This window comes from Bombus huntii, chromosome 11 (genome assembly GCF_024542735.1).
Source record: "Bombus huntii isolate Logan2020A chromosome 11, iyBomHunt1.1, whole genome shotgun sequence".
In the NCBI taxonomy this organism is placed as follows: domain Eukaryota; kingdom Metazoa; phylum Arthropoda; class Insecta; order Hymenoptera; family Apidae; genus Bombus; species Bombus huntii.
The window spans coordinates 2107552-2395909 of record NC_066248.1 but is presented as its reverse complement, the minus strand read 5'-3'; the positions used below and the strand labels follow the sequence as shown (position 1 = coordinate 2395909).

The 288358-nt window shown below is 40.7% G+C and overlaps 10 protein-coding genes, 2 long non-coding RNA genes and 1 other non-coding gene across 31 annotated transcripts in view; 8 read left to right on the top strand and 5 right to left on the bottom strand.

The window, feature by feature from the left end:
* The window catches only part of LOC126870980 (neprilysin-2), a 38738-nt gene extending 9849 nt beyond the window's left edge, over positions 1-28889 (top strand). Inside the window, exons 1-10 of one of the 3 annotated variants that reach the window (XM_050629272.1) lie at positions 6363-6888; positions 20707-20855; positions 23600-23737; positions 24056-24301; positions 24533-24744; positions 25114-25290; positions 25378-25872; positions 25973-26264; positions 26363-26613; positions 27342-28889. In XM_050629272.1, the coding sequence (XP_050485229.1) occupies positions 6857-6888; positions 20707-20855; positions 23600-23737; positions 24056-24301; positions 24533-24744; positions 25114-25290; positions 25378-25872; positions 25973-26264; positions 26363-26613; positions 27342-27680 (2331 nt within the window). In that variant the 5' untranslated portion in view covers positions 6363-6856 and the 3' untranslated portion in view covers positions 27681-28889. Of the gene's footprint in view, positions 1-6362; positions 6889-20706; positions 20856-23599; positions 23738-24055; positions 24302-24532; positions 24745-25113; positions 25291-25377; positions 25873-25972; positions 26265-26362; positions 26614-27341 lie in introns of those variants that run through there. The other 2 variants (XM_050629270.1, XM_050629271.1) reach the window with 2 other exon arrangements.
* A 178-nt stretch (positions 28890-29067) lies between these two features.
* LOC126871001 (eukaryotic translation initiation factor 3 subunit G) lies at positions 29068-70749 on the bottom strand. Of its 3 annotated transcripts, none has more exons than XM_050629325.1 (3): positions 70446-70749; positions 29942-30399; positions 29068-29857 (listed from the first exon to the last, which is right to left on the bottom strand). In XM_050629325.1, exons 2-3 carry the CDS (start codon positions 30384-30386, stop codon positions 29445-29447), a joined length of 858 nt encoding a protein of 285 aa, XP_050485282.1. In that variant the 5' UTR covers positions 30387-30399; positions 70446-70749; the 3' UTR covers positions 29068-29444. The 3 variants fall into 3 exon arrangements, with proteins under 3 accessions (XP_050485282.1, XP_050485283.1, XP_050485281.1); XM_050629326.1 differs by lacking the exon at positions 70446-70749 and adding an exon at positions 32908-32964; XM_050629324.1 differs by lacking the exon at positions 70446-70749 and adding an exon at positions 30750-30909.
* Positions 30925-45422, top strand: LOC126870982 (calcium homeostasis endoplasmic reticulum protein). 3 transcript variants are annotated; one of them, XM_050629276.1, is made up of 10 exons: positions 30925-31092; positions 31608-31778; positions 32381-33047; positions 33121-33192; positions 33399-33795; positions 33871-34274; positions 34363-34728; positions 34898-41773; positions 41874-41928; positions 45290-45422. In XM_050629276.1, exons 1-8 carry the CDS (start codon positions 31074-31076, stop codon positions 35190-35192), a joined length of 2391 nt encoding a protein of 796 aa, XP_050485233.1. In that variant the 5' UTR covers positions 30925-31073; the 3' UTR covers positions 35193-41773; positions 41874-41928; positions 45290-45422. The 3 variants fall into 3 exon arrangements, with proteins under 3 accessions (XP_050485233.1, XP_050485232.1, XP_050485234.1); XM_050629275.1 differs by having other exon boundaries at positions 34898-41928; XM_050629277.1 differs by lacking the exons at positions 30925-31092; positions 41874-41928; positions 45290-45422 and having other exon boundaries at positions 31633-31778; positions 32443-33047; positions 34898-35891.
* LOC126870994 (transcription factor cwo) lies at positions 43959-82160 on the top strand. 5 transcript variants are annotated; one of them, XM_050629307.1, is made up of 5 exons: positions 43959-45936; positions 67123-67252; positions 79422-79605; positions 79922-80158; positions 80316-82160. In XM_050629307.1, the coding sequence occupies exons 1-5, from the start codon at positions 45872-45874 to the stop codon at positions 80891-80893; spliced, it is 1194 nt and encodes a 397-aa protein (XP_050485264.1). In that variant the 5' UTR covers positions 43959-45871; the 3' UTR covers positions 80894-82160. The 5 variants fall into 5 exon arrangements, with proteins under 5 accessions (XP_050485264.1, XP_050485267.1, XP_050485263.1 ...); XM_050629310.1 differs by lacking the exon at positions 43959-45936 and adding an exon at positions 59762-60278; XM_050629306.1 differs by lacking the exon at positions 43959-45936 and adding an exon at positions 62016-63978.
* A 378-nt stretch (positions 82161-82538) lies between these two features.
* On the bottom strand, positions 82539-90872 carry LOC126870993 (elongation factor 1-alpha). Of its 2 annotated transcripts, none has more exons than XM_050629303.1 (4): positions 90705-90872; positions 86379-87218; positions 85641-86134; positions 82539-83720 (listed from the first exon to the last, which is right to left on the bottom strand). In XM_050629303.1, exons 2-4 carry the CDS (start codon positions 87199-87201, stop codon positions 83652-83654), a joined length of 1386 nt encoding a protein of 461 aa, XP_050485260.1. In that variant the 5' UTR covers positions 87202-87218; positions 90705-90872; the 3' UTR covers positions 82539-83651. The 2 variants fall into 2 exon arrangements, with proteins under 2 accessions (XP_050485260.1, XP_050485261.1); XM_050629304.1 differs by lacking the exon at positions 90705-90872 and adding an exon at positions 90207-90557.
* Positions 90873-95833: 4961 nt separating this feature from the next.
* LOC126870997 (popeye domain-containing protein 3-like) lies at positions 95834-98800 on the top strand. 2 transcript variants are annotated; one of them, XM_050629316.1, is made up of 7 exons: positions 95834-96036; positions 96150-96284; positions 96379-96560; positions 96831-97070; positions 97256-97408; positions 97721-97865; positions 97987-98800. In XM_050629316.1, exons 1-7 carry the CDS (start codon positions 95982-95984, stop codon positions 98157-98159), a joined length of 1083 nt encoding a protein of 360 aa, XP_050485273.1. In that variant the 5' UTR covers positions 95834-95981; the 3' UTR covers positions 98160-98800. The 2 variants fall into 2 exon arrangements, with proteins under 2 accessions (XP_050485273.1, XP_050485274.1); XM_050629317.1 differs by lacking the exon at positions 96150-96284.
* A 4009-nt stretch (positions 98801-102809) lies between these two features.
* Positions 102810-170763, top strand: LOC126870992 (blood vessel epicardial substance-like). 5 transcript variants are annotated; one of them, XM_050629302.1, is made up of 7 exons: positions 102810-103367; positions 107335-107657; positions 154561-154902; positions 155683-156080; positions 156591-157012; positions 157635-157900; positions 161948-170763. In XM_050629302.1, the coding sequence occupies exons 3-7, from the start codon at positions 154573-154575 to the stop codon at positions 161969-161971; spliced, it is 1440 nt and encodes a 479-aa protein (XP_050485259.1). In that variant the 5' UTR covers positions 102810-103367; positions 107335-107657; positions 154561-154572; the 3' UTR covers positions 161972-170763. The 5 variants fall into 5 exon arrangements, with proteins under 5 accessions (XP_050485259.1, XP_050485257.1, XP_050485255.1 ...); XM_050629300.1 differs by having other exon boundaries at positions 102810-103630; XM_050629298.1 differs by having other exon boundaries at positions 102810-104233.
* A 975-nt stretch (positions 170764-171738) lies between these two features.
* LOC126871003 (uncharacterized) lies at positions 171739-179626 on the bottom strand. 2 transcript variants are annotated; one of them, XM_050629329.1, is made up of 4 exons: positions 174776-179626; positions 173950-174155; positions 173057-173294; positions 171739-172422 (listed from the first exon to the last, which is right to left on the bottom strand). In XM_050629329.1, the coding sequence occupies exons 1-4, from the start codon at positions 174791-174793 to the stop codon at positions 172210-172212; spliced, it is 675 nt and encodes a 224-aa protein (XP_050485286.1). In that variant the 5' UTR covers positions 174794-179626; the 3' UTR covers positions 171739-172209. The 2 variants fall into 2 exon arrangements, with proteins under 2 accessions (XP_050485286.1, XP_050485285.1); XM_050629328.1 differs by having other exon boundaries at positions 171740-172422; positions 173057-173303.
* Positions 179627-179765: 139 nt separating this feature from the next.
* On the bottom strand, positions 179766-184154 carry LOC126871002 (uncharacterized). Its single transcript, XM_050629327.1, has 4 exons — positions 183843-184154; positions 183581-183759; positions 182591-182870; positions 179766-181665 (listed from the first exon to the last, which is right to left on the bottom strand). Exons 2-4 carry the CDS (start codon positions 183748-183750, stop codon positions 181420-181422), a joined length of 696 nt encoding a protein of 231 aa, XP_050485284.1. The 5' UTR covers positions 183751-183759; positions 183843-184154; the 3' UTR covers positions 179766-181419.
* Positions 184155-184330: 176 nt separating this feature from the next.
* LOC126871015 (uncharacterized) lies at positions 184331-185185 on the top strand. Its single transcript, XR_007691500.1, has 2 exons — positions 184331-184820; positions 184946-185185. It is a non-coding gene; the product is annotated as an uncharacterized LOC126871015 (long non-coding RNA).
* Positions 185186-202695: 17510 nt separating this feature from the next.
* On the top strand, positions 202696-203843 carry LOC126871019 (uncharacterized). The gene is made up of 2 exons (XR_007691504.1): positions 202696-203460; positions 203644-203843. It is a non-coding gene; the product is annotated as an uncharacterized LOC126871019 (long non-coding RNA).
* A 2756-nt stretch (positions 203844-206599) lies between these two features.
* Positions 206600-284592, bottom strand: LOC126870999 (protein vestigial). 2 transcript variants are annotated; one of them, XM_050629321.1, is made up of 6 exons: positions 282936-284592; positions 228127-228337; positions 227692-227844; positions 219802-219925; positions 217995-218209; positions 206600-207628 (listed from the first exon to the last, which is right to left on the bottom strand). In XM_050629321.1, exons 1-6 carry the CDS (start codon positions 283137-283139, stop codon positions 207582-207584), a joined length of 954 nt encoding a protein of 317 aa, XP_050485278.1. In that variant the 5' UTR covers positions 283140-284592; the 3' UTR covers positions 206600-207581. The 2 variants fall into 2 exon arrangements, with proteins under 2 accessions (XP_050485278.1, XP_050485277.1); XM_050629320.1 differs by having other exon boundaries at positions 227692-227850; positions 282936-284583.
* Positions 247797-247878, top strand: Trnas-uga (transfer RNA serine (anticodon UGA)). The gene has a single exon. It is a non-coding gene; the product is annotated as a tRNA-Ser (tRNA).
* Positions 284593-288358: the final 3766 nt, after the last annotated feature.

Below are 288358 nucleotides of genomic sequence, written 5' to 3'. Positions count from 1 at the left end.
GATAATTTAGATTTCCCTGACATCGCAGTCGTTTTAACGTCACAGTAACGGTATCCTCGATCTTCGACCAGCCATATGTTCGGTCTGCTGGTTGGAACTTTCCTTTCCAGAGGCCCGTGATCTTGCCAGGATCCTAAGTTCGTCACAATGTCATAAATATTCTTGAATTTTTTCCAAGTTTATGAAATCATAGAGATTAGACGAAGGAAGAAATATAAAACGCGAAAGATATCGAGTTAAATCTTGAAAATTCACAACGTCAAGAGACTATATAATTTAAACGAAAAACATAAGTCGATCAAAAAACGTTATAGACGAATGAAATCTTGCATTAACGGAACGTTAGCTCTTAAGAAGTTAAACTATAATAAGGCAAAACGATCAACGTGATCATTTTAAATCTGAAATAGCGCAAAATATTCAATTTGAAAATGCAAAATTAATTCTATCGGTTACAGGGGCGAGATAAAGATCGATAAACTCTGGAAACACAATACGTAACAAGAAATATCGAAATTCACAAACCTGAAACATCGTCATAAACCTGAAACTTAAGCCACGTTCCTCTAACGCAATTATCATAACTATGTCAAAGGAAAGATCAAATAAAACCGTCCAATCGGAATCTTAGGTAAATGAGATCCTTTATCTATCAACTGTAGTCAACTGCAGTTTCTCCTCCCTTTGATGGGTAAACGTGATCAAACGTCTTTTTTTTCTCTCCGCGCTCGAGCTGTTAACTCTAAGTGTCAACCAATAATCGATGGGATTTCTTTAATTAACGTCGACACACTTCTTGGATCGCGGTTCACCGACCTTACTCCAGTTGGATTTCTTCGTCCTCGGCTCGTCAGGCGTCTCAAATCGTGATATCGAACTGCATAGTGGCTTGCTGCGAGATCCCGCGATTTCGCGACAACCAACACAACGTGAAATGTATAACGGGATCGACCTTAACTATTGTTTCGAATGGTACCGCGAGAGCGATCGATAAGCTAATCAACGAATTGCTCGAAATAAAAGCTTATTATCGCCAGAGCTCTGCATCGAAGCCAGTTATCGCGACGATGCTGCGTTTTCTGTCGAGGATAGCGGTACGATCGCCATCGAGCAACAACGTAATCGGTCATGCGGTTGGTACAACGTTTCATCGAATTATAAAATAGTGCGTCGATAGGATATTTCGTTGGATTACGGAATCGTGGGTAGCTGGTAGTGGGTAAAAATATCATATATGTAATATGGTTAAAAGATAGTAGTAAACTGCATAGTATGCAATAGTGGATTAAAATAAGGAGATGTTACGTTGAATTTTTCGATCTTTTCTAGGACTTACGTACATTCATCGAACACGTAATTAACCGTGTTGAATTAAGTAATTTGGTTATCCGTTGGAAAGCTAGAAGCTCGTGTGCCACAAACGATAATTATCGTTGACGTTGTGCGACAGTGAAATCTACAAGATCAATATTTGTCTTTCTTTTATGGGACAACCTTTATTAAAGACCGCGAGTAGAACGAGCAATTCAGGTTAATGTAGACGTTAAAATATTCCTTTGAACATGATTTAGTGCTATTGTAGCAGATGATAGCGTAACTTGCAGAGGCTGCATCAAGCGTTCCACGTCGTAAAGAGCAGTTTCTACGAATCGGGAAAAGAAGGTGAAGGTCGGATAGAACAGCAGGTATTCACGTGGGAACGAAATCGCGCTAACTGGTCGAGTTATCTACGAAACTTGATAAATATTTCGCGTAACAATCCGACGATACATATTTTTAAAACATCAGACTGTAAATCGTTGAAAATTGCAGTTGTTTATCGTACTTGTCAAAAAGAAGATAATTTTATAGTTAGGAGAATCGATATTCTCATAATGCTCACGTATTTTTTCATCTTCAAGCAATTAGATTATCGTACGATAATCGTTTTTTATAATTTTTTAACAAGCATAAATACATAAATACATAAGTTGGTTTCTCGACGCGCTTCAGTCTGATTTTCGCTAATGACATCTGCGTGCATCGCACAAGAAACGAGTAATCGAGGTAGAGATTCACCATGGTGCTGTTTAAACGCTTGAAATTCACTTTTCAGAGCGATTATTCTCTCGAGAGCGGTTCATAATGCAGCGAATCGTTTTTCAAGACATAATTTACAACGTTGCAAGTAAATCGTCCGCAATTAAACAAAAAGGAAAGCATCTTAAAAAATTATTCGAAAGTGGACTATGGTAATAGCTTACGAAGGTAAAAGAGAAGGAATTTCTGAAAAGCATCTTTTATCAATCTTGCGCTGGGTTCGTCGATTCGTCGTATTTGAACGGACTCGTCTGTCTTCGGTAGTTCATCGACTTGGACGCGAACATTGTGTGCCGATGTAACTATGGTTATACTATGGGTATGATTAGGTAAGAGAAACCAATGTTTACACTCGTTTTAAACGCAATAGCAGCAGGCAACGTGTACCTTGGTAAAAAACGATGTGCAAAAAACGAGTACAGTACATAAAGTACAGTACATAACGTATGTATTTGGTTGTTTGTACTATGATGTTTGAGCTGATCGACAGAATACGTGTACTGATTGAACGTTAGAACATGTCTACACCGAATGATGGCTCGAACGTGTACATCGAATGTGTACAATATGCACGTTCTGCTCGTACTATCCGAACTCTCAAGTTCGTTCACGACACACGCTGAGTGGCTGTTGTAAAAATTAGTTTTTCAATCAACGGTGTTCTGAATGTCACGATCGCTCTTCCATGCGCCCTTGACGCGCCTTCTCCTGGTAAGAATGGGATGGTATCCGAACTGACGCGAGGCGTTCGCTTTTCCGAGAAGATCTCGATACTCCTACAGGTCAGAAACCTCGGAAATTTGTACCGTGGCGATATGGTTTGAAAGCGTGGACTTTGGAGACACCGAGTTTACAACGTATTCTTCACTATCGAATGCGAAATAAACTAACAATTCTAAATGCGATTGCTCGCTTAATACGAATTTACGACCTCGTTATAAACCTCACCGACGAGCACCGCACGTGGCTCTTCGGTGTGTTCGATGCGTTCCATGGCGGAAGGATATTGGTAATTTTCTATAGCATGACTTACAATTTTACGAACAAATGTTTAAAAAAAAGTATCTTAGAGATGTTGAATCAGGTTCATCGCAATTTGTCGCGTTGATGATTTTCCGAGACGCGACTGATTCTCTGATACGATTCGTAAGTAAAGGATAGCAATAATCAAATACGCTTAAAAACGAACCAATTTCTGAAAAATATCTTAGGTCAGTTCAATCAGGATTCTTCGTAACAGTGAGTAAAACAGATTTCATAAAAAAAAAAAAAAACGATTCCAAGAAACTACCTATATATATTTAGGCTTTCCGTTCACGAAGAACAGTGCAGCAGGAGGCAAAAGAAACAAGAGTTACCCGGAATCTATTTGACTTGCATGACCGTATGATAATCGTTGGACTAAATTCAGTCTACAATGGCCGGCTATTTATTCGCGATTTTTCGTTGCTCGTATCGGGATTGACACGGTGTGAACCTGCATTGTCCCAAATCAGCTTCGGGTCATAGATCAGGAAACACGGGACATTACTTCTATCGATGGAAAATAATGTACAAGTTGAACGAAACTTTGCCTCTATATAGACATATGAAGGTAAATTCAAAAAGATGTATTTGTACGATCGATTAGCGAATAATAGGATAATTATTCGGTTGCCGGTAGCTAATTACTAAGGGAAACTTACTCGTTTGCCTTCTTTAATTATTCCCTCAATATACTAAGTACATCGACTGTATTTACATACTGTTTAAACATGGTTTAATATAGTCGACAAAATAACCCTTTCACGCTCGATGTTGCGTATACCCGACGATAAATATACGAACGTTATGTCTTCTTTACGCAAACAGGTAAAAGAAATTCGGCTCCGAACGGATTCGTTATCAAACGACATAACGGAAAATGACGACGGGAGAAAGTTAAATATTTACCGTTTGACGCGAAAAAGTCACGCCGTAAAGAGCTCGCAATTGCTAAAAGGTATCACGTTACTTAACCGCCGGTCGAGTATTTCAGTTGTCCGATCGTCGAATGAAATACAGCCTAACGCGTAGAATGGAACGACCTGCGATTGTATGTTCACCCTATGTAGGTTGAAGCCCTACAGAGTTCCGCAGCCGTTTCTGGGACAGTAGTTTTAAAGTTTGCGCGCAATAGTTTTGAAGCACGAAGCTAGAAGACCAACGTCGGTCTCTATAACTTTCGGAAACTCGGCCAAACTTACGCACTCGCGCTTCCCACCTAGTCAGACGGTAGACGCTAACAAATGAATCTCGTCGGAGACGCCACTCCATAAACCGTAACTTTTTCAAAGAAATCGATTCCCTCTCGAAATAAACGACGCTGTACGAGTAATCGAACGGGCCGAGGAGATCTCCCGCGTGGGTGTATTTTAAACAGTTTATAAGTGACTATTTTAAACCTGTCGTACTCTTCTAATAGGAATCGTTCGTTCGAATCATCGTTTTTCAAATTAGAAGATAAAAGTCACGATTATAAGATTTGATGGTGTTTCTTGAAAAAATATCGTTCGTTGTATCGTCGCGGTATTATTTTGGGAAATATGCGACTAGCTATCTACCTGTTGTATCGAGTCGAACATGCCAAGAATGTAGTAAAATGCGGTTGGTTTGATGAAACCAGCATTTTTTACTAACTACTTAATAAAGCTTATTTCACGAGCGTTATCCGTTTTTCATTCGCGATTGACGCGTTTGCTACGCGATTTAATTTAAGCTAATGGATTATATACCGTTCGTGTATTGTTCTCGCAACCAGTTCGAACTAGTCTCCTATTTTAATCTCGCGTATACAATTCATGGTTTGACAATCGTTTTCGCTAACGAATTCATAGGAATGGAATACATGCCTTTGTATCAAGCTGACTAGTGTATCGTAAAACGACAGAAATTGCAATTACCTTGTTAGCGAATTAAACCTCATCTTTCTTGATGAGGAAGCAGAAGGAAATAAGTTTGATTCTGAATTCATATACGCAAGATGTCTCGATTAAAAAGTTGACGAATTCGAGGATTAAAACGTTCGATATTTGCGATACGATACCGCGATCAAAATAAATTAGCGTAAGAGACTATCAATAATCGTTCTATTGAAAATATTAACGATACGAAAGATTTTGATAAATCAATTTGAATCGAAGTTCGTAATCCTGGTATTCCGTTTGAAGCTTTGGCGTGCGACCATGTGCACGTTACTCATTGACGTTCATCGGCACAAAATAAATGTTTCCGTGATGCACGGTAATCTCAGTGTCGGTCATGTAGAGGAAGAGAACAATTTTTCCGATGTTTCGGAAATCATTGACGTGCATAGTATCATCGTTCCGTGCAGAGGACGAGCGTCAGAACAAAAAGAAAAAAAAAAGGAGGAATCTACAAAGGCACGAAACGCTTAGACGGCTTTATAACATCGGAAAAGAATCAAACTTCGTCCAATTGTCCTTACAAACGCTTTAGAATTATAAAATGAAAAATAGACATTACAAAAATAGACAATAATTTATCAGCGTTTAATTTCTCATATAATCGTTGAGAGATAAAAAGTTAATTACGAATTTCTAAAGTATTTAATGAACTATATAACATAACATTTCCCGGCATCTTGAAAATCATTGATCTATATGTTTATAAAGGTATTAAATGTGAAATACTTTATATCTCAATTTTAGATTCGAACACGTGCAAATATTCAACGCTTCGTTTTAACGAAGATCAAACGAATTTCTGATAGTCCAAAAATAATTAAACTGATAAAATATAACGGGAAAATGAAAAGAAAATCAAATGAAACGTATAAAAATAATATATCGTCAAATAGAGTAAAGTTCAAAGAAATAATACGACGAACACAAGCCAGTTTTTCAATATTCCGTACTCAAATACACCACCGCGCTCTCGTACCGTTAAGAGAAGAAGAAAATCGATGAAATTTCTAATGACCGAAGTTACTTCGAATTAATCCTTCTGTGTCGCGTAATAACACAGTGCCTTCGTACGACTGCGAAACTTTGACACTATGAAAAATAATAAATGAAACGTAGAACCTGATAAAAAAAAGAACGCTTCGTTGTAAAATAAGGATATCTACGATATACTTTCTATAGCCAGTGTAAAAAGACTTGGAGAATCCCTCGGTGAAGATATTATTTCCAAAAAGTTTGCAACTCGAGCGACGAGTTAATTCGACTTGCTCGGTCAACAGGTTAAAGTGATCTACATCTAAAATTATACATGCACACCGATATAATCCGCGATCGAGTCGCAGATTTTCGACAAATTGGCCAGGATACTTGCGGGAGTACGGAAAAAGGAAAAGGAGAGTATCGAAACGCGGAGCCGCCGAATGGGAACGAGAAAGAGAGGGCGAGAGAGGTAGGGAGAGGGCGTTTAAATACGAGGAGAGATGCGCGTGCTCCTTCAGTCTGGCGCTAACAGCCCAAACCGATTCATATCCGGCCCCCAGAGGAAAGGAAAGAAGTATCGTGAGGACGAATCATCGATAAATAACAGAAAAGGAACATCTCGAGACGAAGGATCTTCGATTTCCGGGATCCGCGAGAATCGCGTCGTTTTACAGAGAGAAAGAAAGAAAGAAAAAAAGAAAGAAAGAAAGAGAAAGAGAGAGAGAAAAGAAATTGATAGTGAGGGCTATTCGAAAGGATCAAAGAAAGAGTGCGTGTAGTAATGTGTCAGTGAAAAAGTTTCGATAGAAGCAAACAAGAAGAAGAAACTTTAGAGAAACCGAAGAGAGGACAGAATGACAAACAGCATGAAGCAGACTGTCATTAAGTGAGTTTCATTCGTTTACTATCGCATGAAAGTTGGCTAACGGTGCATGAGAAAATTGGCGGAATCGACTCTTGTGGATTCCAAGAGAAATCGTATGCACAGCGTAGACATTACCATAGAGTTTGCGACGATGTTATGATTTTTTCATGTACGACGATCCATAACATGAACATTTTATTCGATGATTTATCTTTAGGATAGAAATTTATCTTCGGGAAAGTAGTCTCGTTTCACGATATCGTTTATAATCACGATAATCTGATTTTGTCACATCGTTGTGTTTTCCTGGTTTTAGCTTCGTTTCGATCAGAATGATCGTACCGTCTATAAGATCTCTATCTTTCTTTGCTTTTCGTATTGTTGTTTTGACAGAGTTACATAATCTCGTTAAAAACTAGTCACCTTGGTAGAACCTCGCGACGTTAGATTATAGCGAAAAATTATCTTGTTTTGGCGGATGAAAGAGTGTTATCGTTGATAAGGATATGTGGAGGTAGTTAAAGTAATCGTTTGCTTGGTTTATTATCATTGCAAATGCACATTGGCTATTGTTCAGCTATAACACGGCGAATTTCTGTAGAGACGTTTCTAGCAACGATAAACTTAACCGACTTCTCAAGTAACCGTATGAATGTCCATAAATTGAGTATACATTGGCTCGACAGGAGGTTCATTAAAATTAAAGAAAAGAAAACAAAGAACCGACGAGTGTTTTGTTTCCTTTAAACGCGGAGCCATCGCTCTGTTTATTTGGCTGCGAATTTGGCGCCGAGATAGAAACTTATCGTGACGTACATTTACGATTCGGTATTATATCGATTTAAAAATAACGCTCCATATTGTTTATCAAAAATGTTTCCAAAACTGTTAGATGCATTATCGTCTGTCGTAAATACAATAGACCTGTTTCTTTTTATTTCGAAGCACGATATTCCAAACAAGCCACGTAACTCGTTAAACCTTCGTTCGTTCGAAGAGGAAGAGGAATTCTTTATCCGGTAGAATCTTCGTTGAGCCTGGTAAATGTTCATAATCGTGACGAAAGAAGATAACTATCGTAACGAAACGTAACGCGCTAACAAGCCACGAATACGCTAAAAGGCACGAATAATCGTTAATTCGACGATATCTTTCGTTTCTTAACGATTTAGCAGTCGATATCTTCGACAGTGTTTCATATGGCTCGGTAAAATTAAATTGTTTATATATAAATCTAACGTCTTATGAATCATCGTTCCTTCTCTTCGAGAGAGATCTCGTGATTTCAATGCAGGCTGGGATTCTCGGTGATAAAACACACCAGCCAGGCGTTGATGTTACGTCGTTATTGTAACCGCAACGTTTTCGAAAGCCCCTTAAAATTCGCCCGCAAGTCCATCCATCGGGTCGTTCGATTTCACTCAAAGAATTTCGAGGTTGTGCAAACCACTTAACGTTTACGATTGTATCGTTTATCGATTAGGTTCCTTTTGTTCCAACCGTCGACCTAATACGTTCTTTTTATAGAATTTCCTCGAGATTTTCTCTTCGAAGATTTTGCAACACGTAGCACGTTTACTTGCCAGTCGTACTTCGTCAAAAACCGTGCATTGATTACGCTTGTAATCGAATCATCGTTCGATATTGTATCTACCGGTTCGTCGCTACACGACAAGAAACTTGGACGATTCGTTCGAGACATCGAAGTAACGTCACTAATTCCAATTTACTTCCTACTCGACGAAACCAATTAGTAAGACATTACTAACGATTTTATCGCAGAGTGGAAAGACGTTCTTAAGCTTCTGACGAATCCTATCGCGATATTCAAACTTTCCATGCCTCGATCTCGCTATAGTTTCAATAGAAAACAAATTTCCATGTTTTCAAAATATCTTTAACGTACGATCGGAACTCGTCTATCGATAACTGTTCTCCGTTCTTTCGCGCTTTCATCGAATTTACTAAATTTTCCAACGCTAGAAAAATACGATTCGTTCGAAAACGATGGAAAAATATGCAGCAGAATTAAACTAGACGATCATCCGTCACGTTTCATAACGAGAGTCACGCAGATCAACGGATCGTTGTATAATTGTACAATAGATGGAAGGATTTGAAAACTTTATTAAGACGCTTCGATGTTATACGGTTGAAAGGTTTTCTTAGCACGACCATTTTGTTTGTCGCGGGACATCGACACGGTCTTGATCGAACTCTCGTGTTCACAGCTGGTTATAACGCGAATGCCGATGGTGACGCACGACTGCGATCAGCCACTTCGGTAATCGATTGCATCAAAAATGTTTTGCGCCCGAGTTTTTGCAAACGCGACATGCATTTCGAGACGAGGAAACGTGCGGTGAACGTACCCAGCATCGAAGACACATCGATCGTTGTGATCGTGCCTTACGCTCGAGTCACGGTGAAAGTTCTTCGCAGTCAGTTTCACGCTATTATGTTATATCGTGTATTATATTGCGATGATCGAAAAACGATCGATCCGTTAATTAATTATCACAACGTTCGTTCGAAGATCAGAACAAATTTGGTCAAACTCTATAGAATCGATCGCGATCTTTAAATGAGAATCTTCGTTGCTCGAAATATGCATCTGTCGACAAAACGATATATAAGTTACTTTGCCTACATACGTGTTTTAACGTTACCTTTTTATTCCGCTTGCATAAATTATACCGTTATATACGGTTATAGTATTATTTCACTGGCCGGTTTTTCATGAATGAACACAACTGCGAGCATATAAGGAAATGCTTACGCGTACGTTCAATTAATTGCAGAGAATAATGTTGCATTTCTATTTATTTGCATAGAATTTAAAGATACGTTTCTTGTACCTCGCAGCCACCGTGTACGCATGGAACGAATTTTAAACATTTCAAATGGTCGATCGTCCAGAGAAATCTACGTGGAAAATAGCTCGCACTTTCCAACGTCGCGTCGTTTTGAATTTTAAGCTTGATTTCACGCGACCAACCTTATCGCTTCCTCGACGCCATGTTTCCGATACACCGACTCGATTTCTTTTTCCAGGTCCTTCGCGGGGTCACCTTCTAAATCATTTTTGCAAACAATCGCGACAACCTTGCGTCGCTTCTCCGACGATCGCACAGTCGCCTCTCTCCTTTATTGATTCCGCGTGGTTTCACGGTCGATAAATGGGATAACGATAATTCAAACGATAATAACGATCTTTGTTTCGATGAAATTTCCCGTGAACCGGTAAATGGAAGCGAATACAATACGTTGCGCGATTGTGAAACGAACGAGGTGCAAAATCAATTTCTGCGCTTGTGATCTAAACGAGTACCGTTTCCTCCTCTTCCTATTTTATTCGCTCGTATCAAGCAAAAGCTTCTGCTATATAAAATCTGTTAAATCTTACATCCATAGACTACCTAGAAATAGATTTTTATCTGGAAAATAAACTATCGACGATATGTTAAAGATAATACCAATGGTTTCTTTTCTATCGTAGATCAACTTTCCACTAACTAAGTAAACTCACGATGTTCTGCAATTATACATCTCGTTCGCTTATAACAAAGAATGTTATTGTTACATTTAATCGCTTTTCTTGCATGTTATTTTCTCAAGCTGTGAAATGAAGCGTGTAAAAGGAAATTCGTGAATGCAAATAGGGTGAAAGCAAGTGAAAAGTAAGAAGAAGCATCGTTTTTAATTACCTCGTATATTGTATGCAGATAAACTTTTTTTTTCCTTCGTTATTTATCACACTTGGATATTGCCAGTAAGAAGAATCAATAAAGACGATTAATAGATATGTTGATAAATATGTGTACGTTGTTATATCGTGAATACGTAGACATTGGTTGAATTGAATAATTGTAGCTGCTGGCAGTCGCTGTCGTAAAATTTGTAAGGCCATGCAATTTTTCATTTCACACAAATTACAGTCTTTGCGATGTACGTAATGGGAAGTCATTATTTTATTTAAGAAATACCGTAATAAATTTACAAATTAGGACTAAAGATCGCCGTTGCGTAACAGCTCGGTTTCCTCTTTATTCGAAAACAGATTGTCTTTTAAAAATATACAATGTTTTTCCTATGAAATACGATAATTGTTAGTATATTCATAAGCTGTTGCACGTCCGCCAAATTTAAAAATAGAGAAACGATTGAAAAATACCCGCATGCAGGCATTCCTTCGGCAACAGATCCAAGGTACGTTCGTCTCATAAAGACATTATCGTCGGTGTTCGTTCAAGGTGGCCGTTTATCTTAGAGAAAAACGGAACGGAAATATACACGACATTGAGCCAAAGATATTGCTACAATCTCATTAACAGCTGAAAACAGATTCGCTCGGTGTAACATTTTTAGCGATTCGCCATGTTCATCAAAGTACCCATATGCATTCGTAAAAGCAACCATATCGATAATTCGGAACGTAATTAATATATTTAATTATATAGTGGTTCTAACGACAAGGCAATCGTCTGAAGCAATGATTTCGTCCGTAGAACGAAGGTGTTGTACTTGATGAATAAATGATCGAGGAAAGAAATAAAACGCTTAACAGGATCCCGGTGTCTCGTTAAATTTTATTAAATTCGACAAAGTAGAATCGTTTCTTAAAGTTAAAAAACTTGTGGCCACGAAAGCCAAGAGCATAAACCCAAAACTGTCGCATAAAAGTGTTCGTAAAAGAGGAGGAAATTTAGAAACTTTCGAATTTCTAAGATAAAGTCGATAAGCGTTGAGTAAACTTAGTAGCGTAACATTTCAACGGTTTAATAAGTTTTTATACGGACGGCGCTAAATTGTCGATGAAATGGGACAAGTCGTTTGTGTCATGACGCTAATTATCTCTGGCTGCCGCTTCTACCGTATACCTGGACCTGACGACGCGACGCCGCCACGTTACGCTATTGTGATACCTTAACGTTGCAACACGCGTTATCGTAGCAGCATAAGCAACGTCGATGGTTAGGTAATTCGTCGACGATATCGTAGTCGATGGTATAAGTAAATTCGTTGCTCTTCGAAAATAAACAACAACGTGCGAACAAAATTCGCAGATTTTCTTCCATTCGTTGGACACGATGTGGATACGATTTGCAGGTATAAAAAGGAGTAAAGGAAAAAAGTGGTGCACTTTTTATCAAAATTTTTACGACGCCTTCGTAAGAGAGGAAGTGAAAGTGGTCGATTTCCAGCGAGTGACCAACTGGGAGAAACCTGGCGATCTTAAAATAAAACTTAGCCAAAGATGCACGCACGCAGTTTGCACGGCATGAATTATGAAAGTCGCGCGTGTTGCAAGCATTTTACGCGGTTCCACGCGAATCGAAGGATAATAAAACAATCGTACGTATGCTGATGCACCATATAAATATTTGCAAGCAACCGCGGCCGTGTTGAATTTTGAAATCAAGGCAAACAAATGGTGCACGATAAATATCCTGTTCGATGGTCTAAGATGTAAAGTTTATTTGCTTTTTTTATTGAAAAAAGAGAAGATAGTTTTAAATGTTCTATATCACGCCTAGTATATTTTTTATTCTATTTTATTGTTTTATTATACGGTAATATTTTAGCGTCGTTACGATAACGTTCATTGAAATTAAGGTGTTAAGCCGAAAACGTGTATTTGTGGAAAGAAAATAAAGCGGGTATCTCCTACAAATAATTTTTGACGTTTCAGTTCGATACGTAAAGTTCAAGCAGAATCTAAGCAGAGTTCTAAACGTCTTATTTAGTTTAGAATTTCTTTCGTTCGGTATATTTGGCTTTGGTTAATCTCAAGTTACGTAGGTGCGTTTGCTTGGACACGTGAGAAAATATCTAAAGTTACGTTTTATAACAACTTTTTTAGCGAACTTTGCTTGTTATAGTATATCGTGTGTATGTACTTTCTCTTAACTCGTTCTATACGCTTTTGTCTATAGTGGAAGAAAAACAATAACAAAGAACGTATAAAATTAATTTAAAGCAGTCTTGCTGCTACCACATCTTTCTTCTATTTTTACCACTTTCCATTTCGCGTGTATACTTTCACGATACTCCACTTCCTAAGAGATATTTGCGATAATTTCGTTGTTTCCAGCGACATTTTGGACGAAATTAATTTTCAAGGACTCGTTATCGTTAAAATTTCAAACTTGCGAACAAGTTTCGCCGTGAGAGATTCTCGGAAATTAATTTCATCCAAAAAATTGTTTAAATTTCGTATCGATACTGCTTAATCTAATCAACGTGGAATTCCTTTCGTTCTATCCTCGACCGATCTGCACACAATACATACTGTGTAAAGAAGTAATGAAAAAGAAATATTGTTCTTGTCTCTGGTACGTGATTATGGCTGAATCGCGACGTTCTTCGTTTACATACCTGCTTGTGCATAACCGGTTATATTTACCGATAGATCTTTGTCTTATCAAGCATACTTCTTTGGCTTCTGTAGAAAAAAAAAGACACGTTACTTTCTACAGGAAGTGACTGTTTCGCGTAGTACTGGTTCAAGACCGATATAGGACGATTGTTCGATCGTTCGAGCATGGCTGGCGTTGGAATTGCACGTATTTGTACATATGTTTTTCGTTAACGTTTTAAAAAAATTGACTCGCTGATAATACAACGATATACGATTATACGTACGAGAAACGCTCGATAAATCGGATTCGAATTTACGTGTACGATGATTTTTTTTGAAACCTTTAAGGGCACGATAACCTCCATCGAACGTGCTTTAAAATTCGTTTCACCTTTGCCAGTATCTCGTCTCTTCCTGCTACTTTTTACTTCCGTGATAAGCATTTGCAGTCACCTTGAAACCGCAAAGTATCGCGCCTGACGGAACTAGACATATCACGAAGGTAGCCAATCGAATTTGTATTCCACGCGCTCGCTCTTTTGTTTCCTTATCGCGTGCACCCTGAAGAACAGCCGAACGAGGTCCCCTAGTTTTGCGAATTCCTGTTAAAGAGGTCAGCGAAGAAAGGAACCCGGTTTCGAACGAATTAATTGAAAATCGAGGCGAATACCGGTAAACCCGTACTACGCTGCTGCGAGATCTTCGTTCTCGGAGAGGACCTCGTTCGACGCCCACGTCGTCTCTTCAATGAGAAAATTGGAGAAACTGCGCTTCGCAACTGCACTTTTTAAGAATCTCGAGCGAACGTAACGTTGAACGTGATAAGTCCCATGCGAAACTGGCAAATTGAGGAAGCAGGTTTTAAAGTAGCCGTGGAACGCGAAGCTACGAAATCTGCAGACTCGCCGTCTCCAATTTTAACGAATCGTGTAATCTGCGAATATAAAACGATCGTATAATTTCAGACAATTGAATTGTAATTCGTCCGCGAGAATTTTGCAGAGGTGGTTTATGGCATTCGCGGTCAAGATCGCGAAGAACTGGCGGCGCAGTTCGAGGACACGAGACGAAGTAAACAATGGAATTGCAGAATTAATTTCATGTTTGGAATTAAACAATCGAACTTAGATGGTCGGATAATCGAACGCTACTTTCCATATCTATCTAATTATTGTTTAAGTACTACATTTAAATTTTACTTCGATAGACAGCGAATATGAAAACGCGCTATTTATTACGAAACGATGGATTCTCTTTTTTTGTTTAATTATCGAATTTTACCCGACGGTATTTCCCTCGCTGAGCTAATAACTTCTATTCCGACAAACCGAAAGGATCCGATTAAATTCGATTTCGATGATCAAGCGATGATTTCGACGATGTTAACTAAAAATAAAAGTGATCGAGTGGAATGGAAAAATTATAAGAAGGTCCGAAGAAGGTCGAGTCTCGGGGCACGTGCAAAAGATACGATTCGATTATTAGCATGCAATCCACGCTCGCTTTGTACCATTTCAATCCGACACGGTTTCGTGGTCGCCTGACCGACGAAATGCTCGCTGGAAGGTTCAACCGGGCCTGACCGGAGAATTTCAACTGCAAAAGGCAACAAAACATCTCATTACTTCCACCTCGTTGCACACAATACACCCATTGTTCAAGTATATTTCGAAGAACCGATTAGTATCGAGAATTAAATTAAAACGATGGACAAAGCGCGAGAAGCGACGACTTCATCGGATCGTTTCCTAACCAGAGAGTTTAACGAAATTCTTAGCTGCTTTACAGCCAACAGACGTTAACGGTAAAAGTTATTATTATTGCAACGCTACTTGTACAACGTTTGCTCGATTTACGTTTCGTTTAAGATTTATCGCGCGTTATTTACTTGGAGCGCAGTTTCCAAGAAACTTGTTGTTATTCCGTGAATCGAACTAAGTACGTTTGCGCGGTTCCACGTGAAATTGGATATTGGGTGCTGGTTTTCCAAGCTGTTTACATCGTCCGAACAATCTATTCCGCGTGTTTTGCGACCAAGCGTGATTGCCTGGCCACTGACGCGACAAATTCGAAATCGACCAGGCCACTAATTTTGTCCTCCCGAGGGCAGATAGTGCAAAGTAGGGGATGCCTCCTCGTGCTTCTCTGATAATCTCTCGATAATCTTGATGCTTTTACACGAAACTTTTAAGGACCTTACCTAACTTAACACTCGTTAAATGTTCCTACTGCTTATTCTCGTGTCTGATGTATTTTTAATATCTCTCATTCCCGATTCTTCGGCAATTTACGACACTGTCGAATGGTTAAATAGCTGATACATTCGTTCAAACGACATTGATGCTTTCAAAACCTTTCCTTCTAACTGCGTAAAAAGATTTCTCTATCGATCGTTAATAACAGAGACTGACATTTTCATAAAGAAGAAGTAAAACGCACCAGAGTCAGGACCAGTTTTTCCCACGACGAATACACGCATTAACCCAAACGACACTTCTAAGAGAATATCCTAAAGAGAGAGAGGGAGAGAGGAGAGAAAAACAAAAAGAGTGGCGTTACACGGTCGAGTTACCCATTATCGATTCATCGATCGCGCGAGCGGCGAGCATCGCGATATTTACCGCTGGATCGCTGTTTCGTTCGCACAGGAAGTGTGTCAGGGTGATCGTAACCGAGTTTTCACACGATGAAGCGCGTTGTTGTGTCGGTTTCGTGACGCTGTTAATGGCATGGAAATTCGACCGCGTGGGGGGAAAGAAGGACACGCTCCAAACGATTTTTCCCAGGTTTTAGCTGGCTTCGAGATTTATCACGAGCTTGGCCATTGACTTCGAAGCGTCCCGGTGCACGCCGTCCCTGGAAAAGGTCAATACACTCGAGTTGCATCGCGTCGCGAACCTTATTGCTCGGCTCGACGCCCGCTACGCCGTCGTCCAACTTGAAACGGTTTACTTACTGTAACGGCGGTGAGCCGATTTACTCGCTTCTCTCGCCTTTGTTGCCACTCGATGCCAGTACCCTACGTGTGTGCAAACGATAGGAGGATCAAGCCTCTCGTACGCGATGAGAGCTGCTTTTAATTAAAATTTGATTGCGCTACTCGCACGGCAGGGCTGTTAAGTTTTGTCGTAAAGTTAGCAGCGATAACGTAGTTGCCAATGCGCCAAGCGTAGAGTTTTAAGAGAGTTTCGGAGGCGCGTCTAAAACGCGACAAAGGAATATTTAATCTTAGATAAACCTGTTCCATTTGCACTCTGTAGTTTGTTATGGCGGCACGTTTCACCCTTTGACACTCAGATTGCGTAAACGTAACATCGTGCTAGACGATAAACGTATCTGTTTTTAGGGTGAAACTGACCCTGATCCTAATTAGTAGTTGCTCGATTCGGATCGACGAAGAAATTGCGATCAATCGCAGCTTGCTATTCCGATAACCAAATAAGATTCTGATTCTAAAAAGTTAAATTCAAATGTTTTAATTGGCACGCAACGTTAAAAAGTAGAAAAAGAGAAAAATATCGTAAGACAGAGAGAGAGAGAGAGCAGTGGTCGATTTTTTGCTATTAACCGAGTGTTAATGAAACTTTCATAAAATAGACATCGCGATAAGCTCATTGATGACTCGAATGGCAAAACACAGATTAGCACGATCAACCTCGTTTGATAATATTTGCGTAAAGAGCGAATAAATTACATATTAATATTCCTTTTTACTAGAACGATTAAACGGTTATCGTGCAGTGTGAATAACCAGGAATTACATAATCGCGAGATTATGTCCATAAACTTTGTACAAACGACGTAAAGATATAACAACGTAAGTAACGTGAAGCTATATATTGTACCTATGCGTGTAGAATATTTATTATTATGGGAACGTTCACCTATTTGCCCAATAACGTTGTTACGTCTGCCAATTGAAAAGTTTACACGCTTTAAACGTTGCACTTAAATGCGGTACTAATGTCAAACTTCTTCCGATACGAAAAGAGTTAGCACGGTATTTAGCCATAATTCTTACAGCGGAAATTATAAAACGGTATTTATGGTTACTGCCTATGTATTTCTTTCCTACTTTACTTTGCATAGGATGTTCTAATTGAAAGTACAGTTGAACCACCGCTATTTGAATTAATAACGAATTAATAATCTTCCAAATAACGAAGCTACAGATTACACGATAGAACATCGATATTGATTACTTTTGGAACATTCGTAGACAAAAGAGTAGAATATTAGAATAGTAGATATTCGAATAACAGAAACTAACAGAGACGAAGTTTGAAATATTCTGCAATTTTATCTTCCATGATCGATATCTATACGATGTGTCTAGCGAAACCAGAAATTAAAAAATCTTCGTCATCGTAGATAAGTATCGACGGGTTTTATGCTATTCTTCGCTTCGTCGCTAGTATTGGGAAATATCTAATTTTCTTACGCGACGACCAATAAGCTGAATAAGTTATAGCAGTTAGCCTTGGGCTGTATTTTATCGATAAATGCCACTATATCGTCTACACCCATGATCGATCGAACAAATCTTTTCAACGTATACGTTGAAACGTTGAAACATTGTACGGCAAATGTACTTCCTACTGTTCAAATTTATTATAGTTATTTCGAAACACGTCGCGTTTAGATGCGTTCAAAAATTTGATCCGGTTTTCGTTAGCGTATATTACAATGTGATATATCGAATTTTAATAGAAACGCTAGAGTAAGAGAAATATACGAGATGTAAGGGCATTATAAGAGATGTAAACCGAAAGTCGTCCAAAGCCGAAACGCGTGGACTAAGAATAAATAAAATAAAAATAAAAAATATATTTTATTTTAACGTAACAGCTAACAAAATAGAAATCCAATGAAACGATAATATAATACAAACGACGTTAAGCGGTCGAATGGAAGAAAAACAGAATCGCGAAGAAGCCGAACGAAATTACTACAAATAATACAAAGATAAAAAATTACGTCTACGTATGTTGCTAACAATGAACGCATTTCGCTCGTTTAAGTAGTATTTGTACGAGCTGTTTCAGTTCACGCTTGGCCGCCAACTCGAGCTACTACTACTCGCTATCGAAAGGTAATCAGGTTCTGCGTAACGGTGATCTAGAAGAATATTGTGACTGGTTTCAACGTTCTACGCTCGTTCGTACTGCTGCAATTATTCGCGTAGAGCGTAGAATCTACGGGGAAAAGGGTCGAACCGCTAGTTCCAGCGACACAGTCTGGCGAGCCGTGGTTTTATACCACGCGCGATAAAAAGATGACGCTTTATCGACTGCTTTCTGAATCCAGAATTATAAAGAAACGTTTTTACACAAAACTACTATGGTAGTAGTATGATAGTAGGCAATAGTAATAGTAATAACAGTAGTAGTAGTAGTAGTATTTGTTTATTGCATGGACTTTCGTCTGTTATTATCTCAAAGTTAGACGAACATTTCGTGATAACTACACTTACTTCTAGTTTGCGTTATGCTTATTGACATATTATTTATTTACAATCAATACTCGGATCTATGTTACCATTGCTTATTGTCGATGAAAGAGATATACGATACACAGTGGTATAATATCAAGCGGAAAATTGTTACATTCCGATATTTATCTGCCTTGTCAATTTTCTCGATTACCGTTCGATTTTGTTGGAAATGTTGAAAGAATAGCGTTACGATTAATCGTTACGCAGCTTACAAAGAACACGAATTGCGCAATACGATGTTGTGTCACGATGAATAACGATCTGTGTCTATGAGGTGACAATGCGGGTAAATGCAACAAAAGAAATCGATAATGACCATTATGTATATATCTTTTCGACGGAATCCTATTCTATCTTGAAACGTATTTCTGAAACGTTTATATCATCGTTGCTTTTTCCATGATCCCTCGCGTTATTATTATTAAATTTATTAACGCTTTCGAGCTACTACTATCGCTTTATTCGCCTCGCAATCGGTAAATTAATTTTACTTCGTGAAAGTACAAGTATATATTGCAGCGTGATTTATAAAAAGTGAAATGGGATTGAAAAAAAAAGGGGGATGTGTAGACGGATGATGAGTCATAAAAGAGGGATAAACGCGTGTAAAGGTAATGTTTGAAACGTTTTTACAAAGTAACAAAAGTAATTATTGTGTTTTGCCCGCAGCGGTTCGTTCATGTAGGACGAGATCCAATGATTGCCGAGTAATAAATTGCGGCTTTGTAACTATTCATGAGAGGATTCGCAAGAATTCCATTTCTCATCCGCTTAATCTCCAAACTTACGTAAAGGATGGATATAATTGTAAAACTAATGCTTATATAATCGTCATTTAGAGACTTGTTTATTCTTTAAAAAAGAAGATATTGAATTTGAATTTGAATAAAATTGATCGCAGCGACCAGATATTCTGCTTGGGTCTTACATTTTCATTTTTATTAAAATACGAATTTTTATTAAAGTTACAAAATACCTTACGTCTTATTTCCTACGAAATCCTACGAGATATCGTATATGTGAAAAAAAATGCGATTTTCTCTCTAACAGATTTTATTTACGACGAAACAGGAAGCTATTATTCCGGTTTTCCTATTTCGAAACCGTACCACCGCGAAACTATAAAAATGACGATCATCGACGCTCATGGAGTTCCATTTTCTCGAACTCTTTTCTTGTGAATCATAGTTTGCGGTTAATTCGACATAGACTTCAAGGTTCGCGAAACCATTAACACGAAACTATACTCCGACGTATTTCCATTAACAGCCGACTTTTACTACTCGCTGCTGTTTAGCAGAGCGAAGAAGATTGATCTTCGTGGATCGTGTACGATCTACCAGTTCCTTCCAAGGACATAAATACGCGAGGAGCGACATAAATCTTATCGACGGTCACGTGCCTGGACGGGCCTCGCGTTAAAATTCAAATTGCGTAAAACGAAATTCCCAAATATGTGGTAGAAATTGTTAATCTGTGCCTAAATCTGGCATCGGTAGATTCTTAAAATAATTCGATGTAGAAATTTACGAATACGCGTTTTCTGAAGGTTCGAGGTGATTTTTGATACGACGAATAGAGACTCGTTTTCCTTTGCGTTATATATTTTCTCCTACGTCGTTTCATTCCGATATCTTTGATAGCAGTTTTATATCTTCGATAATTCCAGTGTTAAAAATCTCGCCACATGCCTCTTCCATCTTCTTATCGTTCGGTTAACATGTCTCTCTTTTTCCTATAAAAAGCGCGAGATTATCGACGTTCAGATGAACACTGCGATAGAAAGGGAGAAGAGAAATATTGACATCATCGTTTTTTATTTTCATTGCGAAACTTTATTTACTGGCTTGTTAATTTCAAATCGCGTGAAACGCAAGTTTCTCGTGATAAAACAGACCGATAATAATACAATGAAACGATCGCGAAGAGAAGTTTGTCGAGAGGAAAAAAATATTCGTTTCGACCATTCTATGTTTTGTTTCAGAAATCCAACGTGGTGGAAGAGGAGATCGACGTTGGAACGCGGGCTAACCGTGATAGCAGTTTGCGGAGTGCTTTTATGCATCGCGTTGGCTGTTGCACTTGGTGTTCTGGCTGCGAACACTGCAACCTGCGACGCGTCATCCAGAAACGGTAAGAATATCTGCAAATGCACAGTTTGACGATTTGCGAAAGATCTTGACCTATGCCTGAATCCACGATGTCGTACAAAGTGTATTCGATATCGAATACTCGTTCTCGATCGTGGTCGAAGCATGTAGAGAGTTTGATAAGAATCGCGTTCTCCATATCTTTCCCTGACTAATTGCACTCCTGTAGTTAGGTCGTATGACTCAAGTACACGCCTTAACGAGCTTATAAATGCCATAATTACTTTCAACGTGGATTCACGAAGACGACGAACCATCGTTACACTTCCGCTGCAATTAAAACACTGTCTAACATCGTTTAATGGCTACCATTAACAATCGTTGAAACATCAATCGAGTCCTATGATTCGTATCGTGAATATCAGTTTTCGTCAAAATTCTGTAATTAGCGCTTCAAAGTGATCGTCGCGTATCTCGAAACAACGAGGAAACGAAGAAACCGGTTGTCCGATGATAATCCGTAAATTGTTTCCGTTGCAACTCGTATTATGGCTTTTTAAATGATTTTAAGAAAGATCGGATAGATGTAAAAGTTTTGCCGGCTCGCGCACTGTCTTCCTCAATGGCGTTGCTTCTTTTTCTTTTCTTTTTTTTCTTTTTTTTTCTTTTTATATAAATTGCGATGGACTTAAATAGAAATTAGTTCCACATAATAACTAGACTGCGCATTTTATCCGTTTCTTTCCTTGCAAATTCTTTCTCTGCCGTTTCAATTCGTTCAACCGATAAAAATTCGGAAGCGACAAGCTTCTCGATCTCCTGCACGAGGAAACGGTTTGATAACGGTTTCGTGGCTACGTCGAAAGAAAATATTAAAAAGGAATTTCAGTCGCGTGAAAGCTGACCAAACGGGCTTACGATCGAGTCGTCATAAATTTCATTGACAGATAGTGTCACGTGCGACCTATTTTCTCACGTTGATTTATCCTTGCGAATCTACGCGCTTCTCTTGGTTTCTCGAAATATCGTATTGTTGCATAAAACAAGTCGATATATTAATGTTCTTTTTTTCCTTCGTTAAATTTCGTCGTCCTAGCCTTTGGAATCGTAGTAATTTAGTTTAAACTATCGATCTACCATCGGGAGAGTCTTAATCGCCGTTACTAACCGTACCTGACGAATGTTTATATCGTGTTGTCGTTATGTAAAATCTATTTATCCAAGGATATACGTATGTATTAATTAGTTTCGTTACCTTCTACAGGTGCGTTGCGTAACTTACCCCATTTCTTTCCTAGTTCGACACATATACGAAACGAAATACGTACCAACTGACCACGCGTATCATTGGCGATTCAAATGGCCAAATTTCGTACCACTACCCGTAGATGACCAAGAACGATCGATAAAAATACACGTAATGGATATTACGTAACGTTTAACGTATCTGAACGTAGCGTGTACTAGATAAATCGTGAAATCAAACCCAAAAAACAGCACTCTCGTCTTACCCTTCTCTCGTCTACGAGATATTACGATCATATGAGTAAGTCGGACTTGCTCGTGCGATAATCGCGTAACTTTATACGGTATGGTGAATCCGCGAATACACATTTCCTCTTTCTTTCGTTATAACGATCGGCCGACGAAGGATATACCGTATCACATCCGAAACGCGTTATTTAACGTATAAAGGTCGTGACGTCAATAAGAGCGTCCCGATTCTGACGCATCGAGGTAAGTGATCATTGTTTTGAGAGTTACTCAGCCGGGCCAGGTCGTGCTTTTCGGCGATCCACGCCCGCGAACTAAATAAGAAGCCCGGCTTTCCAATCTGTATATTTTCGATCGAGTATCGATCGACCACCCGCTGCCATCATTAAAGAAACAACCAAATATGAATCATCGGAATATTTTTACGGATCATCGGCAAACGATCATGTTTTAGAAACTAATCGTCGAGACGATGGCGCCGATACGATGTTTCTTTTTCTTCTTCGCGAACGGTCATGAAGTCGATCGATGAGAATAAAACGATCGGTTTTACGATCCAGTCGGAGTATCTCGACTTTCGTAGATGTGTAAGCCTTCGAACGACTAGCGAAGCCTTTTCTCGCGTCTCTATTCTCGCTTTCTCTGGAGGAACAACGATGCTTTTTAACGAGAAAGGGAACGAACGCCGTAGACGAACGCGGTTGTTGCAGGCTTTTCAATGAATTCGCGTTGATTGATAGGGGAGGTGGTTGTACACGTTTGAATGGATCAATCGCTTAAGGTTGATTACTGCGATTACACTTTGAGCGGCATCGCGTTGCACGTGTTTGCACGAAGGTTCGTTCAAACTGTGAAGCGAATAGCGACTGGAACAACGTAGAGACACGCCACTGGTTAGACGGGGTTTAACGGTTAGATCGCTTTACGTTCCTCGTTCTCGAACGAGCGTATTTATTCTGCCACACCTTCTTATCACTCGAGATACTCTTCGAGACCGCTCTTTTAGCTACTCGTTACAGGTGGATACGATACGTGGAAAGCGCTTTCGTATCTTGCATTCATCTTGAATGATTCTTCTCCTGGTGAAAAATAGGACTTTACGAATATACGGTACAGCACTATGTAAATGCAATAGAAATAAAATTTAATAGTAGAAATCCGTACTCTGTTAGACGATAAGATTGCTTGTTATCATGGCTTAAAAAACGATCGGCACTAACAATCATTAACATCGTGGTCCTGCATTATTTTTGTGTTGCAACTGCACCTGCATCTGCGCCTGCACGAGAGTAGATCCTGTTAACTCAGAGGGATTACCATCCACAGCCGATGCCCTAAATGGATATCAACGGAACAAAGGCGTTCATGTCATTGACAAAGGATCCGGCTGTGACGAGGACGTATGTTACACGAAAGAATGTATCCATACGGGTTAGTAAAAATTTCATCGACTTCGACAAAATTATTCGTCGCGATAAAACTTTTAGCCAATCCGGTCGACCTAGATAACCGTAACAGGTAGTTTACTTTTCAACTTTCAGGTAGCATCTTTTCAACTGAATTTCCATTTTTTTTTTTTTTTTTTAACATCTTTATGTTGAAATTTACATAAAGATCATAAATATTAAGGTTGCAAACGTTTCTAAAAGTTTTATCGTCGCGAATGTTCATTTCGGTTGTCTACCGCTGTACTATTTCATTACGACACGAAAGTAATTTTACTAATAGCGCTAAATCGTGAAACTTTAGCCGCTAGATTGTTGAAGAACATGGATTCCGAGGTAGAACCGTGCGACGACTTTTACGATTTCGCTTGCGGTGGTTTTCTCAAGTCTACCATCATCCCGGATGACAAGACCAGCGTAAACACGTTCACTGAAATTAGCGACGAGCTGCAGAACCAGCTAAGAGCCAGTATCGAGGAGAAAAGTTCACCGGATGAACCGAAACCGTTCAGACTCGCCAAGAATTTATACAAGGCTTGCATGAACAAGAGTGAGTACATACATATGTACTTGGATTGGTTATCTCCTGCTTGCAATAAGCAAGTAAAATGTATGTGGAAAATGTTAAACGGTAATCGCAGGACGTATCTTAGTTAGCGGAAGAAACAAATAAGAACATAAAACGGATTGAGAAAATATGTGGTCGGGTGATTACGGAATTTTTTTTTTTTTTAGCAGCTATTAAATAAGATACTCAGATTGGAAAATGTAATTATTTCAGCGGTCATCGAGCAGCAAGGTTTAGACCCTTTGCTCAACATTTTGCAAAAGCTCGGTGGCTGGCCTGTGTTGGAAGGTGACCAGTGGAACGAAAATGAGTTTAACTGGAAGGAGTCGGTGTACAAATTCCGCGAGATGGGTTACTCTGTCGACTACTTTATAGATTTCAGTATCGGCGTTGATCTGAAAAACAGCACGAAACGAACAATCGACGTACGTATCAGAACGAATTTTCAATCTTTACGCGTGCCCGTAAAACTTTAATCTCTCGAGCCAACGTGAAATCGTTCTCAAACAGAGTCACATCGACGAAACGTAGAAGTCAAACGCGCGAATTGTTCGTGCAAATTTAACTTTCCTTAAAGATTGTACCGTTTAGCGGAATTTTGCAATGGTAATTATTGCTTGAAAATTCAAATTACATTTACAATTATAATTCAATATTTATCTAAGTTTAAACGCGTTTCTTGCTAATTGTAATTTTGTTTGCCAAATGAATAGACGATTTGTAATGTGATGATTTGAAATTTAATATTTAAGAATCTTGTTTCTGTGGAATTTGAAAATGTTTTTTTCTTGCAGTTGGATCAAGCAGCCCTTGGATTATCGCGCGAATATTTATCCAAAGGTTTCGACGATAAAATCGTGCAAGCCTACTACAGCTACATGGTCGATATCGCGGTAATTCTTGGAGCAAATAAAACCGATGCAAAAACTGAATTGAAGGAGTCGTTGGAATTTGAGATGAAACTTGCCAATGTACGTTAGTTGTTAAATCAAATCGTATGTTAATATACAAAACAACACGGAATGATTAACGAGTCGAATATAACGCTGATTCTGCAGATTTCTTTGCCGAATGAAAAACGTCGCAACGCTACTCTGCTCTACAACCCCATGACGATACGAGAGTTATCCAAGACCTATTCCAGTATCCCGTGGAAGGAATACTTCAACACTCTTCTGGCGACTAGTGCTCAAGTAGACGAAGAGGAAGTCGTGATCGTTAGCGTTCCAAATTACATCACAAGCTTGGAAAAATTATTAGCCACCACGCCGAAAAGAGTACAAGCTAACTATGTGATGTGGAGAGCAGCCGCATCTTCTGTAAGCTATCTCACGGACGAAATTCGCAAGAGACAACTGCAATATTCCACGGCGTTAAGCGGAAAAACGGAGAGAGAACCCAGATGGAAGGAGTGCATCGATACAGTTTCCAGTAGCTTGGCCATAAGCGTCGGCGCGATGTACGTTAGGAAATACTTCAAAGAGGATGCCAAGAAAAACGCTGTAGACATGGTGGCTGATATTAGGCAAGAATTCACTAAGATACTCAAAAAGGTATGTTTGTTTCAGATGAGAAGACTTATCGCTTCCACCTACAATACCACGATGAGTGCTTCCAAATTTTTCAATTTAAAGATAATTTGACGTTCTTTAGGTTGATTGGATGGACGAAGAAACGAGAAAGAGTGCTCTGAACAAAGCAGCCAGCATGTCCAGTCACATCGCCTACCCCGACGAATTACTGGACGACAAGAAACTGGAGAAATTTTACGAGAAACTGGAATTAACGACAGATAATTACCTAGAAGGTATCTTAAATCTGACTTTATTCGGGGTCGAGTATTCTTTCAGTAAACTGAGAAAACCTGTGAACAAGACCGACTGGGTAACTCACGGAAGACCCGCCATCGTTAATGCTTTTTATTCGTCCATCGAGAATAGTATACGTGAGTATCGTTTTATAAAAGTCGATGGAATGATAATTTCGTAATAAATCGTTGACTGATACCAAAGAGACGATAACGTTTGTATAATGCTTTTGCAGAATTTCCCGCTGGTATCTTGCAAGGTGCTTTCTTTAGTAACGATCGACCAAGGTATATGAATTATGGCGCTATCGGTTTCGTTATTGGCCACGAAATAACGCATGGCTTCGATGATCAGGGCAGGCAGTTCGATAAAAACGGAAATCTGGTCGACTGGTGGGCACCACAAACAAAAGAAAAGTATCTGGAAAAAGCAGAGTGTATTATTCACCAATACGGCAACTATACCGTGGAAGATGTTAACTTGAACGTAATGATCGACTTTTATTATACGCTGTCTTGTTTCTTCCTCATTCTCAATTGTCCACGATCATTTGCGTCAACCGATATAAATATTTGTTTAATACGGATTCTAATTTTAGGGCTATTGAGGAATGTCAATCTCTTTATTCTATACATTACTTTACGTAAACTTTATCGAGCTCTTACGATGCAAATAACGCTCATCGATGATGTTCGTCGATGATATTCAAATATCGAATTTTTTCTCACAGAGGTCAAACTCGTGCATAATACGCACTTGTGAATCAAACGTTAGATAACAGCTGGTATAGACACGAAATTTGGCTTGGTAGACTAGTTATTTTAACGTAGAATAATGTTTCTTAAACAACGAACATGTTCTTGACAGTTTTATTTTGTTATAATACGCAACTTTTTTGCCCGCTAAGGTTTATTGAAACTAGGCATATACAGATATAAATATTGATGACGTTCTTTCGTTTCCTTCTTTTTTAGTATCAATTTCGCGAGTTCACTGTTTTTTAAATAGACGATGAAACGTCATAATTTATAAATCTTTCGTTTAAAGATTTGAAGGCATGTATAATAACGCTATAGAAATTTAAATGCAACGTTATATTTCTTCCTCCTTCTCTTACTTTCATTCGTTTAGAAAATAATGCATGTCTTAAATATTCATCCAGAAAGAAGGAAATCTAGACATATAAAAAAGAATCGCTTCGTTTCCTGTTACAGTTAAATGGTATCAATACTCAAGGTGAGAATATCGCCGACAACGGAGGAATAAAAGAAGCCTATTTAGCATATCAAGAATGGGTACAAAGAAATCATGCGGAGCCAAAATTGCCAGGACTCCCTTATAGTCCTGAACAATTGTTCTGGATCAGTGCAGCGAACACTTGGTGTAGTAAGTACAGGCCGGAAGCGATGAAACTTCGCATTACCACTGGTTTCCACAGCCCTGGTAAATTCCGTGTTCTGGGGCCACTTTCCAACATGGAGGAGTTCTCGAAGGATTTCAACTGCCCTCTTGGCTCGAAGATGAATCCCAAAAAGAAATGCGCTGTTTGGTAAAGATCAATACAGTGCAAGAACAATGAGATAGCAGAAGTTATAGCTAATCGACAGCGATGAAATTTGTTCTTCAAAATGTTAAAGAAGAAATGATTCATGTCTGAAACAGCTTTCCTCTGGAAGTTTCGTTAGAATTGACAATCTGGTTCAGTCAGCGGAAACTGTTAGAAATAAAATTTGCGTGTAGCTCGGCGGATCGTCGTAAATCATGATGGGATCTGCTTAAGGAATAAAAGTGAAGGTGCTTCGGTAGCAGTGGAACTGATGAAATTCAATTTAGAGGCACGATCGTGCTCGAGAAAGATCTCACTAAAGATGCCCAAAGAGATCCTCGTTCATAAATTGACTTGAATTACATGGTTACACAGTGCATGTTACTAACATTGTTCGCTAATATATAAGTCCTTTTTTATGAGAGAGACGTCCGAGTTCCGACTAGTATTGTAAATAAAGAAACCGGCGAGAAACGAGGCAGCGCGTCATGATGATTTGAAATTTTCTGTAATTGCATTCTGAGAAATCGGATAAGCGGGTGTTGTAGGTTCTGAAATATTGAAGAAAAATGGAACGAAAATGGACACGTTTAAACTGTGATGATTTTATAGGAAACGACAATAAAATAGTGAAAACGGTCTTTCGATTAAAACTGTAGGATGACGCGCAAACAAAAAAATATATATATATAATTGTATTGTTAATTATATTTTCAAATGACATTGTTTTACTGATATATATATATATATTTATATATATATATATTATTAATATATATATTTATATATATGTATGTATTAAACGATGAAGTTAATACGTGCTTTTTTGCTATCTGTATGATATTCATTAGGCTCCGTTGAGCAGCGTAAGGTTGTTCATTAGAGTTACCATTTCAAAGTACTTAGACAATGTAGTATTAATCGTAGTTTTTAACGTACAGGTGATGAATAAACACCTGTGTAATTACTTTTGTACTATTTTACTTTTGTTTTTGCATCTATGTATCGCATAAGCGTTTATTTGTATCGTAATTTCTTTGTTTCTCGATTTCAATCACAACATTACCGCGTGAGGATCTAACACTTAGAACCAGCGATACTACTTATATTTATTATAATATCATATTATTTTAAGTTTAAACAGTTTAAATGTATTCAGTTTAGGTTTAAATGTATCCAATGTATTTTTGTTGAATATAAAATTTTTAGAAAAATATCGAAGAGAAGATTTCATCTTAAATTTGACAATAGAATTGAATACGAATCTCTTTTTACATGTTATACATTGCAAAAATGTATACATTTTTTAGTTATATTATACAATTCCTTGAATAAAATAGAATCATAAAATACCTGACATAGGAATTGTTAACATCTAATAAAGACGCTCCAAGTTTCATGGCATATTATTTATTTTTGATCAAAAAAAAGATAAGAATACAAATTACATTTTAATTGATACATCATTTTTTAAAGTAACGAATACAAGAACGTCATGTTCGAATGAATTAAAAATGATAATAAATTGTGACACCAGGAAGCAGAGTTACCATTTTCTAGTTGATCGCATATAATTTAAATAATTACATTAACAAACTATGAACATTGTTATGAATATATTTGTTACGCCAATTTTTATTGTGCAATGCATTAAAATTTGAAATGAAAAGTATTGTACTCTGCTCCTGGTGTCACAATTAAACATTTGCATATCATTTATATTTTTACGCGGTGTGTAATCCAAGTAACGAAACTTGAATTTTCATTTATCTCAATTACTTTGCTGCTGCGGTTTTGACCAGTCTACGTTCAAGATAAGGTGATCGTAACCATACCCATTAAGCGTAGCAATAGCTTTTGCTGCTTCCACTCTATATTTGAAATGTACGTATGCAAATCCTTTGCAAAGATTAGTTTGTTTGTCCTTTGCAAGATAAAATTTAAGAACAGATCCAAATGGCTTGACAAGTTCATCCAAATCTGCATCTGTAGTACTTTCTGATAAATTGGAAATACGAATAGCAGTAGTATCGTCACGTCTTTGCATCTGCATAGAATCTCCTCGTTTACTGCCTCCATCGCGCATACCAGGTGGTATGTATTTACTACCCTGAGGTTTCAATTCTGTCATTGCTCCAGGAGCACTAGTATTAATAAGTGGCTTTTTATCATCAGGCACTTTACCTGCAAATTAAATCACATATTCCATAGAATTATATAATCTTAAATGTTTCTTTCCAAAAATTAATTTATCATAATGAAACATACCTCCAGCAAGGACAGTGTCTTTGTAAGGGCATTTGGAAGTCCAATGGTCTCCATTACAATTACGACATTTAACTACACCTTTATCTCCCATACTCTTCAACTTGTCAAGGCTATCTTCTTCAACCTTATTTTCCTCTTCTTTACTAGAAATGAATTGCATGAAGACATCTTCACCTCCAACTGTAGTAGCAGGATTAGGTCCAGGTCGGTCATCTGCAGAGTCTCCGAATTTTGCCCAATTTTTACGGGCGGCAATTGTCTTTGAAACAACGCGTCTCTCGATCTTATATGTTCGAACTACCTTGACCTTTTTATTATCTTGATTGTACTTGTATTCAGTGAGGATTTTAAACCCATTTTCATAAGTCTCTGAAGGCGGAGGCAACGCTCCTCCCTCTTCTTCTACTTCATCTGCCCAGCTGGATTTCACCTCTGCTACAGGCATTCCCGTAATTCACCTGATACAGACAAATATTACTATTAATGATATTTTCAAATTATTCAATAATAGATGAAAAATATAAAATTAAACTGCTTTGAATACGTGACAGACGTGACGCAATAGGTTAAGTAGCAACATTAATAAATGAAACGATATTGATAATATTAAAACTGTTTAATTACAATAAACAACAAATAATTAAAACGTAACAAAGTAAGCGTCACATAAAAGGAATTTACAATATTGTATTTTCTAATATAGTGAACACATTATGAGAAAAGACACGTTTACGTTAGAAAATTGTAAAAATAATGTGGCGGTAGAAACTTGATCTTTTGATGAAAATATATTAGTGTAAATATTTACCGCTCAAAGTTATTGCACAAGGAATCGATGCGAACACAATTATTATAGAAAATTGACAGAAAGCAAACCCTACGAAACGTAAATGAAAATGAGCCGAAATGGAGAATTTTCCGCATGTGATAAATTGGCGTGTCAGCCGCTCTAGTGGTGGTTTTTTGAAACATGAATACTCGAGTATTAATGGCGACTTCTAGCGTTGTCGTGTTCATTGTGAAAAAATAATGTTTTCCGGATCCGTACCACAATCGTGTACGGAAAAGTGTTAACGAAAGTAATAACAAACGTGATCGAATTCGGTGTAAAAGTAAAAGAGTAATCGTGATAATGGACCAGGCACCTGCAGGTAAGAAAAGAATGTTGTGATTTGGTGATTTGGCCAAGCGCGGTCTTGCACATTCCCACTCCGGGCGAGCATATTAACGTTCCATCTTTTTTATTAACCGTAATGTCTATGATCTATCATTTTAGCATTTTAGTTAGTCAGAATTGGGGATTTGTGAGTTTCCATGCAATGGAAATAATGAGATACGTTTAAAAAAGACAAAATGTAGATTCTAAATAGTAGGTTATGTAAACCTGTGCAACGTATTAGGCTACCATTAAAAAGCAATTCACTCGACGAATTAAATTATCCTCAGGCAAATCTCCGTAGATACGTGCACAAAGTGATAAATTTCAAAACAGATTCAATATTTCAGGTTACGATGGGCTGATTTAGGACTGCGTACTTTAAAAAAATAAGAGATCCTATTTCAGTACTGTATTTAAATATTGCCATTTATATTGTAATAATTGTATAAGTAATTCATTATTGTTAGGTTATTGCACTAATTCTGTTTATTTTGGTATAATACCCAGATACAGAGTTACGGAACATCATAGACAAACTGGCTCAGTTTGTGGCTCGCAATGGACCGGAGTTTGAGCAGATGACGAAAAACAAGCAGAAGGACAACCCAAAATTTGGTTTCCTGTTCGGTGGAGAGCACTTCAACTACTATCAATACAAAGTGACTACAGAGCAAGCCAGTAAGTGGGATACAGCCCCTTAACAGCTACAACAATTGAGAAGCATAATGGCCATGCTTTATTCAACGAACAAGGAATGACTTTGAAAAAGAGATACGGGTGAAAGGGTCTGAATTCGTCATAGTGAACATACAAAACTATTATTCATCGAATATGAGCACTTCGTTTCAAGATTTTGGGATTGCTATTTATTAAGCAGAATGCTTTAGCTAAAGACATATTCTATTTCTTGGCAATGGTGATTTTAAGAAGATGTAGTTTTAAGATTCTTAATGGAGCTTGTCTAATACGGACTACGTTGTTGATATATTGCTTCAATCTATGTGGGAACTGCAACCCACTATAATACCCTGTAATACCCTAGTACTGTAAAAAAAAAGTAAAAAATACATGTATATATATAATATATAAAACAGGGAAAGAATATAGTGCTCCCAAAAGACTTACCGAATTTTCGATATAATTCTCTAATAAATGCCAAGAATTTTATTATGCACTGGTAGAAGATAAGACTCAACAGAAATTGGACTATTTGTATACTTTTTCAATATCCATTGAAGGAATCAAACATCTTACAATAATCCACCGTCATTCGTTTACAGTTTTAAAGCAAAAAGGAATAAATCCAATGCAAAATGCAGACCCACGTTTAAACGTTTCGCAGCAGCAGCAGCAAACAGCCGCTACCGTCGCACAGCCACTGAATAACGTCAATCTTGCACCTGGCCTAAATACTCAGAACAATGGATTAAATCCAGTTGTGGGAATTGGACCAGTGGGAAATCAAGGTGGTCCAGTTATACCTGGAGTACTAGGACAAATTGGAGGGCCAGGAAATGCAGGACCACCAATTGGACCAGTCCCTGGTGCTATGGGAGGTGTGAATCCATCTATTGGTGGTGTTACTCAACCGGTTAACATTGGCGGACCTCCTGGATGGCTTCAAAATGAGTTAGCAAATCTTCAGTCACAGCAGACAACGCTACAGGAACAAGTTAGACAATCAGAACAAAATCTGGCTGCGCAACATGCTGCATTGATGGCGCAACAACAAGGAAGGGTTGAGGATGCTGTGAGACAAGCTCAAGAAACAGCTTTACAAAACAGTGCACAAAGCACAAACACAGACCTTGCTGCATTTGATGCGGTATTACAACCTATCATTGATAGTTGCACAAAAGATAGCATAAGTGCAGGGAAAGCCTGGATACTTCAAAATTCTATCAGTCCACAAAGCAATCAAGTTGTTGCAGACCATTTGTTGAAAAAGTATGTTATATTTGACTTTAGCCATATACTATTAACAGTAGTAAATCAATTAATTTTTTATTGTTTCTTTCAGAGTCATTCAGGCAACCAATTTTAGTCATAAACTCCATATTATCTACCTGGTCAACGATGTCCTACATCATTGGTAAGTATGATATTTGTTTGGAAAAACAGTAACAGATCTTATATCTTAAAACATTTGTAAAAAATTTGAATTAAATTACATTATCTAATTAAATGTGAATGGAAAATTTAACACTTCAATTTCAGTATAAATATAATATTTATAATAAAGTTTGATAACTTTCATAAAAATAGTTGTGCACGATATTTAATTTCAAACTTCTTTAGTGCAAGAAAAAAATCTATGGATCTTCGCAAGGCAATGGAAAGTGTTGTTGTTCCCATGTTCTGTAACACTTCATTAGCTGCATCAGAAGAACAACTTAATAAATTAAATAAGCTATTAAGTTTATGGGAGTCAAAAAATAATTACTTTGATGAAGGAATTATAGATAAATTGAAACAGCCAAGCACATCTTGGTCTGAATATCAGGCTAACTTGGTTGAACAACATGCCAGCGCAATTACACCGATTACTACATCAACGAAACAAACCTTTGATAATTATCAAGCACAACATCAAGCGTTTGTTACACATGCTTTGAGACAAATTCAAAATATTGAGCAACAAAAGATCGCAATTGATCAACAATTAAAAGCTCCTCCTCCACCACCACCGCAATTGGTAAGTTGATCTTCTTTCCTGTATGTATTACATACATGTATTCGACAAACGATAATAGAAATTCATACTTCACAGAACCAACAAAATATGTCTCTGCCACCTAGTCATTCCGGTCCTCCTGCTCCAATAAGCACAGATGTAAATTTCAGTCAACCGCCACCTGGATGGGGTGTACCACCCGGGAATGAACCTCCACCGTTTTCAAATGTTCCATTGCCAGATTTTTCAAAACCACCGCCTGGATTTGGCCCCCCACCTGTTATACACGAGCCCTCTGTCGAAGATTTAATGCCCAGTATGCCTTATTACGAACTTCCTGCTGGCTTGATGGTACCTCTAATTAAGTTAGAAGATGCCGAATATAAACCTTTGGATCCAGAAGCCATTAGGCTTCCACCACCTGCTCCTCCAAGTGAACGACTAGTAGCGGCTGTAGAAGCATTCTATGCGCCACCGAACCATGATTCTCCACGGGACAGGTAAAGGCATATAATGCAAATTATACACAAACTAATTATGCTTGAAATATCGAGCGAAGTTTTTAATTGTAATATCTACATATTATAGCGATGGGTGGGAAAAATTAGGTTTATACGAGTATTATAAAGCAAAGAATGCCGCGCGTAAGCGTAAAGAAGAAGATATAGCAGCTGGTATAAGACAAAAATCAAAATCGCCGTCACCAATTCTAAGGCCAAGATCCAAAAGTCCTAGTCCACCAAAGAAACGATATCGAAGTAAATCGCGAAGTAGATCACGCTCAAGATCTAGAGGTAGAAGCAGATCTAGATCTCCTGCTGCTAATCATAGACGTAACAGTCGAAATAGCAATCATAATAACAGAAGCAGAAGGAGGAGAAATAGCAACAAGGATCGAAGTCCTGATAGGAGAATGGACAGGCAAGATCGAAGTCCAACTCCACCCAGTTTCCTGTAAGTATTAGTACTTAGTATAAAAAGATATTCTATATATCTGATTTTATATATATATTTTATATATATTTATATATATATAATATATATAATATATTTATATATATATATAATATATTTTATATATATATATATATATATCTGATTTCTACGAATGAATTCCTTTCAGCGGATCAACCTACAGTAAAGCTCCTCAAGAAATTAGTCTCGATGAGAGTAACAAGGGTCATCAGTTGCTCAAAAAAATGGGTTGGGGCGGTGCGGGACTTGGTGCCAATGAACAGGGTATTGAAGCTCCAATATCGGGGGGTGAAATTAGGGATAAAAACGATCAATATAAAGGCGTCGGTATTAATTTAAATGATCCATATGAGAACTTTAGAAAGAGTAAGGGACAAGCATTCATAACTAGAATGAAAGCAAGAGCAGAAGAACGTGCCGAAGAAAGGGGTGAACGGGACTGAATCTAATCAGGATAAATAATTAATTTGTCTATAATCTTTTCGGTGAAATATAATTATCGCATGCAGTATGAATTCGCATGCTCTCACAATCGTAGTCGACACAAATTTCCAATGATCAATGTTCTACAATCCTACAATGTAATTTGTGTAATGATTTATTTTAATCTTTTTATTTTTTTCAATCTCTATTAGGATAATCAACGTTTTATATCCATTCTCTTATTTCATTGTATAAACGTTATAGGATAATTGTTTATTACTGAAATTACAAAGTTACAACGTACATTTATATATATGTTATAGAGTTGTATATTCTTGTTATAAGTAACAATCAATTATTTTATATTTTTAATTCAAAGAAACAGAGAAAGTGCATTGACTGAATATTGTGTCGATCATTCGTGGGCGCAAATCATTTATCTGTATATTTCCAATTGAAAGAAATACTACGAGTGAATGATGAAAAATATGAACAATTGTTTATGAACTTAATTGCTTGTCAGTTTATAAATAAGACAAGGGTTACGAAAGTTTGCTGTTACACTTGCAGTGATTGTTACATACTAAATTCAATTTGCATGGTGCATAACGCAAAAAGAAAAAATATAATTTTATGTATCTTTTGTACATTATGTACAAAACTATTCGATTTTCGGCAAGGTTACCGTTAATAATAATAGATGGTTTGTCTATCGATAATTGGAGATATCTTGATTAAAATAATAACTAAGTACACCAAAAGGATCGATTAATCAATATTGACCAATCGCACGGTTTATGATCATCACGAACATGACATGCAAGATTACATATTATGTAATTGTATTCTGCACGGCAAAAAAATTCATTCTGTTTCCATATGAAACGATAAATTAATTCGCTGAATGTCTATATAAGAGAATAAGAGAATATCGTGCACTAATCATCTTTACATGAGAAAAAATATATGAAACTAAAAAAGTACTTGTATTTAGTAAGTTAATAAATGATTATATTCGATACATAAGATAAAATCGAGGAATAAGCATTCTATGTTTAAATATAATGGTAGAAGAAAAGAATTGTAGAAAGAACGAGAAAAAGAGAGGAAAAATGTTCTTAATTAGAGTTAGCACGTCCTCGAGGCGTGCTATTGACGTACACTCGTACAAACTCTGCAGAAAATCATCGTAGATGTTGTTAAAGAAAATTAATTTAATCGGTTCAAAGATATTCCAGAATAATAATGTTCTTAGACTTTTTATACTGGTAGATTTATCATCAGCTGTCACGTGCACGCGGATTCAAAGAAAAATAAAAAGATAACTGGCTAGGAACAGCCGACATCCGATGGCATTGTTAATCGTCAGTTGCCTTCTTGAACTCCCCTAGTGGCAGTCGATATTGGAACCGAATATATAAATCCAACGTCAAACCGGTTTCACAGCGATAACAGTCAGAAGCCACACACTTGGTGGCGTAAACAACACCGGAAAGATGTGTGCGTTTTCCTATAGCTATTCTATAACTTCACTCTCATTTTAGTATTCTTTTTACATATATCACGCGATATATTTTTATTGAACGAAATCTATACGAAAGAAATATAATAAAATATTTACGTCGTAACAGATTTCGAAGTGTCAACCAAGAAGTTGGTGTTTGTACATTTGGAAAGGTCATTTAATATCTATTGAGCATCTTAATTTCTATTCAGTATTTCTTTTTCTTTTTGTCATAAATACTGTGTATCATGACAGTCGTAATATCGTTCGATAATATTTGTCGAAAGTCCCAAAGATAAGTAATTTGGTTCCCAAAGATCGTAAACATTAAATTCGACGATGATTCTGCAGTATTAACGGCCTCCTTGGAAGTCAATTTCGTCGAAGGCAAAGGTCGATGATAAAATGCAACAGTTAAAACAATAGAAAGAAAAAAGGCAGGATGAAATTAATAAGTGGAGAAATATAGTTTGTGGGAGAATATTTTTTTCTGAACAATTTATATAATATAGCATCATTGTATCGGTCTCGAGATGCAGTCATGCCGATGCACTCGATGGTAATATACGTACTTTGCTTGCGTGATCGATAACGAAATATATAATTTCAAAAAGAATATACAGACGCCAAATATACATTGGATTGTTTTATAACTGCAGTGTAACCAAACACGATCTACCTCTTTCGCAAAGCATGATGTCACGTTACAATAATCGTGTATACGTAACAACAGATTGGCACCAAAAAGTCGTGTTTTTTGTGGATCGATCGATTGCTTATCTCGAATCGAAAGACGATTGTATTTAAAAGAATCGACTGCGTTCGTGGGAAACCGGTACGTATGTGTATAAGTTGGTCGACTGATGCAACACGTTTAAGCAAAACGTGACATCGAGGCCGAAAATGTAAGAATAAATATGTGTATGAGGATATGCGAAGATAAAAAAATAGATTACGTTAACGATTTTGACGGTGGCACGTAACCATTGGTACATGCTTACTCCAGAAGTGTTATTCTTAAAACATAATATTTAAATTCGCGACTACATATATTCTTCGAAAGAAATCGGAAAGTGAATGGATTAATACATTTACAAGATATTCTTTTTCGTTCGTTTTAATTTGCTGCCTTTTAAACCATCAGATTTCCAAACTGATGCGTAAATACCTCGCGTTATACAACGATAAAAAGGTATATTTTTAGTAATTTTTAGATCGATATTTCACATACGTAAGATTTTTAATATTTTGATGATTTTATTTGATCTATGTTTGTTCCGTTTTAAATATGCCAATGAAAAATGAAAAACATGACCTTTCGAATATTCGCTCCATTCATGAAATGAGCATTTAATTTTGCGACACGGATTGTAATGTGTAGACATCGATAATATTATTGATAAACTTTTACGTATTGGATAGAATTTAAATTTTCGAAACAGTGTTTTGTATCTGCAGTGTAGTAACAATAACGAAGTTAACAAGTTATAAAATTACACATTCTGATATCAACTCTGTTCTGTTAAGACATAAAAGTAAAAAAGGTAAGAAAAAATCTAATCAATACATAATAAGATCATAGCACTTCGTGTGACGCCATTCTAAACGACGAAAAAGAATTTGTATGCGAGTAAAATGAGTCTCGTATTACTGACTGCATGTAGTAGGTGCCACGTATCATTTTACCCTCATTTGTCAAGGTTTTCACGGACGTTGTCAAATTAGAACGACTCTCCTTGGACCTGTTACGTTCAGGGTTCCATATAAAGACATATCGCAGTTTCGTCGCTCGATCACAACAGATTGCGGCATTCTTCTATGTTGTACGATGAACATAATAACAGTCTACTGAAGTTATGGTAACGTCGAATAGAATGAAATAAAAGTTTCACTGAACGATCGAAATATTCTCAAACTTACAGGAACATGAATATATAAACATTTTTAGACACGAATTGCCCGTGTTATTGGTATCATCAACCTTGTGCCATTTTTACATTTGTTCGACAAATGGCGAATAAATTGTCCATATTATTAATTTTAATTACTTATAGCGAATGTTAAGAGTATTTTTGCAAATTTTATAAATAGGACGTATACTAGCAACAGTCGCGAAGAAAATAATTCAACTCTGCAATAATTAATTCACCGATTCTCAAGCAGTAACTACCTTTTGAAAGTCAACTATAAATCACGATCTGTCGCAGGTAACAGGTGACCTCAAAGTAATCAGAAACCGGATCTCGCACTCGAGCCGCGTATTTAGGCCGGAAGTGCGTCTCTAAGGTTCGCTTTAAATAGTCACTCAGCCTGTTGGTTTCCTTATAAAGTAGGTATCGATAACAAGCACCCATCGTTGATTTCAAACCAACATTCTAGACAATCTATTCTTAGTATTATGATAACAGAGTTATAATTAGCTCTTCGTCTTGGTAATAATTACTCTGCTATGGAATTTTATCTGAATTTCAATAACACGCCATTACAAAATAAATATCAAATTGGATCGATATATTTATTAAAAAATACCAAAAACTACCGCCATTTCCCATATTCACGTTATTTGCAAATAGAACATTCTAAACATTACTCGAATGAAATAACGAATATCTGAAACGTCAGAATAAAAACTTTCATTTATATCGTGTAACTTGATCCAACCATAAGTTAGTTGTTCAAATAAAATAGAACATTCCTGATCACACTTGTTATTAATCGAACTCTCATTTCTCAATCTTATTACTGAAAATTTTATATGTTGATTCCTATATTTTGCAGGAAAACTTGGTCAATCTGTTCGTGTATACATTGCAATTCTTTTTTTTTTTTTTTTTCAATTGCTTGACACCTCCTCCTTTCGCGACCGAAAGGTGCACGCAAAGAGACGCCACGATGAACGTGTGCAGTGATCGGCATACCTGCGTGTCGGTTGACTCGGACAGAGAAAACGGGTTAGCGTGACTCGTGAATTAGAGAGAACCGCGTGCATTCGCAACAGTGCCGGTAGAGGATCGCGGACGAGGATAGAGAACGCGTGGAGTCGCGCGAGTGGAACGAGGACGACGAGAAGGTACCGCGTTGCATTCCACGTGATCAAGAGAAGGGCACGCCTCGGCCGTCGAGTCACGCGCTCGACCACGCGTTTATCCTTACCGACACGTGCACGCAATGTGTCCGACCGCGCACTCGGTAGAACAGAGAGCTGGTTATTTGCGCATACGGTGCACGATGACATCTCTTGGACGTTAGTCCATTATACACGTCGAATTACGAACGATGCGACACCGTGCGGTTGCATCAGATTCCCGTGTAATCGTTTGACTTTGGAAATGCAACCTCTTTCATACGGATCTGTTTAAATAACGTAACTTTTCCATTGTGTAATATCGCGTCCCCGCGCTATGTCGTTCTTTTAGAATTATCGACTTCGATCGAGGTAGCTGAAGGATAGGCGAGTTATGTAGCACAAGCGAAGTTATGGTATCCTTCTGGAACGCTATATCGTACTTACACAGGCTGGCTGGGAATTATTGGTTTTTACAGAATTAGGAATTCAATGTACCATTGGCAGTATATGTATAGGATTTTTCAAAATGAATGTTCAAAGCTGATCGATGAATATTTCTATTCTCCATATTTGGATACGTATAACAGCGATCAACGTATTGAAATTCTGCAACAATTATTTTTAATTAATTCTCGTATATGTTAATGTTCACAGCTGGTAGTTTCCCCGTGTGCTTTCAGACAAATCGTTGATTCGTATCGCGAAGATTAAATTGGAGCGTGAGATACCGTAGCGTAAATACATTGTCCGATGAGCTGCGTACTATAAAAAGGAGAGAAACATTCGTGGGATTTTCAGGTTCAAGTACGAAGCCGTGTTCGAAGTTTATTTCTTGGGAACGCGCGGACCTATCAGGATTTGTTCACGGGAATCGAAAGCTGTCCAGGGCGAGAAGGAAACGCAACGTAACCGGCTGTAATTATGTGTCGGCCAGGCGAATGTTCTAATTTGTCAAGGACAAACGAGCGAACATTGCTGCGAAACGTGATTTTCAGGCGATAATCAAGGGGAAGCACCTCGATGCATTCAACGATGCAATCACCGTGACGTAATTACTTTCACGTGCCCTCACTCGACCCTTGTGTAACGTTCTTCTTTTCCTCTCTTTTTTTTTTTTTTTTTTTTCATCGTTGTTCTAAAACCGTGGCCACATCAATTTCACTTTGTCGCGTCATTACTAATTCAACGTTCTTCGATTTTACGTAATGCGGATTGCGTGGTCTTGAAACACTACGTCAAAATTGACACGGAGTGACAGAGGAACACAGGTGACGTACTTCATTCATAAAAATTTAGAAGATTCATTCGAGATACATTGTCGTAGATATTAGAAGAATGACTACAAGGTACGAAAGTAATCGTAATACACCGTGTTTGTGAAAAAGCTGCAAACATCGTTGAATATTCATCGACGTGTGTTCACCAAGCTGGCCGTTTTATCTAAAAGTCACGTAGGCATCACAGTTGAGACATGGTCACCGTTTGAACGATGCATAATTTAATTCCAGCTCAAAGAGGAATCGTCGAGTGCTCTAGAAGGAATTTAAATTGCTCCGTCTTGTAGTAGAATCCGGAATCAAAGGTTAAAGATCCGTCCACGATAACGACGCCCTATCGGGCCTATCTGTGACGAACCGTTCGAGTACCAAAATATCGCAGACCATACGTTACGGTCAATTGATGAGCATTAGGTTCAATAATTTGGTTTTGGAACGAGTACGAAGACCAAACCGATTAATGCATGACACGGGACACGTAATGGTGTACCAGATCAAGAATAGCTCGGAGTCGCCACAGATTGCGTTTATTTTCTCCTGAGCCGTGCAGAAAATAAAACGCCTATTTTCGAATCGGTCGTGTTACGCGCGTACTCGTGCATACGTCAAGTTCGTAGCCGCTTTAAAGGGAGAACGAGCCAAAATCTTCACTATCTTGGTAATATGAATATTTAAACCGAATACATCGTACGTCGAATATCGTAAGATCGTTTGATCCAGCATTATCAACATTATCGGACATTGTCGAATATGGTCAGTATCCTAAGTTAATATTTTTCACGGTATTGCTTATTGCCTACAATTAATCAGAGAAATTTAATACGAACACCGTTGATGTTTCCTTTGTTTGCAGACTGCCTCGTTCGTCTTGGAATTTCTTGTCCACCAGCAGGCCACCGTTTACATAAGTACAAGTGCTTATACTTTCTAGTCCGTCTGTAGACGTTCCACGTTCGACGTCATAAAAGTGTTTCGTAATGCGTAATCCCGGTGGCAAAAACGCATCGTTAATTACATTCTTTCCGCGCGTTATCGTAATTTCTTTTTAGTTGCAACGCAGTCGCGCGATCGACCAATGAAAATAATTGCCCACGCGACGTGTTCGATCGCGTGTGTATATTTGTACGTGTAACAGAAGCGAGATCTGGATTCCACAGGTGACCTGTAAAAGTAGAAAAGTATGTCGTCTAGAACAAGCGTTATGAGCGAGATTAAAATCGTTTAACTTCACAGTTAAATCGGCCAAATGCTACACCGTTTCTGGTTTTCCCGCTTCGTTTATATCACATTATTCATTAGAGACGTGCGACGACCTTATTTGCAAAGGTTGTCACATTGTCAATTATCGCCTCGCATGTTTTATTTAAAAAGACGTGCACAGTGTCAAATTGGTCGCAAACAGTACGTTTTCAAATCGTTACGATAATGGTAGCGTACGCGTGAAACATCGATTTCCTTAATCATGCCCATAGAGTCACGGTATTTTTTACGATGAACTTATCGTTTGTTTCGAAAGCTCGATTATAAATATACAGTAGACCTTCTTTATGTTGACCTACGAGAGGCAAGCGGTTTATATAATGGGAGCTCACTATTTTCCCTACCAGCTGTGATTTCGCGTTTACGTAGCAGAAACTCACGTTCGAATAAATGGATTCAATTAGTTCAATTAGTAAACGAAAGTTCGTTTAATCGGACAATAACTAAAATTTCGTTGAAATAAATGCCGTCGTCTAAACGAAGTTCCACCGTAATTGAAATCATAACGTGTGCATATATGCATTCTAGATCCTTCTTTGTTTCCAATACATTTTTCGGCAAACATGCTCCGATAACCCAATTCCTGCAACGCAAGCTCGGCGTTCGAATTCACGTGAAGCAGCAGCGCGGATGCTGAATAATTAAAATTTAATCCGTTGATTAAAACGGATGCAACGAACGTCCGGGAGGATACGGCACGTTGCATCGTGTGCGTGAACGATCCGCAGTCCACGCAAACGGCGTGCAGGTATAAACATATCGTCGAATCGCGCGACAACGAGAAGTATCATTACCGCGTGTCCTCGTGTCACGACGCGGCGGAGCCTGAATACCCGTTGAGTCTGCGGTCTCATACTGTACTCCGCTCCGATCCGAATCGGAGGAAGGAAGAAAGAGTGAACTCACAGCACCGGCACGTAGACAGTGATTGAGAACGAACAAGGAGAACCAGAGTGCAATAAAAGATGACGAGAGAGACGGTCGATAGTCCCGTGGAGGAAGGGATGCAGTCGTTGAAGAGAGCCGCGGCGGCAGTCGGGGGAAAGAGGGATGGAGCGAGCGCGTGACAGGACACGTGACCGGGAGCACACGGTGCTCGCGTGACCGGCCCCGTGACGTCACGCGCACGTGTCACATAGCGTGGTAACTGCTTATCCCTCTCTTCGTTCGACTGTACGTCCCAACGAACGTTCCTCACCTTCTGCGCCCCTCCAAGCATTTCCCACTCCTCTCGTTGATCAGTAACGTCTCAAGTCCCCACTTCACCCTCTTCGTCGAAAACTTTCACCTGGAAAGTCACTATTTTTCCTTCCTTTCTATACCTTACCATTACTCACCCTCGCAATACTAGCGCCTCTGCCTTGTCCGAATGGCGAACGAACGCGGATTTGCATCATCGAGTTACGTGACGCGCCAGCGATCCTTAGCCACGTTAAAGAAAGAAAAAAAGAAAAATAGTCGGTTTCTCCTCAACGGGTATCGTTGAATCGTATCGACGAGATTCCAGCGAAATGGAAGGGCGAAAGTATACGCTCGAGAAATTTAGTCGACTTCGTGACACGGTATCAGGCGACGTTAAATTTACACGCTTGATATATCGTGTTCTGTAGTGCTTCGAGAGACGCACAAGAATCTTATCTGCGCGTCGTTCGTCATTGAGGTAATTCGTTTTCATTGTCTGCGACGGAAATTTGTGGTCCTTAAATTTTTGATGCGTCCAAAGGATATATCGTACTTATTGTATATACGTATTCGTAATGCGAGAATCACGTGAGCGTTTGCTTGTTTATGTTTATACCGTGACAAACAGTAGTACATATTGACGCAACAAAATGATTTATCGTTTAATCATGTATCGATTTATGGTTGTAAATTTGCGTTAGGTTATCGAAATTCTATAATCCAAGGGTGGAACCTTCGTATCAAATCGTCAAGTAATGTATAGTAATAATGATTGTTTAGATGAGAAAAACAAGAGAAAAACGAACGATTGCCTAGGTATAGATTAGCTTTTTTTGTTTTTGTTTTTGTACAATATACCGGCATGCGTATCGCTAAGGCTATTTCGAGATCACCATATCGATCCATACGTAATACTATCAACACGTGATGTATTAACAACAAATTGTCTTATCGGAACATTTCACAGAACTCGTAAACGCACACTGGATCGACACGTTACCCTCGCTGAAAGATATCGTAGATTATAAAAAAAATATCAAGCTACGTAACAATTGTTCGGTTCCTATCTATATCTATTGTATTTCAACACGGCGGAATTAGTCCGATAAGGGGAACGAAGATTTTGACGATATAAGATATCGAATGATATCGAGCGAATAGATACCGGTCGATTTACATTAGACCTCGAGTTGCATGGCTCCGGGATCGATGGTTCCGTGCCTGAGATGGTTCTGGATCGCTCCCACCAGTGGTCTGCGTGGCGAGGACCATCGCGAGAATCGAACAGGGCCGCGCATTATACGCGTAGTGTAGCCTGCTAAGGAGACGACACGCGTTTATATACGCGAGCGATACGAAACTATTTGAACAACGTTCTTTTTATTCCTGTCATTGTAGAGAATTCCAAAATCACGAATCTATATGGTACGAGAAATCGCGTCGATAGAGTGCATACGATTGATCGAGAATTCAATCGTGCATGTAACGTAATCATTGGTCCAGAGCACATCTCGAGCGCCGCCAACCACTGCCACGTGAAATTCGTAAAGTGCATGCGTACGCACCAAAAGAAGCGTACCTATAGGTTGCCGAATACCGTGACGCGCAAAGCGAGCGCGCGACCTGTTCAATTCTTACGGCCCTGCCAGTTAGTATATCGCGGAATTTCGCGGCCGAACGAGTCAACGGCCTTATCGTCGTTCACATTTATGTCTTAAGATCGAGTCGTGTTTCTTCTTTTTGCTCTCGTTATCGCCTATTCGAGCGGAAACGATTCAAAACGGATAACAAAACAAAGTTTAAAAATTTCTGTTGCTACGCTTATAGGATGTCACAGTAGAGAGAAAGAGAAAGACGGAGTGAGAGATCGATCTACGATCATCGGCTCTAAAAAAAGAAATCGGGAAGTAGGAAGGAAGACAGAGAAGAAAAGAAGAGGGCGCCAGTACAGATATATCGGTGAGTGTGACTGGACGGAAAGACGTGGGCGATTCCCAAGTACCGGCCTCCTGGTCCGTCGTGTCGTTTCGAGTGTGTCAGTGAGTTTGTGGAGGCGAACCTAACCTAGTCGTCGGGTGCGCACTATCGATCAAGAAGCCATCGGTTTAAAGAGGACTTGACTTTTTTTGTGGGTACAGGTTATGTATACGTAATTTCGCGGTCGGTGTAAACACGTTTTGTGCGTTTCGTTAAATTTCGCGCTAAATTACGGCGAGCTGCTTCTAACTGCCTAACTTGCGTGTTACGAACGTGAATTCAAAGGAAGAAACTGTGTGCAAACGGAGTCAGATTGAAAGAGAACAGTGGAAGAAAGTCGAAGACAATAGAAGAAACGTAACGAAAGGAGTGACAACGACTAGAAATCGGAAGTGATCGTGTTGTGTATTGGAAACGATTCTATGCGGCAAGATGATGGAGACACAGAATTACTGGGAGGACAACTCCGCTCATTCTATGCAAGTAAAATACGAGAGGTAGGCGTTTAAATAATTATTAACAATTAAACATTTCTATAATTTTCTACTTTTGTCACAGAAAAGGTATTCGAAATCTCGCATATAACTGATATTAGCTTAAAACAACTATAATCTTCGAGTATTAAAAAACGAATTATGATTATTTCTGCATACTGGTATCGTTTTGATCGTACAATAGTGCGTTATAGTTATAAAGCGCTCACACGCGACATGAATCACCGCTGCATTCTAGATTCTTTCTCAACGCCAGAGGAACGTTCCACGCTGTCGACCTTGCCGGCATTATTCAGTCTAATACCATCCAAAAATATTTACACAGATTTACTACAAGCTACGTCGAGAACTCTCGTTAAACAGGGTGAGCCAATGTTCGCGTGACTCGTGTTCGTACAGGTATATAAGCTTCGTTATCGTGCTTACCTGTATACACGCGGAACAGTTCAAAACAACCGATCACACGGAATAACGTTATGTCGTAACGTAAAGATTTTTCTGAAAATTTGTTTCATCGAATTACAACATTTGATTTACGGACTATGCAAGTGTGAGCGTAAACTGAGATCGCCGCTGTTACGTTTCTAGATCGGTTTCGAGCAATCACGTTTAAAACAACTATTCATGTACTAGGTAATTCTGTTCGAGTTAATTGAGTCATCTAGGACTAATTTCGCAAGTCTTTTAATGCTATTTATATCATACAATTATATTGATGCGGTTACAAGTAAAACTCGATTGATTCGTAGAACAGATTACCATAAACCAATATATTCCTTGGCAATACGGAAAACTACATGCCTCGTTATCACGAATGTACAGGTGTTCGATTTTGACACTGTCCCTTCCCCCTCGCTTGGCCTCTCTTGTTCGACGTTCTTCCCCCAGGTCCTATATCATATTGATAAATAATTAGACGGTTGCTGATACGAGTGGAACCGTCTTGAAGGTCCACGCGTTGTCAAAAAATTCATGGCCGCGCTAGAGATAAGATAAATACCGAAGAATCGGTGCTATCGTTGATGTCAATTAATAAACGGGAATATAGATATCACGAGTTGTATACGTAACCGCGTGGGACTGGTCGATCGATCGAATCGCTGTGAATTCAACGAGTTATCTAAGAAGTCTATTCAAGAATCCGTGAATAGAGCGACGTGCAGTGAATTGAAAATCGTTCATCAAACGTGATCCAAAAGTAATTACGACTTAACTACAGTTCGTCCGTGATTATAATCTATAAGTATTCGAAGTAACCTATAATGCTCGATCCTGCGCGCAAGAAATCGAGACCAATTAACGCTAGCGCCATTTACGGAGCGATTATAAATCACATCTTTTATGCTGCATAAGAGAAAGGAATATGTACAGATCACTTGACGTTTTCATTTTTATCATATCCTACTTTATCGTCGAAGGAAGAAATTGAAAAAAAATGTCCTGGTCATATTACATTAATGGGCGTGTTACATTGATATTCGTGGCTTCTATCGTCAAGGAAAGTGACGTTTACGCGTATTCACGTCGCTCGTAACGAGTGACTTTCACGAGTGTGTCAGCACGGTCGGTCAGTCATAAACACTTGTGCGAGATCGAGAATAGACTGGAGAGTTGGACACACGGTGTATATATCAAGGCGTTGAGGGGCGCGCTGACGGCGCTCGCAGCAACCGGGCAATTTCTTCGGGCCACGCTATAGAACACGGTTTCGCATCTTGGCCGCTTGAACCGTCGCATCGGGCATTGACACTGCAGATCGATCCGCACGGATTTATTTGAGCACCGTCTATACAACGCGTGAACGTGTGCTGTGCGTATTCCGTCCCGCATTCGCTCGCTGTGCTCGTCGAATTTAACTTGGAAATCGAACCATTCCTCTCTTTTTCTTATTTTTATCTGCGTTCGGAGTTGCATCGATTTCATCGTTTCTCGGGATCGACAATTTAAGGTACAGCCAGTGCGATATGGTGAACGACGTGATTCGAAACGATCGATCTAATGTCACTTCTCGTAAGGCACACGATGAGATCATCGTTTTTTTAGATCTTTTGGAATAACGACGTCGTGGCATCGAATTTCAGCCCGTGAGAATTTGTATAGGGTTAACTAGGATTGTTTGAGTCAAGCCAAATTATTTACTGTGTAATTCATCAAACTCGGTTCAATTTTAAGACGTTGAAGGCGACTCGAATATCTTACCGTTGTCTCAATTTTCGTGACAATGAACAGAAACTGCATAAATATAATACACCACTTGTGTATAAGATTTGCTTTGATTAATCGACAATTTTGAAGGAGGAGTAAGTCGAAGTTTTTATCGAGCATACCTGTAGATAAGACCGTGGTCTTATAATGCAAGGCCGCGTTATAGATGGCTCAGAAACGAACAGCCATTGTGACAGTGACACCTTCGGATTTTGCGCCACAGAGGATCACGTTAATTGACGCAATCTGAGTAAACGACCGCGTCATGGAAACTAACGTAAATACGTTCGCTCGAGAATGCTACGAGTGGGCGTATATTACGTACTCAAGAATTTCGGGGATACCATATATACGCATTGCGGTTTGTAGGGTTGAGCAAGTATCCAAGATAGTGGTAATTTCCGCAAAACGGATGTGTGTTTTTAGATGCTCTGCTGCTTTCACGTCTTATCGGAAATTACAAAATACGTATTTCGTGCATGATGGAGCTAGCAAAATTATAATCAAATTAGTCGGAAATGATTGGTTGTAATTATCCGTGAAAGAAAAACGTCATGTTAGCGAGAGTTTTTTTTAAATGATTGTTCTTAATTAAATTGAAAATCTTGCTAACTGAAGTACTAGAGTCAACCGGAATTAATTGATATTTTATTCGATACCGTAGTCCTTGACAAAGCGATGCATCGTATGTTTAAATGCCTAGTGTCATTTGGCAGCGCAAGTGTATTTCCTAATATATCTAGATATAACATTTGCTGCATAGCGTGTTTGAATACATATACTTACATATTCATTCTACCAAGGTATGAAACGTCGGAGATAAAATGAAGTAGGAATAAATGCAGTATCTGTCTGTAAATAAACTATTTTTTGTTTTACTATCTGGAACTTGAATGATTGCACTATTGGTAACTGCTATTTTCTAATTGTAAGTATATATGTACATACCTTAGAAATTGTGTTATACACATATTACGTGTAACCAAGTGAATAGATTTCTATGCAAGTAAGGTGAATACCTTGGTGCATTTTCGCAATGATTAGATTGTAATTAGTTTGTATGTCCTATACACGTTTTAATCATTTGCCAATGAATCTTTTCCCCAAATTAAAAATGCGAAAAAATAGATGGCACTTTATAAATTATTTTCCTATAATTTTATGGGATAGAAATTAGGAGTTTTAAAATGGCTTAGTATCGCGATTAAACGATTACCGAGTCAATTGTGAAATCCAATTTTGCATTATTTTTGTATAATTTCGTAATTAACAATCTCAGACTGATTGATCACCGTGGTATTTTCAAAAAAACTTTCCTCTATTTTATATTTATTTCACACTTGATTGGCACTTGCGTAAACAGAAGCAAATCCGATTTCTTCGAGTACCTGATAAGGCTGACATTTTCCCAACTGAGTCATTTTACCCAGATTCGTTTTACACTATTTCACCAATGCGATACATATATATCCCAAAGCACGAAACAGTTTTTCCATATATTCAATAAAAATACTAGTAATTTCATTGAAATTAATCAAAATACTTTGAACGATCGAACAATCACAACAATTCCAATTAAAGTTAACTTAATAAAGACCAAGTAAATAATTCATAAAATCCATCGTCTGTTGGAAAACGCGAAGAAAGTAATTTAATAAAAAAAAAGCACGTATATGCAATAATAGACACTTTATAGAAGACCTCTGTACAAATTAAAGACAAACAATTTCCTTGATTGCTATAAATGCTTGAATTTCTTTAAACTTCATAAGATTATAGGATCCAGGACAAGAAAGAGATTGCGATAGAAAAATATGTCACTAATCCCTAAACGCTTCTGTTTATAACTACAATGCTAAAAACGGAAATTATTAACGCAAAAAAATTACGTCATAAAATATCGCGAAAAAGATGAAACGTATTAAAGCAGCGTTCGCTTTGAATGGATTTGCTTTTATCGAACAAAATTCCCTCGAAATGGCGAAGGGTCTTCTCCTCGTTTTCCGTGATACGTAGGAAACCAGTTGCACGGCCGCGTTCCTCTGCTTTCCGTCACGTTAGGCACGCGTTGCCTTTCCGTTTTGCGGCAATTCGAAAACATAGATCAGCAATATCGATTCGATCGTTAAAATGTTCGCAGATGCTCTATATTTATTCTAGTAACGTTGTAGCCGCACATGCGTGCCATTTCCCATAAGCTTCCTAATTCACCTCCTTCGCATTCGAAAAGATCGGAGACTCCACAGATCACGTCGATCGCGTAAGAAGATCGCGACAGAATTTTCGAATTTTCTTCGATCAGTCCACTTTTTTCTTTTCTCTGAAATTCATAATTGGTGACATATATTGAAAAATCTGGAGCAAACAGTAGACCAAATGGGCTATGTATACCGCTCACCGCTCCAATTGTTTGCATTTTCCTATCTCCACAAAAAAAAAAAAAAAAAAAGGAAAATTGCCAGGTTTCTTGTAGACTCCACCTTGTCGATTATGGGTTAACGCGAGTTTCTTGGAATGTAGCGATGAAAAGCGCAAGGCACCTGCATCCTCGAACAATAGCAGCATACGTATGGAGGTCGATACAACGGAGAAGGGAATTGCATCGATCAGCGATAAATTATGGTCGCACGAGGCAGCGGCGTCAACCAGACCGACAATAACCGTCGTTACATTCAATGCAATTAACGTGTCTCTCGTTCTCCATCTCGTTTCTTCAGTTGCGCGTAAAACGTCGCTCCGATCTCGTGCTTCTATTTCACTAGCATCTTGACACAGATATTTTCTTCGTTCGCGGTGTAGCTTATCGTGGATCGATGCGAAGGTCCTCCAACATACTTCGACATACACTGCTGTTCAAAAGTATCCGGACACTTGCTTATCTTTCACAAGATGTAATTTAATCGCGAATTTATTCTTCGTGACTGTTACACGTTATGACGTTATTATAAGAGCTATTTCTAAAAGGATAATGCGCACTTTAAATTTCTAGTATTACTTTTCTGCTTTATTTCTGCTTCTTCGAGCTTCGATCGTATTTTTATTATTATCGACACGATATATATCCGTAGATTGGTAACAGTGAATGTTGGCGAAATTCGGTCGTGCATCGTCAGCAACCTTTCTCATCGGATCCTTCGAGCAGTCGCGTGTGTGCACGCGTGCGAACCAAGAACTCGCAACTAGGAGGCACCGATCGATTGGTGTTTACCTTTCCCAGGTTCGATTGATCAACGTGCGAGCCACAGTTTGGTTACGTTGATTTTGTTCCTACAAGCGACAATTTTGTTCCTACAAGTTATCTTATAACGGTACTCGTTGAAGATATACGCAGAACGAAGAAGATGGTGTTTGAGCATTAGGAATCGTTTTGTTTATTTTCTTGCTTAAGCATCCATTTACACAGCAGCGTATAATAATTATCGAAAGAAAGCAAGAAACATGGGTCGCGTGTTTTTCCTTTGGCGACGTCGCGGGTTAACGTTGCGTCGTTTCGTCATCGCTGCGAATTTATTACTTTACGATGCGATCGTTTGATGCGTTAAAAATTTTCCATTTGCGGACCAGTTTTTACGTCCTCTTGCAATTTCTTTATTCCGTAAACGTTCGTTCTTTATTTGCACGGCAAATGTCAGCAGTCTGATGTCTATCAAAGGAATCGCAACTGCGAGATTGTGCAGATCGATGTCTGATCGTGCAGTCCGTTTCTACTGCCACATCAGCCCTCTGAATTTACTTACGCTTGTTATTCGTTTTATCTAGCAGTTTCTCTATTAATTGTTTGCCTATTTTCTTCGATATAAACTTACATAATCGCAAGTTCACAAAGTTTCTTGCTTTAGCGCTGTTTAAAATATTCGTCCGAAACGTAATTAGTTTCAGTCAGCGGATGCATGGTTTATTATTTTCTCAGCTCTCTTACATCAACCAGCAGACAATCAGTCATTTAATCAAGTTTCAACGCAGTCATACACTAATTAAGGATGTTTATTCGCGGTATTTCGAAACCCATTAACATAGCGAGTGATCGTAACCTCGTGACTAGTAGCGTATTTCACGCGAGACTCGTAATATATAATAATCGCATAATAGTCATCCGTCTTTCATCTTTCCTCGTTAAACGATGGTTAACGAAAAGGCTTGGACGTTTGTCACGCGTTAATCTGCCTGTTAACAACTTCCTCTTTTGCGATAAACGATGAAAAATAGCTCCTTCTATAGTTAGTCGACCTTCGTGATCAAATCAAGACACGTTCGAAGACACGTCTATAGATAACTGAAGTTTTCGGTTAGATTTCCACTAGATCACGTTAGATTTGGATTAGATCAGAATTACGCTCGAGTCGGTAAATGAGATTTATCAAGTTTGATTTAAATTCAATGCCACTCCTGGAGTACCCACTATCAGAAAATATGGACAAAAATTTTTGCTACCCTAAAACGAACTTTAACCTGTTACGCTTGTCCCGATAATCAAATCTTACGATATCCATAGAAAAAAATCATATCTGTAATATTTACAAGAGAAAATATTACAAGCGTAATAACCCCGATAGACTGGCAAATCCGTGAGTAACTGCTTTACAACGAGCAAGTTTCCAACAGACAGGATTACTCAAAGAATTAACGAAACCTAAATACTTCTAGCTGTCGTACGATCGTTGCTTTCTTATTCTCGTTGGAGCGTGTTTCGCGTTTTCATCAGCGAAGATAAAACATCGGAGCAATTGTAAAGGACGGGCGGAAAATTTCGACGATAAAGCGATATAAGTGTCGCGATAAGGTGTAACGAGCGCCTTTCGCGTTACTATTCTTTCTTTCTTTTATGAAAATTCCGTCCCATTAACGACGAGTCGTTAATTTCTTTTTACTGGCAATTGGTCGATCGTGGTCGGCGTAATCGCTATGGCGACGTGCCCGGGGGATGTTCAGTGTCGTTGGAGAAAAAGTGAGAGTTACCTTGGCTGTTCCAGCGCCGATCGACCGTGTGCGTTTTCATACATGCGCGTTCGTATAGTACGAGAGTCGTAGACTGGCTTCTGTGGCTGATGAATGCGCGTGCACGTGTACAGACGGGCGTGGAAAATAGTACAGCGATTTGATTAGGCCTCGTCGCTGGAGATGATTCATTGTGAAAAACTTCGAATTGTTGTAACACAGGAGAACGTGAAGAGATAAACAAGCGAGTTTACTGTTTGATGATCTTCGACGTTCACTCGCTAGAGATAGTCAGTTTATCAATTATACGTGTAAATGTTACAGAATGAATTTTATTTGTCAGCTGCTTCTGGTACGATGAAAAAGTGGTTGTATAAGACAGTTTGACGCTCTTGACGCTCGTCTCACGACACGCGTATTTCTGAAAATGTTTGCCTTTACTTCATCGCCAATTTTTGTGTCTTGTCGTATTAGAAACATAAAATATAGTATCAGAGTTAAGAAAAAGAAAATGTATTATTATATAGTCAAGAAAAAATTTGGTTAAAAAGAGAATCGAGCATTCTTGATGGGGTTAGTTCATTGGTACGGTGGTTACTACGTCACAGTGATTTTCAGTGAGTCGTTTTTCTCTCGATACTCGACGTTTTCGACATTTTGGACCACGGTCGTATCGAGTCAAGGTTCAGCCCGAGAAATCGAGGTCGACACGAACAGATTTAACTGCACCAGTGAAACTATTTGTAGAATTATGAAATGTAGTCCGTGGCCGTTGCTCGTGGGATAACGAGCTGCTCTGTACTCGTGTGCAGTGTGCTGCACGAATGAAGTCATTCCTCGCAAGTCCGATCATCGTTTATTAATCCTCGATTTCCATTACTTATTCGTGAACTAGTTGCTCGATGTATCGCTCGGATATTTTCAGAATTTATCGAGAAATATGTAACGTATATATATTAGATATTTTTACGGAAAATTGTATTTATATATGTAATTACAGATATAACGTATCTTACGTGTAACAATAACTGTATTATTCAGAATGATGAGACTACGTCAGATTAGTCGATTTCCGGTTTGAGAACTGGTTTGTAAAAATGTGAGAGGTGAAAAAGAAATCGTTACACGTGACGATAAGTGGGCGTACGAGGCATGGAATCGTTTCGAGGAATTTTATAGTTTGCCTTATTTCGATCAACGATCGTATCTATCGTTAGCGCGAAGTCTTTATAGGTTCTCGAATATAGCGACGAAAGATAAAAGCCTGTAGTTACGTCTCAGATTCTTTTAATATCGAGAAAGAGGAAAAGTAGTCGAGTTATGGTATCATAAAATTTGGATGGAAAGATGGACGTACTTACAGAGAAAATTACAGTTATTAACTAACAGTCGCTTTAATCGAAGACTAACGTTAAATTATATAGCGAGTTATGTACGATCGGTTATTGGTAATATATCACATCATAAATTTTAGTCGCAAGGGAAAAATATCAGCTTTTTATTAGCGTCACGAGTGGTTCCTGATTTTATTTATAAAGTTAAAAACTCTTTTCCTAGGTTATATAAAAATCTGAAATGAAACGTAATACTATCGTTTACTTCAATATATCCAATACATTTTTGAAACGTATTACGATCATAAGTATTACGTTTGCACAGAGGAAAAACTCAAGCATCGAGATTTCTCAAGCTCTACGAGAGGATTCGATCGTATCGCATGTACGAGTCATCCACGTTAACTAATAGCGCAAGCTTACAGCTTCAGCTTTCGTAGACAGCTTTCGTAGCACCTTCGTTTCGAGATTCTACGCAGAATAACAACGTGGCTTCTAGTTTTCACGAACGGAAAGGACCTACGTCAACTGGTCTCCGTCGAGTTGTTCACGGCAGCAAGGCGAAGACGCAGTGCGTCATCGTTGCGTCGACCACGAAAGCGTTAAGTAGAAAGTTACGTCACTGTGCGGATATTTTTCGTGGTTGTTCGGTGACTTTCGAGCGTTTCTTTCGAGTCGCGGGGACGCGTTCTATCTCTATCGTGGACGGAAATTGAAAGAGAACCGGCGACCAGGGGACGGAGTGCAGCAAGCAGCACACGATTACTGGCACGAATCAGCTAGTCAGAAGTCACGTTGCTCGACACGCGCTCCGAGCTAGACCCGATGTAGGTTAGTATTTTTACGCGGGCGTCCCGGTGTATACAAATACGGCACACCGTGTCGTGCAAAACAATACCGGCGTGTGACTGACTATACATCACGTCCTAGACGCCATTTCTATAAAGGGTGTTCCCACTCGAGCGCAGAGTATCGTGGTAGATATGTGAGATCGTAAGCTTATTTTAAAGGAAGACGTCGAAATAACAAGGATGTATCTTTTCTACGAAGTTAAGTTTAAGGCTTTAAGAAGAGAAGGAATTAGTACAGCTGGATACAGTACAGCAGCCAGTACAGTCGCAAGTTTCGTTCGTCGTGGAAAAATAATCTCGGAAATTTGTCGAAGAATTACACTGGCGACCGTTGCAACCTACGTAACCGTAAACAAGCTGGAAGTAGTGGATGAACACCGAAGGAGCGAGCGAGTTCGCTTGAAATTAAAAATTAGGCGGACCGCTCTCTCGTTGTGCATCAACTCTGAAATTCTATTTTCACGCGTGGCTCCCCTACCTAACCGCTTTCAGAATTTTAATTATAACCGGGGTAGTCCACGTCGCATCCTTGACCTTTCGTCAGCCCGGGCACGCGTCATTGTCGCGTAACTATGCAATTTCGCGGAGGACTTTCGGCGCAGTTGTTTACGCAATTCGCTACGAATTATATACTTTGTACGTGCCGCTATATTGGACGCGAGGTTAATCAACGATATTGTCGCGATACCACGAACATCGGTTGAACGTTTCATTTTCAAGAGTTTCTCGGAATCGAAACGATCGTCCGATATCCGTTCGCGAGAAGAAAAAGGGAGCGAGCAGCTGTTTCGCAATATTTACGAGATTTTTTTATCTTCGTATCGAGAAATCCGATTAGTACGGTCTTTTTCGATCTTGCCCTCGTCCCTGGCTCGTTTCCATCGGCATGCCCGAAGCCTGATCGTTTATGTAGATAGCTGTCTCGAAGAACTAGGCCTAGCTTCGTGTCGTTCGATCGTAAATCGATTTTGCGCTCGAATAGAAACAGGCGAACGACTTCGACTCGATCGAAAGGTTGTCTCGTGCTTGATAATTGATAATTAAGCGTATCAAGGCTAGACGACGCGACGCATGCTCGATGCGAGACGATAGTTGGTAAAAAATTCAAAGACCGAGAAATCTTCATCGTTCTTCTCGCCACGGTTCTCCTTTACAGTCTAAACGTTCGACTCTGTCACGTGTTGCTCTGCATGCCTGGTCGGATGATCCCACCGCAAGAACTTGTCATCGTCGCACTTTCCTTTTAAGGTGTCTGCGTGCGTCGTCGACTGAAAATTCCTTCGATATTGGTCGCCTTGTGAAAAATCACGGTTCGCGTTCTTCGATAAAACTACTCGCGACGTAACGACGTTTCCTCGTTTACGGTTTAAAAAAGAAATTCGTTTTCCTTCTTCCTACCAAGAAGCTTTTCCTGCGATAGGCACGTACCGTAGAACGCCCGCAGAAGAACGTCCGCATCAGAGATAAAACTATCGCATACGTTGGTCGCTAAAAGAAAACTGATTCATTTCCTTTTCCGAGTAATTATGCCGCGTCCGACGTTACGTTGCACGACGCTACGTAGTACGGTTTATCATAGCGAAAAGAGGAACGAGCCGTTAAAGAGAGAAAGAAGGCAAGAAAAATGTAGGAATAAAGGAGCGTGGACGGTTCGTATCTACGTTAGAGTGCCACGTAGAGAATGTGTGCAGTGTGCAACGTGCGAATCACGAGTTAGAAACCGAGTCGAATCGGTTGGTAGTTGCATCAGCGGGCGGAGCGTCACGTAGAATTTTTCTTTTTCGACTACTCGTTACGTACACGTGCGCGTGCATGCGACGTCGTGTACATTTATGCATCGTGACTTTCTACTTACGAGCGGGGCCATTCGTACAAGTATCAGGGCACGTAACGCGCGCAATCCGATCGATTATATGGTCCACACGTGGCCGATAAGGAAGTCTTCGTTTAAATGTCCTATCGTCGTTGTCCGACCTTGCGATTATAATTGAACACCACGTAGGGAAAGTACGATAACTTCGTCTTTTCTTCGGTTTGTGTCGCCCAAGCGATTAAAAAGAAGCATTTTACGAGATATTACCGTCGCCTAAAAATACCCCGTTACTTGCCTCGCTTTCGCAGCAACGCGACAACAAGTAGCTGTTAAAGATTATTGCGCGTATATCGATAATTAATGAATGTACCAAATGATTATTAATAAATATGCAACGAGCGAAACCAGCCACGTTGGAACCTTTCGATAGAATTCGTAACAGAATCTTCTGGACAAGTTTAGCGTGCCACTCGATATTATCCTACGATACGAAGGAACGACAGAGTCACGACGTGCGTGCGTGCGCGAAATGTTCATTGCTATTCACGTGTCGTCCGATCGACACTGTCGGCCATCCTCGCCGATTGTCGACACACGTACTTTAGCGTTATAACGTTAATACGGATAGTAGGATGGAACGTTCTGGTCTCCCCTGAAATCGCACGTTCGTTCTTTCTAATCGATTATCTCAGATGATTCATTACTCGTTGGAAGAAATTGTAACGAGTACACGGAGAGTCTCGCTGAATTAAATCCGCGCGAGTATCGTCTACATCGGGACAGTTTTTTTTTTTTTTTACTAAATTGCATAAATAAAGAAATCGCATTTCGCTCGCAGGAATTACAAATAACGCTACGATCGTACGACAATATCGGAATAAAATTTGCACGGTGTAAAATTTTACGCGCAATGATCTTCGGCCGTTAATGAAGTTGGCAGATGTCTTAGGTTAAAATTGATTGGTTTAAAAAGCAATGTGATCCCGTTGACTTTTTGTAGCTGGATATGTACGTTATTGCAGTGTTACAGTAAAAACGACACGATTTCGAGAACATGTTTTTCAAGTTGTCGCTGCGAGGAAGTCTGAGTTACCGCAGCAAGGAAATTCTTTCGGTTTAGGGTTCTTGGAATAGATTAAAATAACGCGTATGTTCCAGTGTAATTATCTGCCTTTTTAGAGAAATATTTTAACCTTAGGTAGGAGCTTGTACTGTCTGATCTGTTAATCGATAAAAATTACGTCGCTTCTTACACAAAACGATACTAAAAAAAAAAAAAAAAAAAAAAAAAAAAAAAAAAAAAAAAAAAAAAAAAAAAAGCGATACTATCTATTTTCTTGAAATTAATATTCCGCAATCTGTTTGTTAGCTTGCATTCGGAAATTCGACGATCGCCAAATGATAATACACGTCGATAACGTTTAAAAGAAAATCGCAGTTCCGGAAATTTCTAAGTTTCTAATTCGTTCTTTGCAAATAAGACAGATTTATTCGTGGTTACGTGATCCCTATGCTAGTCGTAGGAGTCGCGAACGAGAATGATAAACAGACCGAAGAAACGTTCAGCGTGGCAGCGATCGACTGATAAAAATGCTGCAGATTTATTTGCTGTTTTCTACGTGGTTATGAACGCTGCCCACTTTACGCACGTGCGTGAGTCGATTCGTGGTTTATGATATAACGCGAAAGTGAATGGCGTTAATGACTACGCTTCGATTGGCAGAAAGGTCACGGAAGGTCGTTGAATAATTTTGGACGATGTTTTACTTTATCGATTTCCTGTTATAAAATAAATAAATATATCATGCGTATGTAAAGATTTAGTGGAAAATCTAACGGTTACCGATTCTCTGTGGTTCCAGAGAATGCAAAAATATCGTATAAATCTCCGAGACGCGTACAACAAGATTCTTAGTTCTCTGTCGAAAGCACAGTTTCTCATTCAGCAACCTGCGTGTGCGAGAAAACCGTGACGTTACGTGAAATTTTGACCAACGAGAATTCGCGAAACGCCGATTTCCGTCCGATCTTACGCCAAAATCGAGTACGCAGTTTTAGCGTTTAAAATGGATTTTCATTTTGTCATTGCAAAGAATAACTCGAGATAAGCGGTGAGTTATTAATCTCTTAGCCGTGTAGTGGTCGACTAGATGTCAAATTCCAAATTACTTGGTTCGAAGAGATACGAGCGAAAGATAATAAATTATTCTCTGTGTCCACTATTTTGAATTTTGTCGTCCGTCGAAAATGTAGTATGAGAGCTTTGCCAAATTTATGAATTTATCTGTACGCAAATTGTAACAGATATTTTGTAATTTGGAATATTCGGAGGAAAATGTTGACGATTGATGTCACTTTTTGCGGCTTCGACAAATATTATTCTTGGCTACTTTCTTTGTAGAAAATAATTGTTACGGATTCCGAGATAGAACAAATTAGATCATGCGTATAATTAAGACGTCGAGAACAGAAATCATGGTTATTTATGCATTGAAATGCGATACTTATTTACATTTTAACGTGTTATATAATTTTGTACGGTCTGTTTGATTGCCGAAAGTATAGTTATGCTACAGATTATACGTATAATTATCACAGAAAACTTTAATAGTTTGGCAGAAATAACAGCTTCGAGTTCACAAATTTCTGTACGGTAGTAATCGACTTACAAATTTATACGTTTAACATCGCGTTTTATCTCAATAGGGCTCGTATCGATCGAAAGCTTGATCGATACGTCATACGCGTCCAGTGATAACGTATTTTAAAACTTACGTTCTTAAAAAATATGAATCGTTCGACGATGACAACCGAACTCGATTGTGACTCATTCTCCTTGTGAACTTAAAGAAACGTTCTCTTCTTCCGAACGATAACGAAACTTTAACGAAATAACGTCTGGCGGGGAATAGTAGGGAGAGAGATGGGAGAAAATCATCGTCGTCGTCCACTAATTTTCAGCGAAATTTCTAAATTGCAGCATTAAAGGGCGAATAATTCGGACACGTGGATAAAATGTGGAAAATCGCAAAGAATCGCGAGCATATAAAGCAAGTAAACAGGTCGTCTTCCGACTGAGCGGCTGACGCACGTGCACGAGTCAGCCAATGCTGTGGGTGCAACCATATGTGAAAGTGACAGCACGCACGGACAGAGCCAAGCAAGGTGGTGGGCAGTAAGGTCGACGAAGGACGTCGCGAACCGCAGGTACTGTTGGCGGTCTTTCGTGCTTGGATTTCGAGCCAATTAAAATCCAGATCGTAATTAAGGTCATGCGTGATTTCGACGGTTGTTTAGAAATGTCCGCATTAACCAGACTCCAACCGCGTAGCCCCGTTATTACGAGGACGCTAATCGAAACGAAAACGAAAGAGCTGACTCGAACATTCGCTCGTTGAATACGTTTTATAAATGTAAGACGATTTAATAAATAATCAAAGTTGTTTGTTGACACGCGCGTTCTCCATTACTTTATTTAAACAGCTTCGATCGAATTTTTTTTGTCGTATGTGTAGATTACAAAATTTAGATGAAAATCCATACGAACGTCCATTTGTTTTTTCAAGATCGAAAACGTGTTAGCCGCAACTAGAAGAATGTAACTCGCAATGTTTATTTCGATATCCGTGAAGTTTGTTTTATCCATGCGAAACACTCACCAGCATTCCATTTTCTTAAGACAAACAAGGAAGCGTGTCCGTTGGTGCGTCGTGTCGGTACGAGGTTGCATCCTCTCGACCTCCTTTTTTGGACTTCCTTTTCTGTTTGGCCCGATTACCCACACAGTAGGACAATCAAAAACGGTTCGCGTGCATGAACGTGTTACGTCACGAGTAGAGTTTGCTGCACGCCGAGCGGAGAGTTCGCGGATATTCTTGTGCCGATGGGCGGATCCGTGTAATTGCAGCCGCTATTAATGGAGAGTAACTCGAAGTCTCGTTACGAAATCACAGCTCCGTCCATCCTGCGCTTTCGCGCGCACCTGATGAATGCCACCGTAATTCGCCGGATGCCAGAAAGAAAAAAAAAAAAAAGGAATTCTCGTCGCACGTGTGGCGCACGGGCAACGGAACCCAGATAGAATTCACGGATACCAACGTTTTGCAACTGTCGTTGGACTTTTAATGTAAGCTAATCATTGCGCAATCTCGCAACACGTGAACTGTGCCAGTTCGAAACGAGCACGGCCACGAAAACGGCGATGGATTAATAAATTATCGTGGTTCGAGGCGCAAACAATTTTTGGCCTCTACGTATATGTACGTATATATCGGTGAAAAGTTTGACCGAGTCAAAGCGTCGTAATCCTTAGCGTGCAATAAACTAATTCTGACCTAGAAACCTCGTTCAAACGAAAGAATAGTAAAACATTATTGCTGGCAGAAATGAAAGATAAGAGAAAGATAAGGCAATAAATATCATTAATAAATCTATCGGAATATATATACGATATATATAAAATATCGTATTTTATTTTGTCCTCGTAATTCGTAAATATCATTGAAAGTGATACCAAACTTTTAAGTAGCAATGCGTTCATCGAATTTGAAATGACGGTACTACGAATGTTAGGTTAGCTTTGGCACTGATTCAGTCTGGAAATGTTGTCTCACCGGGCGAAGGAAATTAATTTTGCTAATTGTGCCTTTCTGATTCAGCCGACTTACGGTAGAGATGAAAAACGAACCGCGGAGGGATATTCGTGATATTTTTGGTTCCTGTGATTCATATTTCGATATTAATATCAGGTCGTGTTACACTTTCGAAGTTTGGAAACTTGAAATTACTATATTTCGCAAGTTCTACGATTTAATTATCTTTTACCAGGAACGCTCCTATGAAATTGGGTCGAATTCTTCGCTTAACTGCCTTGAAAATTACTCCATCAATCCCTTCATAAGCGAAACGTATCTACGATCGAACGTAGTTTCGCGTAAAAAATGGAAATTTTAACGAGTTATTAAGCGTTAACAATTTCATCGAGTGTTCAAGTAAAAATTCCGAACTTTCCATTTGGAGATCAACGTGGTTACACGGACAGTTCTGGCGTTTACTTACGAAAGCGTACAGACGACGAAGAGGTGCGTGCAGGAATGGATGTACAGGTGTGCGTCGACGAACAGTGTGCAAGCGGTGCAAAAAATAAAGAAGAAGAAAGGGGGAACTGGAGTCACATGTCGGAAAATGTCAACCACGTGCAGATACACGAGGTTTCTCGCCTGTAACACGTTCAACGTGCTCGTGCTCGTGCAAGAAACGATGCAGAAAATTGTTTCAGATAATTTACTTGCGTGTTACATCATTTACATCTCAGCGAAGCGTGTGGAAAAAAATAGATACCGTGTAACGAACCGCTTGCTCGTCGATGAAGCCAAGGACGCTGTCTTGTTGTTTTTTTTTTTTTTTTTTTTTTGTCGAAAAACACGTAATCGGTATCGAACTGCGAGAGAGCTTAGCTTGTTTCACATACGTGTTTCTGTCGAGTACGCTCTATCCTGATTAACATTTTTATTACGATGGCATTCTTAATTTAACACTAGAGTTATTGACCTATGTGCGCGTTTAAAAATACGGTACATAGATAATTATAATTATAGTGGTACGATGAAAATAAATAGGTATACATAAATACCTTAGATAAATAACAGCTATATCTTGTTTTAGTATAGCGTTGCGATCGCAGTCGACCTACCGATATTTAAATCTTGTTAGTGGATAAAGTCGATTCTTCAATTGTCCTTTAATTATTTTAATCGATAATAAAATCAGCGATAGAAATTTCGAACAGATTCGATCGCAAAAGTTTCCAGCCAATTCTAAGCACGTTTCTACGCACGTTGATCATAATCACCTGCAATGATTTAAATTGTCGACATCGTCGAGTGGTCAAAATCCACTATTACGCGTCGCATCATTATCGTCATTACATTTCGGCGTTGCAGCTACGTAAATAGATTGTTCGCAAATTGACAGCAAATGTCAAAGCGTGAAAGTAATATCATTAGTGGTTAAAGCGTTGCTAAGCATTACATAGACAACGGTACGTGGCTGTACGATAATCACTCGACAATAATGCGCTCCTTTCATTACACAAATTATACGCGACGCGATTAGCCATGAAATTTCTCTATCGTGAATTCTGTCTCGGTGCTGCGCGACCAATAATAATAAAGAAACTTAATTTTATCGATCGGTGTATGTATAATTATATATCGATGTTCGAACATTGGTTTAACGTTTTTTTTCTAACGACAGACGACATTGAATTAAATCGTTTTCATCCACACGGTACGAATAATCGTTCGCATAATTAATTCTGGACGTAATTTGGTTAATATACTTCGTTAATCGATATCTTCCATCGTCGTGATGCTTCATTAATTTTTTACCAAATAATCCTTCGTGTAATGAATTCGCGAATAACCGGAATCCGCTTTGAAAAGGAATTAAAAAAAATAGAAATTTTGTATAATATTGCCATCGCTATGTTAATTACGCTAAACAAGGTAATTAAATCTAATACGGAATTCTTGTGCGAAATATTTTTATCGTTAACGCGAAACGCAGAGAAAAAAGAAGAAGATGCGACTGTTTTTCTTTCTCCTTGATCGCAAGAATCTCGCGTCTCTTTAACTCGTCGTACGTGTTACGTGATCGACCTAATGTTTAACACGAGCCGAGAAAGAGCGGCCACGTGTCGCGTCGACGGAATTTTATGTACAATTCCGCTACGAGGATATTGTCTTTATATAGCGCATAGCCTTCGGCGTAAAATGATTCTTAGTACGCATTTTAGATTTATAATCTGGAAAAACAAAACAAAACAAAAAAAAAAAAAAGAAAAAGAAAGGAGGAAAAAGACCAACAGGGAAACTCGCTTGACTACGAGAAATTATTACCCAAATAGGTAATTTATTTACTCAGACATTCTGATGCTAATATACTTTTATCTTGTTTTCGATCTTACCTTACGAAACAGATAAATGTTCCTAGAAATTTGCACTTTTAAGAAGAACAAACAAAATCTTACGTTCTTACCAGCGCAGTATATGCGATGTAAGAAGGTACATCGTTCTACTTGCACTTACCTGCGAGGCAACGATATTTTGTTTATTGTAGCCTAGCAAGGCTCGTACCTCGGCTGGTACTACGTATTGAGTCATTCCAGACACACAGCTTTAATTATGTGTGCATAGTAATTAGCTAGTGCAGCCGTTTGTGTATTCAACTATTCGCTATGGCGTAAGCTTAATTTGGAACGTCAGCCGTCACGCTTTACAGTCGTTCGAAAAATACCGTTTACGTCTTAACAAAGGCATTATTGCATAACAAATTCTTCTTACACAATGCTTGTATCGAGTAAATGATATTAATGAACTGACAAGTTACGAGTTGTAGGTTGTAGGGATTTTCTTTCTTTATAATCGAAAACTCCAATTTCGAGCATAGAAAATTTCGTGTCTCTGATTAGAGATCGCCAAGTTTCTTGGAATTTATTAATTCCTTTGTTTTCAGGTGCTTCTTAGAAACGTCTTCTTTCATCATCGGACATTTTACCGCAATGCAGGGAAATTTATCAATACCGATAACTCGTAAAATTTCACTACGAATATCGCTTGAATTATATGCAAGAAAGTTAATCGTTTGGTACCGTTGAAAAATTCGAAACCGTTCGAAGTTTCCACGTAATTAATTATTCTTACCGTATTGGTACATAGCACAGTTGCATTTGCGATGTAAAAGGAAAACAGGAGCTAGCACGTTTTTATTCGGTCTCACCGCATTGTAATCGTTTCCTCGTCGATGACTGGTAAACGAGCTGTGACGGAAACCATTAGACGTTTGCCCGCTGAAAATCACGATTTCTTGCATCTATGTTGTGTGTGTATAGCGTGATTTAATTTGCGCGTAGTTATTCTACAAATTATCAAGTATCAAGCAAGCAATCGTCTTGTCGGACAATTTTTCAATTAAAAATATTTGTACGACATTGAAGCGTACAATGGTGAATGAGATGGAAGAGAATGCTCTATGAATAACTTCGAAGAGAATATTTGCTGAATAGTCCATCTATTAATATCATCTAGCTGTCTCGGTACGTACAACGTTTCCTTCTGATAATGGGTCATAGTTCGAAGGAAATTCCAAAATTAACCGATTATATCGGCTATTTTTATAGATGAATTATGGTGGAATTTTTGAAAGGAAATTCTGTAGAAAAAGTTGTATCTTTAAAAGCTGTTTAACATCGATCAACATCTGTATAGTACAACTTGTAATAGCCTGTGTAACATAACTTTACCAAAAACGTAAGAAACACGGGTAACTTCGAATATCTTAACACATCTTGAAAAATGAAAAATACTGGACAAAACGTTTTCATTGAGTTCTATTACGTTTTATCAAAGTACCAACGAATTTTGTCATCCGTTTCAGATATTCGTCGTCTATGTACGTATTACTTATTCGTCGGCAATCCGACAGATCCTATACCTAGCGATTGACTCTGTTAATTCGTTGGAAAGCTACGCTTTGCCCTACATCGGCGAGGATGATTCTCTTTAGACCTTATTGTATCGTTGTGATTCAATGCTCTTTGAACGCGACGAATCGCAAATATCTGAGAACCTTTAAGCTGTTCCTCAATATTTATGTGGATGGGAAAACGGGGGTATCGTTAAGGCTGTCGTAGCGTTCGGTCAGCTGCACGGTGAACCGGTGTCAGCTGCAACTTTTACGCGGTACGACATTGCTGGTGTTATCAATAATGCGCGGATACTCGTGCCTTTTCCGTCCACTCTATTTACAGCAAGAAATCTATAACGGGGCAGAGGACGTGGACGTGTCGGGTTATTGACTGAAACGTTCGCTCCGTAGTTCGAAACGTTACGTAAAGCGTGCGCCTACAGCTGCGGCCGAGCTGGATGGACGACGATCATTTCCGCCTAGAGAAATTCCGCGAGTAACGCGCCGATCGATGAACACGTGCTCGACATCTGGTAACTCGTCCGCATCGCGGAACTTCGTTCCATTTACCCATTGATTCTTCAAACTCGTTCGGATTAATCGACTCGTTCGAATTCGAGCTACTCGAAGCAAGTAACGACTCGACTAATGAGAACGAGAATAGAAACTTCGATGGATATTTCGAGACAAGTAAATAACAGGTTCGTATACGTTTGTCGAAATGTTTCAATTTACCGGAACCTTGAAGTTGCTCGCGATTTATTATAGATGTACGTTCGTCTCTATTATACGTATCTGTCGTATACATTTTTATAAATTAAAATTTCTAACGTACGTCGAAACGTCTACTTCTTGTACATTACGAAGCGTATAATTCAGGCATGAGACTTCCAAGAATTTGTTTTTTATTATTTAGTAAAATATCTGACAAACGATCTCCGCGAATCGTGAAAATGATAAATTTCTTATAATTCCAACGATCCCTAGAAGTCGTAAAGTATGGTACTGTCCGGTAATAAATCAGAAACTCGTGGTTCGAAGAGGAATTCGCATATATTTGCGCGTCGAGTAATCGTAATTGAGAAAATCGGTTTTATGACCACGTGTTTTGTTAGCTCGCACGGTCCTGGTGATCCGTGTTTTTCAACGTTTTACAACGATCCATTTCTGGCTGGATCTCGAGCAGCATTTTTCGAGAGTTTTACGAACCTTCGACGTTTCTACTAAAACTCGCACGAATGTGAAAGCGACGAGAGTTATTCGAACACGACATCCTTTCTGCTGTCGCTGTGCCATTGTTCACGGAACTGTCGCGGGAAATTTCTTTTCGTCGGAGCACCATGCGTCACGGTGCAATCGCGACAGGAATTCACGATCTTTACGTGACTGCCGTTACGAAATTCCAAGGATCGAATTTTGAAATCGTTTCACCTTATATCTCGCCCATTAGGGACTAAGCGTTAAAACAACCCGTAAAAGTTGTGTAAACGCAATATTATCGACGTAATGTTATTAGCGATATACGAGGAACAAAGAAAGCCAACTGGACTCTGGTATAAATGGATGCTCTATGTTTTCTTTGCAGTCTGGATGCTAGATCTTGCAAGGACGAGATATACAGGATGGGAATAGGCGCTGGGTATTGCGAAGGAAACTTGAATTTTGCTACAGCCTCCGAGGATGACGAGGTTTATACCAAGAAGAAGGTTTCTAGGGTGAGTCGTTTTGTCTTCTCTTTATATCGTTCACCACCGTATCATTTTTCTTTTCTTCGTAAGATTCGGAAGAAATCGAAAGAAAGAGACTATATGCTAGCCAGCAGTTCAGGACTGTAGTAACCGCGATACGTATCAATCTTCGCAAGTTCGTATACGGTACAGGGACCGGAAAGGCCGCGGTAAGATCCGTCGCTCGAGGAACCGGTATTTAGGCCAGCATAGAGAAAGGTTTTCCGTGTTTTCGAATCGACTGGTGATGCAACAGCTGGTTGCCACCGATGACGGTCACGTTTCTCGAAAACGAGGGTTGCGACATCGCGTCTGGGCGAAATTGGTTTCAGCATGGCGTTGTATACCTTGGCCAAACTTATAAAGGCCTTTCTTATTTATTATAAAATCCGTATCGAATTTCGACTTTCGATAAATTTTGGTTCGCGCGTTTCCTTTGATTCGTCGTCGATTATTCATTCAAACTGTGGTTCAGGTTACGATTCTGTTATATTAACGAGCAATACGTGCCAGAAAACGTGGCCCCTCGAGGCGCATATCGCGTCCCGAGAAATGCACCTGTTAAAGTCGTTGACGAATTATTCGGATCGCTGGCATCGCCACGTTGTTTGGCAGTATAGCTTGATTTTACGAGCTTGGCCAGGTGTGGCGGATTCTCCACTCGGGAGTTTCCATTACATAGGTTCGCCACACGATATAGGTAGGGCTCTTTCATGAATATTTTATATGGCCGATTAACCATCACGTTAGAATTATGACATTGATATTCGTGGCTTTTTTTAAATCGATCGAACTTACGCGAGACGAAGTAAAATTAATATTTATGCGTTTTAGAATACGTTAACGGTTTGCTCTTTTTACGATTCATATGTTTTATGTATAATCTTTTGAAACGTATGGCCGAGAAAAATGTACTTTTAGAATTTAAGGAAGCTGGTAATTGCACGTAAGAAACGTGTTATATTCGACTCTATCTGCGAGTAACGCAAGAATAACAAAAAGCGTCGAATGTTGCGTATCCTTCTGCTTTTTGCGCTTTTTACTTTTCTTCACGAGCGTTACGAAGCTTCGACCACGTAAATTCTATTTTCGCATGATATATCGTATCGTAGCAATAAACACAAATAGACGCGAAACGAATTGATTCCAGGAAAACAGCTTGTCGCCGGTTTAAGTACGATCGCTAAACAGGTATTAGCTCGAAGAAGCTTCGGTCACGCGCGTTCCAATTTACGTAGAAAAACAAAAGTACTGCTTAACCGATTGCGTGATATGTATCGGAGAATATAAAACCTTAGGTAGTGGCGCGGCATTTTATCTCGATAAAAATGGCCCGATAAAACGTGACGATGATCGAAGATTCGCAAGAAGGGAGGTCGGCTTGTTCTGAATTAATATTTACACGCAACGGGCATGCGACACGCTCGTGAAACGATATCCTGTTCATTCTGTAATTGCATCGGATCACGTGCAACGAGCACGTTCGAATCTCTGGCGTCGTGTCTGGCGTGAAACGCGGGGAATGCCAGTTTTGGCAGGGGCTGGCTTGACGATTAGAGCAACGTGGCGCGGATATTAGTCGCGTTGCATCGCGTCGCGTCGCGTCGCGTCGCGTCGTATCGCGTTGCGTCGAGACATCCAGCATCGTTCAAGGCAGCTTGCGCAATTGCTTTTGCGTGCGTCCGCTGCACTTGCGTCGTTGCAGATTCACGCACGGGTAATTCTAATTCACGTGTTACTAGCTTCGAAGGAACCGACCACGTTCTCTCGTTCTCGTCGATGTCTGTCGGCGACGATCGATTCAGTTGTGGTTTGAACCGAGGGGTGGGTCGAACCAAGGCGCTGTAATGGCAAAGATCGTAAAGTAAAAATGAACGTAGCACGATGGCAGTCGAATGACGGAGCCTTCGAAACGCTTGGTTCAATCGTAATAACGACGTTTTTCGTTAGGCTTCTTAAAAAGTCTTAAAAATGATATATCACGCACAGTGTGTTCGATGCTCGCATTGAAAGTAACGTGCCATCTCTCGATCGGTCGTGCCACTTTTACATAAGTCCACAGTTCACGATACACGTTCCGATCAGACGTGCACGAACAACAACGTTGTATAGTCGTTAATGAAAGCGCTTTAATCGTTTGCGAAAGGCGACGCAATCATACTGTTGATTACAACTACGACTGATAATTAGCAGGGATCCCGTTTATTTTCGTAAAGTTTCCCATGGTGACGCCATCCGTGGCGTAACGATCATTCCGATTACATTTATCATAGTAAACGTTTTGTTTTAAGCGGACGATGCCGATCGAGGCACGAACGTCGTGAATCGAAGGGCTCATGATAAACAACCTGCGTTGAGTTTTACGACTCTTTGGATAAAATAACGCACGAAGACAGCAAGGGAAGCGTACACGAGTTACATCTGCTATTTCATAAATGTTCTATAAATTTGATTTCGGTTTAAAACTCTGTCGAAACTCTCGAACTTGCCGAAAGTGGAGCACCGAATGCGTTCGTAATGATTCGTGCATACACACACGCGCACACACACGTACATATAAGAATTAGTACGAAATGTATTCCAAAAAGTTGGAGGTATTTATAGAATGTGTTATTTTTAGAACGTGTCTGAAATTGGAGGATAAATTTCTGTGCTTCGGTAGTGGTTTCGCAATTTCTATGCTTCCTAGATCCATTATCGGTTCTCGTTCAGGAAGTGACCGTTGAGCGTGACGAAGCATCTGCTCGCGATCACGTAAACCAAACGACCGATCACGCGGATTCGCGATGCAAACGAATGCCTTCTCTCAGCGATTATAGCGAGCGTGTAACTGGGAATTCACGGCGAAGGAAACGCGGCTTTCGGTGTTCACGCGCGTACAGCTAATCGATACAAAAGTTGGGAATTTCAAGTGGCCTGCTTTCATCGCTAGGTCGCTTTATGGTAATTCGCGGATTACATTAGAATTTCAAGAGCGCCCGAGGGATTCAGTGACCCCCTAATTTTCACGCGCAACAACTTTCCAATTCCTCGTCATGTCCGAACGTCCGTACGATCGCTTCTCCAGACACGCGACATCATTTTTCCAACAAATCGAAATTACGAGAGAAATTCACGTTGAGACGAGATGAAAGCATCTTCCCCGGGAAATTCGCACGGTAAAGTTCGTATTTTATCTTACCTTAACGACGACGAGTGACCGTGACGAAGTCCGTCGCGCTTTCTTTTGTCTCTTCGCTCGATGCAAAGTCGATTTAGCGACCAGATGATTCTAAGCGGTTGACCGAAAAAGCGTTGTTATCGGCCTCGCGATACGTTTATTACGAACTTTGATTTGGACTAAGTTTCCGTTAAAATCGGACGGCCAGTTGCGAAAGTGTCGATCGGATTGGTAACGTAAGCTCACGCTTATTTTCGTGAAGACACGAGGACTTAAAAATAATTTATTTCGCGACCCGCTCGAAACGACGACGTCTCGCCTATCCTTGACTCGATTCTAAGGATCGGCGCAGAGTCGAGAGTCTCTCTCTCTCTCTCTCTCTCCCTCTCCCTCTCTCTCTATCTTCGAAATCATCGCGACTGCCAATTCAGGTTGTCAAATCGAAGCTAAGGTGAAAATCTCCGGCTCTTTATCTTGTGTTACGCAATCACCTTCGTTTTCGTATCGTTATATAATCTCGATCGATTTCGAGAGGATCGGTGGTTGAAAACATCGGACGCCAGCGAAGTCAAGCATTTTCTTTTTTTAGTAAAGATTCTGTAATCTCGAAAGTTTGTTCTCGTACTTTAGTCGTATGTGGTGATAATACCTGTTTCGATGAGAGCTTACGGCCGAGATTACGAAAAAATCGTAGAGCGAAGCGAAGATACGACATTTGAGAAATGGTAATTCGTTTAAACTGATTTGAGAATAATCGATCTACGTATGAAACGTTATGCGTCTGTCGGAGAAATTTTGTTCCGTTTGTTAGAACTTGCCGAGTGAATATCGATGTTCGTAATTTTGTTAATCGACGCTTCTCGCGAAACGTTATGGTAATTTTGATAAGCGTTCAGTTTAAATAAATATTCGGAAGTTCGTTAAAATTAGACAATAACCGATCGATAAAAATGCAAAAATATATAAAGCTCGAGTTATTAAAACTATCCTCCAAAGCGTATTTTTAAAGAAGTGACGATGCGAGTAAAAATGGGGCGCAAAAAGGGAACGTTACCTATCCAATTTTCCACGAGAACGGTATACGAAAATATTCGATATTTTGTGTTTCTTTCCTCTTGAATTTCTTACGACGCTATCAGTGATACCTTGTGACCTGTTTTTGACATGTTTCGTACTCGGATTAAGTTGCTGCTTGATTAACATCTCGATCAAACCAGGTTGTCAGATAAACTCTCTTGTAATAAACACGACGATTGTTCTACGTTACAGATATCAAGGTATTCAGATACTTTTGCTCGAAAAATTCTATCGACACATTTTTGTACACAAATTACGACCACGAGAGGATTAATCCGTTTCCATCGTATTGCAGTTATTTTGCAATTATCATGCGTTTTCCATTACTTGTTGCCGATCCAATATTATGTTACTATATTGCGAATCGAATAATTCTAAGAGTTTGTTTTTGCCTGTTATACGTTTTTGCGTATATCAGTCGTTGCATACATATCGAATCACCCGGAGAACGATACAATTGATAAGGTAAAAAATAGGCAGGGTGTTTCTTAATCCCCTACTACGGTAAATGGTAATTTTCCATAATAGTCTTCTATGCAATAATTTCCCACGTGCTCGATTCCCGTCTCTCAAACGAACACGTTATATAAGGAAATCGACGTTTACGACTTTCACAGATTTTTATTTACATCTTAATCACTGTCATACAAACATTTAATTACGATTAATACGTGTAATTGTTTAAATAAATCCGTTGCTACGATAATTTTATCGTATTTAATTATCTTATCGTTTCTTGCAATTATCCAGAATTTAATACAATTGATAAAGTAAAAATACCTATTCGCTTTTAATTTTCACAGATATCTCATAATTAATGGCTTCTTCTTCCTTCTTTTTTTTTCTTTTTTTCTTTCAGCTGTGTCATTCCTCTAGCAAACGATGCTTAAATATAAATAATTAGATAGATATAGTCTTACATAGATATAGATACAAATGATTCGTTTCTTAATGAATTAACGCTCGATGGAATTGATTATCTTATCCGTTTCATTATTTAGGATTAAATACGATGGAATGGAGAATCGAATCGTAACCTTCGCAATGGTTTGGTGAATGCAAGGTTCTTCGATGAATTTCCCAGAAGTATGGTTTATACGCGGTCGTTTTTTCTTCTGAACGATGCACGACGTGTCGCGGATGTGCTCGATGGCACGAACGTGATTTTCACACCACCGTAACGTTTCACGCGGGGAAATACCTGACCGGATTCTCGGTCATGGCTTCGGCAGTGAGTCAGGGTCTCGATACAGCTTCTACGTCATCGGGTGTTACCACGGGCCAATGACGATCCCCAAGCGCGTACTCTGCTCGCGATTAAACCGTCTAAGATTAGGCGATGCTTCTTCGGGTTTGCTTTTTATAGTGTTCACTCGTCGAGCAAGAAGAATATTTCAAACATACTGTTCACACGCTACAAGATAAATATTTGCTACGAGTATACGTACCCTTTTTTCCTTTCGCGTTTTTTTTTTTTTTTTTTCATTTTTTCATCGACACCTATTTTTTGGATAACCAAGAAAAAACTCCGAGTTTGCCATAAGTTTTTATGTCGTCTGGAGTATTGGCATTCCATCGTTCGTATGGAATCGACATACGTACAATAAAATCAACGTTTGCTCACTAATTCAATTTTCGTACTTTCCACACGATCCACGTTTTATCGTCTGTTTAAAGTGTAAACGATCGGAAAGTCAAATAATTTTCTGCGTATGTAATGAACCTTGGCCACGCGAATGCACGCGAAAGAAATGAAATTCACGTTTCACGTGTAAATTATTATTAAGTTACGCTGTTCTTAATCGCTTTCTTCCTAAATTTCGTGACTTTTATCTTGTCTTTCTTTTCAATCAAATTGATATTATTCAAACATCGTAGGTATTGAAACTCGCCAAACGCGCAATATTAACAACATATTGGAATAACAATTTATGGCGGAGTAACAACGTTAACCTATTTAATTAAAAGCTATTTAACCGACGTAGTTATCAGATATATGTACTTACGCTTTTCTTTACTCAACCACATTTTCTTACCTAACCGCTCCTGTTCTATGTCTTTCGCGCGAACAACAACCAGTAGCGGTCTCTCGGTAGATGTTCCGTTTCCTTGTCTGTTTTGCACGTGACGATCGAGATAATGCGAGTCACGCGCCTCTGCAGGTTTTCTGAAACTTCGTAGAGTAGCGTAGAGTAAGTACGTTTATCGCGTTTCGAAGAAAACCTGTTCGTAACGTCGCATGAAAAAGCCTTTAGCTTGTCTCCTTATGCAGATCGTATTTTCATTCTCGTGCTTCGAAATGATTAGTTGTTCGTGAAACGGAGTAACATGGCCAGAAAATCGTTTTGACCCTCGTTGGGCGCTCGAGGAAAAACGCTCACGAAGCGATGATTATCAGTAGCGACCCAAATAATAATATCACTGGCGTAGAAACGATGTGAGAGAACTTATTCGTGTTCCATAAGAGCAGCGACCTTTCTTACGTCGTTCAAGTTACAAACGTTGTGACACGAATTTTACAGAATTCGCGTGTCACCGTTAAAAAGATTTCCAAAGTTACAAAGTACCCTGCTTTCGCTCAACGCTTTAAGTTTACAACGTACTTTTCTCTTAGTCTCGTTTAGTTTGATAGCGAGATGAACTTAGATTAGAAAAATTGAATTTTACGATATTCGATATTTAACGGTAACTTTTCATTTCGAATTTTCATCTACGAGTTAAAATTCTCGCCTATTTAAAAACTTTCGTTCGTACGTTGTTCGCGATAGAAAATTTTCAAATTTACTTACCTCTACTTACTTATTATACAGAGGTTATTACCTCTTACTTTCTAACCTTACATATTCCGCTCTTTTCGTTCAGCGATACTTTTAACGTTCCGTCATTCTTAAAATCGTTTCTAGAGACAATATTTACTTCCTAATCTATTAGATGCAGTTATTTGACTTTAACGAGCATTTAAATTTACATTCGAAACGTTTCCATAAGTTATGTTTAAAGTTCCTAACATCGAACATTGACTGCTATTATTTCTTAAAATAGAATGGTACGACTGAATAAAACGATCGTACAGACCGTGTCGCTCGACTGTTACAGATCACATAATGGTTATAGACTGAACTGGACTCGGTTGTAAGCGAGATCCCTGTAAAACTAACCTTAGGTATCGTGTAATTTCATAGTTTCGCGCTAAACATAGCTAACAGAATTGAAAGGTCGCGAAATTGTATCGGAATAGAACGACAAACGAATTTTATAGCCGAGCTGAATACAATCTTCCTCCGATTCAACTTACATGCACAGACAGATAACTGTTATCTCTTCTCTTCGTTGCACCGTTGCACGTGTTGCACGTTGCGTGTCACTGATTCGTCTCGCACGTGATGCCATCTAGTCACCGATTAGTTAAATTCCCCATATTTCGACAGAACTGTCTATTTTGGCAACTACTGACTTTCTTACTTATTGAGAAACAACGATTATACGCTCTGCCCCTCTCCCGTTCCTTCGCATTTTTAATTCTTTGTCTCTTATAACCTTTGTCTCCGTCTTTTGTCTTTGCAATCGAAATACGAATTTCAAAGACAAAGAAGAGATACCTTTTTCGAGCGAAATAAACACTATGTATTCTTAATAACTTTTGTATTCTTCGAATATGCCAGTTATGCACATAATGGTTAAATAACTCATCGCAATATATCCATAATGGAAATGTAACTGTATAGAAGTACGGGCTAGTGAATCATTCGACGATATCGCATGTTTGCTTTAACCGTATGAAATACTCACTTGTTATTTTGTCTCCGGCGAATGAAACGCACGACCGACGTGAAATTGTCGATCTTGTTACGAAATGGCTGGTTGTTCCCTATGTTTTTCGCCAGTACTGCCCCCCTGCTATTCCTTATCGAGATACAAAAGGGGGAATTCGTATTTTCTTGTCACGTGTTTCGTTGGAGTTCGATTACGAACAAACGGATCGTCACGAGGGCTTGACGTAGACGTAACGATTGCTATGAGCTTTCTGCGAATGAGACGCAAGTGCGTCGTTATGGGATATCGTCTTGGACTTCGCGCGGTGCCATTAAACGAAGTCGATAACTGAGCTTTCTCGATAACCGATCGGAGGTTAATCATACTCCAGTGGACCGGCGCGATGCAGATTCGATTCTGGAAAATAGTGCCTCTTGGTTTGGACTTTAGTACAACCTCTATCGCGTTTCTTCAGCCGCGTAAAAATCTATCAATACCATGATTCTTTATTTCGCGAACGTGTTTCCGTTTATAGCTAATACATCGTTCATATGGGATATAAAGAAGGCACTATGATTCTTGCGAACGTTGCGTTTTTGCAGAATTTATAGCCGCATTGGCTGATATTAATAAACGATTGGAGTACATGATATTAGTCAGGATACTATCGCAATATATGATTGGAATAGCAGTGTGTGTCGATCGAAGTCGAACCAACGACTAACGTTTCTTTTACTCCTGGGAAATCATAATAATTTATGTTCGTAACAAAAATAATACGTAGCCAGTTGCGTCAGGGTTGCTAAAAACAGCACGTGTCCATTCACAAGGTGTTGCTCGTAATCAGTCTCGCACGTTTGTCCTCGTAAATGTATTTTTCGCAGTCAACGTGATCATTCGTCCGCCGGAGACATTAGATATGCGATATTCTAGAATTAGACGACTTATGCGAAAAGGAATGCTTCATATGCATCGACAGTGGCGAGTAAATAACATTTCCGTGAGAAGCCGTGTATTTCCGTGTATTTGTTCGTGTTACTGGTACAGTCTTATCAGCAACGGAATCGGCGATTTAACCTTTGATAAATATTCGGATCGCTTAACATTTTTTTTTCAAATTATTTATATCCCTTTCTCTATCTTCGCTTAAATTTAAATATTCAAACAGCATTATCATCCTCGCACGGAATTGCTGTTCTTTTCTTCTTATCAAGGCCATTCATCTTTCCTACGTCAAGATGTAAAGTCTTCGTAGGAAGGCACGTTTCCGGGTACAAGCGACGTGAAAAACATGTTTCGCAATAGTATATTAAAATCAACGGCTCGTGCGTTCTAGCTTTCTGGTGCCGATTTGCTTATTCAAACGAGTTGGATGACAATATATTAATGTTCGAGCGTTTCGTTTTTATATCTGATACGATGTTACGGATGATAAAAACGATCGTTTACCGAGGTAGCTACTAAAAAAAGTCGTAAGACGAGAAGAGTTTCTTAAGACGTTTCTTTTATTTACCGATTAATTTACTAGTTATATTTCTTATATTATCGGTGAAGTTATCCCTGTCGACTCACTATGTCGCTTGGCTCAAATTGGACGAAGTTTTCTTTTCCATAGTTATAAAAGCGCCCAGCGTGCGGCGATCTCGGCCGAAGCGTTTTGCCACTGTAAAGAACCATAACGTTTTCGCTGCACCGAATTACCGACCGATCTAACGGTGAACCGAACGATGCCCCATCGCGGCAAATTTTTCAGCTAGCCCAACCGATTATCGATCGACGAATAAAGCGCACCGTCGAACCAATGCTTTGTAGCGTGTCTTAAATACAAACATAGACGTACCGTAAAATGCTTACAGCGTTCGTTTGTTATTACCAGTGGCGATGAAGCTGCTAGATCCGGTGATACCCGGTTATCGTTTAAAAAACACCAGGAGGTCAAGCGTTTCTCGATAAACTCTGGTCATAACACAGGCTTCGATGTCAGCCGCAAAGTTCTCCCTGGTCCGGTTATATCCGGAATGCCGATAACTCGACCCCGTTAATGTAGTTCCCTAGTGATTTTTCGCGATCCGGCTCCTTTCCCGGATCGCCGCGCTGTTCTCGTCGCGTCTCGTCGAATCAGCAGAAACGTCGAAGTCGAGGGTCAACGAGCAATTCTCGATTACAGTTCGCTGTACCGAGCCTGTATATCGAACGCTATAGCGTTCGTCGGATAATACCACGAGGGACGAACTCCGTGGTATCGAGTTTATTTCGTAGGATCTTCCGTTTTATTTATTATCTTTTTCCTCGTTAAGCGTATGATAATTCGCAGCGAGGTTTGTTCCAACGATTTCGATAGAACCATCGATCTCGCAAATTCCCCGATACTCGTTCCTACACTTTTCTCTTATAAATTCGCATTTCGATTTCGTCGAGGAACGCATAGATAGATCCGTATTCCGATTTCCTTCGTTTCGTCCAACTACACAGGCTTTCCTAAAATACCATTACGGCAACTGCGATCATAAACATTTGGCCAGGCTCCACGATCACGATTCCGTGGCACCGATGTAAAATAATTTATTTTATCTTGCCACGTGCGTGATTAGTCGTGGTCGGTGCATGTATCTGGTTCAAGGCGGTAATCCGCGTGCTCGTCGGTTAGAAAGAAGGCGCTCGCCTCGCGGCTCGGTCGCCGCTTTTTTCTCCGCGGTTGGCGTTAGCGGCAATTCGGTTCGAGCCGTGTGCATCGAATGCACTCGCGTGCGAACGAAGAAAATTGCCACGGAAGAGAATTCTCGGGGCTGGCTTCCTCGGTGAAACGTGTTTCCTCACGTGTTGGGCGTTATGCATCGCGCTTACAACACGTGATAGCGGCGGCGCGGCGTCATCGTCGAAGCGGCATCTCCCTCCTCGTTAAAGGAACGTAGGCGCCGCCGGCTGTGGATCGCAGTCGTGGTCGTACCATATCGAAGTACGCATAGTGTGTCGCTGCCTTCGCGTGACATCGTACGAGTCGTATCGTTTCGTCTCGTTTTATCGACAGTGTCCCTCTATTTTCGTCAGTTTATACGAGACGTTGCTTTCCTTTACGACAGTATGCGCAACTGTCTGTCGTTTCTTTGTGGAATATATCGTTAATTATCGTATACATAGATCGTGAAGTAGAAGTATTTTTCTGCAGTGGATACCACCGAAGTAACGTTCGCCGAGATTCGAATCGAGTGACGTCTTTGAAAGGGGGCGATATAGAGGCGCGATTCGTGGAAACGTTCGAACGTGTCACTTACAGCAATATTCTTGGATGTAAGATAGAATTTCGTCAGGCTTCTAATTAAATTGCTAAGAGGGCCCTACTCGTATCGTGCCACCGTTACGCCAAGTTGTTCGCGAGTGTGAGTGTCTGTGATTGTACGATTACTCGAAAACGGAGCAGGACTACGGCGTATTAGTTTTCACGCGTTCTTGCGTTCCGAACACGATGGTGACGCACAGTATGGACAATATTTTGAACATGCAATACTACACCGCGAATAGCCACGTCGATGCGGTAGCGCATTCACCACCGTTAAGGAAGAGACGCTGTATGAATAAAGAGGTGACATCTTATTTCACGATCGACGATTTTCTTCTTTGTTAAGTCGCGCCACTTTGTTTTCTCGTTTCGCCGAGCATTTTGCGAACCGTCTTTTTCGCTTCTTTTCCACCTCGAAGCATCGCGAAGTTCAACAAATTCGAGAAATTTCGGTATTCGTTTTCCAGTTTACTGTATCTTAAAGAGTGCGGCGAAACGACGTTTGTTATCGAAGAACAGCATCTACGTAGCAGGAGAATTGTGGCATCTGTGTCGAAAGCACAAAGTGACATCTAACATCGTCCGACTCGTCATCGTCTTTTTGCATCGCGTAAACTTTCGTCAAACGCGAACGTAACGTTCTACCACACATCAGATACCGCAATTATTTATCGTAAATCGGAAAAATTGTTGGCAAGCTTCAGATAACGTAACAATATTACCAACGTCATACATGCTGCTCGATTATATACACATGCTCTCGGAATAGCGCAATGATGTATCATATTGTTAATTATCTTGTGGAAACGATCGTTTCGCTATCATCTTCGTTATCATACGCAAACTGTCGAAAGTTTTAGTAACGTGTTATCTCTTTTCTGCTGTTGCAGCAAGATCCAATGTCTCATAGGATTATCGAAAAACGCAGGAGAGATCGTATGAATAATTGTTTGGCCGACTTGAGCAGGCTCATACCGGCCGAGTACTTGAAGAAAGGCCGAGGAAGAGTGGAGAAGACCGAAATCATTGAAATGGCTATACGTCACATGAAGCATCTTCAAGGTCTTCGACAAGGTACTAATCGGATCAATCGAAAAGAATATTTAGATGTAAATCAGGCTTTCCAAAGAATGCTTGTAATTTTTTAATCACTCAGCCACGTTTGAACCTTTTTGCAAGATTTTTAAAAATAACGCTACTTTTACTTTATTCCTTAATGCCAATTTCTTGTTACTTTTACTTAATTTTCTAGTAGATAACAATTCTCTCTCAAAAATATCGACCAATATGAAATTACGTGTGCTGTGATTATGCTTTTGATAGTATAGTAGACGTGTCTGGCTTTATCTCGATAATTTGTCGTATTTACAAGAATTTTATCAAATTTCAGAGTCGAAACACCCAGCCGTGACGTCAGTGCACACGCATCCCGAAGACAGCGTGGACAGTGTATCGCATTCAACTGTCGCATCTACCGCGGCAGAACACTACAGGCTGGGTTTCCAAGAGTGTCTGAGCGAAACCGTGCATTTCCTCGTGGAAGTGGAGGGCTTTTTTGCCAGAGACTCTTTATGTGTTCAACTGATCAATCATTTGCAGCAGCACTGCGAGAAGATCCTAGCTACCAGTGAGTTCTTACGAAATGAAATAACGAAGATTAGCGTAAATTAGTATAGCGCAAAGTTCCTACAAATGCACGAAAAGAAAAGAGAAAAGAGGAGATCAGATAGGAAACCGAAATTAATGGCGTGAATTTTATACGATTACAAAATTCACGATTGCAGGTGACAGGCTGGGTTTCCCTCATCCAGAGATGCCAACCGCGAACGGTATCGCGAACGGCTCTAGTTACGCGCACACCAGCATTCCGACGATGTGTCAGCCGAACGGTCATTCGGACCACGGCTCGAGCTCCGGTGCAAGTTCCTTCGGTGATCCGGAACGTCCTCTGCGCCCAGCGATCATCCCACCGCCGACTATAGCGAGCGACGACAGCAATCATAGCAGCCATTCGCACAGTACACCGCCGAGTACCAACTGTAAGCCTTCCAACTACAAGTTCAAGAGCTCCATCAAGCAAAGGTTCTCAGCGGAGAGGATAAAATCCAGTCCGCCGCCGACCATCAGCATGGAAAAACCATCCGCGTCTCACGGAGTTCCGATCTTTGCCCTTCACGACGGTGGCGCCTTCTACGTTCCGTTAACCGTCGAAGCTTCTCTGTTAAGGCCTCATCTGAACTTCATGTCGGACACCGGACCTGACACGGTGCTTCATCCGGTCACGATATCGGTAAACTTCAACCATTCGAGTCCGCCAGCCTGGTCACACCACCATAGTCCTACGCACCAGCAACAGACATAAAGGAAAGTCAGGAATCGTATCTGAATGTAACCCGATATCCTGTTTCGCTCGTTCCAACCGTCGATACACGTGTACGCGTATACGCGTGTCTTCGTACGTCTTGGATCCACGAATCCTAAATCCGCTCATGCTAAAATTGGCGTTGTCGGTATGCCGAACACCGTGTCTCGCGGTGGACGAGGAGAATGGGCGACGGCGCGGATCGATCGCGCTCGTTCAAAGACACGATCGACTACCGTGGAATCATCGAACGATTCGTCCAGATGTTTCGAAGATCGTGTTCGATCGGTTCTTGGAAAAGAAACGGTCATCGTTGCACGGTGACGGCGATTTTATTCTCTTTCTGGTTCTTTAGCTTACGTTAACGTCGAAGGAACGCTGGTGTATAGCGTGTTTTAGCGTTTTACGAAGGAACGAGGTGTCGAGGATGGTTTTTTCTTTCTTTTGTATATTTACCGAGGCTGTGGGTTGTCTTAGCATTTACGAGATTTGAGAGAAAGAGCGATTATAGAGAGACGTCGTTGGTAGAGATCGAGCATTAGGGCTCGAAGGCCCGGGGTTGCTTTAGCTTCGGTATGTTTCTCCTTTCGTCGGTATCGTCACAGTCGAATCCCGTTCCTCCCACATTTTTTCCCCTCTCCCTTTCTGTTACGTCGATCTTTGTTTCCTTGTATCTTCTTTTTACCCGTTTCACCCTTCCCTGTGCTTCATTTTCTCTTTGTTCTTCGGCTGGACAAGTGCGTCGGGCGATGAATAAAAGTCGCAACAGTATCGAACTCGTCGAATTACGTCAATCGGAGCGTAATTAGTATTAAATAAAGATTAATCGATGTGTTTATGTTGGCGAAGCAACTGAGCTACCACCGTATAAATACATATGTACGTCGAACTCTTTCGTAACACTGGAGCCTGGATCGCCCGCAACATATTCGATCGGCCGACAAAGTTCTGTTTTCGAAACGTAAGCTAGCCGACAGAAGTGCCTACAATATTTTCAGTTAACAAATTCCATTTATGTGATCGTTCCGTATGTACGAAGATAGTGGTTTATTTCTTTTCTGCGGATAATTCTGTGTCACGTTCGATCGCAAGAACGATCGATTCTGCTCGGCGCCCTGGCAAACGGGCCTCAGCAATTAAAGACTGACCAAGACCTGCATTACACTAAATTCTTGTAAGATCATTGCATTAAATATATATTTGTACATACCACGTTTAGTTGTAACGTTAACGAAGAATTTATGCGGAATAAATTATATTTACCATAGCCCTTTACCTCTTATCTCATCTTCCATGATTTTCTTATAAATGTACGTATATGTTAAACGTATTTATCGTTACCTTAACACGGCTGAAAATTGAAAATATTCTCTTCAAAATTTCGGACAACTCGGGGATCTTTTAACGTTGCTTTTAATGCGATACAAATGAAATTAGAGAATGTCGATTAATTATAATTTATAATCGGATAACTTTCATTAAAAACAAAAGATGTTTCGTTCTGTTGGGATTCGAACATTCGAAGAATTTATATACAAGCCTACGTAATGTTTTCAATTTTTACGTCGAGAATTTTATTTGACGAGGAAATCCCCATGTCTGTGCAAAGATCGCTTCGGGAAGGAATAAGAATGAAACAATGCGGTTAAAATTTTTTTTTTTTATTACATCAACATAATACTGGCTAAGGGTCAAAACAATTGAAGAACGCGTCTATTAGGGGCACCGAGATTAACACAGGCAACTCGGGAGTGAAACTCGCTGGCGAATACGAGGAAGATCCGGTGGTGTAACCGAGCTCCTCGATCGGGAGCGAGTTTCCTTCGAGCCGCGAAAGGGATGGGAGCACAGTCTAATGTTCCCTAACTAGAGATAAATACATTTCTTATACAAGTAATAAAATTATTCGCAGCGAGGCAACCAAGTCTTCGAACAAATCAGCCTTTAACGAATCCTTCGAAAAGAAGATTAAAAAGTAAGGGATGGCGAGGCAGCAGCGGGTACACTCTTTATGTGTCCAACTCGAATCGCATCAGGTTACGTTAGTGTTTCTCGTTTAGGTATATGGGAATCTGTATGCGTGTATTATATGGGTGCGTGTTACGTGTTCTACGCGTGTTTCTTTCGTAAACGCCAGGAAGTCGTGAATAAAGAATGTGTTATCGAATTAATAATGTGGCGCGGAGGTCTTAAGTGATTCGTCGTGACCGGCCGCTGCCCCGTGTTTAGTATCGCGCAATTAAGCTGTGATGATCATACGTCATCATCCCGTTCTGTTTCATCGGTCGTGTGTAATTGTTGTTGTTGTTGTTATTACGTTTAATTGAAAAACCTAACTACACATAGTTCAAGGGAACTGAATATTGTTCTGCTTTTTTTTGACGTTTTCTTTCTTTTTTTTGTTCTTTTAGTTTTTTTTTTTTTTTAGTTGTTTTGTTTTACCTGTAATTGGACACATATTCGTCAATGTAAAGAATGAAGTAAAAACGTAAGAATCCACCTAGCATATGTGGGGTGTGCGCGGGGCGTGGGTGAACTGAATGTGCAAATTCGGATAGATGCGCGGATTCAATACTATCGGATAATGTAACGGGGGTAAGCACAACATCTTTTCACTTTTTGTATTATTATTATTAGTCGAGTATGAGTTGAATGAAGCAGCCGCGGCGTACTGCATCCTATCGGAGGATCCCCTCGCGGAGGAGACGCTCGTCGGGCACCAGCCCGCGGACTGCGAGCTTCCGAGGAAGCTTGATGGTTACTTTTTCTTCTGGGCTTTCTCCGCGGCTTTTGTGACCTTGCCCTGGGTATCTTTAAAGGTGACACTCTGCAAATTAATAGATTTTAACGTTAAATCTTTACCGATTATACTCTTGGAAGGGATAACAATACGTGATACAAGAGACATCGTTTTATCGTACAGGTTTGTTAGTTTCGAAAATATCTCCAAACAGCGATAGCTTTGTTATTTGACCGATCGATTTATGAAAAAGAAAAATGAAGAGGAATACAACCTTCACTCGTTTTTTACGCAATGCCACGACCTGGATTTTTCTATGATTTTCGTATAACAGAAGATTTTGAGATTTTTCTTAGATCGATAACTCTTGTTGTTTGTTTGATAGATGCGTTCAATGTGCATACTACGGTAGCGTTCAAAATCAAAGTACAAAAATGAAATTAATTCTTTAGAAATCGTGTAACACGACGTTTATCGAATATCCTTTAGACAGTGATGCTTTATCCTTCCTTATTTTTCTCAGAAATCTATATACCCCGTGTAATCTACGTAACAACATAGCTGTGTACATTACATAAATAAACTTTTGAAATATATTCTGTAAGAGCGTCATGAAACTAACATAATGATCGTTTAAAAGTTAAAGATAAGGGTTGATTAATACGAAGAGTTTCAAATACGCATAGTATCTAAAAGTAGATATAATTCCTCAATAATTTTCCTGCCTGAATAAACGTATTTGTACGGCTTTATTTTTTATCACAATTGGCGTCACTTTATCAGTTATTTACCAAGCGTTTGACGCTATCAGACGAGGGTTAACGCCACGTCACTCTTTCTTACGTCCTAATATAATATTCTTTAAGATTACGCAATCTTTAGAAAAATATTCTATCTTTTCTTAAATTTCAATTCCATCAGAATTTCCTTAGTATACCAATTTTAGTTTCCTACGACAGTAAATTCGTCATTCCAAAAATATAATATTACAATACTCGCGCTCTTGGCGAAATATCAAATTACTCTCAAGATGTACACGAATAAATATTTCATCCGAGGAAATTATATCTTAATTTCGTAGAAACAGTTATTAAACTCGTCGTGAATATATTTGTCAATGTAATCTTTCCTCGCGACAAATTTGAATAGTATCCTTGCATCCGATTAAAAAAGGTTTCGCTTGAGACAAAGTACCTACAGGTTACTATACCCGGTACTTTAGATTGCGTAACGCGCCAAGAGATGTCAGAGGTCTGGAATAAAATAAAAGTCATTATACTCTTGTCATGTTGCCATGACATTTCGACCATCGAAAACCATTAAATATCAAAGGTGAATACCGCATGGTGTACACATATCCATCGGCGTCATCGATGCGCTGTATTCTTCCAATTTTTAAAATTTATCTCGATCCAGCGAATTCTCTGTGTTTCAAGAGCCTCTTTAACAAAGATTTTAATCAATGCAAGAGACGAGGAACCTTGCACAAAGAACATCAAACGTTGTATGCGCACATATCGGTTTCAATGAAACTCCGCAAATAATTGAAACGTACGCCGAGATATTCGATACTTTATAACGAAGTTTTAATCAATTACAGTCGGTTACACATCGCTGCAAATGTTGCGATTAATTCGTATCGGAGAAGAGAAACGCCAGCTACGTTATTAAAGCTTCTCTTCGTAAATTAAATATTTTCCATTTCGCGTCTATCAGAGCTCCATAAAAATATAAAAAGCGTAAGAAAAGCGCTTGAATCGCCCGATGTTGCTAGATCACATTACAGGCAATTATTTTATTACCTGATAAGTCCCCTTGCACCATTTGAACCGACGTTATCGGTGAAATTTTACAAGCTATTAATTACAAGTTACTTAACATCCATAAGAGTTACCGAATTAAACGGACATGTTGTTCTTCTAACGATGATAGTGCCAATGATAATAATAACAACGGTCGTAAAGAATCGCCTACGAAGCAGGAAATATCCGTATGAAATAATCGTACCTTTATGACGCCCACAGCGACAGTCTGACGCATGTCGCGAACAGCGAAACGTCCCAGCGGCGGGAATTCCTGGAAAGCTTCGACGCACATCGGTTTAGTCGGCTGCAACATCACGATCGCAGCGTCTCCGCTTTTGATGCTTTTCGGATTCTCTTCGGTAGTCTTGCCGGTACGACGGTCGCATTTCTCTTTAATCTCGGCGAATTTGCAGGCGATATGAGCAGTGTGGCAGTCGAGCACCGGCGTGTAACCGTTGCTGATCTGCCCGGGATGATTCAGGACGATTACTTGAGCGGTGAAATCGGCAGCTCCTCGCGGCGGCTGATTTTTCGAATCACCTGCCACGTAGCCACGTCTCAACTCTTTCACGGAGATGTTCTTTACGTTAAAACCGACATTGTCGCCAGGCAATGCCTCCGTCAACGCCTCGTGATGCATCTCCACCGATTTCACTTCGGTGGTCAACGCTGCTGGAGCGAATGTTACCAGCATGCCTGCGAAAGCAAAACCATCGATCACCATCTCGAACGAAATATTGATACGAATATCGAAATTACGTTTTCTTGCTATTTCTTTCAAGACACGTTTCAAGTCGTAAAAGTCAAAGAGAAGATCTTACCGACGATTACTAGACATTTCTCGTGAAAATCAAACTAACGAATTGTTCTCGTGAAAAGGGTCGTCGAAGAAAAGTGACGAAGCATTTAGGCGAGTCTTAAATATCCTAAATATTCATACCTGGCTTCAGAATACCGGTCTCCACACGACCGACCGGTACAGTACCGATACCACCGATCTTGTACACGTCCTGAAGCGGTAAACGAAGAGCCTTGTCGGTGGGTCTGGACGGCGGCAATATAGCGTCAAGGGCTTCGATCAGGGTCTTTCCATCGGCGTTACCATCTTTACGCTCCACTTTCCACCCCTTGTACCACGGCGTGTTCGGCGATGGTTCCAGCATGTTGTCACCGTGCCAACCAGAAATCGGCACGAACGCCACGGAAGCGGTGTTGTAACCGATCTTCTTGATGTACGACGATACCTCTTTCTTAATTTCCTCGAAACGAGCTTCCGAATACGGCGGATCGGTCATGTCCATCTTGTTCACACCGACGATCAGTTGCTTTACACCCAAGGTGAACGCCAGCAGAGCGTGTTCGCGCGTCTGTCCGTTCTTCGAGATACCAGCTTCGAATTCACCGATACCAGCCGCGACTATTAACACGGCGCAATCGGCTTGACTCGTCCCAGTGATCATGTTTTTGATGAAATCGCGATGTCCGGGAGCGTCGATGATCGTCACGTAGTATTTTGCCGTCTCGAATTTCCAGAGGGCGATATCGATCGTGATACCGCGCTCGCGTTCAGCTTTCAGCTTGTCCAACACCCAGGCGTACTTGAACGAACCTTTGCCCATCTCCTGAGCCTCCTTCTCGAACTTCTCGATCGTACGTTTATCGATACCGCCGCATTTGTAGATCAAATGACCAGTGGTGGTCGATTTGCCCGAATCGACGTGGCCGATCACCACGATGTTAATATGAATCTTCTCCTTACCCATGTCGACGCTCTAGTTACCTGCAAGATTGACCAGGCTACGTGAATGCTCGGCTTCGTTATCGATTTCTGGGTTCGCTCGACTCGTTTATGGAAAGGCGATTAGTCGCGACGCGCGCGATCCCCTTTTCAGTTATGTCGACATCGGACGCTGTTCGTAAGAATCGAAAGGATATTTCGCACGAAAACAACGGCCGTTTCTTCGTTACGTTTTTTACATTTTTAATCTACACAAAGGATTTCCATTTTCTTCGTAGATTATGATCGGTTAAAATCGGACTAACCGCGCGTCCCATTACATCGCAACTTCGTTAGATCGCGTAACCTTCTATCAAAGCTCGTATTAAAAAAGCCAGTTAAAAATACGATTTTGTCTTTCAACTCGATATCGCGTATACAGTTTCTTACCCTCAAATGCAACTTTCTAACGGTATAAATAAACTCGACTACCTTTGACCGAAGATAGACACCAGACGTATACATTGCAATCGATAAAGCTTATTTTGATCCGAGCTTACTTCGACTTCTTTGAGCAGTTGCAAGTTATAAACGATGGATAAATTATAGAAGGTGACAATTATTTTTACGCTAATTCGATAGTTTAGCTGCTATTAAGGTATTTTCACAATTATTTCATATTTTTAGCTTATTCGATTTAATTTCATCAAAGAGACAATTCTCGTTTCAAAGAACCGAAAGAAGTTTCAAAGGAGAAGAGCAATCGTCGAATTCATCGAATTTATTTGTCTCGTGTACGCACAGTGTGTTCTTATTCATTTACGTATAATTGGTCGTACAGGTCTTTAATAATTGACCGGAATTCGATACACCACGGAATGTTGTTCGTTGTCGGATGGGAATACGACGAAACGTTAGCTCGTGATGAGATTTGAATCGTTCGTCGCTGACTGATCATACGCGTACTTATACTACTGGCACGCCAGATGTTTCATAGTCGATCGCAGTTTTATTGGTTCGTTAACAGACTTTGCGTGACAGTCGTGTCCGTTTCTGTATCATATTTAATGTCATGGGAATTTGGAAAGATTATATTTCTTTGTTACATTTTTTATTATTCTTTAGGGCTAATCTTTCGTGTAAAATCGTCTAACACGGTTAAGAAATATTATCTAGAGAAAATTAAAGAAATTAAATTGAACAAACGAAAGAAACGTATTTAGATCTGTGATATATATTCTATAATTGATATTTTAAAGCAATAAAAATTTTATTGGAAAAATAATAATGTCTTTTGCCAGATAGAATTTTTTAATTATTTTGTATACTGTATTCCTTCTTTAAGACGCGTTGTTCAAACGACGCAACTTCTTCTATCGCGATTTTCCTATTTTCTTTCTATTTGTAAATTTAATAAAATTTCTTTTTCTTCTTCAAACCACACATCGTTTGTCTTAATCACGAGAGGTGCTCAAATATCATATCGTTACATAACAAACGTTTCCCGACACGTTTCGGTGTATGGTTCACACATTGACGAGTGGAGCTGTATCGATTGCTCGGATTCGACGAATCATGCCGCTTCCTACAATTATTGCGTCCGTAGGATGTATCGAATTTCTCTCAAGTTTGTAAGCAATAACGAGAGTGCAACAAATCGAACCCGTTTGAGAATAAATCACACCTAAAAGAAATATGAACTAAAAGACAAAGAAAATGCGAAATTTTACGTTTAAAATTTTGTTCATTAAATCAACCAGTTTAACGAGTTTGCATATTGCAGGAGAATTCACTTCGAGAAAGTCGCTACTCCTCTTTAAGATTGTCTATGTAGCGCCTCGTTTCTTATTAAAAACACCTACAGGAAAATTGTCTCGTCAACTCCATCTTACCCGTGTTTGTCGTCTTATTACGTAAAAGTTTACAAGAACTCGCGAAACGACCAGCTACCCCTTAAGAACACACCCCCTGCGTTATAATCACGTCGTTCTCATCGAGAATACTTCGCAAACTCACGAGCCCCGTCGATCGCGACATTCTTTCCCCATAACTATCGCGAACGAAGTAATCTCGGATGAGAATAAGACAAGAACACGATTGATTATTAACAGAATGCGTTGAGTTTCACTGGCTGATCGATCGTAACACTTTTTTACTCGGGGTAAGTACTGAATCACGATGTGCGGTCGGGGTAATTACTTATTACATTCGATCGGATTACAGGACGATTTCTCGCGGATTATCAACGTTTCGAACTTGTATCGCGCGCCCAATGGCCCGATCGTAATTGCTCGGTGGACAGGGTTCGTTGCACGTTGTCGACTATCGAGAGAACAATTAATATTTACGTGTCAACGGAGGCTAGCTGACGAACCGCGAAGGGTATTGATTCGACGAAAGGGCCCCATGCGGGCCACATCGAAAATACCATCGGTGCGAGTATGCGCGCTTATTCGGTCGAGCCCTACGAGAAAAAAAGAGAGACAGACTCACCACGGCGATCAGCATTGTCGTGCTTTAATTTTCACCCCACGAAAATGTCTCTCTGGCCACCCAGACCTCGCTTACGATCGATATTATTCCAAAGAATCACGATTAAACCCCATTCCCTTATTACGAACCTTCCTTTCGTGCATTTTTCCTTCAAAAATTGCGACTCTCGACGATACGATGTTCGAACGATTAAAAGATCCCATGGAAATCGCGTTAACGTAGCGCACACGTTCGATAGCGTGCAACGATTCGCATACACCGGCCTCTTCTAATAATAGTCAGAGCGACCGAGCGAAGCAGCCATTTCGCGATCCGCAATTTCAGGCTCGCGACACGGACATCGCCTATCCAATATCTCGAACGATGCACCATCTCGAATCGACGAAAGTGCCATGTTGCGCGTTTTCTCCAGTTTCGGAGATCGTTGAACCGTAAACACGTTTTACAACGTTCGCACGCAACTCGCGCTCGTATGATGCAACTGAACATTAAGGGTAAAGAGGTTAAGCGAAGACGAAACTGCCGGTGCTATCTCAATACCGGTTTCTAGACACTTACCTCTTTTCCAATAGGTTTACACAAACTCCAGCAACGAACAGGAAGATAAGTCACGACGAACAGCGAGATAAGTAACGCGAATTAAGCGGATGCGATTACGTCGCGAGATGCTCGCCCTCGACCGCTCAGCGTAATGGCCGCGGCAACGAACTAGCGGCGCACTTCTCGCCAAGTGCCCGGTCCTCGCCTACTCGTATTCTACGCGATCGGTCGAATCTGTTCTAACGATACACTCGACTTGGAAATCTTTTATACGCGACGAATATGGTCTATCGAGTGTTTTACATCACCGTTAGTCTCTTATCTACGAAAAACGAAACGTGCACAGGGCGGATTTGCACCGGGTCGAATCAATATGTCGGCAGCGGCCGGCACTGCTCCACTTCCGTGTTACTATTAGAAGAGTAACGTCTGCTTCGTTTACATCGATTTTTACGTCCGTCGCGTTATAATTTCGCAATATCGCTTGGCTCGGAGTTGTCCGAAGGATTTACTTACCGGTATCGACGGGATGGAGAGGCTGGAAAATCCGCGTGGTATCGCACGTATTTCTCTCCTAGCCACTAGGACGGGACACGGTGACAGAGAGAGTCGCGGAGGGAGAAGGAGAAAAGGCTCGGGAAGAGCGAGAGAAGCGGGCCGGGGTGAAATCGCAGTGTCATCTGCTGGCGTAGCCTGCGGCCAAGGGTAAAGGGCGCATGTGCCATCGACACGGTCGACGATGGTCCGCGAACACGATTGGACGGATCAGCCTCGACCGTCTATTTTTCACCGGCGCCACCGCTCTCAGTTTTGACCGATGATGCATCCGCGAGTAGATTCGCCAACTGCCGGATAAAAGCTCGGTCGGTGCATTTCGGGCGAGCGCGCACACGAACGCTCGCGGCCTCTCGCGACAGAGATCAGCTTCTAATGCCTCGTCGAACGATTGCATGCGCGATGATTGTTCGAGGCGTTCGTTGACCCTCTCTGTGTACCGTTTCTCGACGGCCTTGTGCAGGTCTGTCCCTCGAGATAATCTCTTTTGAAACCTACAGTTTTCCCTCAATAACTTTCTTAAACTCCGATAGGTCTTTGTAAAATTCGACAATAGTTCTCTTCTCAGAGGCTATTTTTCCTTCGTATTACCTTTCAATTTGCTACGGAGGCAACAGGTTCACAGGTCGTTCGGCAGCTTTACAAACAATTGACCGATGTTATTGCCACGAGGAGCAGTTTTGTTTCTCCGTGTTTCAATTGGATTTATCCGTCGTGTGACTAATTTCATCGAACGTTAAACGAAATTTTCGTAAAATGAATCGTACGTTTAGCTTTTCTGCGACATGTCGTTGGAGTCACGTGCTTATTTCATCAGAAATAGAATGGCGAATAGTTATTGCGAGCGAGGTCAATGCTCGGTGTATCTAAAAACTGATAGAAAGATTTTTGTCTTATTTCCCGTAATTTACGATCGAATTACATATTCTCCACTATCTTGTTTACAAATATTGTAGTAAAAATATAAATAAAAATTAAGCTATATGCAGCGACGAAAAAGAGTATCGACAGAGATTACATAGCTATTCTTGTAAAATCTTATACGAAAGTCTGGTTTGTGACAATGCTTCGTCGCTGTATATTTTCTTGATGTTATTAATTCGACTTAAGGTTCATCTTTATGGAACACCCCACGAACTTCTTATTTGGGAATTTTCGATTGACTTTGAAGAACGTCTCATCGATTGTTCCCTTAATTAAACGCTGATCGAACGAGCAATTGTTCAGCGAATACAGCGGTTTGCGTGGCGTATACGTTATCTGAAATAATGCAGCGTCGCTGAATGTTGAGCGAACGGAAATTTTTGTTTAAATATTAAAAACTATATTTATACGATGCAGGAGTTTAAAGACTTGTAATTTTTCGAATGGAACACGTAGATTTTGTTTGTACAACAAGTTTTATGCAATTTTTACGAACACGACTAAATAAATGAAAATTTATTTCCTATCAGATAATATAGCGAGTACGTACCTTTACCTTTTTCACAATTTTTACGTTTCTGCGCGTTTAAATTTCTCATAAATGCAAAAAGATCTCTCTTTCAACAATGCAATTTCTATATCCTATTAGAATTCAAATATCTTTTGAAGTTGTGAAATTTCATAATGAAAAAGTTGGATCTTGAAACATAGAAGTTGAAACTGTGAAAGACAACGAAACTATTGGAAATAGATATTCGAATCGTTGCGGTGCAACTATTCACACTTGGAGAGTTTCGAGAGTCGCAGGATCAGGGAACTTTTCGATTTATGGATTCACGCTATGGTTAGATATTAATGGTGGAAGATGGAAGAGATCGAGGAGATTGCGTAAGCTCCAATAAATTCGAGTGTTTTAAATTTCAGGCGAACCGAAAAGATTTTCTATGAATTATTATTTTTTTATTATTATTTTCTTTTTATTATTATTACATATCGCGTCTATATACATCTACGTCGTATCAATAATATCGTAAAACATCTGCGTACATGTCGTTTAATTAATAAATACATTTTTTAAATGTCCAATAATCCCTCAAAGTACGTCAAAGTACATCACCATAAAAGTAAAATATGTAAGAACTAAATACCTTCCACTTCATAAATATTTCACTTCTGAAGTGTAAAGATTACCTTCCAAACCTTTGACAGATATGCTTTCTTTCTCTATTTAATAAGCCTGGGTAGACCTGGTCGGTAGATTAAAGCGGTTGCCGTAAAGATACATATGTCATACTTAAATTGTAGCCGACTCATAACTGTTTTACGTTTAAGTCTAATTTCTTTCAGGTACTTGCCGAGACCCAGTGACCTGCCTGTTCATTGTTGCCTTTTCATTCTTAGCAGCTGAGAAATTCCGTGAAAGTAATTTGCAAGAGTCTCTTTATGAAAAGAAAAATAGTTTTATTTGGCTATATAAATTTAAGCTTTCAGCAATTTCTCGTTTTGTGCTACGATTTGCGTCCAATTCCTTTATTCGGTCTGTGTCGTCCTCGACTTTTCTCCCAAAACGTAATGCAACTTTGAGATCAAAATTTCGGAAATCAATTCCGACATTGGCGTTTGATCAATACATTCCCTCCATACACGATGTACAATTTTTCTTTTTTTTTTTTGTTTCTGCCGTATTTTTATCTTTACGATAATGAAAATTTTTATTCTATATTTTCGACTTCTTTTTCCGCGTAGAATCACCCCCTTTCCGCTTGTACCACCAGTTACCAACCACCCTGTATATGAAATATCTTTTCTTATTTCCATTAGGAATCGCAATATTTTACCATATTTATATACAATGACTTACGAAAGTGCTTGAGCACTCGCTACAGAAAATTTTTATGAACAGGTATATTATGCGGAAACTATTATGTATACTATATTATACACATATATATATCATTAGGATTTAAGGCGCGTAATGTTTCTTCGTTTGAATTAGCCATTGTTTTACAAAACAGAGAATATATTTACGCGAATAAACAAGATTTTACAAAATATTATGAATAATGAGTTTAATAAATGATAAGATTAACAAACGATAAGTTTAATTAATAATTAGATTAAAGAATAATAAGTTTAACGAACAATAAGAGGAACGAATAATATGTCTTACGAATAATGAATTTAACGAATAATGAGATTAACGATTGATAGGTTTTACGAATAATGAATTTAATTTACGCTATTAACAATGTTCCGGGGTTCAAACGAATCCACGGTCAACGGGATAACTCTTTACTACGCGTAGAATAATTTTAAACACAAAAATACGATTGCCGAGACACTCGGTAAATTGCTCGATGTATCACTTTCAAAAGGCAATCGCACGAATGAATATCCGATAAAAATCTTTTTCGCTATACGACTGCATTTGTTTGTTATATGCTCGCTGGAGACATCGAGAAGGTTCCAATCGTTGTTGCTAGGCAATTTCTGTCAAAAGTTTGTTGTATACTCTTTCGAGAAAGATCGAGAAACATCGAGAAAGATCCAAACGCCGTTACTAGGCAGTTTCTGTCTGGAGATTGATTCCTAATACAACGTGTGTCCCATTATATCGATATCTCCAAAGTACAATTCTATGTGATTTCTAGGGAGAACGATACAACCGATCCACACCTTCGTCAGGCAAAACGTTTATCCCGTGACCGTGGCTACGTTCGGCGACCAGTTGTCACCTCGAACCCACTTTCGCTTTCACAAATATCAAACAATTACAAATGACAATTGCTTAATTACAATTATGATAAAATCTAGGCTAAAGCATTAGAAGGCTCCCTCAAAATTGCAAAGGGAAGGCTCCGGTTTTCCTTTCATCTCCGACATATATATATATTATTCTGAAACTTTATTAACATTGCAATGAGACACGATCATCGTGATTGTATTAATGAAATTTGAAACCAATTCGAAAATGTATATAAAAGATTGCAAGGTATTTATTGGAAAATCTGATAAAAAATTAGTATATGACGCATGTTAATCACTATTATAGGCATCCTCTATTATTGATACATACAAAATCTAATAACCAATAAATATGATAAAAATAAAATGTTCAGAAATTGTATACCTTGTACGGATATAGATTTAAATAATATACACTTGAAATATATGAAAAGTATACCGTACACTCTATACAATCATACTATGCTATAGAGGTAGTTCGTAATTACTTTACAGTATTTTTCCCTGCTTGCATACCTGCTCGGGTGCGAAGGATATATAAGGCCCAAATTTTTCTCGTGGCCACTAGTTCTACTGTTATTCTGGTGCGGGAAACATGGAGTACTTAAAATCGCTCCTTGGCTTTAACACGAAGAAGAAGGTGGACTTTATGTCAAAATTACCTCTAGAGATATCTCAGTTAATATTCCGGCAGCTGGATCCTGAATCTCTCTTGACAGTAGCGCAAGTTTCGTATACATGGCACGAAGTATGTAGTTCTGATTGCTATTTGAAAAAAACAGCAAGGGACTATTTAAAACAGAAAAAAGAGGAAGAGGAACAGAAAGGAAAGGAGGATAACGACGACGACTACAACGACGGCGACGACGACGACGTCGACGACGACGACGTCGACGACGACGATGACGACGACGCCAACGACGACGATCTTGTTTTTAATAACGAAAACTATTTTGGTGAGGATAACGATAACGACAGAAATGGGAACAGAGGAAATAATGGACCAAGGGGAAATCGTAATTGTCCTATATGTATGATGCAGAATGCGCAGGGACCGTTCTTAGTTTTCCATAATTTGTAATTGTTTCTAAAATTGTAAGTAAATTCAGTAGATTTGATTAAAAAAGTTAGTTGATAGAATTAAATTTAGATGCATTGGTTTAGAAAGTAGTTTTTTATGAAAAATTTCAATTTCCAAAAATGTACAAGATGTATACAGTGTGTATTATTTACGTAACAATGGCTACAAACGCCAGAAACTCTGGCACAATGAAAAACTCAACACGATCAAAAATGAGCGGTATGATCAACTTTATCAACGCATTCCTATCTTGCCCGCAATGGATATAATCTCGTTCAAAATGTGTTTGCACCACCAACATGGAAACCAATCGATTTAAAGCTTTAGCGCAAGCGCTAGAAAGGATGGCGTACGTTGCGCCCCTGCTTTTAGGCGAAGAGATTGATAAATTTCACCAAAACAAACCAGAGAGCATGGACAATAAGAATAAGTAGCCGATAAAGGTCCATTGTTCTTCGACACCATTCATCGGTAGCGATTTAATCGACATGAGTCCTGGACTTGGACACGACCCTCTTCCTTCGTACAACATCACCGCATTAGGTAAAGTCAAATACGTATATTCGTTTTTTCTTGCATGTCGCGTTTTCTTATAATATGTAACCAGTAAGTTGTACAAGTCTTATGAAATGCAATTATTCTCCTATCATGTTCAGGTAATACGGCATTGTGTCTGTGGCAGCAACCGCAGCATATATTGTTTCAATTGGCGAATTTCTGCTTCGCGTTGTCGTATTCAGCACCTTCTTCGAAGAAAGGGATATTGTTCATGCATTCTGTCCTAATAATAGGTTAATAGATTTATGCATTTTCCGGGAAGAAATCAACGGAATTTCTCAAATCGAACAACTCGTTTATTAAACTTCGTAAATTTTGTCATTTCAGGATTCATGCTGTTGTCAGGCTGGGCATGGCACGTGATCTGCGCACCGGACATATTCTCTTGGAACTTCAGTTTCCTGGTATTGAACATCGGTCAACTGGTTTATATCGTTTATCAAATGAGACCGGTCCGATTCGACCCTGAATTAGAGGAAGCGTACCACACTCTTTTCTATCCATTCAAAGTGAGTACTTTAAAACGTTGGTGAACAGTCCTCAAAAATTTTGTATGCAGTTACTGTTACCGTCGTATAGAGAATGATAGGTAGTCGCGCGATTTCAATGCTTAATGATTCGCGCATCTGTAGATATAAGACGATTTTAACATTCAGTGGTTAATTAAAACGTCAGAAAAGTCTCCAAAGGGATTTTTGCAACAAAACAGCGATATAAATTGTCAGAATTGTTACGTGTAGAATCGACTTTTATAAGGAAGATTTTATCGTTGAAAACAGGTGTCTCGACTGCAGTTTAAGAGGCTAGTGTCCCCAGAATTCGCATCGATAATGTCGTTGCACGCAGGTGAGGCATACGCAATGCAAAATCTAACTCGCACAGACAGATTAGGACTACTGCTTAGCGGCAAGGTAAACGTTCTCAGCGATTCGAATTTCCTGCATCCTATTCTGCCTTGCGAGTTCCTAGATTCGCCGGAATTCGAGAGCTCTCGGGCATCCGTGGACGACAAATTTAAGGTAAAAGTTTGATATCAGATTAATATTATCATTTGAAAAATTTACTATTTATCTGTTTATAGTAGTAATCTATCGCAATGTCGTAATAAATCGGAATTGGGTAAAACGAAACAAAGAAAATAATTATAAAGTTCGAAAAGATGAATTTATTACATGAAGTTACAATAATTTACTTTTGCGTTCAGGTGTCAATTGTCGCTGCAAGCTCCTGCAGGTACTTATATTGGCAAAGATCCGCGCTGGAGTATCTCCTCGTGAAGGAAGCATATTTAGCCACAGTTTTAACAACGTTAGTTGCCAGAGACATTGCCACCAAATTGTACGCTATGAACAACAAGGTAATAACAATCTCTGGTTGTCATTAGTTCCGTTCTTTTGATACGGAGAATGACTACAGTCATTGGTAGTACAACGTTTATCGAATCCAAAGGATGATTAAAATTGCTCATTTGCGAATTTTTATGGAATTTTTATTAAACTTAAATAATTCTCGAATTAACGTATCGCCATAAGAATATAAAACGGCGTAGAAAACGTAGCCTTCGAATCGAAGATAACATTTTAATACGACGATATTAAGACGTTTTTAAGATTATTCTGCTCGATTAAAAACAAATGAACATCTTTTTCTTAGGATAACATCTGCTTAGATTGTTACAGATAAAGGATCGCATTTGGATATAAGACTGCCAACTATCAGCGCAGGGTTAACGATAAATAGCGAATACAGGAGCCCGAGAGCATCCAGACAAGCATTGATTCGTAGGAAGGAATCGTCGATGTCTTCCGATAATGGTAATCTTTTCTACTCCAATTCCTATTCGATTTTAATATTTTATTCGTTTATTCAGTCAAGTATTGATCAAAATTAAGTTCATATTTTTATTTTATCGATATTCCTATAATTCTTTCTTAGGTGTTTCTAATCTGAAAGATCGTCAGGCGAACAATCTCTCGAAGAAAGGAGCGCCGAACATGGAACCTCTTCCAGAAATGCCTTCGTACGACGACTTGGCGTCCAGTGGTGTGGAGAGTTGGTTAGATTCGTCGAGCAAGTATCACAGTTGCGAGATCGTGGACGAAGAATAGCAGGAGGCCTCCTTAACGCCGGACACATTTTACGAGGGAGATAGTGAATAGTGCTGCGTTAGGGAATTGCATAATAAATCAAACGAAGACTGCAGTGTTTTAACCGAACTTTATTTCAACGAACTAAGTGATAATGATAAAATAAGCCAGATCATTTCCAGTTGGTGGTTTCCTTTGACGAACGAGAAACTTTATAAACGAGAATCTACTCGCATAGTTTAGAAGAAATGTCGATTTTGGTATAAATTGTATAATTTGGTATAATTGTAAGAACAGAACGTAAATATACAAGTGCAACGCGTTTAATTCTCCGTTGATTTTTTTTTTCATTTATCATATCATTTATAACATTTTAATTCTTTTCCTTTCTCTCTCGATTAAGAATATGATAAATATCGTAAAATAATTTTTTGTTAAAATGTTCGATTAATGTGTCAATTAAAAAACATTATGATAGAGTAAAAATGCAAACTATAAATACGATCTACGAAGAATTAATCAAATGGACAACTTTTAATATCTACTTTATTGAAACATAGATATTGGTATACTAATTAAATATTTAAAAACTACTTAATGAAAAAAGTGTGTATTAGTGTGTGAAGTAGAATTGTTTTATTTTAAACGTAAAGAAAACATAAGTGTAGTATCGGGGAGAAGGGCCCAAGAAACGTCGAGCTAACTACAGACAATGTCGCGAGAGCCGAGGCGTTGTCGGCTCCATCGATGCATTACCGGGTCCTTCAGGTAAATAGCTTTGCCGAAAAGACCTACGTGACCCTGGCTACGAGCGTCTGTAGAATACGTGTGCGGTGGGCCCAGCAAAAGACAATAGAGTGCTAAAACGGCCAGAGAGGCAGTCGAGAAGCAGAGTGCGAGTTGAGCGAACACGGCGTGCGACGATATCGTAGTCTGTCCTTTTGTTATCGAATATCACTACTATCATCACTTGTCCTTACTCTAAGAATCCACCAGTTACTACGTAAGTAAACGATGAATCGATATTCTGGTAGCCTAAGTCTAAGCAAAATGAACACCAAATGAGACAGTCGTAGCGCAAGACACACTCTAAGGAACGGAAATAGTGTTTAATCAAAGAATAAAATGAGCGTGGAAAGCTCAGGTGTAGTGTTCAAAAATCTACCTGAAGCACATTTTTACACAATTTAGAAGCAGTTTAACACGCACAAGAAGCAATTTTATTCATTTTTAAAAGTAAATTTTCAACAAGCTTTTCCGCGTGGAGTTGTATATTTCAAATCGCGTGGATGTTGTAATTTTGAGAATCAATTTATTAAGCTACTACAAAAATAAATATTACTAATCGATATTACTAATTCGCAGCCTCGCTAGATCTATAATTCAGATGTCGTTAACGTAAATAGCAGAAAAATGCTGTCTAAATGCAACTAAAGTTTCGAGCTATAATTGCGTGAAAGTTCTTGTGCAACGAGGTATCCAGAAATTCTAATTAATATAACTATCATCGTTCTATCGATATGCAATATCTATATAAGTTTTAATTACTATTTTCCTGTCAATAAATACAATAAATAAAAACAAAAACTTGTACGGTTCATTAATCAATGTTCACTCCTCCATCTGCTGTTGATTTTTGCCTTTAATTAAAACATTGTAAACTCTGCGATGGATAATCATGCTGAAACAGGAATATTCGTGTTGAAATTAATTTTTAATTAACGAGATAGATCGAAGAATCTATTACATTATCACAACATTTTTAGGATATTTATAAACTGTTAGAATTTTATGATTTTTTTTTTTTAAATAAAATTTTGAGAATAGAACCGAATATTTGTATCATTACTTTATATGGAAGATAATTACAATTAACGCATATTGAAATGTTCGACGTATTCATTTCACGATGTTTCTTATGGATTATACATATTCAACTCATTTCATTAATGGTCAATCCAACATTGCGATATACACTGGCGCACATAACTCGTAATTTTACTTTTGTACGATTTTCGTTTCATTTCCACTCCACGTTTGTTACCCAATAAACTAGTCTTGTTACCTGATTGTAACTTGCTTTAGGAACATAAAATTTTACTTGTGATTTATTCGATTCTCACAATATGAAGTAATCGTTCCATAATCTCCCATCCTTGATGTAACGAACATTATAAATTATTAGCTCTTTCAGTTTTGATAAAAATTTCATTTATCCAAAAATATTGTATATTTCACAATATACAATATTTACAATTTTTAAAAATTCGGAGTCACTTAAGAACTTAATTCACATAGAATTTTTGTAAAAATATTCATTGCATATTTAAAAAATAAACATTCGTTTCAATTATATCGGAACAGACGAATACATTAAATAAATGTTATCAAAAAATGAATTTTTTAAATGACGATGAATCGATGTTAAGGAAGTTACGTGTTCAAAGCGTTATTCACGTGTCTGCAAGAAGTTATTCGCGTATAGTCTGAGACGATCAGATAGATTGACAAAAACGAATATAGGCTAGCAATTAACATTTGCTTTATTATCTTTTCCCTCTATCTTGTCCGAAGGGCCATTATCTACTTTAATTCAAAGTGGCTCGAAATATAGCACGGATAGTCGAAACGGACCTTCAGCGGAAGAAGATTGATCTGATGGCGAAATACGACGGTCAAGTCATTCGTAAGTGTAATTACCAGCGGAGTTCACTGAAATAACCCAATTACAGCATCTACGATTTCGTGAACGTCAGCGGAAAACTACCATTCTTCTGCTTATAAAATGCAATTGGTCTGACATGCAAATCGACATTTCATTTTCCAGGATAATTTTATTGCTTTCTGTATAATAAAACACGATCAAATTAAGCGCAATACTAGTTACGATCACCCATTCAAAATAAAATTAATCGTACATTTCAATTACGTGGAATTAACATCGATGTGCTTGTGTGTAATTTTGGTATTACGTAAACACGTTCTGCGTGATAAATCGGTATAAAATGGTTATCTTGATTAAGGGCACCTGAATTAACAAAGACGATGAGCATTGAAAATTATCGCGACTTTTCAAGAGATAAATGATTTCACGGAATGAAGCGATAAGAACGACGAAGAATGTAGTCTATTTCTCTCAGACCTGTCTTGTAGTCAAAACCTTGCTTGACAATGTTCAGTGAACTTCAAACTATCAAATCTTTCGTAGTATTAAAACGTTAAAAAGCTCATTATGCATCGGATAATATCTAACGACAGTATTACGTCAGAAGCAATACATTCAATCCTTAAAATACAAAACATGATACGTATTATCCTGACTGTTTTAAAAAGTAAAAGACGAAAATTATGTGTGTTTGATACTAAAACTTGGAGACACATATTTTTGAAATTACGAATTTAAAAATGATTAAGAACAAGAAATTAAGTCATACGTGTTACGTATTTTTCATGAAATTACGAACGTTTCAAGATTCATATGCCAGCCACTGTTCCTCTATTCTCCTCATTTCCGATTCGCTGCAAAGTGTAACGACCACGGAAACGCTTCTACAAACGTGTTCTCGACTCTAATATCGAGCAATCGGAGCTTGATCGTTTGTGGTACGAAAATGCCGATTCGCGCCTTTGCTTATGCAATTGGGTTACAAAGGACGAGGAAAGTGTAACATTCCTGCCTCATGACGATGTCGATATATGTATAATCCGTTTCTACCTACCTTCCTTTATTAAAAGATATTCAGCTTCGTGGATATATCCTATTCTACAAATTGGTTTAGTAATCTGATTCTTATTTTCATTCTTATTTTAGGTCTAAATCTAGCTCTAAATCTGAAAATTTCTAGCAAAATTGCGAGCCTAAATTTGATTAAAAATCATTCGTAGAAAATATTTTAAATTGGCGCAGCATATTGAAATTTTCAGCAGGAATAATAAGAGTGTGTTGGAAGAAAATGGAACACAAGGGAAAATGGTCGTGAAAGGATATAGACGGGAAGGTGGATCGAAAAGGGGTTAGCGCGAGGGAAAGCAGGATGAAGGTATACAAGTAAACAGTAACGAAGTGGTATGTAAGCATCGAGGAGCTGAAGGAAGTGTGCAAGATGCGCGCATATAAACGCATCCTTCACGCGTCCTTCTCGCAACGTTAAAGGTTATGTTCCTTGAAATGAGCAAGGAGGGTGCTCAGCAGGAGAAAAGTTAATGGGGTACATGTGAGAAAAGGTAACGTTGTATCAGAAAGTTACATAAAGATGGGAGAATTAAAATTCGAAAGTGATACGTACTGTGTGCAATAACACATTAAAAGTAAAAGAGAAATTATTAAAAATAATCGAATAACAGCTAGTAAGAATAAAAGAATAAAATTCTTCCGAAGAAGATATCTTCTTATACATAATACGTAAATCTTCGATCGAGTACAAATTGTCCAAAAGTTACTGTATAAATATGGAATAAATATAAAATAAAAAATGTAATGAAATTAAGCGAACAAATTACTGATTTGATAACATCGATATTTCTGATAACATCGATATTTCTGATAACATCGATATTTCTGATAACATCGAATTAAATTTATTTTACACTCGACCCGGCCGAGGTAATAAACTATAAGAAGGGCAGCGACCCTGTAAAGTAATACCTGGAAATAACGCGTTACAGTGTACGATGGAGGAATCTAGAAGATGGATAAGAGTACAGAAAGTTAGGAAGAAAGGCGGTATTGAAAAATACGTCTGGCCAAAGTAAGTGGTAAAAACGGAAGGAGGGTAAGGTCCAGCGAGAACGGGGTACAAGACACCTAAGTAAATAGGAAGTAAAAAAAACAAGAAGAACGGAGACAAAGAGAGCGTAGCGCGGAAGAGGGCAAGGGTGAACTACTAAGGGAACGAGCTATCAGTTGGAAGCGACTAAGGCTAAAGGGGAATACAGGAGGGAAGTATTGTGGGGAAAGAGAAATGTTCGGTCGCAGTCGTGGCGGGGGTGCGAACCGAAGTTCGTGGAAAGTTGGCGAGATGATAGTGGCGGGTGCTGCCACCTGCGTGGAGGGCGTGGCGCTAGTTTTATCGGAGTTTAGTCTAACGAGAGCTTTGGCACGCGTCGCACAAGTCGGAAGCAGCACTCGTGTCGCTTTAGTCAGCCGCGTGAGAGCGAGAGAGTGACAGAGAGGGCGTGAGAGCGCGAGAGGCGAACGACGGAGAGGGAAGAGCGAGAGGCACGTTAACGGTGAGCGTGAGCGAGACAGAGAAAGGATAACGGTAGAACGTCGAGAGGACCAAGTGGAATACAAGCGAGAAAAAGATAGATCGGGAGAGAGTGGGCTAGGTACGGTAGCAAGTAGCGAGATGGGTGTATGCGTGTAGCGGAGAAGAGCAGATCGACGGCGACGACGACGAAGAGAGAGAAACGATGTCGTGAAGATGAATGAACGAGCATTCGGACGCAGTTGATGTTACGACGATGGGGAAGGTTCCCAAGTGGAGAACGCGGTATGTATCGGCGCCGCCAGAAAGAAGGACAGCAGATCTAAAATCGCGGTGCTGATCGTGCAGACGAGGAGCATAGCGGCGGCAGTGACCATGGCGCCCCTGCTCGCATGTAAACAGTGCTTCATGCTCGACGCACGCTTCGAGAGTAACGTTACTGGTGTCAGCAGCATTTTTCTCATCGAGAGTAAACGTAGCTACAGTCGTCGTCATCGTCGTCGTCGTCATCGTTGTTCCCCAAGTTCTCGTCGGTTCCCCCGAGTCCGATGAACAGCCATCATCGAAGTTGCAACGTCGTCGTCGTCGAGAATATCGCGGACGTCCCCGAGGCAAGACGGTATGGATGGTAGAGACGAGTCATGATCCTCGTCCTGCCACGTCGCCGTTGTCCTCGTCCTCGTCCTCGCCGTCGCCGTGGTAGTCGCCGTCGCCGCCGCCGCGCGAAACCGTGTTCCGGCCGTTTGTGTTTGTTGATTCGTCGTCGATGCGTCGAACGTGTGTGCGCGTGCAAGACGCTGAGCCAAACCTTCGAGCGACGGTCAAACGTGATTGATGCGTCACGCATTCAACTGCTACCTAACAAGTGGTAACGAGCCCGAGAAGCGAGTACGTTAGTGTTTATCCTTGTGAATCTTATAAATTTTTTACTTTTTTTCCCTCGTTGTTACGTCCTTCTCTTACCTCGTCTAATATCTTTTACGCGAACTCGACAGGTTTTAGTTGTTCCTTTTGTATCATCGACAGATAATCGAACGGTGGTCAGAGTATAAAGAGAGAGCACATGTAACCTGAGCGAACGTGCACCGCGAGAGCAGCGTGAATGCGGCGTTGTAACGAATCTTGATGATTTTCGTCGTAGTATGTAGAATTATGCCTGAGATGTCAGAGATGTGTTCCGCACGCGTTTAAAATTCATCTTAACTTCCGTACTCTCCGAAGCGTTTTTCGTGCAAAAAAATTGTATCGTGATCTTTTATCATGGAAATTGAAATTGATTTGACACGCGTCAGTGCAAAGATAGTCTGTTGCATCAGTAGTAAGTGATACTTGTACCCGTCAACGTATACCTTCCTGAAAACTCGTGTTAAGGTTATTTGCAGCTAATAACTGTGTACCGCATCGATTTTCGAGAGAAACGTTTTTGTAAACGGTCTTAAACTTATTCGAGTACAACGTCTCTGTGTTGTGACAGATAAAATGAAGCATTGTTATTAATTCTGAAGCGTTATAGTATTACGACTTTACGCGATCGTGACTTTGTTAGAATTGAGGTTATTTTCTCAAAAACGATCAATTTATTCGTTAACGCGTATCTTGCAAAATCTATCGACGACTTTTTTAAAATTTCGGTTTGATTCTAGAAATCTAATCTATGTAACGTTTTTCTATCGTACGTTATCTCCTTCTTGCTTTTGATTAAGAACCACCCGGTAAAGTTAACGCGGAGAGGGAAGTTGCAACGTGTATCGCAAATCTGTCTCGTTTCTTTTCTTTTTCCCACGTTTCTTATTCGTGAGAAGTTTCATTAATACGACTTTCATTTATTCGACTTCTTTTTCGTATACTATAAGCGTTGAGCTAATTTCGGAAATTTGTTACATCGTTGGCGGTGCTGGGCCTTTTTTACACGAGTTTCTATGTATCGTGAAGCTCTATACGCGTTGTTCGGAAGTTCGATAGTCGAATCGAATGGACAGGTGGCTCTGTGCAAATCTTTCACGGATTCCTCGGTGTGATTTCGATCTCTTTATTCTATTCGACGTTCCATCAATTGTCTTTTCTTCTGCTTTCGCTCGGTAAGAATTTCGAACGACTAATTTTGCCATTTCTGTCAGCTTCAATCTAAATTCGTATTATTAGTTATGCGACGTAAAAGAAATAAAGATCGTCATGTTACAGTTTAAAATACTATGGATCTTGTTTCTTTTGCGATAAGCTTTTGCTTACCACACGTTCGATGATAAATTTTCAGGAATTGCGATTAATTCGCTGATATCGATGCCAGAGGGCAGCATTTAGTTTTGTCAAATAATCATTGTTTACAAAGTCAAATGTAATTATTGACGATTAAAAACGAAGTACTCTCGCTAAATGACTGTTGTTTATGAGTAGATTATCGGAAACGTGATGTTATCGTTTTGGCGAATACTTGTAAAAATCGTAATTCGATATATATTTTAACGAAGAGATATTCAAGCGGTAATTTTTTGATTTAGTTAATTTATCGTAACGTTAAAAGTACGAAAGAGTAAATATCCATTTGCTGGAAATACGTATTCATACGCCAAAATTTATTTATTTAAATCATTACTCTGTAAACAAATTTGTGAATGTCATTGAAACGTGCATAAAGGTACGTGCAAAATTGTGATTAACAAAATTGTACAGATTTTTTTTTTTATAAAAATGCGTAAAATAGAGTGTTCTCTTTTAAAGTTTGCATATTAAAATCTTGATCTTGAAACCGGCGATAAGAGAATGCACACGATATCAGCGCATTGCCGAAGATTTATCTTCGAAGAATTAGGCGGCCTGGTTTCCGATCGGAAAACATAAATCTCGAAAGCTGGCTGGTCGATCGCGTTTGATAAAAGTTCTGGTCGCTAGACTTGCTGAGATTCGTGATCAAAGTTGAGAGTTTCAGCCGAAATTGTTAGCTTTCAACCTTTTCTTCCATGTCGATCTTCAGAAACTTTCTGGACGCTAGTTACTTTCGACTCTATCTGTCGAGTTGTTTTTCGTTGCAAGGAGAATCGATACGTCTCTAGTCTCGACGCATCTTTCCAACTGTCCGGAAGCTGGAGGCATTTCGTGAAACATGTAGAAAATTATAGGAACTTCGCTGAACGATGTTTTGTCCCGAGATGAGACAGACATTAAAATGCGTTTGCACAAAAACGTTTCGATAACTGAGGTTACATTTGATAGACAATCTCTTTCGAAACATTGCCAGAATGGAGTTAACGATCCAAATGAATTGTATAACTGAATAAATATTGCTATCTGTTATCATGAGTTTTTAGAACGTGGGAATTCGTTCAGCGCGGTTTTAAAAGCTTCAGCTTTGTTCTACGCTTTGTGAAAAAGATAACAATAAGCAACGAATGAATAGACAAATACAATATTAAATATACTTTAAAGCTGCAGTATTAAAATTCAAATTGAAACATTTATTTAAAATCTAAATACGAATGTTTTTCAAACGCGTCGCCGATATGAATCAAAAGTTCAATTCTGGATTAACCTAGATCTAAATTAGACTCTACAACTTTTTCAAATATCAGTGGATCATCTACGTGAATCTACTATCTCAAAGAAACCCTCAAGTATAAATAAGCGTCAACGATCGAAAACTTTAGTAGATCCACCAGCCCTTGATACGAAACTACCTAAATATCTAGTTACCAGTAACCGATGTATCACGCTACTGGTATTTGATATTTACTCCAACCCCTATGTTCCACTACAATAAATATAATAAATGTATTTTGTAATCACGGTCCACTTTGAAGACTAATTGTAAACTACCAAGTTAATCTGGTAAAATCAAATATCGGAAGCATGATTGTCATTTCAAGCATCGATGTTCGTACCGCTAAAAGAAATTATAGAACACGTAGAATTACTGTTAATTTCGAGTTGAATTGTTCTTTGGCGAACCGCTGGATAATATGTAATTAACCACTGATTGTCGTGTGATGTTTCAGACGAATTCACGGGCCGTTCGTGTTGCGAAACGAGCCGCGATATCCAGTGACTCGTACGCCGATGAGAGAAAGGACGCGGTTCGCGCGAGTGTTAGCACGCGAACGATCGATTACAGGGCTCGATCGGACATCGTGACTCTGTCTGGTCGTTCGGTGGTAAGGCAAGTCGATGGCAATGGTGTTGCACGAAGTGATGACCTTCTGCGTGGCCGAATTCGGAAGAAGCTCATCTCTGTGTTGCCCCTTACTATTGACGCATACGTACAGAAGACTGAGGTGTATCATTCCGCACTCCAAACAACATATCGCTTATCCACCATAAGGTAAGGAAATGTTTTTTCTACGAAGACCATAGATATGAAATCGATAGAAAAATAAAAGTATAATTATTATGATAGTTACTTTTGAAATATACAGGTTTGATTGATTTTAGTACTTTTATTTTAGCTCTTGTTGGAACGTTTTACTCTTTCTAAAATTCCAGTACGATCAAACCTGGATATCGCTATCAATGATCTAAGTTTATGTACCATCGATATGTTCATTCGTCGTCGGACGAATTTCCGTTAAAAATTATCTGTTCTGAAAATAGATTATCTCTTGGAAAATTATACGATCTCGTAAAAAAGAAGGGCTTTTGTAGTCAACGTCATACGCTTTTGAATGTGAATGATATTAACGTCGAACTCGAGTATTCAGCTTTATGAATAATTTTTTATTCACCTTGATCGGATATATGATAGAACTTTTAAATATATTTGCATAATTCGAACAGGAAGATATTGTTTTGTAAAGTTTCTCATACATATGGCACGAACGTATTTTATTTATTCGTCAAGTGTTTTATATGACGTGTTCCTCCGCATTATTTCTTAAACCGTTTTATAAAAGCTCAGAAGTATAAGTCGTAGAAACTTTTGCATGACGGAACTCTGGTACATTTAAGCAATAATTCTTACACAAATTATCTCCTAATTCTAATTGAAGGGAAACAAGCACGGATTTAAAGATTTTATATAAACTACAAAATACTATAATTCAATTATTATATCACAGTTTCAACATCATAATTTACCTTCTTATAAAATTTATCTACCATTCGTCGTATCAAAATAGGAAATTTCTTCAATCACATGAAATATAGAAGTAATTAGATTATTGTCCATGTTCAATTAATCATGCTTCATCGTCGTACGCGGAATTCGAAAATTATAGATTAAATTTCCTTCGTTTCTGGTGACGTGCGAAATCAGCTTTAAACACGATCGATGAATGACCGATCTATACACGAGACCTGTACATTATATTATTTATCAAAGTTTAATGAAATTCACTGCGCAGAATCGATTGCAACGAAATTTCGCGCACGAGTATACATATAATACACGTTGGATCAACGTATCGTCGTGCGATGTGTTCGAAAACAAACATGCAGCCACGGCGTGCAGAAAGGATGAGCTTCTCTTTCATTTGAGCTTGGCGTCGCTTGATTTGTATTTAAATTTATTCGAGGCTGTTTAACGCGTTCCAGAAACGCATCGCGTCGTAACTCGCATCGCTTTCGAAACTTCCATCGCTTCCGAAACGATACATCGTATCTCTGGAAGCGGTAGAAAATTCGAGGCCACGGGTTAGTCATTAAAAAATTAATTGCGGCATGCGATCTTAACGTATTACCATTTACCTGTTGCGCGTTCGTGACGACGTGTAAAAAGACGCGGTACGATCGAGTCTCGTGAACTGTCTGGTATTACACGGAGGTGGAAACAAACCTGCGATAGAATCGATTGCGATACTTGGTTTTTCTATGAGAAAGTTATCCGGGTTGATCCTATTGTGGACAGTTAATTATAACAGTTTTCGGTTAAGCTTCCACAATATCAATTGTATCATAGTTTCGTCTTTACTCGTGTCCAACAAAAGTTTTCTCATCTTTTCCTTGCCTTTCTTAGTGTAGCGATTCGCATTAGACGAACTAGTATTATATCGGACAGAGAACAAAGCTCACAGGCAGACGTGTCTAAAAGAAGTCTCGTAGGTCGGCCAATCGAACGATATTTGTTAATCGTTGCAACGCCATTACGGGACAAACAACGCAGTTTACTTGGTTAACATCGTTTGCGCGGAAGTAATGTTTGCTTTCGTCAGCGACCCTTGCTTTAAACGAGATTATAGGCCGCAAAGGCGAGCTTTTATTTTTATCTCTATTCACTCCGCAGATCGTGATCTGGCTAATAAGCGTTTTCCGGATGCTATTCTAACCCTTTCTTGTGTACACACTAAAAAGCCGTGACATTTTCCCCCCAGTCGCCAATCGCCTTTTTACGAACTTCTACGTGTCATATTCAAAGGGCCAAATTTTCCTATTCATATCGAGGTACTACCAATTAATATTTAAGTTAAATTACGTTTGGACTTAATTAATCAGTGTACTAAATGCTACAATAAATACAATGGCGATACTTTTTGTGGCCATTCTTTTTACTTCGCTTATTATGTTTCATAAAATATTTGTAGCTATATAATGTTGTTAAAGATCTAAAGTCATTAACAGTGTCTCATAGGCAACATATTGCGCAACAGAATTACCACCGAATAATTACTGCGCGTGACATTTGCATATACACGGCACTCGGTTCGTAGTTATTTTCGTTATTGTTCGTAGAATGTAATGTTTCTAAACAGTCGGTTTCCACTAGAATTGCATGTTTCCAACCCGCCATACATCGCGCTCGACGACACGTGATTAGCAGCTAGCGCTTCCTAATAGAGAGTTTTAATCGCCGTTTGTGTCTATTCTGTTAATGCCGTTAATTATTCTATCGTGACGAACAAAATCGTTTTTCCCCTTGATCGTATAGTATCTTTTTCCGTGGAAATAGAAATAAACATCTCGAGAACTTTTAATCACGGATTGTATTTTATAACTTGGCTTATATATACGTTGTGTTGACACAAATTATCATAGACACATAATTAATAGTTAGATAATCGATTAGACGTTTTTCCTTCTTGTTTCACGCGACAATAATTATTTTCACAAATTGCAACTTGTTTCTCGTTAACCTTTTCTTCGTGAACGAAAGTCTACCTCTGTAATGGTTTCTGTAAAGCGAATATTCGGTATGGAAAAGTGGTTTAATGCGATCGACGGCATAACGAGCTTGTCAGCAAGCTAGAAAGATCGTGTGTTAATTGTTATCGAGTATTAATTAATTCTTTCGAGTAAACGTCATTTTTTTATCTTCGTTAAGGTTTAACGAGGAAAAAAATATGCCGATAACTGTTATATCAAGTAAAAAGTTGAAAGATTCGAAATTTCTTTCTCAACACAGTTTTGTTAGATTTTAACCAGCATTAATTTCACAAAATATCATTTTTATTTTGCGAATTGTTATTTGCGTTTTGTATTAAATACTTATAAGTTCAAGTACGTAGTCGTTCGTTTAATTCGGGTCTGCTTTCGGTTTCAATCGGTTACAAAGATCGACAAAGGGAAGACCTGAAAGTTTGCTTGCCAAAGGACATTGTAGTTTTGTAGAAGAACATTAGTCTCGTTTAATTACTTTTACTTTTCGCCTAGTCCCTCAAAGAGTTGGCAGAATATCAAAAACTCTTTGCCCCTTTGGTTCCTACATCGTTCCATCATTTGCATTCTATTTGCCTTTCTTTTTGCATCGACGAAACATCTTGTTCCTGCATATGGATCGTACAACTTGGTAATGCTATATATCGCTTTCAGTTTACATATATAATCACAGCATATCGGGTTAATCGAAACATTTGTGCGAGGAGACGTTGGTTTTCGATGGAAATTTGATCGAATCCGAATCACGAACTAACGAGCAATCTGGACAAACGAGGCTAATTCATGCGGCCAACTGTCGTGAAAACTCGAGGCACGAGCGTTCTAGAAACGACCGTGTATCTATACGCGTTCTCCGGTGAAGCTTAAATACTCGCAACCTACGTGAAAGCTTCAACCTCGTCAATGAAATGGAGATATAATGGAACGAATTGGGATGGAACGAGGTGACGTGTATTTCGCGAGTATACTCGCACTTTACGCTTGGGCCTGTGTTCTCTTTTATATTTGAAAAGCAGGACGACAAACAGAGCTGTGGCATTTTTGTTCATTTCATCGAAACGTTATGAGAAAATCGAGCGTTCATTGGGTATTTCAATGAACATACGAACCACAACTGCGGAGAGCCATCCTTTTTTCTCCATTTTTATTTCCTATTTGGTTTCGGGGGATTAGGAGATTCTCAACCGAAACCTAACACTTTTTGCTCGATTGGTTTATGGTTTCGCATTGGAGGTTCGCGGTATGTTTGACTGTGAATAAAGCGAACCGTCGAAGTGGATTGGATTTATATTGTTATGGGAACGTTTTACGTTTGACGAATATATGATATAACTTCTTGATGTCTTTTAATGCTTTTTATTGCTGTTCGTGGTTTGAATCGTAATCGTTGGATGTGTAAATTTTATTTGTTCCAGGGAAATAGTTTTTAAGCGATTTGCATTGAGCGTCGTACGATATTTTTATTCTTAATTTGCATATTCATTCTCAGCTCCACGGTTACGATGCTCCTCTTTTTGTATTTTATAAAGATGTTCATTGATTTTCTTGTAGTCTCGTTTTCGTATAGTCGGATATTCCCTACGTCTTTGAAGTTTCATCGCCAAACGGAATTCTCTTTTTTCATCGCGAGTAAAGTTTCTCGTGTTAAAGGGGATGCTTTTGCATGATCTCGTTCCTTCGTCTTCTGAGACGTTATCACAATGCATGGCATGGACCTCTGTTTGCCTTTTGACGTTACCTCGTTTTATTGTTGGACGGTCTTGGAATTTTTATGGTTTAAAGAGGAACTTCCCGCCACTATGCATGTTCCGCGTTTTATCGTCGACGGTTCTCCCGATAGCTAAAACGTGACAAACTACAAACACAACGGAAAATATTTTATCCCTTTCTTCATCGATATCTTCCATCGTGAAAATTTTCCTTCATTGAATTTTTTCAATTGAATTTTTCATAAACAACACGTGTACCGTATGTATAGCATAGTATTCGAATGAAAGATTATTAATTGATTTCTGAGAGACGAAGTCCTCGTGTGTATACGCGTATGTGTATGAGTGTGTGTATTTGACATTCTTTCTATAAACTCGGGCTACAACTTTTTCAACAACCTGCATAATCCGAAGAAACTTGGGAAGACAATGTTTAATCTGCGATGCATTATTAAGAATCGATCCGCGTCATACTTTGCCGACTGATTCCATAGGATCTTTCGATCACGAAGTTCTCACGATGGATCGGGTCTAGCGTCGTATAATTAACTTTTAAATATTTGCTCGCAAAAGAGAGGCGGAGATAGGATTTTAATCGCGAACGGTATTTTTCATCGTGCATGTATGTATGGAATATACGTGATCAGATCGAGCGGAAAAAACATTGAATGGCGCAATCTTGTCTTTCATGTTCCGGGTCACGACCTGGGATGCGCGTGTGCCATTGGATCTTTTTAAAGATTTTTTCCTTGTGTCCATTTCAGCTTTCTTTGGTCTTGCACGTATGCTGTCGTTGCTTTACCGAGAAACTCGTATTTGTTCGAACGTATAATTTATTTTGATGCGTAACAGACAAGGAAACGTATTTGTAATCAACGGGCTAACCCGACATTTGGGACGTCGTTTGTACAGGATCATTTGCATGTCCGTTTCATTCGCGACTGATTTTCTCCGACATTAGGAACAGGTGAGCCGTCAAGCTTTGACATATTTCCGCAACTATTCAGTCTCGTTGCTGCGGTTTGATAAATCCTAGTCGTCCATGCTGACTCATTAGCATAATAGGGGTTAATTTCTAAGCAATGGACAGGTATATGCGTCGACGTATTAACAAGCTCGAATTTTTGGTATTATAAGTTTCAAAAATGTGGAAAAATAATTAAATACGGGCGAAGATAAATGTCTCGAAAGACATAGATTTAGATTTTGGACACCGGGTATAGCGTTCTGGTTAAGCTTAACGAAGATATATTATTTTCTTGCAAAATGTGAAATAGATGCAGCTTTTATGATAATGTCAAGACGAATGTTAGCTATCACGGTAACGTGACTTTGAAATTCCAAAATCTACAGCACGATTCACATTTTCGTCTTTATTACGAGTTATTGATGTCTAATGCTCTAAAACTAGCGGTGCTTTCAGCTGGATTTTCCCCTTATCCCTCTTATAAATCCGTCACGGTAAAAAAATTCTTCTCGTGAATGGGACGCTTTGTCATTTCGCCTTTCAACTAATTTCAGAATACGTCAAGATGGGAGGAAAAGTTGGAGAAAATTCAGCATAAACCAACTCGTTTCTCGTCTTATCTAATTTCTTGCGTATCTTTCATCTGGTTTATGAAAAGCTACGTTCTAAAGATAACTGTACCACTTTTTGCTATCGTACGAAAATATTTGAATTTCGAATCGTTTAAATTGAATTGTCCTGTGTAATACTTTAAATTAATATCTGCGATATTATAAGCACTAAAAATTAAAGCAATAAAATTAAAATTAAAATTTTAATAAATTTCAATAAATCCGAAGCTTTTCATCAATACGATTTACTTCTACTTTTTGGTTGTAAATGCGTTTGTTAACAATGCTGGTCTTTAGCGCTACTTTATCGATGCATTGTCGTATTTGCTACAACTTTTAGTTTAGACATCGTCGTAGTTTACGGATTTTGCGTTGGCCACCATTTCCTGTACAGTGAAATTACTTTCTTTGTTGTATAAAAGCAATGCTTTACGGCAGCTTACGTCAAATAGCGTTACGTATATTAAGAAAAATCTAAGTGGACTAAAGTAAACGTATTTTCTTGTTAAATAATGCATCAGTGAAATAAGTTGATTATGATATAATACTGGTTTAACGACCAACGAATCCACTATCTTTTAATAAACATAATTATTACACAGTGAATAGAAAATTATTTTTTAATCCACAATACATTCAATAACGGAAGTGGCATTTCGCAAAATCAAGAAGAACGAAAAATCTTTTCCATAAGCTTCTTTGCTTCTTTTGAAACCAGTTGTTTAACAAGATAATATTTTCTGATAATATTTGGTGTCATGATAGTTCCATTATTCCGATAACACGTTTGTCTCTAGAATACACACGCTTCTCCCCTGGACATTTTAAACAATTTGAAGATAGAACACATCGACGCCGAGAAAGATGGTCCACAAATCTCGACGTTACATCAGAGTCAGATATATCGTTTTTCTCAGGAATTCTGTCCCGGATAAGTCGGTGCATATAATCAGAATCGAGGAATACGCTATTTTCAAGTGAAATCTTATTTCGTTCAATGTTTAAAGAGATTAAATAATTCCACGTTTTCCGTAGAAATAATTTCTGCTTCGTTTTAATATGATCTCGAAGGATGACACACGTCCATGCTACTTGAGGTCGGAATTTGAGACGATCCTTAGTTCAGATAGTCATTAAAAGATAATTAGTGATTAAAAGTTTGCCGACAAGAGTTGAACTTTTCTGCCACTTTTTGCTCGAGTTAGTCTCAGAACGGTTCGAATAGCGGTTCATTAACGAAAGAAATCACGAATACTTAAGCGGGTTCTTGAGTTTTTACAATTTTCTTTTGAATCTCTTGCAACAACGTGTAAAATATACTTCTTCGGTATTTAAAGATATAACGTCGTGATGGTATTAAAAATATTATTATGTCGATTATAACAATAAGTGCTCTAGATGAGAAACGGAGCAGATAGCGATTATTTAATGCAATCAAATTTATTTTACGTATGTTACATGTACAATTGGTGTTTAAAGAGTAATCGTCTAATGGTCCAAGATAAAAAGGACTACGTTGTTCTGGTCGATTCTGCTTGGGGATAAACCCCACGCGAATCACCCCTTGCGGGTGAAAGTTAAACTTTACCTCGAGAGTATTGCTAATTTAAAACGCCACATTTCCTGCCAACTAGTTGCATTCATTTAAATCACCTACCAAATGTACAGGTCTAATTACAACCAAAGCGAAGAGGGAAAAACATTTTTCAATAATCGTACGATTAATGGAAATTGTTTAATAAAACGATCGACGTGCAATCTTTTGATATCGATGCTCTATTTGTCGACGATTAATTTAATCGAATTGTAATAATATTACAAATGTATTAAAGTAAAACTAATATCTTCATGCCATATATTACTTGACATAATATCAAGGGGTTGATCGTTCCTCTTTGTCTCTGGTCTTAATGTGGCATTTTAACGCGTTCTTCTTATAAAATTATAACGACGATTAAAACGATTGAAACTCGTTTTGTCTCGATGAGAGTCGAGACGAGTTCTGGGTCAAATTCTCGCGGAAAGTTAGCAAGAATGGGCTATACTATTCAAGGATTCACCATTATCTCGAAATGTCAACGAAACGAACGGTCGAGCGAATTCGAATTTTCCATGGAACGGAGCAGTCGTGGAGATAAAACTTGTCGTTAGGTTAGCTTCGTGACGTAGTGGAGTGGTCCAGGATCATCTGGTGTGTATTCGTGAGTAACGTTGGTCGTAGTGAAGGAAACCGGAGCGAAGTAGACCGCGTGGCTTCTAGTTGGAAGTAGAAAGGGTCGATAGCCCTGGTCGTACGGCGCTCGCGCCATCAGCATGCCATAGGCTGTTACGAGAGCACACACGCGCGCGCGCGTTTCCACGGCTCACTGTGTACACAGCAGCCATGGGTTTTGAATCGCGAGTCCTCGTGATCATGTCGATTTCGGCGTTGTTCTGCCGTCTGGTTATCTTCAAACGTATGTGTTTGCTGATTTGATTGATAAACACCATTGTATTTTGAAATGTTTGCGTTCATGATGGCTATGGATTATCGACAGGCAGATTAGACCGAGCGGATTAAGAATTTTCTACGATTAATTTCCACGGTAATATTTGGAAAGATTCGGCGAGAAACTACTTCGAGGATGTTCCCTTGATTCGTTCTTACCATTCTGTAAATTTCATCTTTACATTTTTCATAAGATTCTATGAAATGTATCAACTGTGTACCGAATAGCAAGTTAAGGATTGTGCAACAAATTATTCGGTGACGCGAACGGAGCATAATCTTTGTTTCACATGGCACTAAAATATCATACTGAAAATCGTGCATGAAAGTCGCGCGGTACACGTTTTATCATCATTACTAGCGGGTTTATCGGTAACGTGGTTTCAGGGTATTGCGTAGCATTGCGAGAAATTCCCCTAGAGGGAAACGTGCCGAGACTAGAGGGGGTTGAAGGATTTATAGGAGGAGTAACCCGGATGCTCGAAGTTGAGCCTTCAAACGAAATGTGATTGCAAGTAGAAAGCGACGTTTTTGGACCGACAATCGGTCAATAGTAGGAAGGCGAAAATCAATGCGTCGTGACGGATGGAACTGTAAATATCACTGTCGATATTTCTGGTAAATTATTTTTACGAAATTTTACTTGTAAAATTAATAATACAGAGAGTAAATAGGCAGAACTATACTACGAATGAAACGTATCCTGTTGTTTAAAAGCGAAAACGTCGAAATACAGGATATCTTTGTTCGGTCAATATTTCGATATCGCTGTTTACGCGTTGTATCATATCGTGTACCGTTGTATCATTGTATACCATAGTGTAGTTCACGTTATTGATATCGCGCGGTATTTTTTTCTCTAGAAATTACGTGTGATCTGCAGTTTGAAAATACCGTTTAACGTAACTCTCCGTGGAACATTTTAGTATTTTGTAATATTTTTATAATATGGGGAACAAATACGAATTTGCATTTAATGGAAATACAAGCGGAGATAAATCCTAGAAATCTAGACGAAGTTGAAAATTGAAGAAAATATACAGGATTAGTGTGTGGGACATTCTTTGGCAAGGATACGTTAAATGACATTTAGCATAATTTAGGTAACATCTGTGGAAGAGCAACGAGTAGTCAAAGGGTCGAGAAGCGTAGGGTACAAATAGAATAAAAAGTTTAAACAGCGAATAATTAAGCAGTTGCCTCGTGCAGCTTAAAATGCCACAGCTTAATAATATTAATATGATATCGAGTTAATTCTCATCTGGAACGTCTTTGTAAATCTTCCAGCAATTTCTATTTCTCCTACTATTCCAGTTGCAAATTATATTTTACGGACCATGTGTTTATAAAGACAAATTTAATAAGAAATATCGTACGATAATATTTATAAGAATATTTATAAAACGTAAGTATTTCGTAACATTAATGATATTTTCTCATATGAGGTTGCTCACAATTATTCCATAAACATTGTGTATTACAAAGGAAGAAAATATTGGGACTATCGCGTGTTGATTTAAAATGTTAAACTGTTTAAACTGTTGGCCATGTATATATATATATACATATCTGGTATGCCACTGTTAAGTGATTTGTTACTTGGTCGCGTTTAGTTTAGGAGTTCGGCCCAGGAAATAAATGGATTACACAGTGTGTGAAGTTAACCGCGACAATTTGGTTATACACATTAGAAAATTTGAGTAGGGAATAATGTGCTTAACGCGACGTTGTTACATTTTCTAATTGCGTTGGAAAATAATACTAGAGTAAGAAGCAGTATTAAATTAAAAATATTCGGAAATACATTTTTAAATGAACATCTTATACAATTATAAAGCAGTATCATTCGTTTGTAAAAGTGGAGAAACGTAAGAAAGACCATTTTTTTGTTATAATATAAGTTACACGATGATAAACGAGATACGTAATATCAAACGATTGAAAAATGATTAAATCACCCACGAATGGTCAATTTATATTCGACCATTTCAAAGTTAAATTCATTTCCTTAAGACTCGCGTCCTAAAGTGCTCATCAAGTTCATCAATTTCACGATACAACGTGATTTAAAACACGATAAAAGAGTGCAAACGAATACAATAAGCAAGTAATGGTAATCAAAACTGAAAAACGAGCATTAGATTCGATTCGCGAGAAGAGAAGATTTCATGTCCGATAGGCGAAATCTCGCGGTAACGATAACATCCTCCGTGTCTTACAATTTCCAGAAATGTCAAGGAGCTTCTCATTTCGTGATATAGATTCGCAACAATTTATATCCGCTTCAAAGACAGTTTCCTTGTATTTTCCTTTGCGTCATCTCGCGAAACGTCTTGTTATTTCGCGGAAAGTGTTTCCTAAGAGAACATTCTGTTCCTTTAACAAAGTTTCGTTACTGATGAAAATGCTTGCCTCCGTGACGAGTTTTCGTCACGCCTGTGTTTCGCGAATTTTTCATTGCCTTCTATGAGAAAGTTTCATCCTTTCGCCTGCTGAAGTTCTATTTCTTTCTTTTTCCTTTTTCTTTCGTTGTACAGGGAAATGTACGATTATGTTAAATTCTGCTTTCTTTCCTTTATAGATGTATATTCGTTCCCTTTAGCGTTATGCGTATTTTTTTTTTAAGTCGCTAAACATAAATATCGTTGTAAATATGAAGGTTTCGTGCTTTTAGAAGTTTCCAAATTTTTCACACCGAGAGACTAACTTTTAATCTACCTTGTCGCGAACTATCGTCGATTATCGTATTGTTGGTCTACAACGTATTTTTAATTCTTGTTGTTCCTGCGAGAACTTCTTTAAAATTCGCTTGCGATTACAGTTTCAAACTTAGTTTAAGAATAACGAGTTGTTATAAATATTCTTTATACGTTTTTCATTTAATTAGACCGCGTTGCGTGGTTTCTCTTCGGAAACTTTGTGTCGACAACAGGACGCTGCACTAGTTAAGATCGATAAAGAGATTACTATTTGGTTCCATTAATATTACTTTTCAGCTACTCAGAGTCCGAAGTTTCACGAAAAGAATAATAGGATATCCCAAGGAAGTTTCGCACGATTCTGAAATACGGTGCAGTCGAAGATGTACGAAACGCTCGATGATAAACGACCAGAGAAAACAAACTTGATTAATAAACTTAATCGTCGAGAAAACGACAATGATTTACCTCCAAATAAATATTAAAACGTAGAAGTAAAAAGTAAATATACATTTCAATATTTAAATTTCGATTTTCATCGATTCTTTGTTTATTAAAAAAGAAAAACAAAAATTCATCAGAAATTCCGTTTGTCCATTGCTGTCGAAACTTTCCAAGTTTCAATTTAAATGCAAACATAGTGTCGATAAAGGGCAGTCATTCCGCGACGACCGGAGACTTGTTGAATATCGCGTTTAATATTGTGAGAATTCCGCGTGCGTTGAAGCAGAGCCGGTCAGACAATCGGGTGAGCGCACAGACGACAAAACATTTTTATGAACCAACATAAACGGTGCTCGTCGCGGCCGGTTCGCATCAATCGCTGTTGAGGGCGAGCGCACGATCGATCGGCGGAGAAGCAGTCGAGAGAGCCGACCTGTAAAAGGTGAAATCTTCGTTCATGCAAGCTCTACGCCTTTAGAAAGCGAGGAACACTTGTTGCCCGGTTTCGTTTCTCGAACCTGACGAGTGTCTCGTGCGTGAGACAACGGCACGTAAATAATTTCGCGCGACTTTTCCACCCGTGTGTGGAATTCGTACGCTATCGCTTTCATCCACGTCGAATCAAGCTTGCGTGTTGAACGAACTTTACCTCTTGCATCGCAGGCCTTTTGCTTCTCTTACCGCGATCGCACGTTCGTTCGCTTTTCTCTTTTAAAATATAGTTGCTTACGAAAATATGCGAATATTTATGTTATAGGAAACCTTTTACGAATAAATTGTGCACGTTATACGAAATATCGATTACGTTAGGCGGGAGGAAACGAAAAGGGAAACGGCTGCGAGGTGTGAATTTTACGGATGAATCGTGAGAATGGTGTGAATTATATGGATTTATCGCGGGGATCGTGTGAATTGTACCGAAAACGATGAGATGTGTTAATGTATGTGTAGATATACTGTAATCGTGAGGAGGTATTTGAAGCGTTGCGTTGTTTATGCATTCGATTTGCATGAATTTTGGTTTGTGTGATAGAATGGAAGGTATTGTAGGTCGTTGTTTTAAAGATTAGGCAGATTTAGCATGGAATAACTGTACCATGTACGTATATAATTTACAATACAGTTTCGCTAAGCTTAGCTTTTTAATTCACCCAACTTAACTTTTCAACGTTGATTCTGATTATTTTATTTCGTTTCATTTTACATTTTTGTAGATGTATTTTTGTATAAGCACGATAAATTTATTATATTTATTTCCTCGTGGTATAGAAAAGTATAAAATAACCAATAGTATAAACTATTTGTCGTGTTATATTTGATTTTGTCGTGGACCAATATTTGATGAAAAATGAAAGTTTTAAAAAGAGAGAAAAAGTAATATGACGAATGGAATATTGGTGATCTATAGGATTGAACGAGTTAGGGAGAAGTTGACAAATTGCGAACATGATTGGGAATGGCATACCAGAAATTGGATTATTAGCCAGTTCAATTTAAGGGATCTTGTTTTATCTGCTTCGATCAGAGTTTCTGCTTTTCCCCGATGAAATTCCGTCATAGTTTTTCTTCGGAATGGGTGTTACTTTGACCCAAAACAATATCAGTTCGTTCTCTACTAGATTACTATCGTGAACTAAAACGTACAAGTTGTTCGAAAATTCCCAATGCAGTTTAACAAGTAAGAACGAATTGGAGTTAAGCAGTAGATCAAGGATCTCCGTATAAGAAAATATAGGTATTATTTTTGTTACGAATTATCAACTAAATAGCGATCGGTCAGGTTCAACCGATCGGTTGATATCGCCAACCTTGAATGAGTTAACGTTCAATGTGAAGGTAAATTGAATATATCGAGTGTTAGTATGGTTTGGTACTTTATTCGTACTTTTAGTATACACGAAGACTTTTTGACGTTCTGATCACAACTGTTACGACCGTTCGCGGAGAGACGCGGTCGCGAGGAAAACGCGTCAGCGAGAGGCGTAAATTCTCGCTACGATTCGGTTAATCGACGCCGCGAAGTAGTCGTTCCCCTGTTTCGGTTAAGATAACAGAGGTGGTTGAATGAATATGACACAGTCTAGTAAGTTATATTTCACCGTTTATTCCAACAACTTATAACGAAGGCAGTTACGCTGGTGCGTATGTACGAGATGAGTGAGTGACTGATTTACGGGTGTGTATACCCGGTCAAAGGATGTTGACCGTTCGAAGGATGTAAAATCAGTACTGTCTTGGGAGACGATGCTGTGTCGGAGGAAAGCTAAGGATGGGTGTGTCTAGCGCACGGGACCATCGGATTTATTGGTGACGATTTTAGTTAAGAGAGTGAGGGAAATAGGCTTCGTTGTTAATTGGTTAAACGAAGGGTCTTAACCGCCCTCGAGAGAAAGTGGGTAGTGGGAGGAAAGTTGCATCATACGTGAGAAAAACCAACTTTCCCTTGTCAAGCCGTGGTAGACAATGGTCTTTAGGAATGCTTCGGAAACAGACGTTTGTTTGGTTTGAAGAACCTCTACTAGGAAATTCCTGAGATTTATGGAAGGTACTTGAGACTATTGAGGGTACGCAGTGAGTATCCGAAGACATCTGGTTGCCATCTTGCCCGCGATGTGTGGCCTGGGCTAGGTAGAGTGTTACGCGACGTAACAGGGGGGATGCATTGTCCGAGTCATAAACTGACGGCAACTCTAAATCCCGAACAATTTTATCTTTTTCTTCCGTACGGAAGAAATCATTTTATTGATGATTGGATGAATGGATGAAAACATTTTATTGACATCTCCTTTGTATGTTTCTCTTCTTTTAAATGATATACCTAAAAGCATATATTTTAGCCTCTCTTGCTGTTTACACTACATTACGTACATTTTTAGTACGTGAGAGAAAAATAGGGCGTCGAAGGATTTTCAGTCTATTTATTCTGATTTATTTCGGTAAAACGAATAGTCAGGAAATTTATTCGTTGAATTCAATGAGTAAAGCGAGATAGCGAGCCTACCTATCGTGGTCGTAAATTCTGTATGCGAGCAATTTCATTACTGCGAACGTTGTATAACCATAGTCGCTATTACTGTTTTAACCTGTTATCGGCGTAATGTAAGTCCTATTGCGTTTAATTATTCAGTCTGCCCCATCTCCCTCGTAAATAAAACTGAAGGTGTGTCAATGGAACGTTAATGCCACGCTGAAACGCAAATTCTTTCGTATTATTACGTAACCTGCCATTTATTTATCGTTACCATCAAATCTTCTCCAATTAAGTACGCTATATGTCTCTAATCGATAAATAATGGAAAGAAGAAGAACGACACCGTTATTTAAAAAATGCTTATTAATATATCAACGATCAACTGAGAAGAATTAAGAAATTGTACATTTATCACGACGTCGTAGAATCGTATCTTAAGAAAAATGATTACAAATAATTTCTTATTTTCATTCATTTCCAAGATATTCATTTATATCGTATAAAGGTATTCGTCTGAGTTTTATAACAAAAATATTCCACTAATCGTTCTTGTACGTTGTCAACGACAATCCACTCTTTCGTCACTCTTAAATGACATAAATATATTGAATGGTAGGAACTGGATACAGAGGGGAACAAAAATACGCAATAAGAGAATATCGAGACCGCTGTATTTACCGATGCGTTTAAGCGACGATTAATGTCAGTCGCAGAAAGTGACGGACACAGCTCGCTAAGTATCCCAGCAAATTAAAGCATACGTCAATTAAAAGTCAGCGTACTATGAAATTGTAACGCGACTTCTTCCACTACGAATGGAATCGAACGCAGATCCCTAAATAAACGACACGGCGTTGATAAATGGTATCCTTGTTTTCTTCTACCTTGGTTAGCCATCTATAAACCTTCACATTTACATCAGTCACAGTCGCCTAAATCACTTTGAAAAGATAACGTCGTAAATGAAATTTACACGAACTTTAGAATTTTGTCAGTTAAAAACATCAACTTATCAACTTTACACGCGGCTAAATATAAGTTTGTATCAACTCAGGTAATTGTTAAACATCGCTTAGGCAACGCAAATAGATATGTAGGAATTTTACTTCAAACATGTCGTCGATAATGGAAGAGACTTGGTTAACTCGGAGGGGATTACGCTCGATAGATTTCACGTGGAAAATTAGAAACTTTCGTTACAATCTTTCCGATACATCGGGAAACATTGATTGGAATTTATCGTTGAAATATTACCAATCGAGGGCGCGTGGTAAACAAAAGCTTGAAAATGTTAGAAGCTAGAGATATTTTCTGCATGTTCAATATACATTGATCGTTAATGCTACAAAGAAATTCTACGCGGTAACGTTTAAAGGAAATATTATTATAATACCTGAATTTATAATTATTTTCAGACACGTTAAACGATTTTTTAAATGGATAATTCGTGCGAAGATGCAAGTAAAAAATAATTACGCGATATTAGAGGACGAGAAATTGAATTAAAATAAAATAGCATCGTATCGTCGAATAGTTGCAGAATTATAGAACGCGTTTAACATTTAATTAGAAAATTCTGTCTTCTCAGCATAGAGATGAATCGAGTCCTAAGCACGAAGATTTACCAGATCGAATCCTCTTAAGACCACTATCTCCCTCGACAGGAGCTACCGTTCTCTATTCGTTTACAGTAGATACGGGGAGATTGTTGGACAGCTTTCGGATTGGATTAGCCGGCGGAGTACGTGAGAGCCCCAGCGACATTCCACCTTTCGATCCGTCGAATCCCTTGGCCAAAATGGATACAGACAAGCCGCAGGAGACGGTTTGACTCCGACTTGTGTTTGACCGCTTAATTTATGCGCGCTAAAGTACACCGAAATCATTTCCCTGGTTTTATTCGGTTGCGTCTCTCATGTGGACGATCTTTCAAACGAATTATCGTCGAGATGTTATGCGATGTTAGGCAACAAATCGATTTTTGAATGTAGAACGAACTATTATCGAGAATATTAACACTGAAAATACTTATATTTCTTCTTAAACCAAAAGAAAAAAAAAAAAAAAAAGACTGGAAGTCAGGCATTCGAAAGAATCTTAAATGTCAAGCTCCGGAAAAATACTTGCGTAAAGTACTTACTCTAAAAAAAAGGAGGCTGAGAAGCTCGTGAAAATCTTAAATTTCAACTACCCTCCAACTTACTAATCCATTTCAGACTCGACGGTGCAGTTACTCCGTTATCGCGTCTGATTTTTCACCACTTTCGTCACGTTCTCTCGTTATTTTCAATCTTATCCTCGTTTCCCTTATTTTCTACTGGATCGAATCTCTCTTATGGTCGATTTAAAACGTCGCCGTTATCATCATCCCCATTATCTTATCAAGAGGTTTTCGAGCGTTCCGCTTTCCATTTCTTTCTATTCCGTCGAATTGATCGGCGCTGATGATTTTCAAGGCGGCCCAAGTATCCAGCTATAACGATATTCGTATGCTAATTAAGCGTCGGCCATTCTTTCGTGACTCGATGGCTCGGGTAAGCCGACGCCATTTGTTCGTTACCTTTTCGCTCGCTTTACAGGCTCGTCCTACGCTCCACGGGTCAGGGTAAATCATGTGACGTCATAACAGGGTGTGGTGATTTACGTGAGACTTCGACATTACGGCTACCCTTGCATGAGTGCACCACATCCGTGTGACGAGTCGCAATTGGGCCAACACACGAGCACCTCGACGCAACTGAAACGCTTGAATTTTTGCTCCTCTCGCGGAACGACACGTCCTGCGACAATCGCAACCGGGAACCTGACTTAGCTTTTTCAAATTTCTCGTATTGTACGCTTCGCTTTATCCGTCATTTTCAAACGATTTTACGCATCCTTCAAAAATATAGAAATTACGCCAATCTTTCATTCGTACGTGCACTTTTCCCGCGTGTCTCGCGTGTCAAAGAGGCCGTCGCTTCAGGTCATTTGGCACTGCCTGAAAAGAGCGTCGTGGAAAAGGACCAGTTTCGCTCAATTTACACCATCGCGACGTAAAAACGAACGTCGGTAAGAAAAAGAAAGCACGCGTAGGGATAAGAAATTGGAAACACCGCATACAGATACACCAGTATCGTGATCAATCAAAGCGGCGTTTAATTTTTTTCGTCGCCAACGTTTCAGACGCGGATGCACTGCATCCCGTGTAGTTCGCGTTTCGTTTTTCGTTTCTTTCGAGTTGAACGGGTCTATTTACCGTGCCATCGCTTAGAATGTTCGGTTTTTCCGTGTCGTTCTTTGAAAGCTGATAAAACATCGTTATAGGCGATTAAACGATAGCAAAAAGGCTTGAACAGGATTACTTTCAACTGTTCATGGTGGTTGTTCGATCGGACGATACTTCTCTGGTTTCTAATCCATTTTAAGCAATCGGTCACATCGTATAAGCTATGGATTTAATCGTTGTTCACCGTCTATCTCATTTGTTAGCGAAGCAGATTCGTGGTCCATCAATCGCAAAGAAAGACGGAACGTAGGAAATTTTTTGAAAAATAAATTCCGCTCTGTTCTTTTATTTTCATCGAAGGAAGAAGGAGAAACCAGGAAAGAACACCAAGGACCCAAAGTTGTAGAATATTTCCTAATTAGACTACTCTAGTATCAAACTATAGTTGCTTGAATCGCAATAAACTGTTCTTACTGTAAGTATACGATTCTACAAGCAACGTAGTTGTTCGGACGATATACGAGTCGAGGTTATCAGCGATTCTACGGCATGGGAGATGGGAATTTTTACAAAGCAGTATGCTTCTTTGGTTCCTCTATGTTCCATTGTGGCTGTCCAAGTTATCCCAGGGTGAGTTTCATCGTCGTGATTTCAACGTAAGCGGCCATAAAGGCGTTAGTGTTAAAACGGTGCTCCGGCGAGGTAGACGTTGTTGAAAAGAGAACAAGAGAATCTCCGTGTGTTTGCTTGTATGGGTGTAGGTGGGCTGTCCAACGTACACACACTAACCGCAGACCTAATTGTCTGGCCGCTTGTGTGCGCGCTATTCGCACACAGTGTGTCTTATCGTATGCATTTAGGCCGGCGTCCCAACGTTCGCTAACGATCACTGTAAATGCAGATTTTTGGCCCAAGCTGAAAAACAACGGCATACTTTCACGCCAAGAAGTCGCCGCTGCGCTCTCTATTGTACAGAGGTAGCCGGTGATAAGAAACCTCGAATGCTGGATAAACAGCGTGAACTGAATAATTTCTTGGGATTTTCTTCTTCGCGAAAATACGATTTAGGGGATGAATTTTTGGCCATGGTCTGATTGGTTCGTTTCTTGCCGTTTGCACGAATATCGAGCGTACAGAATATTACGTTATTCTGGACACTAAATACATAACGCGATATTTTGTATTTTATTTTATAAATCGTTTCATTCGTTGAATTCGTTGTCATTTTGCTACACTGTCGAAAGATTAGAAATTTTGGTATTCATACCACTTTTCTTCTAAGCAGCTGCTGCGAAAAACAATGTTCAGGCAAATATTTGTAACGTACATATATCTTAACATATTAAAAGAATCGTCAAAATCGAAGATTGAAATTTTGGAACATATCGTGAACTAGAAACCGTGGAAAGAAATTTCAGTAATTACGTAGAAATTTGAAGAACGGCCAAGAGAATATTCGGAAATCCCCCGGTAATACGTCAATAACGTCGAAAGGAGGAATTCTTTCCAAAAGAGTAGATGATGCGAAAGACCAGCAAAATGAGATCCCTCGCTTCTTTCACATCTCCGCCATAGAGAACTTGTCCGTTTCGTTCTTTTTTCCTCCTCCGCTGTTCGTCCCTTTGCTTCCATCGAACTGTCGATTGTTCTCCACGTTTCGCTCCCTTTATTTCATTTCCTTTCGACCACGCGTCACGATTTTCCGTGAAAATCGACACGGGCTTATAAGGCTGCCATCCAACTGTTCTAATACGACTAAAACGCCTCGATAATCGTTTTGCGTCGAGGGGCTCGGATAGACGATGAAACTGAAAGAAGTTTTATCAATAGGGGGCGTTGAATTATTCCATTACGGAGAAGTTGGTTTTGAAATGAGAGAATCGCCGGAAGAAAAGTAGATATTATCGGGAAGAATCGAATATGAGATTAGCGGTATAATACGTCTGCTAGATCGAAATTTCAAGCATTTAAATCTATCTAGATGTACGAACAATGTTTATGTTCAAAGTATGTTTAGCGATATGTTTGTATAATATTCACTGTTTACGATATCTTTGCATTTAAATAAAAATACGCGTAATATTAGGTTGTCAGAGAAGTTTCTATCGTTTTATAAGATCATAATAGACGAGCAATAATTTCTGTTTTATATTATTTTATCGAATTAGGTATGATCTATTTCGTTATATTTCTATTATTATGTTCCTGCAATATTCAATTCAATAAACTAATATAAAACAAAACACATTGTCCATCTATTGTTTCCTTATAAAACGAAAGAAACTTTTTGGACAACCTAATGATACATATTACGAACCTTGAACATCATTAAATTCACAATCTGTTAACAACATCCAGTATACCGAGAAGAAAAGATCGATGCAGAAGTAATAAATAACTTTAAAACGTGATAAGTTTCCGAATTGAAATATAATAGCGTAGTCCTTAAAGTCTCGTAACAAGCGTGCAAACTAATTACTATAACGGCCACGTAATAGGCTGTGCCACGCACAAATTACCACAGGACTTTCTATCGAAATCGTGCCACGAGAACCACTCACGCGAATTTATTTTCTCAAATTATTATGCCAGACAGTTATAACGAACAAGCTGAAAGTCGTTCCGAAGCAACGTGCACTGTGCAATTTGCAGATAAGTCGCTGTTAAAGGCGCTCATTTTCAAGGTTGTTGCCTGGTTTCTAAGTGACCCTAATCCGGTGTACACGTTTACATGTAACTTCCATAGCGATTACATCTACCGAACGTCTAAAAATATATATTGGGGGCCGTCAGCAGCTAACCTTATCGCAACAGAGATTCGAGTAAAAGATTGATTCCGTCAAAGGATAATGAAGTTTTTATTAGGAGTTGCAACGAAAAAATATTAACTGCCTGAGAAAGGAGTGTATTTGCGATAACATTGTCCATTGTTGTTTGGTACGTTTGTGTTTGAAAGTTTGCTTTACATAGAGATATTTGTACGATCTTTGCAAGTAGAATAGTAGATGCTATGGCCAGACACGCTGGATTCATTTATTAATTGGTCATTGTGCTTATTATCGTGGAAGCGTCGAAGAACCTATAGGGTAGAAAATGGAAGATAATTTCATGCTTGTTACGAGATACAATAGATCGAACTAGGATAAGCTGAAACAAAATTAAATTCAAAATGTACAGAAAGTGAAATATCTCCTTTATCCTTAATGTAACTTAATTTAATCCATTTGCGTAACATTTATTTCGCTATGAACAACGCGCGTTAATTAATTAAATTAAAAATTAAGATCCTTACTGTTTGCTATCATCGTAATCTTCAAATTTAAAATTACTTTTCTTCTATTCGAATAAAATATTTTTACGATTATTCGATATAAATGGAATTATCTCGTTGTTTGTATTAAACGATAACAACTAACGATGTATGACAAAATGCGGTCAGAACAGGCATGAATAATATTTTAATCTCAAATAAAAAGTAAATAATGTTTAATTATCGGCCCAGGAGTTAATCGAATAATTATCTTCTTTATCGCAGAAAGAAAGAAATACCTTTTACGAAGAAAAGTATCTGCTTAAGAACACGAACATCTATCATTAATTACAATTAAGAGCTAAATTTTATTGTTTAAGGAAAGTCAGACGGTCGAACATTAATCACAATTACGACCGATATCGTGAAACTGTTTTTTAACTCGGAAGAATCGATGCGAATCAAAAACTATATTTCTTTCTCAATTAGGTACGCCTCGATGTTAATCTCGCGTTTGCGTAGGAAGGCAATGCGGAGCAAGAGAGGGAAGAAAAGAAGAATAGAGGGCTTCTGAATTACAACTTAAAATTCCGGATGAGGAATCGTGGTTCCCTCGATAGGAGGTTCTCTAGGGCCTCATTTATTCTTCCGCGCTGTTGGCAAGAATCAACGCTAAACATTCTTGCAAAAATTCGTCTTTTACCGCGAGCTGTTCGTCGTTCGGGGATTAATTATAATGGCCCTGAACGGACGAAAATACGCGGACCTTGGTTGTTCGCGCGACCGAGTACTTTCAGCGAGATCTTTCCAAGCTACATTTCTTTCGTTTCTCTTTTGTCTTTTATTTTCCAACCTTTATGCGCTCCATAAAAATTCCTATGCATCTCCAAGCTCGTGAAAAAACTTTTCTCAATCTATTCAAGGTTCATTTTCTATTCTATACTATGGTGTTCGTGTTATTATTAATCAGTTTGTTGTTCTCGACGAATATACTCGCCATGAAAAAATGGCAATATTTTGCGTCGTCTCAAGTCGTCTCTCCCTGTCAGTAATAAAATTAAAAAATAGAACAGTCGTTTCACTACAACTCAATTCTATGTTATAGCAGCCGCACATAGTCCGTGTTTGACGAGTATACTCGTCGTCGCTTGCTTTCTGCGACACATTTTAGATACACACGCAACAGCTAACTGGTTAATTAGAATTTTTTAAATTATTTGTTTACTGTAGCACTGACAGTATGTTTTATACGAATCTGTCGAGATACAAATAGTTTATATAATTGGAGTTCACTGCTTCTCTGATATCTGTGACTTCCTTTTGGCTATCTTTATCGGTAATATCTATCGATAGTTTCATTGATATTTCTAAGAAAACTATTGCTGTACAACTACAAGCTTTTCGGTGTATTTTCAATTTCAGTTAGAAACGTTATCAAGTATTCATTGCACGATATAACATCGATGACATGGCCATTGCGAAGTCATAAATTCCTATTCGTCGAGATCCAAAGATATTTCACCATCTATCTGATAATCTGTACAAATACTCCAAGCAATTTATCTCAACATCCCGAATCTAATTTTGACAAATCTTTCCTCTTAACACGACCTTCTCAAATTACTTCGTTTGTAAGAAACCAAGCCCTAAAAATCCTTCGTAGGGTTCATTTCAACGTTCACTCACTCCGGAAAAACCCCGGCTGCCACACATTTTCCGGATTTTTCCGCGTCGATTGGCCATTTGGCGAAATTGCCGCGTGATTTTCCAACCGTCGCCTTCACTTTTACCCCTCGCCCTCGCCTTTAGGTTCGACGTTTTCGCGTACACGAGCCCTCGCTGGCTCGCCTCGTAATCCCTTGGCACTGGCCAACTACTGGATTGCCTGCGTTCATTGCGACCTAACTATAATTCAGATATGTCCCGTTGGCACAGCCGTTGACAGTCGTACGATTGGTCACATGCCAAACGTCTCCGCGTATGGGGCAAAAGGTTGCTCGAAGCTCGGCCATTTTCCACGCCTCGGTTAACTTCACCAAATACCTAAGCGCAATGGTCAGTTCGAGATACCTTGTCGATGGTATGTACAGAATGCACTTGCGCCTTTCTCTTTTCCTTCATCCTCTTCTTTCCTCTGCTGGCGCGTCACAGTGGTCCTAATTGCCATTCCTGATCTACGATCTTCCGTCAGGCTACCGTTTGCACACGCGCCAGCTTGGGACAGCAGACCGTACCGCCGGCGATTTTACCTTGGCTCGCCTATAAATTACGGCTTGTTACTATTTGGTTTCGAGAACGAGATAACTTGTCCGAATTGTGTAGTTGTAGGTCGACCTGTAGCTTATTGCTACGTGCTGATAATTATGAAAGTCGTTTGAACGAAACATTTGCAGAAATTGAGTGTTATTTTGTATTTCGTTCTTATTTTGCTCATTATTGTTACGTGACGACCTGTAATTTCGTTTTTCCGAATTACGAGGTTAAACGTTTAGAGGCGCTGCGAACATTATCTTTAACACACGCATTGCTTATCCTCGTTGATAGATATTTGGTCAGTAGATTACGTGGCAACGTGTAATCTACTTTCATTGCGCTATACCGGAAAATTAGAGACATTGGCTGTTTCAGGGAGCGGAATGATTTGCACTACTTACGCTTCGAAGTAGAACGACTCGGAATTTATTCAGACAAGAAACATCCGCGCCGCATGCGACACAATTGCTTGTAAAATAAATAAGTCGCGCAGTCTTGTCTTTCTCTGCGATTTACCCTGTGTCACTAATTTAATTATACTTTAATATAACAAAGCGGTTATCGAATAAAAGAGATTTATTAAGCATTATAAATAATAATAGAACGAAGCAACATTTACTCGCATTTATTAAAAGCTGTCAAGCTGTCAAGCACAGTGGAATAATTGTTGCAAAGAATCAATTATACATTATGGGCAAAGAAACTGAATAAACAATTTCTACGTTATTTCTAAAAGTCTAAAAGTATTTGTATTAAAACGTTTGTTTAAGAGTTTCTCGAGGATGAACTTTTTATGAGAAAATGCTACGAGTTCGGAATGTTTAACGAGTGGCTGGATACAGTTTTAAGGAAGTTTACTCGAGATATGAAGATCGAACACAACAACTACGGTCAATCACTATAAACGACTTGACGTACGATCGATCCTCGATGAACGCATTTGTCTTGTAAGCTCCTAAAACACTGCTGCAATAAATTTAAAAACACGAAGACAGCTTAGCATAAAAGAGACTAATACAGTGATTGATATATCAGCTCCATTTGCTTTTTTTATTCGTCAACTAGAAATTACGAGTAAAGTCTGATTATTTGATATTTACGATTTAACATTCCTCTTATCGTCTACTTTTAATATCTCTGTCTTTTGAAGGGAAGCAAATTTACAATTCTAAGGTCGAAGAAGCAATATCATCGCAATCGTTTCAAGCTGACGCGTGATTAGACGCGGAAAGATTTGCAGGAAATATATCGGCGATCGTAAAGTTGCCTACAAAACGTATATTCCTTTCTTTGGCACACGCCTATTGAAGTCGTTACGAAGCTCTAGGTATTCATTTGAATTTAATGTTCGCGCTGATCGATCGTCTTAGACTTTGGACGACGATGGCGAGAGGAAAATGACGCAGCGAAATCAAGCGAGAACCTCGGCGTAGAAGCTTCTCGGACAATAAAGCTTTGATTCATCGCGTTCAACAATTTCACTGTGTGTACTCGTTGATCTATCCGTTGGCTGGTGCCAAGTTTTTTCACGTTCCGCCGTCTGTCTATAAATTTTTCGGTTTCGAATCTCTACCTTCTCTACTAAAGGATATTCGACGAAGAAAGAGAAAAAGAAAAAAAAAGAGCTGTAAGTGGATCGATATCGGATCAAAGGGAACGTTAGCGATCACGTCGTGACAGAATAAACTTTCAGTAATCGAAGGTTCCGCTGCTTTCACCTGACTTTGAGTAATAGAATCTTCTGGAAACGGAAACGCTACGGTGATTATTTTACTGGCGTTGGTTGCGATTTCGAAACGCGTTTCGAAATAGCATCCCCACGGTAATAAAATGGAAATCGAGTTGTACGTGTAGCCATGCCGACGTGGCAACGTCATTATAAGTTTCTGTTGCCGCTGTTATTAGAAAATTCACGTTCCATTGAGTGCGCGGTCTGTCGGCCGGCTTAAAGACGGGTCGACGATAAATTGTTCCACTTTGGATTTATTTGTTTCAAAGAAAAGCTTCGCGGATCGAGGTCGACCCCTATCTTCCGGGAAGGAAAACTTTCTAGCAGAGTGCGATAAAGAATCGCAAGTTTGCGCGATCTTTTGTGTTCATATTTTATCTGCATTCTGGTTGTTGGTTCGAGTAGGAAAGCTGGTTACCTAATGACGGGGAAAATAAGTAAAACGAGACAGAACTTTGACTCGAGGTTTTTAAATGAACTGAAAAATTTCTCCTTAGGCTGCCGTTAAAGCATATGAAGTCTTAATTCGCGGATACTTTATTTCTGCTAGAAAATTTATTTTAATAACGAAGGATATTACGATTTCCGGATAAGTTTGAAAGAACAATTTTTATTTTGCTATAAAAAAATATTTCTTTGGAAATGCGAACGGAGAAAAGTCTTTTATAGCGGATGAAGCGATCGCGAATAAAATGAGTCATTATAGCGACGTGTATCGTGTTCTAACAAATCCCTTGCCAAAATATTCGCTTTCTATCGAAATTGGCGATCTATTCCTGTCGTAGCTGTAGGCGCCGTAAGATGAATATTTCTTTTGCGCTTATCTCCTATGTATGCTACATAATGAAGCTTCTATTTTCTTTAGAAACATAAAAATGATAAAAAAACAGTATGAAGACTTTTTATTTCTAATATGTTGCCCGAATGAGTTTAGTTACTTAATCTGCGTTACCATAGATGTTATAAATTAACATATAAGATCAAATATCGTGATTTGTGGACAGGCATCAAAATTTTGTGCCATGAATTTATGGTAAGGAGCGTTTATCCGGAAAGCCAATGGGCTTCTTGGATGGGCCACTTACTCGGATAGATAGAAGCCTCGTGTCTTGCGGAGCAGTTTCCAGAGACTAAGCACCCAATAACAGATTTCAAAGTGGCTCTCGATCGAAACTGTCCCCCGACACAAGTTTACAGGCTGTAAAATTCTGCCGTTGAATGCGAAATTTTCAACCTGTTCGCGAACGTTTCAACTACACGCGTTGCGTATCTAAACTCTATATTTCATTTCCTTTTTGCTTCTTTTCTCATACTTGTTGCTCGAAGAAGTTTAATTTCATTCTACGCGTTCTGACAGTTCGTCGAAATACGCATCCACTGAACTGAACGTAGCCATTACGAGAGGAATCGAGTACCTTGAATGTTAGGCATCCTCCGATAACCCAATTAATCACGTCCACGACTCGCCTCGTGTGAGCCGTCTGTTTTCGTCCTTGACTCGATTACGTCGCGATAATTAGAGGCGAGATATTTCTCGCGTGCGCCTGCCAGAGCGAGGGGCCAGCCGCGTAATGCCTGCAAGGGCAAAATTTCGACTTGTTCGCCTGCCTATTCGCTTCGCCGCGAAATTCTACCGCTGATTGCTCTAATTATCTCTACCATGGATCTCTCTTGTTTCGTCTCAAATTTAATGCTTTACGAAATTACGCGATACGCATGCTAATGTACGCTTTCCGTCGCTTTCAAGGCTTTTCATTTTCACACCGTCACCCCACGGCCTTAAAGTACGCCTACGCGTAAACGAATAGGTGCATGTATCGTCGTCGAGAAGATTGCTAAATCGATGACGTTAGGTGGTCGTATTTTGCCTAGTGTAGGCGCTAACTACTTTTCTCTTTTCTTCCTAATGGCTATGCAAATATACAATTTCCGTGAATTAATGTAGCGCTTTGATTAAACCTTGTACGTCGTTTAGACTATGTTCGGCCCAATCGCGTTTTTCTATTAATAACACTATGACGGCCGACTAGTTTCGAGCGCGCAACTTTCGCGCCAAGAATTACAAACATAGCTCACTGTGCACTATATATTTTACCAATAATTCGTATACAGTGATTTTATCTACTGAATAAATTATAACGCGGAAGCTTTAACTACGTAAAATCTGCCAAATACATAAATCCGAAGTTAAAAGTCTCAAAGACAAATTCCATCAGATACGTGGCGAAAGATAGCAGACACTGAACGGGTGCGATAAGTCACGGTTGACACTAGACACTGGCGACGTGCACACCTAATCGATTATCGTAGCAAGCTGGGTTGCAATTAATGAGAAAATATGAAGCTACTACACCATTGCTGGCTGATATCCCACACCGTGTGTCTCTTTAACTCTTTCTCTCTCTCTCTCTCTTCATTTGCACATTGTCAGCACATCCCGTGATAACCTGCTCGCACGATAGAATATTTATCGCTGCGCTATGGCTTACAAACGGCATGCAAAATACATGGACGCGCCACGCTGCTGGATATCCGAACAGAAACCGAACGCGCGTCAGCTTTTCCATAGTTGTAGTTAGAAGTAGTTGCTGAAAGTTCCAAGCATGTCCAAGTACGTTATTTTTATGTTAAGAACAGCGTGTCGAAGGGAATATTAGATTATACATGTATACCTAATCCTGAGAATGTCACTGACATTCTTACCAAAGGCTTAAATAGAGTTAAGACTCAGTATTTTACCAAAGCTATGGGGCTTGTAGAAACTACGATCAAAGGGGGACATTGTGTATTAGGCGCGCGGGGGTTATGCCTGTTCACCTAATACGGGCTATGCCCGATACGGGCTATGCCCCACACGGGCTATGCCCCACACGGGCTATGCCCCACACGGCCTATGCCCCACACGGCCTATGCCCGATCATCTAATATGGGCTATGCCCGTTCACCTAATACGGGTTATGCCCGATCATCTAATACGGGTTGTACCCGTTCACCTAATACGTTATGCCTGATCATCTAATGCGGGTTATGCCCGATCATCTAATACGGGTTATGCCCATAGTTGTAGGTTAAAGAGTTAACATAGCTCATTCGTTACGTTTATGGCTGTTGAGGCGAGATGATGGACCAATCTGTCTGGCAGAATTTATACTAAAAATATTGAATCGAATGGGGCTTACGACACACGTTGGTAGAATTTTGCCGTTCGATTCAAGGGCAACGTTGTTTTCTGTGGTCTGCAGAATTTATTGGTTTATGGATGAAATAGGTTCAATTTAGACGGCACATTTTCTCCCTTTCTTTTGAATTCCATACGTCACGGCTTGATCTTCGAAATTTATGAATGAGAATATATTTTGCACGCTCATTGTCGAACGTAAACGATTCGATCCCGTATAGGCATTAGGTTATTTCAGAACGCAATGGCGCACGACCTTAAGGCTTTTATCGTTCACTGACTCGAATAAATCAGAATGGTTCGAATTCGTATAGAGACGACTAAATCAATTCCCTGGGAAATCTCACGTCTCTGAAGTTAATCGATTAAAAGCTACCAACTTACTTCGTCTAATCGTAAACTGAACGTGTATGAAGATAAAACATAAGATTTGTAATCTCAACCGATCTTTCACATTTTACAAATCTTACCTAATTTAGTTTTGTATATATTGGTCCCAACTTCATTATTTTATCGAACGAATGCTACGAATTTGACTTTAATTTAAACAAATGTTTACGCAATGCCATCATCGAGAGAAATGGAAATACATTCGTGCGTGCATACAACTTAGGATAAAATCTATGGTAATAGCGTTGCTATTCATACAGGAAACATAAACGAAACATGTGGAAAATGTATGTAGATACTCTGTATGTGGTAAATAAAGCTGTAACAGAAACACGGCTTAATAAATCTCGACTATTTCATTTCACGCTGAAAAATCTAGAAAATTATAAAATAAAATTCCTTTCGCATGTTCTGGTGTTAATAACACCGCCGCACAATAGCCCGATACTTTCATTCGGAATACCGTCTGATTCGTCTTTTATTAAACTTTCATCCACTGGGCGTGCCGCTTATTACGTTTTCACGGAGAACGTGGCTGGGGCTAAGTGCATGGTAAAAGGCGGCCGTGAAACGAGAGGCAATAAGTGAGCAGCACGGGGTACATATATCTTGTCACGATATCCTTAAACACAGGAACGCTTTGCCAACGGCCAATAAATGCGGCTCTCGCATGGCTAACAACACGGCACAGCTCTCAATCCTAGAAATTCCCAAGTGACTTTCGCCGGTCTTTCTTGTCGGCTGGAAAAACTTTCATCCCCCTTGCGCTACCACCCACTTACTCGGCCACGTTCTTCGTACTCACGCGAACAAGAAGCAACGCGTTCATCTTACGTGATTGTTATTTCGTTTCGAGGCTTGAAAATTCTCCGGAGCATTTCATCGCCGCTACGCGTTGCCCGAATTCAATTTTCTTTTTCCATTAATGTCGCCTACACGCCTGCTTCTCCCTTCTTTGGTTATACGTTAGTCATTTCGTTGCGTGAGAAATTCACTCGGCAGAAACGCCTTCGTGATTGTGTTCCGTGACAGAAACTCCTTCACGTTTCGTCATCCTCAGCTACGCCACGGCCAACATCATCGATTTCTTCCTTTTTGCCGGTTACTCCTGCGTTTAATCTTCGATTTAATCTTCTTGTTTTTCCCCTCTTGAAACTTCTACCTGTTTTCCTTCTTATTCATATCGATCGTATCGGCTTTACAATTATCTCATACTACACATTACTTTTTCATTTACGCACGAACGTTGGCTATCGCTCAAAAGAAAACTTCGTATCTCCGATACAGTTTCTGATTTCACATGTTTATCGAACTTGTAATTTAGAAACTGGCGTTATTTGTGGGAAAATTGAAACGTCGATAAACATGTTTCTGTCTGTACGTACGTAACGTAATATTTCTCCCTATACATAAGTGTAACGTTTTAGTCTTGTTAGTTTTAAAGTTGGCGATGCTTTAACTTCGTGTAAAAATAATGGGCCCGGCGTCGGTATAGTAAAAACTTGAATGTTCCATAAGTTATAAAAGTACATTGGCTTCATAAATGAAAGGCTGAAGCGTAATGGAAAATACGTTGGAAGCAGCAAAAGCTACGCTCTAAGCATGCAGTATAAAACAAATATATAAAAATTTTATAGAATCGAATGATGCATGTAAGAAGCGTACGCCCGTAACTTTTTAATGACTTGCACATTTTGTTATATTAATGTGTTTTCTCTACATTTTAACCGAAGGCAACGTTCATATTTCAATTTTTACATTCAATTTCCATCATACAGTCTATTTGAATTCTACCTTGAAGTAATGTTAAACCCAAATTAATTGTAATCAAAAAGAATAGCTAGGAAAATACGTTGGACTAATTTTTCTGACGATGATCTGTGCTTTATCTGCGCTTTATCTATATTTTATACTTTATACTTTACGATGAAAAGCGAATATTAGCTTTCGTTCTTGAGAGGTGGTAACATCTCTCACGACGTGTTTTCATTGCTTGTTACGTTGAAATTTTAATCGTCGTATCGCGCGATTAATTTCTTTTACGTATCGTAGGTAGAAACTTAACCGGAATGTACTCGTACTTAATGGAATATCGCCGTATTTCTATTGAAATTTATACGCAGAATACGAATATTCACGCGCAGAGTCATGTTTAAATTAAAATATATATTTAATCCCGTTATTCAGCTAACCAAAATGCTTTGATCGCTTTTCGCTGGGAAATCCCAGTGTATTATAGCATATTATCGCGGAATGTCCGAGATAGTTAAGATTTTCAGCTGAAAAAGTCGAGGATCTTAAAACGTCGGCGATGATCCCATTTCTATTCATTACGTTCGAGCACCGTGTTCCATTTTATTTTCCTCCGATCTTTATTTCGCGACACTACATTTTCGTTTTTTCTCGTTTCACATCCTGAAAACCGGGCGGAAGGTCGAAAAATAAATTAAATTATCGCCAGACGGATTAAACAGAGATTGCGGATCTTAGCGCGAATTCAGAACGAAGTAGACACCTCTCCGGATAATTCGATATTACCGTTCGATTCTGAGTATTTCCGTACAAGCCCCGTGCTAATCCGATTTTGCATTGACGAGATTGCATCGTCTACCCGGAAATTCGTCAGGGCAATCTTCCGGTCGAATCTCACAAATCGGGACAATCTAGCGTAAACATTGTCGCGTACGCATTAATTGCTTCGCAGCCTATTTACGCTATTTCATAATTACATTTGTCGTGGTTCGACTTGCCCGATTTCGTTCAATGGGCAATCCATTTCGTTTATTCAGCTCGTGGAAATGATTTTACAAAGTACAGAGAACCGAACGTAATTGAGATATATTGCAATGAAATAACGATATCGGTAAATTTTTTTGTGGAAAGATATTAGACTATAATTTTATTATTTTTGTTATAGTACAGTATAATGCAGTTCTCTTTGCAAGGTAGCTTTATTAAAATAATCATCAATTTTTCTCTTTAAACGAAATGATTCACACGTGATTAACAAGTATAATGGACGTTAAAATTATTTAAAACGTGACCCTTCGATGTTTCATTATCCGAGACTCGATTGAACATTTGAGAAGCGGAGGTTACACGCGTAAAAAAATTAGGCTGAAAGGAGTTATCGATCATTCACTTTCGTTGCCATCCCTTCTTGGTTGATGAAACCACGCAGTTTTGTTTCTCTTATTGACCTAGTTTCCGGGACCGCTCTTATTATTTATTTAAAAGTAGCGTAAACGTATCGTGACACGGCCGTACCAGGGAACTCCTTCCCTTCCTTTTTATTTTTTCACTAAGATGAAACAACGTCAATGTTCTGTACAACGGGAAACATTGGAACTCAAGTTGCCGAAATAATTGTTTAAATATTTGTGAAACGTAGATATTTAAATTGCAGATGTCGTTATTCTATCCTACGTGCTGCAAATCTTTTATTTGGTCTGAATTCTAGTCTTTCGCAATTTTTCGTTTGAAATTAGGAAGATTAACGTAATAATTGTAAAGTAATTTGTAGAAACTAGTTAAACATAACTTATGCGCAAGATTTCCATATTGAATTGGAATTTTGTCAGACTAATTGTCAAAATAATCTTCAGCAATATTTTTACAATACGTACTGCTTATTGCTAAAATTTGTTATCAGCGAAGCACTAAATTGAGATACGTCGATGAAATTAGACAGCGGAAAGAAACACCACTTTAACGAGGTATTCGTTGACCCGGAACTTCAAATGTCACGGAGGGATACACGAACCTTTTTATCCAACGCTTCTTGCACAAATGAGATTATCAAAAACACAAAAATGTAAAATCCTGATCCGAATGGAAGTTCATTGATTTCTTCGCAAAATAAAACGATTGTTTTGGCCGCTATCGTCACATGGATAGAAAATCACTTTTTTTTTTTTATTTCTAGACGCAAAGGAAGACAGTTTTGATTCAGCAACAAGCAGACGCTTCATAGATGTAAATCTCATTAGATTTTTAAATGAGCTTTCTTTGGATGATCGCCAAACACGCGTTTGAGACACTTAAAATCTGTGTGATAATCAATAAATTTTGAGAGTCGCTGTGCGAAAGCAATTTGCCAAATGACTTTCCTGCATTTCTGTAAACGACTGTTAGTCAGACGACAGATGCGACTGCCGTTCTAAAATTAGTTTCGTAAAAGTGCAATTGGATCGTAACTGTTTCAGAAATGTCTCTGGTGTTTCAAAATCCGGTTAATATTTCTGTTCATAACCGTACAACAGTCTAAATAAGTTTATCTTATTTCTATCGCTTATTTTTATATCTTTCCTCGTCGCTCATTTTTATTCCCTTTCGATAATACGATATAATAGGATTTTACAAACAAAAACAAAGTAATTACAAAAGTGCATAGTTTTAAAACCCGTAATAAATTAAGTCTTTCTATTTTTATTAAAGTTGTTCCGTTACATTCCATACATTTTACTTCCTATTTAATCCGAATCTTAAATCCCGAAGAAACTGTAAAACCACCACGTTCAACCTGTAACATCGCCAAAACCCTGTCCATAAAGTTACCAAACATCGCATCGATTAGCCAGAGACAGCTGCTCAATCCCCACCCCAAAAAAGTAATCGTAAAAGCATCGATTAACGAAGCCGGGCGGCGTTAATCGGGGTCTCGCCTTTCTCGAAAGGCGTTCACCGGTCTGGAAGTCGCTCGATTCGCGAGGGTTGAGATTACGTAAAGCGAATGGTCCGTGACCCGGTGGATTTAGAAATCACCGGTCTCGTATCTCGTGTTCCCGATCAGCGTTGTTACACTATTATTAACAAATCAATCAATGACCGATGGTCATCGTATCGCCGCCGTATCCTGTACATGCAGGGATATCGTTCGCGACTGTAAATTCTAGAGAAAGGAGATTTCGCGATTTCGCGTCGTCTCAATAAGACAAGGTTGGCGTGGTGTTCGGCTTCCAGTTAGATAAGATCTGCTTCGCTGGTACCTCTGGGTAGGTGGTCCGATGAAGTGAGCTGATTGTGGAAGCCTGGTTGGCGCTATTTCGAGGGGCAGATTTTCCAGCGGCCGCCAGAAAATATCCTGCAAGATCTGCCGACCCGTAAAACACGGCCAGTAAAACCGCTTTCGAAACGAAAGTTTCAGTCACGCAGATGTTACGCGACCTCGAAGATAATACAGTTCTAGCTATTGCATCGGCTTCCCAGGCGATGAATCACGGATAGACGGAATCAAGGCTCTTTCAAAGATCGATACCACTCGGCCGGGATTCCTCGTATTTTTAGACCGCCTTTTGGACCATTTGCATTCTACCTTCCCTTGATGGAGTGCTTGGGCTATCGATGATGATGAGTACCGCGGGGGGTAAGGTCAAACAGATACGATAGCAGGTTACCGTGGAACCGTTGTACGATGCCTGACGAAAGTTCTTTCGATATATATCTTTCTTTTTCAAGAAGGGGTATGTAGAGATTGGAAACAGAATCTTTGGTAAAATACGCGAGTATCTGTGTTCACTGCTGTTCACCGTTGGCCAGAAGAAACGGTAATGTAATTGTCATGAATATTCAGCTGCAACGTAAATACTGTTTTCGGTACTCTGTCTAAATCGTAGTGATAATAGTAATTTGTAGTGTTGCGGAGTACAAGCTGTTGTTTCAAATTAGGACGAATGAACGTCAATTTAATGCTGATTAGATTAACAAAGCAATTAGTCCACTTCGAATTGCATTCGTTTAACTTTGGCAAATGGTATACGATAAAAAAGTTGCTCGCTTTTAATTAAAATACTTTTAATTAGCAGCAGAACTCCGGACGCAGTTATTTTGCATCGAGCAAGCAAATACAGCGCAAAGATCTTTCCTTATCGAAGTATCGCGCGAAACTTATTTCATCTCTAACAAATTTTCTATTCCTACGATCCCCTCGGACTCTGTGCTCTCTACATTTCCGCATTACCTATACAATTTTCTTCCCTACGATCGTGCTAAATTTTTTCTCCGACATTCTTACTTCGACTCTCTGGTAACGTCACTTCAACGTTCCGCCTTTTCAGGCAGTTTTCCGTCGGGTTTACGAGTCCGAGCGAAAATTCCTGAAATATGCAAATCCCGACTAGCGTATCACAGGAGCGGATTTTTCAGTAGGGTGCCGAAGACGAAAAGCTATGCACCTGGAGCAGACCAGCTAACTTAAACGGCACACGGGATCGAGTATGTACCTACCTGCTCCCGGAACCGCAAGGATTTAGGGTGCCCTGGCGATACTTTTTCCCTTCGCTGTGATAACCTGCCTGTTTGCCTGCTCGATAAATATCGTGTCGTAGAAAAACGAAAACTTGGCGCACTCGCGTTAACTTCCGGCTCCAGAGCGAACGTTTAACGTTAACAGGTTGGAGAGGCGCGGATTTTTGGTGCGATTCTTGTACTTTCGTCTTGTAGTTTCGTCTCTTTCATGACAAGCAACTGGATATAACGCTTTACGATGTAATTTTACAGCGCAGAAACGTCATTTCGTTTGCATGCATAATTTTTAAAAAACGTGACTTTGATAAAGATGGAGATATTTCATTTAATAACAGCGTTGACGAAAATGTTGATAAAGATCTAACGTAACCCTACTGTTGAAAATGACAACGTGAGTTCGTGCTCGCCACCCATATACAGATGCGTTAGTTATAAGAAATTGTAAATAGAAGATAATCCTAGTTACAATCGATAGATTTAGTTGATAGGCTTAAGATGCTTTTTGTTTTTATCCCCATTTTTTGTAAGCGCGTGCAATAAAGTTTTTTTTGGCTCACAACGGTGTGATAGATTTATCCATTCAATAAAGTAATAACTATTGCGATCCTACCTCTGAGTATAGAAATAACAACATCTACCCTGGATATCGTATCGAAATAACTTAAATATTCCTTAACACCGGTATCTTAAACGAAATTTTCTACGTATACGATTAAATGAAGTAGATGGTTCCATAATCGTAATTTGTCTCAATATCGCGAAACTGATCCTTGTGAAACCTCGTGTAAAACGAAGTTAGCCGTACATAGCAAGTAGGTGTAGATTTCAATATCTATTAAGCACATTCAGGTCACGGAGACATTGCTGGCAACAAGTGTCAGCAACGCTTTCCCAAAATTAGCCAATGTAACGCCCTGCTTCGTCGTCATTTGCTTATTAAAATAACCATTATCCAAACTCTTTTTAACGTCAAATAAAATCAGATCAAGCGAATTACGGTCGCTATTTATTCCTCAACAAAACAATATGTTACTTTATTTATGGTTTTCAATTATGTTTCAATTCAATTTTTACCAGACGTACACAAAATAAAACTGTCAGATCAATGCGTAACCTTAAGTTCATGCGATGTTATAAAGAGTAAACTTTATCCTATCAACGCTGACCGAGAGATTGTTTCGGCCCGTATCAATTTATACCGGCAGGAGCAATACAATTCTCCATTCAATTTATAAAAAATGTTATTACCCGACCAACGAAAATTCGACATGCAAATAGGAAGAAATTTCGTCGAACACGTGAACGCTGTTTATTTCAATTGGAATGCGAATCGTTCCCAATTCCCTCGTAAACCGTTCCCGTGTCTCCCAGCATTTTCATAGTCACGCGAGTCGAATGTTTACGAGCAGTTGCACTTTGAGGAGCATAAAAATTTGTTCTTTCAAAGAATAAAGCTTCGAGTGTCTCCGACTGTCGTATCGTGGCGAGTCGATTTAATCCTTCCACGTTACGTAACGCGGTACGAGTGAAATTAATTGCAACGTTACATGCAACATGTGTCAGCATCGGCCACTTCATGCTTACACGTTGCTATCGCTATTTACCCTATCGCCTGGAGATTCGAATATCGCATGATCTAAAACGTTAATGTATCCCGCGTATTTCTTGACGAACTTGTCGAACGAAGCCTCGCCATAGATATTCTATCGACGCAATCTTACAATTTCGTATTTCTTCTTGTTTGGACATTCCTCAAACCTGGAACAAATACAGAAGAATTGCTTTTAACGCAAACGACTTTTCATATCAATTTTATATTGAAATATTTTTTGTCAAAGTTAAATATTCGGTGACGAAAATCTGTGGTTTAAACTAAATTAAATATCGCAGTTTATTCCAAACAAAACGCTATTTTGTGTCACGATATTTGATATCACCATTCGATTTAAGCTACTTTCACGTTACTCGTATATTCTCGTAAAAGTATCTGAAAAAAGAAAGAATCGCGAGATTAAACAGCAGGTGATTAATGTAATGAAATTGTTAGAACTGCTGGCAGCAATTTCACTATGCGTCAAGGGTGACGAATCCGGAGGTAACGAAATTAATATTGGAATCGTCAGGACCAGGTGCGATAGCGATTATTCGCAAGCGAGCCAGTGCGGTCAAGTAATTCGCCAACAACGTTTATTTCCTCACCCATGCAAACCACTTACAAACTAACGATGAGTAACTCGTTAAATGTTCGCCAACACATTGCGTCTGCTAGATATGCCTCCTATTCGCTCGATCGTCCAAATCGTGCGAATTTAACACACACACATATATATATATATATATATATATATATATATATATATATATGCAAATCCACGGTCGTGATATCTATATATATAGATATATATATATAATGCTAGTGCTCTATATGATACGATATCCCGAACGCTGGAACCAGTCGATTGAGAATTGAGATTCCTGTCTAATTCGAGATCATCGAATTAATCGGTTGATCGGCTATCATTTCGACCCGATTCAAACACCGATCGAACGATTTTAATAAGAACATCCTCAAACGTTCTCTTAATTAGCCAGAAAATTTTTGTAGACACAATTTCATGAATTTTTATGAACACAAATAATTCTTATGAACTTTAATGAATTTATAAATCGTAAAAATTGCTTAACCCTGTTACGTTTCTTCGATGAACGCTGAAATTTTCATATTAATAATTCGAAATCGGTAATCTTAGTAATGAACAATTGATGCTGTAAACGCTCTAATTAGCGTTGGTATTTGGAAATACGCGCTCGTCAGTGGACCGTAATCGGCTACGAGATTAGTATTTAGTCCAAAGCGGAATGCAATTAACGAAATAAACAATTCATGCGCAGCCATCGAGAACGCGATGAGAGATACGATGAATTTATCAGAGGTTAATCTCGCCGTGAAGTATCATTTATTCGATCTGGTATCCATTCATAGCGTTACAAGTAGCGTTTACCATTCACTTCCCGTCTAACGTATAAAACGTTTCATTGCTACTTACGCGATGTTCACGAATTGAGCGATATTTTCCTACGACACGTGGCATCGATCGATAAAAACCTGACCAAATCTAGAAATTATGGGGTTGGATTCATAAAGGGAGTTATAGCGTTCGGTTGGGAATCGTTGGCGAACCGTTCACGCGAGCTTAGGAGAGAAAAACTTGAGGCTTGTCGCATGAACATACTCTGATTCTGATCGAGCGTAAAATCGATCCTTCAACTTACAGGCCATATTTTTCATTTTTATCGAGTTCTTTTGGTTGGAAAGAACTAGTCATTTTTAAAAATTGTTCATTATAATCTTAGAATATGTTTGTTGCAAGCTTTAGTTTCTATGATACTTTGCACAACTATATCTTTAAACGCGACAGATTCCTTTTCAAGAGGAAACATTCGCGGAAACATTCTTTTTCGGTCATTGAGTAACATTAACGTAGAAAGACGAAGAAAATCTATTTGTATTTTCTCTTGTAATCTGCGTGTTAATTAAAAAATCAATATGTAAAAAGCTGAAGAAAGAGCTTGAAAGATAGAACTTTTGTGAAGTCGTAATACTCTTCGTAATATTCTCCGGTTCAATGGACCTCGGAAGGTAGAGTAAATAGCACATTTCTCACATCTGTTACGAAAAGCCATAAAGATAGCGTGTCGTGGTAACGCTCATTCATAATGTCGGAAAGCCCAGCTTTAACGTAAATATTTATTCTTGATATTTGGAACCCCTGATTGTGAGTCTCCGTGTTACTTGCAAATTGTATTTACCATTGAAACGAGATGAATCTGCTCAAATCTTGCACGAGTACTTGGAAAATACTATCTATGTAGATCCTTGTTCAACATCAGATTTTCTGATATACATAATTTAGTATATTAAACGTTTCATTTGATATTTCGAATAATCGTTTATTTAATATTTGCAATGCCATTATCATTATTCGCAGCTATTTACTGCTAATAAAATTTTCTTTCATCAAATGCGGCAGGGGCTGGTTCTAGTTCTTGCCAAAAAAATGTCACGCTTCGATCCACTCTAGCTCCTAATTAATATTAAAATATTCCTCGATCGGGGATGCCTCATTTATCATCTCGGCCATGAAGCGTAAAAAGTGAAACTTGAAAAATCGCAAGATCTGTTGACGTTTTATAACTTGGCGTCGCGATTCTTCGCGAGATAGGAAGATCGTACCGATAGACGTGACGGTTTCCAGTGACGACTCGTCGGATGAAATCGCGATCAATTTTTACCAAAGCCAAATACGAGAAATCGTTCGTTTGCCAGGCGATCGCGAACCTTCTGACGTGTAATCAGACCTGAGGAACCGGTATCGGAATAGTAACAGTCACCGTGATTTATTCGCGGCGAATTAGTATTTACGCGGATAGCTTCTTTCTTAGTAACGTCAATATTTTCCCGCTTCCGTAAATTGAGATTTAATTTCGCTGAAATTTTCCGACCGCGATGTTTCATTATTTCGCCTCGTCATTTTCCACGCAAGAAACGCGCCTCTTCACCGGATGAACAAGTTAATCGAGAGAGATTATATTTATCGTTTCTGCAGCTGTATTGTGATCGTTTTTTCATTCTTGAAAGAATTCGGAAATTTGTTCAGCGAAAATACGGTGGCTGCAAAAAATATTAGCTTGTCCGGAAAGTATCTTTCTTTCGCGAACGTGTTTTTTACAACAGTGCACCTTCACACAAACGTGAAACCAAGTCTGTGAAATGTCGCGGTGTTTATCTCAATAGAACAAAATGGATCGTACATAATTCGACAAAATAATATAACACAAAAAACGTTGTCGTATCATTCCCTTTGTATTATTTCCCCATAAAAGGAAAGAAACTTTTCAGACAACCTAATACTTGCACGCAAAACCCTAATCTTCGGAGAAAACGTCTGTCTATAGAGCTTTATATTTTATTTACACAGATCAGATCAGATTTTTCGAACATCCAATAATATGGAAAGTTACTTTCATTTCTATGGTATTATATGGGTAAGTGGATATAGGTTTAAAATCATGAATATTTAAAATCTACGAATTTTTATGTTAATCCGTATTACGCGAAAATAGTGAAATTTATAGGCTTCTACCTATAAATAGTAGCATTTTCAATAATATGTCGTTAAATTGGCTGTTACATATGTTACTTTGAATATTAATTTATGCTTCGGTAAACTGTGATTTATATTGTATCGCTTTGTAATGAATTCCATGTATTCGATAGCTTCGATAACGACGATGCAAAAGCGAGAATAATTTATTTGCGAATACGTAACGAAAACCTAAGAGCGGATGTAGTGTTGAAATTTTTTAAATAATTATCCGTGCGTTTAATCGATGTAAGATATACATGAATTATTAATCTGGGCAATACATCTATAGTTTGATATCTTAAAGGGAGAAAATAGTACGAAACGAGATTGCCATTCACACAGAAATCTTGTAATTCTATAGTATTTATGCGATTAGTCACGATACTGATTTTTGCTGAAATTCCTCGGCGAGAAACGTTAATGGCATGTTGCTGTAAGAAATTTCGATTAACCATTTATTCGAAGTACCATACAAAAAATAATTTTAAGGAAGTTAAGAAAAAACTACAAACTACTAACTACTACTAACAAAAAACTAAAAACTACAATATGTATATTGAATGTATATTGAGAAAAAACACACATATATATATATATATATATGTGAAGAATACAGGTTTCCATATTGTTTACGACAGTTACAAGCAGTTTAAGTAATAAAAAAAATAGACATTATTTTTTTACAATACTCGATCGTTTTAACGGAAATGTAAGCGAAACATCTGCACGAGCAAATCTAATGATTCACGGTACATCGATGGCCGATTATCCAATGTGATATCCATTTGAAAACTCTTGCTTGAAAAATAGCTGTAGCCCAGAGTGGTCGTTTCGAAACAACGACAGAATAAGTGCCCTCGTCTCGCGGTTGTTGGAAATTTACGATATCCTTTAACCTTGGTAGTTGAATGTAGCGTGATTTGCGGCAAGTTAAATAACAACTCGTTCAATCGTCGACAGAACGGAAGCTCTGTTTGAATTCCTCTTAAAACTGCTAGTTACAGCGCTTCATTTTCCGCTACTTGCCCGCTACTTTACATAGATCCGCTTCTAAATTCGCTCGAGGCGATGAACTTTGTTTTCCGCGTTCCGACCGATTCTTAATCCAGATTGAATCGATGTAACTTCGCAGCTCGTTCTCTGTTATCTTCATGGTCGTTTCTGTGTAATACTTCACTATGCGATCGCTAGCAGATATCGAACAGTAATTAGGAATACGTAAGGGACTCGTATCGATAAACGTCTCTAATAAACCGGCAAATAAGAGACTGTTAAGGAAATGCGATAAAACTAGAGAAAATCGTAAAGTTTCTTTTCAGAGCGGCGTATGTACGCGAACATCGAGTATCGATACCGAAGCGCACATAAACCGGCTGAAACAGTTGTAAAAAGGATATCGTAGCAGGACAAGGGATAAGGACGCGTAAACTTGTTATAGGCACACTTCGAGCCGATATAAAAGAACCAACGTAAAAAGCTCGCGAGCCGCGTGGTGTGATAAATCGATCGACCTCGACCCCTGCTGCTGCGGATGGTTGTAAAGGATCTTTTGGGACGAAATATTTATCAAAATTTTAACTGGTTTTCTTAACTGGTTCGTCACGTGTTTCAAAGTGTATGCTTCTTACGTTAAAAAGTTGAAAAGCTTCCAAAGATCAAGCATCGAGATTCAACGGCTCGATGCATTACGTGGGCGGGTCTAAAATAATAGAGTTTTTGATAGGCATGAAAATGATTCTACGATGGAAATAAAATAGGCTAAATTGAACGAGATCGCGTGATAAAAACTTCTCGATTGGGATCGCGCTGAAAATTTCATGTTCCAAGGACGGATGCAAATTAACCTTAATGTCACTTGAGCGTTAATTTTAGATTATATCAAAATCGCATCACCTTCGTTATTTTCTATTCTGTTTCGTTCGTTTCTTTATATACAAATATTTCGCCATATGAATTATTCATCAGGTTATTTCGATTTCATCGGAGATAACAAATTTCGTTTTAAATCAAGCAATCGGTATATAAATTTCTTCTTCTCTATCAACTTACTCTACCAATGTGTTCATCGTGATCAACGTTTCTCCACTTTGCAGGTTGGCTGAAACATTCAAAGTATACTTTTACGTCTTATAACGAACACTTTTCGACTGATTGAGGGAATACGTTCCCAAGGGAATAAAATGAAATTTTCCCGACCTAGATTCGTTCCTATGGCGGAGAAACTCGTACAGTTGTAACGCGAACCTGTAAATAATAATCTAAGTTAGTTTCTCGAGACGCGCGCGTACGAAGAGAGGAGCTGCTGGAAATTTTGCGAAAGAACGGACCCGCGTGTCGAGTGGCGAAAAGGGACTTGCTCGCTGTTTCGTTCAACGCTCGCCTCTCCTTCCTGCTGAAAGAGCCGTATATCTCTTCTTTCCTTAGAAAAGCAACAGAATAGCTGGCCTGAAAGTACATGGAAAACAGGCTTCTTGAAAGAGACAACCGATCCATTCAGGTAGAATCTTTTTCAAAACTCGCTAAATCCACTGTGCGTATAACTGTCGTGTCCACGTTTAAATACAGATGTAAATTTTCTGAAAGAATTTGAACGACGATTACGATACATTACGAAAATTATCGTTGTTTGATTATTTTGATTAGATGATTTGATACTGTAATTTTTGCACTGGGTAATTAATCAGGCAGAAGCGACAAAAGTCTCGATACTTTCGCATATTTACGAAGACGCATCGATATGTCGTACCTTATAAATTTCAATAACTTTACTCTTTTGGAACTTTTGAATGGAAAAGTTGCAAGTTTCATATCAGTCGCTCGGTACTGACTTCCAAACAACACCGATGTTAAAAATCGGAGAGCAGATGCGAAGCATTCTTATCAGCATGGAAACTGAACTTTTGTCGGACTCTGTATATTATCGTTTTTGCGATCTAGTAAGCGACTTGAAAAAAAACAATCACGGAAGCCATAAATCAAACTAGAGAAAACGATAAGCTAATCGGATTTGTCGGATTAGAATTTAAATCCAAATATATTATTTTAAGCAATAAATACATTCGATCTGTCTTTCTAATTCTTTTATCCAAAATGTTTGTTTTGTTTGACAAATGTCTAACAAAAAGCTCACTTGCCTTTGTAACAAGTGTTATTCATTTCTAGTCAGAGTGGAAACTTTCTTTTATTAAAAACCAACCGCACGAATAAATCTACTTCCAAGAAGGAGAGTCAACAAGACAGAAAACGAGAAAAGAAAATGACGACCTAACATTGGCCGTTTCGTTCCACGTCTTAGCTGGCTACAAAAATCTCTGCCGTGCAGATTCAAACGTTCACTCTTTTGTTATGCTCGAGAAATGAAATGAGCGCACGGCTGGATCATTCCCAAGTTAGGTCAATTGTTGTAAAAGCAACGAGTCCTGACCGAGGCAGCGAGCCTTCGACATCGGCCAAATCTCGTTCGACGCGCCTGTATTTTTCCAAAGATACCGTTCGCAGGAGAATTTTCCAATACCCCGGCTTCGTTATCACGATGCGCAAGTTTGTCATGCTCTTTATTCGCCGTGAACACGAATTGGATGTTTCCTCGACATTGAACGTGCGAGCCGCTTAATTGAACGAAGTAGTATACTTTATTGTCGCGAGGATTAATAAAAATAAATGATGCAAGCGTCGATACTCGGAATTATTTGATAACGAACGGGTGATATTTTAATAATTGATTTGCCTGGATTAATTATGAAAATGGGATTACAATAAAAATCATTTTCATACCGTAATGTGTCGCGAGTATTTTTGTAATTGTTCGTCCGATCGGTGGAATCGAATAATATCGAAGAGAATTGAATTAAATTTTGATTTCAATAAGGATAACGGAAAGCGGATTAAGTTAATATCGCGATATTGCAGTTCAAGTTATAGCAAGAATGGTAGCGTACATTGTACAGAGCGATGGATATTTTCGTGTTTCGTCAGATTTTGCATGCAAAGCGCTTCTTCCAGCGGAAGAACTTAGTAGAAGCGTTATCAAAAAAGTTGGAAATACTTTGCACTCGAGTTAAATGTATAAGCTGTAAGAGGTTGGAAAGCAATCCTGAGAAAATCTCGTACTAGTTGTTCGATGAAAATTCTGAAACATAAAATATTTAAGACCTTTCAATTTATCCGTGTGATACTTGTGACCAAGAACAGGATAATCAAAGATATTTCACGTTTCGATTTCGTTTATTACCTTGCAAAGGCGTTCTCTTCTTCCAACTAAATTCACCAAAATAAATATCCTATTTTCATCTTATTCAACGCTCCATAAAGAATCCTCGAGCATCTAAAACGGATAATATCCTCGAAGCCCGCTTGGGCAATCAAATATCGATACTGCACGTTTCACATCGCAACCCAATTATTAGCACCCCGTGCGTGCCGATACATCAAAACCATTCTCTACGGCACAATAAAAATTGAGTTTTCTTCGGGATTAAAACGAAGCTTCCGATCGCGCGGACGTGCCGGATTGTTCCAATAAGGCGGGCAATCCGACTTATATTTTTTTCCAGCAATCGCCTAGCCAGATTGAAATGGAAATACGCGAACTTCGATGGTACGGGTGTCGCGCGTCGGAAACACGAAGAAGAGGAGGAAACGCGGTGAGTCGCGAAACCTGCGAAACGGCCGCGCCCGACAGACAAATTGCATTAAATCTCCATTGGCGGCGCGTGGAAAATATTGACGCCGTCGCGCAGCCCCTTTCGCGTAAATATTGATACTCTGCGAATGAATCGTACCGGTTGCATCTTTCATGTGATCGCCGCTTTCGTTCTCAGTTCGTTTGCTCTCCTGGATGGAAAATAAACTGGAGAAGAAACGAACGAACTCTGGTCTAGAAGCGTATTCGTATAGAGTCGTAGTTCTCTTCTTTGCAGACGTCGCGAGCTTTTCGGTATCTTTATGTCCGTAGTAAAGCATTCACCGTTCAAACTGTCTGCACATACTTGTCTTATTTGCCTGTTTCAAAAGAGGATTACCAGTTTGTTTGTCTCTATGCAGGTCTGTGTGAGTGTGCGTGTGCGTTAAGGCTTGAATATTCGATGTACGAGAAACGCAGTTGAAGAATGCTACGTAGAAGTGAAAATTGACAAATTGGTGGAAATAATAAAGAATTAATTCGAGGGATGCTGTTACTTGTACTTACTTCGAGTACTTGGATTACTTGTACTACGATGAATTGAAAATAACTATCTTGCGATTTGTAACGAGACAAAGTGGTAATTAGATGTTTGTAGATAAATTGGAAATTTGAACGAGAGGATAGGTGAAGCAGATCTAAATCGAATGACTCTGTACAACGAACGCTACTATAGCAATCGATGCATTTCGGACAATGTAACTAAATTGAACGACACTCTAGAATGAATGCAACTTAACTGTTCAATTTTCAGCGCGTTAAAATCTTTTAACAGATACGTTATCGTATAATAAAATGATGCCGAATATTCGACAGTTTTCTAACGTATTATCGCAAGATATTTTCTATTTTTAATAAACTCGTGTAATATAAGATCAAATAACTTTCGTAAGTTCGTCGCTGGTTCTTTTATTAATTTCAATTTACCAGAATGTTGTAATGTATAAATTGAATTAGAAGAGAAAATAAAAGTTCTTTCTTCGCGAACATGAAACATTCTTGAGAAAAGGATTGTCTGACCTAAATAAAAGTGATCTATTATTAACACCCTGAGGAGGTCTGAAATAATTTGATGTTCACCTTTCGTGACTGCAAACTTACACGTGAGTTTCATCCTTTTATCTGTGATCTGTTTAAAGTAATTACGATAACAGACGGCACACTACGCAAAGTAATTTGCAGAAAGATGTATCACGACCGATATAACGCGCGAGAAATGGCAGAATAATTCGTCTACGTTTTCATACCTCCTCGAATATTAAACAGTTGTCAATCTGTTCTGATATTTCCATTTCATATGATACTTGATTTCGCATTACGTATCCAACGATAATTTTTTTCCCAAGTTTTTAAATCTTTAAGATTCTTAAAGATGTATGGTGACAGTTCCAGAAAATTGTATTAGTATTGCTACAGTAATTATTTCCTAATTCTCTGGAATAATATATCTCCCATCACTTTTCCTTCCACTTTTGAGTATAATTTCCTAAGAAGGTATAAGAAAAATTCATCAGAAGTAGAGCCTGCTTGACGTATTCGGGCACTTTTGCTTCTACATCATATTTTATTCATCAAGGTATGATTGATTGCCTTGATTTATAGGGGTTCGTTCAAAAAAGGCTTCGGTTAACTGTTATCCTCTCCGGTGAGCAGACTGATCTAATCAGCCGAAATGATCTAATCGAAAAAGTGTCGAGTTTCTCCTGTTCAACATAGAAACATATCAGTAAAAAAGATTTATACGTATTTCGATTAATTGATCATTGTCGAATCTTCGAAGTAAGTTCGAGTCAAATTATAGTAAGAGAAGGCAATGCTTTTACATTTAACAATAGTTTTCCACTGATTCAATGTTTTAAAATTCTACTATGATAATATTAACATTCGAGAATTTTAATACCGTTTTTAAAATTATTAAACTTTTCCTCTCCATATCTTTCGCTCTGTGCTTGAACATCTTACTATTATATTGTTATTTCGTTCGTCTTATATACCATTATACTATCGTTTTTCATATTGTTCATCGATATTAACGCGACACTAAATTGAAAAATAAGGATTCGCCTCAAGAATGTTATCTTTCTTTTACCATTCTTCTACCATTCAATATATCATTCGAAAACAGATATCTCAATAAACCGATGATACTACAATTTGGCTATTTCAGTGGAAGAAGGTGATGGCCCGTACCACGCGCTCGCGACGAAAAATGGCGAATACGACTGATGCTCCCTCGCCTGCGAGCAGCCTTTTGTCGTCCACCACGACGACCCCGTTCACCAGCCCGACATCGACAAGCTACTCCACCGAGGGCTATACCTTCAATTACAGCGGCCTTCCCAGCCTAGGTGGCTACTCATTGGAGGATTTGAATTACACGGAACTCTGGGTGGACGTATGGAATAGCACCGAGGCCAGTAACGTGACTGAGAGGTTAAATACCACTGTACTGTCATCGGGAGCAGGCTACTGCGACGAATGGGAGGCAGCGCAACACAAACTCTTCCAAGTAAACTCTCCTCTTCATTTCTATAAACGTAGCAATAGCTTGAGTTTACGGGAATTGAGCCATAGATCCGATAGATCGATATTCTATTCGTACTATATTCTAATAAAAATTGACTTTAAGGCAATCGCTGAAAGAAACAATGACGGTCTAACTAAATTGTCGGATTAATCATGTATTACACAATGATAACGAAAATGGGAACTTTCGATAAATTTAAACTAGTACTCGTTTATCCGTTGCTGATCGATAACACCATCGCCATCTTTATCGCCACTTTATTTAACGGGCAATGGATTTAAACGATACGTGAAAACGAATCGAGCAACGAGCAACTATTTATCAACTGGACGAGTTTTGGAAACTATAGCGATATTTTTCAAGCTTTCATCGGCGTCGGTCAGAATATAAGAAAAATTGCAGGTTCATAATTTTTCATTCGCTGTACGTTTTAAAAATCTCTTATAGCGTTTAACTAACTAAAAAAGCAACGAAAGGAAAGGCAAACCAAGAAACACGTACAAATTACTATGCTTTAGTGATTACAATCCCATACATTCCGTACATGAGTTTCTTCGTTAAAAAAAAACAGCCATGGAACAAATCTTCGACAGTTTGAAGAAAAAAAGAACGCGAAAAATCGTAGCTTCCATCTAGGCAGTAGATTCCGTGCAACTAGGGTGGTCTCCAGACGGTCAGTTGAATTTTCTCGGAGCGAGACGAGGCAATCTTGCCGGCTGATGGATTCTCACGGGGAAACCGTTTCGATTTGCCTTTTGCCAGGCGGCGAATCTGTTCTTCGCAGCGGCGTTCCTGGTGCCGCGTTCTTTCAAGGCCTCAGTACTGGCACTGCGCACCTTTCTCACGGCTGGCTTCATGCTGGCCGCTCTCTGGGCTGGAATTACCATATGCGCCCTGGACGCGATGCTATGGTGTCTGGCTCTCGGCCTTCTGAACGGAATCCATTCGCTTATACTAGCCTGTCGATTTCTGCCTCCCGCGCTCAGCCCCGAGCTGGCTGAGCTCTATCTGAAACTCTTTAAGCCGTACAAGGTCAGCAAGAAACACTTCCAGGAGCTGGCCAAGGAGGCAAGGATATTAAAGCTGGACTCCGGTCAGACGTATGCGACAGAAGGCGTCACACCCGCCGACGAACGACTATCGATACTGTTACGTGGCAAGTGAGTATTACGCGACCGTGTCTGTAAAACACAGTGGTTCGCGAGAGTGTTTGAAAACTTACGCATATGTGTATACGAATGTATACACGAAGGAAGAAACAACTCCAAATTAGTCTGCAGCTCCTAATCTCTCGCTACATATCTCAAATTATTGCTTCGGTTTTTGAAACATGTAAACTTTACGATTTTATAACCACACTGTATCTCTTTCATCGATCATATATTCAGAATTTATCGAAAGATAAAATCGAGTGAATAGATAACGCCCCTTTACCGGTGTTTGATCTTCCAGAAGAGATCGAACACCGGCAAAATTACTATTGAAATCTTCTCGAATTCTGGCACCCTCCGGAAGTGGTTCGCGAGAAGTTTGCGTCTGCCATCTCGTATTTTTCCGTATCTTGTTTATACTGTTGATACAAAACAGCCTCTAGCTTTATGTAGTAGCACTAGCTTTCGAAGAAACGTGGAAACGTCAGAGTGTTTAACGAATGGTTCTGTGGAGTTCAGGTTGAAGGTGACCTGCGACGGAACACACTTGCATTACATCAAAGCTTATCAGTTCGTCGACTCGCCGGAATGGGAGGCCATGCACGAGAACATCGACGACGTCTTCCAAGTGACGATTCGAGCGGAGGAGTCTAGCACGTACATCTGTTGGACCAGGCTGAAGTTGCTCAGGGTACTCAGGCATAGGCCCCTGCTCAAGGTCGTCCTCAACACCCTCATCGGTAAGGACATTACGTCCAAGTTGTACGCCCTTAACGAGCAGCTCGCTGGTGTCGCCGCGGCCAGTGAGACAACCACGTCGAATCCTTACAGGGGCGTCGCGAGAAGTCTTAGCGTCGACGCTGTAAACACTGAAACTGCCGGAAGAGTACGATCGACGACGTGGAAGGCACAAAGGAGGCACAGTAATCCGCGTAGCGACAGTAAGTTTCTTCGTTCCTCCTTTTCTATCCAATCGTTTGCTAAAGAGGGAACGCGATATCCGAAGACAGAGCACGTTAATTACCGGATGGGAAGTTTGTCGTTTGGCAAATGTGAGAATATCGTCGGAAGTATTGGAAATTTGTTCGTCAGGTAGATTTTTCAGTTTCGTTACGGTAGATTTGATGATTTCACGCGTTTCGCGTTCCGTTAAACGATAATACGAAAAGTATGGTTTTGCATGATCATCGAAGCGAAGTGAAATATTATTCGATCCAGCTATACTTCATCCTAATCGACGTGTAACAAACGCGCGCCATCGAGCATCTGGGCGCTGAAAGGATTAATTCGAGCTTCATTTCCCAAAGTGAAACCACCGTCATCTAATCGGCCGCAGAAAAACACGTTTCTCGAAATAGAACTGCACGATCACCATTCCCAATTATGCTCTCGGTGAATCCAGATCATCGAACAATCCACATATTCACTCCCCGACTGTCGAATCTCGTAGACAGTGACTGATTTTCGTTGAACACACAGTCGTTCGGTCGATCAATATGAAATAGCAATTAGTCGACTGACACATTGGGAGTGGTGACAAGGATCGAAATGAATTGTCCACAGGGAGTTCGCCATCCCGGTACTCGCACCAATACTGGGCGCCCGTGGTGGCAAATCACTTCCCGCCGAATTCGCCGTTCACCCAGGGTCAAAGCCTCGGGTACACGTTACTGCCGCAGGGTGTTCAGTTTTCGCCACCGCCACGGGCACCCTTTCTGTCGCATCAGCCGTTGACGCGACAGCGTAGCGGTGGCACGAGCGGCGATTACACCCTGCTACCTCAGACACCGAAGCTCGAGAGGAAACGCTCGAAAAAGGGGACGAGAGAGGTGAGTAGTAGTTGTATAGCGAGCACTCACGCTGAATTACCATCGCCTTTCTCTTCGAAATGGGATGTTTAGAGCGTCGCCAGTGGCCATTACTCGCCAGTGGAAGATTGTACCGGATGATGTTGCATTTTTTGCGTTCGAGTCTCTAACGTCGAACGCGGGCTATTTTGTTTCATACAATGCGCGCGGAAGTGGGATTATTTCGTTTTTCGTTTCGTCGATATTCGGTTGGGTTTAAAACGTCGTCGTTGAATTTTTTCAATATCGACGTTGCACGGTAATTTGGGAATGCTCGATCAATTCTCTTATTATCTTTAGGTACGTTCATGTGTTTCCATTTAAACGCATAGAGAAGTTTCTATTCGACAGAAAATTGATCGCGAAACGTAAATTTGACAACCTGCTAAAACTTTTTCGATTAGCTTCCTTCGAAATACAAATAAAACGTACAAATTTCATTCGATAGTGTTCATAATTAAAGTATTGGTAATTGGATCGTTGTAGAGAGTTGGTTGGGAAATGCAACGCTATTAACACAGCGCTAGTAGAGTTGCTCCGAATTGATCAGACGATATGGTACACGGTTGATTCCATAGATCGATTAGAAGGACCGTAGAATTTCACTAAATTAGAGGAAATTAATTTCTGACATTTGTAGTACGTTTTAAAAAAAACAAGTAAAGATTTACTCGAATTCTAACGTTGTCTACAAAAATATTACGTTATAGTTAAATTTGTAACGATATTTCTAATCGCCTCTTGGTCTTCCAACTTGATCCACCTCCACTAGTTTTCGTTGTCGCTGAAAACTACGTTCAGTGACTCTAACGTAGCGCAGCGACTACACAGAAACTTTCATGACACTATTATTCGGCAACCCGTACGCGTTTTTATCCATAGCATCTGTTTATCTGGTTTCACGCGGCTATACAACCAGACTTCTGCAGTCGATGCGACTTTCGGTCGTTTGTCCCATTTCACTTTGCGAATGATTAAGTGTCTATTCGCGAACACGGGCGAGCGTAGCCCGTTCGTCTTCGACTGGAACGTGGAAACCCAGAAGTATCTGCGTCCACGATATAAATCGCCAGGCGGGAATCGGGACAAAAAGCTGGACGAATATATCGCTACAGAAAAACTCAATTACCGCGCGTACTCGAGCCAGAAAAGTGAACCGATATTAAGTTAGCATCGGCTTCGTTTCAGCAGCGCCCCCAGGCTAGATGACTTTATTCTTAAGCCGCGCACAAAAAAAGAAAAAAAAGGTAACAAAATGAACAGAAACCCGACTGTTGTCCACTTGTGAATGGAGCAGCTGTCTCGTAAAACTAAAAGGCTAAAAGAGAGAACACTTCAAGTCACGAGTGTCAGAAAACTAGCTTCCTTCGCACGAACAAATGGTGCGACGTTGGATGCACGTCTCGTTCTCTTTTTACTCTCGTTTACCTCGTTTCAGCAGGGCGAATTTGGCTAATCGACCGTTTCATCCGGAATATTTTTCCGTCCAATGTTTCCTTTCCGTTTCAACTGGATTTTGTGAATTAATTTTTTACCATTTTCCGTAGAATCTTCGATGTAGTTACGATAGCTCGCTCGTTTTTAAAACATCGTTGAACGCGATGCAAAACTCGGAAACAGGCAACAGGCAGCAATGAGGAAAAATCTTCGTTTATAATCGGTCGTGTGCATCGATTATTTAATGCCTCTTGATTTCAAATTCAGAGGTGACGATTCGAGAAAATTATCCAATTTACAAAGGAGGAGTCGTTTTCAAACGAACCACTTCACTAATCACCACTGCAAATAAAGTAATTCAAGAATCGCGCATGGTAGATTCAGGAAAGTTTCTCAGCCGTGCACGATAACATTATGTTTGTGAGCGGCATAATCGTTTTGTAGCAACGAGCGCGATTCAGAGTCACCATTCATCATCGTTCTCCTCTCGGCTGGTTTGCACGATACAAAGGGGGACAAGAGAAGTTTGAATAACACGAAATAATGCTTACGTAATTGCACTGAGGCTCGTTGCCGCGCTTAGATTCACGTAAATAGGATACTTAGAAGGAATCGCGCCAACCGTAAATCCAATTGGGTATTCAGGCAAAAGTTATACAAGAAAATTGCATGTCCGATTCGTTGCACGCACATCAACCTAGTTAGATGAAATATTCGTATGATAACGAGATTAAGATAATCTTCTCGGTAGAAACAGGGACGTGCTTCCTCTAAGTAAACTAATATGTACCATCGTCTATAATTTTATTCATTTACTCGCGTCTGATGAGAATTTTAGAGAACATCTATCATTCGAGCAGCACACAAGAAGAACAAGAAGACAAATTCTCCTTTGTTATATTCTTTTATTTTTGTATCACCGAAAAAAATTTGCAACATTTGATGCATGATCGCAACGCTGACCTTTTGTGACCTAATAAAATGGCCACACGGTTCTCTTATCGGTTTTTCACGAATTACACGGCTTTTGTCCTGCGAAAGTTGGACTGTTTCGTCAATGAAATGTCACAGAATGGTTGATAGCCGAGGAAATTTGTCCCGTGATAACAATGCGAACGATGAAAAAGATTAATAAGGGAGCAGAGATTGTCGCGTGTTAGTACAAATGTTAAGAATGACGGTATCGCGTGTGACGCGTGAATATTTCAGTGGCTCGTGTGCCTCGCGTTCTTAACATGTTTCGTACGATGCATTAAGCAGTACAAGAAGCCTGAAACCGAGCGGTGCAATTTTTAAGAAAACCCCGCGGCTAATTCGCGTCGTTGTCGTGCCTCGTTTCACCGTCAACCAGGTCTTTTAATTAGTCTGGCTAATTCAATTTGACAGGCGTGAAAGTAGTTGTCGCGCGAGCGGGCCTCGATTCACAAGATTGATGGAAGAAGAGGCGAAAAGTAGCGAAAATAGAAATCGGCGCGATTTAAGAAAAATAGTTACAAATTTAAACGCAGATCCGTATTTTATGTGCTGGCACCGAATTATTTTTCAACGAGACAATTATAAGAAAATGTATTAGGTACGACTTTCGTATTACAGTACTTATCATCTAGAAATGACAAATTTCCTTGGTTATTTTGGGACAATCACGATAATGCTACCAAGCTCCTTTCGCTTCTATCTTTGACCTTTTCGTACGCCTCCTTAGTAACACGCCTTTTAGTCTTACGAGGCACGTGTTCAGTAACTAGTAGGCCTTAATGCCTTTTGGGTTGAAAAGCGTTTTAAGGTCTAGGCTACGCTGCTAAGAATTTGCAGTCTTAGTTCTCGGAAATAATGGAAAATTTCCTGTCAGTGTCGTAAAATCCTAGAAATGTCAGATCTTCGACTAATTCAAGAATCTAACGAACTCGAGATACGCTTCAATGGGCTCTAAATAATAATTTAATCGAACGCAACGCAATTTCTAATCTGATGCACTTGGATAACCACTTTACGGCGTACTGCACATATTCGGAAACGCTTAACAGCTATGTTATGCAAATCTAATTACAGAGGCATTTAGGTCGTTAGTGTACGGATCTGTCGCGGAATGCAACGCTTAATTTGTAGCTGTTACTGCAGAGGCCACTTAAATTTCACTTACTCCAACGAATGGGCATCTTCTTATCGTCAATTGCATTTGATAGGTTTTCGTAATATTCATATGCAAATCGTGTTTTCGTAACCTTACAATCGTTACGTGTTTCATTCGCGACGAAGCAAGAGAGAAACAAGAAGCTAAAACTGAACTAAATTTCAAACTATTTACCTTCTTTTTGAAAACGATCTACGTACAACGTAATTCTAGTGGAATACTTAATTTCAATACTACATTGTCCAAGTACTTTCGTTTGATTTCTTTGATTTTGAGAAACCTTCTTTCAGCTAACTCTCTCGTAGTTGTCTTTTACTCGAACGAATTGAAACGTTCACACCCGTGCCAAGTCGCAAGCCAGCTCGACGTCACAGTACGACGTCATACACGAACTGACCAGCCATTTTTCTCCCGTAGAAGCCACACATTACCTAATCGTTCTCTTTTCTGAATTATTCCAGGTAACTTTCGAGACGCCCGTATGACGGTCGCTCGACGGGGAGGGCCCTGCAAGCGTACCACTTCTGTCGCTATCGCCTCAGCGTTCCGCCTAGCCCCGTCGAGATCTCATAAACGCGAACCATCTATCACGGTTCGTTCTGTGAAGCACGTCGCCGCCGTCGTCCGGCTACTAACATAGCACGGCCTATCCAGCAGCAGCCGCCAGAGTGTCGTGTGGCCGCATGGTCGCGTGACGCGGATCCAGACAGACAGACACGGACGACGATGAACACTCGAGCGCAGTTTGTGCATCTATCTGTGTGTATGTGTATGCGCGCGCGTGTCTGTATGCATATATGTGCAAATGTGTGTATGTATGTGTGCGCGCGTCGATGCTCTGTGAACATTCGCGGAACTTCGTTTACGCGAACGCGTGTCCCATTCGCCGAGTACTGTAATCGACGAAGACGCGCAACGGTCTGACCATGTTCATATCCCGCAAGTGCTACGCCTTACACGTAACTGATACACGCAGAGCCACGTAACACGTGCACAATAAAATACCTAAGCAAAACCTAAGCCGTGTGTTCGATATTGATCGTGGTGAAAGGAGTTTGCATGGTGTTCCTCGACACACGAGTGGCCGGTGTCGCGAAACGCGTCTGTTCTCCTTCCACTTCTTCCTCTGCTAATTCTTCCGCTACTTCTTCTTCTTCTTCTTCTTCTTCTTCTTCTCCTGATTCTTTTTCTTCTTCTTCTTCTTCTTCTTCTCCTACATCGAGGAAACGGTGTTCGAAAGAAAGAGGAAGTTAACGTCGTTGGAAGCGAAGGTTCGTCAGGAAGTTACGAAAGACTTGACCAAAAAGCGTGCTGGAAAACTGGGACGAAGAGAAAAGTTTCGCGGGCAGGTGATGAAAGGCGAGAGAGAAATCGAAGGAAGGATAGGCTGCTTGGTAACTCGAATTACACGCTCGTTGAAACATCGAATCCTTCGATCGAGTCTGAAAAGGACGGATGACGAAGTGGAAGGGAGAAATTGAGAAGATCGAGTTTGTGCTTTACATTCGCACAGAAAACCAAGGAAGTAGCTGTTCCGCAATCGTCCAACGGTTTCTAGTCCTCCACCTAAACTTTTATGACCACGCACGCGTTCAATTTTCGCGACGAACTCGCGGCCGCTGTTCAAACGCTTCTTCCTTTCCTCCTTCCGCTCGCAAACGAAATCCATTTCAACGTTCGTTCACACGCGAGTGATGTTCCACGTTATGATCATCGTGGAAGGGCACCCGGGGAAATTTCACGCGTTTGCTATTTTTCGCTCGAAAAGGATCGCCGACAGCGAACACGCAGAAATTCCTACGGAACCATCTAAAGATGATTTAAAAATGAAAAATAGATTATAATTGTATACTTGTGACGAGCGTCGCCGCTGTGTACACCCTTACATCGACTGTGATTATAATGGATATAATTATTAAGTCTTTCAGAGGATGCCGAATAAATACACAGTACAGAAACTCGTTGCGGAACGAGTTAACAAGCGCAGGATTACCTGGGAGTCCTCGAGATCGGTAAGTTTAGACGTCTCGCGATTGCCAGTGGTCTTCCAGTTGAAGTGGAATTTTTAATAATTCATCGTTTCCACGTGTTTGCTAACATTGGTAGAAAATATCGTATAAACGCGGATCGGGGCATTCGCTCTCGTTTTACGATGCGATAACGGCTTACGAATCTTTCTTTCTCTCAAGTCGTTTAGCGCAACAGTCTCGATCCAATAATTCGTTTCATTAAGCAGTCAAGCTTTTTCTTTCTCGCGAAATCGAATTTCACATGATTAGGCAGGCAGTGGAATCGAACGAACCATTGAATTTCCAAAGCGAGTTCATTTAGTTTCCCGTTGAAAAAGAAGCAATTAATTTCCTTTGGACGAGCGATCGGCTCGGCGACTCGCTCTACCACAGATTCGTTGGCTGACGCGTCTCAACTATGATATCGATCTCTCGAGGACGCCAACTGTAGACAAGATCGGATAAGAAACGAAAACCGAGAAAAGAAAAAAAAAACAGGAAAAATGCGATACGCCGAGAACGCAACGCAGAATTTCGAATTACAGACGAGCAGAGATTATGGCCGCTCCTGGGATGATCGAAAAAGGTAATCGAACGTGCACAGAGAAACCGGCGAAAGGGAAGAAACAACGGTAACGTCATCAACAGCAGCTACACAATAACGAGAAACAAGTTGAATGAAAGAAAAAGGAAAGGACGAATTAAAAGAAGAAGAAAGAACAACGAGAGTTCGCGCAAAAGGATGGAACGAAGAAAAGAGAACGAGCGTAATCTCCAGACGTAACGCAATAAGTGCTTCGTTAAAATGAAGAAAAAACCTGCAATAAAGTGCTTCGAAAATAAACAAAAAAAAAAAGATAAAATAAAATAAAAGTAAAGTAAAATCGTAGTTGATTATCGAGAGGGTTAACAGAGCAGAGTTATGGTTTAAGGCGAACCTAAGATTAAAAATTATAACGTACGCGTCGCGCGAGAATACAAAAAGATAAAATATAAAGTAAAAACAGATATAAAATAGAGCACGTGTAGTAGAGGGAAAGGGACGAATATTAAAAGAAAATAAACAAAATTTGAAGAAAATAAAACAATGTGTGTTTGTATGTTTCTATGTTTATATAATCCCCGCGTGTGAGAGCGAGGCCGTAGAAGATCTAATAAGACGCACAAACAATTTAAACGAACGATTTAAAAAAATATAAAATAGAAAAGAACGTGGGATAGGAAATGAGACGAACGAAAAAAGAAGGAAGAGAGAGATGAATGAAAACGGAAGTGAAACGAAGAACGCACGTGTGATGTGAGAAAAAGTAGTGACGGTCGTGTTGGCACAGGCAACCGAAAGCAGGTGCGTGTGTTTGATGTAACGACGATCGAGCAACCCGTTACGTTTGTTGTAAACGTGTCTTGTTGCATCGAGAATTGTAACGCGTGTAGTAGTCGTTGTTCTTGGGCTACGTTCGTTGGAAAATATATCGTGGCTGATAGACCGATGTTGTAAAGCGAACGATGTGTTTGAACGTGGAACATATGTTGCAGTTGATAGTCACTGCCGTAGAAATTGTGAATATATTATCGATAGTGTAAATTTAGAGAGATATCGGATCGACCAGAAGCGAGTTTGGGATTACACATCATGTTTGAAATATTTCAACGAAATTATTAGAAATCGGAGTAAGACGATGAAATGAAATTTACGAAGAAAAAGATATAAAAATTCTCATTAGCCAAAGCGTGTGAATTATTATTAATTATATCGATATCCATTTTACTTTTTTACCACAATTTTCCTTATTTTTAGGATATTTAATTTAGCGAGGCGTTCGCGTTAAATTTAGCATACTAATAATCGTTACACGAATTTAAATCTAAATTAAAATTAAAGTGTCATTCGCAAACATATTTATAAAGGCTGGTAATTATGCTGTATTTAAAAAAGTTCATATATGTTGCTAAAAACAAACTTTGACAATGCCATTAGGATATTAATAAATTCACGATACAACGAAATTTAAGATAATAGATAATCCCAAACTTGCGAAAGATAGCATAAGAGGATTGACGATTACAAAGTTTCTTTTTATTGCTTGTTATTTATCAAAATGACAGGAACGATAATATTTTTTTAGATAACTGTAAATAACACGGACGAAATCACGTTTACTCGTTATGAATGAAAATGTACCTGTTTTAAGCTATCGTGAAATGGTATTTATCTCTCTAGATTTACTACCAGCTTCAAATAACGTTAATAATATCAATGTTTCGTCTATTTTCATTCGCCGTATTTTTGACAAGAAACACCAGTTAGCCATGTTATATAAAATATAATTTGCGATTAATATATCTTGTTAGCAAAATTAAACATTATTTACAGTGCGACGTAGAATTTTATTAATGTCACCGCAAGAACTCGCTTCGCAGCAAACAACGCAGCAACTAATTATTGATATATATATATACGATAATTTGTCGTATCAATTTTTGGAAAAGGACCGAAGTTCGACCAGGTAAGTCATGCGATATCGATTACAGAATACAAAAACATGTTCCAAAAATATCTGAACTCTAATCTCTAAATATCGAAATTATCAATAAACGAAGGAAACTCCGAACAACTTGTCCTCTATCAAATTCTTTCTATTTTTATAACAAATAATTAACCTTGTACGTTACGCTACTACGATCATCGATGAACCTGAATATAATCAAACACACGTATAAAGAAGTTAGGATAGTCATTAAAAAGAAAAAAAAGGCCTCTTCGAGCTTTGGATCGTAATCGCTTCTCGAACAGTTTTTATCGCTATCGTATATTCTTGATATTTAATCACGTAAAGAAACTAACGAGTTGTCGATCGATCGTGATCGATTAGTATCACTATCAAGTACATACATAGTATCGTAATATATAGTTTCTATGACAATACGTAAATGGTAGAGATTCTCGAAAAAAATCCAATTTCTCCGTGGCCGTGTAAAACACAGCGATCATAGAACATATTTACATATTGACGCGCTTATATTTTTATATATGTATAGTAAGAAGAATTGTAAAATAGTATCGTTATAGCGTATTGTACATAAGAGACAGTACTACGTATCGTGGTTAATGGCGTTTCAGCGTTTCTTCGGAATTTTCGAACGCGTTGGCCGAATAGCTGAAAATACTCCAAATACTCCAAATATTCGAATATTCATCACGTAGATCGCTGAACGTTGTTCTCGTTTGAAATTGCACGGTTTCGATTATTTTGCTAAATAATAGCGTTAATTCTTTGTCTGGCATCGTATTTTATTTACTCCGTTCAAAACGTGCTTTTGTTTCGTCATATGGAATTGTTCGACTTTGTGCCTTTTCGGAGGAATAAATTTGACGGGAAATTGTTTGATAACGTATTACGGTTACAAGCAGCCCTTAAATTTTTCAATGAACAATTGGTGTTATCGATATTTGCATATTAAACTTAAAATTAGGTCATAACAAACGTTATCGAATTGTTTGAGTATCATTTAATATTACGAAGTTTCGTTAAAATTTCAGATTAATTTACATAAATGTCTAGTTCACAATGGAACGCGGTTAATATTTAAATAAAATATTTTACTTTTACTAAAGAAACGTTTATGTTTCTTAAGATTATTGCTCTGAGAACATAATACTTTCGAATTGTATTTAATAGCCATTCAACAAGTTACATTATTTCGATTAAAATTTGCTAAGCTGACACATGCCGCTGCTTTCCAGACAAAGTAGCTTATAATGGACAATTGACTTGTTGAAAATACTGGATATTGCCAGTCAAAGAATTAATATTGGCTACGGAAACCAAGACGGTGTCGATGGTATTAGTAGTAGCGGATTGTACAAGTCAGACGTGGCTCGGAGCCGTCAGATTCTAAAATATCTCTGTTTTATTTCTCGTTGTTTCTGTTTGCCGAATTTCAGAGAGAGTGGAAATAAAAATCATCCGGATTAAGTATTAATATACATAACATATAGACCTGTATATTTCATTTCCAGTAAAAAAATTATTAACTTTTGCGTTAAATTAGGATCGCGCGAAATAAAAAATGAATATTACTAATGAAATTGTTTTAGTTTCTTGGGATTAAAAGTTTAAATCATACTTTATCACATTTCTTTCTTTTTTTACGGTGTAAAAAATGAATAAGTCAAATTACATCATTGCGAAATACGCAGTTTTACATCGAGTGAAATTACAATGAAATTTAATACTTTTCGCTCAACGTACCTACAACGTCCCATTTATCGGTATAGTATCTCCAGTGTTCCACTCGTTTTGCTAACAAGAAGAACGTTAATAACAGAAATGTCACGGATCATTTTTATCATTGTAGAATTTTCCACTATCGAGAGATATTTTAATCGATAACGATACCTACAATTTCTTTTATGTGAATCACCTTTGCAAATCCTCATATTTGTCGTATGTTTCGCTATTATCATCGAAACAGGAATCGAAGCGTACGATAAAAGAGAGAATTAATTAGCGTTCTGTTTGATTCGACGAATTCAGAGGACCTTCGAGTATTCTCATCTGCACCGGTATTATCCATCTACCAATTATACGCGTGTTCCTCTGAAACAACGATCTCTCTTCGATTCCACGAATTTCCAAGAACGTTACGCTTTGATCTCTCGCTTGTAGGCAGAGAATGCGTACAGCAGATAATTGTTCCCTTTTACCTTTACGACGTACGCTATCGCTCAAATGTATCCAAACATTTGATTCTTAACAAGACTATTCAGACGATTCACGTTAGAGGTGAAAATCCTTTTATATAAAATTTTCTCTTTTGTTACCATCGAATGAACGAAAATGAAATAATTTATCTGTTGAATCAATCATTAGTTAACAAATATTCTTACTTATTTCAGTAGCATTTAGGTACGTATCGTTATTATAAATTACGAATCGATCAAGTGTGCGAATATTTGCAAGCGGTAGCATAAATCTGACGTTAGAAGATTCTGAAAATCGTAGAAAAACGATGGACATCGAAGAAAGTAAACAGCAATTATAACATCGTGTAACGAGGTACATGGCGTCGGACACGCGTTCTACGTGTCCTGGTTCCTTGAATTCGTCGATATTGGCATGAAACCAGCTGAGCGGCGAACGTCTGGCTAGATTTTAGGCCGAGTTATTTACATACGAATGGAGACTGAACCGAATGCATTTGCCAAACATTTTTTTCTTCCACAGCCCCACGCTCGATATTTTCGACATCCGCAGATCCGCTTGTACAGTATGTCTCGTATAATGTGAACAAGAATGCATTTGGAGGTGAGAGGGGACAGCTGGTGATTCATGGGACGCGTGTCGCGTCGAATCGTTAATCGTTTAGCCGATAATACTGTTTCCGGTCAATACGCACGAAAATCGTAATTAATGCCTGAAATGTGCAGAATTTTGATGCGCCCTGTAACTCTGTTTCAAAGTGCGCAACGATGCACGAACATTCCGGCGAATTCTCAAAATATTTAATATTGGGAAAATGTGGTACGTTTACGGAGCTTAATTCGCATGTTTTCAAGCGATGCAGATGGTTATAAATGACGCGATAGAAATTCACTGACCGTTTCCCGCCTTTCCTAAATTTAGATATTTTTCACTGTTACAAATAGGTACGACGCCTTTTTTATTTCCTCATAATTTCGATGTGCCAATTTTCTTTCCTCTTAGCACGAATTTCTGAAATTTCTCAAACGTTTGTTCTCCTTCACCTGATATTTTGACGTTGGTGCGTTCGAAAAGTTTACACAGGAATTTAAGAGAAATTTGCAGGCTATGAACTTTCGTAAAAATAGGAATTTTATGGAATAATAAACAGACCGTTATTTGCAGTGGCTTTCACGAACCTCTTCTCTGTAGATTTCGATCTGTTACTGCCTGAAAATACAAAGATTCGAGATTTCCACGCTCGAGTAGCCACAAAAGATTACTCGAAGCGACAAGATCATAGCGTTCCCGTTTCGCGCGAAAAAATGCTCTGGATCAATAGAAAAGAATTCAGCTCGAATAATGTTTCCTCTGTCCGGTAATCGGGAGGAACGTTGTTTTAATCGCAATCAAGTAGGACAAAAAGACATCGATAATCGTATCGAGTGTCGGGTGTTAGCTCATCCTTTGTGTACTTTTCCTACCGATGATTCTCATCGATTTTCGATTATCTCCGTTTTCGTAATGAATATTCCTAAAAGGATTGGCGCGAACCGATGGTTAACGAACGCGAAGAAAAGTGGCCGAAAGGTTTTGCACGAAAATGAACCGTTTCCACAACGTTTCGTGAGAAAATTCATGCCTTTAATTCTTCACGCGAATCAACCGATCTATGTATCACTTTGAATTACAAAATTCGGCCTAGTTCAGCGTGCCGTGTTCGATTTGAATTATTTATTACCGTTGCAATTAATTACGAGAAGGAACACCAGCTGTACCTGTCGCAACGAGGGATAATTTTCTAATGTATTGGAAATAAATTCCAGCCATCCAACTAACGAATAATGTCTCTAAATAATGAAGAATTCCGATTAAAATGTTAATGATTGCTTTATATTACATTAAACATAAACGTAATATAATTCGAAATCCGAGATATTATAATTTCCACAAAGATTCATGGCATTTTCAACATAATGTACGATGAATAGGCCAACTAAATCTGCTTAAGAAGGAAGCACAAGTTATATCGAACCAAATTATCGAGCGTAAATTCTTGTCATCGTTACTCCGTTATTTGCGAAAAATGTATACCTATCGTAAAATTCAAAAGCTTGAGGAAAACAACTTCCTTTCGACATCGTATACCCGGCACAAAACTCGGTAAAATTTGACCTCTCTTTATCTCTTCCATACCACGTGGCAACCGAGATTTTGTCAAAAAGCGGTCTTGCCAAAAGCCTGACATTCGTTTAAGCGAAATCGTATTTTCCGACGAAGCGTAGCGTTTACCGTAGAGAACGAGAGCCCGAAGAGCGTTTTTCTCCACGTTGCTTCGCGTTATCCGTAGAACAGCGAACAGGAACGGCGTGCAAAAAATAATTGGAAGCGAGACGAGAATATGCGAATAGAAAGAAAGAACGAACGAGAATAAGACAGCAAAAAAACAAACAAAAAAAAAAGAGAGGAAAGATCGAACGATGATGAATGGCAACAACAGCACTGTATATTATTGCAATTATTTATTATTACGACATGTTCGTTGACTATTATGTTAGAAATAAAAACTACATTGAGAAACTGGCCGAGTAAAATGAATTTCTAATGGGACAAACCCTGGAAATATTTCCATTTTTCCCCGAGATCTGCCTTATTCATCCCACTCTGGCCTTTATTCTGCCCCTATCGTTTCATTCTCCGGCCCCTTTCGCTCTCTATAGTCACGGAAACAACGAAGTGGGAACGCGAGGGCACTCGAGCCGGAAGAAAAACGGAACAAGAGACGAGGACGTGGCTGAAGGCACCGCTTCGAAACACAATATTTGCTGTTTCTTCATCGCCCGCCCACTCAAGAACGATTCCACGAGTTTTCGAGTGCTCGATCGCTGGTATTAGATTCACCATCCTCGAAACAGAGAGTATTCGCTCGTTTCGCAGAATTATTCGAAGGGTGAAAGCTTGGACTAAAGAGAAGAACTTTCGAGGAGGGTCGAGTCATTCGGCAGATGAATACATATTTATCCCGAGCCATTTCGCTCTTTCAAATCGTTGTTATATATCCTTCCTCGATATTTCTTCCTGCGTGGAAGATAGATTCGATAGATTTGTGATAATGTATTCAGCACGATGATACGTATTTAAAAAAATCTAATGTTTCTCTGCGTTAAAGATTTACAAACTGCGATAGCTTCCAAAGGATCCGCGGAATTTCTGAAAATTCAGAGACAGTGGCGGTGCTAAGTTTAGCTTTGTAAACTTGTTACCCTTTGTAAACTCGTTAATTATCGTACAGCTATTGTCACCTAATTCTCTTCTCCTTTGGTTCCCTTTTTTTTGCTGTAGTACACTTTTTGCGGAATCAACGGATTTTTAATTAATTGCTAAATGCACGTTCCATCGAGCAATCAGAAAGATCCTGTTTATCCGAAACAATGCATTGGAAAAGGGTGGCACGGACAAAAATCAATATTTCGTATTGTTTAAAGGCTCCTACCGCAGACCCGTGCCATTCGGGTGGCATTTATTCTCTCGTCTACCATTTACTGATAAACGATTCTAGACAAAAGACTGAAAGTAAATTTCGCGTGTCTTTTCCTAGTTGAAATAATATCTCGATAAATATTGGAACAGTGATATGTAGGATAGCAATAGACTTCATAAATAACAATAATTTGTTTTTATTCTATCTGCCCCTCTATAAAGAACAGATATTTCTTTTCACTTCCTCGTTCATTCCCTCTGTTCGAAAAATATCGTATTGTCCTGTGCTTTTTCGTGCTGTATGGCTTCATTCACGTATTTAATTTATGCGTTCCGCTAAAAATCTCGTTCTTGCGTGGGAAACGACCGAAAAGAAATTATAGTAAACGTAGCAAATAAATTTATTTCTTAATTTTAGACTTCAATACTATATTCCACTATTATATATAACTGACTTAATAAATAGCTAAAGATGTAGTAATTTTTTATTAAACGATAATTTAATTTTAAGCTTGATAGAAATACCGTTTTAAATACAAATTAGAATTTCTAAATTCGTTTCTGTCGAATATTTTCAAAATGAGGTGTTGGAGCCCAATATTCCGTTGATTGTGGCACGGGTGTTGTTAAATTTGCATACGTTCTTGATAATGATGGTAAATTTACTTCGGTGGTATTCGTTTTATCTATAATCTTTATATTTTTGTCACTGTCCGATCTTGATATTTTGATATGCAGTTTGGGATTTTCACCTTTGACCATCTGCAATCATTAGAAAGAACATTAAATGAACAAAATCTACGAGTAAATTATTAATTTCGAGTTACAGCTACAGGTATCACGATTCGAATTAAACATCTACCACTCGTCTTTTTCGTCGTTGTCTCGTTTCTAATAAGAGATTTTTCAAATAAAATTCTCCAATCTGCGTTTCACATAATAACGTAATAAATGATTTCACAATGATTTAGTATGCACCGATCTCACGTTTTATCATAAAAATTATATAGTATCATAAATCGGATAAAAAATCATGATATGATATACGTACAAATAATAATTTCATATACAGTTTAATTCTAGTTCTACCTTATTTCTAATTTCTCACAAAGTTCTTGTATATGTTCGTTTTATTTTTACTTTAAATATACGCATAATGTTTCGAATTTTAAATATCTCCGTATTAAAATTTATATTTCGATATTTTTATATTAAAATTCGCATTTTAATATTCCTGTACCGATATCCATATTCTAACACTTTCGCATTGAAATTATTTGAATTACGACATAATGACTTTTTACTACTAAATCATTTTTCTACGTGTTTCTAGATGGAACATTTAACTCGTACCTAACATAATACATATACCATATACGTATTCTGCGATTTTTACCTTTATCTGCATCTTTTTGTTATTAACGTTCACCACTTTCGATTCAACGTCATCTTCATCCTCGATATAATCATTTTCTATAGTATACACAGGTATAGAAATTCTTTCGTAATTCCTTTTCCGCTTTTCATAATTATCGTCTTCGTATTTATCTTCTTCTTTAGGTAATTGTATCACGATGGTGTAAGGATGATGATTTTCGGCGCGTCCATCAAAATCGTCTCTCGTAGAACCATATCTGAAACGTCTGTTTATTGCTCTAGCGACTCTCATAACGAAGCAAATTTTAATTACGAGCCACGATAAATCTGTTAGTGAACTGTTCTACAAATAACTTGCGATCTAGTTTTCAATCCAATTACCAAAAAACCAGACGTTTCGAGTCGAATCACTCGAGCTTGCACAATTTTATAATTAAATTTAATGCCAAAAATATCGAAATTTCCCAGTCTCCCTCCCCGTGATTGTCAAGCACGTGACGCAGTCGATAAATCTACGACGTCGAACCGACAAATTAAACCGGGGATTTTGTAAAGTGGCACAGACAATGCGTCGTTTATTGACATCTGGCTTTATGCTTTTGGGCATGTGGTCATTAAAACGCGGGAAATTAGTACAACTGTCAATAATTGGAATTTAACGAACTCTACGATCGTCGATGATCTTAATTTTCAGAATATACCTCGCGTCTTTTTTATCTTAAATTTATTTTTCTTAATTCTACTTTTTACGTTATACGTGCAATGCCCGATTCAGAATAAATAGTAATCGGAGTATGAAATTCCTAACTGAACGAAGCGAACTAAGTTCGCTATTAAATAATACTGCATAAATAAGGAAAAATACGTAAGAATACGATCTTCGTATCGCGCAACTCAATACTCACTCCGTACCTATTATAACTTGGCCTTCGAGAATAATGGTCTTCCGGTGATATCCTCTTAGAATGGTAGAACTTGGATGATTTGTGATCCGCGTACGATCGAGGCCGCCACCATGGTCTACGTTGATAGTACTTGTACGGCCTGATCAGTTTGTAACCGTCTCCCATTTCGATAATTTCGAACAGCAACGCGAAAAGTGCAACTAGAAAACAGCGCTAGTGAAGCAACAAATTATTGATTTTATACGATTGAAAAAGTGATCGAACGAGATAAAAACGTATCTTCTTACAACTTTGATTAATTTTTAGTCTTTTTTTCATAATTTATTGATATATAGTAGCTGAAATTTAACGGTGTTCCTAACTTCGAATTTGAGTTATTTGTCGTTTACGTTATTACAATCTAACTGACGTTATTCGAGAAATTATCGTACGATCCGCTGTTCTTTCTTCGTTCATATAGTATGCAATTGTTTCACACGTCAAATCATATTATAGAGTCTCCGTGTTTCAAGTTATCGAGTTGTCTGCATACAATCAGTTTCTCAATTTCGATCCTATTGATAGTCCTTGACGCTTCTATCGATTTCGACAATGAAACAGCGTCATGACAACGCGTTATGATAAACTTCGACGATGAGAATCGGTCAGATACCGTTTTATTATACCCCGTGAAAATGTGTTACGAGACGAATGGGAAAGAAGACAGAGCCACGCACGTTGTGCCTCTCGTATACGTGATTGCAGCTCCATTCAGAAAATTAATCAATGTGCCAACGTGACGTAAATATTCCACGAAACTCGACGTGGTAAATCGTAATGTAATTAGTACTCACCCGTATAAGTATATTCATTTTCGAAATTAAGAAGCTCCACTTTGTACAATTACCCCGTTGCACTGTTATATTTATTCGAATAAAGTTCGTGATTTAAAATAACATAGCCGAATCTGGCGATCGTACAAACACGTGTGGTGCACTTCGCCACTTTCGAGCGATTCGAGTTCTATCGTTCACTGTGATCGAAGAGAACGGACACAAATCGCGAGACGAAGCGTCGTTTCATGCATTTCTGCACGGAATAACGAATCGTCGATGATTTCGTTCACGAGGCAACGTCCATGTGAGTCGTCACATGACTCGAAAGTTTTCATCCGCTAAACTTTCTTTTATATTTTTCCCCACTCTGTGGCAATTACGCGTATACCGGCTACGCGAGAGAAAATTCTGATCCGATGGTCCACTCGTTTCTTACTTGATACCCCTTTTTTTTTTATCTGTACTAAATCTCAGGCAACACGGACAGAAGCGGTAACCTGTGTTGAACGAAGCGATGCTCGTTAGCTACGTTTCTCCATCGGTCGCGTTGTCGCTTTCATTTCATTCATTCGCGTGGAACAGTGACGAGAAGAAGATGCTTTATCGTACGTTAAATACTTTCTAGTTTCCCTTTTTTTTATGTTTTTTTGCTACGTTATTTACACTATGTTCGATACTTCCTAGTTTTTCTTCTCTCTGCTTCTTCTTCTCTTTTTCCTATATTATTTACGAACGAATCAAACGCTCGCATGATTTATTAATAGACAGTAGATGTTTTTAATTATTTTGTAAATTATCGTTCATCAACAACGAACGTGGATTTGTTGAGAATTTCTATTGTCAAGGTTTTTTGTTTAAATTCGGTTCAACGATAAAAGCTAGAAGTCATCGTATTTTCGTAATTGGTTGAAATAAAAGCTTAGAGATAAACGAAGTTGTAGATTTCTGGAAAATGAAATACATAATTATTTATAGATAATTTCTCTACGTTTGTATGAGTCATCATGTAGAATCTTCTATTGTCAAGCACCTATTGTCCATTCTATTCCGTCGCTACGAATCGCTATTCGCCATTCTATTCTATCGTCTATTGTCACGAGCACCCTATTGTCAACAAGTCTCTATTATCCCGATGCTCTTACTCTTTTCTAAATATTTCCTGGTGTAAAAACTTCCTTGCATTCGTTAATTTATTATCATTTTTTAAATATCGACATTGGTCAACATTACGATTCATATCGTTGAGACATTTTCAAGATGATTTTCTAGACACGCGTTTCACTAATGTACCTGTTATCATACAAATCGAATAGTCGTAACGTATCTAGCGATTAAATTAGTTAATATTAATTAAAATTCAACGCAAACGTGCTTGGTACATTTTGATAATGAATTCTCTTTAAACTAATAGATCGCTCCAATGTATGTAATTAACATGCGATTAAGAAGTCAATAATTAATGAGTTTCTTTTGAAAGTATCGATCGTTGTGACATGTAATATGCATGTAGAAGATTAAAATCACGTAAAACGTCGTTGGAAATATAAATTAAAAAATTACATGCTAAGAGTATACCTCTGCATTTTTCATTAACTCCGCTTTGATGCGCGAATATTTTATAACGCGTGTTTTAAATAAAATATAACTACCAAGATAATATTTAATTACGCAATACGTTAACACGATGTTAATTTAATTTTCCAGAGAATCGATATTTCTGTTTGTACGACGATTTTCGTTGTGTCAGAGCAAGCATACGTTTCACAATTGGTATAATATTTATATATAAATAAAACAAGTTAAATATTCACAGCTCGTATCCTATCTCGTATTTAATACGATCTCGTATCTATCGGATATTTAAATACGCAAAAAAAAAAAACACACGGGATACGCGACAATATAAATAGTAATTACTTAGAATAAATCATTTTATATTATTTAGGCAATGAAACAAATCACTGTTTGCGTTTCATTTCATTAGTAGTGTTGGTCAAAATAGAAATTTTCCTAAACATTCTAGTAACGGTATCATCTTAATACTAATAAAATGTATATTGTATTACCTTAATACTATTACTAACACATCTTGTTAGACATTGTTACAACAAGATTGGAACAGGATAAGCCTAAACCGGATGTCGGTCTACCCAAACTTGTCCGTCACAGTTACTTATTCTCGTGTACACGCACACACATACGCGCGTCCACACGCTTCGTCTCCCTTGTCTGGTATCGTCTTCGCTATTTTACGAAAACCGACTTTAATACCGGGGAACTGCACGGATAATAAAAGGATCAGTGAAAACTGGGACGACGCCAGTGCCAAAAAGTTTGATAGGTTTGAGAGAATTGAAGATACCATATCGCAATGCCGGTAAATCCAAAAACATTGAGCGAACGGAAGTAGTAATCCTGACCGACGAAGTTTTACGATTCCTAAACTATTTGTGAAACATACACTGTCATGATCGTTGCAAATGATACTCGATAAACAACTAAGCGAGATCATTACGATTTTTACAAAAGTTTGCCAGCTATTAAACTATTACGATCGCTGTAACAATACAAATTTAAGTTTTGTTAATATCTAATTGCGTAATTATACAGAAATTTCTAGATAAAAAGCGATCCGGTCAACGGATTAAATCGCCATCGCGTTTTAGATTGAAAGGACAAGGAAAACAAGAAACGATATATTCATTGTAAGATGAATTACGACGAAAGAAACGAGAAACGGGGAGAGATATGAAGAAACTCAAAGGCAAGGCGGACGAAAGGAAGAAAAGAAGCGATCAGAGCGGAAAGGGAAATTGTCGGCTAGTGACGACACCTTTCGTGAACGCTACATTACCGTCATATCGTTCAAAACTGTGTTGTACCAAAGGAAAAATGGGACAGTTTATCGTAAAGGTCCTAATTTGAACGTTGCGCTAAAGGTACGGAACAGCTTTAAGACCATGTGGAAAGTAAATGGACGGAGAGACTGCTTTCTTCTGGAGAGAAGAGCAAACGAGGACAACCATAAAAATGCTTAGGAGAAGCTTGTGAAGCAAAACCAGTGTATGCAGAGACACGTACGCAAATTTGCTCGTGAATTCAATAATGTGTAAATATATCTCGTTCGTGAAATCGAAATAGTGGTTGTACGACAAACTTATAATTTTTCTTAAAAATATTTTAATCGCCTTAAATGTATATAACGCGTATAAGTGTGAAATTTTCTTTTAAATAAAAGCATCGATTCGTTAAAATATAACAGTTTCTAGTACTTGGGAGAATAAGTGTAAGAACATAGGGAAGCTACAAGTTAGATGATTCTTTTTTTACATGTTTTATTCAACCACGTGTGAGGTTTCAAGAGACAACTACAATGACTTGGATCGTTCATCACTCACAAGGTACATTACATACAAATATGTGCATCCATATAAAATATGAGGAATGATATGTGCATTTAATTTGAAACACAATCGATTGGAAAATGTAACGCTGATTAACAATCTCTGGAAGCATAGTATAGATCAAGTGTTAACAAACGCTTTCTCAACTTCCTTTTACAACGATTCCTATCGTTTTTGTCCGCATTAACGTTAAATTGTCCCGTTCTCCATTAGATGCAAACAATGATACTCAGTCCTTTTTTCTAAATCGAAGAATAAATTAAAAATTCGTTTAAAACAGCGTATAGAATAAGTTCAGTCTTTGTTAAATTTGTTTCGTACATTACATTACGTTTCAAACGAGAATTAACTTTTAAGTACACTCGTTGAGAAGAAAAATCAAGGATAAGAATTCAAAATGAAGAAAAGGTATAAGAATTGAGTAAAAAGCTAATCAAATTTGAGTCAACGTATTTTCCGCAAACGCCAAATATATTGCCTGATCACGCGATAGTAATTGCGAAACGAAACGAAACAAAATCATAAGCGTCTTTACATTTTCAATTACATGGCACTGTAATAAAGTCGACGCAAACACGTTTCAACATTCACAGCTAAATCAATATGAATTATCGTGAGAAACATGCTACGTTCGTGAATCAGAATACAGTTCGATGAAACGACGACGAAGAAAGTACTTTTAACGACGATAATCGAAGGATGCGAATGTAACGTTACTTCGAGAGGAATTCGACGAGTTTGTAGAAATATGGAAAAATTGGAACGTTTGTTTTCGTTGATATAGCGTTTAAAAAGCGGTACAAATAGTCGTATAAATAATTGTACTATCAAAGCTTTTAAAGAAGCATATCTGTATCTTTTCATGTTTCGGATCAAAGTAGTTAATAGACATGGAGATTGTTAGGCTGCTTATGTAAATACCATTTACAGTAGACATACACAGAATCGCGATAAGATTTAACGAAGAATTATATAATTTAAAAGAAGAGAATCAAACAAATTTGATGAAAAATTGTAGCTTTAAAAATAGAAATAACTTGAGATTTTTCTCAAGTTGGAGAGATATAAGAAAAATTTGATTTATATACAAATTAAATCGTATCTTATGGAAAAGTATCTGGGTGATTTATTAACAATTGTAGACAGAAGGGTGTCGCTTACTGTCCAATTTACATCATCTTACTGCGATTCTGTCTGTGTATAATTTATGGTAAATTCAACCCTTTGAATTCGCGATATACTAATTACAACCTAACGTCTTGTCTCAGAGTGACAGAAATGCGACAACATATCGTATACGTGTCATAATATGCGTCGGCTAGGTCTAAAGATAATACATCGCGTGTGATATACTGTATCTTCGTATAACGTTTATATTATACGACGAGCCAAGATATTTTATTATTTAAAATACCTTGAAAAATGTATCACGGACTCATGTTACAGTCTTCCAGTTTTTATATCTCGATCTCGGACTCGTTCCAAGAAATAAAAAAGTCTTCCAATGTTTTGAGGCAAATGTTGCCATTAAATAGATGCGTGAAACTCTTTAAATCAATAACGATTCTTTCATACCTTTCGAAAGCTTAAAAATATTACCTAGGTTTTTAAATAAAAAAAAAAAAAAAACAATTGAATCAAATATGATTTAAAGAACGTAGAGAAATGAAATCGAGCAAGATCAAGAATATGAAAATTAAATAATTTCCTATGAAACGAAATATTAGTATTTCATATAAATATCGCCATAATTGTAATCGTTAAAGCAATCGGCAAAGTGCAAAGGGTTCACACTCGTTATCACACTTGTCTCTAATATTTGCTATTCGCTAAATGAAATCATAGCGTGTAAAATATGAAGATTCCCACGAATATTCAGCTCCTTACGAGGAACAATTTTCCTATTCCGCAATTGTCTAACTTTCATAAGTTCTAATTTACGCTTGGAAAATTTCATTTCCCCCGTTTACGTGCCACCCAGCAAACTAATTGTTTCTTTGGTTTATTATTATATATTTGTCTCCGATATTTCTCATCGGTGTTGCGATCGATAATTTCGGTCACGAGAGCGTAAGATTCTGTCGATACAATGACAGAAATTATGAAGTTTCAACGCTCGTATAAAATCACAAGCACAAAATTTCTTATTCGACGGCCGAACGTTGAAACTTTTCTCGCGTAGCTTAGCTATAATTCGTGATACTTTCTTAGGAGCGACTTTTACCTAGAACATCATCAATGTCGTTACCGAAACCTGTTATTCACGGATAATTACATTCATCAACCATCTTTTAATAGCTGAAAGAACAACATTGTCCGAAAGCCTTTAAGAATAAGACACGAACTTTCACTGATGATTTTAACGATTGATCATCCACCATCATGTGTTTCATGTGCGATTCTTAAATTAATCTGAAACTCGACGAGTTATTTTATAGCTATCAAAACTAATTCTATGACATTCCTTTATATATTAAATTCACGGAACGCAAACTATACGCAAGTTTCCATTTTATATTCCAAAAACGATATCTAAAAGAATTTATTATCGGATGAGGGCATAGCAAATGAAAGAGATAACAAAAATTTCCTTCACATTCTAATAATTGATAAATAACAATCGTTATTACTGTTGAATTATACCGTGTACTGTATAGTTCAAATTCTTTAGAACGTCGCTTTTGAAATATAAACTGAAAATCTATTCGGTCAGAAACTCTTGCACATTGCCGTATGTTCAAACAGACGCAACGATTCGTGTTATAAAATAAACGACATATGTGAGATCGTCCGAAAAGTTTCTTTCGTTTCATAAGGTGATAACAGATGAACAACAATTTCTGTTTTATATTATTTTATCGAATTAGGTGTGACCCATTTCGTTTTATCTCTATTATTATGTTCCTGCGTAATTCAATAAACTAATATAAAAGAAAAAGCATTGTGCGTCTATTGTTTCCTTATAAAACAGAAAGAAACGTTTCGGACAACCTAATACATAGCTTCCTTCTCAATACGAATCGTCGATTTTACATTACCAATTTCAATAAATTCCAAGTCTCGAATTATATATTTCTGGTAGTTTCGTGAAACGAGTCTGTGAAAAATAAAAATGCTTTTGTAATAGGACTGGACAGAGGCAACACACGCGCTCCATTTTGTCCTTTCCTTAGTAATCCTAGAGGACATCTTCGGCTGTCTGTTCGAAAGATTTATCGTTACGTCGGGAATATATCGTGTCTACTATGAAATGTAGCACTACGCGTTGGTTTCTTGTAGCTCGGTGCAGTCGGTGGGTTTCACCTCGAGCCACCAATCGTTAGGATAGTGATATTTTTGCAATTCGATGCCTCCTCTAGGGACAGGTATTAATCGACTACCGAACAGTTTCGCCGGTAAGGGAGGAATTATAAGCCGAGGTGGAAAACATTGTAGACTGGGGGAAAATTCGCAGTCCGGAGGCAACACCCTTCTTGTCCAACCTACTCTTCTTACCATTCGTGTCTGCAGAAAAAGAAAGAAATTATTATTTCAAGCGTTAAATAATTAAGTAATGTCGAATACGCAACGTAGTTTGAACGTGTTTCTTAATTTTGTATGCGTAGTATAGCTGAAATGTGAACTACTTTGGTATAGTTAGATGATTCTTTTTTGAAACAAATTGATTATTTTAGGCAAGCTTGAAGAATTTAGTTATTTAATGAAATTCTAAGCGGCCAATTTTTGAGAATTTTTAACGTTCAATGTTTCAAACAACGCGCGTATTCTAAATAGAAAATATTAGTTCTATTCGCTGTAAACTTAATTTCATCGTTAGAACTTTTACTTTTGCGTCATAGTTGGGTATAGTAAAAGATGAAATATAATTGTTCGCTATGGTGTGTCAGAACGAAAAACATTTGAAATAACCTTAATATCTTGATGTTCTAGATTCTTGTCCTTCTATGCTGCAAAACGATCTTTAAAAGTTTATATCGTACGTACTAAAGCCGAGCAATGTTAATAAAAGAAAGTTCAACGGTTTATTGCCGAAAATAATGCCAAACGATAACTTTCTGTTGTCCTAGTTGTCTGATATGTAAAACACATCTCGTAAACCGTAGGTGATGTTCACACAGTTTGGAGTTTACAACTCGTAACGGGAGATCGTCATTAACATACGAATCTGATATTTTGTGAGGAACAGAACTGTTTGCAGATAGTAAAGTAACGTAGCTTCTAACGTACTCGTTGGCAAACAACTTTCAAGTATCTCGTACCCTTGTCCCTTGTAAATGTTCCATTTCATAAAACAAATTACAGTATTCGTTTGGCAGAAAATGATTTATACAAAATATCTGTACTTGTTTCAGTTATATTCTTGTACTAACCGCATATTCTACGTTTGCGCTACTAAAGTACAAAACGAAAACATAGTAATAAAACTTGCCACAGCATCCTTCTCGAAGACGACGACCTCCACCTTGGGCGCATCTTCGCCGACCCCGTGTTCCTGGATTCGATACACACCGGCCGCGTGCAGGTATGTAGCGCTCAAAGCAGCTTGACGGAATGCTTTCGTGATTAGGACATCGTCTCTGAGAGTGTCGACCAGGCAAAGCTCGACCTTACGTGCCCATGGCAAGGCACGACCGATTCGAACTTGACCCCAGAGTCCTCCGAAGCACAGAAAGTGCACGATGCTCAGTTTCGCTAGCACTAAGTGGACCCTAATGGAGTCACACACGACAAAAGAGTTGAACGAACGATAGCTTGGTGAAACTCGTGACGAGAGAAAACCGTGCCTAGTGAAAGTTTCGCTTTAGTCAGCCAGACGAATTTGACGGTTCGTCACCTCGTGATTGAAGCGAACTTTCGGTGATCATAGCTCGGCTCGATTTGATCGTGCAGCGAGCTATAAAATTGGTAGCGAATGTGCAGATAATGGTTGGTGAAATTGAGGAATATTTGAAAGCAGAGATGCTCGGTCTATCGGTCGATGAAATTGTTTATACGGAGAAATATACGTTCATGAACATATAAATACTTTATACAATTAATTAAAGCGTAAGACAAACAAACAGAAGTGGAAATCGTGTTGTAGAAAATCATATATATCGTGTATGTATGATTGTTCCTAGCGAAAAAGTTAGTTAGGATCAAAGGTAAACAAAAGAGTAGTTTATTTAAGCAAATCGTTGTAACAAAAATGGGTGACAGCATTCTGGTATCTTTAAAATCATAGCTGCTCGTAAAACACAGGATTAACTAATTAGTCAACGTGCTTACATAATTACACATAATATAGGCAATAATTTAATAATAAGCAAGTAGTAGAGGATCGCAGAACAAACTAGCATGCCAGCACAAAGGGGAATTAACCCACGCGTTCAGACGTAAACTTATCTACAGCCAGTAACTAGAACTCAATCGTATGGACCTGTAGGTAAGTTCGTGTAGTTTCTCCGTGAATTCCTCGGGCACGCTGCACGGTTGTTGAGGTGTCTCTTGCCGACTGAGGCTGTACCAAAACAGCATGATCATGAGAAACAGCGCCGCGAACGCTTGTAGCGGAGTGATATGAAATCGTCTGCGGGACCAAAAGCTCATGCTGGTAACCTTAAACATAAAGAAGCGTCGTCGTCAGCTCGAGCGTTCGTCATTAGAATCAACAGAATCTCGTCGATTAAAATAAACGCAACTGTTCATCCACGATCAACCATCGAGAAAGAAATCTTTCGATCGAACAAATTCACAAACGATCCTAACACCCCGGATCCAACATCGTGACGACTAATCATTGCGTAATTGCGAGGAACGACGCGAGCAAAGGCATCGCGACGCTACGAGATCGTGCAGCGACGTGTGCAAACGCGACGTAAAACGGACGCATGGCCTCGCGTGTCCACTAGGCCCGTCCAAATTCACGTTCTCGCGACACTGCTTTTTTTATCACCCTTGTCGCGCACCACCATCACCGAATATTTGCGATTCCGCCGTAACTAACCCCCACTATCCACTTTGTACGCCGAATGCCCGCTAGAACCGGCAACGTTGCAACCAATCGATTTTCCTACCTTACCGACGGGTAGTTCTTGATCGGTGGCGCCATAGTTGGACCGATTGGTCAGACTGTTCGCGCACTATCCAGCGGCAAGATGCCCTTGTGATTCTCTCAACTGGAATTTCGATCTATTATCCACTCGACACGGGGAAAAGTAGAGTACGAAAATAAATGCACCGACGTGCTTGCTCCGGTTTCTTTCATGGGAGGAGAGAAGTTTATCATTTTGATGGGTGGTTCGTCGAAGAATCTAAGTTAACCGATGCGGGAAAGGGAAACGCGGCAAACGTTGGAGACTTTTGCGGCGTTGCGGTTCGCACGTGACTGTACCAGAAATAGTTTTTCGCCGTTGGAATCTTAACGGATCGACGCCGCGCAGATTTCCGTATTCCTTTTTCACTCTGTTCCCCCTTTTCCTTTGTTTCTTTTTGTTTTGTACGCACAGGTCTTTGTACAAAGAAAAATTCACAAGGCAGGGGGTTGATCTCGCAGTTGCATAATTCGACGATGAGAACTCTATATCGAAATAGGGAACTTCGCAATGCTGCATTTAACATAATAAAATGTTCGCAGAATAGTTTCATCTGTACGAATGCTGCATCGGAATATTAAATTGGTACGTAATTCAGCATTTCAATAATTTTCGATAATGCACATTGTTGTACATTTATAAACGGCTGATAGTCGTGTGGGGTCAAATACGTTTGACCAGAATGGTAAAATGAATGTGTAATATTACAGGGATCATGCTCGTACGCGAAATACCAGACAGATCAAGCAGAACGAAACGAAATTTCATATATGGCGAAGTTTAAGCAAAAAGTTGCGATGGAAGCTATTAAACACGGATGCACGGAATAGGTGGTGTATTACGTGTACGCAATTCTTGCGCACGAGGATACCGTTACAAAGATAAACGTCGGTTTAATGGAATATTTGCCCCTGCGTCTGTCATAAAGAAACTATGCATTCTTTCAAGTACACTGTGACTCTGCATTTTTATTCTACCTTTTCCTTATGCGCCTCCGCGTAAGAATTCAAATTCTTCGCTTTATCCCTTAATGTACTGCTTTATGTTTCAGTATATTTTGTATCATGTTACATTTAATACTTAATTCGAACGATATTAGACGGTCACTGTGATTTTACAAATATTTTATAAAACACAAAGAAAAACTATCCAAACTTTATTTTATACTTTGTACATACGCTCTAATCTTTTCTAATAATTCGTTTCCTCGCATCAGCACGATTTGTACCGTTCGTTCTTATTTACCAATTGAACTAATTTTGCATTGATCGTAATAACAATACCAAATATAAAATAGAATATCGACGTTGCAGGTCTTTAACGAGGTGTTAATCGATGTTAGTCTTCCCATTGCTGTTTGAAATTATCAGTTAATTGCAAGCTGGTTTTGGACAAAATTTTCCGAAAGAAATTTCCTCATTGACAGTTGCTGCGAAGGGTCGTACACCATTTAGGGATGACTAGCGTTCGCAAATTCGTCAACGCTGGAACGGGTTTAAAAATAAGACGTAGCCTCGAAAATGTGGCGCGTCTATTGGCGTTTCTGCTCATTAAGATAATTGAGTGGGCTCAAGGCTTTGCCGCGATAACTCATTCAGAAGCGTCGTTCCCTCGGAAAAAGTAAATACAAAGAAAACGAAAGTGTACAAGAGGCTACGTGTTCGCTGAATGTGTTTCACCGAACGAGTAACAAAACTACCGGATAATTCATCGTGTTCGCGTTGGCAATTTGATTCTCTTCCTACTACTCGTTTACGTACGTCATTCTAATAAATAGGCAACGTGTAAATTTCATTTTTCCTACATGCAAACTTCGATTTAATCTTAAACAAAAACCTGAACATTAATCTTCAAGCGAGATACCGAAGATTACGAGAAAAGCAAGCGAGGTACCGTAATTACAAAGATCGATCGGTCGAACTTAATCGTTCGCGAGGCCTGCTCATTCGCGAGTTCGTATTTTTTCCGCGCTTTGTTCAAACGTTATTATTAATTTAGGTTCCCCGGAACCGGGAGGAGCCCTCCGTTCACCGAATTGAAGCGTTTCTCCGTGCCGTAAGCGGACGTGAAAAGAAAAATTGCGGCGAATGTCGTGGAACCGGGCGGGACCTTAAAACAAACGTTTCGACGACGCGCTTTTCTCTCCTTCTAATTTTATCTCGCCGCCTCCCTCCGTGCTGCTTAGCCGTGTATTTTCGTAACACGTGTCACCTACGTATAGGCACCTTATCTCCGTGGTTAACGAACACACGAGTGTGCTTGGCGATCTTTCGAACACGTGTACGAGCTCATCCCTCTTGTTTCGGTTCTAATGCTTCGCTTGCCCCACCTTTCTCAAACGAGTTTGCGCCTCACGCGGGTTAAACGATCAGCCCGTTGTTAGAACCGCCATTGTTGCAACGTTGTCGTTGACGATCGCGTAGTACATGAAAATTGCGATGTGTGAGAGAAACTGTATAAAGTAACTGTGCAACTTGTGAACACGAAATCCAAAAGAAAATGGAAAGATGGGAAAAAGAGGACGTAGAAATACGAGACAAAACTAGTTGTGCCTCGCAGGTCCGTGTAAAATCGAGCGAGTTAATGGTCCCTATCCTGTGCATCGAGCGAAAAGAAAAGAAAAACGCAACCGAGACCCGCGCGGAATCGCGAAGGTTTATACGTGTCGATTGATTGGCGCATTCCATTTTAAACGTCGTGGCGTTTCCTCTCGCGCCGCTAATCGTCGCTTCGATTTTCTCTGGCGACATAACAGCCAGCCATGTTTTTCCCTGATAATGAACTCCGGTAATCTCGACTGTTGTCGAGTGGTTCGCTCTTTGTACGGTGCCGACCGTGTAGAAAGTTCGTTGGTTTTTAGCAAACGATGCAAAATACTTAATAAAATTGCGATCTTAAACGGCCGGTAGCTTAAGAAATCGTAAAAATAGTTTGCTCGGTTGAAAAACGATAAAGGTCGGAGCAATTTTAATGACGCGCAAATCATCGTGCCCGTTCGCAAAGCGAATTATTAGAAGGACCGAAATTCACAGGAATATTTCGAATTTATCCTACCGATGAATTCGATAAATGCCTATCGGATATTGACGCGGCAGTAATTAACCCCTCGGGAACATCGACGTTTCGAACGTCAAAACGCTGTTATTCCATTGCGAGTCGTTTTACGCATCGCGCGTCGAGAACATTCCTCTCATTCGATAATTACTTGCGTAATAAAAATATGACGCGGTGCCTTTATAAAGATAAAACGACGAAAGCCTTTCTATCTGAATAAATGAGATATCGTCTATTCTAAATCAGAGTAATTTTCTATAAATACTCGAATTTCACCGCCACTATGAATGCGAGAGTTTAAAATAGAAATGGTATAATTTTTAAATCGACCATGTCGTGGGTAAAATCGAACTACGCTTAGGGTGATTCGTAATTCGCGGTACGCATAGGTTCGTTCTACGTTTCGAAATGAAACGAAAATCAAGAAGAATATGAAAAATTGCGTTGAAGCGTTCGTTTTTGAAAGAGAAAACGAGTGCGAAAATTAGTTGCTTCGTTTCAGGCTGTACGCACGTGGATGGATACCGTGATATTTAACAGTGTCGAGAACAAAAGAGAATTGAAAAGGAACCGGATAAGATTACCGGCGCCACGATAAATCCGTTTCCCTGGGATACCTTAACGACATTGTTGTCGCGTCTGACTTTAGCTGGCTATAAAATTCGGACCTGGTTTAATGTGAAATAAATGAACAAATTCTCAAGATGCCGCGTGTGGTCAGCCGAAGCCCGAACTCGCGCAACGGTCAACCGTTTTACGAGCTATAAACCTTTTTTCGCTATTGTATCGAGAAAGTTGGTACGGAGAGCGTACGCCTGTAATTCGCTTCTTCGAAGCTAAAGAGACAGAACGTTTGGTTTTTAAAAAGCACCGCCTTTTTCTGCCTACGTTTGGTCACGGTTTGAACCGTGGCGGGCGGTTTATGCGTTTTCCTGCCTCTTATCTAGATTTCGTCGCGACTCTTCTTCCTCCTGGCGAGAAAGAAGCTGCGGGATCAATTTGAGAGGGTTCCCCGAGGAGCAACCGACGGAGGGCGAACAAGGGAGGCGCGGTCCCTCGGGCACGTGATGAGAAAACTTGTTCGGTAAATGTACGTATTTGTTTGTTGGACGGATACGCGTGTCGGTGCTTAAAGATTGCCGCGTATTTGTGCCTGCTCGATGATGGGGAGGTATTATATATTCGAGAAGGGATACGGATTTAGCGGAGAGACGCGAAAGGGACTTTGTTGGTTAAGATCTCTGTTTAAGAACGATCGTTGGTATTTCTGGCAATTATTTTCTTCTACAAACACATTGAGGGATAGTAGTACCTTAGCCGCAATAATCAGCACGTGTTTCGAAATTATCGAGTTTATCCGGTAACAAATTTTATTCGTCTGCGCATATTTTTATCAAAAATACAGAAATATACAATTGCGTGGTATTATAACGCGATACGCGTACGTAAAATGTACAGCTTCCGTCAAACTTCGCGAAAACCATCGTTGGTTCTCCAAATTACTTGGATATTTTCCAGCCTATCTAACAATTCGCTAATCGAATTACCTAAAAGCCTAGAGTCCCGGTCGATCGTTTAACAAATTCCACTATGTGCAAAGAACGACCAACAAATATCGCGAACCCGATCGAACCTCTTATTCTTGCGCCCCCTGTTCATCCACCGTAACCCACAGGGTCTCCCCCTCTTTATTTCAGAGTCTTTATCGTCCGACGGTACTTATACGTCCGATATTCTCTGGTCGATGGAGAAAAACGGGCAAGATTGATCGCGAGCAACAAAGGAAGGCAGATTAGTGGTTTATCGATGAGTGATCTTCGAAAACGACATCGAGCGTGGGTGGGGATGGGGCTGGGCGTAAGGAACGGAGGGGCTGCTGGAGCAAGCGGGGACGCGAGTTGCATTTCAATGGACCCAGCGCGTACGTAAAAGTGTTTCGTGGATTCCAACGGGGTAAAAACCCTCGACGATGACCGTTCGGACCGGGGCCTCACAAAGGCACCGCCATTTCGTGCGGATCCCGGCCATGGTGGTTCCGCGCGCGCGCCGCACCCCGCGGAATGCTCGAACACACGGATTTTTGATTCCAACGAACCAGGGAGGTGTATGAATGCTGGAAATCCTGACTCTCTGTAATAGGTCAGCCTTGCAAAACGCCACTATCGACGTTACGACGCGACGGGACTGAGTTTGTTCGATGAAAAAGGTGGACGCGGTAACGCAGTTCGCTGGCGTTCCATTGGTATTTCGATCGGTCGGAAATCAGTTCGTTTTCTACTCGCGTTATTCTTCCGTGAAAATTAATCTCGATCGTGAACAATGCGCGTAATTTGCAAAGTAGCGTACGCTCGTGACTTCGTTTTCTCGTTACGAGTTTCAAGCAAAGTCGGTTCTATTTCGTATCGTACACACGTTCCGGTTAAATCGTCTACACGTGTAATATTGCCGGCACTTTCCGTTCGACAATGGCGGCACATTTTTCCGCGTGCGTTTCTAAGAAGACCGCAATCGCGGATTTGCAGCGCAAGAAGGTCGAATAGCGCGTGAACGAAATAACGAACGTACGAATTACATTTGCGTTATTGCGTTATGCGAGCGGCGAGTAATAGTCCGCCGAAAGGAATTCTTCCACGAAGTATTCTGAATTCCCACGTAATTCACTCGGTTCCATGAAACACGATCTTCCAAACTCCGCAATTATGTAAACTAAGTAAACTCGGCGATTCTTTTCCAAGTATAACCGTTGATTTCGAAACAGTTCGATCGAAGTACGAAGAGATAATAAAACATTTGCGCGCCGATAAACGGGTTTAGAAACGACCAAACGTTCCGTATTAGCGAAGAAACGAATTAAGAGCGACGTAAAATTAATTACACGCGATTAATGCGGTATTTCGTTCGCTTTTTCTACCTTCAAATCCACGAATATACAGAGAAGAAGCAACGCGATGGTAAATTATAGCGCAGCTTCGGTGACTGTCTGGCCTATGTACGCAGAACTACCTAATCCCCTGTTCCGTCGCGAAAGCAATTAACGATCCTTCGACCGTTTTTCCGGCCTTCATGCGCGTACTTTATGACGCTGTAATTGAATGGCGCATCACCGCGATTATGTGACTTGACGTCGCTGTGACTTCCCATGCGCGTCATTCCGCTCGAATTCACCGCCTCTATGCGTCCCCCCTCCCTCTTAATGATATCCGATAACGAGCTATCTGCTCTGATAGCTATCGATTTGGTAAAAATGTTCCAGTTACCTGATATTCGAGAAAATCTCCGAGTTGAGGAATTTACGTTGCAGACGACCGTTCTAATCGATCGAACTATTAATCATTACGTTACTGTTACATTTCTAAAGAAATATATTCTTCGAAACGCAATCCCTCGTTCTTTTTCTATCTCTCCGTTTTGGTACACCGTAAGGCACAATTTCAGTATCGCGTCGATTTCGCTACAAAGTCAGGTTACAGAGAAATCCGCGCGTACAGCAGCAATTAAACGCAGGAGGATCGAAAGCCTCGGCGAAAAAAGAAACTGGTGACCGCGTACAGCGGTAACAAATATTAAATTGTCAACGTACAAGAAGACTAATTTGGGACGGCGAGGAATCGACGCCGCAAACGGCAACGCGGTCTCGCCGCGTGCTTCTTGTCCGTTTAAAGTTTCGGCATTAGGAAAGGTGGAATGCGTGTAACTGCTACCCTTTAACTTCCCGTTGCCGTCCGCGGGAGCTTTAACGAACCGGCGGCGTAAAGTTCGCCCGGGGGCCGGGGACACGCTGACAACGAGAAGCCGAACCATGTGGTCAATGCGCGTTAAACGCTTCGTGCCCGGTCGTTTAACGTTCCCCGTGGATATACGAACGTTCCACGGTTATTTCGAATGCGCCTCGTCCGCTGGTTTTTACGTCGGCATAACTCGCGTCACGCCGACGATCTCCACTTTCCAAGCGTTTATATTTTCCCAACGGCAGTCCAGGCAAAATGCGAACTTCGCCGCTTTACGTTCCGGTTATACATTCGGTGCCATTTTTTCGCGCGCCGGGAAGCGCGTAAACAGATGATAACGACGCGTTTAGAGACACTTGGAAGCTCGTTGTCGGCGAACGATGACAGGTTCAGGCGCCTTCTTTGTTGCAGATGGCTTTGCTGATCGTTGAAGAGCGCCATGGAAAGATGGGGTGTTTAAATGCAGTTGTTTAATACTGCACCGTAGATCGATGTACGAATGCAGGGAGAGGAGTTGTTGTAAGAACGTTTAGAGAATTCCATGGTGAACCTATTAACCGTAAGATAAAATTAGAGGAAATTTGAGTAGCCAGTGCGATAAAAGTGCAACGAGGAAACATTACGGCTCTCTACGTTACTTTATTCTACCGCGATATCAACATTCTGTACTTGTATAACTTTCGATCCCAATTTACTTGAAATCTACGTAGGAACAGTACCTCGAGTTCTTCCACATCTTTCACATTCCTCGACAAATACGCCATTTGCACTGTCGCTGTCTCTAAACGTACGTAGCGAGTATACGTACGTTGCATTTCTGCATAAATTTTCACAAGAGGCGTCTTCTTGTTTCAAAAACATTCCAGTCGAAACGTTATCGGTATCGAGACGGATAAGCACACGCCATCGAGCATCGGCGCGTTTCTGCTCGAGTGCCGCAAAAGGATCCGCTAGATCGCAATCGAAGGGAAATAAATAACGGCCCGCGTCTCGGCGTATTTGTACTTCTAACGAGCGTGACAATGTCGAGACACCTTGCACGCTTTGATTCCGTGGCAGTCAGCTGCCGGAGGGCCTGTTGCACCGTCTGTCAATCCTTCGCGTGGATACGACAGCCTCTCGACGATAATCTATGCGATTCCTCGTCCGCCGTTATCGAAACGCACCTGTACACGTTCGTGCAACGTGAAAAGTCAGTGATAGACAGAGGTTGAACGTTGCGACGCGTTAAGGAGGATAATTGTCTGATGACCCGTTTGCAAACTTCGTAATCAGACGACGTTCGGCGCTTGGAGAAAGTTTGGGGAGCTCTTAGACGCTACATCGACCCGGTTGAACGTGCAGCGCTAGTTGGAAGATGAAGATGGTGTTAACGCGTGTAGAGTATGTATGGTTGGATTATGCGAATCGCTCGCAAGCCACGCTCCTCCACTCTGCGAATTTCACGATTTCGCTATTCGAGTACGTAATTAATATTCGACACCTCGACAAGTAAATAACTTACTTCTTAAATTGAAATTACTTAGACATCTGAACGTGGAGTTGAGAAATTTAGAAAAAGCGAAGTAGATCGGCTTAGTTTCTCGAACGCTCGTTTATGTCGGAAACGTAAGATCTTCTCTCCAAGTTCGTTCGAGCGACGCTTCTTAAATCCGCGTTCACGAGCACGAACGCCTCAGAAGGAAGAAAACACTGACGCGTTTTCAGCGCGTACAACCGGCTAATAAGACAGCCGTGAAGCCGAGGCTTCGTGCGATAGTCTCGTACGTGTCGATAGAGTTTTTTTTTTGCTTGGCGTGAGTCGCGACTTTCGATAGTGACTTACGAGATACTAAATCTTAGCCGAGATACGCAGAATTGGTATCCGTGCGAGCACGAGTGAGAAATACTTGGGATTACTGGTCCGATCGGTTCGATATCAGGCGTCTTCGGCATCCGCTGGCAAAAGCAAGAATTATCGCTCACTCTGCACCAGGAGATGGAGCGCGCGCGCGCGCGCAACTGCTCGCGGATCTACTAGGAAAACGCGGTGCAATCTCTGATTGCTTGTGAAATCAATATGGCGGCGACCATCAATCGAGGTAATTGACAAGGTAATTGGCGTGGTTTCATACCTCGGCGTAGCGGCGCGCATAAAACGCCGAAGAACCGCCGGTCGAACGAAATAACGCATATAGGGAAAGTTGTTGCGCGAGTTCGGCACGTTTCTCCGCGTCTCTCAGGTTCCTTCCTCCTTCTTTTTTCTTATCCCTCGGTATTCTTCGCATTGTTTTTGCTTCCCAATATCTCGTTTCTTTCGTTATCTTCTGTTGTATCGTACGAGCGAATTATGCGGATTGCCACGGCGACGGGGTGTAAGTCTAAGCGTGAAATCGATATGTAAATGTATAAAGAAAAAAAAAAATTGTACGGTCGTAGAAAATATTCAAACGTGACCAAAGAATCGAAGAGGAAAAAAAGTAGCTACCGCGTTAAGATAGAAACAGCTACAAAGAAAAAAGCTTCTCCTCTTTTAATTGACAAACTGGCTGTCCTCGGCAGGAATTGTGCCGAAGGAAGCAATTTCATTTACAGCGGAAACCCGGTTTTCAACCGACGAATCGGACTCATCTTGGAGAAAAAGCGAGGATTTTTCCCGTGGAGCGTTTACGAGCGGTCCCGTAACGTTCTCCCCAGCCCCGGAAGCACGCTTTAATATCCGCTTATGACGGCTATGTTTCACGGTCTGAGACACCCACTCGGCCCCATTCCGCCCCATCAACCCCCATAGTGCGTTTAATTTACGTGTTTTCGCGAGTTATTCGTCCCCACCTTTGGCCAACCCTCGTCGAAGGGGGTCGGTCGCCATGGCGACGTCGAGCGTTCCGACGCCCAATCGTGGGGCGCCGACGATGTCGGCGTCAGCCCTACGACGCCGTGGAAAGACGATAATAATTGATGGGAAACGGAGAAGGACAGAAAAGGGGATGGGACCAGCACGAAACGGAGTTGGCGGTTTTCGTTCCTTTCTTCGTTCGCGATGGGGTGAGCTAAATCGGCACCCTCGAGATTTCCGTTATTAAGCGGACTGCCCTCCAAGTTGGATTTCATTTAGTCAGGTAATTCTGAGTTTTCGAGAGTTTCCTGCCATCACTTTCTTTCCTGATTATTTGTTTATTCGGATAGATAGGTTAATTAATTGTCCTTTCCTTACGCTTAGTATTATTTTTCATTTCCTGTCGTTTCGTATTTACGCGAATGTATTATCGCGAGAAACGACTACGTATTTCTTGAGCTTTTCATAAAGCCAATAAACGTGTTTGTATTCGTATTCGTATCCGTATCCGTCCATTATCCTCGTTTCGTCGAGATTTACAAATTAGCATCGATAATTAATCCCAGCTAAACAGCGGCTGCTATAATTTCAACGAACGAGTGACTCACATTCGCGCATTTCGCGCACGCTTCGAATTGGCAACGAGTCAAGGAACATCGTACGCATTTGCACGTAGTCGTGCACGTACCGCATGCGTTGCACTTTAAGTGCGCGTGGTAACGCGAGTAGAACAATGTGACTCGAATAGTGTCGAATACTCGCGGAAGTTCAAACGTTCGTCGCGGTAGAAGTCACGGTAGAAGTATCGCGAGCGGCTATTTAATCAACGATCGCCGATATAATCACGACTCGCGTTGCAGACGACAAAACGTAGCCGATCGTTGTCGCTAGCAAACGTTAATAACCTACGAAACGATGTAGGAGATACGTTCCCTCGATTTCTGCCATACAATTTCTTCTTTCGAGACATTTCCATTCGGAAAGAAGAAACGAACCTGTTCCTACCTCTAGCAACACCAGCGCGCAGGGAACTGACGAATTCGCGTATCAACTTCGTCCCGATTGAACTGAGAATTTCATGACCGGTTGGTAATCCTTAGACGCGGTAAGTAGCAGGTCGAGTTGGTGCAGAGAGCGCCAAGGGGAAGACGAAAAGGGAGGGTTCCGCGGGCTGCATACCACCTCGGCCGAAGTAGTGCAAACAGAAGCTGAAGTATCAGCACGCGCGGCACGCTACTTGCGCCTTGAATGCAGCCGAGGGAACTGGAACATCGGGCTGCCAGCTCCCGATCCGAACTCGATGTAACACGCATGCACGTATACAGAAACGAAACCGATCGCGAGGACGCGCGTAACAAGCGACATCGAGCAGGGTCTAGGGAGAAAGAGACGCATCCCTTGGACCGCGAGCCACCCGGGCTATGCAACGCTGAAATTCCGGCGACTTGTGGTGTCACTCGGCGAATTCCATTCGGCCTGCGAAGACGATTTCCTGCCTCCCCCGTCTGCGCTGTTTCTGTCGTCTCTGTTTCTCTTTTACCAGCGAGTCCGCTGGCCTCTTCGTTTTTTGATCGCGGATACCTTAACGAGCAGCCATCGCTGATCGATGCGCGCGCCCCGAAACGACCGGCCGGTGATCGAGATGCAGATAGGATGATCGCTCGTTGCCAATGAACTCTTCCTTTTGATCTAACCCTCGAGGAAGGTGAGACCGCTTCTGGCCTGTTTCTATTCTCGGGATACTCGACGTGGCAATTTGTTTAGAGGATCGTCGACGCCGGTCCGCGTTTTAATTAGGGAAATGCGAGAAGCGTAGGAGTCTGTGGTTTCGCTTTCTGTGATTTTGTTGCTTCTTCTAGAAACGACGGCGTTGGTTGCGTATTTGATTGGATTGCGAGTAAACGAAAAGGAACAGCAACGTCACCCAATACCAAAATTATCGCACCCGCGCTTATCGATATTGTTATCAGACGCAGAGAAATTTATTTTAATCGCGTCGCTTTCCTTGTAATCGTTCGTGTACGACGTGTTAAGGTATATCCGTTGTATTAATTATGAAACAGGTATGAAAGACCGATAACTTTCGCGTTAATCTTACAATTTTAAGAAACTCGCATCCTGCCGTTCCTGCTGTCTCATTGGCCTCTTCGCAGAGGCAACGAGCGGCCATCGATTCGGCGCGAAGTAGCAGCCGATTCTATCGGGCTTAATCGGTAACTGATCGCATGCAAATCCACGGTGTTTCTCGCGCGAAAGACGGTCGACACCGAGGGAAGGACGAAGAGGAGGAGAGAAAAAAGGAAAAGGAAGAAATTGTTCCCTTGGCTCTCGACCAAAGCGAGAGTGGTGATCAGCTGCGCGAGATAAAATCTTTACTTCTTTCCTGCTGTCCCTTACGCCGGCCCACGATCTCAATACAGGCTTGCTCGTTCTTTCGGCCGGGCCGACAGACCGGTCGGTCACGATCACAAACGAAAGCCAGCTTGTAATTGTCTCGTAAATTCCGAGTATCGGTTTAATAGAATATGATAAAAAGTAGCGACGAACCGATGAATTCGAGACATTCGTTTCTTCTCGCATCGAACGCGAACCAGTGACTCGGTTAAGATCATTCTTACGGCAAATCCGATCAATTAAATTACCGAATTTTGCGATAAAGTACGAACAAGGTATCGCGTTCGATGGGAATAATTTTTTAAATTAATCGTAAAAGGAAGAAATGTTCTGTAAGCTAATATTTCGCTAATCAAACTCGACATGCCTGGAAACGATGAAATTTCCAACGCAACACGATCGCAGCGTTCAGCTCATACAGTCTGATGCCATTACACCAAAGTATCTCAACTATTCTATTCTACCTTCGATTGCTTCGGTTGCTCCGATTATAAGAATACTTCTACTCGCCTACACATTCCCTTTTATCCTCCACCGCAGACCAACTATTCCGATTCATTCGCCCATTGCTACCAGCCGATACCATCGAACGCCATTACATTTCTGCCAATCGATCACGATTAACATCCCGGTAAATTATTCGAATAATTCTAGCAAACGATTTACATGTATATTAATATTTATTAAATTACCGTTTCAAGATTTATATGTATATTTCGATGAAAATTAATCTCACGTATAACACGTTGGGTATGAAACGCACGATTAACGTTAAGGTGATTGATAAGGGTAGAGGGACAAGAGGTTCGCTCTGCGACGACGTTTCGCTTCCTTTTGCCAACGAAATGATAAATCAACGTCGGGCGACCGAAGGGTCCCGAGATAGCGCGACATTGAAGCTTTGCACGCGGATGGACATACGGTATTCGTAACATTGTATGCATATTAGACAGCTGGCCAATGCGCGAGGAAACGTGCCTTCCATAGTGGCCGACATTGCACTTGAACGTTTCGCGGACGAAAAGTCTCGCAAGTTGCAGACTCAAGGGACATCTGGATCGTGCAACCGTTTGCTGGCCTTCGGGTATGCACCCTCCTTTTCTAGTAATTCAAGCACTAGAAGCTATCATATTTCTTCTTTCCATATTTATGAAACGACACTTTCGTTCGTCTTCTCCTCGTTGATATCTATGTGCTTCAACTCATTTGCATATTTAGAAAATGGCAATTTTGTCTATTTTTAGTCGCTGTAGGGTCAACCGCAGAGTTCCAAATTTTAGATCGCTCGACTTACCGAACAACAACGAAACAAAAAAGAAAAGAAAAAAAATGAGAACTGAAAAAGAAATGAAAAAATACAAATAAAAATTGGGGAGGAATAAGAAACGGTAGAAGCCTTGCTTCTTTCCTACCAGTGGCAACCCTTAAAGATCCATAACCATGACGAGCCGGCAGCGACGCAGCGGATCGCGCGACACGAAGGAATGCCCGAATCATGCTCCCTAATTCACCGATGATTCCGGCTTTGTCCCGCATAGAGGGACAGCCATCGGAGACGATCTGTCCCGCGACACTCGAGGCATCCCGCGGAGCAGGTAGCTCCGGGGAGACTTTCTGTCAGCGTGGCGCATTATCTAGCCGTTTATCTACGCCTATGGGACTCCCTCGGATGCCGCATACACGAGCGTCGCGATCATCTACACGCCGTTTCCTCGTGTAACGACACAACAGGTACACATCCACCAGGGGATCCCGACAACGCTTGTCTCTCTATTTTCCTACTCATAAATTCATCTCGTGAGAGACCGCTGGCCAACTTGCGTGGGGTCCGTGCGAAGACGGAGGTCACTGGATTCTGTGGTCAAAAGGAGCAACATCGAAGAATCGTCAATCGCCCTGTCGACGACCACTTTTGGGTAGCATGAGTTTCTTTGAACATCGATTAAGGCCAATAAGGTCAATAGGTTGATATCGAATTTTATTTATAATTTATAAGCTGGTAGAAAGCTTGAACACGCGCGTCTCGAAGATTCTACATCATCTTCGTTTATCGAATCGTTTTGAAACGTTGAAATAATTCGTTATTGTTCGGAAGAAGATGAATACCTACCGTTTGTTCCTTTGATAGGAATGGAATTCCAGGTTTATAAGTCAATATAACGGGATTATTAAACACTGTTGGAAGGATCAAGTGGAAATTCCATACATCGGCGAAAAAATTTCGAATTCGGCCAGCGCAATGATTTGTGGGAGGGTAAGAGCGTGGAATGCGATACGGGGGTGAGTAGCAATTGAGCTCAATATTTTCGCATTGAATACAACAGAAACGTTAAACGCGAACAATTCGACGCGCCGCAACTCGAAATTGCTGGGGAACGGATAAAAATGTACAAATAAATACCTTGCATTCGATGCCCATTCAGCATTATTACACAAATATAGAATTTCGTATTATAAATCCAAGTATTTGTAAATAAAAGAAAAAGAAGAATTGAGATAAATATAAGTATTTCTATCGAGACCCTCGATCCCCATTCTTTTACCACTACGAAAGATCAGATTCTAATTAATAAAACAAACAACTAAGAAAAACTATCGTTTTGATCGATGATAAACGATACTGCTCTTTATACCTTTATACGAGTAGGAAATAAAAAGAGGATTGAGTTACTAGTGTCAATTTTAATGCTTTACCATATAAATCCTGCTTCCCTAAAAGGCAAAACTTTAAAGCGCTGTTAAAATTAGGCGCCGAACCATTTAGATATCTAAACGACGCGACACTTCTATATACTCGGGACTCGTAATATCGGTCCCGCTCACAAGACATCGGAATTCGGTCCTCATGATTGATGCTGCAATGACAAACGCGACAAGCTTACAAGTTGTCATACCTTTGACTTTCTGCTTAATTACGAATGCGAAAACGAGTCCCGAGGATCAACGTTCGCTCTCGACTCGACTAAATGTTATGCTTATTTTGGCAGATACGGCCAACAAGAAAGGCGTTCCTCCTCGTAATACGAGTTCTTTTTTCAAATAATAAGCGATGCAGGAATTCGTGAAGCGTTACCGTGGCTATTTACAAAATTTGAAGTATCTTCATGCGGATAAGTAACGGATTTATGCGGCTAAAAAGGTGAAGAATTTTTACCATTCCTTACAGCCTTACGTGATGGAACAGCGTAGGTACTTTCGCTTACCACGCCGCCATTCTTTCTATATATTTTATTAAACAGAAATACCAACCATTCCTTCTAAAAATATAAACGATACAAACTAACAGCGGTACGCTCTTCAATACGTACAACTTCTCTTTATCATTTGTATTTTATCTACGAGTAAACGCAAAGGGGCAAACCAGACGAATTCGTATCGGTATTAGGTTCACGATGGAAGTATAATTTTATCAAAATTCTTCCGAATAGTTGTTCGTTACGGTTTCGCTCGAATCTTTTAACCAGGAGGAACACAAGGAAGGATTAAGAGGGGAAGGAATTTTTCATCCCTCTATAGTTCTCCGTAGTCTCGGCTGTATAACGATAACCAGCTTCCTGAAGTCGATGACGAGCAACCTGAAAAATAACTTCTCGTCGATCGATTAAGACTTGGTTGAGCGTGAATTTTCACGCTTCTGGCAATATACAGGTAGCCAGGGCGCCGGTTAAATCGCAGAACGTCTAGCTAGGGAACAATGCGGAAATTAAAAAGCTGGAAGCTAGGCTGAGCAAGCGCGGATCCCGTCGAGGACGGCGATCTTGTTCTCGAAGCTCGCCTCGTTGTGTTTTTGCTCTGCATAAATGATGAGCTCGGGTATTTTAATGAAGACATTCCACGGCCGCTTGCCGGCTCCTTGGCGTACGGCGAGAGAAAGAGGAGAGAGGCCAACCTCCGCTTCAATAGACACGTTCTTGGCCGCACTTGCTCCGCCTTATTCTATTGGCGATATTGTCAGCCTTTCAACGTGCCGTTTAAACTTTTATCCGTCGCTCGTGTGTTGGTCATCAGATGTGTATCGCGATCATTTCGCTATGATACTGCTCGTTACTTCCGTCTCGATATGTTGTGACTACGCCAACAGGAATTTCTTTTGCTTCCTTTGCCGTTTCCTTCGACAGTTTTCTCATGTTTTGCACCGACGGTTCGATTGTAAAATAGATGACAACTCGATCATCTATTTTAAACGATTCATCGACTGTCCTATTACAACTTGATGTACTATATGCGTTCAAACTTTCTTCGCTACGTCGAACTATATCGAGCATTAGGTTCCTCTTTAACGTCAGGCATAGGTGTGTTGAGAGTAAAACGAGGAAGGTTTTATTATCCGAGCTACAAGGCGCGTGAAGTAACATCTTTAAAGGACCACCAACATCGGCTTCGATCCCCAGAAATTCATCTAGAACGGCGACGTAATTTGTTTGTTTGCGAATAGCCGGAACGCATCGGAATAACAATTAAGTGGGTGCACCGGGTGCACGTGTTCGATGTGGAAGGTCCCCTGCTAGCTTTTCAAGTCACGTCTCATTTGCGCCATTCAATGTAACGTGGAGGGTGCGCCGAGGCATTGAAATCCGCCACCCGAATAAGGGCAAGTGCATCGTGATTCGTAAAAATCACGGTCACGGACCGCGTTGCGAAATTAGTTTAAACAGGCGTTTTTACGTTCCTTGGCCGAGAATCGTGATTTGCATGAGATATTCCTTGTGTCTTAATTCCAGTCGGTCTTGCATTAGATCGGTCTCTCGAGAGAATGTTAAATAGACTGAACTAAAGTAAACTTAAACAGCGTCGTTCCATGGAGGAAGAGTTGTTTTGCACGGCAATTTAAACTTTCACCGTCGCTTAAGTACACGGAAGACAAATTTTTGCTGTAAAGCGCTAAAACTATCGACAAATATTTCGCAGCCTAATAATCGTATAAAGATCTTGAGAAAGAAACACCTCGACGATCTCGCAAAGAAAGTAAAAATCACACAAATTCGAAAGTAAATCGATCGAATGCCGGATAAGCATGCCACGATACTAAAAGATGGAAAAGAAACTGAAATTAAAACGGCATCGATTATGCCGTGTCCGAAGGATACCTAAACCAGAAATACTGTTCGTCGATTCCCTCTGTCCTCGATCCACTCCGTTCTCCGAAGAGACCCTATGATCCGGAAGTCGCGGTTCTTTCAAAAGCTGCTGCCGGCTACCGGTTTTCTGCGAGTGTACAGGGAGAAAAAGAGAAGATAGGGCCGCGATGAAGGTAGAAAAAAGAGAAGGCGAAGACACGAAGGGGCGGGCTACGATATCGGGAAGGAGGACGTCGTGTACCGCGTACCCGGGACATCGTACGTCAAAGGTTCGAGCCCGTGGGAACACGCGGGTAGAGATGCCTTCAATGCCGAGGCAAAGGCGAACCGAGTGTGTTCCTGCAGGTAGACGACCACGAGGAACGTTCACGATGGCTGATGAAGCAGCAGGACGAAGCGAAGTGACTTTTAACATGGAACCAAGTCGCTGGATCCTTTGAGTACGGTTACGAATAAAAATTTAACAATGAAATCAAGATTGGAAGAATTCGAGAACATATCGTACAACGGATAGATATAATCGCGAAACGAAAAGGTGATATAATATTTAGCGTATATAAAATTCACAAGTTGGAAAATCTTGTGTAACTTGAGAAAAATTGGGAATGTTAATAATTGAAAGGCGATTTAAATAGGATCGCGTGAGAGAAATTAGAAATTATAACGAAATACGAATATTAATTATCATCCGAAACACCGATTCGTCGATCGTACAAAAATTCCGAGACAAAAAGACTAAGGTAGACGTTTAATAGAAAGCGAACAAGCAAGAGAAACAAAAGAAAGGAAAGAGGATAGGTATCTCTCTGAGGTGACACCGCCGAAATATTCCCGTCGGCATTCCTAGACGTTTTTTGGGCCTTTGTCAAGCACGGCGTCACGTATGTCATCGAGATCGATACGATTCGATCCACATTCGGATCTCTTCGATAGTTTCGATCTGCCTCTTCGATCCTTCCTCGTCCGATGATAATCAACGATGGCGCTCCAATCACAAAGTTACGCGATGCAAACTGATACGTTCTAGCGTGTGTTTACGATTTATTTAACTTTGGACTTTAAACTATCTTTAAATTAAATTAAGCTAGATACCTTCACGATTGTACAGTTTACCGTCGTAAATAAAGATAAATAAAAGCGTTATACTTGGAAATATTTTTAAGTAAGCGAGGTAAATTTTGACGATACGACGTCTATTTAGTAAAATATAAAAATGTATTGAATATAACGTGCCTAACAGTAGTATTTATTTAAAAATTTGTTCCCATTGTCAAGAAATCGTCTTTATTGCTTCGGTTTAAGGAAGCGTGATAATACGTGATAATTGTTTCAGGTATCGGTGACAAATAAGGGAGAGTCGGATGCACGCTTGGTAAAGTAATATTAATATTCATATTCACGGTCGGATCATTTGTTCCCCTGGTGCAATATCAATAACCTGACCCTAGTAGTATTCTGTTCGCAGGGGTGCCACTTGCGAAAAGGGGACGATACTCGGTATTTAATTACCGTGAATCGAGGGGTGATCGTACAAGTACATGGCGGTTTCGTTATAAATTGTTTAATGGTCTCCCTGGTAATGATAATGGAAGATTCTCCTTTCAGTGTTCATTCTAAAACGAAAAGTAGCAGTTCTTGCATAACGATTTTTATAAATCATTTTTATTATATTATATATACTCTACTCGTAGATTGTAATTTTATCGAATCGTTGGATACAAGGATATATATGGCAAAATACAGAAACCAAATTCGATGAAGAATACGTTTTGAAAAAGAGAAGAACACGAGTCAGGAAGCCTGTCACCGCGTATCGTTTCTCGAAGCGTTGGCTCACGTGGCCCTCACGTGGTTTCCTGCTCTTGCTTTTTCCACGTCTAGCCAGCATATGCACGATTGCGTAACAAAACGCACAAATCATACAGCGCGACAGAAGAAACAGAACAGACTGATTTATGTTCAAGGAGCGATGGCCTATCTGCTATTCGCCTGACGAAATGCAGTTTGGCCAGACCAACGAACTATCGCTCTGCCCGTGGAATGCGCCTGTTCAGACATTGAAAACGTGTCCTCCTATGGGACACCGTCGTTTCGACGGACGACGACGCAAAGGAAATTACCATGATGCAGTGCACGCATGAGAAAGCGCGTAAAAAGTACGTGGCTATTGCGAGACACGTGTTCCAGAGATTCGAATTGCTTCTCTAACGTTATAAGGTCTAGATTCATCCCGTTCTTTCCGAAACTTTCTCTCTCTCTCTCTCTCTCTCTCTCTCTCTCTCTCTAACATGTTACACGAAGCTACCGTCATTAAAGAAACATTGTTCTTACGCTTACAGGTTTATCTCGTAAAAAACCAACCGATAGCATCCAAGTACAGGTAGAAATTGCTGTTAGAAAGGAATCGAAGGTCCTCATAGAACTGGAAACTGTGGCCAGATATAACCCTGCAGCCTTAATATCTCTGGCTGGTGTCCACCATCCAACGAAAGGAGGAAAGAAACGGAGAGATGAAAAGGGAAAAGTAAAAAAAAAAGAAGGAAACGAACACAGCGACGTGAACGAAGGGACACAAAGGCTGAGGCGAACAACGCGACCTCGGTAATTAAAACAAGATGGAACACCTCGGTCAACGCAATAAATCTCACCATTTCCTATTCTCTACCCCTCTCTTTCTTTTCAACCCGACCCGACCCCTCCCCCGATATATCTTTCAGCTTTCCCCTTATCCGAAGATCGGAACTAGCCCCTTCGCGACGTCCGACGATTTATTTTATTATTTGGTAGATTTACTGGCGGCTACCGTTTATTGGAATCCACATCGATCGGAGATTATGAGGCGAGCGACGCGTCCAGATGCGCGCCGTCCTCGATCACAGGTTACGAAACGGATAATTATTGGCAACGAGATGAATTATCGAGAGTTGAACGAGTTGGTGTAACAAAAAAAAAAAAAAAAAAAAAAGGGAAAAGAGAAAAAATATATCGAAAGCAAAGTACCGCGGATCTTTCCTTTTCGCGACAGCATAAGTGGATTTTGTTGTTTCGCGTTATCGGCGCATACCGAACGGCTGGATGTGTATCGCAATTATTCTTTCGCTGAATCGACGTATCGTGATCGAGGCGGTGGCGATCGCGTGCCACAGTGTCTCTCGTTGCTTCGATTTATTGGACCTGCAGAGATATTCGTGTGGCAAAGCTGGATAAAATTATACAGAATTGTTGTACGCGTAGAATTAGAGACGCTCGCGTTCCTCCGTTGAATTCAATTTTATTAATTCGTATGCATACGTAGATACATCTCGCGCTGATTCCATAAATCTTGCTGTAGTAACATCTTTCGGAACTCCGTGTGCTCGTTCTTATTTCTGAAAATATCACGAAATCTCGTTAAAATTTCTCACCACCTTGCTTTTTCGTGCACGAGCACGACTTCCATTTGCGGCACGGCCAATCAGGCTACACGTGTCTTACACGTGATAACAACGATCGTCCGAATCCCAGGAACATCGTTTCCCCTAGGTGACGAAGTTAATTGCTCATTTTCTCATCTCGTTAACTGTGTCTCGGTCTGCAACACGTCGGTGATGTAGGAAACGGAGCACGTGTAAAGGAAATCGTCCATCGATCTGACCACATGTTGAACCGAGCAGTTTATTATTTCGTATATTACATCGATTTGTAATATTAATTAGGTCTGTCGTTCTTAGTGAATTTCGAGGAAATCAGTAGGACGAACTTCGTCAAAATTATTATATACCGCGTCGATTTAAAAAATGATTTCTAAACGCATCCATGCATCGCTTTATTATGCGATCGCGTTACAGGTATTTACTGTTTCATAGAATTACGTGAATGGTTGTTTATGATTCAGAGTTGTTTTTCGTTTCGATATTAATGTACGTCTACATCGTACGTCAATCGTAATCTCTTTAGGAAAATATTTCTAAATTGCTCAAAATATCTCAGAACGATTTTACCAAACGAAGATGGATAAGAAGCGAACGAAAGCGAAAGTTTCACGCAGAATTCCAGAAGATTAAATTCCCCATTACTTCCTCTTATTACGTGCTCGATTAACTTTCCGGTGTGAGTGGAGCCACTAAATCCACCGGTGTGTAATTAACCAGCAGCGGCGTAACGAACCGCAAAAGCATAAAATTCTATTTTCTCAGCCAGATGTATTCCAGTTCCGTTCTACTCTTATCTCTAATCTCTGCTGTTAATTACATAATCGCGGATACGCGGCTCACACTAACAGGATATATCACGTGTTTCTCATGTTCTTGCACAGGAAATGATTGTAGAAAAATGAATTGCGAAAGAGATTCGAAGAATCTCGTTAGTATTTCGACACGACGATCAATGGAAATATAATAATCACGTCCGATTCTTTTATCCTTGTTACTCAAAGAAATTACTGTCTGATTTAATTATTCGATACGTAAGCTGTTTTGGAAAATTGTTAAGACAAATGATCAAAGTTGTAATATCCATAATGGACATGTACGAGAGAAAAACTGTTCAAATTGTCGGGACGTCGTAATTTCCACGGAATTGTAGAAATCGAATCTTAGAACACGTACTTACGTTTACACGCTTAAAGGCGAGAATTATATATCAATTTTAAATCGATAACGATCCGCAAAAATGATCTATCTTTATCAACTTTTACGACTACAGTTACTTGGTGTAAAGCTGGAATTTGGTATACGTTCTGTTCGTTAATATCGCAAACCAAGTATTAGAACGCAAGTATTTCGTATCTCCGAAATAAATGCGGTGAATTTTTTAACCGAGGTGTTCACGAAGTTTCAAATGTACGCAAAAGATCATTAATAACGAATTTTGACAGCCTGTTAATGTTACTGTCACTTTTAATAGAGACGTCAAACGTGTCCAATATCATGCATCGTAATTAATTACATGTTCGATCAGGCGTTAAAAGTTGTAACACCGTTTTATACGACAAAAAATATTTATGAAATAAGGCGTACGTATCCTAATCGAACGATCGATATCGTACGTGAAAAGAAACTTGAAAATAATCATCGGGTGAAAGTCAAAGCCAGAAAACGCAACGATGTAATATTAATGCATCATTTATTTAACACCTATGATGACGATAACATGAGATGCGCTTAAGGTAGAATAATCCGCTAGGCAAAATGTCGGTTGTGCGTGCGTGCATGTAATGTGTGTGTGCGCGCGCGCGTGTTTGTGTGTGTATTTCTTCGTGTTCACGATATGATTTATTAATTCTATGGGGAAGGATGTAAAGAATAATTGTGACAATTCGGGTAATAACTATTTTTAATTTGCTGACTTGGAGAGATTTCAGAATTTCTGCAGCGTCCGGTGTTATGATACAATAATAATAGTAATATATATATATATATTTATTATATATATATGGCAAGATCATTGGTCAATAAATATTTCACTTAAATCTGCAGTCAAATTCGCCAAATAATTAATCCTTTGATCTTCCTCTCCGATTTCTATCTTCCTTCAATAAGTTAACCATCGTGATAAATTCAACGAATCCTATCGATTCATTTTATTCAACGGAAACGATACATTCTACAGATTGATAATATTATTCAAGGAACATAGATCTCTCCCTTTGAATTCTTTTCTATCAACGATCGTTTCGTATCGTTACGATCTATCGATCCTTCTTCTGCTTTTTCTTCTTCTTTCCTAATTATTTGGAAAATTTAGACACGCCTGTCGGTGGCCTAATTCTCTACACTTTATACGAACTAGAGGCTCTGTTGTTCCAGCGGTCGCGTCGGTCGGACATAGGTATATCATCAGTCACTATGAAGGTAATAGTGCGCGCAAAGTATTCCTCCTCTAATACTATCTGAATTGTACGCTAATAGTAGATCCTTAAAGTAAATTAGGTAACACTATGTACACTTTTTCGACGCGGGCTGAACGATTCTTCGCGTACGTTCGTCCGGCCGTATAACAAAAGTTCATTCCTCTCATCCGCCAGCTCTCGTCTCGTCTGAAAATCAGCGGATGAATCATCTCCTAGCACGCTAATATCACGTTTGCGTCGTTTACAACTACGCTCGTCCCTCCTCGATGACGTTCCACGAGCGCACCCATGTTCGCCATTTTGTCGCTACGTTCGTCCGAGCGCTGACAGTTTTCGTTGTCCTTCCGATTGTTGGTCGCGGATTTCGAGCTCGTGTCTCTCTTTTTCGCGGATTCACCCACCGGATGTTGCGAATTAGTTCGACCCACGAGACTCCGTTGCTCGCTTCTAGAACCAGTAAAGGTCTTTGGAATCTTGCACTTGAGACTCGAGACCTGCAACACGAATGAACACACGAATTTTTAATTTTCGTAAAATTAACAACTATATATATATATATATTAAATTGAACGAAGGACAACAATGAAAAACGACAGAATATCTCATCCAAGAAGAACAGATTTATCGCTAATACCGCTCTATATGCTCTTCATATGTGAAATAAAATATTAATTGACGAATCGTTATCAACAACCTAAGTGTGTAATCTACGCGTTATTCGAACCTGATAATCAGCCCCCAACAGACTCCTCTAGCTCGCACCGAGTAGTCTTCCGTTCACGAAGGTTTGTGTCTCGAAGCAATCATCGATTAGACTGGAACGATACCACTGACGATCCACGACAGAGCTTTCACGCACAAGACAAGTAATTGGTTATATTCGAAAAGATAGGAATGACTTTTTCGTTGGTGCGGGGTCGGCTCATCGTTCATCGAAATTTATAACGCGGCCAGCCGCGTAATAAAAGAAGAGTCAACGTTTTGACGGATGCGAGGGTGCAGAACTGGTGATGGCACCCGCTGAGCGACACGGACGGACAAACCGATGGACGAACCAAGGGAACGAACGGTCGAACAGAACGAACGGATGGGGGACCAACGGAATATGTCACGAGATCGAACAGTTAAGATCTCATGTTCCTTGCAACGGTTGCACGCATGCGTCTATAGCTATCTTCGATCTTGATATCTTCGAAGACTGACCCTGCAGATCATTCTGCTCTCTCGACTCCTCGTACCCCTCGACCAGCCGCAGCTCCGAGCGAATCATTGGTAATTGAGAAGAAGCTTGACTCGGCCGAGGATGTTTGCGTATTAGCGTAAAAATCAAGCGTCTTAGACGAATAAAATTTCTAAGGTAAAAGCACGCTCGCAAAGAAAGTATTCTGCGGGAGAATTTCCGCTTAATTCCAATCGATCGAGACCCCGATTGATCACGATGACTACATATCTTAATCATTGTCAATGAACGCAACATCGTTCGATGTTACATGTCCGCTTGTATATCGAAAGTCTCTTGGATACGTTGTAGTTTCAGCGAGCAGGACGAAGATGGACGTTTTCAAATACTTCAATTCCCGGCACGTGGTGCACGGTACGGCCGATTAAGTTCGTATCTGTCGGCGCACACGTGTCAGCACGTGGATCTACCTGCTTCAAAGTCAGCTACGTGTGCGTCCCGCGCGTTACCATATTGGCGCATGCACGCTGAAAAAAACACGTAGCGGAAGCACAAAAGATTCGATCTCTGCCAGCGAGTCAGAGAACGCGAAGCGCTGTTCGATAGAAAGTTGCTCGGCCGGAAAATGACGATGGAACGCGTCGTGAGAAGAAACTGGTACACACTATCGAGTGTTTCGACAATCGATGGACGTAAATTGATAAGCTACGTTTACATACTTTGCAAGTTTCTTGCTTCCAAGTCGTAGAGAACATCCACGGGGAAAGTTTAACAGATCGATTGTATAAATTATAATGTAGCTTCGCCTTATAGTTAGAAATTGTTTTGACATATACAGGGTGGTTGGTATCTGGTGGTACAATCGGAAAGGGGGTGATTCTACGCGAAAAAGGAAGTCGAAAATAAAAATTTTTTAAAAATATTTTCTTTCTTTTTTTAAATTTTTCCATCGAGACAACGATCTACAGTGAGATCCGTTATAACGTACCGCACGCGTACCGAGCGAAAATTCAAAGTCGATTTTCTCGAAAACAAAGCCTCGAACGAAAAATTTTTATTCTATATTTTCGACTTCTTTTTTCGCGTATTTTATTTTATATCACAATTATTAAGTTATATCTAAGTTATTACTGACTAGCTATATACATTTTGGACGCAACGATACACTTTGTGTATTTTTTTTTTTTTACGATCTATCGATAGAAGAATAAAATCCATCATGCTCCAAAGTATCGACGAGTAAATATATCTAACGATTAATTATTGGGATATCGTGGTGCACAAATCCCATGTATCTATATGATTCGAATGGAAAGCGGAGAAGTTTCTGTTTCATAATCGACGCGGGTTCTTCCTCGTAAATACGAGAGGGTGACTCGGGAAAGCCAGCGAGCACCGGGCAATATTGTCCACGCTATCTGACACACCATTTACCAGCAACACCCCCGCCCATTTTGTTCCAGCATATTGGCCTCGCATACTCGGCCGTGAAAACGTTATAGGCACGTACGCGGCTCGCATAAATCGTTCTGACACTTATGGTACATTATTTGCCGGCTGCAGCCCATCGTATTGAATTAGGATGCTCTCTCACGGAGATTATGATCGGAGCAGAGAAACGATACCAGAAGTCGAGAGCTGGTATAATATGGGAGTATTAGTAGGATAAAATTAACGATTATTACTATTGTTTAATGAGACATTATTTTGCAAAATTCACGTGTATTTAATAGGCGTTTACCATAAGAAACGAATAAAGTATTATAATTTTTAATTGGAAAAAATATTCTTTCGCAAAACGAACTGTCCTTGTTAAACGACGGTTGCTGTGAAATATTCCTTTCTTGTAAAAGGAATACACGGTGTTTTCGTTGGAAACCTCAAACGCACACAAGTCGATGAATACGAAGTTACGGACGAACGCACCTGTTATGAATGTTCCAGCATTCAATATCGCGATATCAAAGAGCATAGCAAGACGGTACAAGGAGGAATTCCCTTCGGTCTTTTCGACAAAGAAACAAAGCACAAAGTCGAAGGAAATTCGGAATGAAACTCGCTGAATCCGAGAATTTTGTAACTCTGTCCTTTATGTTCGCCGAAAATTTAATCACGCGCCTGTTACGCTTGAAAATAATTAAACGCTTAAAACTGGTGCAAGTATGCACAGGCCTGCAATAACGTTATACTCGGGAAGCAACGTATTTAATTAAATATATGTATTTTTAAATATAAGAAATCTTTGTCGTTGTTTATGTATGTTTATTCTGCAAATACGTACCGAAAATTTAATGCAGCGATAACGGTATCTTTTTATCACCGGAACCTATTTAAACTTAATTTCGTAAAAAAGTTATAAAACTCATCGTATCTTGTAATTGTTATTGCTTCTTCGATAACGAATAATCTGTGTTCTCGTTGGTTTCGTTCACCCTTAACTTCGGGTGGCAAATTCAACGTCAAAAGACGAGAGTTAGGTATTTGGATTAAATTAAATCGAACACCCCCGCTTTAAAAAGCAAAAACCCGACCCTTGCGCGCAGGGACCCTTGCCACCGACGAGGGATACGTAAGCATCGAGATGACCCTTATCAATGAGGGTCAACCCCTCATAGTCTGAAATCCAATATAGTCGTGGTAAAGGAGAGTCCCTACTTTGATTCACCCCGTTTCGAAACTCGTATGCACCGACGAGCGAGTATTAATTGGAAATTAAGCTTCTAAATCTTCGTGCCTTTAACGTTTCCCGTTACTCCGATCCTTTGTGAGGATCCTGACCAATACACGCGAAGAGCGATTTCCAACCACTTTGGGAAATTGGAATGTTCGCGATCTCGTTAAAAGACGAGACTCGATTCCTATCGCGTGTATCTCACGCGATATAAAAATTATCCATCGAAACCACATAGACTAATTACACCTGCCGTCAAGTACCTTGCAGTTTGATTGACTTTACGACAGGCGGTATAAAATATTACGTTCGTCGCTCCATTTGTCGTTCGTGTTGATCCTCAAATACGTAGTTTTAATATTCTTCTAACGCAAGACTGAATTATCTCTAGTCGTGACGCTCTTAAAGTACATGCGCCAACTGTTTCTTCGAAAGTAATCAAAGAAGAAAAAGGAAAGTTTGGGCGACGTCTGTCGCCTTCGTGACGCAACTGCCCTGTCGCGTCGAAAGGTTCGTAACTCGCAAAGGTTCGGCCAGGGGTTAAAGGACGAAGAGGACGCGCGTTCGCCGCGGAGGCAGCTCCGGTTCACCGGAGTGTCTCTTCGTCCGCGAACGAGCCGACTTCGAGAGATCGATATAAACCGGCAGCTTTCGACCACTCCCTCCATCCGGCCGGCTGACCAATCGAGGCTCGCTAGCCATCCCCGGCTACCCTGGTGTCCCTCTTTTCCATTCTCTTCCCTTTTGCTCCCGCCGGTGGAAGCGGTGCACAAGCGTGGATTACGTGACGTCACCGGTCGACGCCATTTTCGAGGCGCGTGCCAGAAAGACCCGGCTGCAGCGACGCGCGGATCCAGAATATTCTCTCTCCGGAGAGAATGTCCCACGCGGACCAGAATTTATGGCGAAGATTCCCTGAATTAATTCTCCTGGAAATATTGAGAGCGCCCCGCTGGACCCTTTCTTTGTTTCGACTCGCTCGACCGCGCGAAATCGCTCGACCGACGCTCCGCGACCCCGAACTGCCTCGAAACTGCGCGCTCATTTACGATACTGTTCCGTTTTCCAGTCACTTATGTCGTTCCTTTCTCTTTGCACCGATGAAAAGGCGAGACTGTCGAAGGATGTGCAAGTGAAGCGCGTTCAACCTTCGGACGACGAATACCTGGATCACTTTGACCCGCCATCCAAGTTTCAATATACGCGTAGATATTGTGGCAGACGTTACTTTTCGTAGTAAATTTTGTGTTTATCGTCTTTAGGAAATATTTTTAACGCTATCAGAATGTATGTGATAAGAGGCTCATAGTTGATTCCCACTACGATCCTTCAAGTTTCGTTCGGAAATTCAGTGACCCTGCGCAATTACGTTTCGACATGGTCGGATAGGAAGCGGAGATCGAACGATGGATAGTTGAAGAAAAAGACTTTGTATGAATCTTGTATGTTGTACGGTACCTATGTATTCAAGGTAGAATTATAACGCGGAACGTATTCGATCATCGAAGTAAGAATCAAGGGGAAGAATAAGAAGAAGAAAGATTTTCTTAATTAAAATAATATCACGTTCGAAAGGAAAAATATTACCTGTATAATCGTAACAAGACAATAAATTTCACGTAACTGGAGCATATTAATTACACATGCAGCGAAGTGTGTGCGAACGAAGGGTTGAGTGTATCACCACGACCTATAAAATATCGTGCATGAAATTCAATTCAGCATTCACAGGTGAAATCCGTGTTTTGATTTAAGTCCGTCTAATTGCGAGCAAAGTCCGCGTCGTCGCGGCTGCGTGTTCGGAAGCAATAGATTTCGCGATACCAGTCCGTCGCTCTTCCGCCTCGGATAACGAATCTCGCTCGTAAATTCGTCTCTGCTCGCGACCGCCGGCGAATTAACGTTAACTCTGGAAAGATAAAAGTACGTGAACTGCATTAAATTAACATCGCCGGATCCAGTTCCAACGTCTCGTGAATGTTGCTCTTCGGACCTCGGTTTCACGATTTCCGTCGCGCGTTCTTTTCCAACTTTTCAACTTCCTGTTCGAAGATACGTTTCCCTTTGATTCTTCTCCGAAACGCTTCCCTTTTGTCGCTGTTGATACGAGTATAAAAACAAAGCCAGTTATTTCATTTCTTATGGCTCAAAGGGCTAAGTAAAGTGAAATTCGTTTTAGTTTTCCGATAAACGTAACGGTTGGGTTTCCTAGCAATTGCGCCCAACAGTGCACCGCGGCGAAGAAATGAAACAGCGTGCAGGAAACTTCAATCTTTCCAACAGATTTCTCTTTCTTGAATCGCTGATCGATTCCGCGAATCCGCTTCCACCGTGGGAAAAGAAAACGCAATTATCCCATTGCCTTAAGACAATGCCAGTTCTGTACAACTTTAAATCACAACTTCCGCCAATCTTCTATCGGAACGATCTCTCGTACTTCGATTCTCGCAAATCTTCTTTTCTTCGTCCTGACCAAAAAAAAAAAAAAAAAAAAAGAAAAAGAAAGAAATAAAAAGCAGAAGAAGGAAAATAAATAAGAAAATAAGAAAACACCGAGTAAAGTAACGAACAAGAAAGTATAGTAGACGTAGAAAGAAAAGTGAACTTCCGTAGTTGCATGAATTATCGTCGTCGTCGTCGTCGAAGGCTCGATCACGCGTTGAATTCGTCGATGCAACAGCCGGTGACGGCCAATTAGATTAATGATTTCGCAGAAGTAATAGACATACGCGGGGCCGGTAGGGATAAGAGGGAAGGGGGAGGCATAAAACCGCCGACAGAAACGTCACGCGGTGCGCCATGACCATCTACAGTTGTCCGGCGTCGTCGGACGTCACACGGTAATTGCGATTTATTTCTCTTAATCGCGCTTAAACGGCAGCCAATTTATGCCGACCGAGTTAATTTTACGCAATTATATAATTACAAGTCAACTCGCGGCACGGCCTAATCGGGGTGCCAAGCGGCGTTCTAATGGCGGTACTTCGGATTCGAAGACGCCGCGGGTTCGCTTTGCCGCGCCGTTCCCTCGTGTCGAAACCCACTCCGAAATTACCTCCCCCGCCCCCGCAATACGAAAGTCTATTGCCAACGTTTGTGAAAAATTCGTCAGTCTTTCGTCGATACGAACGCGATTGTTGCGTTGCGTTATCGCGAAGAGAGAGTTCGAAAATGTGAAAGCGACGGGACTTTTCCTCGTTGTTGCACAGTTCTTTGTATTTGGGATCGGTAGATTGGAAATTAGATTTGTTTGGCTGAAAAGGGGCATTTTTAAATTTCACGCAAGACATATCAAACATTTGGTTTATTTAGACAAAGAAGATGGACGAATTTATTTCGTCAAAGTTTCTACGCCTCAAACTTATTTCGTACGTAGTTAAAAAGGAAACGTCAAAAGTCAGAAGAAGCTGCTTGTCGTTAATTCCTTTGATTTCCCCAAATCCTCGAAATTCTGATTTCTTTTTACCTACCTACTTCGACAAAATGGCCCGAAATCTGGCTGCTGGATCGTCGACGTCGTTTTTTAGGCCGACTCCTTCGATCGTGGAATCGATATTCGTTCGTGGCCAAGAAAGCGGACACAGCCAAGCAAGTCCTTCCTTATTTATTCATTAATTTCCAGAATCGATGTTTGACGACGAGGTCGCAGCTACTTGGAAGCAGCGAGCGTGCACAGGGCCCTTACGGTAGCACACGCCAGTTAGAATAGTGAGCGTTGCCGGCATTCCGGCGAGTAAATTCTTGAAAACTCGTTTGGTCGGTCCGATCCGCGAACCAACTCTCAATCTGCGCCCGTGCAGCGAGGCGCGCGCGTGCGAATGTAAGCGTTTCCTAAATTGGCCCTAAATCTCAGCCCGTTCGTCCCTGGGAGTCTCTCAGACAAAGCAACGCCAACATTTTTCGCAGGATTTCTCCGTCAAATGTCCCGTACGCGCCGACGAAACTTTTCGTGAATTTCAAAGGGACCACGCGTTTGGAAATTAATTTTCTTTTGGAGAAGTCGGGGAAGAGGTTTAAAAACGTTCGGGAAATTGTGCGTCACAAAATGGCACGTGTTTCAGAGATTGTCGAAAACATTTTTAACGTTTCAAGTTAAGTAGTTTCAGCTTCCTTTGGTATTAGAATTCTTTCGAAAGTAATACATCGGAGAAGATCGCTTTCTTTAATACGTGATCGTCAAGCTGAAATGTCCAAAATGGCTACCGAAAGAGGGTTGAAGCCATGGCGTATCGAATCCGTGACAGCGAGAGGGATGAGAATGCTAAAGCGAAGCTCTAGTATCGATTTTCATCGCTTGAATTCAACATACGTGGAACCTGACCATGGCACACCGCTTTCTCTCCTTCGCTACAAACCCTTAAAACACTTGCTTTATATTTTGAAACAGCGTAAGTACTTGGTATAATAATTTTTATAAACAAACAGCAAAGAATCTTACGTTTATAAATTTTTATTTTAAATCTATGTGGAATACAAGTTAAAAAAGAAACTACGAGAAGATTAACACCTGTTTCTTCCATTTTATATCGTACGATTTTCCATGTTGACGATCAAAATATTTTCTCATACTGGGAATTGTTTTAAAGAATATACTACTAACGCCAGATTTATTCCGAACGAACGACAGCTGATCGGTCGAAATAAGCGAAACGACTATAAATATATCCAACTCCAACGCTACAATTCCAGAAAAATAGTCTTAAAATATCGTTGGGAGCATTTGACAGTCGCTGACAGTGGAACGTCAAAGTCGCTTGACAGCCACAGTGTGAACTATCAAAGCGAACACGTGTCAGGGTAAAAAATGAAAAAGACGTAGAATCAACGATCTAATAAAATCAATAATCAACGAATTAACGTGAAACGAACAAGCGGAAAAAGTGACACGAAACGACACTATCTTTGATCACATAAATCGCTCTAAGCATAAATTACACTGACAATCGTATCACTCACTATCAACCCCATCGAATGCTATATTAACGTCACGTGTTATCAGCTGCATCAAATATCCGAGACATTCGATAAAATAAGAAAAAACGAGGCAATTGAAGAACACGAAGAGGAATCGGATTTTCCATTACGGAAGACATCACCAACGCGACGACACCCTTTGCGACTAGCAAACGCATCCCTCGAGGGAACGTCACGGCGCACGATAAAAATAAAGCTCGGACGGAGACACGGAAATTCTCGAGCGTGGTAGAACGTTGTATCAAAAGTTACGGACGTGTTACATGAAATCGCGTGACTGGCTACCGAGGTAAAACGGAAGGCGTGCTGCTTGCAACGACGTGCAGACAGATGGGAGTGGTCTCTGCAATCACGATGGGCGTGGTGCTTCCACGGCGTGCTGCAGCTGCACTCCGCATAGCGGCCTCTGTACTTTGCATTTGCCTTGCAACGTGCTGGCAAATCGCGTCACGTGAATATTCTTCCATCCGCGATTCCTCTTTCCTTTCGGATTTTCCAGAATTTTGATAAATTACCTAACTCTTACATACTTGTAAGAACCGTAGTCGTAATTTAAGGCGAGCTTATCCGAGGTTTATCAAGCCGGGGTTGATAAAAATGTAAGAGTAGAAAGGATAGAGTTGTTACGACCGAAGAATCTACATTCTTCCCCCAGAAAAACGTTCATTCTCTATTTTTCTAACGCTATCGTAGTTTAGCGTTACAACTGCACCATACACGTTCGTTTCCCACGCCAGCGTCGAATTCCACCGATCTCGTGCTAACAAACTTTATAACACGCGTGCAATGCTCAATTCCGAACCGAGTTTCTTCACCCTTTGCGAGCAACCGATCGATCCACAGCTACACGATCCGATAGAATCGTGCACGGTGCCGAAAACACGGAAGAAAAAAGAGGAGAACGCCTGGTGACCAGTGGGTTGCAGCAGAGGGGAGGATGAGCGGGCTTTTTATCCGCGATTTACATGATAAATCTCGTCGGAGGAGGATCGACTCGACATCAAAGTTGGAAGGCCGAGAGTGCAGCATCGTTTGCGGCGGCCGGCAAGAGGGAACGGAGGCAGAATGGCGCGCAGGTAGCGCGCAAGAAAGGTCGGTCGGCCCCTCAGATGCTCGCAATTAATAAGAGCTTAATGGGGGCCGATATAGCGCTGCCACGCTCTCAGGGACTCGTGCTTTCTTCGTTGTTCTCTCCCACCGAAATCATCGATGCCGACGACAAAAAGTCACGGCACAGCCGTAAAACATTTCGCCCCGACTCTTTTCGACTATACTTCCAAGGTGCCCGGGACACGTCATCGCAAAAAGAGCCGCACCGTTTTGATTCCCGCAGTCCAACGTCCAGTTATATAAGAGAGGGAAAGCTTGTCCCCCATGAGCGGATTAGAAAACGCGGAGGAAGAGGAATCTGAAGCTAGTGACTGGGCTACCGAGAGAAAATTGTCGAGTAATTTGCTGGTAAATAGATACTTATGCTTTTATAGGAGATTTAAAAGTGTGCGAATATACAGAAGGTACATATGAAATAGGCAAAGAATTCTCGCTGTTATTATACGTAATATTTGGTACGTTTAATTGGTGAAAGAGATCGTTTCCTTTCGAAAGAAACTTTCTGTCGTTGTGTCCCTAAGAATATGAATCAACGTGCTTGAACATCCACCGTCTGAAATATCAGGTGGTTCCGTAAAATTCTGATTATATCATAATTCTTCGAGCATCTACTACTTTTTAGGAAACGCAGAAAATATAGGAAATTCAGGTTTCAATTTATCGTACAGTGGATATGTTCGCCAATATAGCGCACGATTTCTCAATATCTGGAAAATAGATTTTACTTTACACGTACTTAGTACGAAACCCGTTTAATGCGAATCGCATGTCCAAAAATGTTCACATATTCGTAAAACGATTAAAGATAAAACACAGAAGCAAGAGGAACTAAAAAACCAGAAAGCCATAGCCTGGAATCATTTAATTTCGCGGCAAAGTATCGACGCAAGAAATCTACATATATGAGATTCGTGAGTCTACTCACCAGAGAGGGGTGCGTAATAGCCGTGCGGGTAAGAGGGTGCGGAGGAAGCGTCGACGAAGGACTGCGACGGCGTCGCCGACGGCCAGTCCTTGTAGGAGGCCGCGGAGTGCGCGTGATGCGCCGCATGGTGGCCGAGTCCTCGCGCACCACCCAACAGCAAACCACCGTAACTCGTCACGGTCGCCATGTTATGGTGGTGATACTCGTGCACAGCCCTGAAAAATAGATCGTAAAAATCATTCTCGGTATCTCTCTTCCTTGAAAACGTATTATAGAACTAACGTAATTTCTAGATTATCTGATGCGAAATACCAGATGTACCGAGTAAGACGGACGTAACAACGAACAGCATATGTAGAATAAACGCGTGAACGGATCGAAACGGATGGAAAAAGACCGACGAAAATGCGAGGGGTGAAAGAAGGAGGAACGAAAAAGAAGAGGGCGAAGAAAAGGTAACGCGAGAGGAAAGGAGAAAAAGAATCCTCGATATCGTGCCTCTTCTCAAGAACGGTGACAGACTGGTAATTTATACGGCGGCCGACGCGAGATCAGCGCTAAAGATCTCTCGAACAGGGGTACCTGCTCCCGACGGTTTTCTGTATTTTTCACGTCTCGTTTTCTCTTTGCCTCCGTTCTTTCTCCTTTCCTCTTATTTCTCATCCTCGCCACCGTGTCGCTTTTTCTACGCTCGTTTAATCTATCCTTCTCTTCGTACCGCATCTGCTCGCACCGCTCGTTCGGGCTCTTTCCTCGATTTCTCGTGATTTTTCTCCCATTTCTTTCGTCATTTTTCAAAAGACACTTCTCTTCTCTCACGTGTTTCCCCGCTTCGCTCGTTCCATCGTCCCTCGTACCCGCTGCGACATTCATTTTCGAAGGTTTATCCCGGCAGGCTATCGCGTAATGAGCGTGTCGCGCCTGCCGGAGGAGGATTTTTGGAATGCGCGAGGCATCGGTCGCATTATCGTCTGTTAATCGAACGAACGACGATTTCGTCGATTAATCACGGGGCTGATTTCGCGCCGTGCGCGTGAATGCACCGCCGCGAGATACAGGCCGCGCGAATTTAAAATAGAGTACGTCGCGCTGGAATGACTGCATCGGATTCTCCGATGGGACTCGTCTCTAATTAGAGGTTGCGATGCTGGCGATTCGAACGAATGGAACGCGAAATAGAGAAGAAATGGGCATTCTGATTGGTTTGATATTGTTGAAAATGAGATGAGTGGAAAGGAGTAAGCAGAGGAATGTTAAATGATATGTAATATGGCGGTTTGTGTCTCGAGATGGTACATTAGATAGAACTATAGATCGAACGATGTAAATGGATATATGAAGTGAAAAGTTTGTGAAAATGTTATCATTTCATACGCAATTTCCTATTGTTTACGAGGATTATGATCTATTTCTTTGATAAGTTTTTTGTATTTCTTTTACAAGTTTGTTCGGATCTTAACGCAAGATACTCGATCGTATCCTGCTTTGGATCCTCTCGCGTGTAAATTTTATTCTTCCTATTTTTATCGTAATCAGAATATCTGAAAATCTGTCCATATCAAGATTGGAGAGTAGTAATGGATGTAGTAATAATTTCCAGTTATTTATTTATCCATCCAATAAGAAATTCCGAAGAAAACATGAATTTTACGAATAAAATCGAACGAATTACTTTATCATTTATGATTTATGGGAATATAATACGAATGTCAGTTTAAAAGGTTTAGAAACATGGTATTAGGACAGATTTTCCTCTAACGCAGAGATATATTTTAAGGACAACACAAGGAATGTTAGGAACGCTCACCTGTGGTGATACTGTGGATAATGCGGATGCCATGGATCCGTTGGACACTCGTAGACTTCGCCAGGATGCTGGCTCTTCCAGAAGGAAGGGGGGAAGTTCCTCATGAACATGGGAGAGATATTTTCTACAACAAAATACAATGCTTTTAATAATTCCTTATTTATCCGAGCGAATACAAATTGCCATACAATCTCTACAATTAAAATGGTGCAATCTTTTCGTATATATATATATATATATATATTTCGTATGAAATTTAATATTTTTCAAACGATGTCCAATTTTCCTGTTCTCAAACCAAACGTTCAATTTATTAACCAGGGAATTAATGAGTTAATTTGCTACATATTTTAGTTATCAATCTCTCGAATATCTCTTTTACGTGTCGCTTTTATTTATTTATAATTTGTTATATCAATATGTGCAAAAGCTAAACTGAAATTGGCTTGCCTTTACCAATTTGGAATTTCATAAATATGGAACTTCCTGGTTAATACCTTCGCAGTCTTGGTAGTCTGACTTTAAGTATCTAATTCTACTTACGCAGTCGGCGCGTGCTCTTATTTTTATGCGTTTCAGAGACGAAGACGAACAAACCAGCGGACTATAACGTTAAGGCAAACGTTATTGCACAAACTAAGAGTATTTTTTGATAAAAACAATTCTGCATCTTCTGGGAAAGAGTTGCCATATATCGGTAACAGCAAATAAATTAAGCAATAATCCGGTTAACGAGCTAACGTAACTGCAAGGAATGAAGTTACGTATATAACTGGAGAACGAAGGTATGCACGATTGTAAATATCATAGTACACCACAGTTCCCTGAAATTCTCCACGAAGAGTCTCCAACGATAAGTTATAAGTTCTACGATCGACTATCCCAACCTGAACGGATCACCGGGCCAATCGGCGCAATAATTTTTGTTCGAAAGCTAGACGTTCCGACTGGGCAAGAATGTTTATTAAAATATTTGTATCGTTTCCCACGGGCCAGCACGCGATTCTTACGAGGGCTCACGATAAACGGGTAGTCGGATCCCACGGGATCGAACCGCGCGACAGAAAGGTACCGCTCGGTTGTTTTACAAGCGACCACTCCAAAGCCAGAAGCTTGTCGTGTATCCTCCCGCGAGTCTCCGGGTCCTTGGTCCCGGGATTCCTTTTTCTCTCTCTCTCTTTCTCTCTCGAGGATCTTTCGGCCAATCCAAACACATATTCGAAGGTTGAACCAACGAGACCGAACCAGCCGACGATTTATATTTCTAATTCCTCCTCTTCTTCCTCGATCTCATCTTCCACCGCGACTCGCCATCCCATGGAAAATGTGTCAACTAATTTAGAAAAAATATTCAATTTACGAATCGTTGTTATTTCTGGATGTTAGCGTCCTTTTATTGCCATTGCCATCTGTTTCTTCTTAGGGTGTTTTAATATTGCTTGTCGTAGATATATTACGGTGATGACTTGATATCTTTAGCGAATAATATATTTCGAAGGTTCGTCCTTAAAAAAAAGATTCCTCCGTTTAAGGTTTCTTTTCTCATCGTACGATTGTAGTTTCAGTACCTTACGCATTGTTATTTTACTTTTTATTTCGTTATATCTTTATCACAGCTTTAGTTATTCTGTTACAGCGTTATGACGATTATGCACGAGTTATTTATGTATCATATGCATTTGACTGATTGCGAGTTCGGTTTTGTTAATAGTAGATAGGTTGTTGTAAAATTTATCTTCATTTGCTCGGGCAACGCGTTAATTATAAAGTTTACTTTGTATGGGTCGACAAGAATACACACGGCTATGTAAAAAGTGGCTAGCGCTAAAGCTGTTTGATAAAACAGAGGCATGAATTATTCATTTATACGTGGCGCAACCTACCAGTATCGATTGATACATAGTGCTCGATGTACGGTAATTTATCTTTAATAGATGACACATACTTACACATGTACGTACATGTGATAATTAACGAGTTGAACCTAACAAGTCAACGATATACTATCACGAAAGAAAAAGAGGTTTACGGTAAATGAAGGATAAAACGCCTTTTAAACTCGACATTTACGATATTAAACACGAACACTCTGTAGATTAAAATGTACCTTAAAATATCTTTAAAGGCTTATCATCTTCGTGACAAAATCGTACAAAGTAATCTGAAAATGATTATTTATAGAGCAAGTCAGTCATAAACCAAGAGTTGTACGTTGCACGTTTCAACCTGATTTCTACGAGACAGACTTCAGAGGCAAGTTTAAACAGGAAGTAAAACATTCTTCATCTTTAACTTGCAATCGTCGTAAAGCAACGTAGGATCGTGATAAAAATTCCAGATATCGATCGATGCACGTTCCCAACTCAAGTACATCAGACTCGCATCCACGGTGTGAATTTGACATCGACGACCCTTTCTGGCTTCATCGGTACCACATTCGCGTAGAATCGATTCCCGCCCGTTTCCCAGTTCTCTGGCCGAGCGTGCAGCCGGTCCGCGGCATCGGCACAGTAGAAAGCCGACCGTGGACGCTCGACACTCTGTTTCTTTAATTGCGTTAATAAATAAAGGACAGTCGGCCGAGGACAGCGGGCCGGGGGTTAGAGGGATGAGAGAGGGGCAGACAGACCCTGGCGGTGGTAGAGAAGAAAAAGGGTGGGGAGGCGGCGGCGAAGAAGTCAGAGAGAAGCACGGGGTTGGAGGAAGGACGAAGGACGTTGGAACGAAGGACGTGGTGGAGGCCGGTTTCCGTTCCGTTCCGCTATCTTGCATCTCCCCCGTAAGCAAATCGCAATATTTAACGCGATAGTTAGTCAATCTTTCTTGATACGTGTGTAGGAGGATGACGCCGTGCCGCTCGACCAATCCGCGATACCGGTTACAGCTCTCGAGACGAGAAAGCATATTTTACGCGTTTCACCGTCTACGAACCCCCCTTCCATTCTGGCATTCCACGCGTGGGAAACAATGCGGCTCCATGGCTTCTTTATGCTGAAAGTGTCGCGGGTCAGTTGTTACCGGGACGATCCGATACCCAATCGAGTTACAGTATCGTTCCGGACCCTTTGACGATTCGCAGATCGTTACGGGATTTTGCGAATCTTCCTCGAAGGTGTTTCCATGTGTTTGAACAAATGGAAGAGAGCGCATGAGTTCGTCGATATTCGTATATCCGGTTCAGTTTCGTACGATGCGAAATGGGACGAGTGTTTTGCCAATTTTACAAACACAGCGTGATAACTTAGATGTTTCGACAAGTACTACGTATTCGGATGAATATCGCGACGAAGTTGAGCACCTTGAAGCTTTCGCGAGGCATTCGAATTATTATTCTCTGTGTCAAATATATCGCTTGATTAAATATTCAAATTACACGGATACCGTATGTATACACGCATATTTCCAGTCATTATCTATTCCAGCTTGCCATTAACCATCGATCTTTCTAAAAGGTCGATATCAACGAGTAACAATCTGTAGCCGATAAATTGCATTTCCTTCGCAGACGAAACAACAAGTGGTTCTTTGAACGAAGGAACTGGCTCTAACTCTCGAAGCTAAAACTCACAGAAACATCGCGAAAAGCAATTTCACGAACCAACGTTGGGCTCGTTAATTTTTTCGGGGTACATTCATTTTCCCGACGAGTTGGTCGGCAATGATTCACTTCCAGCTATTCACCGAGCAACTCGACATCGATCGTTCGTTCGCGGCCGCGATACCGCGATACAAATGTAGTCGGTAAATCTTCGGTGGCGTCGCGGCCTCGGTGTTTCATTTCCGAGAGCCGCGGAAAATAATCGGCTGACACGGGCCGGGGGATGAGTTTCTCGCGTTGGACGTGCTGTTCGGCGTCGACGCGTGGCGTTGGCACGGCGCCAGAAGGTGCCTCTATAAAGACGTCTCGCGTCGCGGTGCCGCGATTCGTCAAAACGTAACCCACGGCAGATTGATGTGGCGGTGCGACCGGATGCCTCGTTATTCTGATTGCACTCGCGGCCACGGCCAAAGAAACGTATACTCACGCCTTACACATCACAGACCGAGGATTCGGATTCGCCGAGCAAACTAATGGCGCGTTCCGGTCTATTTTCGATTTGTGTTAATGTCTGTTACCTCTGCGTCGAGGCTTTTGTTAGTCAATTCGGAATGAGCGACGACACCGTTAGTCGCTGTTGAAAGCTGTTCTTTTCGACGATTTTGCGTGGCAGAGTGCAGTACTTGGATTTAAAGTTTGTTGATCGAGAGTTTATTCTATGATCGTTTCTTTCTTTCTTTCCTTTTGACAGTGGTAGAGAGTAGAGTAGAATGCAATAGGTTTGAAGGAAGGTTCCTTTTATAGAGTCGTTTGAGTTATGAAGGTTGTGAAGTTTGAGTTTGTTTTCGTATTACTTTTTCGTAATGGTAACGGGGGATGCACAACTTTGATAGAGCTGATTCCAATAAATGCTCATAATCGACTAATTACCGTACGACGGTGTAAAATTGATCGAAAAACGAATAGAATTGTGCAGGTCGGGACGTTCTCAATTACGGTACGTTAAATTGCATAGCGTCATAGATTACACGGCAATTTTCATCCGTGTGATCCGCGGCTTGGAGCGAGCGTGGAACGTTGAAAAACCATGACCGTAGACCGAAGACGGTATCGCGACTAATCTCGCGGCAGCCCCTTTGAAGACGCCACGGCGCGGCGCGGCGTCATGTAAGGGCCATGTCAAGTAATTGCGTCTCTGTTGCGCCGCGGTGGCTGGTGAACGGGGCGTTAATTTGACGCCACCGACTGGAACGACGCGCTCAATTTCCCGAACTCAACGTTACCGCCGTTCCCGACGTCGTATTCTCATCAGACCGAGCGGCATACGCGACGCGATAAGCCGATCCCACCGCAGCGGACGTTCCGAATTAACCCTTTGAACGGAAATATGTGCGTTGATAAACGCGTGCGATTTTTCAGCTCGCGACGCGACAGCCACGCTCACTAAGAAAACTAGATCTCGAGACCTGTCTATTTTTCACCTTTTCTTACATGGTGTTCTCTCTCCTGTTTCTGTATTTAAGTACGTGTCAAATCTAAAAATCCATCGTTAAATTAACGATAATTGAGCTGAACTGGACGTCGTATACGGAGAAACGATATCTGTTTCACGAAGAAATTTATGCTCTAATAGTAAATGTATTTATGTATCTATGTTGTGTCTGGATATGAAGCGGTAATTCTACTTGCATACGTATTACTGTCGGAACGTAGGTAGAATAAGGAAGTTGTTCGTCGTAACAGAGAATCGACGTTGACAAAAATGACAATAGTTAATTTGCATTGACGTGCCATCGATAAGTTTTAATTCAATTCGAACAACGAAAATCAGGTTGCCGCAAACACGTAGAATCGTTCGAAGGCTCTGGCCGCAAGAAAGCAGGATAATCATGGTCGCGTCGCTTATGCGCCCGTATCGGCGAGCATTCGAGGGCAAAACGGTTTATCGGCTAGTCGTGTCGTTCGCCTCCTTCGATCCTGTCCCCTTAAGCGTATGCCAGCCGTATCCTGGTACCGCCTGGTAGCCAAGCAAAACCCTCGTAGATACGATTTCTTCGTCGTGCAAGAAACATTCTCTTGGGAATGTAACGCGTCATCGATTTTCAGCCAAAATTTCGACTTTCGAGCGCGACGCAAGAACCTAAAGTCGATCATTCTCCTATGCCCTCTCGAACGTAGAAATAGACTTCTTTGAAGGCTACGGGCATCAAAAATATTTGATTCTGGAATTAAATATGCGTTTCGCGTGTTACAAAGGTACCATCTATTAGATAATCAAAATTTTCTTCTATCGTGTCCGCGAGCCGAGAAATCTCCGCGTAATTTACAAACCATAACCTACGTAAAAGCGAAAGTAACGAAGGAACAAGTCGTAAAAGCGTGTTTCGACTTCGTACACGTGATATGTTTCCTAGGAAGAACTTGGTATAATCCAAACTCGTAGCTATTCAATTTAATAAGACCGCGTAACGCAGCGATGGTTCCGGAAGTTCGCCGCAACTCACCGCAAACACGTGCCGCAACGCGTTCAAACAATCCCCAACCCTTCTTATCGGTTGCCTTTCTCCCTTGATCTTCCTGCGGAGGGGTGTCTTTGTTCTCTCGAGCACACGTTCATCGGTAAGAGACGTTCGCTCCTTGTACGTATGTTAGCCGGCATACCGCGGCTAAAACTGTCTTCTCCGGCGCTGTCTCTTCGTTCCCCGTTCCCCAACCCCTTCCTCTACCTTTTGCACTCCTTCTTCACCCCTGGTACGCTTTCACGGGTCTCCCTGAGTCAGCGTGCATCTCGTCGTAGGCCCGAGAAGCTCTTAATTTACCTTTCCTACGCCGTGAAAGCGTAGTCTCGATGGAACGAACGAGCATGCGGACAGAGCGAGGGGCGAAGGGATGAAGCAGAGAAGAGGGAGAGGCGCACGGCACATAACAATTAGGTCGTGTTGTCTTGAATTCTAAGCAGGCTAGTGAACTGATCGTGAGCACTGCCGCGAGATAAATGCGGCCTTAAACGATACCGATATAGACGGGCTGCTACGCCGATCGCTTGCCAAACCGACTTCGACCGCGACAACCCCCTATGCTGGCCTTTTTCGTTAGCCGGCTCTTTCTTTCGTCGGCTTTCGGCCCTTCAGCTGTGGATCATTCGTCGTCCAAACGCACCGACTATATTTTGCTCACCTACCACTCCTTTTCAGGACGATATGAATGTTTCTTTCTTTATGCTTCATTTTAACTTGTCGATATGTATGCTGTATTCTTTGTTCGTGCTGTACGCATTCTGACGGCTGTTTCTTCTGTTGCGCGGGTTTATTATGCCGAACTAGGTTTACGCATTTGCCTGATATAGTTGGCGCAGTTTTTGGTTATTCGTACGAGTATACCCTAAATTTGGAGGGGAATAAATTTTTCTTTTGTAATTTGGTTGAAGAGATCGGTAATGCGATAAAAGCGTGGCATATCGTATGGCTCTGTTTCTTCATAATTATTCTTTGAGAATCGTTTATATCGGATCTCGTAATATCTTTATTCTCAGTCTTTGTAATATTCTCGTAATAAAAATTCTTTAGCTTTCAAACTACCATCGACTTTCCATTCGTTCCTTAGATTCAACGAACTTACTTCTGCATCGCTTCCTTACTCTTTCATCCTGTTGTTTCTTTTTCATCTGATATTTTTTTCTCGCCCTCGCTTCCTCTGTGCGTGGCGCAACTTACACTCCTTCTTCTTCGTCTCCTTCCACAGACCGACAGCAAAGGTTTTAAGTCCCCGAGTACGACGACGGTACAATTGTTACGAGGCTTGTTAGCGTTGTCGCGGCCTAATGGCGCACTTTATTATCGTCCTCCGCTGGGACCGCGTTGCGTCCGCGCTCGATGCGTTTAAATCACCGCCCTTTGATGCATTAGTCCCGGTCCAGACTCGCGCCGTCCAATCTTCGACTCGCGTGTTTCGATGACGTCGAAGCGTCGAAACGAGATCGTAATTGGAACGAATCGCGCTCCAGCATTTATTCTCGCAGGTTTAAGATAACTGTCGGCTTGTTTGAGCTCTGCCTACCAAAGTGTTTCCCTTGTATTTTCTTTTTTTTTTTTTTTATCTATCATTCATCGTTAATCATACATTTTATATCTTATGACGTAATATTCGTGTACTTTATATTTCACAGCTTACGAATAATTTTACGATCAGTTGCCGTTTGACGGCTTAAAGTCTGCGCAAAATAAAAAAAGTCGACAGAGAAGTCGCAAACGTAGAAATTATTATTCGTCCAAGTGTTAGCTTTTTATAACTTTCTTATGGTAATTTATATTTCTACGCGTTCGGAAGTAAAATATTTAATTTTAATAACTTACCCTTCGGTTTGTCATGCGCCAATGCCCTTTGAAAATGTTCCTCCACCTCGGACGCAGCATCCCCTCGGTAATGAGTGAAGACCACGCAATTTGTGCTAACGTATTGCGCTATGCTCTCACCATCGTCTGAATCTTCCGCTGCAGTGCCCGTACCTACGGCTATAAACCAATTAGATAGGGCAAATTTGCCAGGAGTAAGCAGGTATTAATTATAGTATGTAATAACATGAACCGAAAGTTTTTATAGTCGAATACCGAAACTTAATTCACAACGTTATCTTTCATCGAGAAATTAATAATAATATTTCATTATAAAAATGTTAATGTTCGTTAACCTATGTTTATATAGGTTACATATATAATAATTTTTGCATTCTGTCACGGTCAAGTTCGGAAAATATGGGAAATTAAAATATGGTTATCGTAAAAGCTCACCGTCCGTGGATCTGTCGTCATCTAACGTTCTCGAGGGTTGCGAAGTGGTCGATGCAACGGGTGGCCGTGGTTGAGGAGTTGGCCTTGGCGATGCTGGACTGGGTGCCGAACCGACGGAACCTGCGCTGCTCGGTTGCCCTTGCGGAACACTTCCACCAGCTGCACAAATTTCAAGACCTGCCGCCCCGAGTGATCTTTGGTGAACGTTCAACTGTAAAAACGATAATATATCTATATTCTGCTGTATTCGAAAATATTATTATCTACGACGATTGATATATTAACACAATGTAACTTAATTTACACGAGCTTCTGTAAGATATTCATCTGAAAGATAAATGAACTCCGATTGAAGATTATTAACCGTCGTATGCTTACACACGCAGTGATTTAGATAGTCACGGTTTAAGTAGAATTCATGCCACTGCTTTCGTGTATCTTGATAAATTTCACAAAATCCCTCGACTAACATTTTCATACGCTTCTATCATCGCGTGTACATTGTACGAATCACTGTGATATTTCTATTTATCAGAGTTCGAATAGTCAATCATTTCCACGATCTCGAGTATTTGAATATTCATGCAACGTACTGGACTAAGTAATCAACTACTAACGAAGATTTACTTCTTTGCGTTAAGAAACTCTTACGCGTGTATCATTTACACGCGTAAAGGCTAAAACCTGGAGCTCGTTTCAATCGATTTTCAAGAAGTTTCAGGACAACGTACGAAACGATACGCAAGCAGTTGAAAGCATCGAAGAGAAGATATTACAATCAGTACAACGAAAATCGTACATTTCGCGTATGTAAGTATAAAAACCCACGACACGAGTGTTCCAATATCAATTCCCCAAACGTCCTACTCAACCATTCGATCAAGCAATCAACCTTACCGATCCACGTTTCAAACTATCACAAGACCCTCATAACAACGATATCGACATCTCTCGAGGTCTGACCAAAATATTATAGGGCCAAGTGGACCGCGAGCAACGAAATGCCCGTCGACGAAACGCTTCGACATCCAGCTGCAACGGCGCGGACAATTCCAGGGATTTTACCACCCTCGAACCACCCTTACTCCACCCTCCTCAATAATCTGTTCGCCAGTCACTTGGCGAATCCGTCGAGGAAACGCGTCGTCGTCTCGGCTGACGTTTAGTAGGTAAATCGTACGAGCGACGTCCTTAGAAGAGGGGTAGCATCCATTGAGCACATACCGACGCCAAGCGTCGGCGTCCATTGTACCCCCCACTCCTTGCTGGCAGACTGCAAATAGCGCGAGAGCTATGCTATGCGCACTGGCATCGTCACGGCCGGTCGCAATGAGACCAAATAGGACGTAATGCTCGCTATTCATTAGATCCTACGGATGCAAATGCCACGCTGGGTCATGGCATTCTGCTCGAATTTTTTCGACCGCGTCGAACTGTCCCGATAGGAGAGCGCACGCGACATGACAAGCCAACTATTCGGCCACGATGGATCGAAAGATGGCAGCCGCTCGAGCGTCGCGTCGGGACGCCCAGGCGGCGCTCGATCGAGACATTCCTCAGGATCTAGATTGCGAGGATCGTGAAAGAATTATTGGTACTGACTTCTTTGCGAATCTTCTCTTTGAAGTTTAGAGAATTTTTAACGGATCGTCTGATTGGTGGCAGTGTTTATGGCGAGGGGTATCGTTATAGGATTTACGATTGTGTGCAAATTATACAACGAATCACTGTCACGATCAAAAGCTACTCTGGAAGAAACGCAGCCTAATTCCTCGAAATCAAAGATATCCGTTCGCCAACTCTAACAAATTTTCCCCTTCGATTCAACTTCGTATCTCGTCTGACACGGCAGGTCGCTGAAGAATTCGCGGAAGAGTACGAACGAACGGCGAGCGTAGACAATTGATGTCAATTGCTCGACGCTGGTATCGTAGCTCGATCAATTCTCCAAGACGTATCCATAGAACGAAAGAAAAAGGATCACTCGTGTGTATATACAGTCCATAGATGAGACCGTTAGTCGCGTGGTTCATCGTCTCGAAAGCGGAACATGGCGCGCGCCTCGACGTCAATTAATTCCGCGCGCATAATCCGCCTGTGGATTATTCGAGGAACTCGGAGGACGCGAGCGTTTCGAACGGAAACCGGCCAAGCACGTAGGCTGCTACATAATTTTAACTAGCCTCTATGTTCGTTTAGCTGCTGGCTATCGAGAGCTCAGAATCCTGTCGTCTTTGTCGTCGTTGTATAGAGAGTCGAAGGTCGGCAGATTGACGAGCAGATCGAAAGTGAACGGCGGTGGGTACATAGGGTAACAGGGATCGCGCGAGACAATCCTGCGACATTACTCACGCGACTCGCCGTGCTCGCGATGATGGCTAGAGAAATACGAACGCGTCAATTAGCTTTAATCACGGCGTCTAGCATTTCCCGCCTGATATCGAGGCCAAATGTTTCCCTGGCGCTGCGCTTTCTGGACGTCGCGTCCCTTAAATAGATCTGTCGATAGAAATGCTCGATTCGTTGATCGTTTCTCTGTTTGATAAATAGATCCTGTAAGAATGCGACGAACCAGTATCTTACACTTTTACGAATAAATTACTTTAAAAAAGGACAAGACATTTAAAGAGATACAGACAGAAAGAGAATGACTAACGACACAGAACCACGGTCGATCGAAAAATAAAACTAAAAGCATTCTTTATATAATTTTCAATCGCTTCGCCTCTATTCTATAATTTCAATTTCGAGATACGCGCAATCCAAGCGAATAAATGAATTCTGGCTGCAGAGACGCGGGTATATTAGTAGCAAGATAAATCGAGGAGACTCGCACGCGGTCCAGCCGATATTCATTATAGCTAGTGTCCTATCTGACGGCGCGGGCCGTGTGCCGCCGGTACCTACATCGATCCTCGAGATCGTGCCGAACACGATCGTAATGATCCAAGAAAGCACGCTTTAGCGAGCAAGAGATGCATGCCGTCTCGACGCGATGATAAAGGACGCGCGATCGCAGTCGCGCACACGTAGCCGGTAGCCATTATTATTATTGTTGCGCCAACTATCGCGAATAAATCTGCCAGGCAGATGGGTACGCATGAGTTATAAGCCGAATCGCGAAAGCACCGTGATTGGTGTCCACTAAATAACAGTCGAATTCCCTCACGATAAGGAACACGTTATTCTTGTTTTGATGCTTGTTTATGGCCTTAGAAAATAATTTTATGGCGTTGCAGTGGGATTAAGCAGCGGTATTAAATTGTTCGCGCAGGTTGTTCGAAGATAGGACCGATATGTGGCAAAGAGGATCATAGACAACGGTGTTGATAGCAATTGCGGCTTAAAGTCGTTCTCCTTGAAACTATGACAGCTAAGTTGGAGTTTATCGCCGAGTTGAGTTTAGTCCGAGGCAATTCATCGTCGGATTAAATTTCGATCTTTAGCGTATGTGTGAGTTTTGTTGCGAGTGTTGCGTGATAATTAGATGGTAATTACGTTGCACGAATGAATCAATTGATTTTTCTAACGAAGTACGATAAATTAATTGGAAGTCCAGTCTACCATCTTTTGCTTTAAGCATTAGGTTTCATATTAATTTATATTAAATAAATAACATTTTTTTTATAGAAAAATTAGACGATTATAAGTAGATACCAAAATTCTCTTTTCGAATAACGTAAATCGAGCAAATACGGCAGGCCGTCCTGATCTCATCCCAGAGAATCGTCTTAAAACGAGCATCATAGACTTATCAATCTTCTCTTACCTAGCAAAAATATACGCTAAACGCAAAGAAATTATAGTTGATGAAACGGCGGTTAGCGAGGCCTGACGCGTAGGAGCGTTTAACTCGCCGCCATAAACGACGGTTTGTACAATGAATTACAGCCTCAGACCCACTAATGAACGATCGCAATCGGCCGAGAAGATGTATGCACGGTCATGCTACGCGAACGCATACCCCGATCCTCATCATTCGACGGCACGATACACGCAATTGCAGTTGCGTATGCGTCGTGGTAGCCATTACTGTTGCGAGAGACCCAGTGCGAATGAGACCAGTGCGACAAATGGACGCGCGCACAATGTTAAGTATAAGTTTAACCCTGGCAAATCGACCGGGAGACCCGCGTGGTCCAGTTCTAGGCTGTGCCAACTCTTTGCCAGGATCCTCGCTTATATTCGATTCTTCGAATCGTGATTATTCGTGAGACCTTGAACCTTCGCAGAAAGTTGTTTGTCGCGTGTAGAGCGTCCCGTGTAATAAAAAATAACGAACGTTTCTTGAGTTTCTAAAATATCTGGTAACTTTGAAAGTCATGATTTAAGGCGAAGGCTCGAAGAAAAGAGAACGACAGTCTTCGCTACATTGTTGCATATCGAACAACTATAAACAACTTTGATGAAAATATTGATTCTCTTCCCTCCCCATAGAGAACTACAACACCCACCTTTGATTCGCGATACTCGTCGCGCTTCGAAACTAGAAAGCATCGTTTGTCGGGCGAAAAACGAGACTTCGGAAACTTCATTCGCTGGACTCGTCCCTCGAAATAAACATGTGATATCCTCGCACCCAACAAAGTCCTAGCGGTGTTCGGGCCACGTTTCTCGTCCCTCCAATCAGTTTGTCGTCTCCAGGCGACTCCTCTCACTCTCGTCTCGCTGACAGGCAACGTTTTCGCGTGTATATCGAGGGTAGGTGCGGGTCGCGTACTCCGCCTAACCAATTACGTTCATACATCAGCGGTGGGTAGCAACGCACGAAAATAAGCTGACGCTGATGTATGCTGTGACTGATAGCGGCTGCCGGGGCACGCGTGGGTCGAGAGCAAAGCCACACTCTCTATGGCGCGACGCGAAATTCGCGCCAACGCGGCTACGCCTCCGAGATGTTATCATTATCTACTATAATAAACCGCGGTTCGACATTCCATGGACTAGTAGATCACCGGCGTGATTCTGAAACAGCGAAAACTTGCGGCGCGGTCGAGCGACGTCGAACGATGACCGCCGGTATTCGGGGAACGCGCAATTGATCATGAACTTGAGCGACGAGTCCGGAGGTACACGGTAATCGCTTCCTCTTCGTCTTCCGCAACGTTTCGTCGACTCACTGTTCGCGTGATTTACGTTTTCCAGAAATTTGAGAATCAGGTAGTTCTAGAAAATTGATCGTCACGGCGAGGATACGTTCGGCGAGCCAAGATACCGAATTTGAGATAGTTAATCTTCGAAGCAGGACCGAGCAATGGATTTTTTAAGACAACAGATGAATGACGTAGGACGACAACCGAAGGTCGATCTTTGAGAAAATTGGTAAAACGTATCTGAAAATTGGAAAGGGTAATTTTTAATACGCATCCTCCAATCCCAAAGGCGAGAAGGTTCGAATAAGAGTCTGCGCGTATCATTCCCTCTGAAACCTCTTTTCCCTAAAGACCACTCTTTACACCAATTCAATTAAAGCAGCTGATAATTCGTGAAACACAGAAGGGTGCACGGAGAACGACACCGAAAAAGCAACAAAAGTACGGCAGGGATTAAACCAGAGGCGCGGTTCGAATCTTCCATAGATTACCACGGCTAAGCATCTAGCATCGGTCAGACGACAATGTGGTAATTAATCGAAGCAAGCCTGTCCGCGACGGTCGACTCTTCCTCTTTTGCTTTTTTTCTTTCGCCCGAGGCAACGCTGGCTTCCCTCGAAACGGTCCACGTCCTCGACATCCTCGCAGCCAACGAGCAGCTCTAGCCCCAGAGAGAGCTGCTCGCGGTCTTTCAAAGCATTCCAAAGCGCGAGCGCCTGTTCCTCCTCTCCTCCTTTCCTTCCCCTCTCTTTCATCCCCTCCTTTACTGCACCACCGGTGTCGAGTCACTTCACGAACCTAAGACCGCGTCTTTATTTGTTTCCTCTTTTGTCTTATAGATCTCTGAATCTCCGTATCGTCTCCTTCTCCTCCTTCTCCTTCTTCTTCTTCTTCTTCCTCCGTTCACCATCGCAATTCCTTCTCTCCACTTTCCTGCAGTGTTCGATTTCTCTGTCCGCTACAGAAAGACTTCCTCTGCATCCTGCAACCCCCATTAAAATGCTTAATACCCTCGATGATCCCGGACGTTGATTTGGATTTATGTTCCACCGCGAATCCAGAGAGAATACGACTGTGGTCACGGTTGTGTACAGAGCCCAGTGATCATTGCTCGTCGGTGTTCTTGCGTTTGTTTCTGCGTCGAAAGTATCTGCAGGCCTTTCTCTCTGGGGACTAGTTTTTGCCTGTTCTGTGGGGGATTAATCGTGTCGATAATTCGTTGCTCGCTTAGACAGAACGTTCCACGATCGTTGCTCTTTTTTCGATCGGGTTCGTTGTTGGTCGTTCGACTTGCACGGTCTAATGGGACGAACAGACGGTAAAGAAAAATGTGGCGTTTCCGAAAGGTGTATGGGGACGGTACCGATTTATGTGTGATTACACGTAGTTCGTTAAGCAACATCAGCATGTTTAGGTAAAAAGATTTCCAGAGGTTTCACGAAAATCAAATTCTATTTGATCAGACATTCTCCGTTTTATCGTCGTAAATAAAGATCGAACGTTGTATTATCAACGTTCGTTCAATGAAAATTCATTTCTATCAGAGCGACGCTCATATCCAAGTTCAATAAGATCGCGCTCCAACGTTTAAAGCGGATATCTCGCGATAGATTCCGTGACGATCCATCGAACCATTTGAAAATTTGTCGATCAATGGCGACGACACCGTGGCGGCTCCTGAAAACCGTGTAAAACCGGACAACCCTCATCGATCGCGGGCGAAACGAATGACTGGGTGTCCGTCAGGCCGATTCCCACATCAATTCAGACCGGAGAGAGGAACTGCGTCACTCTCTGTTCGACAAAGGCGAATAGCGAAGGTGAACGGTAGGAACAAGCGGCGATACGAAAAAGAATGGACCTCGACCGAAAAAGGGATGAAAAGGCGCGTCTCGGTCGCGAAAAACGAGCGAAACGACGATCAGCAACGAAAAGAGGATGAGGGAGGCGGGGTCGGTAACAAGCTACCACGGAGCATCTTGCAATTTGTTTGCCGGACACGGCCATTCGTCGACACGATTCTCCTATCTTCCACGGAGATGAGAGTCCACAGATCTCGACCGCGCCGCTGGATTACGACTATTGATAAGGCGCCGGTGAACGAGTTCCCTTTAGTTAAATTTAGTTCATTAGCAAACCAGCCAGGTGGACGATGGAGCGATCCCTCGTTCGCCCGACAAATTACAACGAGATCGGCCCTCATCCTCCCCCTTCCTTTCTCATCGATTCCAACTACTTTGGGAACACGGGAAAGTAAGCCGATCGCCATTCCAATACCAGGATGCTGCATGAAGTAGTTATTGGGATTCGCAAGTTCGTACCGTGCTCCTTTAAAGAGAATTTTTGACCAATCCAAGTAAAATGTGGACGAACTGATTTCAGATAAATTTCCCAAACAATGGAGAATCGTAGCGAACAAAATTCCTACAAATGGAAATTATGGCGAAATATTTCAGTAACGATAACATTCTGCGAACCAACTATCTCCGTAATCTAAGAATTAGGAAGAACAGATTAACAATACGTCGTATTTCGTGAAACGTGACTTTGCTGCGAACGTTACCTCGTCACTGTCGTGCAAAACTATTAAATAATTAATTATCACTGACGCTCGTAACTCGCAACGTATAAAATTTCGTTGATAATGTTATTTCCATAGTGCAAGGGGATCGTGACCTCGATATCGGAATACCGCGACACGACCGTAATCCCCGCGTTTTTCGTCGACATTAATATTGGCGAGAACGATAATGGCAGCGACAACTAACGCGTCAGTGGCGGGAACACGTGGCGGCCGCGATTCCACGCGTCACCCAACGATGGCTGGACTTCAACGCATTCCACCCCGAGAGCTCGACCTCTTATTTTCAGGCCGCGTAAATTGCGCGTGCGAGCCGACGCTATGAATTTCGCGGCAACATAATCGTAAAGGCGATAAATAGAGCGGCATTCCAGTCTCCGGGTGTCGAGGAACTCTCTGGCCTTAATAACCCGTCATTTTTATCATATTCTCACCTTAGAGCCTTCTAAGAGTCTTCTAATTAATCGATGAACATCCACGATGGAAACGGAAGTGTACAGTCTGCTTCGCTTTGAAGTTTCGCGCCACGCGCCGCTTGCGATCCGGCTGTCTCAATTAAATGGAAAGGCTCGCGGGAATGTGTATCGAGCGATGATTCACGACGATCCATCGCTTGGAAATACTCTGCGATCCTTATTAGATTCCCGTGATTTACGAACTCGTAGTTGGTGCAGTACGTTTCTGGATTCCCTTTAATGGACGAGATTTCTCCTGCCGTCTCCTCGAGTTCATTTTTTTACCGGATTGTACTATCGCGTACTATGAGAATATGTACATACGCACGCGAGTGAATACGTATTTTATTCTCCCTCACTTTTCCAGAGATTAGAAATGGTTTGCGAATTTCCAATGGTTTCCAATTAACCTTCTTTTTTTCCCCAGCATACGTCAACTTCTCAGAATCTTACATTTTTTATCGCGCGATATACTCATCCACGTTTCCCAGCATTGGTAACAGGATTCGATTCTTCGAATTGCAGGCTGCAATCGACCATTCTCAATACTTTCATTGACTCGTCGAGCATCGACCACCTCTTCGATCCCGCCACCATCTGCCTCGCACCACGATCAAAGCTTAAAACACATTCGTGAGACACAGAGAAGCAACCGAGGATCTCTCCTCGATAAGTCCTCTTCCATCCACAAAAAAAAAAAAGAATCGCACGTCGTTATCCATTTAATGTTCCTCCCCCTGGGTAAGTATCGTGCCAGCCAGATATCCTTGAGTAATATTACGGTATCGCGATATAAATGAAAACGTATTCGTGGATCGTGGCAGTGGCGTGGCAACCGATGGATCTGTGAGTCTGGGAAATTTTCTCGTGGACGCTAAGCTATCCAGGCCACTGTGGACTGCAGAGTGGGAGGGGTGGAATAGGCGCGTTAAAAGCCATGGGACCCCCGAGAGATACCGGACAGACGAGGCCTTTAGTGTCCTGTTATCAGAGCCGATCCGATACGGTCACCAATAACTTCTGCTACCTACCGCAGCGACGTACTAAAGGTTATGCTCTGGCTGGCTGTCCGCTACCGACCGCCGGACCCTTTACCAACTTATTACTATGTACCGTCCGCCGGCTCGTTCGAAGTTCGCGCCGGCCAATAGTTGTCCAATAAAGAGCCGCTCTTTACATTCGCGGCGTAACGCCGTGCCGCCGCCCGTCGGCCATAACCGAGATGCATAACTTAATGCACTTTATCGGAGACTTGTTCTTCTGTTTTGTCGGCGAGGGAGGAGGCTGAATGCTCGCAGCGATGAAGCTGTGTCCCGTAAGGATTGTGCTGGGAATTAAGCGGCTCCTGTGACGTCTCGCTACGCTTCCGGTGAAATGAAACTTTAGCTTTTAATTTCTGAACAGTTGGAATTTCGTGCGTCTTGGAATTAAAAGAAGTATGAAATTTGAGGAAAATAGGACGATATGACGAAGGTAGATGGTAGACTTTCGAATGGAACCAAGTTTATGTTATAGATTAGACGAGCCCGAACGATTAATTGTCGAAGATTGTTTTGTACGGAGCTGATTTTACAATTTCGGTATGCAGTTTATTTTCCTCTTCTTATATGTATCGTATATACATGAATATGCAGCTTGGAATTTGCATGAATATTGAACTCGGTCCATTAAATACTTTTAAGGCGCGCTTAAGGAACACTATCCCATATATTGGCATTACGAACGTTGAGGATAGAAATAATTTTCAGATCGAATGAATGTATCGTTTGTAGGTCTGGCTGTTGTTAACTTGATGCGGTGAAATTTCTATGGCTAATTGAAAGTACTTAGGCCTGTTTCAAAAGTGGTTTCGATAAAATAAATCGTGTTATTAAAGTCGCTGCGCTGTTTTTATAAAAAGAACGAGTCTCATAATTAAAAGAATAAATTAAAATGATTTCGTACTTAAATTCATACCTATTTACGTCGATATTAAAGAAAGAAAAAGTTGAATAAGTATTCATGAAGATACCGTACTTGTTTTCGTAGACGGTACTTCTGCTCCGGCTTTCACGCTAACGAATAATTATTTTGTTCCAGCAAAATAATTTTGTTTCGCAATATTCCAGCAAAACCCTCGACTATATACTTGTCTTGGCAATTTAGATCGTAGTACTCGAGGGACTGACAGCGGAACCATCGCATTTCCACGTTTCGAAAAATATTCCCTTAACTTGACTAATTTCGGCGCCTGAGCTCGGGCCATTGAAACTCTTAAACCGACGAAACTCCGTCCTGATCGAACACCTCGTACAATTCCAAAACTGATCTCTGACTTTGAAGAAATAACGACGCCATTGAGAATGTAGAGACAAAATTCGAGGACTGGCTTTAAATTTCATATCGTTTGATAGCACTTTCGTATAAAAAATGTAATAATACGAAAATAAAACATGGAATTTGGTAAAAGAACGCTTCGCTGGAAAATAAAGATACCTTAGAATACCTCTTGTGGCTACTGGTTGCGCACAGTTACTTCGTAATATCTCATCGAACAACTGCGGAAATTCATTAATATTCTTCTACGCTTCTTAGAATTCTATAAAACTGCATAAGGTCAACGCAGTACGCGCAGTAACCATTCTAATAACTTCATTTTACAACTCGGCTACACGACGATTATAAGATCCATACAATGACAGATTTCAACGAACCAGTATCTGAAACTTTGTGCGTTTGCTGGCTCACGCCGCGTTCCATCGTTCGTCTAATTGTTTCCTTATTCGTCGATGAAATGCACGCACGACGATTATACGGGTGACACGCGAAACCTTTCGTTTCCTTATGACTGGTGCGCGATATATGAATTCCTCGCTGGCATTTCATCGCATCAAGTAGTGGCCGAGATACTCTAGGAATCCGACGAATGTCCTCCGCGAGTCGGCGCGCGTGCTTTTCTACGGGGATCGCTCGCCTCGACGTTTTACCGTGATTCCTTTATTTTTGCGGCTGCGCTGCACGAACAATTTCCGTTTGTCCGCAAAAGCGAGACCTCGCTGACGTTAAGCTAGGCGGAAGAGGAATATGCGCCGCCTTCGTTGCTTCCTTCAGGCATCTCTTTACACGTTTTCGTCCCGATGAACACTAATACTTTCATAACGAAGAAACTTTTGGTATCGTATACGTATACGTATGTAATTATAACATTACGAATGAACAGAATCGTCCGTAAAATACGCAGCATATTGCCATTGCAATTTGAATGAGAAAAATTCCTAAATTCAAAACCCTAACGAAACGCAATTTCAATTATTCTATCAGATTCTATAGAGATTCTATAGGTTCTATCAGATCCATCGCCATCGATTCTTTCGCCTTGATACACTCGCTAGGTAACTAAAGCGATAAACGAACGAAACGTATCGAATACAAACGTCCAATCCACAGTCTGGTCGTTATTCCGCGCCATAACCCAGTAATGTCCTCCAGATTGCACCCTTTGCGTTTTCTTCGCCATCGTTCAAGAAGTATAACCAGTCACCTTGTATCGAACCGATCCGCGCGATGGCATGAAAATAAGGTCGAACGATTATCTCTGTCGTCCGCGGGATGCGCTTGTACCAGTTAGAGAAGCGGGTCGATCGATTGCCAACCACTCGTGTGACGCATCGAAAGAAAGATCGCGCGGCGCGATCCCCTTTCGAAAATAATTCTGCCGACTCTCATCGCGATACTCGAATACCTGTCGTTCGTTACGTGGTCCAACCAGATTGCTCGCGAGAATGCGATCCTTTGCACGACGATTCGATTAATATTGAACACGTAGACCGCCTTCGGATTCTCGAGTCTTCCCCGCGTTACGTGCGCAACCTCTCTATCTCATACGATACATCTCGATGATTCCCTTCGTTTTCTTTCTTTTTCTAACTCTTTCCTTCCACTCTCTTTCTCTACAGCTTTTTTTTCTGTCGCTGTACCGGTATTGCGCTAGCCGCGATGCAGCTACGTATCGAGGACGATCGGATTCGTCTCGAATGCAGCGAGGACTCTTATTACACCGACTTCTGGAAACGGCTACGCAGAGCTAAGAAACCGGCGAGTACAAGCCACGAGCGAGACCGGTCGCTTTTACTGTCACACGGAGATTCCGTAGAACGGAGTAGGTTTAACCGGTCAATGGGAATTAAGATACGTCGATGCCACGGTTCTGGAATCTTTCCGCGCGATTTTCATGAGATGATAATTGGTTTGAGCAAAAAAAAACGAGATTACCTACTATGTACATCGCGAACAGCGAAGAAAGTTCGATGTTAAACGAATATTACGCTACTCGATAATCTACTTCGTTAAGAAACCGGTAACTCTACTTGTAATATGATCGTAAATATTAAGATTCGCCTGTTTTATTTTCTCGAAACGATAAATAATAAATAACATTTGTTACTTAAGCTGTATAAAAAGAGAAGAATTAAAACGTTAATAGGACGACGATAAATTCAACGCGTCATATTCGAGAAGATGAGTTGGACAATTGTAAAAACGAAAGAGAAAGGATGATCGAATCAGGATGCTGGATCTCGAATATCGAGTTAGGTATCGATCGAAGGATCGATCGTTCGTACGTGGTCAGAGCGAGGAGGCAACGGCGATCGGAATGCGATCCTCAGAAAACAGAGGTGGCCGGTGAACGCAGTGGCACGGAGCGTAGCCCCCTTTAGCGCGTGTCGCAAAGAATGGCGTTCCTAGACTAAAAACGGAACAGCGGCAAGGAATGTAACGTTGCAGCACACCTTGCCCCGAGCTGTGACACGAGTTCGCGCGGACGCGTATAGAAACGCGCGTGCACACAACCGTGAACAAGCAACCTGGCCTGGTACGCGTGAGATATGGCGATTCCGTACCGATAATTGTCGCACATCCCGGCAATTCCGCGATCTGCCAACACCAAGCAGCGTCGTATCGCATCCGCGTGACGTGTTACTTCTCCCTGTTGCTCGTCCTTCTCAACGGACGTGCCAGGACTTCCGTCTTACCACGCTGTCGACACGCCTGCGTGTCTTTTGTTTCGACTTTTTCCTCGAAAGCACGGTGAAAAGGTTGCGCGTTTCACGTGGTTATGGAAGAATTAACTTCGATAAGGAACGCGCGTTACAAAAGTAAGACGCGGATGGATGTCGAGTCGCGTTCGAGAAAGTCCCATTGTGTTTTAAAACTTTCGAACGATTTGCGACATTTGATGGAATTTTTAAAACGTAAATGATCAAAAATACGATGGTCACTGGTTATTTCGTTCTGTTGAAAATAAATCGTATCGTGTTTTGCTCGTATTCGGCAAGAATTAAAATCCGTCTGTGTTAAACTGCTCGATTAGCTTCTAATTTCAAATGACTGTAGAAACTTCTAATTAGTAGACGGTCCAGTTAGCGGGTTAAAAACTTAGTATTTAATCGACCATTCAACGCCACTGCGATTAAATGCACTTGGGGTACATTTCACGATTAAATACGATCACACTGTATCTTACAAATTGATCGTTCGCAGAGGTAAACCGCGTCCGACGTTAGAAGCAGAAATTTTCGCCGTAAATCTAGCTCAAAGCCAACTAGTTGAATGAAAAGGACAGCTGCTTGCGGTCCGATTCTGGTGCATTTCGCTGTAATCCAACGGGTCATCCAGCGTGATGAATTACCATCAAGGATAGCGCTGTTTCCCCGTTCCTTCCTAGTGTTTGATGTTAAACGTGATTAACGTGTTCTTCTGATTCTAACCTCCCGTTTGATCTTGACACGCAAATCTGCTCTCCTATCCACAGCTGCGCCGATGTTATCGTGGAACACGTGCTATTCGGTTATTACTGTATTCGAGATTATTCTTCAAAGTGCTTGAAATAAGTCTTTAACACCAATCGCCTTACATTTTAGCTCTAAAAAGTCTTAATCGCATTCGTGTTCCACCTTAATCTCGATATTAACGTTCCTATCCTTTTTCTTCGAATACCAAAGAAAATGGCTGATGTGTGATCAGTTTGTTGGTATAAGTAGCAAACACGGAATTGATTAACGCGAAAAGATAATTGCATTTAACGCATTAACCAAGAATATACGACGAAACAAAGAACTCCATGCAACGTTAACGTTTCGCATTCTTCGATCGATAATTCATGAAAATATCAGGTTACGGTGATCGGATCGAGCGTACTAAATATCGCTTCCAATTGGCTAAACAATCGGAAGCAATCGCCGAGTCGACGCAAAGTGGACGATCACAATGAACGCATAAATTTCGCTTAACAAATTCGTTTGGAAAATGGCGGATCTATCGTGCAGGCCCCAAAGTCTTTGCTGGCGGACAAAACGTAACGAGAAGCAGCTGCTACAATAGTCACCTGCGGCGATTAATGGCGTCCGGTCGGCGACCGTAAATAACAATAAACCAGTTTACTGGAAGAACAGTCGCGTGGCTTCCGTGGTTCTGGGAACTATTCTAGCGTCCCTTGCGCTTCGTCAATGCTACCGCCACGACGAGTAATTAATTTCCACGGACGTGAATCGCGATCCGCTCGTTCAAAGATTTGCCTACGATGGAGTAGAACGGGGCACCGACCCTATAGCGGCGGAAGCTTCCTTATTTTGTTTTCAATACAACCACGCTGAAAGATGTTACCGACCAATGAATCGCTACTTCTTGCTTGCATTTGGTTCTGAACCGTTCTGCTTACATTTGGAATATTAAATGGTTAATCAAAGTTACGTTCGTACGATGAAACGTCCTCTTTCAAATAAAACTTTAGTCGAAGCGTTTGGAAACATTATTCCTTTTGCAAAATCAATTTTCAAATTATCAAAAATGACGTGGTAATTGATAACACCGCTGCAAGTTACAGTCTCGAACTTAATCCTTCCCTTAACCTATGCATTAGGAAACCGTTCAAATTCCCCGTTCAACGAATCAATTCGTATTTCAGTCCGTTTCCCAGAAGTCGTCGAAGAAGCTCGATCACCATTTACAAATCTTCGATCAAGATCTCGAAAAATCGACCGTGTCGGTGCCGCGTATAGAGACGGCAGCAAGTCCGCGAAAAAAAGGTCGAAGTGAGAGGCGTCTCGTCGGCGTTCTCAGCTGGCCCTCGAGGAAAAGCTTATTCAATTCAATTCTAATGGCTCGGCGTAAGAGAGTCGCAAATAGTTGCATTCGCGATATCTCGGGGGGCCGCAACGTCGATCCGACAAGAGACGGTCCGCCGCCGCCGGCGCACGCTCTTCTGCTGTCTTTCCGCGAGACCTTTCTCGAATGATGAGAGTATTCTCACCACGTTTTCCGCGACACCGGGATATCACGGATCTTCAAAGAGCCGCCACGTCGCTCTAGCATCGTTAATATAAATTACACCCACACGCATACGCGTTACACTCGTGTGTCGAGGTCAAGTCTCCGCGTCTCTGAGGGACGTTCACGAACGCGCGCGCGCACGTTAGTGTACACATCCACCACGCAGCTATAATGCACGCGTCGACGTATTACCAGATTCTTAGGAATGCTTATAATTTTACGAGCCTCCTTAATATGCGCTTAGCTTCTGCCGCGGTAGCCTCTTCGGTCTGCGATGCCTCCTCCTGCCCTGCGGCCCTCGTCTTCGCCCTTCCCGACCTCCTACCACCTCCCCCTCGCCCCCCTCGCGTGCCTACCTACGACATTTTCTACTTAACCTTTGAACCAAGATCGTTCGCGCGTAGCAGGTGCATTCCACCTTGCGGCGCGACGATCACTCGAAAATCCGTTCCGCGGAGGCGCGGTCGCTGCCTCCTCTCCTACCGGGGAACGTCTATATTGGATACGGCTGAACGAAGAGGGATTCCAACGAGATTGAAGTTACCTTCTTCTTGCTGCATTTTTTCAACCGTTTTCCCTCCACAGTTTTTCTTTTTATTGTACACTACGTCTACACGTACTCATGTATAAGTGTTTTTTTTTTTTTTTTTTCGTTCTACGGGCTATGGAAGTAGGTATAGCAGAGGTGAATAGATTATGTGGATGAGGAGGCACGGAAACTTCGCGGGGAATGCTTATCGCTACGCCGAGTAGAATTATCGAGACTGAACTTCCCATGGATCGTTCAACGACCAGGTTTCTGATAAGTCAGTGTGGAAATTGGGATGTAAGGGAAAAGACAGGATGTAGAATTAAACTCGTTTTGTTCCTTTGCCAGCATGGAACAGGCTAGGTTTAGAAACTATGATAAAAATTATAATTAATCGTATCGAGTTGCGAAGTGAATAAAATAGGTTCTTCTCGTTCTTTTCTCTAACAAAAACAAACACCCGTTAATTTCTCGTGATTTCAGATTGTTCGGAAATTGGACTTCAAAAATAGATGACAAAATCAAGTAACAAAATAATCCTTTAATCGCAAACTGTCAGAGATCGATGTATTATATGTTTGAAAGTCTCGGTTCGCGTTTGGCAAGTTTGCGTGGAAAAGTATGTCAAGCACGTTCGACGCGGAACGCTTCGTGCAAAATGTACCTAATTCTAACTTTCCCGATTTCTCGGGCGCGCTGTGCATTTTTCAATGCTCAAGGTGCAAAACCAGTATGGTACGCGAAAGCCACTCGGCTCGTTTATGAGACAGGTGAAGGGCCACGGTTTTTATCCGAACGAAACTTCCCGTGTCGCCATTTAAGCGCGCACGTAATCGTCAGCGTGTGACTGACCAGTTGCAATTGCATTAATTCCCTCCCATAATTATGAATCTTGCTCGCGGTTTCCGATTGCCAGGTCTCGCGTATCCGTAAAGAAAGTTGGTCCCACAGTTACCTATACGTAATTAAAAGTTGCAACTGCTTGGAATGCTTATTGAATGAAAGAAAACACGATAGCGTTGATTCTGCCATTAGATAGGTATACGTGTGATTTTATTAACCTTGTTTTTGATTACTTACGCTATAAAAATTGAGAATTAAAAATTATAGTGCTAACAAATTGACATTCCACGACCTTTTTACGAGTAACATTGTAAAATTCAAAGTTTAGAAAGCCAATACTAAAGACGTAGGTTAAACAAAGAGAAAAAATATATAATTATGCAGAGATATTATGCAATTTAATTCCTTCTAGACCGAGTGACTAATGAATCGATGCTAATATTCTTGCATTCTTATCTACGCACCATGTGACGTGAATTGATAAAATGACTGGCACAGCGTATTTACCATTTGTGTAAAGCGTTTCAGCAATTATGACGTATATCTAATGCTATTGACGTTTTACAAGTCTTATAGATATTAATAACAAATACCATTGTAGTTTCGTAAATAGAGAAAGGAAGGATAAAGCTAATGTTGCGTAACGCAACAGAGAGAAGTAACTATTCTTTACCTTCTTAATAATTTTCTAATTTTTCTTCGTTGTTCTTATCAAGTTTTTTTTCTAAATTACAGACAGAAAATTAACTAAAAGTACAAAATCTCCCAATGTCAGACAATCCCCGACACATTTTTCCCAAAACTATGAAACAACTTTTACTTATTAGATATAGCCATAATCATTTGCAAGAGTAAACGTTGCACGATAGTTCGATGATCGAACTTTCCATTTCTAAACTGACCATTGATAGCGATCTGACTTCTCACGGTACAGCGAATAAAGTCGGATCGAGTCGGAGTACAATTCGTCGGATTCGAAAGGACGCTACGTTTTCATTAGTCACGAAACGCGTGGGACAGAGACACCAGTCTCAGTCAGTGTCTCAAGGGTTGACTCAACAACTGTCGATTCGTCACTGTCAGTTAGTGCAGTGTCACGAGCTGCTCGAGATGAGACGACCGATTATGGGAATGAAAAATGATCCGCGAAAACCTTTGATATTTCGTCCGCTAGTCGCTAGGGAATACACGGCCTTGGTTTTCTGAATGCAGGTCCGAAACGAGTTTTCATTGCGTCTTTCCTTGCTTTCGATAGAGACGAGGAAAAGTTCCTCTTTTTTCACCTCGATCCTTCTGAACGAGGAAAAGTCACACGACAAATAGGATCGTGACTTTCTCAGTCGGCGAATTGCAGTATGGTCACGAGGAAATTTATTGCTTCTGTTGATGATATTAATGAGCTTAATGTTGTTATAAGTGAACGCGCAATGATATTGCAGAATCGGGGGCTGGGACGTAAGAAGAACTTCGTATACGTGTGTATATAGCTTTGTTTGTGAAAGAGTGGGTAATTTTTTTGGAGTTATCGCGATGCAGAAATGTAAATAAGCGAAGAGATCGGGTTATATCGAACGAAGTCTTATAAATTAAAGATCTTTTTTACAAATTAACGATGTTCCCAATTGTTCGACGTCCATAAAGATAAGATTAATAGTTTAAGTTAAAAATTTATGTTATTAATGCCCAAGAATAACGAGGTGAAAACGAAAGAGAATAAAAATGATATTTTATGTCACAAGCGAAAGACCGATCTTCGATCCATGATCACAGAACGAGAAATATTCAACTAGAAATCAAACTAAATACGAATTAAGATGCAAATTGAAAAAACTGAAACGATATACAGTAAATTTTACGAATATTCGCGAAACAACTGGAAAAAATCTTCGATGTAGGTGGACATTAAGCAATGTTATTTTGTAAATTATCAAATAAAGATATATAAGCATTACTGAGATGTTACAACGAATACGACACGTTAAAAAGAGTAACGTCGCTATATCTGGCAATTAACGGTTACATTAAACGTTCATTGATGTTCCTGCATGTCCTTTCTTATCATCCTTGAAAATGGTTAATTGCGAGCGACACGAGTCGAGAATAACGGTCGTGAAAATCACAATTTCTCTTTTTCCTTTTCACTTTAAGACCAAGGCTACACACGAAGCTCGATATCATTCTGTTAACGATCGCAATTAAACAACCGTGAGATGACTCAATTATCGTTAATACGGTCGCAATGTGCCGCTTTCCTCAGAACCTTGCAGGAAAGAAAGAGAGAGAAGCGAGTTTAATTAATCTGCAGTTCATTCGTTAAAACCCGGAAATGCGACCCTGTTCCCTTGTAATTGTCTTAGTTCGATCGTTTCCTCGGCTAATTGAAATTCTTACCCAAGTAGCAGTGGCGTCGTGAAAGAAACTTACTGGACTCTATTAATTGAAGCTTAATTAACACGTTGGCACGTCGTGTGATTTTGTGGTTCCTTCTTCAATTGGCGGCGAAAGCAAAGAATTAACTATTTCTGGTGAAAATTGTAACGAAAAGCGTTACAGTGTTTCGGATTTGTAGAATTACTGATTTTTCTAGGCTACGAAATATTTCGATAGTGTTATTTCGTCACGATGATAAGAATTTCTTCTATCTGTTTGCTTTATACAATATTTCGTTCTTTAATACAATCTACGTTTGTTACGCAACGTAATGCGTAATTCCTAATATCTACTTTTATTACCTTATTATATTATTATATTATTATTATATTGTTACGTTAATCTATCTTTTATCTGTAGTAAAATATTTACAAACAATTCCTTGCGTTCTATTCACCATTCGTACCGTATGTAACAAGCCATTGAACAGAGCTGCGGTGTCCGAGCGGTTAAGGAGATGGACTTGAAATCCATTGGGTACTACCCGCACAGGTTCGAATCCTGTCCGCAGCGAAAATTTTTTTTTTCTTTTAAATCATTTTTACACAAGCATAGGATGCTAAAATATCATATACATATTATTTTTCAATTATTATCAATACAATATTTAAAAAAAAAAATTGATCTCAAACGACTACAGAGATATACTATGACCGCATTTACTCTCTCGAAGCTTACACTGTATAGAGTTTAACTCGCGTATTTCCAACGTTCATTTGTCACTTTTGTAACATTTATTTTGCATCAGCTACGATTGTAAATGAAGCGGAGAAGAAAAGGTTTCCGAAGCGTGGCTTCCGCGAGTATAACGACTGCTCGGAAGTATGAAGTATGCAGATTTGAATAGAGATTAGGAAGTTGTAATTCGTCATCGCACCTACGCAATGAGCGTTACGTTCAGCCGAGATTCGATGATAGCGATAATAATTTGCAAAGGGCACGCAGGACCCGATAAAACCTACGTCGACGTTGATGCATTGCGAAAGATAAGTTACTTCTACGAGCGACGACGTCTGCAACGTTTAAAGTTTGTAACAGAATTGTAAAATGAGTATCACGAATGTATTTTTAAAGAGGTGTTTTTAGTAAAAATTTCATTCCTATTGGACATACACGTAGATACATTTAACTACGATAGATTTAATTCTAACTTGATCAGGAACATCGAACTTTCGTACAGAACCTATTACGCTTACGAAATTTCTCTGTAAAAACATGCAAAATGATATAAATGTGAAGAAGGAAAATTATCGAAATATCGCGAACAAACGCGAGAAAAATTACGGAGGACACCCTCGTTTTTCGGTGGTGGCTGCGTAGGTGGAGTCCACGGGCAAGCGATGACAACGCCGCCGAGAACAGAAGCCATTTCATAAAAATTCCTCGACGGTCCCCTCGCGTTTCTCTCGCGTCGCTCGTTTATAAAACTCGCGTAATTGAAGAAACAAAGGGGACTGCAATTATGCCTCTCGCAATTACGGCGGCGTAAAACGCGCTTGCGCGAACTGCAGAAGCATGGCCGAGCGCGGCTTTCTTCCACGCTCGACGCGACTTTTTGATGAAATTATTTCCTCCGGGAGAGTTGTTCTCCGCTGCCGGAAACGGCAGCAGACAGAAAGCCGCGACCAGACCGGAAGCGCGCTCCGCCTCGTGAATAAAAATCGTTCGCTTCGGGGTAAAATTAAGCAGTGCTTGTTCCAGATTGGTCGAAGCCAGCTGCTTCTTGTCAGGAAGTTTTACTTTTCGCTTTTTTTACACGTTTTACGTAAATAAAATTATTTCTCGAAACGAACAAATTCTATTTGTCCGATATTTATGCATGTATATCGCAATTTGCTTATCAACGTTTCACAATTATACTTGTCGCGATGGATGTCAGAGCGAGTGCGTAAAAATATATAGGTTTTCCCATAAACCTAACTAATTAATCAACTTTGTTTTTCGCACGATTTCGCAAACGTTGCGCAAATCCACTCTCTTGGCGCAAAGATAAATGTCTTACAATTAAATAATTATGAAACTATCTGTAGGAGGTATTTTTAAAGAAACCTGTTATAAGATCTTGATAATAAGAAATTGAAGGATTTGTTAATCAGAGACGACAGACTGTGCCATTTGGCGCAATACGAGTAATTTAATTACCATCGCGATGATTGCGAAACTCTTGAAATTACTTGTACAAATGGAAACGCGTTAATGTAAGTGTAAGAAGTGGCAATAATTTAACTTTAATAACGTAGATCCACATCAAAAGCCACCGTCCTATCTCAGACCTTTAAAGCGCGAGAAATCAGACCCGTCGACGAATTAGCATACGTTTTCTTCTGAGACGAGGTGACCGTAAAGCTGTCGGCTATCGCGGAAATCGCGGTGAACCATTGTACGGTCGAGGACAAATGTACCGTGTCGAGCATCGAGCAAGAAGAAAAAGAAAACGATGCAAGAAACAGAGAGAGAGAGAGAGAGAGAGAGAGAGAGAGAGAGTAAAGACGAAAAGGATGCGAAAGCGCAAATAAGACGTCGCCCGGTCGTTTAGTCGATCGTGGAAGCGAATCAGAAATCGCATGCAGAGCCACTGGAAAGGTTTACGGCCTTCGTTATCCTCTTTGCGCACTCATCAAGCAGGAGAACGCTAGCCCGGCATATTTGCGAAGAAATAAGTAAGCGGCGACCGTGCACGCCTGACGATCGCGATCGTCGATGTGGATTCCCCGTTTCCGATTCAACACCGTTCCGCCGTGTGTGATGTACTGAAATGGAATTATCTCGATTCCCCTTCGATCCGATCTTCCGCCTGCCTTTGTTGCGCCCGTTGACGTCTTCTTTCGCTTCTTTCGCTTCTTTCCACCCATAGCAACTTGTACAACACTCGCACTACCTCTCGCAAATATCAGCACACTGGCTTCTTTTCGATGAAATATGTTTTATTTACTTTTATCGTGTGTTTCTTAATGAAAATATGGTTAAACGTATCGGTGTGAAAAGAAACGAATGTCTTTGGTCCAGATGTTTACGCGAACGCAGACCATTGTTTTTCTTTAACCATTGAATTTATATTTTTAAAATTCCGTCCGTCATACTTATCTAAAGCTACTCTAATTGTGTAACTTGCCGTTTCCATTTACACGCTATTTAACCTTGATAAAGAGGTCTTATCATCGCTAACTCTATGCGAAGCGAGGCACGCGCTGCTCTCGCGTGTTACACGCTTCGTACTTAATTCGAACCGCGTAAAATCTTATCGACGACTAACAATCGCTACATCTTGGCTGTGCACAAATATTCTTTTCATTCTGTAATTAACGTCTCCTTTATCGCAACATTTTTTAATTGTACATGTAGAAACTATATACGTGAATTAATTTGCTTTAATAAATGTATAATTAATAAAAAATTGTTTCCAAGAACGCGACAAGCATCGATCATTCTGCGTTAATTCACCATACTCTAATCCGCACATATTACAATGAAAACCGTGAAGAAACCCCGCAACAAGGACCTTTTCATCGCTCGAATATCGGAGAATTTGTCGCTCCGCTTGAAGCAGGTCGAGCGAGAAAACATCAAAGAATTCTTCTTCGACCCTGCTTCGACTCCATCCCCCAACTTCTCCTCCTTCCTCCTCGACGTAATAATCATTTATTATCCCGACGAGTAATAACCGGTAAGCAACGATATTATGAAGCTACGAAATTAAGGCTTTGTTTAAAAATTAGCTGCCCGTACAATTTACGCGATCTTCTTTCATGAACTTTGCCCGCAAGGTCCATTGTTTACTTCCTTAATAACCTTTATTTATCGTACTCCAGTGTATCTAATTTTACAGCTAAGATCTTTCTTCCAAATATTTCATTTTACATTTGGTATCTTTTCTTCGAACGTTTAATTTTAGAACGAAAATTTGTTATTACAACGTATAACTTCTAAGCACGTGATTATGTGTAACAATCTCCTGCCTCTTCCCTCTTTATACGAAGCTACACAAAATTAAAAAGTTCATTGACCTTTCTTTATTCCACTTAGGACACGTAGCTTCAAGTCACAATTTCTTCCGTCAATTTTGCTATAGAAAGAGAACACGAACGAAGGGATCGCCGATATCGCAACTCGGACCAGCGAGATTCGACGTACACTCAACGAGCGCTGGCGTCTTCACCAACATCGATGAACGCGTTATCGTAGTTGGCGATAACGATGCTTCCATGTCAATGCTCGGTTCGCCAGTTAAAGCTTATCCGCTCGAGTCGTCAATGAAATAGCTGCGCGTGGCCTCATCAGACACGAGAAATTGATGAAAGTATGCCGGATTCGTGCATTCCACGGAAGTCTCGAGTTCTGGCCAGCTTTGGCAAGCGACGCGAGGTGAACGCATCTGTTTGACCGTCTCGATAACGTGTCGCGTCGCGCTTTTATTAATGAGAGGACATTCTCGACGAGCTTTCGGAATCTTCCTTCGCCGACGGGATTCGCCAAACGAAATGACGAAAACGCGAAGAATTCGCGGCTAGCTGCCGGTCCAATGAAAAACAGATGCTGGCACCGTCGCCCCGAAACCTCGCTTTTTCACGACACCCCTTTGATCATCGAGCTGCATCGCTAGAGGATCGCTCAACTTTCCCGACGTTCTGTTGCTTTGATTTCATCGACAGACATTTACGGAACAACGATCACGGCGATTCCTGTTATTCGTGGAAGGAAACAATAACTTTGTGCGTTGGAAAAATATTAGTGGCATTTACAAAAATTTGTACAGCAGCCTAATTCGTGATTTAGTACATTTCTCTGCGTAAATATGAAAATTCCAGTTTCAGATATTTAAAATGGTTCAGCCAACTGCAAATTGTTCATCGTTCTTTACGATTACTTTCCAAGTTATTCCGACGGTTCTCGAATTTCTTGCTCGAGGAGTTCCACTGTTTCTCCAGTGAGTTTTACAATTTCACGTTATAAGCATTTATAATCCGACCAAGCGTATCTTTGAATTATTTTGCTGGCGAATGACGCGCGCACGGTTCACGGAAGATTTGCGTCAAATTCGAGAGAACCACTTCACAGGTGATGTTCTCAATTGAAACGATGATCACGCACGATCCCTTAATCGCGATGCCAGAGTGCAGACGGTTCGAGAGAAGCGAACGTGTATGCCTCTGCCGCGGCACGCACAAAGGTGTCTTTATTAACCCCGGGAAACTAGAGAACCGTGCAAAATGTCTGGCTCGAGGGAGGCTCTGCTCTATATTAGCTCGTTTTATGCAGACGCCACGGCCTCTATCAAATTAAGTTCATACAGGCTTCTCGCCTTCCGCGATCTCGAATCTCGACTACGAAGTTTCCCTTCGATCGATCGGTTCGTTTGTGTCGTCGCTTAATCAACGCGAACATCTCGGCTTTAGAAGCAACAGCGCCTTCGTGGAATTCGAAGAACCCCGCCGCGAGCATCTTTGCTTCAAGAAATTTCAGGAATAGCCTGAATAAAATATATTTCCTACTTTTCAATCGCTTTTGACACGTTTTCCTACCATATTTTAATTCAAGTTTAACTATTACGATTAAAGGTAAATGGATATCTGATGGAGAATCTTTAACCATTCACCAAACACTCATTTTGTACTCGGCTTTCGTTTCAAACGGTTTCTTGAACTATCGTGCGTCTTATCATCGCCGTTGATTTTGTCTACAGAGCGATTCCGATCGAGCGTTCATTCGCAAGAGCAGAAAATAAAAGAAAAGGCCTAAATACGTGTGACAACGGAGAGCACAAAGATCTCTGAGAAATTTCACACGTGTATTATCCCTGGAATTGATACGCACTGAGATTCCCTCCTGTACAACTCGCATACGTACGTGAATACTTGTAATATACGTATACGTTCAACAGTCACGCGAGTGATATTTTACTCGGACCAACTCGAACTGTGCATATATGTACGTAATTGGCAAAGCAGGGGGTGTTTTTATTTGCCGTTCATATTCCATGGTGAATTTAATTCTTTGCAATTCGAATGGTTCCCGCTACGAGAGCTCTAATAGGATGCGATGAATTTGCGTTTTATCATCGCGGGTATAGGAAAGAAAAAAGAGAGAACAGGGCAAATTTCATGAAATTAAGCGAACCTGGGAATAAGTACGAACATACAGTTGACGACTTTCAATTAGATTTTTGTCGTAGATTTGACGAGGAACATTAATATTAGGAAACCTTGTTACAAAGTTTTACTGTCATAGATAAATTTAATTGTTTCATTAAGATATAGAATACTTACGGATGTTCAATTTGTTAATTATCTTACGACGCGCGATACGATCTTGCTGTGAAAAGAGTTAGAATTATTAATCGTAACAACTTCGTTTACGAAGATCTCGATTCACATGGTTCGTAACGTGAGAAATCCAAGACGCAGAAAACAATAAATATATTTGCGATAGTAATCCTACGTCTTACACCGATCATTACGTTTTAGAATCGAAACATTGTTTCATAAGAGAGAATATTTTAACCAATTTTAAGTGTCAGACTTCCTATTTCCATAAAAATATTATATCTTGCTATTGTCATCTTCGCCATGCTGCAACCAAAAAGATTTCTCTCGTACGTAGAACTTTGTGGAAAATATATTAATTTGCGTATCAAAGTAACTATCGATCGATAATATCGGATTAAATTACGTTAATGAACTCTACTTTCGTCTGATTTGTAATTAACATACGTCGATCATGAAAAAATACATCGACATCGAGTACCTTTGAAATCATAGATGCGTTTGTATTGCAGAACAATCAAATCGATTAAAATTTCAACAGCAGTTGATATTTCCAGATATATTATCCGCCTCTTAATGTTCCATGTTTCAACAATTAAAATATACGTGCATCTCAATTAGTGGATTGCTGGAATTTATGAAAATCCTCGAAAAAGCTTTCCTATCGATCTAATATCTTCGGTAAAACGATCGTCACGGGTTTATCCGTGAAAAAAACTGTACAACTTGGATAGAAAAATAGCAGCTAGACTTTGGTTATACGTAGGTGGTCTTCGGCGTTCGTTAAGCTACATTGGATAGATTCGAAGATAAACAGAAGCTACACCTCGAGTAACACGTACGGAATTAACATAGCTGAGCGCGGTTCGACGTTTAAAAGCCGATCGCATTTCCATACTGGTGCCATTCGGTCCCATTTCAGGCCACTACCTCTTGCTAACACGCTGGTCTATATTTGCCCTCGGACCTCTCGAAGACTCATTTATATCCTGTTATCCGTGGATCTTTACGTGGAGAGCTTTCTCCGTGTTTCGAAGGTCGATTCTCGTCCACAAGGACCTCTTCCGTTCTACGTTCATCCTTCTCTTTTGTCCTCTTTTTACCTGTTTCTTCGTTACACTCTTCCTTCTTCGTTATTCTTTCTTATTTTCTCTTTATGCTGTTCCGTTCTTCGCTTCTTGAAAATTTCTTCGTAATCGATTATAAATAGAAATAAATCGATAATAAATCTTTTTTTTTTTTTATTACGAATATTCTCTTCTTTTTCGTTGTATCATTCGATTGATGTATTAAAAATATATTTAAAATTAACAAAGAAATATTGAACACGTAGAACAAGAAGCGCAAAACGGAGGACAGATAAACGCTGCGCGGATGTGCCCAAAGCGCATCGTGCTCGGCAAAGATTCAGTTCTATCTCTTATCTCGTTCACAGCCAGAAAGATCACTTTCCACTGTCGTCCCCGTCATATATAATTCTTTTCTACATGACAGCCGGTAGTTTGGATACAAGTCATTAACTCCGGCCGCGGGGAACGCAATATGTTAATGTCACCGATGACAACTAGTCGTTTAATCACTTAACGCCTCTTTTGAATGCCAGGAATCGCAGCCCGCGAACTCCGAGTGATTCATCGGCTGCAACGGCATCTCTTCTAATCTCGAATCCCGAAATTCCTTATAAATCGTCGTCTGGCTGGCCGTTTCGCGATTTACTTTCGCGCCGGTTAATGAGGAAGCACGCGGTGTCGCTCGTGCCGATTTACACCGTTGCGTAACAGCGGTGTCAACGTTTCGTCGACGAATCGTTTTTGTCGCGCCCCGTTCCTTTCGTTGCTTGCCTAATGAGGCCTTGATTCGATTTTACCCGCAGGGACATTCGAGAACTCGTTTCTTTTCTTTCTTTTTCTTTTTGTAACGATGAGAATAATCATGGTAATCGCAGTTCTATTAATTAGAGTCGATAATCTTTGTTAACGCGTTACAAGAAGAAAATTCTTTCCATTTTTAGTATTAATAATACGTATTTCTGTATAGATTTTTTTCTTGAAATATGAAATGTCAAAATGTTAAAGAAGTACGTACATAGTTTACTTGTTGTTTTATAAACGAAGATTAAAACATATTACCATATATTTTATATAGACGTTCTAAGCGATCGTTACACAGGTTCGTCGTATCGAACCTGATGAAACGAGACGCTTAATTGAAAAATACGAGCACATACGTTTTTCCAGTTACCGTAAATACCTACTTTATGGAATACATTCATAGCAAAAAAAAAAAAAAAATCTCTGATTCTGAAGTTACCATCCGAATGGAAGATAGAATAAAGAACTAACAATGAGAAAGGAAATACCGGTATTCATGAAAGTTCGTGAGCCACAGGGTGGAAGTCGTGGAACTTTCTCCGGCGTTCGTAGATCCCCCGCAACGTCTGGAAAATCGACACGCTTCTATCAAGACGGAGACGGGTTCTTGCGGCTTCCGGTCTCGATCGAACCGATCGACGTGACTTTCGGGCCGTGTACACGGGAAACCCGAGAAAAACCATTCGACTCTATAAAAGCTAGTCTCATTATGAGCTCGCGTTACCGACGTGGACCTCTTGTCGGCATAAAATACAGCTCGGCTATCGTAAAGCACTCGACGCGCGGTTACAACTGCTTACAAATGACTCTCTTAATGACCACTGCCCGCTGTATATATTTTACAGCGAGAGTTCACTCTCGTCGCTATAACTTATACTTTCTGCGCCGGTTACGGGGCCGCGCAAGAAAAATAAGGAGATCCGTTTCTCCGGGTAGCGAGGCGCGCGACCGTTAGACACGCAGCTCTTTGCCTTTCTTTCTAACGAATCTATTTCACTGTGACTTGCGGTAGAGAAAAAAGAGACGGTAGAGGGGAGTAGGTGGAAAGAGTAGCTGGATTTCTTGCCAGATTATGCTGATAAATGTTGGAAAAGTGTCTTTGAAATGTGATTGTCGTTGATAAGATCGAATGGAACTTTGATTCAACGCGTTGACAACATGGCCGGGTGTGAGAAACCTTCGCATATTTTACGCGAATTCTTATACTTTCGTTAAGTAGATTTGGTGTTGCGAATTTTCGGTATCTCTCTTCCGTATCACGCTCGTTTGTCTCAACGAGTGTTCGCTGTTGCGCAGCCAGTTCTACTGGCATCGAACGCAAAGTCGTCAAAGATCAGCCTAACAAGAAACGCGTTAAATTAGACAGGTGACGATAGGAACGAAGGAACAATCGAATTTAACCCGTATCTCGATGGTGAATCAGTCGAGCAACCGGACCAGTCACTTTCTCGCTCGTAAATATAGAGACGCTGAGCGCTCGTCGGCGTCGTACCCGCGAAGAATTCGCAGGCATTGTGCTTTAGCGCCGAGTCGAAAATCGCCGCGTGCTTTCGCGCGTTTTCTTTCGTTTTTCTCGACATTCCCGGCACGACGCGCTTTGCCCCGCTCGTGCGACTCGCGCTGGAAAAATAACAACGGCGCTTCGCTCTAAATCTGACGAACGGTGGCGCGCTAATTCGGTTCTACGCGAATTAAGTAACGATCTGTCGGGTAGGATAAAAATCGAATTTCAGATGGAAACTGAGCCGATTTTCCTTCATTTAATTTTCAAGATCCGGTGAGCGGTACAGGGTACGCGTGAAAGTTTCCAACTTGATTTAACGCGCAACGAAGAATTCTTAACAATATCGTTGAAAAGAATAGTTTGGAAAAAACCGCAAGCTACAGTTACAGACGAGAATCGATAAAAATACTGAATCTCTATCGTATTAAAAACCCAGGATAAAATTTAAAAGCACAAATTTGTTCTGTCTGTAAATCACGCGTCCATTACAAAAGCAATTTTCGATCTAGAAAACTGCGATATTCCAACCCTTAGGACAAACTCTATAAATCCATCGAGAGGATCTCACAACAACTTGGTAAAACGTTTTCGAAACGCGAAACAGGTTCGATCGTGTGAAAATGAACGAAGCGACTGCATTATCAGCTGGAGATTTATAACTGGCATCGGATGGAAGTAGCGACGAGGAAACAATGACGTCGTTCGAAACGTTTCGGACGAATTTTATGAACCCTCAAAAAGCGGTTGGTCCCTCCCTGGCCGAGAGCCAAACCGACCGACGGTTTATTATAGTTTTGTTATGACAGCGGGGCGTTTCGGTAAATTAATGTTGAAACAAATGTATCTCGCCCTGAGAGAGCCACAGCGTACCTCTAATTGAATTGGTAAACACCATAAGTTAACCAGTAAGTAGCGATGTCGGTATAAATCACTTTCGGAGGATGAGCTGTCACCGCGGGACAACAGACCGGCCATCGATGGGACCGAACGATTCCGAACAAGCCCGTTATTCTTAGCGAATTCGAGAGAAACTGCGTTTCCGAGCGACGATCCGTGACGCACGGCCAACGCTGCTTCGAGAAATTCTTTTTATCCAACGGATCGGTCCAGGTGAATTGACAGCTTGATTCATAGCCGTGGCAGCGGAGTGTGTTTGCGCAAGTTGCGTGGAACAATGCCTCCTTCGAATTTATTTATTTTCAAAGAAAAGTATATTTAGGGAAAAGTGACGCGTGGTCGATTTATTAACCCCTTTCGGCCGTGGGATCCAATTTGTTGCTGTAATTCGTATTGCAAGGCTGGAAATTCCGTGCGGTGTGGTGTCGTAATAAATTGGCTTCGTTTTAATCGTTTCAATCCGACGATAGGAATGAAAAAAGCGGTACGTTCGAAGAAACAGAATCCTAACAATCAGAAACCAACTCAATTCACCGTTTTCTCTTCGTTTCTCCCTTTATGGCTATTACCATATTCGCCAAGTCGATAATGCAGCGGGAGCAACGGGTTCCCTATCAATCCATCGTACGCGCGCATGCATCATCGACCGGCAAAAAGACGAAGGACGCGCATGGGACGCGCGCATGATTTTTTCGCGGGACCGGATGGAACGTGCTCGTGGTGCACACCGCTTATTGCGCGTCGCACACGAGGCGCGCGAGCCACGGACCAGCCCGATAGAAATATTTTTGCCGGGCTAAATGGGTTTCTTCGGAAAGTCCGGGAGAACACGAGGGCAGCAGCTGGCCGGCGATGCGACAAATCATACCTGCTGGACAGCCTACACGTCGCAACCAGCCACGGTTGCGAGCGTGTGCAATAGTGTGCATGCTGATGCACCCGCGACAGGCAGATATGCAATGGCGTAACCAGGGGAGGCTTTCAGACTTTGGTGCCACGTCGGGGCTAAATAACGACGGTTTATTCGCGGACAGTTTCTATAAGTTTGAAATTGAGGTACTAGCAGTTGGGGACAAAAACGAGTGGACAGGTAGCGGAAATAGATATCAACGAAGTCTCCTCGAATACGGTTTTTTTACGCAAAGATCGAGATAGTAATTTTAATCTCTCTTCGCATAAGCTTACCCCTCCAAATCGTCGTAGTCGTTCTAATTACGTAACTGTATATTCTTGTCTTTCGATTCTGGCGCATCGAATTTGCTTTCTTTACACTGTTGGCGATTAAACGAAAAGAAACGATGTTCCGAGTTTATTTTTCAGACGACGGTGATAAAACCGTATGCAGGACCGTTGTGGATGTGGAATGTATGATAAGAATTTTAACGCGGTATACAGATTATGCGACCCTGTGCGGAACCCGAGGGAGTATACTCGTTTATGGAGTCCGACGATAGGCAATATTTCGAGTTCTGTTTATGAGAGACTGAGATTTAATTAAGCCTAGCCTGGACAGCGGCTATTAATAAACCTTCGTACGCTCCTTTTATTTTAAAAAGAATAAATTAATTATAGAAATATCGATAGACAGTTATTCGGCTTTCAAATAAATTTACTCGCTTCCCGATTACAATTACCAATTAATTTTCTTTGAAACGATAACGAGTATCGCGAATACAGAATAATCACGTTGCACGAATAATCGCACGACGCTCGTTTCTCAAACTAGTTTCTCGCTGCAAATGAAAACTGTCTTTAATAAGAATTGCAGTCATATGACCAGGCTAGTCGATAAACTGTAACTAAGACAAAGAATCAAATAAGTTGACAGTATTATTGCTTGCGTCTTATTTCTAATTGGCGAAAGCTCGAGCGAACCAAGGGTGTACGCTCGTAATTTTGCAGTGAACGAGCGAAAGCGAGGCAAATTAAGGACCGACTTTCAAATGTTTTTCCACGATTGTCCGTTCGATCGATCGATCTATCGAGGCTATCCTGTATTCAGAGAACGAAGCAACTCGAATTATAAATTTCTTCGACAAATTCGCATAACTTATAATTAGAGGATTGCACGAGAGGACGAAGAATTTACCGACATAAGTTTTACTCCTGATACATGGTCCGTACAACAGACGTAGATAAATAAATTATTTATGTATCTATGTCGTTGCTTAACGAAAAATCTTGCAAGTTTCTAAGAAAATCTTGTATCGCCGGCAATCCTAATTTGTCGGTTAACAACTGCGCGACATTCTCGTTCGTCCCATTATCAAACCGAATGCGACACGAAACGCACAGAAGTATCCGACGTTATCGAGTCAGCCACGTGAGAATTCCACGGAAGCGGGAACCAGCGCGATGCCAGATGCGCGATCCGCGTCCGCCTCGGAAGACAGAAAGGAGGTAAGCCGTTCGGCTTGGTCCGGCGGAAAAAGAATCCTCCGCGTCGAAAGAGAATGGAAAAAAGGCTGGAACCTCGGCGGCCAAGTATTTTCGCGCGAAAAGCACACCGGCGGATTCCATGGACCCAGGCTGGTCGGCTACGTCCAAGAATAAATCATGGAAAAGGCAGGGAAAAGAAAGCGGTTCTTTCGCTCCCGCGGTTCTCTCTGGATCTGCTCTTGCCGGACCGCAATCTGGTAGCATGAGATACCGGCCAACGGAAGGGTTAATAACTTTCCCGACTTTTCCGCGGGCCATTAATTAATCGGATGCCAGGCGAGCGGCTTTACGCTACCGCGTGGAGACGTTTTACAAGAGAAACAGATAAAGCTCGGATACGAAGGACGCAGAGGCGGCAGGGACGCGAGCGAGGAAGAAACACAAGATGCGGTTGGAGGGAAGTTGCACAGGCTTTAAGGATGATAGAGAAAGAGGGATGTACATAGAGGGAGAGCCAGAGGAATTGCACAGGGACCATGGAGTTCCGCGGGGTTAAACAGTCGGTATTTCAGTAATGGAGGCTTATCGGTGTGCTACCGCACAAGTCCTCCGGGTACGACGAGAGGACTGCTGCCTGGCTCTTACGAGCTTTGGACGGCGTTTATTAATTCGCCACTTACCACGCATACCCTGCACTCCGTTCTTTCGATATCGATGAGGAATTAGGCGCGTTTAGCCGACGTTGGACAGTCGGTCGAGTTCGCCGCGAGTTCTGCCGCTGCAAATGAGCGTGCTGGAACCGCACGCTGGAAAGCGGCCATGGAAACCGAGCTAGTCGTAAATAACGTACCGCGACCGTGAAGTGCATCTCTCGCTGCAATTAACTGCCCCCTCCTCCGCTTCTTCGCTGTTTCCCTGGGCCCCTTTGCTGCTCTTTTTGCCGCCGGATTGTTGCAACGACGTCCTCGTTATACCGCGCCGCCGCGCCGCGGTTTTTAGCTCGTTTCTAGAGGTATTAGGGGTGGCGGATCGCGCGACAACTTCCACGAGTATGCTCATCTCTCGGAATCCACCGATCGAAACGCGTTTTTGCCGCCGCGGAATCTTTTCGCGTGTGACGTGATCATCGCGAGAATCGATATCGATGGAAACCGGGTTTCACGAAAGAAATCCAACATCGCGGCTGCCTGTCGACTCGCAGTTGGACGCACGGCTGTACGAGACGTAGCGCGAAGCGAGGAAAATAGCGTAAACGTGCAAGCGTGTACGCAAGCGAAATAAAAACGAAATTCCGATGGACGAGATTTTCAGAGGGTATTGTGTAACGAAAGAAATTTCGTAATTATTGCACGTTACATACATCTGTCACGCGTATGAATATTTTACGCTTTAATTTAAAACACTTAGTAAATCAATATACCGATGAAAGATGAGCTTTTTCGTTTATTTGTTGTTGTTTAAATATACGTGTGTACGACTAATGAAGCTAAAACGATCGGTCATCCGTTTTCTTTTCCCGGGGGAAGACATCGTCTTTAATTAATTTCCTCGCTGATTTCTGATGGTGTTTTAATTGACGATTCAAGTAGAGACCGAATCGACTTTATTAATTTTGAAACGATTTACCAACCACCGCGCAATGACACGCGCTACGCAGAGGAATATTATTTGAACTGGTAGGCAAAGACTCGTCCAGTAGAACTGGTCCTGCACGACAGCTGACGTATCAAAGAGATTCCGACTGAACGATGGTCGCCCCTTTACATCCAGATCAGATTCACGATATCGTAGAAACAATTCCTAATTAATTGCTCTGCGTCCTGAGCCCGACACGATCGCTCATTCTCAAATGTGCTGGTGTTTCTCCACGAAGGCAATATAAAATAAATTATTTCGATACTATGCGGCTTCTTGTAACGTGAAATACATCAGGTGCGTTGGTTAAGAATTGAATCGTTAAACGATAACAGTAACGATACAGAGTACGTATCTACGTATGTATCGTTCGAGTTTCTAACGAGTATTCACCTAGAATGGAAACAAAATTGTTTCACAATTAGATCAAATTCTTTTACACGCGAGACGACATAACAGAGATTTTTAGGCGACAGAATCGTTGACAGCGCGGACGTCGTTATTTCGGCAACGACTCTCTTACGGTACGTTGTCGGTGAATTTCGAGCGAACAGCGGCCGAAGCACGTGAAGAATTTGGCGAACGACCGATGAATCGTGTCCAGCCAAAAATTTGTCGCCCGGCCGTTTTCGAGAATTAATCAAGAATTGTCAGCGATTTGGCTTTTCACGCTTCGCTAGATTTGCACTCGTTTCAAAATAACTACCAACCTCGCTGACAACTGGTACGACACCGTTATCCGAACAAACGGTAGATAATCGCACGGAAAACATTGCGACGAACTCGCAAAAGAATTCATAATATACCGTTATTTCGGTAAAAATGCATAGACATTGTTAAACGTACGATCGAGTTTCGCCATTATCGAACTTCCACAACGACAAAATAATCTTAGCTCGCAATTACGAAGCTGATCGAATACTCGAGACGATTACTTCGCAATATCCTTATTTCAAAGAATCCCTATCGAGATTGCGGAATCGGTGTCAGACGTTACCTCTGCGCTGTTCTCGATAACCGATGCATTTTTCATCGACATTTCCCGATCGAGGTCGCCGCGAGCAATTGTTTGCGCGTGGCATTGAAACGATCCAGTATTGAAATCGTCCTAGATCGTGGCTCCGGTGCCAGTTCGAAGGCTTCCTCGGCTTCCTGATACCCGTTGACTCTACTTTTTTTCCCCTCTCCCGCTGCTCAATCCGACTCTCCTTTGTCCTCCGCTAGCAACAGGTTATTCGCTATCGATTCGATCTCGCCACACTTCCGGGAGCCTTCCCTTCGTCTATAATGGTCGAGAGATCTCGCGACTACTCGCATTGTTCGCTTTTCTCGCGTCAAAGGGATCGTGCCGATCCGCCAAACGATTCCACGAGACGTTCGAATGGCTATCGTTGTTCCATTATTTTCATTATACGATAGAGATGGATCGTGGATGGCGATGGATTGGATTTCTCGTAGGAATTAAACGTTCGTGCTATTTACGTGGGCGTGCCTTTTACAATTCTGTTTCTGTAATAGCTAAACCACGAAATTCAATCTGAATCGACAACTTTCGTATTTCTATCCGAACGCATCCGAAACCATCTTGCTTCTCTGTTCGACCGATTCAAAAATCGTCGTTTTAGCATCAACGACTTGAACAAAACGGTATCCAAACCGAAGAATAAGCGGCGAGAAAAAGAGGAAAGCGGGCGAAAAAATTATGCTCAATCGATAGAGGGACAGAGGGGCGAACGGGCCGTTCGGAATTGCAAATCGTCGACCAGATGGACGAGCGTTTGTCGAAGGGTGAAATTCCACGGACAGTCATCCAGTCGACCGGCCAATGGAATAATATTTGGGTTACGTAAGCAACACTGCGGAAAGAAGAGTCGAAACGAAGGAAGAGAATGGAAAGGAAAGGAAGGGAAAGGAAAGGAAAGAAGAAGAAAGGAAGTGAAGGAAGCGAGGTGAAAACGAGAGAGCAAAAGAAGAGGAAGAAGAAGGAAGTGGCGGCGTCGAAGCTCGGTCGCACAGGACTCTTTATACACTGTCTAACTGTCCTTCGTGACAAACCATGGACGCGTTCCTTTTGCAGCCAGTCATTGAATTGTAAATTCGTATGGACAGATGGACACGTCCGTCGACAAACTTGCAGTACTTACGACCGGCAAAAACCACCAAGACCCTGGAAATCTTGCGATCGTTTATATATCGTCGACAGATCCCGGGAGACTTCCGTTTCGATTCCTGGCTTCGTTCCTGATCGCCTTCGTTCCATTCTGTTCGACTCGATTTCGATTTGCACGCGACCGACCAAGAATCGCTTGTCGATCTGATTTCTCGGTGTTGTCGGATAAATTACGCGATCTTTTTGTATAAACGAAAGTAACTTTTTAACTCGTATTGTTCTATATCGAGAAGTGCGTAAGGAAAAGTAGAAAATTATCAGATGAAAATAGATCGGGGACGGTAAAGTTATACTATAACGATTAAGATAAAAAATCTATTTTTTGTATTATGATTATAGTATTAATGCACACCCTCTGATTAAATATTCTAGACTTCGCAACTTCGTACACGATGGATTACGTTCTATCTTGCAGATACTCGCTAGATTCTCTTATTGTTTACAAGAACGAACGTTTTAGCAGCGCCTCTGTTAAAATCTGAAATTCTCGGTAGCTGTGCGACGCCGTTAATCTTTCTCGATAGAAGCTCGTGATTTGGGCGGATTAGAGACAGCTCGCTCCTGGTAATTGTGTTTAAATATACCCGCGCGTTGGGATAAGGAAGAATTCAAATTCGGACGAGGACGCGCAGAGTTAATTGTGATTTGTGGCTTTAGATTGTTGCGAATAGACGCGCCGACATTTTCTTGGACATGGTGAATGAATAAAGATGTTTGTCGTGTCGTTTGCACACGCCACGTCGCGGACACTCATCGCGAGATCTCTGATACACCGCGCCGGCTCACCCTTTCGGTTAATCGACCATCGGTGTCCTTATTTTCAAAGAACGCTGTTGCAACATCGAGATCGAGATCGACACGTTTCGTAAAATTCTGATGGTTATCGGTCGTATTCGCGGGAATACACGACGCTCGAAATAGAGACAAAGGGTCACCTGTTCGAATGATTTTGGTACAAAGAATTCGCTACTCTGAATATTGCGAAATATGTAAATTAAGCGTTATATTTAAGAAAATCAGCCGGATTCTATCACGTAGTTACCGATGACCATTCGGAAGCGAGATAAATCGAACCTAATCCTAATCTCGATCGTTGTTTATTATATCGTATGTTAACGTTACATCCTTATTTTCGTGTATTTTTTGTTATTCAAAATAAGGACACGTGGTTTGAAAATGAAAAGGAAGATCTATCGGCTGGCAAAGAAGTTCACAAAGTTAGTGGTGCTGGCGGTTGCAAGTTTGCGCGCGACACACATATTTAACTCAAATTGACGTGTGCTGAAACAGTGAAAAGTGAGACGTTCGGTGAGAATAAATTACCGGAGTCAAAAACACTTTCCATTTAATTAACGTCATTTAATGAGAGATACGTATCCACGTGGACGATCATTCTGCGTGGAAAAAACGAACAGGTGACCGGACCATCCGTTGGATTCGATATCGTAAAGGGATAGTGTAATTAATCGACTGAATGTTTACCTAGTTGAAAGGTACGAGAATCGAAGGAACAATTTACCAGCTTCGTGCAAGTACGTAATTATACGTCTCGAGATATTACAGCTACGATTATACGTTTAACAAACGAAATAAATGGACAGTTTCGCGCATTAAGGAGAAAATAAATTGAACAGCGAGCAATTAAACGTTTTAAAATATTCCTCGATATTATCTACGTTGCATCTTCTGTAATTCGATCAAAAGATTGATATTTCTTTATGCTTCTAAATTTCGCCATGTCGCGTCTCACGATACCCGCGTCTCGTTGCGCTGTTAATGAGATTCTAAAACGTTTCGTTTATAACGTATTCACAAAAAGGTTTCTGTAAGCGCGCAAATATTTCCGCGAGCCCCGCTATGTTTTACGAATAGTTCTACGAAAACCACCCGTATACTCGAGCTGGCCAAATTAAAATCATTTATATTGGCTGGAAAAAAACACCCGTATGAAAGCACATGGCAATGCATTCTACGATTTAAGGATTAACTCGGACGTTTGTAGTTTTGTAACTTTACATTATGGTAATTGAAATTGAGAATTAATTCTATTCGTCGTGGACTTTCGCAGTTAAATGGCTTAAGAAATAATTCGAGGAAAGCTCGTTCAATGGCTGTAGAAACTGTAGCGATTGTATTGGTTTTATACCCACGGGAAAGGTTCAACCTTACTCGACGTTCGATGTCGTTTTCGTACAAGCGTGCGAGCTATTTTCGAGAATTTTCCTTTTCATCCTAATATACAACACCGAAACAACAGACTTTTATAGTTAAACGTAAGGAAATGAACGTGACTGTAAGAATAAAACATAAAAATCCACGATCTAAGCGCAATTTTCGACCATCTTTTTCTTTAACTGCCGCAGAATCCTTTCGGATCGTGCAATCGTCGTTCGTTTAACGACGAAACCGATGGAATTCCGGCGTGGTCTCGTTAACGAGTGAACAACGGGCGCGAAAAAGCAAACAACGCGAGACTTTCACCGAAACGTCGCGAAATCGAGGTGAACCCGCCGTACCGGTTTCCGCGAAAAAATTCATACGTGACCCGGCCGTGATCAGCGGTTGCGTGGCCGAGCATCAGCCGTGGTCCGTGGATCGGGTGCCAGGCAAAGAGACCGGTGGACAATCCGTTGCTCATCGTGTAAAAACCGAACTGACGGCAGTGGTAAAACCTGATCCGATTCCCCAAAGGCCGGCGACGATCATTTCGAGCCAGCAACACACTCCTCCGGATCGAACGACAGCCACACGGTGTCAGGATCGAGATCCGATCGGGGCTTTCGCGAAACGTGGATTTTTCTTGGAGGAAGAACGATCGAGAAACGAGTAGATTGAGTGTTAGCGAAGGAATGACTTAAAAACGATGGAAGGTGGTTTCTACAGCGGGAGACTAAGTAAAAGTGGAATTTTTATCGCAAATGTAATAACAAAAATGCATGGACGATGATCGAATAGATTATAGACGATATTGAAGATATTGAAAAAATATAATAACACGATGCAGGTCTGTCGTTTTTCCACCTTTACGTCTGATCCTTCGTATGCGTTAAATTTGCCAATTCCATACACTCATCCAAACTATATATCGACGAGATATACGTATAATCCGTGTAGTCAAGGTTCAAAGCCAAAGCGCATCGGGTCAACGCACAGCGCTCGTCGCGTACACCAAAACGGGATGGAACTCTGAAATGGCACCTGTCCCCGAACAAGTAAAGTAACGGAGAGCCGTCGAACGCGGGTCACGGTCGAGCCTTCGATTTCGATTAATACTTCTCGTTATTCGCAACGAGGTCGAACCACCTTGAAGCGGGAACAGTATCACGAAGAAATTCCAATAACGGCCAGGCCAATGGACCGAAGCTGTACGCCGAACCTTCGCCATTCGGGAAGCCTCGATCCCGCGAGAATCTTTTCCAATTACGTTTACTCTCTCCGCGAACCGCGTTAAACGTTAAAATACGCAGCGAGACGACGTCTTTGGTTGAAGGGAGCTCGACGTTTAACGTCGATTCCCTCTTGCCTTCGCGTATCCGAAATAAAAAATAATGGAAACCGCCCCGGAGGCTACCAATTACGCTCGGCACGCCCAACAAACACGAGCAAGATAACTATGCAAAAATCAATATGGCTGCTATATACCGTCGAATATCTTCCTTTTCGGCGTTACTACTTTCGCAAATGACACCACCTGTTCACGATACCGTGCCGTTTTATCGATAAAACGGGACGAGAGAAACGGTACGTTTAAACGTTCCCTGGTACATCGGAAGTTCCCACAGGCAGGCGGGACGCTAACGTCTTTACTTAACCCTTTGACCAGCGAGCAATTGGCAGGATTTTTCCGAGGCAGCGAAGCATAGGAAGAAGTAGCTGTTCTTGCAGCAGCAGGATACGTACACATGCGTGTAGAGACGAGGAAAGAGAAATTGGCTTTATGAAAAATTCGGCTCTTTAATTGAACGATCTCGTTGGTACAAATTATACAACGAGGTCTCGATAAACAACTCGACGATATAACGAAAAATCGTAGGATATAAAGTTAGCAACCGAAGCGGGATAAAGCTTCAAAGTTTTAAAATTCGTGTAACTAAAAGAGCGATCTAAACACCTTTAATGGGTTAATATAAAAACGATATCTCGGGAGACACGTTATTACCGAAACACGACTGGCAACTGAAATCGTGAGAGCTGAATTCTGACTGTGGACCACCTATCGAGCGGCGGTCACGAGTCGCTCGAGCGTGGATTACGATTTCGATGGATACGAGTTCGCCTCGAATAGGTCGACGCCTGTAACGGAGCGTGGACGCGCGCCGCGTTTAAGCATATAGCACTTTAATCGCGATTTAACAAGAGTAGCGTTTCTGCGATTCCACGTGTGGAATTCGTTTGCAGTGGAAAGCTTGCTCGCGCCGCTCCCAGAGAACTCGACCGTGCCCCGGTATCGTGCAGCGTTAATTACGACTCCGTTAAAATTGTTTACTCGCCGGGCGCATAATTGACTTATTAATATAGAGCTAATTGAAACGAACGGTCGCCAAGGGAAACGCTTGCGACATATTCAATGTTGCACCATGATCGTTGAGTGGGAACAAGTTGTTCGATTATTGTTGGGTAATAGAAATTTTATATAAATAGAACGGATGGATAAAAATTTGAAAAATCTACTAATTCGATTTAACGGAGTACCAAAGATAATCGTAGTTACGTTGATTATCCTGCACGATATAGATACCTGATTCGATAATTACGTATCGATATCGCGTTTCCCCACTATCTTCTTAAAATGAGAAAAGAAGAAAGAAAGAACATTTTCACAGCCATCCTTCGGCGTATGTACTCAATATTTTCCAAATATTTTAGAACATTTACTGCGATATTCGGGCACGCGATCCAGCGAGAACGAAATAAAACAAGCTCGGAGACATAGAAAAGTAGAGAAGGAGACAGCGACCGAAGGATGAAAGAAGAAAAAAAGGAAAGAGCAGAAGAAACCTGTCTGCAGCGATTCGAGTCGCGGTTTTCCAGCGCGCGTTCTCCGTCGATTACGCAAGGGAGCTCTCGCGGTGGTGCACCATATAGGAACCGAGAAACTAGTCCGTAGAAATTTATTCCGGCGAAGCGAGAACAACAAATTACAGGCTGTAATCGATCTTTGCTAATACGACGCGTCGGGAATGCCTCGGCGAGCCGCTCCATCGAACAGCAGACAACGATAAAACACCACTGGCGTATATTGATTTACGTGAAAATAAATCATTTCGTGTTCATCGTGCGTCGTCCTACTTTTCGCGGGAAACGCGCTTCGCGAGAGATCCAACCAGTCGGTTCCATCGAGGATTCTCCTTGTAATAATCGCTCGATTAATCGCGGATAGTAAACGGCTATTTTATACGTGGGATTTTCCTCTCGGCTAGACGACGATGGTTTCCAGATTTTTCCTTTTGTTTTTTTTTTTTTTTTTTTAATGAACGCTATTGAAGCAAATTAATTGTCTTCGTTGTGAAATAATCGACGAATAAAACGTTCCCGGTTACATATTAAAATAAAACGAGCGTTTTAATGGAACGATAGCAAGTAGCATGTGTGATCAGTTAAGATTCTTATTTTAGTTTATGTGCATTTTTTATATTCCGCTGTTTTTATTCAGTTTTATGCATCGATCCTATAAGTATTTTAGAGTTGATTGAAACTTCTATTTTCGTATCGAGGAATTTCAAGCTAGAAATATCCTTTCTCCTTTTAAACAAACGTCTCGTTTAAAAGGCTTTGTTTTAAGGGACGCCCATTAAAATAAAACAGTTCTTACTCGAATATTGATAAAAGATCAAAGAAATGTAATCTTTATCTCTTAATAATAGTATGACACGAGGAGGGTATTAACGAGAGTCGATTAAAACGATATCGAACCAAAAAAAATTTATTTTTATGGAGAGAAATAAAATGCGAGTGGTAGGACGGTAGGAAGAGGCAGAAAAACGTCACGCTAATTGCTCGTTAATTTAAATAAGACAATGCTTCATCCCTCAATTATTTCGTCTTTCAATGGAATCGCGAGAGGAAGAAAAAGTCAGACGTGAATCACTCAGACCAAACTTAGAGAAAGACGAAAAACGAAGACGTGAGAGAACCTCGGCAGGCCTTCGTTCATATTTTCTCGGAACTAAACTACGTTCGACGACTACTGAACCATTTTCTCACGAAGTGGACGACTTCCTTTTACACCGTGCCGTTAATTCTAATTCGATTACGCGAACGGAATTCGCGAAAACCTATATAGTTTCGCGTAAAACTGTTTTCCAAGGATCACTTCCATAAGACTGATCCCTTTTCCGAACGAACGATCGTTACGCGGTGCCGATCGATTCAACGATTCTTCGCCTTAGGAAACGAACCTTGACAAATTCTCCAGCCGATCGTTGAAGCGCGAAGCTTATACGAAAGAAATCAAACTGAAAGATATAGGAAAAAAACACAGTAAAGAAAAAAGCAACTCTTCTGTGCATATAGTTTACCAGACCTGCAACGCGAACCTCGAAAAATTGCGTTGTTATAAATCTAATTAAATTATTACGAAGAATTACGAATCGGTCCGATAGTTCTAACGTTAAAAATTCTCGATGAAAACGACTCTTAATACCTCGGTGCAATAAAATCTCGCGGCTAGTCAGGCAACAACGGAAACCTATTCCTACTCTCACGATCCGGCAATAATCGTCGCTCTTCTAGCGATCGAGCGGCAACCGGTGGCGTTGCGGTCTTCCCGTGGAAAGATTTTACGTAAGAAGGACACGGCGGCGGTGCGGCGCGCCAACTATGAAATTTCAGTGGAGCCATTACCGCGAATTCATTAAGGAACTTTTCTCCTCGCTCACCAGGCAATACCTGCATATTAAGCGTAATTACGCTCTCTGTCCGCTTTGTACGAGAGAGCCGCGCACGTATATGCTCGAAACCGGGTGTAATATCGACGAGCGCGTGAGCGCATGCGCGCTATATATTTTTACGTGCAACCCTTTCCCTCCCTCTGGCCTCTATCTATCTGTCTCTGTTCCACGTACACAGCAACCAAGAGAGGAGGATTTTAAAGGCCCTCCTCCACGCGGAGACGCGGGTAGAAACGCTTCTCCGCGTTTAATTTATGTAGGAAGCTAGGAAAGCCTGGCGGAAAAAAAGGCTGAACATGTGACGCCGCAAAAACCCCGACCTCCGTTATAATTTATACGGCTAACGCCGAGTGTACACGCGTGCACAGCCACTTTCTAGCCCCCCGGTTTTCGCCGTTTCGTGGCCTCTCGCCACGGCCCTGCCATCGCAGTCCTCTCGTCACGTGGTGAACCAAGCCTCGCCACCGTTTCTTTCCGCTCTGCCTAGCGAAACACCAGCCTGATCCGCTCCGTTTTCCCCAGAACTCGCCAACAGCTCCTTCTCTTTTTTCTTTCAACTTCAGGCTTTTTTTCTTCTTTGACGTTCGCTGCAATGACAGGAATGTCGGCAACACCACCGGGGCGAGAATGCCAAAAGTCACCTGATACGCGTTATTCAACGACATCGTATCTCGACGAAGATGAAATCGCCGCTGTGTCTGTGGTTGAGGTTCGCTCGCGAACGAGTCGAAGATTCGAAACGTCGTCTGGTGCACGTCGGATCGTCTGAAGCGACGTGGAAAGTACTGGTCGGGTAACGAGCGGAAACGCGAATGATCGAGATTCCTCGAGGACGGTTTGGTTTCTGAAATTTCGAAGAAACGCGGCCGATAAGCGTGTAAATTGGCTGGTATAATTCTGAAAATATTTCGTCGTTGAACTTTTCTCCTGTAAATCGTCCGTGACTCGAAACGCGAGGAATTCCGTACAGCTGTAATTCTTGAAAAATCCGTTTACGATATTTCATTTTAACGCCTCCGTTAAAAAGCAAGATTTCTTCATTAAAACGACGAGAGCGAGGAAGAAGGCGAAGTCGTTGGTCGAAGTTTTTCGTGTCGCGGAGCCGCGCGACCTCGGTCATACCACGTGATCGTCCCTCTGGCTTTTTTGATAAAAAAGACCAGGGACGAGGGAAGGGGGGAGAGGGGAACATACGAGAAACGACAAAAGAAACGGCGTTATAAATAAAACTGAAACTCAGCGGTACATTAAAGTACGTGTGTTCTCCGCACGTATCCATCCGTTCAACGCAGCGATTTATCCGGCAATCAAGAAGCCAGAAGGTAGGAACAGAGGAGAATTGGCGAGTTCTCGATAATCCACGTACATATGTTTCCGTTGAGACTGACACACCTAACTGATGACGGAGGGAGAATATTAAAAAGCAGTGGAAACGTTCCAAACATACGCGGCTTGTAAATCAGCGTAACGAATTATTTTCTTTTTCCGTTAAATATTTTTCGTTGGAATATATTCCGATAATTACCACGGCGATAGAAATCTTTGCTTGCCTCTACGATCCTGCTTGTAATACGAATTTCAAAGTTACACACTCGCGCATCTATATTTTTTCATTTTGTTAATCAAAGCACACCATCGACGATCTCCTTTTTTCGCAAGCGATCAAAATCCCCATCATAGCGAATGAAGTTCGCCACGCGAAGATCGAACGCGGTTCTCCAAACGGATCAATCGACTCTTACGACGACATATCCAGTCTGGCTACCAATTCGTCGCTCTTCTTTTATACCTTCATCCGTCAACATCGAGATCTCACTGCCGAACGTAAAGAGAAAAAACGCAGCATCGATAGTCTACGATGCTCCGTATCGAAGCTGTTGGATCGCTTCAAACTGGCCGGTGGAAGCGGGATCAAATTGGCAAACGAGGTCGTCGCCTAGCACGAACAGAGGCGAAACGGGCCAGGCGTCTCTTTCCCACAGAGGTCGAGAGGAGATCGACCGTTCTCCAGACCAGGAGGAAGAAGCGAGAAGAGAACAACGGGAGCAACAAGACGACGCGCGGTAGAAAAGAGAAATAATAAAAAGGTCCGTGGCAAAAGGCTGCTTTAGCCTGGCCAGATCCCGCCCGGACGATAACGGGAGGACACATCGCCACCTCGGCGCGACGATCGTAAAACTTGGTCAGGTAAAGGCGCGGTTCGTTTGAGAACCCGCTGCTATAGAAGGACGGACGGGAGCTGCTTATAGTTTAGGTATTATAGTCCGGACCAGTGCTCCTCGAGGCTTCGAAGTCTATCGCGAGGGCTGCACGTACCGTACGCGTTCCCTTCGGGGTGGTCCTCGCGACGACATCGGTTCATTAATCGGCCAGATACCCGAGAAAAATGCGCTTTTACGGCCCCACTCTCTACGCTTGGCTCCCGATCAACCAGCCGCGGAGCACACGCTCTCTCTGACGCGAACAACCAGCGTAGCCGACTACGTTGGTAGCTCGCCCCGTGTTCTTTGCCTGGCGAACGATTCCCGTTTCCAACAGTTTGCGATTACGCTCGCACGATCCAGCGTTTAAAGTTTAAACGATCTCTGCTTTCGTGTGTGTACGTAGACAGGATAAGTGAAAATCACGCGGCATCACCGACGAGTATTTGCTTCTCTTGATCGAGGGACGCGATGGAGATCGGATTTTCATTTCTACTTTTATATTTCGTTCGTTATCCGATGTTATCACAGCCTGATGACCGTCCACTCGTTAATCGATAAAGTTGAACGCGTTAAAATCAACGGAACAGAATAGGAATGTTATTTTTATCACCGAATTCTCGGAAATTTGAGTCATCAGAAACGAGCAGATCTCCCAGAGCGATACATTTTTACGGTTCTTCTGTTCGATAAATTCTAATCAGCTGGCTACCATCTTGCGACCAGCCTATACCAGCAGTTCTGTCAGCAATTAACTGTCATCCGTTAATTATTAGAGGAACGATTGATCGTACGTTTGTGCATACCTAAAACAGTTTAGGCTTGTCCAATTATATCGAAAATAATATCGCCGTTTCGACGTTTTAGCGGAACGATTCCTCGTTAATTTCTCGTGTTACGGGTGGGAAATTTTTTTAAAAATAGATCTCGTTGGTTTCCTCTCTCGTCTTTGAGAGATTAATGAACGCGTGCCGGAGGCGGAAGTAATGGTACGATGGTTTTTCAGCAGCCGAAACTTATGACTCCTTATGTGTTCTTAGGATGACTGAGATTAATGTGCAATCTTCATGAGCGCCTACAACTACGTAAATGATACATTTCTTTATTTTTAGATGTTATTTTCTTCTGTTATTTACGAGATTATGACGAAAGACGATAAACAGCGAGACCTAATCCCGATCCGGATAAACGCGTCTAAAGAAATTTTTCGATTAAATTTTCTGAACATCTTTGAATTTCATGGAACGTGCGATTGTTTCGTTTTAACCGAAATGTATCGTTATACGAACAGATTTCGTACGAAAGTTAGTCAGTGGTGCGTTATATGTAAAATCTGATCAGCAGGGATCACGTTAATTACCTACGACACATTTCGTTTCACCTTTTAGCATCATCATCCTCTGCTCGTATATCTCAAACTTACTGCGAGCTCGTAAAAACCAGCAGACTGCCTGTATGGTCGTTTTATTGTCAATTATATCGTTGCAATTACAGCTCTGATCGTCAGCGACGAACGAAGAAAACGCAAAAGCCGAAGCTCCGTGAATTTTCAAAGTAGACCGCGGGAAAACAGCACACGACCTCGTAGAAAAGTCAGCAGAAGAGCGATACGCGTTCGCGATCGAAGAAACTGAGAGCTGGTAACGAGAGTGCTAATGAAGGATAGGGAAGTTCTTGCCTGGTTCCGAGCGAAGCAGTCTGCACCTGTCTCCTCCCTTTGTACACAAGGTCTCGCGTCGCGATCAGACCGGACCCGAAGCGAACCTCCTCTTCTCGATTTCTTGTTGACTAATTTCTTGCAGACCCTTCCACACGCTGGAATTTATACGCGAAACGCCCACGTGAAACGCCAATAAACACTCGAAACGTCCGAACCGTGTCCCTTTGGTCGACCGATCCAACGTAGAAGTGTTCCCGTTTATGACTTTATTGCGCCAACGGTCCGACCAAATTTTTATATGAACTCGTGTCCTCGTTAAGAACGTTAGTTGAGAATTAAATTATCGAGCCTGACAGGTTTTATTAGGCTTCGTTCAACCTTGCGAGCGTATGGCGGACGTGAAATTTATTCTACTTAAGGTGAAACTTTGTTGCCACGATACTTGCGTGCTGATACTTGACAGGGGGTAACGTTGATGGTTTTGCGTTAGGGAAATAGGTTTCTCGCCAGCGACTATTAAAACTAGAAAATTCGTATACGAGTCCTCTGTAAAAGCCAACACGATGTACGCTTCTTCGTGAGCGTTGAATAGGAGCGTATGTAGCGAAAGAGATTCTTCGTGCCCCATCAATTTCTGGGGGTCGTGAACAGGAATTTGAACAGTTAAAAGGGCACGTATCTGGTATTCTTTTGTACTCTACTTGCCTGTAAAATTACGCGAAGACTCGCAACCTCCGGCAACTAAATATCGTTTCTTCCTTTCGAAATATAGCGAAATAACAATAGTAATAATTAAACGCGTTGAACGGATCGGTAGATTCTTTCAATAAAACGACAATCGAGCTATTAATACGCTCGAGCCATACGTTCGTAGCTGGAACACGTGGAAAGTAGCAGCAGGACGTTAAATCAAGCCCTCTTCGAGTCTCCTTTGTTCAGACACGCTTCACGCGCCCAGCGTGGACGCGAAGAATTAACGATCCGTCTGGGCGAATATTGCGGTCGGATCGGTTGTTTTACATGCGAATCCCGGTGTTTGGCGTCGCGAGCGAGCCACGGGTGTCCCGCTGCTATCGGCATTTAGCGTTCTCGTCGCTGGCGATCGCAAGATAACGAACAGCGAAGCGTTAAACGGCCAACCACCTGACCAAAGAGGCCCCCGCCGCGGTGGTATCACGCGATAAAAATGATTAAGATCGAATAACGCGGAGGTCCAGCAATACGACGATGATCTATCGACGGGCTTCTGTCCGTCGTGTTTCTTCCGCGAATCCGTTTAAAACCGCGGGCCGGTTGCACGTGGAAAATAACGCCGCTGTAAATGAATTTTAATCGCGTGTCGCTACTGATTTTCGTGAAACTCCTCGGTGAAGTCACGCGGCGGATTAATAAGGTCGATTAACAGCGATGTCGCGATAATCTTATCGCGAATGGCCAATTAAAGGCAAACGAATGGCAACTCGGTGTTGAATTGTCGAGACGGATTTTTTGTTTTAACGGTAAACGAGATATATAGCATAATATTGTCTGAACAGAGGCATGATACATTCGAATATGAAAATGATACAGCTTGTTCGTGATATCTTTAACCAGATATGTAGCTTCGTACGTTATCTTATGTTCGAACAAAGAAGAAAAATTACAACCCAGTTATTCCTTTAGCTTCCAGAGTTACTTTCGGGCGTATTTTATGCTATTGACGTTATTTAAGGAGATACGCGAATGCGGTAAAAAGGATATAAATGCTAGATGTTTCTCTCTTTTTTCCTTTTTTAGTTATTAGGTCTAGCGCAAGACGTATTTACGGCTGTATGAGTCGAATAAAGCACGATGCATTTTTATTTAATTTGATACGCAAAGTGCATAAATAACGAACAGGGATTAACGTAAAGCAGCAAGATTAATGGTGTTTATTTTTTCAACATTTTTTAATGATTTTGATAGGAATTTTATTACGAAGAGTTATATAGAAATGAGTCTTAAAAATAGTCGAACGAAAACGGCGATAATAAAAGGAAGGTTTAAAACGTTTACTGCTTACAAAGGTTACTATCTAAACGTCCAATTTTATTGAATTTTTATTACCAACTCTATGGTCGTGTTGCATGATTTTTCGTAGTTAGTAGTTACGTCAAGCTCGTAAAAATTGCCTGCCGCTTTAGTCGATTCCGAGATCTCGCAGCGTCGCACTAAATTTACGAACGACACGTAATCGCGCATCTTTCGATTGCTTATTAAAAGGAAAATTTCTTTCAGTTATAGACGCTAATGCGCGTAATCTGCAGTTCACTGCATATTTGACACGCGTACCATAATTTACGATGAAAAATTTTATACTGATCGGAAATATTATTAAAATTCTTCCTCCATCCGTGATACTTAAACGTGAAAAAAGAACAAAAACGAATTACATCCTCGTTTTAAAGTGGCTCGTATACGTTGCACACTTCGAGCGTAAAGAGCTCGATTTCAACAAGATGCTCGTCGTGATCTGTCATTTAGAATATCGCGAATTCTTCCTTCGGCCAGGCGATAACGACGAAGTTGCTTAAACAAAGCGGAAAATCGGTAGAAGCTAGTCGGACGATGTTTGATCGGAGATTTGGGGGGTGAGCTTGGTCCCATGTGCGCAGGGGCAATAAAGCACGTACGTAGAGCTTCGTGGCGGCGTGAGAAAACGGCTTGGGCATTTTTAACGCGCTGGTGTAACCGTCGGGGCGTATAGAGTCCGTACATATACACGAGGGAAGGTGGCCGCGGCAGGAAGGAAGAAGAAAAACGAGGAAGGAGCAGCGGGACAAGACGGAGAAACAGACAGAGAGCGAGAAAAAGAGTAAAAGAGGGAGAAAGAGGGAGAAACGCGCGCGTATATTAGCCACAGCACGGCGAAAAACGCGAGGCTATTAATTCAGAGCCGGTGGACACCGGTCAGCGCCGGCAAAGGAACAAAATGAGCGCCCTTGGGTCAGGCCCTAAATAAAAGGAAAGAAGAAACGTTTAAATAAAAGTAAACTCGTGTCGCCGTGGCCCGTCCGCCGCGTGCTCAACTTCCCTCAAGCGAAAACGAGGGACTTTCGGGAAGAAAAGTTGCCTCAAAGATCGCACCAGCCCTGCACGGACCACGCTCCCTCGCGAGAAACCTGTCCGAGCATCGAGATCGACCTTGCGCCGCGTGCGATTCCGAGCTTTAACGCTCTTCCCCTCCGTTATCTGACGATCGTCGAGAACGCGGCCAAACCAACGCGAAGACGTGTTTTTTTCCAGCCTCTTGGACTAACGGTGCTCCTGCCAGCAACTTCGCTTCGATAAAAGAACGTTCGGCGCCTTCTTATCTATCGCTCCGTTCGATAAACGAGAGATCGATTTTTAACGATAGCTTACACCCGGAATTGGAACGATTACCACGCGTTACTAAACTCTTCCACGGCCATCGCCTCCACTAAATCCACCAACAAAAACATAAAAGAGAGTCACTGTACAGGTTACGAATATTCTTTTAAATTTACTTTGCAATTTATCGTTACGCGTTTATATTATTTCCTCGCTATAAATGGATTGCTGGAAACGAGTTATCCGTTTCTCGAGAACTGAACGTTGATCGCGAAATTTACACAAAGCATAATCTAACTATCGTTGCATCGATATTGCCGTTTCTCTCTCGTTCGCTGTAACGTACCAGAATCTGGTCCAGACCAGACGCATCGTTGACGCGTAACAGTCGCGTTAAAAATGCTGGTCTACGAAAGGGTGTTTTCTCACGCGGGCGCGCTCTTGCCGCACCGAAAGTGATTTGTGCTCTCGGTCGTCGGGACGCGATACGTTCTTCTTTCTGGAGAACATCCAACTACTGTCGGGTTGCGGCGCGGCGTTCAGAAATTTCTCTTCACTAGTCCTCACCGTATCAGCGATCTACGTCGTTTAGATGCAGTTAGATCTCCGGCCCTCTCATTAGCATATTCTCGGCTCGTATAATTTACCGCATGATAAACAGTTTAAGTAGGTAAGCAGCCATGATAGCTCATCGTCGTCTCGACATTCCTCTCAATGTCGGCAAAGTAATGCCGGTCATTACTTATTATTTATAGCCGCGACGCGATATCGGTTTCGAGCGGTGCCGAGCGCCGCACGATAAGATAACATTGCGCGTTATCTCGCGCCATCGTATTTATCGTTTTACTCTCTTCCTGCTATAAAACATCCTGGCAAATCGTTGAATTTACGCGAAAGCGAACATCCATGTAATTACGAAAAAATCGTTGCCGATACTAAGCCGTTCGTTGATTCGATCACTCTGAACGCAAATCGCATTAAAGACAGAATATTTCCTTATTCTCTAAGAGAAATGATTCTATATCGATTATTAATCAACGTCCATTATTTTCACTTATTTATTTACCAATTATCGATAAACACCTATTCGTATAAAATTACGAAATACTTCGCAGCGACTGTTTATCGAGGAGCGCGATATCGATCACAGTTTTACCATAGAAATCGAGATATGGAAGGAAGTTTTCTACATTCTTAACTTCACCTTGGATAATACCGATTTACGGTTAGATATGAGAGATTCGTTAAAGGGATTTTTATTGTCACGGTCGGGCGGCGAGCAGATATCCGCGAACAAATTACGAACGTATCCAATGGAACGGCAATCGCGTCTCAGTGAGACGTTACGCGCGGCGTATTTGGGCAAACAATGAGTGGAATGATTCGGAAGATACATTGCCGGAGGATTCGAGGGAAATTCCTCGATCCAGGCATTGCTACGTTCTTTTTTTCTACCGTGTCGAACCCGGTGGAGGGGCGAGTGTTACTCGATGGAAACTATTTCGGAGAATTCGCTGACGAAACAGTTGCTCCTTCATCAGTCCCCTCCCCCTCCTCTCTAATCGATTAAAAATTCAACTTGAAAGATATTGGAAGAAAGAAACAGAGAGATTTGAATCTGAAAAGTTATTTAACGGATTTACATCTCGTTGTTTCTTGAGAAGCAATATTTCTCACTCGGAGTTTCTAGAACAGAAGCAATTTATTACCTTCCAGAAGAATCTACATCTTCGAATTGAAATTATGCCACTCGTTATTTTCAATTAAAAGAATATTACGGAATAATTAACAGTCGAATCTCGAGATTTTTCAGCATTTCTATGAAATACGAGACGAGGAAGAAGAGGAAGAAGGTGATGAGGGAGTATGTGGGAAGCGAAGAAGAAGAAAAAGAGGCGACGAGGAAGGGTCGAGATAGATAGAACGAATAGAATAACGAGAAAAACAGTATTCGACGTGGCATGGTGTACGGATGAGTTCATGGGAGGGCAAGAAGCACGGCTGACCTCCGAGCAGACATATTAAAATGATGCAGCGAAAGATCCCTGGAATGAAACTCGCAGAAACTCTCGTTCCGTCCCTTGTCTGCAAAACTATTTCAGGACGCGCGGCTAAAAGCGGGAATTCGCCGACTTTGTGTAAAGTAAAACACCTCAGGAGCTGCTTGGATTGTTTACAAACATGATATTGTATAATGGGATCGCTTTTGCCGAACCTCTAACCGACGAGAGAGCAAACCCGACAATCTTCCAACTCGAGACAATTCTAAATTCCATTTCGCTTCGAAATGCTCGTTTCGAAACTTTCGGACGATGAGACATTTTGTAACCTATCTGTCGATCGCCACGGAATAATAATAATTAGAGGATAATTAAATTTGATTCGTATCGATTTCACACGTGCTTATATACAAATCTTCAAATGAAATTATCGATGACAAAAAAGCGTTAAACGTACGTCAGATATTTTTCTGGTTAAATGGATGCAAGATTATTTACAATGAATTTAACGATACGAAGTATCTTAATTTTGAATGTATTTTAATTTTCCTATACAACGTTTGTAATGCTTTTTCACAAACAATAATAATGGCAGACGACGGATCACTCGACGGAGGCCAAGCACGTCACAACGGTATTTCTATTAAAACACAATGTAGCGGTGAATGCCAAGTATGCAGAAAATAATTCAAAGTTCACGGAGATTCATAATCACGGTTTAGAAACGTTCGTCGAAAGCATATGCCACGAATATCTTTATATCAATTTCACACACAAAGTAATTCTAATTAGATCTTCGGCCTGCGACGAATAATTTATCGTCGTTTCAATGCTTTTCATTCGTGCTTCGAGTTTCAACCGTATATCTGTGTTTTATTTCGCGTTATTATTACTCTAATTCTGGCCATCGTACACGTTGTTCTAGTGAACGTTTCGCGAAGTACGCGGATTAGATATAATCAGAATGCTCTTTCACATTTCGATATATACACCGAAACTGAAATAAATAAACGACGATATCACACTCGTAAAATTTGTCATAATAAAACGACTACGCAACTGTCGAACGATCGACACTACGCTCTCGATATTTTCAACGTCCACGACTCGCCGGACAAACTTTTTTCAAAGAAAGTTTCGCATCACCCCATGCGTTTACCTACCTGTCGATTCGAGACACTTGCGCCAACGGGACAAACTAGTTCCTCCAGTTTCGAAACGAACTCCGCTAATTCGAATGCAGTACCGGCACGGCGCGTGTACAGCGCTTAGGGCGGTTGAAATATCGTAACAAATGCTGGCGGGGTGTCATAATCCGTAACGGAGACCTGTCCAACAAGATTTCAACGCTCGCGATATCCACGATCACCCGCGATATTAACTGCAGAAGGAACTGCAGCGTTAACGTGAAAATTATGACGATCGACTGACACGAAATTCGATATCTTCCGTGTAAAATACACGATCGATTAAACAACACGGTTTATACGTGATTTGTCTATACCGATATTTCGCGCTTTATGCTTTCTATATATTTTTTACGACCAACAATCAACCATCGGTGTATTCGGATAAATTTTTGCAACGTTCGTTAAGACTTTTGTTCAAAACAAGCGCGATCGTTAGGGGAAGAAGGACATTTAGAGCTTAGCTGTCGTTTATACAGATCATCGCGAGCTTGTCATTACGTAATTTATATAAACGTCGAATATTATTATCAACGATGACGTCATATTATTACGCGATCGTTTGCTATCTTAAGAATTTGATACAGAGTTTGATACGCCGATTGCAACATTTAGTTGGAATAAATAAATCTTCTCGTTAGCAAATCGGCCAGTCATTAATATCGTGTTACGATGCAACGTGTTGGTTGACGTTGCCAGCATTGAAAATCGAAAACTCGCGTCTTTCGACTACAAGAGCGCGATACACGGGTCGTCTAAAGACAACGACAACACCATAGAGAGAACAAAATTCGACGAACCTCGGCCGCAAAAAGACTACATCGTCGATAAAATAAAAATCAGGCGGATGGAAGAGAAGACCCGTAAGAATATTACGCAATCCGTATCTCTGCAAGTTACGCTATTACGGAGGGAACGAATTGGAAATCGGACGTCGGACGACGAGTCAGTCGGTCGGCACTGGTGCTGTCGTGGTCCTTTTTAGAGGCGGGACGCGTTGAAACGCGCGACCAGCTTGTAATCTCGAGACGAGACAAGCCGCGCGATACACGTCCCGCATGACAGCACGTACTCTTATGAATAATGTGTTAGGAACGGGATACCGACGAGCCGTTGACGTCTAAATTTTCGACGACCCTGACGACGTGTAACGAGCCACGAAACGTCGCTCGTCAAACACAAACAGCAATCGTTTCTTCCTTTCTTTTCAAACACGACCCACGGTCGTATTTTTCTTCTTGTTTCGCTTCTTGTTTCATCGTTTGAACAGTCGATACATGGAATACGCCGATATTACTCGGAAAGAGGTTTCTTTGTTTCGCGTACGATGAAAAGGCTGTTTCGTCGCGCAAAAAGAAGTTATCCAAACGAGCGAGTACTCGTTTTCCAACGCTTTAAATAAAATTTAGCAAAACGAAAGCGTAAACGAGCATTGTTCAGCCGTTTGGCGATTGCTCGCCGATCCGAAAGTCGAATAGCAACGCGGATCAACCGTTGCTCTTCTTATTCGTTAACTTACTCTTATCAACGATCGGACGAGAAGAAAAAGAAAAAAAAAGAAAAAGGAATAAAATAAATTCACTCACCCTGTCGTACTGGTGCGTCGCTGTAGCCGCGGAAAACGATTGAAAAGACGCCGACCTTGTAGGGCTGTCGTGGGCCGCATGCGGATTCGCATGGGGATGGGTGTGCGGGGCCGTATGAGGGTGAGTCGGGTGCGGCGGCGGCGGCGGCGGTGGCCTCTGGTAGAGGTAAGGATAATATTGATACATCACCTCGGAACAGCTCATCACCCCGCCCGGGCCCGGCACCCCAGAGCCGGCCTGCCGACGTGCGTACCCGAACGTCGCACCACCCGTTCGTACACTATCTTTTGTTTCCACTTCGTCCACTCTCCTCCACTCCTGCTCTCTTCTTCGACTCGTTATACCCTGGTCGTCCGATTGCCAGACGATCGTTCGACTCGTTCGATCAATTATTACGGAAATGAGTAGCAACCGTTCGAAAGTGTCAGGCGGATCCACGCATCTTCACGTTACGCGTTTCGTCAACGAACGACGAGTTTTGTTTCCGAAATTTCTGCCTACGTTGTGCTTCGACGTGGACGATAGAGAAACCAAGAGTTCGTCTATCGTGGCAACGGTTTCTGCATCGACCCTGGCATGCTCGCAGAAGCGTCGAAAGTTAAACGACGAGACTGTTTTGGTGAATGGAAAGGATGTATTGCTCGGTATAGAAGAAAAATACAACCAAGTGGCGTTGACTTGTTTTTTTACGAGAGAAGTGATCTTGATGGTTGTCAACACGGTATCTTCGACACACTAGCGGTCACTTGATCGTTTAGAAAACAACGATCCGATTATTTTTCACTGCTAGTCACGTTTAGCACTGAACGTATTTCGATGTTTTGTAATAACAATGGTGGTAGTGGTGGTGGTGGTGGTGGTGGTGGCGGTGGTGGTGGTAGTAGATGTAAGTGTGTGTGTGCGTGTGTGTGTAACGACACGGAGCGCGGCTGAATTGGAAGGTAAAAATGTTTGTTTCGTAGCGAGTCCTTCGAATCCACGTGTCGTTCCCTCGAACGAGAAATCAACGATACGCTTCGACTTTTGTTATTTCCGTATCGCTTCTTCCAGCGATCGAATATTCACGACGTAAACGTTTCCTTCGTCGTTCAAATCTTCTCGACGATCGAACCAATCTTTATCCAAATACCTTTGAAATCCTTCTCTTCTTTTGAACGGTAATCGCTCGATAACGATCCAAGGATTGAATCACGAAACCGCAACTACAAATTTCAACGAGATCCGTTCGAAAGTACTCGAAACACCTGTTCTCCGTCGAAACTATCTCAAAATTTATGTTCCATCCAATCGTAATCCCGCGGCGTAACGTCAAACTGTCGTTCGTCGGCACTCGAATCACCGTAAACGTTGAAACGCGCGCATCAAGTGGAAGGTAGCTTGGATGCGTGGACAGAGGAAAAGATTTCGATTATCTCGGCACGAAACACCTGGCTGCAAGGAGCTACCCTCGCGACGAAGAGAGACGCAACCGGACCGTATCGTAGCTGGTGATGTGTCTCTGATGGGCGAACACAGACTGAACCCCCCGGCGTCGTGTCACCCTCACCGTAGACCGGTCGGCCGTCTTTTTCCAACTGGTCGCGCCGCGGCGCTCCGTCTTTTTCGCTTGCCGCGTGTTCTCTCCTTCCTGGCGAGGGTCAGGACCTGGCCTCCCTCTTTCGTTCACCCCGACAGAGGGGCTAACGGCAAAGGAAACGCCTCCTGGTAGTTCCACGGCCGGCCAATCACCATGCGGGAACGCCGCGTCCAATGAGGCAACGGTTGCCACTCCTACGCCTGGTCGTCTCTGTATTGATCCCACAATGAACCCGACTGCTGTCGCGGTATTAAGAAGTTCCTACTCGGGTTAAACCATCCCCCTCCTCCTCCACCGCCACCTCCAACGCCTCTTTCTCTTCCTTCGGCTCGTCGGAGACCTCGCTCTCCCTCTCCTCTTGGCTCTGCCTCGACCAGAGCTACTACCTACATACCGTGTCTCTTTCCATCTCACCTTTACCTTCTTCTATTCGTCTCGCTTCACCCCTTGTCCGTGCCTGTCTTTCTCTGTCTGTCGTCGGTTGCCCGCCTGCTCCGTCTGCCCGTTTGTCTGCCTCTGTTGCGTCCGTAGGTAGCTCGGTTCGCCACCCTTTCGCCGCTTCCAACCCCAAACCCGCACGGGCTCAGCCAGGCCGTGCGCATAATGAGTCTTAATTAACAGTTTCGCGGTGTTTTGGGAAGCTTAATTTGCCGAGCCGAGCCTCCAAGAAGAGACGAACTACCGACCTCCTCCGCTTCAGAATTTTCTCGCGCCCACTTGCTCCGAGCAAATCCGCAAGCTGGTGGAAAACCACGCTTCGACTTTTTCTGCCGACTAAGGGGATCGATGATCGGATCGAGACGAGTCGATAGATGCGACGGATGTTTCGAAGGAGATTGGACGCAGGTGTGCTGGCTTTCGCGAATTTCAGCGGCGATGGGAGCCGAGGTTTCTGGAATAGAAAGAGGATTGGTCAGATTCGCGTTTGTCGATTATAGGAAAACGTGATTCGTTCGAGTCGTGGCGACGGTGATAAGTTGTGTCGTAAAGGGTTGACGAATGCTCGAAACGACAAACAATTTAATCGTAGTGAGATGTAACAATGACGACGCGCGCTAACAAGATCGTTAAGCTCTGAAAAAGCTGGACGAAAGAGAATTTCAACACGAATATACATCTAACGAGTTCAAAACTGGTACAGCGAATCGCTCGAGTTCGAGTGTAATACCCAAAAAGGAAATATTTCAGAAATTTTCGTGCCACCTCCACTTAACTCCTCTCCACTTGTTAACGCGTTAACGCAACGTCGAGTTGCACTTCGTCCTCAACGCAATATGCACTCGAAAGTCTCGTACAGTACCAAGTGCACCATACGTCCCGTATATAACACGCGATGCTGCAGTATCATAAATCCGATTAACGACAATGTTCCGTCGATCATCGCTCGAAGGCGACACGAGCAAACAGTGTCAGTGTATCGACACTTGACCGTGGTGAATCGCCTCGTATCCGCCGCCTAATCTGCCGTGTAACGCGGCAGGTCCGTGCAGAACACCCTGTTCCAAATCCAATAACCTACGACAAGTGTGACACGACGTGCGTCCTTTTTTTCTATTTTCTCTCCTACCGTCCCTCTTTCTCTCTCTCTCTCTTTCTCTCTATATTCCTATGCCGGTTGGACGATCAAACGTTTCCTCGCGGGGTAGTCATCCTGCACGTGGCCACTCGAACAATGCATCAGCCGCACCCCGCTGCTAATAGACGGGCATTAAATTCGTCGGTGATATTGCCGCATGGGGGTTTTGCCTCCCCTTTCGAGTCGCTCTCAATAGGACGAGACGTCTGAAATATGCTTGCTCTTGTCGTCCAGAGGGATGCACGCACCCGGACCGACGAGATAGACAATGTTATGCGCGAGAGAAAGGTGTAGGAAGAACGGTGATCTTAGGCAAGCGTAGGGGTGTACCTATGTTTTTTAAGGTTGGATATTTGAGAGGGTAAAGAGAACGTGGAAGTTCGGGGTAATCGTCGATGAGCGATGGACGTTGTAATAATCGGGGTGGTTATCGAACGTGGTATTGTTTAAAATTGGCTAGGGTAAGTGGGTTTTTGGTAGACTCCTTTGGTAGCCACGGTATATCGGAGCAGCGGAGAACGCGTTAAATGTACAAGGGTGAATATATATATTTTTATAATAAACGAATATGTTCGTATCGCGTCGAATATGCGTCATGTCTTTTGCGAGTGTAATTTTTGAAAATGTGCTTTACTTTTGGTTTAGTAAGATTATTATTCGGTAAAAGCGATTACCATACAAACATTGGTGGTGGACGGTGAGACGCATTGTTGGTTAAATTGATAACGAGACGGGTTAATTTAATTAACTATATTTACAGATATTTTAAAATGTAGAATACAAAGTTAATCGCAAGCGTCGCTCGCTTGATGATATTCGTTATAAGATTGCCCGATACCGCGATACTGATACTAAATGTTATGCCGATTCGCTAGACTCATTCGTTATACTTATTCGCACGATTGACTGACTTCTGGAGAACATAGTCGTCTATTTATACTGGTCGAGGGGAGGTGCCGAAAGGTTTGGACTTATCGCCGGTCGTAGGCTGCACGTAGCAGCGAAATTGCTTTGTCCAGAGTTTGTTTATTACATTATGTTGGTCGCACAGTGTTAATCCTCTGTGGCATCTTCGTGTCGAAACGTCCTAAGACGCATATACCGCTACACGTTGTATCGATGATTCGAGGATATAAAATTGTTTGTTGCACGTCTGCGAATAAATCGTGCAATAGCTCGAAGTTTGTATTTAACAGCGAAGACGGCGAATGATCAGAGTCCGGTTAAAAACATTCCGCAAATCCGAGAAACTAAAGATCTGTTCCATTAGCGCTTCGATTATTTTAACCTGAACTAATGCAATTAAGTGGAGACGGATCGGAGATCGTGCTCTATGCTGTGAAGTATAATTTACTAATGAAAAAGACACAAGTAGTTTTTGTTAACGAGCATCCAGTGTAACGATGCAACAACCAGGTTAAATTGTTACGGATTCAACGCACGAACGCGGCATAACTGTGTCGTAGGGATTAAACTTGAAATGCACTTATGTAGCCATTGTGTTAAATATGGATCTTTGAAGTGGTTGTTGCATACCTGTTGTGCAATCTTCTTCGATGAGGAAATCTGTAGCATTTCTGTCGCTTGAAGCGCAAATGTCGCCTTCTATTAGCTGACACTGATACAGCACTCGAGAAATAATTTCACAATAACCACGGTATTAATTCGCGAATAAATTATTTCTTTCAAATAACAAAAAATTCCCTCGAGATAGAAAAAAAAAAACGCCACGTATCCAGGAACTGTAAGAAGCGTAAGAGAAACATCGATAAACGATTTGTCCATTTTTCTATTTCGAAATCTTCTCTCTTCGATCATCCTTACGTAGTCTCGCAGCATTCCTTCTATTTTTCTAACCAAAACCCAATTTCCTTCAAATACACGACGACGACATGAAAATAATAAAATTAATCAATCAATACGTAACGTTAAAACATTAAAATTCCATTTCTTCAAAGATCAAGCAAATCGAATCAAATAAAATTATACAAACACGAAAGCAATCATTCGGTCGTGATAATCTATCGATGTAATTCTGGATGAAACAATAGATCATTCCTAGATTAAGTTTGTCGGAAGAGCCGAGACGAAGCGGCAGAAGCGGATCCGCGTGGTGTTCAGGGCGGACAAGAGCAAAAGCATGTAAACGAGAGTAAGAAGGAAGCAAGAAATAAGTGGAAGAGAGAGGGTAGATCTCCTGGAATCCCCTAATTTGCTATTTCGGCATTCCGACCGATCCGTGTGCTCAGCTGGTTCGTGGGACCTCGGCCG

Bases quoted from the DNA above. Each gene is read 5' to 3' on its own strand.
- LOC126871001 (XM_050629325.1), bottom strand. From the start codon at position 30,386: ATGCCTGTAGCAGAGGTGAAATCCAGCTGGGCAGATGAAGTAGAAGAA. The intron at 29,858-29,941 runs GTATGTTTCATT...TTTAATTTGCAG, and splicing joins AGACACTGTCCTTGCTGGAG to GTAAAGTGCCTGATGATAAA.
- LOC126870982 (XM_050629276.1), top strand. The intron at 33,048-33,120 runs GTATGTTATATT...TGTTTCTTTCAG, and splicing joins GCAGACCATTTGTTGAAAAA to AGTCATTCAGGCAACCAATT. The intron at 34,275-34,362 runs GTAAAGGCATAT...TACATATTATAG, and splicing joins CATGATTCTCCACGGGACAG to CGATGGGTGGGAAAAATTAG.
- LOC126870994 (XM_050629306.1), top strand. From the start codon at position 63,734: ATGTTTAACACGAGCCGAGAAAGAGCGGCCACGTGTCGCGTCGACGGA. The intron at 63,979-67,122 runs GTAATTTATTTA...TTTTCTTTGCAG, and splicing joins AGAAATTATTACCCAAATAG to TCTGGATGCTAGATCTTGCA. The intron at 79,606-79,921 runs GTACTAATCGGA...ATCAAATTTCAG, and splicing joins TCTTCAAGGTCTTCGACAAG to AGTCGAAACACCCAGCCGTG.
- LOC126870993 (XM_050629303.1), bottom strand. From the start codon at position 87,201: ATGGGTAAGGAGAAGATTCATATTAACATCGTGGTGATCGGCCACGTC. The intron at 86,135-86,378 runs GTATGAATATTT...TTGCTTTCGCAG, and splicing joins GACCGGTATTCTGAAGCCAG to GCATGCTGGTAACATTCGCT. The intron at 83,721-85,640 runs GTACGATTATTT...ATTAATTTGCAG, and splicing joins TCGCTGTGGGCGTCATAAAG to AGTGTCACCTTTAAAGATAC.
- LOC126870997 (XM_050629316.1), top strand. From the start codon at position 95,982: ATGAGTCCTGGACTTGGACACGACCCTCTTCCTTCGTACAACATCACC. The intron at 96,037-96,149 runs GTAAAGTCAAAT...TATCATGTTCAG, and splicing joins GTACAACATCACCGCATTAG to GTAATACGGCATTGTGTCTG. The intron at 96,561-96,830 runs GTGAGTACTTTA...CGTTGAAAACAG, and splicing joins CTCTTTTCTATCCATTCAAA to GTGTCTCGACTGCAGTTTAA.
- LOC126870992 (XM_050629302.1), top strand. From the start codon at position 154,573: ATGGCCCGTACCACGCGCTCGCGACGAAAAATGGCGAATACGACTGAT. The intron at 156,081-156,590 runs GTGAGTATTACG...TGTGGAGTTCAG, and splicing joins TCGATACTGTTACGTGGCAA to GTTGAAGGTGACCTGCGACG. The intron at 157,013-157,634 runs GTAAGTTTCTTC...AATTGTCCACAG, and splicing joins CAGTAATCCGCGTAGCGACA to GGAGTTCGCCATCCCGGTAC.
- LOC126871003 (XM_050629328.1), bottom strand. The intron at 173,304-173,949 runs GTACGGAGTGAG...AGCAATAAACAG, and splicing joins CGAAGGCCAAGTTATAATAG to ACGTTTCAGATATGGTTCTA. The intron at 172,423-173,056 runs GTAAAAATCGCA...TAATGATTGCAG, and splicing joins ACAAAAAGATGCAGATAAAG to ATGGTCAAAGGTGAAAATCC.
- LOC126871002 (XM_050629327.1), bottom strand. From the start codon at position 183,750: ATGAGCTTTTGGTCCCGCAGACGATTTCATATCACTCCGCTACAAGCG. The intron at 182,871-183,580 runs GTCCATACGATT...TGACTCCATTAG, and splicing joins CTACACGAACTTACCTACAG to GGTCCACTTAGTGCTAGCGA. The intron at 181,666-182,590 runs GCAAGTTTTATT...CTTTTTCTGCAG, and splicing joins TCTTCGAGAAGGATGCTGTG to ACACGAATGGTAAGAAGAGT.
- LOC126870999 (XM_050629320.1), bottom strand. From the start codon at position 283,139: ATGAGCTGTTCCGAGGTGATGTATCAATATTATCCTTACCTCTACCAG. The intron at 219,926-227,691 runs GTAAGTTATTAA...ATTTTGTTGTAG, and splicing joins GGCGCATGACAAACCGAAGG to AAAATATCTCTCCCATGTTC. The intron at 207,629-217,994 runs GTGAGTAGACTC...TTCGTGTTGCAG, and splicing joins CTATTACGCACCCCTCTCTG to GTCTCGAGTCTCAAGTGCAA.